At 42.4% G+C, this 288,358-nt stretch overlaps 1 protein-coding gene across 1 annotated transcript; it reads left to right on the top strand.

Annotated features, from left to right (window-relative positions):
* The first annotated feature begins 65,899 nt into the window (after positions 1 to 65,899).
* On the top strand, positions 65,900 to 270,093 carry VEGFC (vascular endothelial growth factor C). The gene is made up of 7 exons (XM_040333737.1): positions 65,900 to 66,444; positions 207,954 to 208,155; positions 213,776 to 213,966; positions 242,043 to 242,197; positions 262,775 to 262,884; positions 265,331 to 265,664; positions 269,332 to 270,093. The coding sequence occupies exons 1-7, from the start codon at positions 66,331 to 66,333 to the stop codon at positions 269,435 to 269,437; spliced, it is 1,212 nt and encodes a 403-aa protein (XP_040189671.1). The 5' UTR covers positions 65,900 to 66,330; the 3' UTR covers positions 269,438 to 270,093.
* Positions 270,094 to 288,358: the final 18,265 nt, after the last annotated feature.

The raw sequence follows: 288,358 nt of genomic DNA, 5'->3' as shown, positions 1-288,358 counted from the left end.
CCCTCTTTCAGCAGGGAGGGCACTATGCCTTCCTTAAATGAGTGGTTTATAAGCTGCGTGATAGGTGGTGCCAGGATGTCAACACATTCCTTCAGCAGTTTAGTGGGGATAATATCATTGGGCGCTGTGCTGTTTCGCAGAGTACCGATGATATTTTTTGTAGCATCGATGGAGATGGGTTTCAGAGTGAACTTTGTTGCCTGTAGAAATTTTCTCTGGGTGTTGTGTGGTGGGCTGAGGGGGGTATTGTTTTGCAGATTGCTTTCCCGGATTCCCTCAATTTTATTGATGAAGAAATCCGATAATTCATTACAAAACTCTTGGGTGTCTGAATTGGGGGCTTCAAGGCATCCTGGATTCATGGTCTGGGTGACCATCTTGAAAAGTTCATGGGGGCGGTTTAGGGCACTGTTGATCGCCATAGAAAAATGTTGTTTCTTGGCTTTGAAGATTTCTTTATGATATTTTCTTGTTATTGCCTTGTAGGTGATGAGGTTTTCCTCTGAAGCGCTTCTTTTCCAGGTGGCTTCCGCCCTTCTGCGCTCTTGCCTCAGTAGTGACAGCTGGTTGTTGAACCAGCCGGACTTTTTTTTCTGGGTGCGGGCTTTGCGATTCGGTGCTACTAAGTCGGCTGACTGTAGTAGGGCTGCATTTAAGGCATCCAGTGTATCTGAGGCTGTTTGAAGTGGATGGATTGTTTTGATTTTAATTCCCAAGGTAGATTTGAAGAGTTCCGAATGGAGCTTCTTCTGCGATCTAGTCCAGTGTGTAGTCACCGGCTTGGGTGCTTTTATCTGTGGGGGAATTTTGGAAATTATGAATTTAATTGCATGGTGATCTGACCATGGCAATGGTTCATTTTCCGAAATGCTTATCTTCAGATTTTGTCTGAAAATTAAGTCGAGCGTGTGTCCTGAAGCATGAGTTGGCCCACATATAAGTTGCTGTAGCCCTAACCCATCCAGGTGGTCAATACAGGCGTCAGCAATGGGGTCTTGTGAGGAGTTGGCCCAGAGATTGAAATCTCCGAACAGCAAGAGGCGTTTGCTGTTAAGGGTATAAGTGGAGAAAAACTCCATTAATGATGGCAGAAGCTGCGATTTTGGCCCGGGTGGCCTATAGCAGAGAAGAATGTGGACAGTCTCCTGGGGGTTTGTTTGTAGTTGAAGAGTAAGGATTTCCATGAATGGAAGAGGATTTTGAAGGACTGGTTTAGTGAATGCAAGGTGAATCTTGTGGATCACCGCCAGGCCTCCTCCTCTTTGCCCTATTCTGTTTTCCGTTATAATTCGATAGTTTTCTGGCACCAGTTCTCCGAGAATGGTGTTGCAGTCGTCTGAGAGCCAGCTTTCTGTAATAAAGAGGCAGTCTAGATCGTGTTGTAGTATGAAATCGTGGATTTCTGATCGGTGTTTTACTGCCGATCTTGTGTTGATCAAAGCACATGATATGTGCTTAACCTGGGGTAAATGGTTGAAATTTTTGATGATCGATCGTCGATCGATTCTTAAAAGATGCTCTATTTTTAAGGCCTTTATGGTGACGGCTGGTAATGCTGTGGCGAATCGTCTCAGACCCCGAATGGTTTCTGCAGTGTAGCGGCGATTAGCCATAGTCGCCAGTCACCGGGGGGGGGGGGGGGCGCAGGTGTGGAGTGGTGATGGAGGGAAGATTCTCTGAATCCTCTCCCTCGGCTTGGTCCAGAGGAAGGCAAAAAAAACCTGGCCGAGCTGAGCCAATATGCTGCGGCGGGGAAAAAAATTCCTTCCTGATCCCTAAAAGGCGATCGGACAAACCCTGGATCAAGTGCTGTTGGTTTTTGAGGGGGGGGTGAGAAGTGTCACTATTGCTGGGGTGTACCAAGATGGCCGCTGATCGGGACACAGGCCTCAGGGTAGGGGGCTAAAGCTGGGTAATTAAGTTGGGTTTGTTGAATCCGGGGGAGGATGGGGTCCTCCAAGGATAGGGGGGGTGTTTCAGGGCAGTTTTGGGTGAATTTTGAGTGTTTGTTGGCCTGTGTCAGGGCGTCTGCGGCGCGCCGCTAGGCCGCGGCTGAAGCCGCGGTCTTTCCTAAGCGTGGCGGCCGCGAATCTGTGCTAGGCTGGCGCGGATGCGAAAGAGCACCGAAAATTGCCCAGTCGAGCCTCGGAGGTGGCGATGGGGTGGCGGGGGGGTGCCCCAATTGTAGGTGGCAGTGTGGGGGACGATGGGGGGTAAAGAAGAGAGGGGATCCGCAGTATTTAACCCTGTGAGATGGCTGTCCTGAAAAGGACGGCCATCCGTGGTTCCAGGGAGGATAGATGGCCCTGAGAGACAGGGTCTTACCTGCGGCGGAGAGGGGTCCAAGGGGGAGGAAGGAGCTGGTCCTGGAGCTGCAAGTTGGCTTTGCAGCAAGGTTTGAAGGAGCCTGCCTGCCTGTCTGGTTAGCTGACTAGCTAGCTGTCTGGTCCCTGGGTGAGAGCAGACTCGAATCCCATGAGTCTTCATGGGCAATTTTTTGGAGGATCTGGAGGAGAGGCTTTCTCAGCTAAGCACACCCTTCTGTCTACAGGAATAAGCTAAGGAAAGATGGATTCCAGGAAGTAAATGCTAAATAAATAATCTGCCCTTACTCAAGATGGCCGTAGCTAAAAAAGTGAGAGGGTGTTTTTTAAAGTGATTTCCTAACAACATAAATCACAAAGACATGGATGGATGGTTTAGTTTGCTGTGATTTAATACAAATAATTAAATAGCATTTTCTGTTTGTGGTGCTCAGATAAAGTTAAGTTCTACTTTAACCACTTAAGCCCCGGACCATTATGCAGCTAAAAGACCAGGCACCTTTTTGCGATTCGGCACTGCATCGTTTAAACTGACAATTGCGCGGTCGTGCAACGTTGCTCCCAAACAAAGTTGACGTCCTTTTTTTCCCACAAATAAAGCTTACTTTTGGTGGTATTTGATCACATCTGCGGTTCTTATTTTTTGCACTATATAAAAAAAATAGAGCGACAATTTTGAAAAAAAATGCTATATTTTTTACTTTTTGCTATAATAAATATCCCCTAAAAATATATAAAAATTATTTATTTTTTTCCTCAGTTTAGGTCGATATGTATTCTTCTACATATTTTTGGTAAAAAAAATCGCAATAAGCGTTTATTGATTGGTTTGCGCAAAAGTTATAGCGTCTACAAAATAGGGGATAGTTTTATGGCATTTTATTGATAATTTTTTTTTTAAATACTAATTTTTCAGGGGAGAAATGCCTGACCGTCTGTTCATACAATGTATGAACAGCGATCAATCATTTCCCCTAGTGAGGCCACCCCCCCTACAGTTAGAACACACCCAGGGAACATACTTAACTGTGATGGACGTGCTAAAATGAAAATGTTATTTTATGTTATGATTAGAATCACTGAAATATTTCTCTTTCTATATTCCTCATGTTTGTTTTTATACGCATTATGCATATGTATGTATGGGAATGATCAATACTGCTTGTTTTCCTTGATAAGATTTGTCAGATATGAAATTAAGTTTTAAAAGTAATGAACTCAGCATTACAAATACGAAGGATTGTTGAAAGCAGCTCCCTTCCCCCCCTCCGTTCTACTACATTCTAAAGTGTTCAACCCTTCACCCCCCCCCCTCTTCCTGTCTTCATCTGACCAGAGGATTTCTTCCAAATAAGGACTTCCATCTCCTCGCTTTGAGCCCAAACCACCGTCTGAAATCAAGATGGCTCCTGGACTTTAGCAATATGTGCCATGTGCTACAGAGTCACAGAGGGGGTGGGTGAGTGGGAGGGTAATAAGGGGCTGGAATGTATAGTGTGAACCTATCAAATGTGCTTGTGTGTGTGATGTCATATTGTTTATAAAAAGACCAATAAATGGGTTTGGCCTCTCTGTTGGGACTGAGCTGAGAAAAGGTGAGGATGTGAAATCTTTTTGTCTGTAGATTGCACATATTTCACCATAATAATTTGAATCAGGCGGCAGAGATGGGTTAGCCCTGAGATTGTCAGGAAATCAATTAATTAGTCCACAACATAACCCCTTCCCTGCCCCCTAGTGTTAACCCCTTCCCTGCCAGTGGCATTTTTATAGTAATTCAATGCATTTTTATGGCACTGATCGCTATAAAAATGCCAATGGTCCCAAAAATGTGTCAAAAGTGTCCGCCATAATGTCGCAGTACCGGAAAAAAAATCGCTGATCGCCGCCATTACTAGTAAAAAAAAAATATTAATAAAAATGCCATAAAACGACCTCCTATTTTGTAAACGCTATAACTTTTGCGCAAACCAATCAATAAACGTTTATTGCGATTTTTTTTTTTTTTTACGAAAAATATGTAGAAGAATACGTATCGGCCTAAACTGGAGGAAAAAAATAGTTTTTTAATATATTTTTGGGGGATATTTATTATAGCAACAAGTAAAAAATATTTTTTTTTTTTCAAAATTGTCGCTCTATTTTTGTTTATAGCGCAAAAACTAAAAACCGCAGAGGTGATCAAATACCACCAAAAGAAAGCTCTATTTGTGGGAAAGAAAGGACACCAATTTTGTTTGGGAGCCACGTCGCACGGCCGTCAGTTAAAGCGACGCAGTGCTGAATCACAAAAAGTGCACTGGTCTTTGACCAGCAATATGGTCCGGGGGTTAAGTGGTTAAAGAACTATTTCTTGTATATATTTATGTTTTAAAGGTAAATTTAATTTCCTAGTTGATAAGTCAGTTGTCTGAGACAGTCTACCATTTTTATTAAACGACTTAATAGATAAATATGTGTAATTTGGATAAACATTAACAAGTGGACCAAAGAGAAAATAAAAGAGAAAAAAAAACCTTTACTACACATATTGCCTACCTGTAGTAAGTGTGGCGGGATGATGGCTTTCGGCCTTGATGAGATTCCCAGTAATGCTGAGGTTTTATGGCTCTATGTAACCACAGCTAGACGTAGCTGCAGCTTAACACGTTTTCATTACAAAGTCTCAGATGCTGCCAACTGCACTATGGCACATCCTCATATTTCCATGAATGAATATGCAATGAGGCTGCAATAATTTAAAGCACATATTTAAAATGTGTGCTAAGTCCATTTGGCACAATGTGTTGGCTTCCCTTTGTTAAAGATGTCTTCATAAAACTGTGCAGAGCATTTTAAAATGAGTAAAATCCCACTTTCTAGGCCAAAGCCTCTTACAGACCAAGATAATAACTACTCAAGAGAGATATCCTGGCAAACAGCATTGAGGAAAATGCTACATAGACTTTGCCTCATTGTTATTTATAAATACAATAATAGGAATATTTCCATTTAGTGTAGGCTAGCTGCACAGGACAGTTTGCCCTTGGGACTTACTAATCCTGAGAGCAATTTTTGTATTTAATTGTTGTTTTTTGTGACACCGCATTCAAAATTTTTATATTTTTTTTTAGGTGTTATGACGTGTCCTGAAATAACAGAATGTTTATAGCACAGAAAAAAAAAATCCTATAGCCAAACTGGATGTATGCACACTCCAAAACATAACAAACATTAACCACTTAAGCCCCGGACCATATTGCTGCCTAAAGACCCAAGGGGTTTTTACAGTTCGGGACTGTGTCGCTTTAACAGACAATTGCGCGGTCGTGCGACGTGGCTCCCAAACAAAATTGGCGTCCTTTTTTCCCCACAAATAGAGCTTTCTTTTAGTGGTATTTGATCACCTCTGCGGTTTTTATTTTTTGCGCTATAAACAAAAATAGAGCGACAATTTTGAAAAAAATGAATATTTTTTACTTTTTGCTATAATAAATATCCCCCAAAAACATATGTAAAAACATTTTTTTTCCTCAGTTTAGGCCGATACGTATTCTTCTACCTATTTTTAGTAAAAAAAATCGCAATAAGCGTTTATCGATTGGTTTGCGCAAAATTTATAGCGTTTACAAAATAGGGGATAGTTTTATTGCATTTTTATTAATTTTTTTTTTTTTTACTACTAATGGCGGCGATCAGCGATTTTTTTCGTGACTGCGACATTATGGCGGACACTTCGGACAATTTTGACACATTTTTGGGACCATTGTCATTTTCACAGCAAAAAATGCATTTAAATTGCATTCTTTATTGTGAAAATGACAGTTGCAGTTTGGGAGTTAACCACAGGGGGCGCTGTAGGAGTTAGGGTGCACCTAGTATGTGTTTACAACTGTTGGGGGGTGTGGCTGTAGGAATGACGTCATCGATCGTGTCTTCCCTATAAAGGGAATGACGCGATCGATGCGCCGACACAGTGAAGCACGGGGAAGCCGTGTTTACACACGGCTCTCCCCGTTCTTCAGCTCCGGGGAGCGATCGCGACGGAGCGGCTATAAACAAATAGCCGCGCCGTGGTCCCGGATCGCTCCCCGAGCGGACCCGACCTCCGCATGTAGCGGGGGGGGTCCCGATCGGACCCCCCACCCGCTAATAGGCGAGGACGTACCTGTACGCCCATGTGCCTGTACGTGCCATATTGTGGACGTATATGTACATGCGGGGGTCGGGAACTGGTTAAAGATAAAGAGGATAGCTTTATAAGTTCTATTTACATTAAGGACCACTTATCATAAAATACAAGTGGAATAGGAAAAGGCATCTTGAAGCAGTTAAAGGATAGTAGTCACCAAGGGCCAAACTGTCTTTGGATTTCAGAGAATCGCTCTGTTGGCCCAATTTTCTTATGATTTACTGGTATTTGTTGTTTTTACCTATAGCCAGCATGGCTGCTTTAAAGCTAGCATCAACAACGGGTGTTTGAATTTTAGGAAACAATCAGAATCACTACTCACATACATTTGTCGCCTCGTATCTTATGTCTTATATTCTATAAAAGATAGATGAAGGATGGATCAGCCATGAATAAGCACTGATTTTGTGCGAAACGTCGGCTGTTCCCCAGTTCCTGTTGTTTTGATCTGGTGATGTATTTTCTGTTCATTTAATAAAAGACAACCTGTATGGTTTTTGGAGTGCGGCCATCCATCCTTCATCTATCTTTTATGCTTGCCTAGTGCACTGCCAGCACCCTTGGAATCCTGTAACAGTGTGTGACCGTATAGTAGACCCACCTGGAGCGGTGACTTTCTTTCTTCTATGTCTTATATTCTACTGAGAGAAATATGGGGCATTCAATTAAAAATAATTAAACATATGCATGGGCGTCCGCTGAAATTTTTTCAGAGGGGGGGGGGTGCTTCGGCAGCGGCGATACACAGTCGCATTTTACCCTTTCTTCGACCGCTGGTGGGGGTTAAAAGCGCCCCCCCCATGTTAAAATGTAAAAACACCCCACTTTGCCCCCTGCATCTTTCATATCTCTTTGTCACTACTGTGTACCCCCTCTCCACAACTGCACTTCTGGACCCCTTTACATTACACAACACCCCACAGCTCTGGACCCCTTTACATTACACAGCACCCCACAGCTCGGGACCCCTTTACATTACACAGCACCCCACAGCTCTGGCCCCCTTTACATTACACAGCACCCCACAGCTCTGGCCCCCTTTACATTACACAGCACCCACAACTCTGGCCCCCTTTACATTACACAGCACCCCACAGCTCTGGACCCCTTTACATTACACAGCACCCCACAGCTCTGGACCCCTTTACATTACACAGCACCCCACAGCTCTGGACCCCTTTATATTACACAGCACCCTGCATCACTGGACCCCTTTACATTAAACAGCACCCTGCATCACTGGACCCCTTTACATTACACAGCACCCCACAGCTCTGGCCCCCTTTACATTACACAGCACCCTGCATCACTGGACCCCTTTAAATTACACAGCACCCTGCATCACTGGACCCCTTTACATTACACAGAACCCTGCATCACTGGACCCCTTTACATTACACAGAACCCTGCATCACTGGACCCCTTTACATTACACAGCACCCCACAGATCTGGACCTCTTTACATTACACAGCACCCTTCATCACTGCCCCCCTTTACATTACACAGCACCCTGCATCACTCCCCTCCTTTACATTACACAGCAACCTGCATCACTGGCCCCCTTTACATTACACAGCACCCTGCATCACTACCCCCCTTTACATTACACAGCACCCTGCATCACTGGACCCCTTTACATTACACAGCACCCCACAGCTCTGGACCCCTTTACATTACACAGCACCCTTTATCACTGGACCCCTTTACATTACACAGCACCCTGCATCAGTGCCCCCTTTACATTACAAAGCACCCTGCATCACTGGACCCCTTTACATTACACAGCACCCCTTTCCCTTGACTGAAACACTACACTATATTGACAGTATATTTATTTCAGGTCTAAAAGAGGAGCCTTTTGGAATGAGGGACAAATGGATTTGATTCCAGAAGAGGGACAGGCACTCTAAATAAGGGACAACTAGAAACTATGCCATAGACTACAACTCTGTGTTGTGTTTGCTCTGCGTTTCCAGACTTGCTAAAAACACATCAGAAAATAGTCTAGTGTTACCTGTGGCAACAGATGTTGGAACAAACAAAGCACATGCCTGGTAAACGATTTAAAGCGGCGCTCCCCTCCCTCTGTCCGCTGGCGCTCGTATCGTATGTCACGGAGCTGGGTCTGTGTGCAAGGTCCCGCCCCCCTAGTTCAGCTTGTGTGATAAAGCGGAACACTAGAAGACTATCAGACGAGCCGAACTAGGGGGACGGGACCTTGCGACACACACCCAGCTCCATGACATACAATACGAGCGCCGGAGGACAGAAGGAGGGGAGCACTGCAGTCGCCGCTTAAAGCGGCCCCAGGGCTAGTTCGGCCCTGCTCCTGGCTCTCCCTGGCGATTCCAGGGGGGGGAACCGACCCCCCTTGCCCTATGGAGCGGATGCCCATGAACATATGTAGCACCCTCTACTTAGGTAGGTGCTAGAGTAAGGATTTTTCTGAGAGTAAGTAAATTTAAGCATTTGTTTCTGTTGATCTGTGTGGGCTGGGAGTGTCTTAGAGTAGACTGGTGACGCGCAGATAGCATCACTTCTCAAATTACCTCCTTCTGGCATCTAGAGGTTTCTATAAGAGAGGAAGGGAAGAGAGGCGGAGCTGCCTTAGTTGTTCTGAGAAGCCCTGACCAATCTCCAACCTGGATTGGTAGGGGGCAGGCCTCCTTTAATACCTAGAGTCAGCGCAACTAGGGGGTTGTTGTTGGGTGGAAGAACTGAGGATGGAGTGCCAGGCTGTCAGGGCCTTTGAGGCCGCTCCCCAGTTTTGGGGGGTGACCTTGGGCCTGCGGCTCAGGTGCAGGAAGAATTCATTCAAGAATGCATGAAGGATCTGTACAGGAGGCACAGACAGGAGTTAAGGGGGACAGTGGAAGCTAGTACTGTCGGGCAAGTTTTCAGGAGGGATCCACCGGTGTGTGAGTGAGGCCAGAAGGGCTGGTGAGTGGCAGGCACAGTCGGAGGAACTGAGGAGCCAGCGGTAAGGACTGTGATGTCACAGGCAGTGGAGTTGGTCAGCTGCAGCCAGGAGGCTGACAGGGACTGAAGCCATAGGACAGCTAGCACTAAAGACTTTCTATTCTTTTTTGACTTTCTATTCTTTTTTTGGTACACCAAATGAATCCGCGGCCCCTGCCTACAAATGGCAACTTTTAGGGCCTGACTGAGTCAGTGTTGGGCCTAACCATGTGCTAGCTGTGCCTGGAGTGTTGTGCAGGAGAGAAGGAGTGATAATCTGCAAGCAAGTGTTGTTCAGGAGGAGTTTGAGGAAATGTTGTGTACAAGGAGTACACAAGAGTTCTGTCCCAAATTGACTGTTCTATAATTCTACTGGGGCTGCTGCTACACATACATAACCCCCACCGTGCTGCAGCATCGGTCTGATGCTGCAGCTGCCCCCCGTCAGGTCTAAACCCAAGAACTGAGCGATCACATGACCACTGAGTGCTCAGCTCTGAACAGAGTTGTGAATATCAGTCACTGTTCTGTGATCTGCTTCTCCAGCATTCACTGAAGCGCTGGGCGGTGGAGGGGGTGAGAGCCACTTGCTGAGAGGCTGGGCCAGCTGCCGGACACAATATCAGGATCCTTCCAGAGCCTGGACCTGCTCTGTGACATCAACCACAAACAGGCTTTAACCCGCTCTCTGCTTTTTCTAGGTCACAAGAGACGACAAGTAAGTGCATTCCTGTGATCCAGAACAGTATGAACAAGTATGGGCAAAAAAGCTTTGCCAATGCTTGTCTGTAAATGATCTCCTTATGGAAATGCTAGTTGCCTGATTATCTCTGGCTTTATTACCTGGTGAGGCTGTGCTGATGGGCACTGGTGAGGCTGCATTGATGGGCACTGGTGAGGCTGTACTGATGGGCACTGTTGAGGCTGCATTGATGGGCACTGGTAAGGCTACGCTGATGGGCACTAATCAGGCTGCGCTGATGGGCACTGGTGAGGCTGCATTGATGGGCACTGGTGAGGCTGCGCTGATGGGCACTGGTGAGGCTGCACTGATGGGCACTAGTGAGGCTGCATTGATGGGCACTGATCAGGCTGCATTGATGGACACTTGTGAGGCTGCATTGATGGGCACTGATGAGGCTGCACTGGTGAGGCTGCATTGATGGGCACTGGTAAGGCTGCACTGATGGGCACTGATGAGGTTGTATTGATGGGCACTGATGAGTATAATACACTCTTCAAATGTGCTTTAATATGCATATTTTCCCTTTTATGAACAAGAAAATAATGACGTTATGCTGCTGGGCTGGTATAATAATGTTATGGGGTTGGTATGAAATTATTTCCAGGGTTGGTTTTTATTCCCATCCGGCCCTGGTTGTCTCCCTCCGTGTTGTAAGTATGATTCATGTGTAAGTCAGATGTTTGTAACTGCCTGTATACTACTAAAACCACTGGAACAGCATGACAGCCAGGACACTAGCATTTTCAAAAGAGATCAGCAATATCAACCTTTTACCTTTATACAAGTTTTATTTCATATTGAAATATTCCTTAGGCCTCGTACACACGACTGAGGAACTCGTCGTAAATGAAACATTGTTTTCCTCGACGAGTTCCTTGTCAGGCTTGTCGAGAATCTTGACAAGCTTTCTTTGCGAACACACTGTCAAGACAAATTCTCGCCGTTCTCAAACGCGGTGACGTAAAACACGTACAACGGCACTATAAAGGGGAAGTTTGATTCCACTGGCGCCACCCTTCTGAGCATGCGCAAGGCAAGATGGGCACTTGCCTTACGGCGCCAGCGCCGACCCTGGGAACAGGGCGGAAAATTGATCACTGCCGAGTCACCGCCCGAACAGAGTGTGTGTATCATCCACGGATGGACCTATGGCATTGGCAGCCTGAGACTGACATGGGAAGTGCCATGTGGTGCTATAAGGGGGGGGGCGCCAAAAAAAAAAGCTCCCTGCTCGTAAAACCTGTCCTCCTACGGCTGCGCTGCGGCCGCCTCCCGCACTATATCCCCGGCGGTACGGCACCTGCAAAAAAATGAGCTCAGCTGTCTGGCAGACAGCACAGCATGGAGGAGCCGAGTGTGACAGGCGCCCCCCATGCTTCTTGAAAAGTGTGACCGGCGTCATTCCACTGACTAACTAGCGTAGGCGGAGCCTTAAGCTCCGCCTCCCCTCCTCTGCACAACTTCAAGTTTTCCCCGAGCGGGTCGGTGAGTGACGTCAGCCATCATGTGAGGTGGTTTCTGTGTAGGACAGAGAGACTTGAAAGTAGGGGAACCCCAAATCCAGGCCCAGGCAGCAGCAGGTGAGGCCAGGTACCATCCATATCATCATTCATGTGTAGTGTAGTATGTCATGTTGGGTTGTTGTATGATGTGTGCCAGCCAGGTTCCAACTGCCAGTGCCAAGCAAGCAGCCAAATAGTACTTGCTCAATATGGATTGAATAAATTAGAATTCTGCATAGCCATAGTGGCGCTTTACTGTCGATGGCGCAACGGCCCAGTGTGAAAGTAGCCAGGCACATGACCAAACAGATTCAAGCAGCCAATCAAATATAGTACTTGCATAATATAAATTAAATAAATTAGAATTATGCATAGCCATAGATATAAATAAAGTGATTTGTGCAACAGCAGGTACTACTTGCACAAATCACTTTATTTATGATATCTATGGCTATGCAGAATTCTAATTTATTCAATCCATATTGAGCAAGTACTATTTGGCTGCTTGCTTGGCACTGGCAGTTGGAACCTGGCTGACGTCACTCACCGACCCGCTCGGGGAAAACTTGAAGTTGTGCAGAGGAGGGGAGGCGGAGCTTTAGGCTCCGCCTACGCTAGTTAGTCAGCGCAATGACGCCGGTCACACTTTTCAAGAAGCATGGGGGGCGCCTGTCACACTCGGCTCCTCCATGCTGTGCTGTCTGCCAGACAGCTGAGCTCATTTTTTTTGCAGGTGCCGTACCGCCGGGGATATAGTGCGGGAGGCGGCCGCAGCGCAGCCTCCCGCACTGTAGGAGAACAGGTTTTACGAGCAGGGAGCTTTTTTTTTTGGTGCCCCCCCCTTATAGCACCACATGGCACTTCCCATGTCAGTCTCAGGCTGCCAACAGGGCCGTTTTTAATATGGTTTGGGCCCTGGGCAAACATTTTTTTTGGGCCCCCCTCCAGCTTATTTTGGGCCTGGCTGGTTCACATGTATGTTTTGGCGGTCCTCATTTGTGCAGGCACAGCAGCCCATTGATTTGAATGGGCTGCCATGCCTTTGTTTCCTGCAGAAAAAAGGTGCATTCAGCATTTTAAAAATACAGTTGCCTTGAAATCCATTCTGCTTTTGCACCATTCTACTTACCTGCAGTTCTTGCACCATGCTACTTACCTGCAGTTCTTGCACCATGCTACTTACCTGCAGTTCTTGCACACACAAACGCACTGTGTTTTTAAAAGCGTAACCTAAACGTCTACAAATGCAGCAAGTTTGACAGTGCGGGAACTGCAGATAAGTCACAGCAGACAGCAGAATGGACAGACAGTGCTGTATTGCAGTGTTTGATGGGCATAGGCGTGCCGTGTGCGCAGCCTAATACATGAGGCATGCGCTTTTCTTTGCAGGAAACGCAGGCATGGCGGCCCATTCAAATGAATGGGCTGCTATGCCTGCGCAAATGTGGGCCGCCAAAACACATACATGTGAACCAGCCAGGCCCAAAATAAGCCCATCAAGCAGTTAAATACAGACAGTAATGCCATGTGCTCTGAGGCCTTACTCAGCCTGGACTGCAGGTCCGGTCTGTGATTTAAAGAGTCCCTCTATTTTACACATGGCATGGCATGGGGTCCCATGGTGCTAAAGCAGAATGGACAGACGGTGCTGTGACCCCATGCCATGCCATGTGTAAAATAGAGGAACTTTTTAAAACACTGACCAGACCTGCAGTGAATCATCAAATATTATAAAGACTTCGGGCACACTCTACAGAAAACTTCTATTTACAATATAGATTAGCAAACAGTGACATACCTTGAGGAGCAGGACATGAAGAAGTCAGCCTCGGGAAGAGCAAACTGGGGATGTTATAAAATCACATTCTAATTCACTTTTATATACAAGCAGCACCCAGTGGCAGGAAGGGAGAAGTGTAAAGGGAAGCCAGGGGTGCTGTACATTTTAAAACACTGGAAAGGTAAGCAGTACTGTCACTGGCTGCGTGCCGCTGATGATTTTCAGCCTGATTTGTGGGCAGCACAGGGGCTTAACGGGCGGCAGGGCCGCCATCAGGAATTATGGGGCCACTTACACAGCTTCAGGCATGGGCCTCCTGGAGCAGAGAACCGGGATGGGGGGGTGCTGCCGCCTGAAATTGAGAAGCAGGGGGGGGGCTGCCGCGAATTTAGAAGCGGGGGGGCCCTTTACAAAAAAAGAAATAAAGAAAAAAGAAATAAACAAAAATATATATAAAAAAGGGGTGTAGCCATCCTCTGGGCCCTTTAATAAAAAGAAAAAAATAAATAAAAAATATATATAAAAAATATATTTTAAAAAGGGGGTTGCAATCTGGGGCCCTCTGGGCCCTTTAATAATTGTTTTTTAATAAAAATAAATTACAAAAAAAAAGGGGGTTGCCATCCGGGACCTCTGGGCCCTTCAATAAAAAAAAATATAAAACATTTATTCAAAAAATAAAGGGTGTTTGCCACATGGGGCCCTGGAGACCTCTGAGCCCTTTAATAAATATATATATATATATATATATATATATATATATATATATATATATAAAGAAAAAAAAGAAATAAAAATTAAAAAAAAATGTTTTTTTTATAAAAAAAAGGGGGGTTGCCATCTGGGGGCCCTGGGGACCTCTGGGTCCTTTAATAATAACATTTATATTATATATAATATTATATATATATATATATATGAAATAAAGAAATATATAAAAAAAGATTTTTTTTATAAACAAAGGGGGGTTGTCATCCGGGGGGCCCTGGGGAACTACGGGCCCCTGGGGACCCCCAGACCTCTAAAAAAAAATGGCCCTTTAATAAAAAATAAAATAAAAATATATAAAAAAAAATGTTTTTTTTATTTAAAAATAAATAAAAAATTGGGGGGTTGCTTTGGGCCCCCAACAGTGACAGGGCCCAGGGCACCTGCCCCATTTGCCCTGCGGTAAAGACGGCCCTGGCTGCCAATGCCATAGGTCCATCCGTGGATGATACACACAAACGTGACTGCGTTTGATGGCATGGCACAGTGGTGCGAATTGATGGCAGAGTGACTGCATTTGATGGCATGGCACAGTGGTGACAATTGATTGCACAGTGGCTGCGTTTGATGGCATGGCACAGTGGTGACAATTGATGGCACAGTGGCTGCGTTTGATGGCATGGCACAGTGGTGACAGTTGATGGCACAGTGGCTGCATTTGATGGGCACAGTGAGGCTGCAATTTTTTTTTTTTTTTTGCGTCCCCCCAAAAATTTTGAGCACCAGCCGCCACTGGCCATTTCTGAGCCACCTTGAAGTGTCCTGTTTCTTTCTAGGAGGAATTCTGTGCCCAATATGAATAATGTGTCAACAATGGGGACAGCAGGCAGCAACAACATACCCATCAGCCCGGTCTAAGGAATACCAATGGCGCTAATATTCTAGTGCAGATGTCCTCCCAGAGCACTTGGAATTGTCTCTGGTTGTAGGTAGCTGGTTGCTAGTATATAAAACACAACTTTTATAAGTCCATTCTGTACAGGTGTATTGCAGGTATAGCTACTGTATAACAGCTTCTAATCATCTTACATTTAAAAAAACATTACCATACATTTACAAATGCAAAAAAGCCTCACATTTTTAATCCTTTCACACACTGAAAATTACATTTTCCGTCTAATATACCACTAGCTTGCTATAGATTCATACATAACATAGACATTCTTATACATAGCTCAAAGAAAAATGAAAACCATATACAAAGTGAACAATGCTGCCACCTCCTGGCCTTAGCAAACATGTGTTTTAATACTGTTATACTTTTTATTTACAGTTCACAAATGTGAAATGTCATTTTCTTTTATTCCATGTGTTTATTTAATCTCTCTGGGGGAAAAGCAGACATTACTTTTTTGTTTGAACAGCTTTTGCAGTGTATGTAGTGTAGCAATCGTTTATAACAGTACACACCAGTGTATTAGTATTAAAAGAAAGAAACGAGGACCCACAAATACAAATGGAAAAAAAAAAAAGAATAAAAAAAATAAAAAAAGGGAACTAACCCTTTCATTGCCAAGGTGGCTCTCCAATCAGCCAATGTTTGTTTAATTGTTTCTACATAGAATTATTATTATTATTATTATTAATAATAAACAGGATTTATATAGCGCCAACAGTTTGCTCAGCACTTTACAAAATGAAGGCAGACATTACAGTTACAATAAAATTTGGTACAAGAGGAATCAGAAGGTCCTGCTTGTTAGAGCTTACAATCTAAGAGTAACAGTACATAAACTATGTGAGCTATAGTAAAGTCACTCTTGATCTGAACACTAGCTGTAGGTTAATAATCAAGGATATTGATAGTAAAATAACCGTGACACCCTTGGGCACACAGTGGAACAACGTTCGTTTTTTCCCTTCCCCTTCTCCTCATCTTCCCTTCCCATTGGCCACTAGCTCACACACCCTTGTTATTGGTCATATCATGAATCTAATTTATACCATCCTATATACAGATATATTTTTGTAGACATATATATTTTTTCTTATTTTTCTCTTCTCCTCCTTTTTGTGTTTTGTATTTATTGTATATCTGAGATTTTGTATAAAATATCACAACAATAATATTCTTTAAATGTATTGTTACAGCACTTTTACATTTGAGATCTCAGGTCCCGATGAAGCAGGGGTTTCCCATGAAATGCGTTGACCTTGACAGGACATTCGGTGGTGGATATGGATAATTATTTTGAAAATGTTTTTAACTCTTCTATATCTTATATGTTGAAATAAAGTGATAGATATGAGCATCATCTATTCTTTGGGCCAGATCCACAGACGAAGTACGCCAGCGTATCTACTGATACGCCGGCGTACTTTCAAATTTCCCGCGTCGTATCGTTGTTTTGAATCTCAAAACACGATACGACGGCTTCTGGGTTAGATCCGACAGGTGTACGTCTTCGTACGCCTTCGGATCTAAGATGCAATACTTCGGCGTCCGCTGGGTGGCGTTTTCCGTGTCGGGTATGCAAATTAGCGATTTACGTCGATCCACGAAAGAACGCGCGGCCGTCGCATTTTCTAACGTCGTCTGTAGTCGTCTTTTTCCGGCGTATAGTTAAAGCTGGTATTTTGCGGCGTATACATAGACTTGCCATGTTAAGTATGGCCGTCGTCCCCGCGTCGAAATTTGAATTTTTTTTTTTTTGCGTAAGTCGTCCGTGAATAGGGATGGACGTAACTCACGTCTAAGTTAAAAAAATGACGTTCTAGCGACGTTATTTAGCGCAATGCACGGCGGGAAATTTCGCTACGACGCATGTGCAGTTCATTCGGCGTGGGGACGCGCTTCATTTAAATGAAACCCGCCCCCAACTTGCCCAATTTCAAATCCGCTGCCAGAAATACACTACGCCGCCGTAACTTACGGTGCGAAATCGCTGAGGATTCGAATATACGCCAGGTAAGGTACGGCGGCGTAGTGTATCTCTGATACGCTGCGCTGATCTACATGTATGTGGATCTGGCCCTTTGTCTTTATCACATCATTGGCAGTATATTCAAAGTCCCATATTCAGTGTACATTTGCTTCTATTTATTGTATCAGGGATGATACCTCCAGTGGCATGAAATAATTCAACACACTGTCCCCATACATAACAGGGTTCTTTTCAATAGTTTATAACAGTACACAGCCGTGAATTAGTATAAAAATAAATGAGGACTAACAAACACAAATAAAAAAAAAAAGAGAATTAGAAAAAATAAAATAGATATCTAACCTTTTCATTGCCAAGGTGGCTCTACAATCAGTCACTTGTTTATTCAACTGCTTCTACATAGAATAAAGCCCTGTACACACGATCGGTTCGTCTGATGAAAATAGACTGAAGGACCGTTTTCATCGGACGAACTGATCGTGTGTGGGCCCCATCGGTTTTTTATCCATCGGTGAAAAAAAATAGAACCTGTTTTAAATTTTTCTTATGGTTAAAAACCGATAGAAATAACTGATCGTCTGTGGGGAAATCCATCGGTCAAAAATCCACGCAGCTCAGAATCAAGTTGACGCATGCTCGAAGCATTAACTTAATTTTCCTCAGTACGTCGTAGTGTTTTACGTCACAGCGTTGGACACGATCGGATTTTTAACCAATGGTGTGTAGGCAAGACTGATGAAAGTCAGCTTCATCGGATATCCGATGAAAAAATCCATCGGATTAGATTCCATCAGATATCTGATCGTGTTTACAGGGCTTAACAGTGCATCAACCGTGTGAGCTATAGTAATGTCACTCTTGATCTGAACACTTGCTGCATTTTAGTAATCCGGGAATTGATAGTAAAAGACTAATGGCACCCTTGGGTACACAGTGGAACAATGTTAGTGGCACATGTTGGATGCTTTGGTGAACAGTACGCTTTTCTAAAAGGGTCTGGTTCAATAAAACTTAAGCCCACTTGATGAATATGCTGCCACAGTCCCAGTACTCACAAATTGTGATGTGTAACTTATGGCAGAGCAATCCTCTGCCATAAGTCTCATAGACACACATAAACCTCAAGACAAAAGACCTTTTTAACCACTTGCTTACTGGGCACATTTACCCCCTTCCTGCCCAGGTGAAATTTCAGCTTCCGGCACTGCGTCGCTTTAACTGACAATTGCGCGGTCGTGCGACGTGGCTCCAAAACAAAATTGACGTCCTTTTTTCCATGTGTGTTTACACACACAGATCCATGTCCTTCTCTCTGTAACCGCGATTGCGGGTGTCTAGCGGACATCGCGGCCGCCAGGCCCCCAGTGGCCAGGAGGAGCGGAAGCCGTATACGAGAAGCGGAGGCCGTATACGGCCACTCAGAGAAGTAGAGCCACCCTGCGGCCGTACAAAGTCGTTCGGCCGTCGGGAAGTGGTTAAAACAATCTTCCATTATAAAGTAGGAGGAAGGCCGCTCTTTACATTCAAGGGTCTGTTGGAGGAAAAATGGCACAGAACGAACATCATTTGAAGAAAGAATGCCACATCATTGATGCCAGCAGTAGAGGCTGCCCCTAACATTCAAGGGTCATTGGGAGGAAGGATAACCCAGTATTGGTGTCAGTGAGAGGAAAAATGTTCCAGTATTAGTGTCAATGGTAATTGACTTGGGAGAGAAGACACTTGCAGTGACATCAGCACTGAAACTATTCAGCCACCATCTGGCAAAAAATCAATCTGCTGGACATTGCCTGCAGCAAAGAGAATACAGAGATGATCGAATTTTGGCTTTATTACTACTGTACACTGTTTGTAAAAGTTGTTAAAGTCTAAAGCCTTGTACACACGATCAGTCCATCTGATAACGGTCTGAAGGACTGTCCTCATCGCTTAACCGATGAAGCTGACTGATGGTCCGTCGTGCGTACACACCATCAGTTAAAAAAACGATCGTGTCAGAACGCGGTGACGTAAAACACAATGACGTGCTGAAAAAAACAAAGTTTAATGCTTCCAAGCATGCGTCAAATTTATTCTGAGCATGCGCAGGTTTTTAACCAATGCTTTTGCATACTAACGATTTTGACCTATCGGTTACCAGTCCATCGGTTAAATTTTAAAGCAAGTTCTCATTTTTTTGACCGAAGGTTAAATAACCTATGGGGCCTACACACAATCGGTTTGGACTGATGAAAACGATCCTTCAGACCGTGTTCATCGGATGGACTGATCGTGTGTACGAAGCCTAAGTTTAATAGTAAAAAAAACCTTAGCACAAGGGATGATCAAATACCACCAAAAGAAAGCTCTATTTGTGGGGAAAAAAAGGACGCCAAATTTGTTTGGGAGCCACATCGGACGACCGCGCAATTGTCAGGTAAAGTGACGCAGTGCCAAATCGCAAAAACTGACCAGGTCTTTTACCTGCGTAATGGTCTGGGTCTTAAGTAAAGCATTACTGTGCAGCCTATCTTTCATATTGCAAGACCCCTTTCATCTAAGGTAACCCCTTTTATTTGTATAATTTGTTGAAGTGTAACAGGACATTGTGCTTCTCTACAAGCTACTGGGGTTCACTACCCCTATAGTACCAGGTGTGTCAAGGGAGGGTTTTGAGCCACTTTAAGCGGTTATTAACAGAGCGTAGATCAACCAAAACAACCAGCAGCTCCTCCAGGGGTAGTGCTACATTAGTAATAATAACACTATACAAAAAACAAACCCAAAGGTCTCAAGACAATAAGCAAAAACGGAAAATTGAATACTTACCTTTCCGTAATTTTCCTTTCCTGGTGCCTACCCATGGCAGCATACCAATGGTCATGGCTCCGCCCCCAACTGACCAACAGGACCTCTTAACTCTCTAATAAAAGGAGAAGCTCCCCCCCCGGTAGGCATTCTTAGTAACTAGACCTCAGACCCATAGAGCAAGTCAACAAGGGAGGGTGTATGCTGCCATGGGTAGGCACCAGGAAAGGAAAATTACGGAAAGGTAAGTATTCAATTTTCCGTTTTCCTGGTGCCTCCATGGCAGCATACCAATGGTCAAATAACTCGCTTACAGGGAGGGTACTGCTCAAAAAAATATCTTTTAATGATTTACAGAATGTTCTAACATTTTTCTCCCGAAATCGCGGGAGGTGAGAACTGCTGGATCTAGGCTATAGTGAGCCATAAAGGTGCTGAAGGAAGACCAGCTGGCTGCCTTGCAGATTGTTTCCGGAGAGACCCGCGCCAAGGCTGCCCAAGATGAGGCGATCCCTTGCGTAGAGTGGGCGTTCACCGCTCTGGGAATAGGGAGACCACTAGCCCGATAGGTGTTTTGAATAAGTTTCACGATCCAATTAGCCACTGTAATCTTGGAGGCCGCTTCTCCTTTCCTTGCCCCTTTGGGGACGATAAAGAGTCGTTGGTCCTTCCGGAATCCGTTAGTAAGTTTCAGGTAGTGTTTCAAAGACCTGGCCACATCCAGCTCGTGTAGGTTTGAGGAATTTTGATCTTCTCCAAATGCTGGAAGGACCCATTCCTGATTGAGATGAAAGGTCGAAGGCACCTTAGGAATGAATTGATGAATGGGCTGCAAAACCACCCTGTCTGGGAAGAATGTGATATAGGGCTCTTGAGCACCAAGAGCTTGGATCTCTGAAATTCTGCACCCTGACGTGACGGCAATTAGGAAGGCCGTCTTCCAGGTGATGTTCTCCAGTGAGCATTCCTCTGTAGGTGCGAAGGGTGGACGCGCCAGAGCTTCTAACACTACAGTTAAATCCCACTTGGGATATAATGTTTTCCAATCTTAGGACCGCCTTTAGAAAACGATCGACCAATGGGTCCTGAGCCCATCGGATGTCTGTCAAGGCTGAGATGGCAGACACCTGGACTTTTAGTGTGCTGTGTCCCAGACCTAAGTCCAAACCTGACTGTAGGAACAAAAGAATATTATGGATCCCGGGATTTAAAGGGTTGAATTGGTTGGACTCTGCCAGAGCTACAAATCTCTTCCATACCCTGTAGTAAGTAGCATTTGTGGATGATTTCCTTGCCTGAAGAAGAGTTTGAATCACTTCCTGGGAATAACCTAAGTTGCCCAGCCTGTTCCGTTCAATCTCCAGGCCCTCAAGTCCAAGATTCCCGGAAGTGGGTGAAGGAAACCCCCCTGCGACAGTAGGCTGCTCTTGTGAGGTAGAGGAAGCGGATTGCCTAGTGCCAGACTGACCAAGAGCGGGAACCAGGGCCTCCTTGGCCAGTATGGAATTATCGCTAGAATGGTGACATCCTCCCTCGTCAGGCGTTGGAGAAACCGTAGAATTAATGGTGTTGGGGGAAAAGCATACCCCAACCAAAATGTCCATGGCTGTATCAGAGCGTCTACCCCTGCTGAGGTCGGACATGGTCCCCTCGAGAAAAATAGTGGGGTCTTCGCGTTGAGAGGTGAGGCGAATAGATCTATCTGGGGAGTCCCCCACTGCCGGCATACTGTATTGAAAACTTCTTGGTCTAGCGACCACTCGTTGTTGTTCACGAATGACCTTGACAGGCGGTCGGCTAGTTGGTTCTCGGGACCTGGAATATAGGACGCCCTCAGGTCGCATAGATTCTTCTCTGCCCAAGAGATTATTGGGGACACCTCGCTGAATAGTGCCTTGCTGTGTGTGCCCCCCTGGTTCTGGACGTAAGCCACTGCTGCTCTGTTGTCCATTTGGATAAGGATCGATTTGCCCCTGAGGAGAGGAGCCAAGTGCAGGCAAGCCATCCAAGCGGCCTTTAGTTCCAGGATGTTGGAAATCACCCCCTCCGCACTGAATGGCCACTTCCCTTGAACTAACTTGTTTTGGGAATGGGCCCCCCAACCGAGCTGACTGGCATCTGAGGTAAGAATGGTCCAGGTAACAGGCCCGAGGGGCCGAGGTGTTAACAGATTGGATGGCCTTGTCCACCACCAGAGGCCGGATTTCATAGAGGAGGTAACAATTATCCTCTGCCTGAGGCGTTTCTTCCCCCATTGTGCCAGGAAACCCAGTTGGAAGTCCCGAAGGTGCCACCTGGCCCATTTTATCATCGGGATGCATGATGAGAGGGAGCCTGTAAGGCTCAGGCAGTCTGAAGCTGACATGCTGTGTGAACTCATCGCCTTCTTTACCTTCAGGATTAATGTCGGAATTTTCTCGGGTGGAAGAGAGACGGCCCTCTCCGGGGTGTTGAATAGGGCGCCCAAGTAAACCATCCTTTGTGTTGGAATTAGTTGGCTTTTTGTAAAGTTGATCAGCCAGCCGAACCTGGACAAGGTGTTTAGTACTGTCTGAGTGTGCTCTTCTAAGGTACTCTTGTGTTGTGACAGAACTAGTATATCGTCCAGATAGTGTAACACTCTTATCCCCCTTTCCTGGAGGGGGGCTTGGACTGCTCCTAAGACTTTCGAAAAGGTTCTGGGCGCTGACGAGATCCCGAATGGGAGACATTGGAACTGTAGATGTAGACTGCCTAATTTGAAACGCAAAAAATGTTGGAATTGGCTGTGGATGGGGATGTGGAGGTACGCATCCTGAAGATCTATGGAAGTCATCCAGTCCCCCGGCTGGACAGATAGAATCACTGGGGCAGATTCAGATAGATCTGCGGATCTTTAGATCCGCTAGATCTACCTGGTTTACGATCCGCCGGTGCAATTTAGCGAGGCAAGTGCATGATTCATAAAGCACTTACCTCGCAAACTGCACCGTCGGATCCTAACTCCCCCCGGCGGAATGCAAATTCCGCGGCTAGGGGGAGTGTACAATTTAAATCAGGCGTGTTCCCGCGCCGATTTAACTGCGCATGCGCCGGGGCGAAAAAGCCCAGTGCGCATGCTCCAAATGACGTCGCTACGATGTCATTGTTTGCGGCGGGTACGTCGTTTGCGGCCATCGGTATTCCCGATCGCGGTACGCAAACGACGTCGAAAATTTAAAAATCGGCGCGGGAACGTCGGCCATACTTAACATTAGCTACCCCTCATAGAAGCAGGGGTAGCTATCCGCCGGAAAAACCCGAACGCAAACGACGTAGAAAACGAGCGACGGGCGGGCGTACGGACGTGAATCGGCGGTTTTCCTCATTTGCATATGCGACGGGTAAAAAATTGCGACGACACCTAGCGGCCGGCGGGAGATTACAGCCTAAGATTCGACTGGTGTAAGTCACTTACACCAGTCGGATCCAAGGAAGATCTATGCGGAACTGATTCTTATGAATCAGTCGCATAGCTCCGACGGTGGGATCTCACAGATCCGACCGTCGGGTCTCACAGATACGACGGCGGATCAGGAGATCCGCCGGCGTATCTCTATCTGAATCTGCCCCACTGTGTTTAACGATTCCATTTTGAAATGCTCTAAACGAATATACTTGTTTAGTCTCTTTAGGTCCAACACCGGTCTCCACCCTCCCGTCTTCTTGGGCACTAAGAAGACCGGAGAGTAAAATCCCGAGTTCACCTCTGATGTCGGAACTGGTAGAACTGCCTTTGTTGCAGAAGTATCTGAATGTATCGAAATAATACCTCCCTTTTCTCCTTGGAGGCCGGAATCTTGGTGCTTTGAAAGGAAAATGGTGGAGGGCGTGTATTGAATCTCCAAAAGTGTCCCCGGAGAATAGTGGACACTGCCCATTGATCGGAGCAGCCTTCCACCCAGACCTGCGCATAGGATCTTAGTCTTGCTCCCACTAGGTCGGCCTGGGCGGTAGGGGAGTCAAAAAGACTTTTGGTTATCCCCAGCTGTAGTGGTGGGTTTCGGCTTCCCCATCCTAAGGAAGGAGGCCTGAGAGCCTTTCCAGCCCCTCCTGTATTCTCTACCTGGGCGGTAAAATCTTGAATCCCTTCCTCTCTGCTGGACCGCTGGTCTAGGGGCAAACCTCTTCCTCCTGCTTCTGTCTTGAGGGATCAGGCCACTCTTACCTCCTGTGACTCTGGTGATTGCAGAGTCCATTTTCTCCCTGAATAATGCCTTCTCATCATACGGAATGCGACACCATGCTTGTTTGGACGATGCGTCTGCTGCCCATGGTTTCAGCCACAAGGCCCTTCTGGCCGTGATAGAATACAGCATGGCCCTAGAGGAGCATCTTAGGACGTCTATGGCCGCCTCTGCCATAAAATCTGAAGCCAATTTCAGCTCATCCAAAGCTTTGATAATCTCTTCGGTGTCTATACCAGCCCTGAGTGCTGTCTCAATGTTGTCCGACCATACTTTGGTGGCTCTAGAAATAGATGATAAAGCTACGGCTGGCCTGCAGGCGCCTCCTGTGGCCTGATAAACCTTTTTGAGATCGGTGTCGATCCTTCGGTCTAAGGCATCCTTGAAAGAGACTGCATCTTCTAAAGGAAGAGTCGTATTTTTTGCTAGTCTCATGACTGAGGCGTCTACAGAAGGGACAGAGTAAAAGAATCTAGCGTCCGATTCTGCCAATGGGTAAAGTTTTTGAAAGCGATTAAAAGCGACCGGCCTCTTGTCTACCTTTTGCATTCTCCTAGGATAACCCCTTTAAATTCTTCCATCAGAGGGAAATTTGAGACCTTTTTAGTCAAATGAGGAAAGTACTTTTTTGTTTTGGATGGAGGTTCAGGATCCTCCTCCCATTGAATAGCGTCCTTGACTGCTACCACAAAGGGCTCCACTAGGCCAAAGTCAAAGGTTGACAGGTCCTCCTCATTTGGGATTGACTCATCCTCTGAAATGCTTCCCTCTGGGTGAGGGGTGGATGTCCCTGCGACCTCCTGCTCAGCGGGAGGGGAGGCGGGAGTATTCTGTACCGAGGTTAGTTCTCTGATAGACTCTTTTATTAGGTCTTTTATGGAACTTGAGGAAGCTTGTCTTTCTGCTGTAGCCTCAAGAGCACATTGGCTACAGGCTAATTTCCCAGGAAGGGCCTTCTGGCCACACACCCAACAATCATCCCTTTTTGGTTTGGAGGAAGTATGGTGGGAATAACTCTGGTGACTACTGGAGTAATGGCCTGAGGTATGCGAGTGTCCCGAGCTTCTGCGGCTCCCTGATCCTTTGTCCCGGGAGGATCTAAGGGATGGGTCTCGTTGCGGGCTGAGAAAACAAGAAATACAAAATGCTAGTTTTCTTGCCATTCATCAAAGTGGTCTTTATTTTGAAAAGCTTACCTGCTGATGCAGCCCTTACCTAGTGGAATGTTGAGGATCTTTTTGTAGCGGCATGACTATGTCCAGGGCAGCTATGTGTAGATTTTTTTAAATTACTGTGATACCCTATGAACTATAACACTAGACGCAAAAAAAAAGAAAGAAATAATACATATATATATGCACATACACATATATACATATATACACATACACATATACATATATATATATATATATATATATATATATATACATACGCACACATGTACAAGACATACCCATGTCTACCAAAGGATAGACTGAGAATCCGGGAAATATATAAATATGTTTTTCCTTGATAATAAATTGGTACCCAGGTGGGTGCGGCAATAAAATCGACGAGAGAGAGAGAGAGAAAAAAAAAGTTTCTTTCCTATTCCCCTTCTAACAAGCATGTATCTGCTAGAGCATTGAACCTACCCTGGCAGGGATCCATGGTTGGAACAGGAGAGGTGGAAAGTAAGGTGCTTCTCTGGAGACAGCCTGTGCTCAAATGAGGGAACAGGCTGTTTAAGTAGACTGGGAGTACCAAGATGGCCGCCCGCGATGTACTGCGCATGCGCCGCCGCGCCGATGGAGCCCCGCCCACCGAGATGACAAGGCTGAGCTCTGTGACGCGCGCGAAGCGCCGACAGCGTGGAGAGAGCTTGCAAACGGGGAGCTAGCTGAAGAGCTCCCCCCTCCGAGCGATGCGGAAGCTAGATGGCAGTGGGAAGTCAGGTAAAACCCACTACACCAAAAGGTGCTATAGACCAGCCGTCACTAAATGGCGGCCCGCGGTCCGAGTCCGGCCCGAGTGACGCTTCTGCCCGGACCGCAATGCCGCCAGTATAATTTTAATGTCAGCGTTGGTTTGCTGGGGCCGCGGGTTTCCCCAGCAACCAGTGACGCTGTGAGCGCACCGCAGGTCTCGGAGTTGACCAGCTTGCACTCACGGACCGCGAGTAGGGGCGTGACGTCACATGCGTGCCCCGCCCCCTGCTGCTCGCGGGTCCACTCCTGGCTCTCCTTACGAGTATGAGCACGTTGTCATGTGCGAGCCCTGCCCCCCTGCTACTCCCGGTCCCGGGCTCCTTATCTCGCAGCATTGCATTCAAGGTATGTGACATGTTTCTTAGTGATCACTGCTGGTCATATGTTTTTAAAGGTCACACTATTGGGCACCTTTTTTATGTTAATGGGCACTCTGATGGACGAATTTTATTTTAAGGGGCACTCTGATGGGTATATTTTTAATCTGCACACTGATGGGCATATTTTGTTAAGGGGCACACTGATGGACACATTTTGTTGTGCCCATCAGAGTGCCCCTTAACATAAAATATGCCCATCTGTGTACACATTAAAAATATACCCATCAGCATGCCCCTTAAAATAAAATGTGTCCATCAGAGTGCCCATTAACATAAAAGGTGCCCATCAGCGTGACACTTATTTTATGTTAAGGGACATTGCTGATGGGGACATTTTTTGTTAAGGGGCACTCTGATGGGCATATTTTATTTTAAGAGCAACACTGATGGGCACATTTTGTATTAAAGGGCACTCTAAATGGCAGATTTTGTTTTGTTGTTGCATGTTTTGTTGTGCCCATCAGAGTGCCCCTTAATATATTTTTTTCCCCTTTCAGGGTGTCCCTTAACATAAAATGTGCCCATCAGAGTGACCCTTAATATAAAATGTGCCCATGGGCACATTTTATGTTAAGGGGCATGCTGTTGGACATATTTTATGTTAAGGGACACTCTCATGGGCAAATTTTATGTTAAGGGGCACTCTGATGGGCACATTTTATGTTAAGGGACACATTCTGTTGTGCCCAGCAGAGTGCCCCTTAATATAAAATGCGCCCATAAGGGTGCCCCTTAATATAAAATGTGCCCATAAGGGTGCCCCTTAACATAAAATGTTCCCATCAGAGTGTCCCTTAACATAAAATGTGCCCATCAGCGTAACCCTTATTTTATGTTAAGGGGCATGCTGATGGGCACATTTTATGTTAAGGGGGACTCTGATGGGGACACCTGATGTAAAGGAGTGCTGTCATGGGGACACCTGATTTAAAGGGGCGCTGTGATGGGGACATCTGATGTAAAGGGGTGCTGTGATGGAGACACCTGATGTAAAGGGGCGCTGTAATGGGGACACCTGATGTAATGGGGACCCCTGATGTAAAGGGGCGCTGTGATGGGGACCCCTGATGTAAAAGGGCACTGTGATAGGGACACCTGTTGTAAAGGGGCGCTGTGATAGCGACACCTGATATAAAGATCCACTGTGATGGGGACAAATGGGGACTTGAGATTCGGACCTCGGCCCAAAAATTTTTTTAGTGACCGGACCTCCTTGAATTTTAATTCAAGACCCCTGCTATAGACCCTGTACAGGGGAGACCCAATATGCCAAGGACAGTCAGCCTGAGTACCAAACGAGGAGAGGAAAGCTCCTGGGGATACCATGTGTATGTATGCCAAAAAAAGATCCACAGAAAAATGGGCTCCTATACTTATCTGGTGCCTTTAGCAACCCAAGCACTAGGACTCCGTCCTGCAGGAGAGCATGAACCTGCAACGGTTGCACCATAAGACGGTGAGGTAGGACTGATGCGTGATCCTGCGGGGATGAGGACAGAAAAAAGAATGCCTACCGGGGGGGGGGGGGCTTCTCCTTTTATTAGAGAGTTAAGAGGTCCTGTGGGTCAGTTGGGGGCGGAGCCATGACCATTGGTATGCTGCCATGGAGGCACCAGGAAAACAAAATGTCAGTTAAAGCGGAGTTCCAACCACAATTAGAATTTTTTAAATGTATGTCCTTTCATCATGAGTTTTTATGATATAAATCCGGTCACTTACTATTTTACGATCCGCCGCCGCGCCGCATAGTTATTCAAAAAAGATTGGGGTAGATTCAGCAAGCAATTACGCCTGCGTATCCATAGATACGCAGCGTAATTGCTAAGTAGCGCCGGCGTATCAACTTTCTGTATTCAGAAAGCTCGATACGCCGACTGTAGCCTAAGATACCACTGGCATAAGTCTCTTATGCCGTCGTATCTTAGGGTGCATTCTGACGCTGGCCGCTAGGTGGCGCACCCGTAGTTGTCAGCGTAGAGTATGCAAATTGCATACTAACGTCGTTTTCGCCGTAAGGCTGCTCCTGCTATTAGGAGGCGCAGCCAATGGTAAGTAAGGACGTCGTTCCCACGCCGCGATTTTCAAAATTTGCGTAACTCGTTCGTGAATGTCGCTGGACGCCATTTACGTTCACGTCCTTGCGACGTCATTTACCGCAATGCACGTCGTGAAATTTTCCCGACGGAGCATGCGCAGTACGTTCGGTGCGGGAAAGCGCCTAATTTAAATGATCCACGCCCCCCTACGGGATCATTTAAATTACGCGCGCTTACGCCGGACCCTTTTACGAAACGCCGCCGCAAATTACGGAGCAAATGCTTTGTGAATGAAGCGTAGCTCCAGTAATTTACAGGGGCGTAGCGTAAAAAACGGTACGCTGCGCCACCGTACCAGTGCGCGCCCCTACCTGAATCTGGGCCATAGTTTATAAAACTATGTCCACACCGTTGTCATTTTGCTTGAAGCCCACAAGCACTTACTTCCTGGAAGTCTTGGATGGGGAGTGATAATTGCGTAGCGCACTGCATCCTGGGAAATGATGACACACATTTCCCAGTAGCATTAGAGGGAGATGATGTCAGAATCCTAGGTGATTCCAAAGGCAGATTTCGTGGGACCGCATAGCAACAGGCATTTCCAGATGAGTAAAACATTTTTTTTTTCTTTTTTTCTTTTTTAGGTCTAATGAGCACAATAATGAAAAAAAAAAAGCTCAAACACATGTAGATACGTTGTTTGGGAAGATACATAGATCTTGGAGAAAAATGTAGAATGGAAAGCATTACAGGAAAGTATTCTCATCACTTAGTAACATAATGATTAGTTCCATGAAATATTTCTTACCTCAGGCTTTCACACATCCTTGTTCACCCTCGGATTGGATCAAGTTGTGAAAACTCCAGGGAACCATTATCATCTGGTCTGGGTATAATCTAAGCAATATGTAAAATGCAGTGGGCCAAATTCCCCTCGGATTCTTCTAGTAATATGTAAATTCTTATGCTATGATGACTAGCCCAACATTAAAAAAGAATCTGTCCCACTAAATGACTTTACTCTACAGCCATGGCCACTAGCCAGGACCAGATTTCCATCTCAAGAGTTTGCACCTAAAGAAACCTGGCACTCTAAGCAAAGCCCTTCCTTTAGGACGGGGACCTTTTTTGTTTTTATTCTTTTTTATTCTTTATTTATTACCAGGCATTTTCTTGTTTTCCTGGCTCTAACTAAGCTTAGAATAGAAAGATGAAAAATGACCAACCTTATATGAATTAACTAATCCGACTGAGAATGATAATAATGTATGGCCTATAAATATAGAGGAAAAAGCTGTCTTTTTGCTTCTGGCACCTATAGGTTCATACATATTGGGCCAGATTCACAAAAGAGATACAACGGCGTATCTCCTGATATGCCGTCGTATCTCTGTGTTAGGGCCGTCCTAACTATGCGACTGATTCATAGAATCAGTTACGCATAACTAGCCCTAAGATCCGACAGGTGTAATTGAATTACACTGTCGGATCTTAAGGATGCAATTCTAGGCCGGCCGCTAGGTGGCGAGGCCATTGCGGTCGGTGTAGAATATGCAAATGACTAGTTACGGCGATCCCCGAACGTCCGCGCTGCCCGTCGATCTAACTTTACGTTGTTTCCGTCGAGTTACGCCGAGTTAAAATTAGGGCTGAGCCCTAGTTGTCCTAAGCCATGTTAAAGCGGGGGTTCACCCTATAAACAAGAAAAAAAAATATTTTTTCTTCTAGCATAAAATCAGGCATTGTAGCGCGAGCTACAGTATGCCTGTCTCAAATTTTTTATCCCCGTACTCACTGTGTAATCGTACATAGACGATTCCGACTGCCCACGGGGAATGGGCGTTCCAATCCAGACGGAAGGTGATTGACGGCCGGCTCTGGCGCGTCACGCTTCTCCGGAAATAGCCGAAATAGGCTTGGCTCTTCACGGCGCCTGCGCATAGCCTGTGCGCAGGCGCCGTGAAGAGCCGAGACCTACTCCGGCTGTCTTCGGGGAGCGTGACGTGCCAGAGCCGGCCGTCAATCATCCTCCCTCTCCATAGGCACGCCCATTCCCCGCGGGAGTCGGAATCTATAATGTACCAGTACACTGTGAGTATGGGGATAAAAAATTCGAGACAGGCATACTGTAGCTCGCGCTACAATGCCTGATTTTATGGTACAATGTTGACACTGAGGGTGAACTACTGCTTTAAGTATGGCCGTCGTTCCCGCGTCGAAATTTAAAAAACAACGTAGTTTGCGTAAGTCGTCCGTGAATGGCGCTGGACGCCATTTACGTTAACGTCAAAACAAATGACGTCCGTGCGACGTCATTTAGCGCAATGCACGTCGGGTAATTTACCCGACGGAGCATGCGCAGTACGTTCGGCGCGGGAACGCGCCTAGATTAAATGGTGCCCGCCCCATTTGAATTGGGCGGGCTTGCACCGATCGCATTTACGATACACCGCCGCAAGTTTACAGGTAAGAGTTCTGAGAATCAGGCACTTACGCTGTAAACCTGCGGCGGTGTAACGTAAATCACATATGTTACGCTGCTCAGGAGCAACGGAATTCTATGTGAATCTGGCCCATTGTGCCTAATAGTACATCTCACTCTGATACTATTCTACTGATTTTTTTTTTTTTTTTTTATGAAAGCGCATATATAATAAAAAAAGGAAAAAAATTGTATGAAGATCCCCCTTAATATTCTACCCAGACCTACACTATATTACCAAAAGTATTGGGACACCTGTCTTTACATGCACATGAACTTTAATGGCATCCCAAGCTTAGTCTGTAGGGTTCAATATTGAGTTGGCCCTCCCTTTGCAGCTACAACAGCTTTAACTCTTCTGGGAAGGCTGCTCACAAGGTTTAGGAGTGTGTCTATGGGAATGTTTGACCATTCTTCCAGAAGCTCATTTGTTGGCTGAGAGGGCCTGGCTTGCAGTCTCCGCTCTAATTCATCTCAAAGCTCTTCTATTGAGTTGAGGTCAGGACTGTGCAGGCCAGTCAAGTTCCTCCACCCAAACTCAATCATCCATGTCTTTATGGATCTTGCTTTGTGCACTGGTGCACAGTCATGTTGGAACAGGAAGGGGCCATCCCCAAAATGTTCCCACAAAGTTGGGAGCATGACATTGTCCAAAATGTTTTAGTTTGCTGACGTCTTAAAGTGTTACTAAACCCAGGACCCTGCATTTACTATAGCTGGTCTCCCACAGTACACAGAACATGGGAATGCAATAATTTTAGTAAATATAAACTGCTATATACATTTTTTCATCAGCTGTATATAGCAGTCATGTGACTTCTATCAGTTCCTAGTAAAGCTTGTTGGAGGAGTTTTCATTTCCCCCTGACTGTCCTATGAGGTTGCAGGACCACTGACCCGGACAGTGCTGATTGCCCCTGTGCTGATCACATGCACCCTCCCAAAAAAACTCTCTAGCAATACACACCAAACTGAGCATGTGCAGCCTGACTCCATAGACTCTGTAAATATCAGGATATTTTTCGGAGTCTGTGGAAGAAGAAGATGATCAGAGAAGACAGGATCGAACAGCCTTTTTACACAATGCGGAGGATTAACCCCTTAGGTTCCACACTAAGGGGTTTGACAAGCATGCTTTACTGCATTTACAGGCTGATTTTACTGTTGTGGGTTTAGTAACATTTAATCATTCACCTGGGTGAATCAATAAGCCCCCGTCCACAAACTAAGTTACCTGCCGCAACACATTTGTGGTGAAGAGACCCTTGTCCTCTCAACATTGGAATAAGTGCTTTGTCAATGCAGATGTTTGAAAGCTGGCAGTGGGGTGCCAGGGGTGATGAGGATGACAGGAGCTAGGGTGTTAGCAAGGTGGCAGTAGGGTGCCAGGTGTGATGAAGATGAAGATAAGGATGACAGGGGGTAGGGTGTTAGCAACACGACAGTGGGGTACTAGGTGTGATGAGGATGACAGGGGGTTAGGTGTTGGGTAGGTGGCAGTGTGGTGCCAGGTGTGATGAAGATGAGGATGACAGGAGGTAGGGTGAACCCTGTATGTATGTGGTTTGTCTCTTTGCTGGATTGGGGGTGATCTCTTTGCTGGATTGTGGATCTCTTGGGGGATCTCTTTGCTGGATTGGAGATGTCTCTTTGCTGGATGAGGAATATCCCTTTGCATGATTGGGGATGTCTCTTTGCTGAATATTTTGGGATGTCTCTTTGCTGGATTGAACTGTTTCTTTTGTTAATATATGGGGATGTCTCTTTGCTGGATTTATCTGTCTCTTTGTTGAATTGGGCTGTCTCTTTGCTGGATTGGGGGATACCTCTTTGCTGAATATATGGGGATGTCTCTTTGCTGGATTGGGGATATCTCTTTGCTGGATTGGACCATCACGTTGCTGAATATATGGGGATATCTCTTTGCTGAATATATGGGGATATCTCTTTGCTGAATATATGGGGATATCTCTTTGCTGGATTGGGGATATCTCTTTGCTGGATTGGGGATATCTCTTTGCTGGATTGGGGATATCTCTTTGCTGGATTGGGGATATCTCTTTGCTGGATTGGACCATCACGTTGCTGAATATATGGGGATATCTTTTTGCTGGATTGAGGATATCTCTTTGCTGGATTGGACCATCACTTTGCTGAATATATGGGGATATCTCTTTGCTGAATTGGGGATATCTCTTTGCTGAATTGGGGATATCTCTTTGCTGGATTGGGCTGTCTCTTTGAATATATGAGAGTGTCTCCTTGCTGGATTGGGTTGTCTCTTTGCTGGATATATGGGGATGTCTCTTTGCTGGATTAGGTAATCTCTTTGCTAAATTTATGTGGCTGTCTCTTTGCTAGGTATATGGGGAGGGCTGTCTCTTTGTTGGATATTTGAGGGCTGTCTATTGGTGCTGGAGGAATCTATTCTTGATGTGGTGGATCTATTATTGCTTTTACTTTAATAAGAAGCTCTAAGGGCTCATGCTAGCCCCCCAAATTATGCTTGGTTCCCTCATCTCTAAAGGGGGTGGTACTAGAGGGGTGGCTCTAGGCATAGAGACAAATGTGACCAAGGTGAAGTTTTCCTGCACCTTTTCCTGAGAAAAAATCTCTGATCATATGTAAAAGTACTGTATGAATTGTTCGTGCTATTTAAATACCGTAAATAAAGTAAACAATACAATTACAAATGTTTTATTGATATTTGTTTGGTTTACAGAGATAAGATGGCAACCCTGCCCTTTATATATTTTAAGCACAGTACAAGTTTTTCTCACACAGATCAGCCCCCTGCTGCCGCTCGTCATCTTGTGTGTCACAGTTAAACTACAGTGTATCATCTGAGAGATTACTAAGATAGGGGCCAGGCCTCTTTTTTAGTGAGAACACAATGGTAGGTACATCCAGCACTGAATGGATATACTGGCTATTGGAGGATCTATTGTTGCTGGGTGGGGAGGGGGGAATTAGAAGGTGTAGTGTTGTAAGGGGGTCTCATGTTGCTGGGGGGGGGGGTCTCATGTTGCTGGGGGGATCAACAGCTGTGAAGGAGTTTGTCTATTGTTGCTAACTGCTGGGGGAATATTGGGGGTAATCCACAAAAGAGATACGACGGCGTATCTACTGATATGCCGTCGTATCCCTGTTTCTATCTTTGGAACTGATCCACAGAATCAGTTTCCAAGAGATAGACAGAAGATCTGACATGTGTAATTGAATTACACTGTCGGATCTTAAGGATGCAATTCTAGGCCGGCCGCTAGGTGGCGAGGCCATTGCGGCCGGCCTAGAATATGCAAATGAACACTTACGGCGATCCACGAACGCTCCGACGGGCCCGTCGCTCTAATGCTACGTCGTTTACGTCGAGTTACGCCGTGTAAAAATAGGGCTGAGTCCTATTTGACTTCGTCGCTCATCTGCTGTTCATTCCTAAAGATTGTTACTTCATGCCGTTTTTTGTCTGGCCAAATGTGAGTAGCCTGACTTTTGCTTCTTTTAAAGAATAAATCCACACATTGCAACAGTGAGCACTTAGTCTGTGATTATCTCTTTACATGCACCTGTCCTTTGCGGTTTGGTTGTCTTATGAGGATCTAATACATCAGCCTGGTTCCTGTTCATGACCTGCCTATTTGATTTGCTTTACTGACCATCTGTTAACTCAGTGGTCCATATATGAAGGTGAGAGTAGCCATCTACAACGGTGGAGGGATCACTTCAAAATTTTGGTGGATTGTCACGTGGTGGAGATTTATTTTCGTTTAATTCACTCATCTTCTGACACTTATGGACTTTTGGACTGTTTGAATTGTATTTAATTTTTAATATATATATATATATATATATATATATATATATATATATATATATATATATATATATATATATATATATATATATATACTGTATATATATATATATATATATATATATATATTTTTTTTTCTTTTTTTTTTTTTTTTCTTTTCTGCATATTCATATTCACACTTATGGTATTGGTGTTTGAGTATACCAGTATCATTTATATATTTGAGTTTTGCGCTGCACTTTTTCTATTTTATTTTTTACTTGCTTAGGATTTTTGCGAATTTCCCTTAGTATTCAGCTGGCATTACCAGTGATCTGAACCCTGGGGGTCTGTATCACATAAATACACTTTTAATATCATAATTTTTTGATCTATATATTTGCGCTGATTGCACCTTGTTTTTTATATATTCCTATTTGACTAAGCCCTATTAAGTATGGCCGTCGTTCCCGCGTCGAAAATTCAAACTCTACATCGTTTGCGTAAGACGTCCGTGAATGGCGCTGGACGCCATTTACGTTACCGTCTAAGCAAATGACGTCGGAGCGACGTCAGTTAGCGCAATGCACGTCGGGTAAGTTACCTGACGGAGCATGCGCAGTACGTCCGGCGCGGGAGCGCGCCTAATTTAAATGGGACTCGCCCCATTAGATTCGGCACGCCTTGCGCCGGACGGATTTGAGTTACACCGCCGCAAATTTCCAGGTAAGTGTGTTGTGGATCGATACCTAACTTAGGAAATTTGCGGCAGTGTAACTTAAATCACTTAAGTTACGTTGCGCTGCGGGGCTGTGGATTTGGCCCATTGTTGCTGGGTGGTGTCTTTTGTTGTGATAGGGGATCTTTTGCTGCTGGGGGCATCTACTGTTGCTGGGGAACTACTGATAGGTGGTTCTATTGTTGATAGCTTCTGTGGGATCTATTGTTTCTGGAGGGATCTATTGCTGCTCTGGTAGATCGACTGTTGCTGATTGGAGATCTAATGTTGCTGAGGGGTCTATTGTTGGCAGGGGATCTATTGTTGCTGTTGAGGATCAGTTGTTACTGAGGAGGATCTTTTTTTTCTGAGGTGTTTATTGTTGCTGGGGGGGTCTATTGTTGCTCTGGTAGATCTACTGTTGCTGATTGGAGATCTAATTTTGCTGAGGGGTCTATTGTTGGCAGAGGGTCTATTGTTGCTGTTGAGGATTAGTTGTTACTGGGAAGGATCTTTTGTTGCTGAGGGGTTTATTGTTGCTGGGGGTTTATTTTTTGCTGACTGTAGGAGATCTATTTTATTGTTATCATAAACAAATTACTTAGCACCACAAAATGATACTTGGTTCTGTATTTTATAAAAGGTGGGGGGCACTAGGAGGTGAGAAAAGATGGTGCTCAGAGGTAAGTAGGGGGTGGAGACAAGGGGTTATTCAGCGAAGAGGGGAATACCTGAACCTATTCTTTAAAAGAGAATTTTGTTTTGTTTTGTTTTTTAGAAATTATACTTACCTAGGTGCAGTGCTTTAAGTGGGCCAAAAGAGGTGCCGGTACTCTATTAGGCGCCGGTGCTCCCCCCACCCCCCAATACTGAACATGAAAATACCCTTAGAAAGTACCCTGAAAAAGAGCTACTGTAGAAAGAGCTACTGAACATAAATAAAATGTGCAAAAGGGTATTGAACAAAATGTTGTACAAAGTAAAAAGATTGTATATTCATATATAGTATATAGGAGGCTTTGTTTTTTCTTTTTGCAAAATCCAAACCAATGTGTGTTCTATAGGTTAAAATATATATCATTGACCCCCAATATCTGTGTATATATATACAGATATTGGGGGTCAATGATATATATTTTAACCTATAGAACACACATTGGTTTGGATTTTGCAAAAAGAAAAAACAAAGCCTCCTATATACTATATATGAATATACAATCTTTTTACTATGTATTCAATAATACGTCATCTTTTTATCATGTTTTCTAATATTAATCATTTTTTTTTCTGTTACCTCCATGAGAGTATATATATATATATATATATATATATATATATATATATATATATATATATATATATATATATATATATAATGAGCTCTCATGGAGGTAACATGGAGGGAGGGAGCTAACAGAAATGAAAATTGTCCATCGCCACCAATAAAATGGTATTTCCAATTGCCATCAAATTACGTTTTTTCCTGACCTACCGAGGCAGGCACTGAAGTCGGCGGGCAAATGGGAGGTCTGGTCTAGCACGCGGCCTGGCTCCGCTGCTCTCACAGTAACTGACTGACTCGTCTCCACCCCCCGGGAGCAGGCTGAGCTTGACTCAAGCACGTAGCCGACGCCGCCCGCACGGCCGCGGAGACTACAACTCCCATGATAATTAGCGGCACTGTGGCGACGTCACATGACAATAACAGTCATGATTCCGTCATTCAGCGCCACAGACGGATCGCGGACAGCCGCGGCGGCTATTGTTTCGCGGTCTGTCTGCAATACAAACAGACAACATTACTTGGGGGGGCACATGGGGGGGCACACAGTAAAATTGGGGGGGACATGGCCCGCTCAGGCCCCACCCTGGAGACGCCCCTGACTACAATGCTGTAGCTAGCTACCGGAAACCCACGTACTGGGCGCACGGAGAGGTGCTGGTACTCTCCAGGGCCATTTTTGGAAGTGGCGGTACTGAGTACCGCCGCGTTCCGGCCCACTTAAAGCACTGCCTAGGTGGATGCAGCGTGGGTCTAATGCTGCATCTGTCTCCCAGCTATAAGACTGAGAACCAAGCGATCAAACACCGCTGACCGCTGAGTTCTTAGTGCTCTGTGAACAGAGAGCTGGTGACTGTCAGTCACCACTGTCTGCCCTCAGTGGCTCGCCGAGAGGCTGATCTAGGTGCCAGTCCAGGCTCCTGGGTGGATCCCGATCACTTGGACTGGCCCTGTGGCAGGAATCAATAGCAGGCTTCAGCCCGCTGACAGCTGAAAACGGGTCACAGCAGAACAAACTGCACTCCTGTGATTCACATGGATGTAACAAACATTGGGCCAGATTCTCAAAGGCGTTACAACGGCGCAACACCATTTGCGCTGTCGTAAGTCCTAATCTGGCCCAGGGTATCTATGCGACTGATTCTTAGAATCAGTTACGCATAGATACCCATTAGATCTGACAGGCGTAAGGCTCTTACGCTGTCAGATCTTAAATGCAATTTTTTTCCTGCCGCTAGGTGTCGCATCGTCGTTTTCCCCGTCGTCTATGCAAATTAGCTAGTTACGCGAGAATCCCGAACGTACGCGCGGACGACGCAGTGATTTTACGACGTTTCCGTAAGCGTAAACTTGCCCCTGCTATAATGAGGGGCAAGTTTACGTAGGTCCGTCGTATGCCATGTTAAGTATGGCGTCAGGTCAGCGTCGGCTTTTTCCGTTGTTTTCGTAAGTCGTTCGCGAATACGACTTTACGTCAATGACGCTCACGTCGGCTTCATTGACGTTTTCCGTCGTGAGCTGGAGCATGCGCACTGGGCTTTTTTCCGCCCCGCCCATGCGCAGTTCGATTGGCGCGGGGGCGTGCTTAATTTAAATACAAGCCGCCCCCTTTGAATTACGCGGCCTTACGCCGGGCCAATTACACTACGCCGACGCTAATTACGGAGCAAGTGCTTGGAGAATACGGCACTTGCTCCAGTAATTTGCGGCGGCGCAGTGTAAATGGCTTACGCTACGCCGCCGCAGATTCTACAAGAATCTGGCCCATTGGGTTTAATGTCACATATATCTTAAGCCTTGTACACATGATCGGATATCAGATGGAATCTAATCCGATGGATTTTTTTGTCGGATATCGGATGAAGCTGACTTTCATCAGTCTTGCCTACACACCATCGGTCAAAAATCCGACCGTGTCCAAACGCGGCGACGTAAAACACTACGACGTGCTGAGAAAAATTAAGTTCAATGCTTCCGACTTGATTCTGGGCATGCGTGGATTTTTGACCAATGGACTTCCACATAGACGATCGGTTTTTTCTATCGGTTTTTTATCCATAGGAAAAATTTAAAAACATATTCTATTTTTTTTCACCGATGGAAAACAAACCGATGGGGCCCACACAGGATCGGTTCGTCCGATGAAAACGGTCCATCGGTCTGTTTTCATCAGACAAACCGATCGTGTGTACAGGGCTTAAGAGAATTAAATATAATTAAAATAAAAGTTTAAATTGCGCATAAAAAAATATTTGACTCACCCATGCCATTTAAAAACATTGAGCTAGTTAAGCATTTGGAGTTTGTAAGACAAAGTGGGAAAAATATAGATTATACTGGAGCCGTTTTCAGACTATTTTGTACAAGATGATTGCAATTATAGAAGGTTATTTTTATTTTTTTTTCAGGAAAACTTTGATCAGCAACATTTTATGTTAATGAATTAATGCCTCGGGGTAAAAAAACACGAACATATTCTTTTTGTTCCAAATCATGATCTTTACACATATAAAATAAATATCAGTGTTATAATAGACGTTACATGCCTCCCTTCATTTCTTTCATTTGCTTATACAGCTTTTCTACTCATCATTTTTTTTTTTACTATTAGCGCAGAATTTACCCCTTTCCATTCCATTTGCTTATACTGAATAACATGCTCTATGCATAAAAATAATCTACATCAATTGTATGTCTTGGATCCACCCTTCAGCTGACCTCATCACACACAGGCATGTTTCAAAGCCCTTTTCATCAGGATAAAGTTTCCCTTGATTCAAGAAATTGCCCATGATATTTACCATTACCCATGGCTAATATGGGTTCTACTTATGGATGATTCAGTGTACAATTGAATCATACAGGAATGTGTGTCTAGACCCCTTTTTCCAATACATTTTTCAGAAGAGAAAAAAACATGAATCATTATTGAATGCCCATATCAACATCAAAAAACATTTTATTTACATTACGTTTAATACTAGCCCTTTGTTTTATATTAAACACATTTCTGAACGTGACTAAAATGGCCAAAGTACAGAAATTCCAAACTACGAAAATCACATGTTGATCAGTTACAAGTTTTTTTAGGAACAGGATCACAGATGTTACAGTAGCAACTGTGCACCACCCAGCAAGTTCCCCACCAGCAAGTAAATGCAACGCCTGCGGGCATATTCAAGAAAGTTTTCATTTTAAAAACAATACAAAAAAAAAATGCAAGAAAGTAGAGTTTTTTTAACCTCTTAATGCCACCTCCTGCTGGCCCGTTAAGTGGTCTTTAACCACTTCCATACAGGGCATTTTCACCCCCTTCCTGCCCAGACCAACATTTTAGTTTTCAGCGCTGTCGCACATTGAATGACAATTGCGCGATCATGTGACGTGGCTCCCAAACAAAATTGACACCCTTTTTTTCACACAAATAGAGCTTTCTTTTGGTGGTATTTGATTACCTCTGCGGTTTTTATTTTTTGCGCTATAAACAAAAGAAGAGCGTCAATTTTGAAAAAAAAAAAAAAAATTTCCTCAGTTTAGACCGATCCGTATTCTACATATTTTTGGTAAAAAAAAAACGCAATAAGCGTATTTGATCGGTTTGCACAAAAGTTCTAGCGTCTACAAAATAGGAAATAGAATTATGGCATTTTTCTTTTTCTTTATTGTTTACTAGTAATGGCGGCGATCTGCATTTTTTTTTTTTTTTTTATTGTGACCGTGACATTGCGGCGGACATATCGGACACTTTTGACACATTTTTGGGGCCATTCACATTTACACAGCGATTAGTGCTATAAAATGCACTGATTACTGTGTAAATGTGGCTGGCAGAGAAGGGGTTAACACTAGGGGGCGCTGAAGGGGTTAAATATGTTCCCTAAAGTGTGTTCTAACTGTTAGGGGAAGGGGGACTCACAAGGGGAGGAGATCGATGCGTGTTCCTCTGTACTGGGAACACACATCAGTCTCCTCACCGCTGACAGGACATTGTTTTGTGTGTTTACACACACAGATCCATGGTCCTGCCGTGATTGCGGGTAATCGCGGGTGCCTGGCGGACATCGCGGCCTCCGTGCGCGCACACCGGGTCCCGAGGAATGCTGCCGGAAAAGCCAGGACATCACATGACGTCCAGTCTGAAGGACGAGAGGTCCCCACGACGTCATTTTACTATGGCTTGGTGGGGAAGAGGTTAAAGTGGATGTAAACCCCCCCAAAAAAAAATTATGTCACAAAGTAGAGTATAAGATTTCCTATCATCTGTGCCCAGTCTTGCCACACATAGTTAATCCAGCTCTGAGCAATCCTCTTTTATTGTTCAGTGAAAATTAACAGAATTCCAGATAAAACCCTGTTTTGAGTGACAGGTTATTTAACATATCTAGCTTAGACATGTTTATCGTATGTTATGTTATGTTTATCATAATATGAGGTGATTTACAGTTCATTGTATATTACCAGGATGTGTTATGTCCAAGCTAGATATGTAAATAACCTGTCACTCAAAGCAAGGAGAGAGGAAAGGACTTTTTATTTAGACATGGTTTTATCTGGAAGTCTGTTAATGTTCACTGAACATTAAAAGAGGATTGCTCAGAGCTGGATTAACTCGGTGTGGCAAGACTGGGCACAGATGATAGGAAATCTTATTCTCTACATTGTGACATCAAAAAAAAATGCTCAAGGGGCAGCATGGCTTCTATGTCATGTGACTGCTGTGATTGGATTTCGCAGTGGTCACATGATCAGTAATCTGTCCCATTAGCTCCTGATCAGAAGTTGTGACTGAAAGCTGTTGGTGACAGTTCAGTCAGTGAACTGGGAACCCACTGGGAGCAAACAAGTTCAGACCACTGTGGATGGCTGTGGATGTGGCTGGGAAATAAAGCCCACTTTTCTTGCTACTGCATATACATGTTCAGGGCCAAGACAAGGCGCGGGGGGGATGCTGGAGGAGTGGTTGCCCCTGACAAACTGAACTAATGTGAAGGAGGAGGGTGTCACATCGTGAATTCCTGCTGCTACAGGAGTTTTAACAGCAAACTCCTGACAAGTAGTGACAGCGACAGAGAGGAGGAAAGAGGTGCAAGCTGAGCTCTCCCTCTTCCAGCAACTCCATTCTGTCAGAACAGCACCCCTTCATAGAGGACATGATACAGAAATGTTCTCAGATCAGGAATAGTACAGGGTATGATCATAGATGTGTGCACCCCATTGTATTAGGGTGTGCACCCTAAAGCTCAAACACACACTACCCATCACTCACGATCTTCATTCATAAAGGGAAGGGGCCAGTAAATTACATATTTACAGGCCCCTTCCCCCACTTATTCTAAAACATCCCCACATCAACAGCTGGCGGGAGAGGAGGGAAGCCAGAAGCGCTGTAGGGAGAAGGGGAGGAGCCAGGGCAGTAGGGGGAATTTTTGCTGCACAGGGTGATTAGGGTGTGCCTGGGCACACCTGGCATACCCTGTGCGCACGCCTACGGGTTTGATTACCCTATTCCTATATCCTCCCTAGACTGTGCTTCTCCCAGCAGCAGAAAATGTGTTAAGGAACGGGTAATTAAATCCTGTACAGTCCCGATCTGAGACTGTTCCTGTGTCATTTTCTGTGTGCAGATTGTAGGGATAGCACAGCCTGCACCTCCTCCCAGCTCTCTCCTCCATTCTGCTGCTGTCACTACTCATGTGTTTCAGGGAGGGAGGGAGGAATTATACTGGGGATGCAATGGGAGGCAGGATAATAAACATTTGTGCTTGGGATGAAAAGTTTTGTGTTATGCCGCGTACAGACGGTCGTTTTTTGTGATGAAAAAAAGCGACGTTTTTGAAAACGTAATTTAAAATGATCGTGTGTGGGGGAAAACGTTGTTTTATGTCTTCTGAAAAACGACAAAAAAAAATTCGAACATGCTCGAATTTTTTGTGTCGTTTTTCAAAACGTTGTTTTTTGTTTCACAGAAATTGACCGTGTGTAGCAAAAAACGACGTTTAAAACAACGTTTTTAAACCCGCGCATGCCCAGAAGCTAGTTATGAAGCGAGCTTCAATGGAAAAAAGTGGTGAAACGTAACCTCGCTTTGCTAGAGCATTGTGAAAAAACGATGGTGTGTAGGCAACGTCGTTTTTGAAAATGTTTCAAAAACGTAGTTTTATTTCATGATTTAAAACATGTTTTTTTTTTCATCACAAAAAAACACCGTCTGTACGCGGCATTAGGATTGTTGCGGGAGGATTTGTGCTAGGAAGGGGTAGGAGGGATTCGTGCTAAGAGCAAGTGTGCTGAGAGGGGTTATCATGTAAAAGCCTGTTTGTAGACTATTTCCCCATGTGGTTTAATGTGAGAATCCAGATGGCAATTTTTGTGGATTCCTGTCCATCCCAGAACATTGAAGCAAAATCAACACAAAGATCACCATCATCATTATCACATAAGGAGCCACAACAGTAAGGCATTTCCACATTCTTGGCAATATCAATAAACCAGGGTTGTCCCATATATAGCCAATGCAGAAGTCAATATTTCACCATCACCAAAGCATGTATGATAGGAATTCGATTAACCCTCTTGGTGCAATCCTCCTGGTTAGTACATGGTAAATCCCAGAAAATATCTGTTGTTCAATAGATGTTCCAAACAGTCCCAAAGGTATAAGATATACTTATCAGGCTCAGTGACATCAAGACACAAGTACATGGGGGAAGCAGGTAGTGGTGGCTACATGACCAGTTTTGCCAGTGTAAATGGCTGCTCAGAAGCCCAATAATGCTTACCCTATTCCCAGGTTTTTTAGTGTGTGCTGGGGAAGGAGGATGTGTTCCCACCAGACAGCGTGTAGCGTTATAACATAATCCTGTCATGTAGCCCCATTACATCGTCACACAACAATGCAAAGCGTTTACGGAATGTAATAAGTAACATTACTCCGCAAATAGGGCGAATGTCACTGTGAGATACATGCCCATACCAGGGCCAAAATACATCCATTTGACCCAAATACACACAAAACTCAAGTTGAGGCATACTGTAAGGGCATTCTAAATCTCTTAGACCCCTTTCACACTGAGTTTTCAGGCGTTTTAGTGCTAGAAATAGCGCCTGTAAAGCGCCTGAAAACTGCCTCCCATTCTCTGCAATGAGTGCTTTCACACCCAGGCGATGCTCTTGTGGGACGTTAGAAAAAGTCCTGCAAGCAGCATCTTTGGGACGGTTTGGGAGCGCTGTATACAGCACTCCCAAAATGCCCCTGCCCATTGGAATGAACGGGCAGCGCTTCTAAAGCACCTAAGAAGCGCTTCTGAAGTGCCGTAACACAGGAGTTTTTAACCCCCTGTTTGCCGAAAAGCACCTCTTAAACAGTGCTAAAGCGAGCAGCTTTATCGCTAACGCGGCTTCGGCCCCAGTGTGAAAGTGGCCTTACAAGGCCACAGCTGGTGGTCAATATATATAATTTACAAATATCATTAATGTCAATATCCAACTGATCATAATGGTTGGCCCATACATTTTCTTATTTGGAAATATTCAAAGTTTGAAATGTATAATTTACAAGTAAGCTATTTACCTACAGAACCTTACTATATTTTTTTATAATAATAATAATAATAGCAAATAAAAAATGTTGCTCTTTGTGATTATTCTTTTATTGACTCTCATTCTGCCTACACACGATCATTTTCCGGGTTGTAAAAAACGACGTTTTTCAGGCTCTAGAAAAAACAACGTTTTTTTCCACTTCATCATTAAAACGGCCTTGCCTACACACGATCGTGAAAAAAAAAATCTCTGGCAAAGTACGACGGTACTCTAAAGGGGAAGTCCCATTCGGATGACGCCACCCTTTGGGCTGCTTTAGCTGATTTTGTGTTAGTAAAAGACAATTTGCGTTTTTTTGTCTGTTACAGCGTGATGAATGTGCTTACTCCATTACGAACGCTAGTTTTACCAGAACGAGCGATCCCGTCTCATAACTTGCTTCTGAGCATGCGCGGATTTTTCACGTCGTTAAAGCCCACACACGACCATTTTTTACAACACGAAAAACAACAACGTTTAAAACATCGTAAATAATTTGGGCATGGTTCGAAAAAAAAATTGCCGTTTTTCAGAACCCAAAAAATGCTCTGAAGCCCACACACGATCGTTTTAAATTTTATTTTTTAAAAACGTTGTTTTTTACAACCCGAAAAATGATCGTGTGTATGTGGCATTATTGTTATGAACATTTTATGTTTCAATATTTTTTATTAAAGTTTTACAATACAGGGTACTGTAAGACGTTCTCGGTTTTACATTGCGCATTATACAACATAGGAAAGGAGTCAAACATTAAGTACCTCTAAAGGCTTGAGGAATCCTTCTTTGTATAACATACATGGGTCATTCTCCAAACCCGACATGGGCTATGAAGAAATCTAAACCGTTCTCAGTAACGCTGTACCTTGAACCAGAGGCCTCCCCCCAGTCCAATGCCCTAGTGTTCATTAAACCCGCCTGGAAGAACCAGCCCCCCCTCCGAATCTCAGGAGAGTCTGGCTCCCCCCAGTTATGAACATTTTAACAATGATTATATATAAACATTCTAGAACTGAGAGCCGGTTCACACAGGGGCGGCACGACTTCGGGGGCGACTCGGCCAGGCGACATGAAGACGACATCTAAGGCGACTTGCAAAATGACTTCTGTATAGAAGTCAATGCAGGTCGCCCCGAGTAGCCCCCGAAGTAGTACAAGAACCTTTTTCTAAGTCGGAGCGACTTGCGTTGCTCCTATTAGAACGGTTCTATTCACTAGAATGGGACGCGACTTGTCAGGCGGCTGTGTCGCCTGACGAGTCGCCCCAGTGTGAACCGGGTCTAAAGCTCAAACTGTCATTTAGCTCTGTAGATGCCTCTAAATCCATACTTATGGCTGTAATGTGCACATTGGAGAGAGAGATGTCCCCTCACTTGCTGTCTCAGTGACAAAGATAACAGAAAGTGCGATATACTCAGAATTTTACAACTTTTACCAGAAAAGGTAGAATATCTCAAAAGGGGACAACAATTCTAGTGAAAACTGACAAAAACTGGACTTTCCCTCACTTGGGAAATGTATTCTCATTATCTCTGACATCTCTGCAGTATTACAGATAACACTAAGAATCCTCCTTCCTGTACTAAAAAAAGTTGTGGCTGTAATGTACCTTGATTATGCGAATCTTCATTATTCCATATATTAACTAGCAATGAGCCGAACTGCCCTGGGTTTAGTACGAGCAAGGTTTAGCAAACTTAAAACCTTAACCCCATTAAAATGATTGGTAGCTGAATATGTTAAAACAAAATGCATATTTTCTGGGCTAATAGGCAAAGGGGTGATGTAAAATAGCATGGGGAGCACTGCCCTGGGGACCATGTACCAATGCAATAATTTTTTTTTTAAATCTATTTGGCCACGAGCATTTATTTTTTCGGTGCTTAACCACTTGACCAATTTTCAGCTTTCGGTGCTCTCACAATTTGAATGACAATTACTTGTCATCACTAGACAATCACTAGTCATACAACATTGTACCCAAATTAAATTTTCGTCCTTTTTTTCACACAAATAGAGCTTTCTTTTGGTGGTATTTAATCACCGTTGGGTTTTTTATTTTTTGCGCTATAAGAGAAAAAAGACTGACAATTCAGGAAAAAAAATAATTTTTCTTTGTTTCTGTTATAAAATTTAGCAAATTTAGTATTTGTTCTTCATTATTTTGCATAATGTGAAAGATGAAGTTACTGAGTTACTGAGTAAATAGATACCCAACATGTCACCCTTCAAAATTGCACACGCTCGTGGAATGGCACCAAACTTCGCTACTTAAAAATTCCCATAGGCGACATTGCAGGGTATTGTGGGGTATTGCAGAGTATTGTGGGGTATTGCAGAGTAGTGTGGGGTATTGCAGAGTATTATGGGGTATTGCAGAGTATTGCACAGTAGAGTAGTCTTAGTATGGGGCAGGGATGGCTGAGCAGGGATGGATGGCTGGATCTGTGACTGCATTTGTCACAGATCCAGCCCACAGCACTCGTGCTGCATCCGCTCTCTCCCCTCTCCTCTCACACTGTACCGTTCGGTACAGAGAGGAGAGGGAGGAACCGGCGTCATCACATGACCCCAGTTTGTTTACAAGTGATCGCTCCGTCATTGGACGGAGCGATCACGTGGTAAACCGCCGCTATCAGTGGAGATTTACCGTGACCCGACGGGGCGCGCGGGAGCACGATTCTGGGAGGACATCCATGGACGTCCTCCCAGAGTTAAGCGACCGCCTTGTAGACATATATAGTCTATAGGGCGGTGAGTAAGCGGTTAAAGAAACATTAAAACTGTCCAAGTCATTTAAACAACATGCCTGTGGGGTGTCCTAATTCCTCCCGTGAAGGGGCACACACACACCCCTGTGATGTACAGAAAGTGCTGACATATACAAAGAAAAAAAAGTTTTAAAATTGCTGGCAAATGACGTTCATTGATAGCACACAGGCCCCTGCAAGGGTCTGCTATGCATTTCGGGGGACCTTTTATTTTTTTTCTATGTAAATGTAATTTTTGCTGTTAGCACATCCTACATCAAGCATGAAAATAAATTGCAAAGAGACCCCCAAAATACAAACCAGACCCTGGTATGTAAACAAGGCATTTCCCTGGCGAGCCTAGCAACATGATAGGGATCTACTGCTCCTGTCATTGGGAGCAGTGATCTCTGTCATGTTGTAGCGAGATCATCTTGAGACTATCTCCCCACAGTTAGAATCACTCCCTAGGACACTCTTAACCCCTTGATCGCCCCCTAGTGTTTAACCCCTTTCCCTGCCCATGTCATTTACACAGTAATCAGTGCATTTTTATTGCACTGATCGCTATATAAATGACAATGGTCCCAAAATAGTGTCAAAAGTGTCCGATGTGCCCGCCATAATGTCACAGTCATGATAAAAATCGCAGATCGCTCGCCAAATAATAATAAAAAATACATAAATCTATCCCCTATTTTGTAGCGTAACTTTTGCGTAAACCAATCAATTTACGCTTATGGTGATTTTTTTTATACCAAAAATATGTAGAAGAATACATAACGGCCTAAACTTAGAAAGAAATACATTTTTTTATATATTTTTTGGGGATATTTATTATAGCAAAAAAAAAAAATATTGCATTTTTTTTCAAAATGTACGCTTTTTTGTTTGTAGCACAAAAAATTAAATCCGCAGAGGGGATCAAATACCACCAAAAGAAAGCTCTATTTTTGGGAAAATAAGGACGTTGATTTTGTTTGGGTGCAACGTAGCAGGACCGCGCAATTGTCAGTTAAAGCGACACAGTGCCATATCGCGTGCTCTGGTCAGGAAGGGGGTGAAGTGGTTAAAAAAAAGAACATATACTATATATAGTTTGCAAAACCACACCTTCCAATTAATTATCTAATTGAAACAGCAATTAAGAGACATCCAAAACAGAAGGTGAGGTGTAGCACTTGGCAATACAAACATGGAAAATACTTTCTAGTAATGGATGTATGTTTATACACATTATCTACACAATAAAAAAATTACAAAAAGTGTACTGTATAAAACAAGACAAACATTAATAATATATGCATATGCATAATATCTTGCGTTCAAACCATATGTGTAGTCATGCTGGGATATGTAGTCCCATGCTGGTATATGTGGTCCGATGCTGAGACATATAGTCCCATGTTGGGATATGTAGTTCAATGCTGGGATATGTAGTCCCATGCTGGGATATGTTATCCCATGCTGGGATATGTAGTCCCATGCTGGGATATGTGGTCCCATGCTGAGATATAGAGTCCCATGCTGGGATATGAAGTCCCATGCTGGGATATGTAGTCCCATGCTGGGATATGTGTTCCGATGCTGAGATATATAATCCCATGTTGGGATATGTAGTCCAATGCTGGGATATGTGGTCCCATGCTGAGATATATAGTCCCATGTTGGGGTATGTAGTCCCATGCTGGGATATGTGGTCCCATGCTGAGATATATAGTCCCATGTTGGGGTATGTAGTCCCATGCTGGGATATGTGTTCCGATGCTGAGATATATAATCCCATGTTGGGATATGTAGTCCAATGCTGGGTTATGTAGTCCCATGCTGGGATATGTAATCCCATGTTGGTATATGTAGTCTAATGCTGGGATATGTGGTCCCATGCTGGGATATGTAGTCCCATGCTGGGATATGTGGTCCGATGCTGAGACATATAGTCCCATGTTGGGATATGTAGTCCAATGCTGGGTTATGTAGTCCCATGCTGGGATATGTAATCCCATGTTGGTATATGTAGTCCAATGCTGGGATATGTAGTCCCATGCTGGGATATGTAATCCCATGCTGGGATATGTATTTCCATGCTGGGATATGTAATCCCATACTGGGATATGTAGTCCCATGCTGGGATATGTGGTCCGATGCTGAGATATATAGTCCCATGTTGGGATATGTAGTCCAATGCTGGGATATGTAGTCCCATGCTGGGATATGTAATCCCATGCTGGGATATGTAGTCCAATGCTGGGATATGTAGTCCCATGCTGGGATATGTAATCCCATGCTGGGATATGTAGTCCAATGCTGGGATATGTAGTCCAATGCTCTGGTATGTAGTCCCATGCTGGGATACATAGTCCCAGACAGGGACTATTTGTGAAACAGGTCTACATCATATCTTGAGTTTAAACCTGATGGTGTTTTTGTTGTGCTGTAATACTTTTTGAGTCATGTCCTTTAGTCACGCAGTGACATCATTTTTTTCTCTATTTTGTGTTTTGTGTTTTCCCCGTGTAAAACAAGGCATGTATGTGTGTTGATAAGTTATCTTCTTGAAAACACATTTTGTGGTGGAAAAAACATAAATACATAAAGAAATGAATCAGCACTTTACACCATGAGGAAAGTGATGTATTATTGCATTTTCTACATGAGAATCACCTACATTTATATTTGTATTTTGGGTTTACATTACGGTACAGTATTCTGCATTAAGTCTACAACGGTCATTTTGAAATTAAAAATCTTGCCCTAAAAAACAGACTATAGTGACACAAAATCTATATACAGTATTTAGAATTTTTTTTTTAAGGCATGCAAAAACTTTACCCTAGATTACATATATGGCCTTTAAATGATAAAGTCCCATTCAGACCAACGTAACTTAAAATGTAGGACCTTGCTGGCAGTGGTATCAGCCCTTTTGGCCTCTGTAATATCAATGATGTGTAGTTAGTGGCACTTGCACTGCTGATTACACACTAATGATAGACTCACTGGTTGCTAGGACTGAGGCAGCTCCTGGAACTCAACAGCCTTGGTTGCTAGGCTGTAGGTGGCTGTTGCCACCTAGTGTCCTTGGTTGCTAGGATATAGGCAGTTCCAGCTGCCTAGCATCCATTGTTGCTAGAACACATGCAGCTCTTGCCACCTATTGTCCTTGGTTGCTAGGACACAGGCGGCTCCTGACACTAAGGTTAGCTTCACATTAAGACCCCTTTTACACTGAGCCGCCCATAGCGTCAGTGGTAAAACGCTGCTATTTTTACCGCCGACGCTATGGGCGGATTTGTGGCGCATTTTGGCCACTGGCGGGGAGCTTTTAACCCCTGCTAGGGCCGAGATAGGGTTAAAACTGCCCGCAATTTCCTGTTGATTTCAATGTGCAGGAGCGGTGGACGAGTGATAAACACACCGCTCCTTCATCGCTCCAAAGATGCGGCTAGCAGGACTTTTTTTACCGTCCTGCTAGTGCAACGCTCCAGTGTAAAAGCCCTCAGGCTTTCACACTGGAGACAATGGAGCAACTGTTTGAAGGCGGATTGCAGGCGGTGTTTAACGCTATAGCACCTCAGTGTGAAAGAGGTCTTAGATGCACTGCACTTCAGCAGATGTATAGAAAGTTAAGCAGGGTTTCCGACACTAGAAGTATTACTCTCACTCTGACAATCATGGAGATAGCTGTGTGGTGCAATTGGTAAATAACGTTTATATGTGCATGCAGGACCTGTGCATGTTTGCATTTTGCGTGGAAATACATTTTTTACACCTTTTTTTTTTTATTAAACTTTATTGCTATCACAGGGGATGAAAAACATCCCTTGTAATAGCCTAGGCAGTGACAAGTCTTCTTTATTGAGAGATCTGGGGGCCTATTAGAGCTCTGATCTCTCCCCCCCCTCCCCTCCAATACAGCCGATCGGCTGGTAGCGGTCAGTAAACAAAGAACCAAAACCAGGAGTGATGAGATCCTTGTTGCTTTCAGATTCATACACTGTTAGGAAGTACAGAGAAAGCATGTTCCCGTTTCTTCTCTATGGTAAGCCAGCCCGACTGCCCACAGTGGCTCTGAGCTCCCCGGTGGGATGGCAGAGCTCAAGGACAGGGGCGAAAGGTGGCAGGAGGGTGGGGGCCCCTTCCTCTCCTTGTAAAAGTGATCTGATCTGATCACTTTTATGAAAAAAAGCCCACCATACTCAATAAACAAGATATCATCTAGTGCTCTCCGTACAACAGATTTATTAAAACAAGTGTAAAAAATAACTTTCCACATAAAATTGAAATAAAAAGCACTTTCCTAGTGACTGCTTTTGATGGCATGAAACAGTGGTGACAATTGATGGCACAGTGGCTGCGTTTGATGGCATGGCATAGTGACTGCGTTTGATGGCATGGCACAGTGGTGACAATTGATGGCACAGTGGCTGCGTTTGATGGCATGGCACAGTGGCTGCGTTTAATGGCATGGCACAGTGGTGACAATTGATGGCACAGTGGCTGCGTTTGATGGCATGGCACAGTGGCTGCGTTTAATGGCATGGCACAGTGGTGTGAATTGATGGCACAGTGGCTTTGTTTGATGGCATGGCATAGTGACTGCATTTGATGGCATGGAACAGTGGTGACAATTGATGGCACAGTGGCTGTATTTGATGGGCACAGTGAGGCTGCAATTTTTTTTTCCGTTTGCGCCCCCCCAAAAATTTTGAGCACCAGCCGCCACTGCACTATGCCATGCCATCAAACGCAGCCACTGTGCCATCAATTCGCACCACTGTTCCATGTCATCAAATGCAGTCACTAGGGAGCTGCGGTGGCTCGACGCGATTGGCACTGCGCTGACAAGCCATTCACCTCTGCAGCTAGAGGTTCGGATCCCGGTCTCAGCTACATGTGAATTGAGTTTGGTGGTCTCAGCCCGGCTCCCGGTGGGTGTGCTGTGCGAGGTACAGTAGGTGAACCCGATTTTGTGTCAATCTCGCTCTCTTTCTCAGCGAGATTGAGCACCTACGAGCCCCATCGCGGGAGCCAGCGCCGAGCTGGCTTGCCGCGATGGAGACAGAGCCGTCATAGAAGCGACGGGAGATCCGACTTGGATTCCCGCCAATTCTACACGTGTGCGGCGTTTGTTATGAATCCTGAGGGGGAAGTCCCCGCCGGATTTTAAATAAAAATCCGGCATGGGTCCCCCCCTCAGGAGCATACCGGGCCCTTAGGTCTGTTATGGGTTGTAAGGAGAGCCCCCCTACGCCGAAAAAAACGGCGTAGGGGGTCCCCCTACAATCCATACCAGACCCGTATCCAAAGCACGCTACCCGGCCAGCCAGGAAGGGAGTGGGGACGAGCGAGCGCCCCCCCCCCTCCTGAGCCGTACCAGGCTGCATGCCCTCAACATGGGGGGGTTGGGTGCTCTGGGGCAGGGGGGCGCACTGCGGCCCCCCCACCTCAGAGCACCCTGTCCCCATGTTGATGAGGACAGGGCCCCTTCCCGACAACCCTGGCCGTTGGTTGTCGGGGTATGCGGGCGGGAGGCTTATCGGAATCTGGGAGCCCCCTTTAATAAGGGGGCCCCCAGATACCGGCCCCCCACCCTAAGTGAATGAGTATGGGGTACATCGTACCCCTACCCATTCACCTGCAAGAAAAGTGGTAAAAACACAAATAAACCACACAGTGTATTAAAATATTTTATTTTTCTGCTCCGGAGGCCGCCCCCTGTCTTCTTTATTAGCTCTTTTACCAGGGGGGGCTTCTTCTTTGACGTCTTCGGGTGGGTGGGGGCCGCCGTCTGGTTCTCTTCCACCGCCGGGGGGGGTGGCTTTTAAAAAAGCCCCCACCCCCCCGGCGGGTTTCCTCCGGCGTCTTCGGCGGGGCTCTTCTTCTTCCGCTATCCCGACGGGTCTTCTCAACTCTCCGGGGTTCTCCTTCTGTCTTCGCCGCTCTCCGTTGTTGACTCGGCGCACCCCGGTTCTTCGTCTCGCTGTCCGGTGTCTTCTTCCGTGCTGTACGTCTTCTCCTTCCGTGCTGTGATGAGTTCTTCTTCAATGCTGTGACGTCATGTTCTTCACTTCTCTCCTTCTCCCGATGTTGACACGCCGGTCCTCCTCGCTGAAATGACGGATGCGCGCCTTGCATCGGACCTATATAGGCCTCACAGTCCCATCATGCTCTGTACCTACCCATGTGATACCTACCACGTGGTAGGTATCACATGGGTAGGTACAGAGCATGATGGGACTGTGAGGCCTATATAGGTCCGATGCAAGGCGCGCATCCGTCATTTCAGCGAGGAGGACCGGCGTGTCAACATCGGGAGAAGGAGAGAAGTGAAGAACATGACGTCACAGCATGGAAGAAGAACTCATCACAGCACGGAAGGAGAAGACGTACAGCACGGAAGAAGACACCGGACAGCGAGACGAAGAACCGGGGTGCGCCGAGTCAACAACGGAGAGCGGCGAAGACAGAAGGAGAACCCCGGAGAGTTGAGAAGACCCGTCGGGATAGCGGAAGAAGAAGAGCCCCGCCGAAGACGCCGGAGGAAACCCGCCGGGGGGGTGGGGGCTTTTTTAAAAGCCACCCCCCCCGGCGGTGGAAGAGAACCAGACGGCGGCCCCCACCCACCCGAAGACGTCAAAGAAGAAGCCCCCCCTGGTAAAAGAGCTAATAAAGAAGACAGGGGGCGGCCTCCGGAGCAGAAAAATAAAATATTTTAATACACTGTGTGGTTTATTTGTGTTTTTACCACTTTTCTTGCAGGTGAATGGGTAGGGGTACGATGTACCCCATACTCATTCACTTAGGGTGGGGGGCCGGTATCTGGGGGCCCCCTTATTAAAGGGGGCTCCCAGATTCCGATAAGCCTCCCGCCCGCATACCCCGACAACCAACGGCCAGGGTTGTCGGGAAGGGGCCCTGTCCTCATCAACATGGGGACAGGGTGCTCTGAGGTGGGGGGGCCGCAGTGCGCCCCCCTGCCCCAGAGCACCCAACCCCCCCATGTTGAGGGCATGCAGCCTGGTACGGCTCAGGAGGGGGGGGGGCGCTCGCTCGTCCCCACTCCCTTCCTGGCTGGCCGGGTAGCGTGCTTTGGATACGGGTCTGGTATGGATTGTAGGGGGACCCCCTACGCCGTTTTTTTCGGCGTAGGGGGGCTCTCCTTACAACCCATAACAGACCTAAGGGCCCGGTATGCTCCTGAGGGGGGGACCCATGCCGGATTTTTATTTAAAATCCGGTGGGGACTTCCCCCTCAGGATTCATAACAAACGCCGCACACGTGTAGAATTGGCGGGAATCCAAGTCGGATCTCCCGTCGCTTCTATGACGCGCTTGCTGGGATGTGCTGTCACTATTCCAGTGAGTGTGAGATGTCGGCGAGATCTCGGCACCCTGTCGCCGAGTATCAGCGCGACGCTGTCGTGCTAAAAGCACAATATCACAAACACCTACTGTAAGCTTGCCCCCCTCCCACAAAGCTTGCCCCCCTCCCACAAAAACCACCACACTTACATGCACTCGAAATTGGGTTAACATGCACGCACTTTGACCACGCGGTCTCTAAAAAGAGAGGCGAAGGACTAACGGGGCTGGTTGAGCGGGCTAGATCCTCTCACTCCTTTATAGGGAGTCCCTCTGCCCCGTTGGGCTTCGAAGCGGAGCAGGTTGGGGCGGGCTTTGTGGGAGGACCCCCTCACACACCCACCATTGCCACCCGGGGCATGGAGAAAGGTAGCAGATTGCCTCTGGGGGAGGCCTGCCTACTCCCAACTCCTGCAGTCCGGCTCCTCTCTCGAGTACACGCACAAAATACACTTAAAAAAAAAATGCAGTCACTATGCCATGCCATCAAACGCAGCCACTGTGCCATCAATTCACACCACTGTGCCATGCCATTAAACGCAGCCACTGTGCCATGCCATCAAACACAGCCACTGTGCCATCAATTGTCGCCACTGTGCCCTTTAATTGTCCCCACTGTGCCTATTGTCGTCACTGTGCCCTTTAATTGTCGCCACTGTGCCCATTCATGCCGCTGTGCCAATTGTCCCCACTGTGCCTATTGTCGCAACTGTGCCCATTGATGTCACTGTGCCATTCGTCGCCGCTGTGCCCTCCCCCCCCCCCGCCCCCTGCCCGGCACTTACCTTTACTGGAGTCAGCCATCCACGTCCTCGACGTCTTCTCCCGCCCTCAATGACGCTTCAGCCAATCAGGTTACCGGTAGCCAGAACCGGCCGCTGGCTCTGATAGGCACTTCCGTACAGCCAACCAGCTGCCGTTATTCAGATGTCCCGCCATCTGAATAGAACAGCGCAGCGGCGACAATAACATAGATTCGTGCAATGCATGAATCTTTGTTATTAGACTCAGTGGCGGTGAGAGCCAGAGGGGGCGGCGCTCCAACGCCCTCTATGGACGAACTGCCACTGCACCACATCAAATGATTGGTAAGCTGAAATATGTTACATTTTTGGTTTTGTGTTTAATACAATAAATTTTATATGTTGTTTATATGAGATTTTGGTTAATATGTACGCTTAAAAAAAAAAGAAGCCTTTAAAGCTGAGATTTATTAAAAAAAATATTTGGGGGGGGATACAACACCCAACACATTAATAACAATGTAATTGTGTGTGTCCCATTATCAGCAGGCAACTGCATATTGTTCATTGCTCCATTCAGTTCCTTCTTCACAACCTCCAGATATTGCCGCTGTCTTCCAGCACTGTGATGCTCCGTACACACACTCAGGATTTCTGAGGGGAAAAAGTCAGTCGGGAATCCCAACGGGGAAAAAAGAGAGCTGGTTCCCGTCGGAAAAACTGCGAGGGAGCATACACATGGCCGAGATTCCCGGCCAAAAGCCCTCCTGTCGTGTGTACAGGGCAAGAGAGCTGGCAGCCACTGTTAGTGTAAAGAGTTGTGCTCCTTCTGCCCTCTCTGCCATTCATATTGTTTGTATTACTATTTTCCCACAATGCTTAGCATTTTGTGAATGGAGGAGGTGCAGATGAATGACAGGATCTCCACCACCCATTCACAGAACATTATGCATTATGTAATGAAAATAATACGGGCAGTCTGATTGGCAGAAAGGGCACAAGGGTGCAGGCAAGCAGCACAATTCTTTACACTAACAGAGGACACTGGCCCAGATTCTGAAAGGGCTTACGACGGCGCAACGCCATGTGCGCCGTTGTAAGTCCTAATCTGGGCCGTCGTATCTATGCGACTGATTCTTAGAATCAGTTACGCATAGATAACCATTAGATCCGACAGGCGTAAGGCTCTTACGCTGTCGGATCTTAAATGCAATTTTTTTTCGCCGCTAGGTGTCGCCTCCGTAGTTTTCCCGATCGAGTATGCAAATTAGCAAAATACGCGAATTCCCGAACGTACGCGCGGTCGACGCAGTGAAGATACAACGTTTACGTTAGATTTGCAACGCGTAAAGTTGCCCCTGCTATATGAGGGGCAACCAATGTTAAGTATGGCCGTCGTTCCCGCATTGAAATTTAAAAATTTACGTCGCTTGCGTTAGTCGTCCGTGAATGGCGCTGGACGCCATTTACGTTCACGTCGAAACCAATGACGTCCTTGCGACGTCATTTAGCGCAATGCACGTCAGGAAATTTTAGGGACGGCGCATGCGCAGTACGATCGGCGCGGAAACGCGCCTAATTTAAATGATCCACGCCCCCTACCCGGATCATTTGAATTTAGCGGGCTTGCGCCGGAGGATTTACGCTACGCCGCTGCAACTTTACAGGCAAGTTCTTTGTGAATAAAGCACTTGCCCGTAAATCTTGCGGCGGCGTAACGTAAACGAGATACGTTACGCGCGCGGAGATTTACGCCGAGATACGAGAATCTGGGCCACTGTTAACTCTCACAGCACCAGAAGGTAGTTGCTAAGGGCAGTATCCAGAAGCTATAAAAGGGGCAATGTAGGGAAGATTTTTATAAAGAGTCTGCAGAAAATGTTACACATGTGTTTGGTGTCGTATCCCCCCCCCCCCCCCAAAAAAAAATCCCCTATATTAGCTTTAATTCCATATAAAACATAGCTATTTACTATATCATGCATATGCAGTAATAAAGATTTGTGTGTGTAGAGGCGACATAATTATAATTGTACCTTATCTAAATTGAATTCTGGCCCTCTTTGCAGGTTTTGTTCACACTATGAACAAATGGATTGTCTATATAGGAACCCCCTGGAGCTATGTGCTTTGGTTTTATGAAAGAGTTTACTTGAAAACAATGGCAGCTCTCAGTTATTGATAGAAAGGGGAACTCGTTGTCAATGGTCACAATGGGCAATACAAGCTAAGATACCACATATAACTAAAATAGTTTCCAAGTATATAAAGCAGTCCTGTTAGGATTAGGGATGTATTATTAAAATGGTCATTTTAATCTTGGCTCAGCAAATCTTCATAGAGAAGCTTAATCTTCTCGTTTGCAGATGTTTGGTGAACACAGATTCACTGGACACTAATAAAAAACTCTCGTAGAATCTGCTAAGCCCAACATACCTGCTTCTACTGTTATACTTCTCTAATAAAAAAAGATCATCATATGTGCAAGTTTAAATCCAACCTATGCTACTAATCTCCCCCCACCCCTACAGTAAATAATTAAAATATGCCCTAATATACGTACCTGTCCTGTAGAAAACACTACCCTGAGCTCATATGGCAACATATCACCATATTCACAGGCACTGGTCCCATGATCTAAATCAGGGGTCTCCAAACTGTATAAACCAGGGATCCTTAAACTACGGCCCTCCAGCTGTTGGGGAACTACAATTCCCATCATGCCTAGTCATGTCTGTAAATGTCAGAGTTTTACAATGCCTCATGGGAGGTGTAGTTCCGCAACAACTGGAGGGCCGTAGTTTGAGAGTCCCTGGAAACAAAGGGCCAGTTTACAGTCCTTCAGACTTTAGGGGGCAGATCCACAGAGCAAGTACGCCGGCGTATCTACTGATACGCCGGCGTACTTTCAAATTTCCTGCGTCGTATCTTTAGTTTGAATCCTCAAACCAAGATACTTCGGCGTCCGCTGGGTGGAGTTTGCGTCGTTTTCCGCTTCGGGTATGCAAATGAGCTTTTTCCGACGATCCACGAACGTACGCGCAGTCGTCGCATTCTCTTACGTCGTCTCTAGTCGGCTTTTTCCGGCGTATAGTTAAAGCTGCTATTTTGCGGCATATAGATAGACTTGCCATGTTAAAGTGGTCGTCGTTCCCGCGTCGAAATTTGAATTTTTTTTTTTCCGTAAGTCGTCCGTGAATAGGGATGGACGTAAGTCACGTCTAAGTTAAAAAAATTACGTTGTTGCGACGTCATTTAGTGCAATGCACGGCGGGAAATTTAGAAACAACGCATGCGCATTTCATTCGGCACGGGGACGCGCTTCATTTAAATAAAACCCGCCCCCAACCCGCCCAATTTGAAATACGGCGCCAGAAATACACTACGCCGCCGCAACTTACGGCGCAAACTCGCTGAGGATTCGAAAATGCGCCAGGTAAGGTACGGCGGCGTAGTGTATCTCTGATATGCTGCGCCAATGTATTTCTTTCTGGATCTGCCCCTAGAGGGGGCTAGACTGCGGCCACCGGGAGTAGAAATTGTCTTGGCGTCAGTGGGCATAAACAATGGATCTTTGGCATTAGTGGGAGGAATAATGACCCATCATTGGTATTAGTGGAAGGAATAGTGCCCCATCATTGTTGTCAGTAGGAAGAATAGCGCCCCATCATTGTTGTCAGTGGGAGTAATAGTGCCCTATCGTTGGCGTCAGTGGGAGGCAAAGTGCCCCATCATTGTTGTCAGTGAGTGTAATAGTGTCCTATTGTTGGCTTCGGTGGAAGGCATAGTGCCCCGTCATTGTTGCCAGTGGGAGTAATAGGGCCCTATTGTTGGCATCAGTGGGATAAATAGTGCCCCATCATTGTAGGCATTGGTGTCAATGGGAGGTAATAGTGCTCAGTTGTTGATGTCGGTAACAGGAATAATGCCCTATTGTTGGTGTCAGTCAGTGGAAGGAATAGTATCTTACATCAGTAAGAAGAAAAGTGCCCCAAGGGCCAGATTAGGCATTGGTGTCAATGGGAGGTAATAGTGCTCAGTTGTTGATGTCGGTAACAGGAATAATGCCCCATTGTTGGTGTCAGTGGGAGGAAGAGCATCTTACATCAGTAAGAAGAAAAGTGCCCCAAGGGCCAGATTAAGGCAAGCAAAGGGCAACAATCGAAACCAGTGATCTAAATCGGTGGTCTCCAAACTGCAGCTCGAGGGCCGGATGTGGCCCTTTGCTTGCCTTTACTCGGCCCTTGGGGCACTATTCCTCCCACTGATACAAGACACTATTCTGCCATTCGACACCAAAAATGGAGCACCATTTCTCCCACCAACACAAATAATGAAGGCTCTATTCTTCCCTAGGATACCAACAATGGGGTACTATTTCTTCCCCCCAATACCAAATGTGGTGATGTTTACTCCCACTGATGCTAGGACAATTTCTACGCCTGCTGGCCACAATCCGGCCCTCTTAAAGTCTGAAGGACAATAAACCGGCCCTTTGTTTAAAATGTTTGGAGACCCCTGATCTAAATAATAGGGCTTTGTGTTTCAATAATTTTTATTAAAGTTTTACAATACAAAATAGAAAGATCTCAGCATTTCCTTGTACAGTAATTATAGGGCTTTGTAACATGCAAGCATAAGCTAAATAGCAGCTTTCTGAACACCAATTAGTTTATCCCTTTATCATTGATCCCCTTAGATTCGATTCATATGGCATATAGCTAGTTACAGTGCCGGCCCAAGACATTGTGCTGCCTGGGACCAAGCATGAAATGCTGCCCCCCCTAGAAAAAAAATCACGCCAACCAAAAGGCCCCCACATTCATTATTTTATATCATGATAACTAAAGGGGACCCGTCATGGCTCTATAATGTATAAAGGAGTATAAAGAGGACCTGTCATTGCTCTATACATGTAAAAGGAGTATAAAGAGGACCTGTCATTGCTCTATACATGTATAGGAGTATAAAGAGGACCTGTCATTGCTCTATACATGTATAGGAGTATAAAGAGGACCTGTCATGGCTCTATACATGTATACAGAGGACCTGTCATTACTCTTTACATGTAAAGGAATATCAAGAGGACCTGCCATGGCTCTATAAATGTATATAGGACTATAAAGAGTACTTGATATGGCTCTATACATGTATAAAGGAGTATAACGAGGGCCTGTCATGGCTCTATAGATGTATAAAGAGAACCTGTCATGGCTCTATACATGTATATAGAGGACCTGTCGAGACTCTTGACATGTAAAGGAATATAAAGAGGACCTGCCATGGCTCTATAAATGTATATAGGAGTATAAAGAGGACCTGTCATGGCTCTATACATGTATATAGAGGACCTGTTGAGACTCTTGACATGTAAAGGAATATAAAGAGGACCTGCCATGGCTCTATAAATGTATATAGGAGTATAAAGAGGACCTGTCATGGCTCTATACATGTATAAAGGAGTATACCGAGGGCCTGTCATGGCTCTATACATGCATATAGGCGTATAAAAGGAACTGCCATGGCTCTATACATGTATCTAGGCGTATAAAGGGACCTGTGAATTGCCGGCGGCCACAATGTCTTTTGCGCAAACTAATCAATGTACGCTAATTGTGTTTTATTTTTTCTTTGGTACCAAAAATATGTAGAAGAATACATATTGGCCTAAACTGAAGAAAATAGTTTATTTTTCTAAATTTTGGGGATATTTATTATAGCAAAAAGTTAAAAAATATATATATATTTATAGCACAAAAAATAAAAACTGCAGAGGTGTGATCAAATATCACCAAAAGAAAGCTCTATTTGTGGGAAAAAAAGGACATCAATTTTATTTGGGTGGCAGAACGGGCTGGCCGGCATCAGTATGCTGCCCCCCTAAAAGTGCTGCCTGGTACCCATGGTACCACCCGGTCCCATCATAGGGCCGGCCCTGGCTAGTTAGTCAAAGGATTGGCCCCATTGGAACCCACAGCAGCTTCTTGTAGGATCAGTTGTCAGGTGTTGTGGGATCAGATAAAATAAAACTTGTCAGCACATAGAACAGGTACAAAAAATAAAATAAAATCATGTTAAGTGCAAGTAACACTTGCTGGTATGTATTACCCGTCAAAGAGATCATGCCTTGATTTTAATTCCTGGACTAAGCTACTGGTCCATAGTAGACAGTCATTTAAACCCTGATGCTTGAGCAGTGGTATTTATTTTATTGGCTCCGTGTAAATCTGCTTCCTCTGGTTTGCAGTCTACTGAAGACGTTATTTTGCTATGGCAGACTTTCTCAACCTTTTAACGTGGAAGAACCTTAAAAAAAAAAAACTTTTAGGTCTAAGGGAACTCCTGCTAATACAGTAATTACATTATCTGCAGATAGCATTAGGACGAACAGTGACTTGAGACAGGATACAGAATAAGCAGTAGGAACATGGGGTACATGGGGTACCTAGCGTGTTTGACACCTAGGGCTGCTCTATATAAAACCATTATTTTCAGTTTTTTTATAATTGATTATATTAGGAATAAAATTTACCATTAAACTAATATGAATAATAACGTCCAGAGAAGAAAATTAGACAGTAAAAATTCAAGTGTTCCTTCACAGTAATGGTCAGTGGAGAAATGCCCAACACATTGGTGGTCAGTGGAGGAGGGCCCTCCTAGATTGAGGGACTGGGAGAACATTTTCTTTACTTTGTTGGTCAGTCGGAGGAATTCCCCCTTACAAATAGCTTAAAAGATCACTGGGGTCCATGATTACTTACATAAGATTTAAAAAGTGCTGATAGCTGAAGAAAGGAACCCCTAATAAACTCTGGAGGAAGCCTAGGGTTCCATGGAACCATTATTGGGAAAGGCTGTGCTAAGGGGTTCCTCAGACTTTGGTGCAGTCACTTGGCGGGAAACATACCGTATTTTCTTGAGTATAAGCCGACCCGAATATAAGCCGAGGCACCTAATTTTACCACAAAAAAACTGGGAAAACGTATTGACTCGAGTATAAGCCTAGGGTGAGAAACGCAGCCTCACCAGCGCCCATAAACGCAGCCTTAGCAGCGCCCATAAATGCTGCCTTACCATTACCCATAAACCCAGCCTCACCAGGGAGAGGGGGACCCCTTGGTACACACACACATCAGTGTGATTGGCAGATCAGTCTTTATACACACATTGGGTTAGATTCAAGTAGCCCGCCGTAAGTTTGTGCAGGCGTAGCGTATGTTATTTACGCTACGCCGCCGCAACTTACACGGGCAAGTGCAGTATTCACAAAGCACTTGCTCCGTAAGTTGCGGCGGCGTAGTGTAAATGGGTCTGGCGTAAGCGCGCCTAATTCAAATGAGTATGAGGGGGCGTGTTTTATGTAAATGGATGGTGACCCGACGTGATTGACGAAGATACGCCGGCGCAGCTTTGAATTTACGCGGCGTATCTATAGATACGCCGGCGTAAATCAATGCTGAATCTAGCCCATTATATCTATATACATTTGCATGCCATAATGCTATCTCAGTGAAAGTGTTTCGTTTTACTCACCAGGGGACGGTCTGGGGCTCTGCCAGAAACAAACAATTTTCAAATTCTGCCTGCCTCGATGTCTCCTCCAGGCACACTCCATCTGTCACCAAGGCTCCCCCGGAGCTCCCCCTCACAAATCCTGACTCGGTTTGTGAGTGTTGTCTCGCAAAACGAGCAGGATTCAAGCCTCTGCGGTGTGCCGATCGTAAATACTCGGAAATACTCAGTTCCTGAGCCTTTCTGAGTTCAGCTGAGCTGTCCCTGAGTATTTCCGAGGATCTCCGGTGCCCCCACCTTTGGTCACATGCGGTATTGCATGCCATAGAAGTCAATGCGGAACAAATTATTTTCGATTTCAATTGACTTCTATGGGGAAACTCGCTTTGATATGCGAGTGTTTTGGATTACGAGCATTCTCCTGGAATGGATTATGCTCGTAATCCAAGGTTCCACTGAACTATCAGAAAAGTGTTGCAATGGCTATCATTGAATTGTCCCAGTGTGTGTGCGCACACAGACAGCGGTACCATCACACAAAGTGACCATTAATGCCTGGAGTAGTTGGGGTCAGTAAAGCTATCAGAAAATCGGAAGAAAAATTCTGTACAATTCTTCGATATTATTATTATTATAATACAGGATTTATATAGCGCCAACAGTTTGCGCAGCGCTTTACAACTTGAGGGCAGACAGTACAGTTACAATACAAATCAATACAAGAGGGATCAGAGGGCCCTGCTCATTAGAGCTATATATAGACTTTCCAAAAGAACATTTCCAAAGCGTCAATCTTGAGATTGGAGATTGTAAACAGAACGAACAATTTTCATTTTTTCTGTACTGTTTTCATACTGTTCTCCTATGAGAAAAATCTGATACAAAAGACTGACCGATACGAAAAGATGAACACCAAAGGGTGGCGCTAAAGAGCAGAAAAACCACGTAGTTTATGTTTGTTAGCCGACAAAGTTTTGCAGTCTGTATGCAGAACAAGTTCACGGCCAGCGCCCTTCGGACAAAATTCTACGGATTTGTCCGATGGAAATCCGATTGTATGTACGAGGCTTTATAGTGTGTACCCAAGAGGCAGCATCTGTCCCTGGCATGCTCCTGGGTACCATTCACAATGAATGGCACAGCAATGCACTGCCTACAACAGATTGCTCTATACGTCGGCAGAAGGGCACAGCTGAGCACAAGTAGGTACCTGTACGTCACCTTTAAGAGCCCAACCGTGGGTCGCGAGTGCGCCGCCAGCTGGTCCTGTGCTCTGTGACCGTGCCCGCGGGACCCCGCAGACCCAATCGCCGCTGGTGTCCCGCGATCGGGTCACAGAGCTGAAGAACGGGGAGAGGTAAGTGTAAACAAACCTTTCCCCATTCTTCCTAGTGTGACTGCCACTGATCGTCTGTTCCTTGTCATAGTGAACGACGATCAGTGACGTCACACGCCAAGCCACGCCCCCACACAGTAGTAATCACTCCCTAGGAAACACTTAACCCCTTCAGCACCCCCTACAGGTTAACCCCTTCACTGCCAGTGTAATTTTCACAGTAATCAGTGCATTTTTATAGCACTTTTCACTGGAAAAATGACAATGGCCTCAAAATAGTGTCAAAAGTGTCCAATGTGTCCACCATAATGTCGCAGTCACGATAAAAATCGATGATCGCCGCCATAACTAGTAAAATAAAAAATATTTATAAAAATGCCATAAAACGATCCCCGATTTTGTAGACGCTATAACTTTTGCGCAAACCAATCAATTAACGCTTATTGCGATTTTTTTCCCCCAAAAAATATGTAGAAGATTACGTATCGGCGTAAACTGAGGAAAAAATGTATATATTTTTGGGGCATATTTATTATAGCAAAAAGTTAAAAATATAGGGCCAGATCCACATACCTTTACACCTGTGCTGCGTATCAGAGATACGCTACACTGCCAGAACTTTTCCGGCTTTGGTTCGAATCCTGAAAGCTTGCACGCCGAAAGTTACGGCGGCGTAGTGTATTTCTGGCGGCGGAATTCAAATCGACGGGTAGGGGGCGTGATTCATTTAAATGAAGCGCGTCCCCGTGCCGAATGAACTGCGCATGCTCCGTTTCGAAATTTCCCGCCGTGCTTTGCGCGAAATGACGTCGCAACAACGTCATTTTTTGAACTTAGACGTGAGTTACGTCCTTTCCTATTCACGGACAACTTACGCAAAAAAAAAAATTCAAATTTCGACGCGGGAACGACGGCCATACTTAACATGGCACGTCTATCTATACGCCGGATAATATCAGCTTTAACTATACGCCGGAAAAAGCCGACTAGTGACGACGTAAGAGAATGCGACGGCCGCGCGTACCTTCGTGGATCGACGGAAAAAGCTAATTAGCATACCCGACGTGAAAAACGACACAAACTCCACCCAGCGGACGCCAAAGTATTGCACCTACGATCCAAAGGTGTACGAAGCCGTACGCCTGTCGGATCGAAGCCAAAAGCCGTCGTATCTTGGTTTGAGGATTTAAACTAAAGATACGACGCAGCAAATTTGAAAGTACGCCGGCGTATCAGTAGATACGCCGGCGTACTCTCTTTCTGGATCTGGCCCATAGATTTTTTTTTTTTTAATTGTCGCTCTTTTTTTTGCGAACGCAGAGGTGATCAAATGCCACCAAAAGAAAGCTCTATTTGTGGGGAAAAAAGGACGCCAATTTTGTTTGGGAGCCACGTCGCACGACCGCGCAATTGTCAGTTAAAGCGACGCAGTGCCGAATCGCCAAAAGGGGCCAGGTCCTGTAGCTGCATAATGGTCCGGGGGTTAAGTGCAAGCATTTTAGCATTCGTTACCACCACATGTGAATGGGCCCTCAAAGATCTGACTTTTATTATTATTGTAAAGGGTTTATGTTTAGTTTTGACTTTTATACTTACTATGTAAGGATTCAGTTGGCAGAGCAGAAGCAAGGGGGTTGATGCTGCCATTCTTCAGATCCAATCCTGAAAGGTTGTGGTGGAATCAGGGACAGAAGGTCTCTAGGAAGGTCCCTGCTTCCTGAATGAGAAGAGCTGTAGAGTGGATGTTTCTTGTGGAGAACTGCCTCCTGCCAGTGACAAGAAGGAGGAGTGATGAGTGAGCAGAGGGAGGAGGAGGAGAGACTGCACACTACAATCAGAGGATGAGAGGAGGGAGGAATTATTGTGTGTGTGCTCTCTCTTCTCTCACACTGCATTAGACCTGCATGCCTTCTATTACTGGATTAGCTCTCTCTATTCCCCACTGACATCTCCCTATGCCTGGCAGCACTACACATCAGCCTGGGCGTCCTGTGCCCTGCTCTGCCCCGACAATTCATTTCTAGCCATTGCCACCCCCTCTCCCCCATGCTGGCATTACTGGCTGGACGCAGGCTAGCTCGCAGCAACCCAGTCGGATGTCCAGTTTCCTGAGACAACTTTCTTGTGTGACTTTGGATCGCTTTGCTTGGAAGTGGCTGATGCTGCGGGTCTTGCTGGACTAAGGGAGGCGAGACTGGGAACGCATCGGAGCCTGACTGCCGCCAGCACTAGAGCCAGAGCCCGGACTGGAAAATGCACTTGCTGGAAGTAGCGCTACTTTTTCTTTACACCGTATTGATCCAGGGAGACACTGCTTATGAGTCAGGACAAGGTTACTACGACGATCCGGATTTTGGGGACTTTAAGGTAAGGGCATGATTAAAGTCATAAGCTTTACACACTATAACTATCAGATCGAGGATCGCACATCCCTAAGCAGTGTCACTTCAAGCAGAACTTTCCTATTTTCTTGGGTTGCAGAACCTTCTTGAGCTGCAGAACTTTCTTAAGATCTTGGGTTGTAGGGACTTACTGTGCTTGAGTTCTTGGGTTGCAGCAGGAACTTTCTTGAGTTCTTGGGTTGCAGAAGTTTCTTGAGTTGCAGAACTTCCTTGCGTTCTTGAGTTGCAGGATCTTTCTTGAGTCCTCAAGTTGCAGAACTTTCTTGATTCTTTAAGTTGCAGAACTTTCTTGAGTTCCAGAAGTTTCTGAAGTTCTTGAGTTGCAAGGACTTTCTTGATTCCTTAAGTTGCAGAACTTTCTTGAGTTCCAGAAGTTTCTGAAGTTGCAAGGACTTTCTTGATTCCTTAAGTTGCAGAACTTTCTTGAGTTCCAGAAGTTTCTGAAGTTCTTGAGTTGCAAGGACTTTCTTGAGTCATTAAGTTGTAGAACTTTCTCGAGATCTTGGCTTGCAGAACTTTCTTGAGTTGCAGAACCTTCTTAAGTTCTTGGATTGCAAGGACTTTTTTTGAGTTCTTGGGTTGCATGAACTTTCTTAAGCTCTTGGGTTGCAGTTATATTCTAGAATGTTATATATGCAGAACTGTTCTTGAGTTTTAGGGCTGTAATAACCTTCATGAGTTGCAGGGACTTTGTAAGGTAAGCTCCAAAGTCAGCTAGTGCAAGCAAGCAGGGTTGCAGAACTTTCTTGAGTTGCAGAACTTTCTTGAGTTGCAGAACTTTCTTAAGTTCTTGGGTTGCAAGGACTTTTTTTGAGTTCTTGGGTTGCATGAACTTTCTTAAGCTCTTGGGTTGCAGTTATATTCTAGAATGTTATATATGCAGAACTGGTCTTGAGTTCTAGGGCTGTAATAACCTTCATGAGTTGCAGGGACTTTGTAAGGTAAGCTCCAAAGTCAGCTAGTGCAAGCAAGCAGGGTTGCAGAACTTTCTTGAGTTGCAGAACTTTCTTGAGTTCCAGAACTTTCTTGAGTTCTTGAGTTGCAGAACTTTCTTGAGTTATTGAGTTGCAGAACCTCCTTAAGTTCTTGTGTTTCAAGGACTTTCTTGAGTTCTTTGATTGCATGACATTTCTTGAGTTCTTGGGTTTCAGGAAATTTCTTAAAGCGGGAGTTCACCCATAATTTTTTTTTTACCCGTAGATGGATGCTCATTTTGTCTAGGGGAATCGGCTAGTACTTACCGTTGTAGAGAGCGATCTTCTCCGCCGCTTCCGGGTATGGGTCTTCGGGAGTGGGCGTTCCTTCTTGATTGACAGTCTTCCGACAGGCTTCCGACGGTCGCATCCATCGCGTCACGAGTAGCCGAAAGTCGGTGGGGCTCTATACGGCGCCTGCGCACCGACGTTCGGCTACTTTCGGAAAATCGTGACGCGATGGATGCGACCGTCGGAAGCCTGCCAATCAAAATAGGAACGCCCAGTCCCGCAGCCCATACCCGGAAGCGGCGGAGAAGATCGCTCTCTACAACGGTAAGTTGTACAGTTTCGATTTTAAAACAATTAGCCGATTCCCCTAGACAAAATGAGCAGGAATCTAAGGGTAAAAAATTGTATTTCCGGGTGAACCTCCACTTTAAGTTCTTGGGTTGCAGTTATATTCTAGCGTTCTTAGGTTTCAGAATCTTTCTTGAGTTCTAGGGCTGTAATAACCTTCATGAGTTACAGGGACTTTGTAAGATATAAAAGCTCCAGGGTCAGCTAGTACAAGCAAGGTTGCAGAACTTTCTTGAGTTGTAGAACTTTTTTGGGTTGTTGAGTTACAGAACCTTTCTAAGTTCTTGGTGTGCTAGGACTTTCTTGAGTTCTTGTTTTGCATGAAATTTCTTGAGTTCTTGGGTTGCAAAAACTTCCTTAAGTTCTTGGGTTGCCGTTATCTTCTAGAGTTCTTGGGTTGCAGAAACTTTCTTGACCTCTAGGGTTGTAGAAACTTCATGATTTGCAGGGACTTTGTAAGGTAAAAAAGCCCCAGAGTTAGCTATTACCAAAAGCAGGTATGTAATTGTAGCATCAGGAAGACTCAGGGCTTATTCAGGCCAGCTTCATCAGGCCCAGTGCAGTCCCAATGAATAGAAATAGCAAATTGCCTTATGTCCTATTGTTTCAGTTTACACTAACGTGGTGCTTGGGCATGTGCTGGATCAAAGTGGGACAGGTTGTATTTTCTGGCAAGGTTCACATCTATTGGTTGGTTCCCTGTGTGCTGCATTTGTGGGGGCACAGCAGCCCATTGGTTTTAAAGGGCTGCTGACCCTATGAAATCAGAGAGATAACGCCCCTGCACCTTTTCAAAACTGCAGCTGCAGGGAACATGAAATGGGCTGTATTTAGGCAGCACAGTGGTGTAGTGAATAGCACTCTCGCCTAGCAGTAAAAAGGGTTGCTGGTTCCAATCCTGACCACGACACTACCTGCCTGGAGTTTGCATGTTCTCCCTGTGCCTGCGTGGGATTCCCCCGGTACTCCGGTTTCCTCTCACACTCCAAAGACATGCTGGTAGGTTAATTGTCTTCTGTCCAAATTGGCCCTAGTATATGAATGTGAGTTATGGACCTTAGATTGTAAGCTCCTGGAGGGTAGGGACTGATGTGAATGTACATTGTATATGTAAAGCGCTGCGTAAATTGACATCGCTATATAAGTACCTAAATAATAATAATATTTCCAAATGCAGAATTAATTGCACCCCCACGCATCTGGCATGTGGGTGTAGGACCCCCCATGCTACTTACACGCATACAAGTGATTACATACGATTGTCACTCATTGCTACTCACTCCTGATTTAGACACTTCAACCTCTGCAAATGGATAAGGGTGCACATCGGGATCATATGGGGTAAATGACCACGCTATATCAAGATGCCACTTAACTCCCCACTCAAGTTCACACTGGCCCCTCTCTAAAATGGTGCATTTTAGTGTGGGGCTGGTGTCCACTGTGTAGCAGCAGTGATGAGCAATGCTTTGCATTTTTCAATTTTATTGGTAGAATAGAGTGTGGTGCGGTGACCTGTGGTGCCATTCAGCATCCTGTAGGACAATGTAGCACATCTGCATTTTCCGCACTACGTCACAATTACCCAGTGTTATGGTGTGAACAGTGTGACCTGTTTGGTGTGCAGCTGTGACCTGTGGTGCCATCCAGTGTCCTGTTGGACAATGTAGCACATTTGCAGTTTCCGCACTACGTCACAATTACCCAGTGTTATGGTGTGAACAGTGTGACCTGTTTGGTGTGCAGCAGTGACCTGTGGTGCCATCCAGCGTCCTGTAGGACAATGTAGCACATCTGCATTTTCCGCACTACGTCACAATTACCCAGTGTTATGGTGTGAACAGTGTGACCTGTTTGGTGTGCAGCGGTGACCTATGGTGCCATCCAGCGTCCTGTAGGACAATGTAGCACATCTGCATTTTCCGCACTACGTCACAATTACCCAGTGTTATGGTGTGAACAGTGTGACCTGTTTGGTGTGCAGCAGTGACCTGTGGTGCCATCCAGCGTCCTGTAGGACAATGTAGCACATCTGCATTTTCCGCACTACGTCACAATTACCCAGTGTTATGGTGTGAACAGTGTGACCTGTTTGGTGTGCAGCGGTGACCTGTGTTTATCCAGTGCGGACAGGGCAGGTCACGTGAATGAGCCCTAAAACATGGAGGAGGTATTCTGTAGTCCACAGAAGTGACCTGTGCTCTTTGGGAATTCAGTGCAACATATTTACTTAACTACAGGAATTTACCAGCTCACAAGGTTTCTCGCAGGATCAACAAATATGTTTCTGCATTTATCGAACAGCTATAACAAAATGCTGTCAATGGTTTATTTAGCCAACCAAAAGTCAGCAAACAAGAGAAGTTCATAGTTAGGCTTTACTAACTGTGAAATTGTATTCAGATTTATGACACAGGGAGCCCCGCTGTCAGTGTAATGCCACAATGACTCTTGACCCTACTGCGTGTGTCACTAGTAATTAGGGGAGCCCCAGTCCGGTGTAGATGTAGAATAAATAGACTACCTTTGCAGATGACCTGACCCGGCACCATAATGAGTTATGAAATATATTCTTACATGCTAGTTACTACGGTGTCTGTGCAGCAGCTAACAGGTTAACGCACATTTTATGACATCCTAGGAATTCCTTCCAGTGGACCAGCACGTGTTTTCACTCACTCCAGGCTTTCAGAGACAATTTGTTTCTATAACCTACAAAACTTTTATGTTTTAGGGAACTGCTTTGTGACTTTGAGTTTGATTAGTCAGCAAAAGAGGCAGCTACTATATTGCAAACCCATAAAAGTATGGTAGATAAGTCCTTGGATAGGTAGTGTGGGATTCCAATGGAGAAAGTATTTGGCAAGGGAGGGGGTCCAAAAACCCGGAGCAGATCCCCCATTTAGAACTGGGTGAAATGATTATTCTTAATTACTCTTAGATAAACAGAGACATTAGGGGATAACAGCTATTTACTCTACCGACCAGTAGCTAGAAATCTGGATTACACATTGTACTCTTAATGTTTACCTCTTTTTATCTTTCTGCCCAATTTGCTATTGACTTTTTAATAAGGTCAGTTTATTTAACCTTGCTTTGATGTTATTGTACAAAACTCTTATGGCGCTTACCAAAATATTTAGCTGTATAAGGATGTTTAGTTTAAGTACGTTATATAGAAATAAAAATATTTGTAAAAAAAAAAAAAAAAAAAAGATCTGCCAGTTTTTGTACGATGTCTATTAAATACATAGGGCCAGATTCTCTAAGAATCTGCGTTGGCGTAGTGTAAGCCATTTACACTACGCCACCGCAACTTACAGGAGCAAGTGCCGTATTCCCCAAACACTTGCTCCGTAATTTGCGGCGGCGTAGTGTAAATGGCCCAGCGTATGGCCACGTAATTTGAAGGGGGCGGCTTGCATTCAAATTAAGCGCGCCCCCGCGCCGATTGAACTGCGCATGCGCCGGGCTGAAAAATAGCCCAGTGCGCATGCTCCAGCTCACGACGGAAAACGTCAATGACGCCGACGTGAGCGTCATTGACGTAAAGTCGTATTCAAGAACGACTTAGGAAAACAACGTAACCGACGGGAAAAGACGACCCGGACCCGACGTCATACTTAACATGGCATACGGCGGACTGGCGTAAGGTTACCCCTCATATAGCAGGGGTAACCTTACGCTTACAGAAACGACGTAAGCGACGAGTACGCGACGCAAATTCGTTCGGGAATCGGCGTATCAGGCTCATTTGCATAGTCAAATGAGACCTGAACGTAAACGCCACCTAGCGGCCGGTGTTGCATTACATATAAGATCAGACGGTGTAAGTGACTTACACCTGTCGGATCTTGGCCGTATCTATGCGAAAATGATTCTAGGAATCACTCGCATAGATACCCGGGCTCAGAAACAGAGATACGACTGTGTTTCCTGAGATACACCGTCGTAACTCTTCTGAGAATCTGGCCCCTTGTGATTCTGAGTAAATTCCAGAAGTTTGTTAGTTTGGTTATATTGCTTTACTGTCGTGTTGTGATGTCACGGCTGGATTGGATAAGATCTGCGGTCGTTTTTATTATTGCATGGGACATTGCATATGATGTGTGGAATTTGTATTCAAGGATAGGGGATTTTGGAAAGTCTCCTAATCAGTCACATTACACATTGTCACCGAAACAGTCGTGTTTATATAGGCACGTCTCCCAGATTTCGTCTTTGTGACACAGTCGGTGTATAGAAAGGGTTGCCACTTTTGTGTGATGCAATGTCTTTTCTGTGTTATGTCTAAAGGAATAAGTGTTCCGAAAAGGTTACTAACTCATAGCATGCTGAAATATGCACATTTGCAGTTTTATGTGACTTCCTCATTTGTGTCAGCGGTTTTATGATGACTGGCAAACTTTAAAGAATGCGTATTGTGTCTCATGTACTCTTCATAGCCAGGGCTTATGTTCTGACCCAGTGGCGGCTGGTGCTCCAAATTTTTTGGGGGGGCGCAAACGAAAAAAAAAAAAATTGCAGCCTCACTGTGCCCATCAAATGCAGTCACTGTGCCATCAATTGTCACCACTGTGTCATGCCATCAAACGCAGCCACTGTGCCATCAATTGTCACCACTGTGCCATGCCATCAAACGCAGCCACTGTGCCATCAATTTGCACCACTGTGCCATGCCATTAAACGCAGCCACTGTGCCATGCCATTAAACGCAGCCACTGTGCCATGCCATTAAACGCAGCCACTGTGCCATGCCATCAAACGCAGCCACTGTGCCATCAATTGTCACCACTGTGCCATGCCATCAAACGCAGCCACTGTGCCATGCCATCAAACACAGCCACTGTGCCATCAATTGTCACCACTATGCCCTTTAATTGTCACCGATGTGCACTTTAATTGTCGCCGCTGTGCCCTTTAATTGTCACCGCTGTGCCCTTTAATTGTCCCCACTGTGCCTATTGTCGCCACTGTGCCCATTGATGTCCCTTCTGTGCCCTGTAAATTGTACCCCCGCACCCCCCCCCCGTCCATCGATGTCTTCTACCGCCCTCGATGACTGACAGGCGTCTCAGCCAATCAGGTTACCGGTAGCCAGAAAAGGCCAACCTGATTGGCTGAGACGCCTGTCAGTCTTATACAAGGAGCGCATCCCTAGTGCGTTCCTTGTATAAGCTTCCGGGACCCGAGGGCTGTACTCGGAAAAGCCTATCAGAGCCGTTGGCTCTGATAGGCACTTCCGTACAGCCAACCAGCTGCCGTTATTCAGATGGCCGGACATGAGCGCCGACCATCTGAATAGAACAGCGGCAGCGGCGATAATAACATAGATTTGTGCAATGCATGAATCTATGTTATTAGACTCAGTGGCGGTGAGAGACAAAGGGGGCGGCGCTCCAGCGCCCTCTATGGACGAACCGCCACTGTTCTGACCTAAATAATAGTAGACTTTAGATCAGGAGTCTCAAACTGGTGGCCCTCTGGATGTTGCGGAACTACAAGTGCCTCTGCCTATGGGAATCATGCTTGTAACTGTCAGCCTTGCAATGCCTCATGGGAATTGTAGTTCTGCAACAGCTGGAGGGCCACCAGTTGGAGACCGATGCTTTAGATCAGGGGTCTCAAACTGGCGGCCCTCCAGCTGTTGCGATACTACATGTCCCATTATGCCTCTGCCTATGGGAGTCATGATTGTAACTGTCAGCCTTGCAATGCCTCATGGGAATTGTAGTTCTGCAACAGCTGGAGGGTCACGGGTTTTAGACCGATGCTTTAAATCAGGGGTCTCAAACTGGCGGCCCTCCAGCTGTTGCGAAAACTACAAGTCCCATTATGCCTCTGCCTATGGGAGTCATGCTTGTAATTGTCAGCCTTGCAATGCGTCGTGGGAATTGTAGTTCTGCAACAGCTGGAGGGCCACCAGTTTGAGACCGATGCTTTAGATTATGTTATTTTTTTACCAGAATTGGGCCCCCACTTGTCTCTATGGGTTTATGATGACTTAGGCCTTGTACACACGATAGGTTAACCAGAGGACAACGGTCTGAAGGACCGTTGTCATAGGTTAACCAATGAAGCTGACTGGTGGTCAGTCACGCCTACACACCATCAGTTAAAAAACGTTTGTGTCAGAACGCGGTGACGTAAAACACAACGACGTGCTGAAAAAAACGAAGTTCAATGCTTCCAAGCATGCGTCGACTTGATTCTGAGCATGCGTGGATTTTTAACTGATGGTTGTGCCCACTAACGATCGTTTTTTTCCCATCGGTTAGGAGTCCATCGGTTAAATTTAAAGCAAGTTGGCTTTTTTTTAAACCTATGGTTAAATAACCTATGGGGCCCACACACGATCGGTTTGGACCGATGAAAACTGTCCATCAGACCGTTATGCTCTGGTTAACCGATCGTGTGTACGCGACCTAAGACATCTCTAGATTGTAAACTGTCACAACCAGGGCCCTCCTTCTCCACTTGGCTTGAATTGCATTGGAACTGTATTGCCTCTCGTAATTTTGTTAAGCGCTGCCCATACTGTTGGCGGTATAAAAATCCTGTCTATTAAAAATAATATTATGCCAATGATTCTAAATCTATTTATATGTATGAGATGGTGGATGGATCAGGAAAGGATCACATGACAATGTCACGGATGTATGTGTCTACTAGTTGCTAATGAGGTCTTTCCATTTGGGGACAGCTTTCATTCACCCACACATGGCCCAACAGTTGCAGTTGATGCATCCAATCCAGGAATTGTTCGGACCGTATAATGCTTCATGTACACAACAGCTGGACATTTAGAAGCATTTGGGTGTTTTTTTCAGCAGCCCCTGAACTCTCCGGCGGACCGTTTCCAGCGGATATCCTCTGGTGTGTACGAGGCCTTAGGGTTTCTTATTATGTGCCTTAAAGCTGGAGTGGCTTTCAAAAGCCCCAATCCAGAAACAATCTTTCTTTACTATGTGCACTTTGTATCTTCTCCCCTTGGTTGTTTAGTTTTCTTCTGGGTCCTCTGATTTTCTTTTAAGCCGGGTATACACTGCAGGCTGTGCGGTTGTCTGACTACAAAAGCCGGCAGGTGGACATTCGATTGACTGTTCAGCACTGTGGGAAATTGAGCTGTGTATTGCCAGCTATAAACAACTAAACTGTGTGGACCTCCAAACAATAGAATGCATTAGCTAAATTGATTGGATGTAACAGAAAACTCTTCCACTTTCTGTTTACAAACAGATTACTACATTCTTCCATTCCAAGAATTACATATGTAATTAGCCTGGAGCAAAATAGTAAAGTGACAGTTCGAAGGCCGGCCTGTGGAGCTGTCAGATTGAACCGGTTGCTTAAATAATGCTTTTTTTTTTTTTTTCTCACTGTGCTAGGCTTCAGGAACGCAGTCGTTTCAGCAATGGAAATTTGAATAAGCTGAGATTACAGTGCTTATGATACAGTACGACCAAACTAGAGGATTAATCCAAGTCTTCTGACCCCTGTTCGCATTTTTGGTAATGCTTACAATCCTCTTCCAAAAAAAGCAATTTGACATTTTGCAACTTTTCTTTATATTCTTGGCAGATCCAAGCATCCCTAATCTCCAACGCTATGGGCTTATGTGTCATTTGGTGTTTTCAAGCTTTCCTATGATTATCATCTCAAATTAATCATTTTACATGCAAAAACAAAACGGCTCTTAAGATTTTAAGCAAATGCGAAATCCCTTTTCATTTTACACTTGTGCTGACATTTCACTTTATAACCCAGAAGTGAAATGTATTTCTTTCCTCTATCAGGTCTCGTCAATTCCAGAATGACATCAGCACAACTGGGAGTGCCAACTGGTGTCCAGTACGAGGTTGTCTCCTTTTATTTTCCAGGGAGAATAAAGGAAATCAAGCCATTAAGGAAATTGTCCAGGAGCTGTAAAATAGTTGGCAGGAAAGAAATGACATGAACAATGTAAGGAATAATTAGGAGACAAAAGTCAGATCTGAGACTGAGTACAATGTGTAGGGAAGCCTGGAGTTGTGGCTAAAAGTCCGTTTTAACAAATGGCAAAAGGCAGATTTATTTAAGTCAGGGAGTGATGTATTAAGGATGAAGACCCAGCGCAGCCATTCTGCAACCACCATTTATTGTTCTAGCTCTGCCCATCTAATGGAAAGTAATATCTCTTTGGCTGGTATTGATTACCACTTTACCACTCCACTACACAAACCTAATAATATGTATAGAAAACAGATTGATAATCTATTGTCAGAATTAAAACTGAATTCCAGGTTTGTCAATTTTTACATAGTCACATTGGTTTAGCATGGACTAATGTTAGCTTGTATGTGCCATACCTGTGGGATCCCTCTAGAACAGCCATTCTCAACCAGGGTTCTGTGGAACCTTAGGTCTTGTACACACGATCAGTCCAAACTGATGAAAACGGACTGAAGTTCAGTTTCATTGGTTAACCGATGAAGCTGACTGATGGTCTGATGTGCCTACACACCATCAGTTTAAAAAACGATCGAGTCCAACGCGGTGACGTAAAACACAACGACGTGCTGAAAAAAACAAAGTTCAATGCTTCCAAGCATGCGTCGACTTGATTCTGTGCATGCCCGGGTTTGGAACTGATGCTTTTGTGTACTAACCATCGATTTTGACCTATCGGTTACCAGTCCATCAGTTCAATTTTAAAGAAAGTTCTAAATTTCTGGACCGAAGGATAACGGACTGATGGGGCCCACACACGGTCGGTTTGGACCGATGAAACTGAACTTCAGTCTGTTTTCACCAGTTTGGACTGATCGTGTGTACAGGGCCTTATGCCGCGTACACACCATCGTTTTCTGCGATGGAAAAAAACGTCATTTTCAAAAACGTCAATTTAATTGACCGTGTGTGGGCAAAAACGTCGTTTTATGTCTTCTAAAAAACGACAGAAAAAAATTGAAGCATGCTTCAATTTTATGTGTCGTTTTTGGCCGACGTCGTTTTCTGTGTTCTAAACATTGACCGTGTGTACGTAAAAACGTCGATTTAAGCCCGCGCATGCTCAGAAGCAAGTTAGGAGACGGCAGCGCTCATTCATGTAAAACGACTGTTCAGAATGGAATCAGCACATTCGTTAAGGTGTTTTTCAGCTTATAGACAAGAAAACGATATTTAAAGCACAGTCACTGAAAATCACGAATCGTATCTCACCAAACTTTTACTAACACGCAGCAACACGATATCAGCAAAAGAGGCCGTCTTCCGCATGGAAACGACCCTTTATAGTGACGTCGTGCGTGATTGACGGAACTGCGCTGTGCTAGAGCGTTGTGAAAAAGCGATGGTGTGTATGCTACGTCGTTGTTCAAATTGAAGTTTGAAAAATGACGTTTTTTTAAAGCACATAAAGCGTCGCATTTTTCCATCGCAGAAAACGATGGTGTGTACGCGGCATCAGGGTTCCTTCAGAGTTTGCTGGGGATTCCTTGAGCTGTGGCTGAATAACCTCTTATTCAATGATGCCTGCCTAGTTCTGGGTCCAGGACCATTTAGCAGAGTCAGCTTCATGACAGCAATGACCTTTTTTGCTATCTGTAACGGTGGCATTTTAATGACCACTGTAGGTGAGGCATTCTTGCCACCGGTCATCAATGCAAAGAGCTTTTCTCGCACTGATGGCCAATAACTTGGTTTTAGCAGTGGTTCCCCAAGACCCTTTGGGGCAAAAAAGCTTGAGAAAGGCTGCCCTAAAAGCTGGGACTCACTATAGTGGGCACTGCTATTATAGTGGTCTCCACTAGCTTTTCTGTCCCGACTCCCAAGCCAAGTCATTGCCCTGCTGTATTGTAAACACAGCAAGTCACTTGGGGGATTCTTTGAATTCTTTGAATTTTCTTAAAGCATTCTCTGATTAGAGGTGAAGATTGTGACATCACCGCCATGACTCTCCACTTCATCCAACCATTATTCAACATTCACCAATCACTATTCATTGAGAAAATAAAACGTTTTCTGAAGGGCGCCCTTGCTGAGCAAAAAAACCTCCTACAGCAGGGCAGCCGCTTGGCATGGGGCCCGGAAGCTAGCAGCGATCACTGGAGTCTACTACATGATTTCCAGCATCCAGGGGAATCCCACAGGCATTGGTCCAATTTGGACCAATGGAACTATGTAAAAATTGCCTTACCTGGAATTGTTCTTTAACATTGTACCCTGCCTTATAATTGCCATGACCTTACTTTCCATTCATGGTTATACTCATTGAACAAATGTAGTGTAGAAATGTCTCTCCAGATCCTGGTTATTATTTACAATGAATTAAATATGCTGATGTGTTAAGGTCAAGGGAAACAATTCACAAGAAACAATCAAACTCATCTTTAAGGGAAGTGAGAACTCTAAACTATGTGAAAGGTTTGATATGGATTACTTCTCTTTCTACATTACTAATTCTCATTAAGGGCCTGCTCACACTACCTGCACCCTAAAATACTTAGTTTTAGTGTGCCACTTAATGTACATTGTAACAGGCAGTGAGTTTCGGTGCAGTGTGCTGTTTACTTTTTTCTATTTTATAAATTTGATTTTATTGTGTGACAAATTCACACCTCATTCATGGTCGCTGCACAGCAGTATGTTACAGAAAAATGCAGATATCTTGTGCTTTACTGCAGCACATCAGATGGCACTGCAGGTCACAGCAGTTGTTTTCTATGTGCTCTTGGGCTGATTGAAGTTGATGTGGTAAAGAAAATTCCATTCACAGAATATGGTATGAACAGGCCCTAAATTGTAGTAAAAAATTTACCTCAGAAAGCATTTAGTAATGATATTCTTAGGCCCCGTACAGACGACCGAACATGTCTGCTGAAACTGGTCCGCGGACCAGTTTCAGCAGACATGTTCGGTCGTGTGTAGGCCCGAGCGGGCAGGATTCCAGCAAACATTTGCCCGCCGGGCCTTTTCCCAGCGGGCAAATATTTCCGGGCTTGTTTTAAAACAGTCTGCTGGAATCCTGTCCCCTCGGACATGTTCGGTCGTCTGTACAGACCTACCGTACATGTCCGAGCGCCCGCCATCCCTCGCATGCGTCGAATGACTTCGACGCATGCGTGGAAGCATTTAACTGGCAGGCCCGCCCACGTCGCCGAGTCATCGTCGCGGCGACGGTGCGGACACGCCCCGCGTATTGTTTACGCGCGGATTTCTGTATGACGGTGAGTACAGCCACCATACAGAAATCCCCGGGCAGACATGTATGGTGAAAACGGTCCGACGGACCGGTTTCATCGTACATGTTTGCTCGTCAGTACCCGGCATTACACACACCACACACCACACACAATCACACACACAAACACAGTGTGTGTGTATTATATATATATATATATATATATATATATATATATATATATATATATATATATATACACAGTTTATCTATATGTAGATATTAGGGGTGCAACGGATCAAAAAACTCACGGATTGGATCGATCCTCGGATCAGGAGTCATGGATCTGATCATTTTCGGATCAACAACAACAAAAAAAAAAGTCAGTTTTCATCGGTCCAAATATAATTATATATATCGCGGGGTGTGCCGATCCGAACAGGGTGACCCGTTCGGATCACGGATCGGTGACGATTACGTTGCACCCCTAATATATATTCGATATAGTGCATTCAGAAAGTATTCTGACCCCTTTCACTTTTTTCAATTTTGTTATGTTGCAGCCAGATACTACAGTTTTATCAATTATTTTTCCCCTCATTAATCTACACTCAGTACCCAATATTGACAAAGTGAAAACTGAATTTTAGTCTGTGAATTTATTAAAAACAAAAACTGAAATATCACATCTACCTAAGTATTCAGACCCTTTACATTGATGAAGCACCTTTGTCAGCAATTACAGCCTTGAGTCTTTTTGGATATGATGTGACAAGTTTTGCACACCTGGAATGCCATTGTTTTTTTGCAAATCCTCTCAAGCTCAGTCAGGTTGGATGTCAGTGGACAGCCATTTTCAGGCCTCTCCAGAGATGTTCAATAGGGTTCAAGTCAGGGCTCTGGCTCAGCCACTCCAGGACATTCACAGAATTGTCCCCCCTGTGTTGATTTGGCTGTGTGCTTTGAATTGTTGTCATGTTCGAAGGTGAACCTTTGGACCAGTCTGAGGTTCTGAGCGCTGTGGAACAGGTTTTCATTGAAGATATCTCTGTACTTTGCTCCATTCAGCTTTCCCTCAACCCTGACCCGTCTCTTAGTCCTTGCTGCTGAAAAACACCCCAAAGCATGATGGTTCCACTACCATGCTTCACTGTTAGGATAGTACTAAGCAGGTGATGAGCGGTGCCTACTTTCCTCCAAACATAACGTTTAGAATTGAGGCCAAACAGTTTATTCTTGGTTTCATCAGACTAGAGAATCTTGTTTCTCACAGTCTGAGGCCTCGTACACACGACCGTTTTCCTCGACAGAATCCATCAAGAAACTTGGTGGCAGAGCTTTTTTGCCAAGGAAAACGGTCGTGTGTATGTTTTTCATCGAGAAAACTGTCGTGGAACTCGACAAGAAAAAAGAGAACAAGTTCTCTTTTTCCTCGTCGGGAGTTTCAATTTCCTCGTCGTGTTTCTTGTCGGGCTGGTTTACGACGAGAAACACGTTTGTGTGTGTGCTTAGAAACCCGCACATGCTCAGAATAAAGTATGAGATGGGAGCGTGCCTTCGGTAAAAGGTTTGTAATGGAGATAGCACATTAGTCACGCTGTAACAGACTGAAAAGCGCGAATCGTCTCTCACCAAACTTTTACTTAACACACAGTAACATGAGATTAGCAAAAGCAGCCCCAAGGGTGGCGCCAGTGGAATCAAACTTTCCCTTTATAGTGCCGTCGTACGTGATGTACGTCACTGCGTTTAAGAACAACGAGATTTTGTCTTGACAGTGTGTACGCAAAGAAAGCTTGTCAAGATTCTCGACAAGCCTAACAAGAAGCTCGTCGAGGAAAACGATGTTTAATTTACGACGAGTTCCTCGGTCGTGTGTACGAGGCCTCAGAGTCCTTTTTCCCAAACTCCAAGCAGGCTTTCATGTGTTTTGCTTCTCTCTGGCCACTCTGCCATAAACCCAGATCCGTGGAGGGCTGCAGTGGTTCCTTCTGGAACTTTGTCTCATCTCCACATAGTAGGGTGACCAGACATCCCCAGTTTCAGGGGTTAGTCCCCTGATTGAGGACACTGTCCCCGGACCAAGTCTGTCCCTGGTTTTGTCCCCAGATTGGATTTAATAGGGGACAGGGGCAGTTTCAAAGACAATCAGTGCAGAATTAAAATAAAAAAAATTGAATTACACTCCCCGCTCCACCATGCGTACTAGCATAGGGGGGTTGTATTTTTCCCATTATCTGTGCCCCTTTCTGATGATAATGTGCTGATCGGAGCGGAGGGAATATTTTTTCAGTTTCGGGCGCATGCCCATTTAGCTTCGCTCGCATGTTCTTCTGCCTTGGCTCAAATCCTGGCCAGCCACCTGCTTATCTCCTTGCCTTCTCTGGCAGAGTGATCTTCCTTCGCTCCCCATCCAGTAGTAGCCGGGGCCCAAAGAGTAAGACTTGAGAGGCTGTGAGGTGGGGGGCGACTGGGCAGAGAGTCGCTGATTGTTGCCATTACTAGTAAAGAAAAAATATGTCCCCGGATTTCATTTTAAAAAATCTGGTCACCTTACCACATAGGATCCCTGGAGCTCAGTCAGTGTGACCATATGGTTCTTAGTCACCTCTCTTAGGGCCCTTACACCCGATTAGAAAATCGTCCAAAAATAACATTTGCACACATTTCTACAATTCTTTTTTTTTTTCATATTGTCATTATGGGGTACAGAGTCTAGATTAATAAGAAAAAATAATTTAAACAACTTTATCTGGCCTCAACAAAATTAAAAACAGTGAAGGGGGTCTTAATACTTTATGAATGCACTGTATATATTTATTTATTTGTTTATGTATATCGATAGATAGATAGTACTTTGTTTTCTCAACTTCCTGTAGATATCCGATTTATCCACTGTACCATTCTATTTCTGATTTCAAATGAAACTTCCACTTAAAGCGGGGGTTCCGCGGGAATTCTTTTTTTATTTATGTGCATGTGCCGCTCCTGATATACGTATTACTGTACTCACGTGTCTCTTATTCCTAGCCCTCTGCATGGACATTCTGCCGTAAACAATAATTTTTAAAAATCTTTGCTGTCCGATTCCATCTTTCTTGTGGGCATTCTGAAGCTCACAAGCAAATACTTCCGGGATACGGTGAATGTTGATGTCCCAGCATTCACCGCTCTATCCTGCGCATGTGCAGTGTTGACGGCAAGCGGCACCGCCAACACTACACGGTTGCCATCACAACGGCCGGCGTACTGAAAAGGTCACGCCCCGTTGTGACGACATGCACAATATCCAAAGAATCTGCCTAATAACGCTGTGCTCCCAGGAGACTTTGCGATCGAGTCCCAGAAAACACTGGGGCTCTTGCTAACTTAATAACACACCCACTCCCGCGGGAGGGATACCCGGAAGTGCCTCGTATCCTGAGGAGAATAAAGGTACTGTTTTGGTTTAAAAAAAAAAATTGCATATTTTTCAAGCATTTGCAGAGCTGTCACAAATAATCTCCATAATTTCCCAAATCCCTGTTTTTCCTATGATCTCCAGCTCTGCATAGTGGCCATAATTCAACATTTTTCTGAAATACCTAAATCAGGAAAAGATGCTTTATGGCCAGTAGATGGAGATGACAATCATATCAAACATATTAGATAAAGTAAAGGATTTTTTGTGATGGCTGTGCAAATGCTAGAAACATTGGCGCAGTGAATTCTCTATAGAATTCCCACAGCAAACCAGACTTCATTGCCCTGATGGATTTAGGGGTGAGAATGGGAAGCAGCTCAGTAAAATCCCAAAATGGGGGGAGCTGGTGGTAGTCTTCAGCCATAATTAATACTAACTGGGGTTGATTTAGTGTAAGTGCAGTTGCTCCAGAGCTTTGTTAATGAGGGGGAGCTCTGCTGACTTCCATTATTCAATCGTGTGCAAGCAAAAATGCTGTTTTTTATTTTTATTTTTCCTTGTATGTGATTGGGTATCCTTTGCAAAGTGAAGCTTTACCTCATTTACTAAGCTCTGGAGCAACTGCACTTGCAAAGTGCACATTCTATTTGCCTTTAGTAAATCAACCCCACTGTGTCTTCTGGAGAGACCAAGAGGTAGAGCAGGGACATTATAGTCCCGAAATATAATTGGGTGTATGCAATAAAGGAAAAGTGAATATTCACTTTGCAAAGTGAAAGATTATACATTAGGTGGAGCTATTTTTTACAATGAATACAATATCATGTGCAAGGTGAATTAAAAATAAAATCATTGGATTGCACATGATTGGATTTTGAAGTGAACACAACCTAATTTCATTCACTAAGCTAAAGATTTTTTTAAATGCTTGGAATACACAAAAAAAATGACATTGCAGCCAGACCTCACCGTGGCCATTGCAGCCAGACCTCACCGTGGCCATTGCAGCCAGACCTCACCGTGGCCATTGCAGCCAGACCTCACCATACCCATTGCAGCCAGACCTCACCATACCCATTGCAGCCAGACCTCACTGTGCCCATTGCAGCCAGACCTCACAGTGGCCATTGCAGCCAGACCTCACCGTGCCCATTGCAGCCAGACCTCACCGTGCCCATTGCAGCCAGACCTCACCGTGCCCATTGCAGCCAGACCTCACCGTGGCCATTGCAGCCAGACCTCACCATACCCATTGCAGCCAGACCTCACCATACCCATTGCAGCCAGACCTCAATGTGCCCATTGCAGCCAGACCTCACAGTGGCCATTGCAGCCAGACCTCACCGTGCCCATTGCAGCCAGACCTCACCGTGCGCATTGCAGCCAGACCTCACCGTGCGCATTGCAGCCAGACCTTACTGTGCCCATTGCAGCCAGACCTTACTGTGCCCATTGCAGCCAGACCTTACTGTGCCCATTGCAGCCAGACCTCACTGTGCCCATTGCAGTCAGACCCCACTGTGTCCATTGTAGCCAGACCTCACTGTGCCCATTGCAGAATCACTTTGCCATGTACCTGAGTCCGTGACATGCAGAATCAGACGGCGGCCGGCAGTGTTAAAAGGTCACACTCCTCCTTGTGTTCAGTGATAGGCGGAACACTCAGTTTCCCAGCAGACACTGTGTTCAGTGTTCCGCTTATCACGGACGCCCCCTCGTCCTCTCATCTATCACTGTGTCCGTGATAGACGGAACACTGTACACAGTGTCTGCTGGGAAACTGAGTGTTCCGCCTATCACGGAACAGGACATGGAGGAGCGCGACTTTTTAACACTGCCCGGCCGCCGTCTGCATGTCACTGTACACTGACTCGAGTATAAGCTGAGTGGGTCACTTTCAGCCCAAAAAAAGGGCTGAAAAACTCAGCTCATACTCGAATATATACGGTATATCTAAATCCAAGAAAAAAAATGTACTGTATTGCAGCTTACCAGTTCTTAGGCAGGCCATAGATGCTGTGATCTTCTCTCCTGCAATCAGTGTTGATGGGGGAATTCCTCCCACAGATCTATTGTGTTCTCCTGGTGGGGGGGGGGGGGGGAATACGTAGGCAGGCTATAGCTGCTGGCAATATTCGCAGCCTTAAAATCTGGCATGCTGCTTGTTTCGAAATTGATCAATGGATCGACTTGGGTATAATCAGCCTGCCCATACTTGGTTCGAATCTGGGTCAGTCCCTACTGAACTGGTCGAGATTTGAAGCATCCATGAACGGCTTTAGATAAGGTGGCCTAGGATAGTGTTTTAGGACCACAAAACACCACCATCTGCACAACATATAGGGAAGGTGTTCTATAGTTCACAGTGAGTATTTGACAGAGCTGATAATACTGCTTGAGATTTAAGTGCATTAGACGCAGAGAGATCATAATGGATTTCTAGCAAGATCAACATTTTTTTTTGCATGTAGCAGATGTAACAAAGATGTTCAATAGTACTCAAATCATTCAGGTCAAAAGGAACCAAATAAGAAAAGTGCACTGTTGGGGTTAACACACACTTTAAAGTATAACTAAAGACAAAACTTTTTTTTAAGTTTTGGATAGCGTGGAGAGGGATTAGAACCCCTGTTGGGATTTTATTTCTGTCTGTGTCCCTGTTAGGGAGAGTCACCCTCTCTATTTGTCCTAGTGACCATTATCACTGAGGGTAAAATAATAAATCATATTTTGGGTGATCACCAGAACAGTAATAGAAAATAAATCTTCTCATGTGGACGCTAGTTCAAGTTGCCCTGGTGACAACCAGGGGTTTACCTAATTTTTGCGGGATTTATCACTTACTGTTGTGGCTATGGGGCAGGCAGGGCCGTTTGAAGGAATTTGGGGGCCCCAAGCAAAATGGGGGGGCCCCAATCACCCCCCCGCACGCAAAGCCTACGTTAGCGCTACACACATTTTTACACCCATGTTCTCCCCCCCCCTCCCTAGTCCCTATGTTTTTCTATTCTCACCTCCCCTTCTTCCCTGTAGGCTGTCGCTGTAGCGTGGCCGAGCTCCTCTTCCTCCTGTCAGTCAGGTGTTCTATCATTATGGGTCCCCAGTTCCCAATCAGATAGTGCCCGGGCTGGGCCGAGTACCGTGCGTTACAGGAGATTCAGTTTCCTGTGTTCCTGGCTGAACTGAAAGGAAGTTAGCACTCAGTGTGCACTTCCTGTCAGTCCGGCCGGGAACAGGACTCCAGGAGGAAGGAAGAGGAGCGGTACCCGGCCGGACTGACAGGACTCCAGGAGGAAGGAAGAGGAGCTTGGCCACGCTACAGCCTGGGAAGGGGAAGTTGGGGGCCCCAGACCAGCTTGGGGCCCCAAGCAATTGTTTGTTTTGCCTGTCCTGTAGCGACGGGCCTGGGGGCAGGAAGTGAAAGGGACACAGATGGAAAAAACCAACAGGTGTCATAACCCTTCCTTACTCTATCCCAAAACAAAGTTATGCCTTCTATTCTGCATTAAAGGGGTTGTAAAGGTATTTTTTTATTTTTTTTTAAATAACAAAGATACCATACTTACCTCCACTGTGCAGTTCGTTTTACACAGAGTGACCCCGATCCTCGTTTTCTGGGGTCCCTCGGCGGCTGTCTCGTCTCTTCCCTGCAACAGCAATAGGATGCATTAAGGTGGAAAAACACAAAGCTTTACAACCCCTTTAAGTACTCTGTAAAGAAAGCAACAGAGAATAACCCTAAGGCCTTGTACACACAACCGGTTTTCTCAGCAAGAACCAGCAAGAAAACTGCTGGCAGAGCTTTCTTGCTGAGTAAACCAAGCGTGTGTACGAGGCTTTCAGGTTTCTCGTCAGGAAATCTGGCCAGAATCTCGACGAGAAAAATAGAGAACCTGCGCTCTATTTTCTCGTCTGGATTCTTGTCTGCCTGTTTCCCGACGAGAAACCCGAGAGTGTGTATACTTAGCTGTCATCGTGGAAACCCGTGCATGCTCGAAATGACTTTGAAGCATGTTTGGTAGCTTCTACGGCATAGGTAGGGTGAATCAAGATGGCGGCGACGGCATCGCATGTGACAAGCACATGCTCGTCGTACGCGATGACGTCACCGCGTTCTTGCCTTTCAAGAGAACTGCGGTTCTTTTGAAAGGTATGTCTGTACACTCGGGTGGCAAGAGATTCTTGCCAAGAATCTCGTCGGGAAAAACTATGTTTTTTTCCTGACGAGATTCTTGCCCCTGTGTACGAGGCCTAACCATAAGGCTTGGGATATTTCCCCTTTAATTAGTACATTAGAGAAAGATACTCCATCCACATAATGTGCCCAGAAGGGATGGGGTGAAGTGTCAACCTCCACAGCCTGCAGCCTGTCAAAGGGTTTGATGGGATGGTACCCGAGTTTAGGGCCTATGCATTCAAGAACAAATGCCCACGACACAAAAGACCACTAATTACAGCGATCAGCCCCAACGAGCTGCAGACTTCCATAGACTTTGACAGGCAGCAGGTAATGGAGCTGGATTCTGCACCTGTTCCTCCCAAAAACCCAGGACAACAGCTAGATGTCCTCATGTGCAAGAGGCCTAAGATGTGCAAGAGGCCTAAGATGTGCAAGAGGCCTAAGATGTGGAAGAGGCCTAAGATGTGGAAGAGGCCTAAGATGTGGAAGAGGCCTTAGATGTGGAAGAGGTCTAAGTTGTACAACAGGCCTAAGATGTGGAAGAGGTCTACGATGTACAACAGGCCTAAGATGTGGAAGAGGTCTAAGATGTACAACAGGGCTAAGATGTGCAAGAGGCCTAATGCCGCTTACACACGATTGGAGTATCCAATGGTCTAAAATCCGATGGATTTTTTCATCGGAATTCCATTCAAGCTGTCTTGCATATACACTGTCAGACTAAATTCCGACCGTCCAAAACGCGATGACGTAAAATACCACGACGAGCTGAGAAAAATGAAATTGACTTAATTCTGAGCATACATGGAGTTTTCTACGACGGAATTCCACACAGACGATCAGAATTTCCCATCGGATTTTTTTCTATCGGAAGAATTTAAAACGTGTTCTATTTTTTTACTCCAATGGAAAAAAGTCCATCCGACTTTTTTCATCTGAAAATCTGATCGTGTGTACGCGGCATAAGATGTGGAAGAGGTCTAAGATGTGGAAGTAGTATCTACAAAAACAGACAATTAGCGAGGGAATAGCAGCTAAGCCCCATAAACTTTAGGTCATTTTTGTAGCCCAGAAAACAAAAGAAGGAATGAATTAGCAGTGACCACAAATTTCAGTATATCCAGCCTCGTTTTTTTCAAGTGATCTCTTAATTTCCCTGAACACAGTCCTGTAGGTGTTTCAGAATCTGTAATGGTGAAGCAGAAATTTCTCAGACGTATTCAGTTCTTGAATTTCAAAACACCTGCTACCATGCAATCAACCACCAAACTCTTGAATAATAATTAGAAACAATTGGAACTGTCTACATTATGTGCCAAGCTTGTGTCAAGTGTTCTAAATTTCTACTGTCAGTTTTCAGCGATTTCTGGGAAGACTTGGCCGTAATTATTCAGCAGATCATCTTCCCAATCATGACGCAAGGTGCTGCTAGGAAGGAGTATGATAATCATATTTTTATATTCCAATATTTCTTAATCAGCTACATTGTCAGAGAAAGTCCTACCAGGTACACACACTTTGTACTCTCTTGTATTATGAGATTGGTAGCATTTGTAAGCAGATTGGGTAATAAAGAGTAATTCTTTTACAACAGAAAATTAAGTATAAAAATACAATGTTAGTCTTATTATTAAATGCAACATCTGATTATACATTATGATATGGACTGAGATTATGAACCGATTTCACGTATTCAATTCATTCTGACAGAGGCGTAATCAGCAGTGAAGAATTAGCGTTTTTTGTATTTATTATATCCGTATACACTGTATAGTTACATACCGTAGTTACATAGTAGGCAAGGTTGAAAAAAGACACAAGTCCAACCTATGTGTGTCATTTTATATCAATATTACATTGTATATCCCTGTATGTTGTGGTCGTTCAGGTGCCTATCTAAGGCCTCGTACACACGACCGAGTTTCTCGGCAAAAACCAGCAAGAAACTTGCTGGGAGATATTTTTTTTTCGCCGAGGAAACCGGTCGTGTGTACATTTTCGTCGAGGAAACTGTCGAGAAACTCGACGAGCCAAAAAGAGAGCAAGTTCTCTATTTCCTCGACGGGAATGGAGAAACTTGCCTTGTCGAGTTCCTCGACAGCCTAGCAAGGAACTCGACGAGGAAAACGATTGATGCTTCCCGCTGAAACCACCACCTGTTAAAGGGAATTCCACATCCTAACCGCTCTTACAGTAAAGAACCCTCTACGCAGTTTAACGTTAACCTCCCTGGCCGTAATCCCGAGTGTGGCTCGGGGGGAAATTTCATTACCAACAGCGGTTATTATTATTATATTATTATTTGTTATAATTATATATATATATATATATATTTATTATATTATATTATTATTAGGGGTGCAACGGATCAAAAAACTCACGGATCGGATCGATCCTCGGATCAGGAGTCACGGATCGGATCATTTTCGGTTCAGCAAAAAAAAAAAAAAAGTCAATTTTCATTGGTCCAAAAAAATAAAAAAATAAAAAATTATATATATACACACACACTTTATAGTCATTGTCAGAACTGGGGGGAAATAACATGGAGTAGTAAATAATCTTGCTGTAAAAACAGCAAGATTGTACTTTTAACAAGTCCTGTCCAAACACCCCCCCCTCCTCTCAACCAGTGCTTCACTAACATTCCCTCTCCAAGTGTGCTTGCCAGAGCCCAGTGCACAGCGTGAAACGCCTCCCCGGGGAGGCGGGGAGGCGTGTCACGCTGGGCTCTGGCAAGCCGACTGGGTGGAGCAAGATGGCCGCCGCTCCAGAGCTAGGCTGAAGCCGGGGACTTTCCTAGGCCTAGGCTCCGGAGCGCTCCGCGGATCGCGGGGTGTGCCGATCCGAACGGGGCGACTCGTTCGGATCACGGATCGGTGACGATCCGTTGCACCCCTAATTATTATATTATAATTTATGCTTTTGTGTTTTAAACTTTATCATAACCGGGATGTCTACTAGACTCTTGTTGGGTCAGAGTTAAGTGTGTTATTTCTAAGAATTACAGGCCTACAATATAAAACGAAACATTGTACCGCTTTCAGCATTAAAAATCTGACATAATCATACCGCCAGGGAGGTTAAACCGCTTCTCTTCTAATTTTAGTGAATGGCCACGTGTCTTATTAAAGAGGGGGTTCACCTGAATTTCTTTTTTTAAAAGCCAGCAGCTACAAATACTGCAGCTGCTGACTTTTAAAAAATGGACACTTACCTGTGCAGGTCGCCCGCGACGTCGACAGCTGAGGGCGAGCAACCGCTTGGCTCTTGGCTTCCCCGCCACCATCCTCGGTGAGGGAATCGGGAAGTGAAGCGCTGAGGCTACTGCACATGCGCAAGTCGTGCTGCGCCGTCCTCACTGGTCCCTGCTGTGTTCTGGGAGCCGTGTGTTTCCCAGAACACAATGGGGGGGGGGGTGACACGAAGGGGCGGGTCTCCCACAGGAGTCTATACAAAGAAGTGGTGCAAATACCTGTATTATACAGGTATCTGCACACCCCCCCCCTGAAAGGTGCCAAATGTGACACCGGAGGGTGGGAGGGTTCCGAAATGCGGAAGTTCACTTTTGGGTGAACCTCCGCTTTAAAATTCTGGAAAAGTTGTATCCCTATTTTGGGGTCACCAGTATGGTTATTGTAAATTGAAATCATATCCCCTCTCAAGTGTCTCTTCTCCAGAGAAAATAAGTTCAGTGCTCGTAACCTTTCCTCATAACTAATATCCTCCAGACCCTTTATTAGCTTTGTTGCCCTTTTCTGAACTCACTCCAATTCCAGCACATCCTTCCTGAGGACTGGTGCCTAGAACTGGACAGCATACTCTAGGTGTGGCTGGACCAGAGTTTTGTAGAGCAGGAGAATTATTATTTTATCTCTGGAGTTGATCCCCTTTTTAATGCATGCCAATATTCTGTTTGCTTTGTTAGCAGCAGCTTTCATGCTATTGCTGAGCCTATCATCTACTAGGACCCCCAGGTCCTTTTCCATTCTAGATTCCCCCAGAGGTTCTCCCCCCAGTGTATAGATTGCATTCATATTTTTGCCACCAAAATGCATCATTTTAAAATTTTCTACATTGAACCTCATTTGCCATGTAGTTGCCCACCCCATTAATTTGTTCAGATCTTCTTGCAAGGTTTCCACATCCTGGGAAGAAGTTACTGCCCTGTTTAGCTTAGTATCGTCTGCAAATACAGAGATTGTACTGTTTATCTCCAGGTCATTTATGAATGAATTAAATAGGATTGGTCCCAGAAGGAATTCAGAAGGATGCAATAACTGTATTTCTCAAATGTATTTTTACCTGGACACTGACATTTATGCCTCATACACACAAGCGGAATTTCTGCCAGCAAAAGTCTGATGTGAGCTTTTCATTGGAAATTCCGATGGTGTGTATGCTCCATCAGACTTTTGCTGTCGCAATTTCCGCCAGGAAAAGTTTGAGAGCAGGTTCTCAATTTTTCTGACCGAAAAAAATTCCTATCGGAAAATCCATTCGTCTGTATGGAATTCCGACGGGAAAAAAAAACATGCATGCTCGGAAACAATTCGACGCATGTTCGGAAGGATTAAACCTCTTTTTCTCGCCTCGTCGTAGTGTTGTATGTCACTGCATTCTTAACATTCGAAAGTTCAGAGAACTTTTGTGCGACCGTGTGTATGCAAGCCAAGCTTGAGTGGAATTCCGTCGGAAAAACCATCCAACTTTTTCCGCTCGTGTGTACAGGTCATAAGGGAGCATTTCTGTTTGTCCATTGAAATGTAAAAAGTAAATACATGACGTGTGAATGGGCAAAGTCAATTGTTTTCAGGCTATATTCTCTGCAATTTGTGTGTGTGTAAATAAGGAAAATACAGCATTGTGGCACATAGATGGCACTGAGGAGCATGCTCCTTCCTATCATAGTCACCGCCATCTAGTGGTCATAATGCTGTGTTTCGCACATTCACATGCGAATTACAGAGGATATAGCCTGGGAATAATTGACTTTGACCAATTTAAATGCAGTTTTGATGGACAAACAGCAATGCATATTTTTTTTTATAAATACACCCCTTAAAGTAGAAGGAAAAGCTCAATAGAATATCCACATTTACATGTTCCTTTCCCTTTTCTCCCCAAACAATTCATAGTTTACATACCTTTTTAATCTTTTTGTTTCTATGCGGTCATGTGACTGGAAAGCTCGTTCATGGAGGGGCAACAACAGGGATAACTAATGTAGAACAGAGACATCACCTGCCGACATCCACTGGTCTTGCCATTGTGGAAGGGGCAACACCAGAAGGGATAAAAAATTGGAGGTTTACGGCCCCATGACCACACATTAAAAAACCCTAAAAAAGGAATTTATACTGTGGTTTGTTATTAAACGTATGCAGGGACATTGGGAAAAACAGAAAGGGTTGTTACTTTATTTTTTTTCCCATGACTGGTTTACTTTTATTACAGCCTATGCATTAAGGTGAAAAAACACCTTGCAGTTTCCAGGGCCCCCCAGTCCCCCTGTTTTACTTACCTAAACTCCAAATTTCTGTAGGTGCGTCCCCGCCACCCCTCTCTCCATGGAGTCCCGGCTTTGATTGGATAGATTGATAGCAGCGCAGCCATTGGCTCCTGTTGCTGTCAATCAAATTCAATGACGCGGGCATCGGGAACGGGGCCGTGTCATACAGTGTATAACTCAGGGGCGCACCCGCAAATAAAACCCCCTCGGGAAAGAGCTTCCCAGAGGGGGTTATCTAACATGGGGAGGAGCTGCGAGAGCCGCCGTGGGACCCCAGAACAGGGGGATCGGGGCCACTCTGTGCGAAACAAACTGCACAGTGGAGGTACCGTATTTATCGGCGTATACCACGCACTTTTTTGCCCTGAAAATCAGGGCAAAATCGTGGGTGCGCGGTATACGCCGATACCCGCTTTCCCGCGCCGAGTTTTGAATACTGCGCCGACATATACTGAGCACAGTACACTCGGGTATAGTCGGGCAGTCTCGGCTCCTTCCGCGTTCACGTCCTGGACGTACAGGACGTCAGCGCGAGAGTTGCCAAGCATTGCCGACAATACACGAGTGTACTGCGCTCTGTATATGTCGGCGCAGTATTCAAACTCGGCGCGGGAAACGAGCAGGGAGGACGCGAGGACGCCGCAAAAGGACGCCGGACTCGACGAAGAGGACACCCGAAGCCGCAGAAGGACGCCGGACCCGACGAAGAGGACACCCGAAACCGCAGAAGGACGCCGGACCCGGCAAGACACCAAAACTGTAAGTACAAAAAATACTTTTTTTCCACAGGATTCGGGGCAACTTTAGGGGTGCGCGGTATACGCGGGAGCGCGTTATACCGCGATAAATACGGTAAGTATGATGTTTGTTATTAAAAAAAAACACGAACCTTTAGCGTCACTTTAAACCCAAAAATCAAAATGTCATATATTGCAGTGTAGCAATTCTTAGGCCCCGTACACACGAGAGGATCCATCCGCTGGAATTGAATAGAATCCAGCGGATCTGTTTCCGCAGATTTTTATCCCCTGGGATGGATTTCCAGCGGATAAAAATTTTAAGACATGCTTTAAAATCTATCCGCTTGAATCCATCCCAACGGATTGATCCGCTGGTCTGTACAGACTCACCGGATCAATCCGCCTGAATCAATCCCCCGCATGCGTCGTAATGATTCGACGCATGCGTGGAATTCCTTATATGACAGCGTCGCGACGTGCGCGACGCTGTCATATAAGGAATTCCACGCATGCGTCGAATCATTACGACGCATGCGGGGGATTGATTCAGGCGGATTGATCCGGTGAGTCTGTACAGACCAGCGGATCAATCCGTTGGGATGGATTCAAGCGGATAGATTTTAAAGCATGTCTTAAAATTTGACTGCGCGACGGCGCGACACGTCATCGCGATGGGATTTCGGCGCGGATTTCGATCCGATGGTGAGTACACTCCATCGGATCAAAATCCTCGCAAATCCTCAAGAGGATTTATCCGCGGAAACGGTCCGGTGGACCGTATCCGCGGATAAATCCTCTCGTGTGTACCAGGCCTAAGGTGTGATGGTTGCATTAGTTTTCTTTTTATATGTTTATTTTCACCTGTGACACGCTTCCTGTCTTAGGGTGTCTCCACTCTGGATTGAGGCCCAACGGAGACACCCTTGGAGGGCAACATTATCAGTCCTGTTTGATGGTAGTGTTAGTCGTATCAGATTTAGATGGACTTTGACAAATTAAAGCTCACCTTGATCAACAAATGAAAGCTAAAACTTTTTAAGAAGTTATAACAAAAATTGTAAAGGTTTTACATAAATAAATAAAAGCTGAACATGGCATGCACCCCTGTCAGTGGTAAATAGTTTATCCCAAATGTCTAACTGCCATTTTAGCTGGACAGCTTGGTCTGTTAAAGGTTGAAGAACAACAGACTTAAAGTTACTAAACCCAGAGCTCTATATCACTATATCTGGTCTCCCACAGTACACAGTAAAATGCAATTATTTTAGTAAAAATAAACTGCTAAATACTCTTTCTCATCAGCAGTTAGAGCGGTCTTGTAACTTCTAACAGTGCCTGGTTAAAGCTTGTAGATGGGGTTCTCCCCTGATTGTCCTATGAGGCTGCAGGACCCCTGATCCTCTGTCTGGACAGTGCCGATTGGCCTTGTGCTGATCACATGCACTCTCCCTGGAAAAAAAATATATCTAGCAGAACACACCAAACTGAACATGTTCTATCAGGAGATGGTTTGGGGACTGTAGAAGAAGGGGAGAATCAAAGAAGACAGGATCAAACAGCCTTTTCACACAATGCAGAGGATTAAGCCCTCTGTTCCACAGTGAGTATAAAAAGCATGCTTTCCTGCATATACATACTGATTTTACTGTTGTGGGTTTAGTAATGCCCCGTACACACCATCACTTTATGTGATGAAAAAAAATGACGTTTTTAAAAACGTCACTTTAATTGACTGTGTGTGGGGGAAAACGTCGTTTTATGTCTTGTAAAAAACGACCAAAAAAAATTGAAGCATGCTTCAATTTTATGTGTCGTTTTTCAAAAGTGCACTTTTTACTTCACAGAAATTGACCGTGTGTAGCAAAAAACGTCGTTTTCTAAGACGTTTTTTCATCCACGCATGCCCAGAAGCTACTTATGAAGCGAGCTTCAATGGTAAAACGTGGTGGAACGTAACCTCACTTTGCAAGAACATTGTGAGAAAAACGATGGTGTGTAGGCAACTTCGTCTTTGAAAATTGAAGTTTCAAAAACGTAATTTTTTACTTCACAGAAAGTGTCGTTTTTTTTCATCACATAAAGTGATGGTGTGTACGCGGCATTACACTTTAAGCAGCCTATGGATTAGTTTTTTGTTTTCATTCAAACAGCGGGTTGAATTAAAAAACTGACTTGATTCCCCACAGTTGATGTGGATGAGGGAATTTTCTCGAGTGAGCTATTGTATTCTGACAGTGGGGAGACTTCCCCACTACCAGAATACTCTGATCAGCGTTGCAGGCTATAGCCTGCAGTGCTATTCGAGTGGGGAAAACCCAACAGGGTGATTGTACACAAGTCAACTTTTGACTAGATCTGCTGAATCAGCCTAATTTAGATCCATGTATGGCTGGCTTAGGGCTAGGTTCACACTATTGAATGGGCTGCTGTATCTTAGAAAAATGCAGGGAAAAGGTCCTTGGGGCGAGACAACTACAGAAAATGTGCCACAGTTTCCAATGTGTGAGGGCACCGTTAATAATTAATGGCACCCCCACATGTCCGCTAGACAGCAGCGCATTTTTGCTGGGGTGGTGCAGGAATTTGTGTGCGTTTTACACTTAAGCCTCGTACACACGACCGAGAAACTCGACGGGCGAAACACATCGTTTTGCTCGTCGAGTTCCTTGTGAAGCCGTCGAGAAACTCAACAAGCCAATTTTCTCCAATCCCGTCAATGAAATAGAGAACTTGCTTTCTTTTTTGGTCGTCGAGTTTCTCGACAGTTTCCTCAATGAAAATGTACACACGACCGGTTTCCCCGGCAAAAAAAGTTTCTTGCTGATTTTTGCAGAGAAACTCGGTCGTGTGTACGAGGCCTTAGTCCTTCACCCGCATAGATGTGAGCCTAGACTAAAGCCCTGTACACACGGCCCAGAATCTCGTCAGGAAAAAAACGTTGTTTTTCCTGACGAGATTCCTGGGAAGATTCTCTTGCCGGCCGAGTGTAAACACACACCATTCAAAAGAACCGCCGTTCTTTTGAATGGCACGAACGCGGTGACGTCATTGACTACGACGAGCATACGCTCGTCACATTCGATGCCGTCGCCGCCATCTTGCTACACCCTACCTATGCCTTGGAAGCTATCTCGCCTGCGTCTAAGTCATTTCGAGCATGCATGGGTTTCCACGGCAACAGGTAAGTTTACAGACGCTCGGGTTTCTCGGCAGGAAAACACTGCCGAGAATCACAACGAGAAAATGGAGAGCAGGTTCTCAATTTTTCTCGTCTAGATTCTGAACAGTTTTCTTGACGAGAAACCTCAAAGCCTCGTACACACGCACGGTTTACGAGAAAACCGGTGCCGGTGTACGAGGCTTTAGGTAGGCCAAACATGGGTCGAATTTCAAAAGAACTTTCTTTCGAAAATTTTATCTAAGAACTATCGTTCAAATTTCGCACCTTTAGTGGGCTGCAGCCGATTTTTGTGCAGTCATCGAATTGGAGTAATTGGACATGTTGGACATTTTTTGAAAAGCAAATGATTTTTTAATCAATGATGGGAGAATCGTGCAAGAAATGTAATCGAAAAAGAAATGCGCATGTGCAAGAAAATTCCCAGAAAGAAAAGAAGATTCCCAGCCACGAAAATTTGTTTCTGTAGCAGGGGGTGAAATTGAAGGCTTGGTTGGTCGAATTTCAAAATCAATGGATCAGGAAACGCACAAAATTTTTGATTTTCAAAAGAAAATTCTTTTGAAATTCGACCATGGTGATCTGGCCCAAAGAAGAAAACAAATACTAATACATATAAGGATTAGATTGCACTATATTACATTTTTGTTTTTGGGTTTAAAAACACTTTAACCTCCTGAGACCCGCGCTATAGCCGAATGACGGCTACAGCGCGGACCTGAATATCCAACTGGACGTCAATTGACGTCCGCCCCTTTGGGCGTTCCCCGCGCGCGCTCCAGAGCGTGCAGCGGGGAAACGCTGTGTTGGCCGTGTTCCTTGTACACAACCAATTACAGATCGCCGCAAACGGCCAATCAGAGTGGCCGTTTGCGATGCGATCTGTGCGGCCAATGAGAGATGATCTCATATGTAAACATATGAGATCATCTCTCATTGCCGGCTCACACAGAGACAGCGTCCTGTCTCTGGAGAGGAGACCGATCTGTGTCCCTTGTACATAGAGACACAGATCGGTCACCCCCCCAGTCACCCCCCCTCCCCCAGAGTTAAAACACTATGCAGGGAATACATTTAACCCCTTCCTCACCCCCTAGTGTTAACCCCTTCAATGCCAGTCACATTTATACAGTAATTAGTGCATGTTTATAGCACTGATCGCGGTATAAATGTGAATGGCGCCAAAAATGTGTCAAAAGTGTCTGATGTGTCCGCCATAACGTCGCAGTCCCAATAAAAATCGCAGATCGCCGCCATTTCTAGTAAAAAAAAAATAATAAAAAATAATAATTCTGTCCCCTATTTTGTAGGCGCTATAACTTTTGCGCTTATTGCGATTTTTTTTTTTTTTTACCAAAAATATGTAGAAGAATACGTATCGGCCTAAACTGAGAAAACAAAATGTGTTTTTTTTTTTAATTGGCATATTTATTATTGCAACAAGTAAAAAATATTGTTTTTTTTTCAAAATTGTCGCACTTTTTTGTTTATAGCGCAAAAAATAAAAACAGCACAGGCGATCAAATACCACCAAAAGAAAGCTCTACTTGTGGGGAAAAAAGGACGTAAATTTTGTTTGGGAGCCACGTCGCATGACCGCGTAATTGTCAGTTAAAGCGACGCAGTGCCAGAAGCTGAAATTTCACCTGGGCAGGAGGGGGGTATATGTGCCCAGTAAGCAAGTGGTTTATCAACTGTTACATGTCCATGTCTCTTTTTTTGGTGACAGACGATGGGGTTTAGTTACTAAAACAGGGGAGTGCAAAGTCTGGTCCAGCTGTGCATGGTAACCAATCAGCTTCTAACTTCAGCTTGTTCAATTAAACTTTGACAATAAGCCTAGGTTCACATTGGAGAGATTTGTCATGCGATTTGAGAGATCAAATCGCATGACAAGTCGCAGCCTATTGGAGGCCATGGCACTGTTCCAATTGGTGCGATACCGATTTTGTGGCGCCGCACCGATTTGCAAAAGTAGCTCCTGTGCTATTTTTGCCGATTTCAGGTGGGTTTCAATAGACATCTGTGCATGAAGCCACACAGATGTCTATCAAGTAGCAGCTGAAATTGCGCTGACCTTGCTACTTTGAAATTGCGCTACTTCAAGTGTTGTAGCGCGATTTCAAAGTAGCAGAAATGTGAACTAGGGCTTACACCTGGAATCTGATTGGTTTCTATGCAGATCTGCACCACATTGTGTACTCTTCAGTTTTAGTAAATCAACCCCAATGTTTTTTTTTGTTTTTGTTTTTTATTCAATTTTCTGATGCTGTTGCTTTTTTACGCTTTTGATGATGTAAGATACGTTTATTTCATAGTTCATCATCTGGATGTGCTGCGAGTACTATTCTTCTAGTTGAAATAGACAAGACAAGATAAATGCGGCTCTCGAAGCAGCAGTGCCACCTGCTGGATATTCCACCTCCTTGGACGCGTTCCATCACTCTGATAGTCGTATGTTGTGCAATGTTCATCTTCGCACAGCTCATCTGTATCCCAGCCTGTTCATACTGTAAATACATCAGTTGTTTTTTCAGTAGCTCAGAGATATCACATCTCATTTGTAGAATGTAGATCTTGGATAAGTGTTATCAAATTAAAACTGAACTGTTACTGTACAGCGTTTAATGTAGTAGAAAATGAATAGACCTCTCATAACTACGGTATTTACACACTAATACAATAAATAGAAATAGTTATCAAAACAGGAAAACAACCTGGACACCTTGGCGCATAATATTAACAGTTTGTTGTAAAAAGACAGTAGTAAGTGCCGGTGCACGTATGGGCAACCCGACTTACAGCGCAAATTTTGCAAGGCGACTTCAGCACGACTTGTAGCAACTTACAACGCGACTTGGAGTTGCCTCCAGGACAGGCGACTTTGGCTGTGGCCAATCACAGAATAATCAGCTCCGTGGGAGGGAGGGGTTTGCCTGAGTAAACTATTTTCTTTTCCTGTAAAGTTGCTTCAGTTAAAGCGGGGGTCCATCCGAATTTTTTTTTTTTAACATTAGATTGAGGCTAATTACGGGAAGCAGAATTGGGTGTTTTTTTTTAAATCAATGCAGTACTTACCGTTTTAGAGATAGATGTTCTCCGCCGCTTCCAGGTATGGACTGGGCGTTCCTATTTGATTGACAGCCTTCCAACGGTCGCATACAGTGTGTCACGAGTTGCCGAACATCGGTGCGGCTGTATACGGCACTTGCGCACCGACGTTCGGCTACTTTCGGAAACTCGTGACGCGCTGTATGCGACGGTCGGAAGGCTGTCAATCAAATAGGAATGCCCAGTCCCGCAGCCCATACCCGGAAGCCACGGAGAACATCTATCTCTATAAGGGTAAGTACTGCATTGATTTAAAAAAAAAAAACACCCGATTCTGCTTCCCGTAATTAGCCTCAATCTAATGTTAAAAATAGATTTTTTGGGTGAACCTCCACTTTAAGAGAGTGATCCGACTTTGGAGGCAACTTCCATTGAAATCTATGGGTACAAGTCAGATAGAAGTCGCCTTGAAGTAGTACAGGAACCTTTTCTGAAGTCGAAAAGACTTCAGTAGTGACAGCTCTTTTTCACTTCAATGGATTTTCTCATGTCGCGCGACTTGGGGCGAGACAAGTCGGATCCCAAGTCGCGGTGGTGTGAACCGACACTTAGGGAAAGGGGCATTTTAGCACCTGAAACAAATAGTCCAAGAGTATCAGTGATATAACAAAAAATCAAGTTTATACAGGTGAGGTATAAATATGAGGTCCTACTGCTCCAAATATAAATCAAGGAGAAAATCATGAGCGCTCCTCAAGGTTCTAAGTCCCAGGCGCTGCATCACCAACCTGCCAGTGGCCATGGAGGGGAGTGGGATTATCGGGTATCTGCCTGGGCTGGTTCATAAGGGCTATGTACTTTCATGTTTGTAAGAGGATGCTTTTTATATTGTAATAGTAATGGGGTATATTTGGCACCAAGGGATACTCTACATCAGTGGTCATCAACCCTGTCCACTAACAGGCCAGGTGTTATGTATTACCTTGGGGAGATGCCGACTAGAATACTGCAATCACTGAGCAGCAAATGATATCACCTGTGATGTATTTCAGTTATCTTGCAAAGCTGGCCTGTTAGTGGGCCCTGACGACAGGGTTGATGACCACTGCTCTACATGATAACATTATTTTCAATTAAATAAATAAAACAAATATTTGGTAATGATGGTCAGTAAAGTGCCAATTTACACTGATGGCAAGTGCAATTCCCCCTTACACTGGTGGCCAGTGCAATGTCCCCTTACAATGTTAGTCAGTTCTCTGTTATTTCAGTGATCAGTGGAGAAGAGTCCCCTTAGATGTATGATCTGTGGGGTAAAGACCAACTTACATTGGGCATCGCTCTATGTACTCGCTCGCTGCGTATTCTGATCTCTCCAGCTGGGTATTGATGAGTGATCCTGGCCCCTTAAAGCAGATTAAACAGCATAGCACTTGTGCTGTGTAATCTGCCCCTGTCCAACTGTAAAAAAAACTACCTGAACCTGTCACTTCCTGTATCCCCTCTCTGTGCTGACCACGAAAAATCAGGGCTGCTGTTTTTAAAACAACCTATATAACGTTCTATGCCAGCCTCTAATAGAGGGGCTGGCATAGACTTATAAAAATAGGTTTACAAACACCTTAAAGCGGAGTTCCACATAAAAATTTAACCTCCGCTGTCCGGATTCCTCCCCCCACCTCCAGTGTCACATTTGGCACCTTTCAGGGCGGAGGGGGGAGCAGATACCTGTCTAAGACAGATATTTGCACCCACTTCCGGGCAATGACCCCCGCATAATCTGTGGGAGTCTACGCCACGTCCGGCGCCCCCCGCTGTCTTCTGGGAGATACACGGGTCCCAGAAGACAGCAGGGACCAGTGGCATTGCGTGGCGCGAGTCGCACATGCGCAGTAAGGAACCAGGAAGTGAAGCCGCAAAACTTCACTTCCTGATTCCCTTACAGAAGATGGTGGCGGCAGCATCCGAGGACCGAGGGACGGGTCGGCCTCGGATGCCGAAATCGCGGGCGCCCTGGACAGGTAAGTGTCCTTATTTTAAAAGCCAACAGCTACAGTATTTGTAGCTGCTAACTTAAAAAAAAAAACATTTGGCAGACCCCCGCTTTGAGAGCATGTGGATTCCAGGAAGTAAGTGCTACATGAATCATCTGCCCTTAGATGGCCAGGGACAGAAATGCTAGGGGGTGTTTTTCAATGTGAAAATTAAGTATGGAGACATGAATGGATAGGAGAGTTACCTTTAAATATTAAAAATAAATTAAACAGCATTTTTGGTTTGTGGTGCTCAGATGCAGTGAAGTTCCACTTTAAAGGGGTTGTAAAGGTTTGTTTTTATTTTCTAAATAGGTTCCTTTAAGCTAGTGCATTGTGCCTTTTCCTTCAATTTCCCTTCTAAATGTTTTTTTTCTTTGTCTGAATTTCTCACGTCCTGTTCCTCCTCAGTAAGCTGTTCTGGCTGACTAACCTCCAGCTAGAACAGCTTGGATGATGGGGGCAAGTTTACTGAGGAGAAACAGGAAGTGAGAAATTTAGACAAAGAAAAAATAATTTTTAGAAGGGAAATCGACCGCGATGTCCACCAGGTACCCGCGATCGGCGGTGACAGCAGGGACGTGGAGCTCTCTGTGTAAACACAGAGCGCCACGTCCTGTCAGGGAGAGAGGAGACCGATGCTGTGTCCCTTGTACATAGGGACACAGCACCGGTCACCTCCCCAGTCAGTCCCCCTCCACACACAGTTAGAACACACCCAGGGAATACATTTAACCCCTTCCTCACCCCCTAGTGTTAACCTCTTCCCTGCCAGTCACTTTTATACAGTAATTAGTGCATTTGTATAGCACTGATCGCTGTATAAATGTGAATGGTCTGAAAATTGTGCCCAAAGTGTCCGATATGTCCGCTGCAATATCGTAGGCCTGACAAAAAAAATCGCCATTACTAGTATAAAAAATAAAATAATAAAAAAATCATAAATCTATCCCCTATATTGTAGGCGCTATAACTTTTGCGCAAACCAATCAATATACGCTTTTTGAGATTTTTTTTAACATAAATATGTAGAAGAATACGTATCGGCCTAAACCGAGGGAAAAAATATTTTTGAAAAAAAAAAAATGGGATATTATTATAACAAAAAGTAAAAATAATTAGCCAGATTCAGAGAGACTTAGGCTGGCGCCAGCCTAAGTCTGAATGTGCGCCCGCGCTAATTTAGGCGTATTCTGGTAACCAGATATGCTTAAATTAGGCTCAGATACGAGCGGCGTAAGTGTCTTACACCCTTGTATCCTAAAGTGTAATTTTTAGGCTGACCGCTAGGTGGCGCTTCCATTGCGGTCCGCCTAGAATATGTAAATCAGTAGATACGCCTATTCACGAACGTACGCGCGGCCGACGCAGTACAGATACGCCGTTTACGTAACGCATTAGCGGCCTAAAGTTTTTCCATCAAATAGATGGAATAGTAATCTTAAGTATAGCCGCCGTTCCCGCGTCGAAATTCGAAAATTTTACGTCGTTTGCGTAAGTCGTCCGTGAATAGGGATTTACGTTGTTTACGTCCACGTCGAAATCAATAGGCCCGTGCGGCGGACTTAGCCGCAATGCACACTGGGAAATGTAGGCGCACGGCGCATGCTCAGTTCCAAAAAAAGTCAATCACGTCGGGTCAAGCCTAATTATCATAAAACACGCCCCCTCAGCCTAATTTGAATTAGGCGCCCTTACGCCCGCCCGCTTTAGGCTACGCCGCCGTAACTTAGCAGGCAAGTACATTGTGAATCATGTACTTGCCTTGCTAACTTACGGCGGCGTAGCCTAAATGCCATAAGCTACGCCGCCGCAAGTATGCTCTCGCCATCCTGAATCTAGCTAATTGTGTTTTTTTTCAAAATGTTCTGTCTCTTAAGGGAGCTGCAGTGGCTCAACGCGATTGGCACTGCGCTGTTAAGCCATTCACCTCTGCAGCTAGGGGTTTGGATCCCGGTCTCGGCTACATGTGAATTGAGTTTGGTGGTCTCAGCCCGGCTCCCCGTGGGTGTGCTATGCAAGGTAAGCCTGCGCTTAGTACGCCCACCCCCCTCCCACAAAAACCACCACACTTACACGCACTTGAAATTGGGTTAACATGCACGCACTTTGACCACGTGTTCTCTAAAAAAGAGAGGCGAAGGACTAACGGGGCTGGTTGAGCGGGCAAATCCTCTCACTCCCTTATAGGGAGTCCCTCTGCCCCGTTGGGCTTCAAAGCGGAGCAGATAGGGCGGGCTGTGTGGGAGGACCCCCTCACACAACCGCCAGTGCCACCCGGGGCATGGAGAAAGGTGGCAGATTGCCTCTGGGGGAGGCCTGCCTACTCCCAACTCCTGCAGTCCGGCTCCTCTCTCGAGTACACGCACAAAATACACTTAAAAAAAAAAAAATGTTCTGTCTTTTTTTGTTTATAGCGCAAAAAATAAAAATCGCAGAGATGATCAAATACCACCAAAAGAAAGCTCTATTTGTGGGAAAAAAAAGATAAAACTGATATTTGGGTACAGTATTGTGTGACCGCGCAATTGTCATTCAAAATGCGTCAGCGCTGAAAGCTGAAAATTGGTCTGGGCTGGAAGGGGGTTTAAGTGCCCAGTAATGAAGTGGTTAAAGGCTGCTGTTAGATCCTTTGGCTGCTTTTTTACTTCCTGGTTTTCATACATTCCAGGAGTCTTCATGTTTGAGCTAAGGGCAGATAGATTCTGGGAAGTAAATGCTACATGAGCCACCTGTTCTTACTCAAGATGGCCACAGTTTTTCAAAGTGATTTACCAGCAAAATAAAGCATGGAAACAGAAATGGATGGTTGCGTTTGCTTTAAATATTAAAAATGGATTAAATGGCGTTTTACAGAAGCGGTTCTGTAGCTTTTTGTAGTTGTGACTATCTATACACATGTGTAGCACCTACTGTGTTAAAGCATCACAAAGATTGGCTCCATAGGAAAAGCATAGGGTATCACAAAACAAACCAGCATGACATATTCACTGCATAATATCGTTTTTTTTTACTACGGACTAGCAAGCTATAAGACCTGGAAAAAAAGGGTTAATAATATCTGGTTACCATCACAATGATCTTCGATAAAATAGAGGTTACAGAAACAGTCTCCAACAGACTTTATCTATTCGGCTGACAAATAGCAGATGTCTTGGACAAAGAGAAAGAGATACCTGCATGCCAATTTATTCAACCTGCGGTTTGCGGTTATAATTTAAACGCGGCACATAAATCCACATCATCTACTTTTATGCCCCATTAGAAAGTAGTGAAGTACTTAAAATGAATTGGGATTTCCAACTTTTTACAAAAGGAGGACTTCCTCTACTTTAATCCTCTTCTTCGCCTGAGCAGCTTGAAATTTTAGCTTGATTGATTTTTTGAGTGAAATATTATCAGAATGCGTGTATTTATGTATAGAAAGTAGAGCTGCACGATTAATCATTAAAAAATCACAATCTTGATTCAACCCCCCTCGTGATCTTAATCCGGCATTGCCACGATTCTATGTAAACAGTGCAGAGCCTTTCTGTTCTCACTCACAGCTGTCAGAAAAAAAAAAGAGCATCCGGCAAATATGTATCAACTTTATCAGCGCTGAGAGACATAACTATAAACAATGTAACCTTTGGTTCTTTTAGATCAAAGGGATGAACTTCTGTCTGCAAACGAGGTCAGTTTAACCACCTAAAGTGGACCTTCAGTCATTTTTTTAAATTTCCATCTATTAAATCTCCTGCCCTTGTTGTTTTATCTTTGGATAGTAAAACATTTTGGGGCAGATTCTCGTAGAATGGCGTAACTTAGGGCGGGCGTAACGTATCTCATTTACGTTACGCCGCCGCAAGTTTTTCAGGCAAGTGCTTTATTCACAAAGAACTTGCCTGTAAAGTTGCGGCGTAGCGTAAATCACCCGGCGCAAGCCCGCCTAATTCAAATTAGGCGGGTAGGGGGCGTGTAGCATGTAAATTAAGCGCGTTCCCGCGCCGAACGTACTGCGCATGCGCCGTCCGTAAAATATCCCAGGGTGCATTGCTCCAAATGACGTCGCAAGGACGTCATTGGTTTCGACGTGAACGTAAATGGCGTCCAGCCCCATTCACGGACGACTTACGCAAATAACGTAAATTTATAAATTTTGACGCGGGAACGACGGCCATACTTAACATTGGCTGCGCCTCATATAGCAGGGGCAACTTTACGCCGGGAAAAGCCTAACATAAACGTTGTAACTTTACTGCGTCGGCCACGCGTACGTTCGGGAATTTGCGTATCTAGCTAATTTGCATACTCGACGGGGAAAACGACGGAGGCGACACCTAGCGGACAAAAAAAAAAATTGCATTTAAGATCAGACGGCGTAAGAGCCTTACACCTGTCGGATCTAATGGATATCTATGCGTAACTGATTCTAAGAATCAGTCGCATAGATACGACGGCCCAGATTAGAACTTACGACGGCGTACGTGGCGTTGCGCCGTCGTAAGCCCTTTGAGAATCTGGGCCTTTGTTTCTGCCAGTAAATACCTTATACAGCCCACTTCCTGTTTCTTATCTAGTAAAAAGCCTAGGCTTATGACATCATGCACAGCTCTCTTTCTCTCACTCTCATAAGAGTTTGACAGAAAGGGAGGGGGTCATAAGAGGGATAATGAAAGCTGCAAGGCTGCAGAGCTGGAGGTGCCTCTGTGTGTCTGTGTAAATCCAGAAAGGGAGCAGGCAGCAGCTTCAGCTGCCCACAGTTACAATGGATGCAGCCAGACTTAGTTGAGGGAGATTTCTGCAGCATATTTGGCAAGTACAGAATCACAGTATATATAAAATAATATGCAAAGTGGTTGGAGGGAAGCTTCAGAATGCCAAAGATGTTTTAATTACAAATTATGTGAGCAGACTGCAGCTCCTCTTTAAAGACTAAGGCCCAGATTCATAAACAACTTACGGCGGCGTATCTCCAGATACGCCACCGTAATTTCAAATCTGCGCCGTCGTATCTTTAGGCCGATTCTCAAAGCCAGATACGTTGGAAAAATAGGCTTCCTCTGCCGACGTAACTTGCATACGCCGGCGTATAATTGTGTGCAATTTTACGCTGGCCGCTAGGGGCGCTTCCGTAGATTTACGCGTAGAATATGCTAATGAGCTAGATACGCCGATTCAGAAACGTACGTCCGCCCGGCGCATTGATTTACGTCGTTTATGTAAGGCTTTTTCCAGCGTAAAGTTAACTTTGCTATATGAGGCGTAGCCAATGTTAAGTATGGACGTCGGGCCAGCGTAGAATTTTGCGTCGTTTGCGTAAGTCGTACGCGAATAGGGCTGTGCAGAAGTTACGTTCACGTCTAAAGCATTGACTATTTGCAGCGTAATTTTGAGCATGCGCACTGGGATACGTCCACGGACGGCACATGCGCCTTTCGTACGAAGCGTCATTTACGTGGGGTCACGAGGAATTACCATAAAACACGCCCACCTCTTCCACATTTAAATTAGGCGGGCTTACGCCAGCCAATTTACGATACGCCGCCGTAACTTAGGACGCAAGTGCTTTGTGAATACTGCACTTGCCTCTCTAAGTTGCGGCGGCGTAGCGTAAATAAGATACGCTACGCCAGCACAAAGATCCGCTCATGTCTCTGAATCTGGCCCTAAGTCTTTTTCTGACACTTGTTGCTTACAAGTTAAAATCAGTATTTTTTGCTAGAAAGTTACTTTGAACCCCCAAACTTTATATACATTTTTTTAGCAGCGATCCAAGAGAATAAAATGGTGGTCGTTGCAATATTTTATGTCACACTGTATTTGGGCAGCGATCTTTTAAAGACATTTTTTTGGGGGGGGAAAATATACTTCGATGAATAAAAAAAACGAAACAGCAAAGTTAGCGCAATTTTTTCGTATAATGTGAAAGATGTAGAGAATCATGATCTGGATGCGGCCTGCAGCGGGGACGACGCAGGCTTAGTTTGCAACTCATGGGTCCCCCGGGCAATAGGAGATTATGGGGCCCCCAGGCAATAGGAGATTATGGGGCCCCCAGGCAATAGATTATGGGGCCAAACAGTATACACACACATACACACACATACAGTATTCATACACAGTATACACACACAGACACACAGTGAACACACACACAGTATACAAACACACACTGAAAAGGTACTGGAGAGGCGGGGCAGCTATAATCTTGGGATTTTTAGAACAAAAGAATGTCGGTAAGTTACATTTCAGGGACAGATGTAAAAAAACACAGATTTTTACATGATCAGTCCGCCCCTGGTGCCACATAATGTACTAGTGTGAGATGCATACTAGCACATTATGCCTTTACTTTGCAGTGAAGAAAAAAAACTCTTTAACTCATTGTATTTCATTGCCAGTTTCTTAGGGATAACTTGTACTTTTGGATTTAGTGGCATACTAAAATTGATCAAAGGGGTTGTAAAGGTTCGTTTTTTAAATAGTTTTTTTTTTTTAAATAGGTTCCTTTAAGCTAGTGCATTGTTGGTTCACTTACCTTTTCCTTCTAAATGTATTTTTTTCTTTGTCTGAATTTCTCACATCCTGTTTTTCCTCAGTAAGCTTGCCCCCTGTTCTGGCTGTGGTTAGTCAGCCAGAACAGCTTACTGAGGAGGAACGGGAAGTGAGAAATTCAGACAAAGAAATCAAAGAAAAAAAACATTTAGAAGGGAAATCGAAGGAAAAGGTAAGTGAACCAACAATGCACTAGCTTAAAGGAACCTATTTAGAAAATAAAAAGACTGTGCACTTTGCAACGTGCAAACTCTGCAAGTGCAGTTGCTCCAGAGTTTAGTAAGTGAGCAGAAACTCTGCTGACTTCCGTCATCCAATCATGTACAAGCAAAAATGCTGTTTTTTTTATTTTCCTTGGACGTGATTGGGTACTCTTTGCACAAAGCCTTGCCTCATTTATTAAGCTCTGGAGCAACTCCACTTTGCAAAGTGCACAGTCTATTTGCCTTTAATAAATCAACCCCAATGCATCCATTCAAAAATGAGAATACAGTAGCTAGTCTCAATTTTGGAAGGGTTGGGCAGCAATCTATATCACAACATTATTTGGTTAAGTTGGATTTTTAGCCAGTTGTTTCTTATACAGGGGGGGGGGGGGAGGATTATCGCCGCGATCGTTAGAGCGAGAGCAATAATTCTAGCCCTAGACCTACTCTGTAGCTCAAAAAATGCAACCTGTAGAATTTTTTAAACGTCGCCTATCGAGATTTTTAAGGGTAAAAGTTTGACGCCATGCCACGAGCGGGCGCAATTTTTAAGCGTGTCATGTTGGGTATCATTTTACTTGGCGTAACATTATCTTTCACAATATATAAAAAAATTGGGCAAAAATTATTGTTGTCTTATTTTTTAATTCAAAAAAGTGATTTTTTCCCCAAAAAAGTGCGCTTGTAAGACCGCTGCGCAAATACGGTGTGACAAAAAGTATTGCAATGACCGCCATTTTATTCCCTAGGATGTCTGCTAAAAAAAATATATAATGTTTGGGAGTTCTGATTAATTTTCTAGCAAAAAAATTGTGATTTTCACATGAAGGAGAGAAGTGCCAGAATAGGCCCGGTGGTCAAGTGGTTAAGGGTGAAGGGAGTATCCTCCATTATACAAACGGTCATCCCACGCAAAAAGGATACGTACATTTTTGATGGAGAGTGGAAACTATTGGTGATGTCGCTGTACTTTGCTTGATTTTTTTTTTTTTTTTTTTAAATAATGAAGAGAGTCCTTCTGGAGCAGTGGAGCATCATGGCTATGGCAGGAGGGATGCAATTCAAACTCTAGCATTAACAAAGCCAGGAACTATAGTGGGAAGATCTTTTCACTGGAGGTGCCAAAAGATAAGCCAGTCAATAAATCTGGCCTGCATTTGGAATATGATATTTGAGTGGACTAATCTTTGAATTTTGGATGCTTAGAGAAAACAGTCATATAATGTGACATTTATATACAAAAAAAGTTACAAAAAGAGTTAAAGGATATGTAAACCCAACATTTAATATTCCTGATATGCTGCTGCTGTACCATGTACTTGTATGAAAAAAGTATCCTGTTCCCTTCTTATGACTTCCTTTGTGTGAAATCCATTGTGTTACTGCCAGTCCCTCTTCTTTCTATCAATGCAATTCAACATTCTTCTTTTATGTCTCAGAATCTGGTGCAGCTCTGCATGGTAGCCAATCAGCTTCTAACTTCAGCTTGTTCAATTAAGCTTTGGCAATAAAATATGAAAGCTGGTTGGTGAGTTGCATCAGATTTTGAATGCTTCAGTTTTAGTAAATAAACCCCCACTGTCATTTAACATCTTTGGTTAGCCAAATGCCTACTCAACACTAAACAAGGCAAAATTGAAAAAAAACTAACAAACATGCCACACTTAACTTGCTCTGTGCAGTGGTTTTGCACAGAGCAGCCCCAAACCTCCTCTTCTTGGGTCTCCCGCCAGCGCTCCTGGCCTCTTCTGTCTGTCAAGTGCCCCCAGAACAAGCAGCTTACAATGGCAGCACCCAAGCAGGCACTCTCCTGAGCCACTGCTCTGTATGTCCAGTTGGACACAGTGCCACGACTCAGCCCCACACCCTCTCTTTCCTCATTGGCTCACTGGAGGAGATTGACAGCAGCGGTAGCCAATGGTTGTCTCAGCCAATGAGGAGGGAGAGTCCCAGGGAGCCGATACACTCATGCACATCGCTGGATCGAGAGGGAGCTCAGGTAAGTATTAGGTGGCCCTGCAGGGCTGCTGCACAAATAAGGTTTACCTTCATGCATAGAATGCATGAAGGTAAAAAAACCTTCAGTCTTTAGAACTTCTTTAAAAAAAGTACTAAACCCAAATAAAATCCCATGCCTTTGTCACAAAAAAAATCCTTATTATTTATCTTCCTTTACAAATGAGCACAACACATTTCACAGTTTCATATTCTGCCAGCATTGTCTTCCTTCGCAGCTCCTTTCATTCAATTACATGACATCTGCAAAAGAGAGTGATGCTGAAAGTGGTTGTCAACCCTTTACAACCACTTTAACCTACAGGTAAGCTTAGATTAAGGCTTACCTGTAGGTACTTGAAATATCTCCCAGGCCTGCACGGTCTCTAGAAGATATTTGCAAATCGACATAGGGCGATTTGTTCTGCACATGCACTGAAGTTAGAAAGGGCACGCGATGCATAGTAGTCCATTATGCTTTACCTTTACAGGGAAACAAAGAGGAAGTACTGTATTTATCGGCGTATACCGTGCACTTTTCCCCCCTTAAAGTAAAGGTAAAATCGTTGGTGCGCGATATACGCTGATACCCGCTTCCCGCGCTCAGTTTGAATGCCTGCGCCGACATATACCGAGCGCAGTACACTTGGCTACATTCGGCCAGGCTCGGCTTCGCTCGTGCTCATGCATAAACGTCACAGAGCGTGAGCACGAGCAAAGCCGAGCCTGGCCGAATGTAGCCAAGTGTACTGCACGACGGTATATGTCGGCGCAGGCATTCAAACTGAGCGCGGGAAGCGGCGATTCGACGGGCAACATCGCGGGAGGGCACCACCAAAGCCGCAGACGGACGCCAGACCCGACGAGGACGACACCACCAAAGCTGCAGACGGACGCCGGACCCGACGAGGAGGACACCACCGAAGCCGCAGACGGACGCCGGACCCGACGAGGAGGACACCACCGAAGCCGCAGACGGACGCCGGACCCGACGAGGAGGACACCACCGAAGTCGCAGACAGACGCTGGACCCGTGGAGGCCGGCGATGGATGCCGCGCAAGACACCAAAACTGTAAGTACTAAAATGTTTTTTTTTTACAGGAATGCGGGTCCACATTAGGGGTGCGCGCTATACGCCAGAGCGCGCAATACCCCAATAAATACGGTAACACCCATCAGGGTTACTTCCTCTTGAAAGACTTTCCACTGCGAGGCACTGTGATTACAGGTCTGTACAAGCAGCCCCAGAGTTACAAACATTCAACTTATTACATATGACTTAATGTATACTTACAAATGGAGGGAGAAAACAGGAAGTTAGAGGAAATCTACCCCTAGGAAGGGAAATTCACTCCTGTTAGGCCCCGTACACACGACCAGTTTCCTCGGCAGAATTCAGCTTCCGACCGAGTTTCTGGCTGAATTCTGCCGAGAAACCCGGCCGTGTGTACACTTTCGGCCGAGGATGCCGACGAGGAGCTCGGCGAGGAAATAGAGAACATGTTCTCTATTTCCTCGTTGTTCTATGGGAGCTCTCGCCCCGCCGAGCTCCTCGGCGGCTTCAGTGCTGAACTGGCCGAGGAACTCGATGTGTTTGGCACGTCGAGTTCCTCGGTCGTGTGTACGGGGCCTAAGAGTTATCATGGGAAAAAGCTTTTGCACAATCCTTGTTGCCACAACAACCCAACATTTTCAAAATCCAATTCTCACAGTATTAGAAAGTGAGGTGACATTTTCTGAACAGGGGCACAGACAGCAAAACAAACGTTACAGGGGTGGAATTATTTTTTGGGCTGGAGTTACACTTAAAAAAACGACCTGTTCCAACTTACATACAAATTTAACTTAAGAAAAAACCTACAGAGCCTATCTTGTTTGTACCCCGGAGACTGCTTGTACATAGGACTATAGGGCCAGATTCACCAAAGAGATACGACGGCGTTTCTCCTGATACACCATCGTATCCCTGTTTCTATCTATGCGACTGATTCATAGAATCAGTTACGCATAGATATCCCTAAGATCCGACAGGTGTAATTGTTTTACACTGTCGGATCTTAGGATGCAGTACCGCAGCCGCCGCTGGCGGGAGTTTGCGTCGTAAACCAGCGTCGGGAGTGCAAATTAGGAGTTACGGCGATTCCCGACGGATTTTCGCGTTGTCTACGTCGCCGCTAGTCTAGTTTCCTGTCGCAAAGTTAGTCGTTTTTTTTGGTGCCCTTACTTTAGTCAGCAATCGTATTGCTGTCTAAAGTATGGCCGTCGTTCCCGCGTCGAAATTTAAAATTTAACGTCGTTTGCGTAACACATCCGAGAATACGGAAGTACGCTACGCGCGTCGCCGTTCTAAAAAATTACGTCACGGCGCGCAAAGCACGGCGGGAGTTAGGAAACAGAGCATGCGCAGTAGGTCCGGCGCGGGAGCGCGCCTAATTTAAATGGCACACGCCCATTTGAATTGGCCCGCCTTGCGCCGGAGGCCGCCGGCGTAGTTTTCATCGCAAGTGCTTTGTGAATCAGGCACTTGCGATGAAAACTTGCGGCGGTGTAACGTATCTACGATACGTTACGCCGCCGCGATTCTACTTGAATCTGGCCCATAGTAACTATATAATGCCCAGGAGCTCTTATGAACTGAGGTCAGACAGGAGGAGTGACAACAGACCAACATATATTATTTGTAGTGGCCCTGAGGTTATTTTTCTGCCCGCAGCCTAATTTTTCTGTGTTACATAAGTTACTAAGCACTACTGCATCCTAATAAATAAGCACTATGTTACCTATATTTGTACAGGTATTTGCCAATGTTAGCATACATTTTTTTGCCAACATTGCATGCCTTTTTGTATATGTTCCTGCATTAGTTTTATCTTCGCTGACCCTCTTGAAGTACATTTAATTTGCAGTGGTGAAAACCAGGCTTTGGTAAACAGAGACAAACAGCTACTGTACCGCTATGTAGCCAGAGAGGAGTTAGAGTGGAAGATCACTATAGCAGACTCTAAGTAAGAGAGCCAAGTTTCAGTGACGGTGCTGAGATTTATGAAGTTGAAGAGGAAGTGGTCATGTATGGTGAGAAATGTGTTACAGTCTGAAAGAGGGACAGCTAAACCCATTGTATGACAGCGCATATGGTAGAAAGCCAAAATTCGGTATTGAGAGATTATTGCTAAACCATCCTAAGAGAGCCTGAGTTACATAATTTCTAAAATGAGAGAAATGTCAGTTGGAATTAAAGGGGCAGGCTACCTATTAATATTTCAGCTTTTGGTAGATGCTGCAGAAAACAAAATCAACTGACACCTTCTAAAATCTCTTTGGAACTTTGTTGGTGAGCTCCATCTGCTTGAGTTTCTAAGTCACTCTGCACCTTGGCTTTGGCCTTTGTGAGGGATTCCCACATATCCTATTGAAACCTTTTCATGTTCACTATTTCATGCTCTGAAAAGTGAAATGGGAGATGCTGGAGCATATAAGGGTGATCTTGTAAAACCCTAAACACCTATGTGGAGTTGGTATTATGGCAAGAAGATCTTGTTGTTGTAGTATCCAACAATCAGTTCACCAGTCTTCACCTACATCTAAAATAATAAAAGAGAGCATAACAAACTTTTATGTGAATAAGGACATTTACATGAGGTCCATATCCCCTTAACCATCATGTATAGGCATTAGTAGGGGTCAAAGAAGAAGACATGCATACACTACTCTGGCTTTCGGGTTTAGATGTTTTTTGTTGCTTGATCATATTTTGGACTTTAGATCATCCAAATTTGCCCTTGCTGTTGACACAAGACATAGCTGTTGGCACCCTTAGGTAACATTAAGGTTTCCTATAGTTGTGATATTTATTAAGCCTCTATTTGTGCTTGGATGCCTCGCAGCATAATTCTAATCTTGCATGTGGGCAGGTTGAAGCGATTAGTTAAGTGCCGTCCCAGCCAGGAGAGTTAATGACTTTCCTGTATATTTGTTTTTTTTTGGCAGGTTTTTGTTTGGGTCCGGGCCACTCCTGTGACATACAAATTGGGTCAGTAGTCTGCCATGAGGAAGTCCCTAGTGGAGAACCCCCAGGAGTAGAGGGGGGTCACAAAGAGGGATCTGGGAGGATCAGTAACCGCATCTGGTCCGAGCCCATAAGGGATTGAGGACAAGACTCACAGGAGCAGAAAGATGTTGTTCATCACTACCTGTATATCAGCTGAACTTGGGGTATTAAAAACAAAAAATTCTGCGCTATCAGTAGTAAGCAGCTCACACTACCAATAGACAATGGTGGAAACAAAAACAAACATAAAAAGTGTAGTGCATAAATTAGAAGATCACCCACATAAATGGATGAATAAACAGTGTATCAAATATATAGTGAAAAAATTGAAATGACAATGGTATCAACCAAGGAATACTAAACACTAAGTACACATGAAATCATCAGTGAAATATAAAAAAGTCCAAAAAAAGTTGAGTGATAAAAGTCCCAATGCCTTGAGGTGAAGTGCAATGAAGAAAACCACCACCGATCAATGAAGGGGAAGGTTACCAGAGATACTGTACCCTAATGGACATATATCCAGAGGGTCAGTAAAGCAGAATATAAACCATTATCGAACCTAGATCGTCAGCTGCAATTCTCACGGAGACAGTTAGCACATCAATCAGAGAGGAAATCCAGAGATCGAATCAGGTAAGTGGTCGCTTCCCGGGGATGCACAGTGTGGGCCAAAAGTTTAAACCAATCACGATGAGCTGCTGTTGTGGTTGTTCCTGAGTGCAAAGTTAGAAGCGCTGCTTTGTGGTTGTTCTACTAGCTGTTGATGACCATTCCTCTTGGCTCTTGTAGAGATGTCGGAATGACCACAAGCAGACGCAGAGTGGGAAGATTCCAACATTCGTGTGGATGGAGGAATTTGTTAGCTGACTGAAGAAAAAACTGTCAATGGCCAGCATTAGTCCGATAACCTTAGCCCTCTTCTCTACAAGAAGCATTTAATTACTATCTGTGATGGCCAAGCTATTCTGCCCTTCACCTCCCTACATAACCTGTTACGTAACAGCAGCGGATGAGAGAAGAGGAATATTATGCGTTGTCACTAAAGTGAAAGCTCTGAGTCTGCTGGGGCTGCTGACATGACATTTAAGATGATGGTACCCAGCAGTAGTCTCAGTCATTCATGTCTTGTATGTCTCAGAGCAGGTGGAGAGCAAAATTGCATGGGGGGGGGGCAAGAAATGTTTTGCCTAGGGTCCAATCAACATTAAAGACGGCCCTGCATATAACCTTCTGGGAAGATGCATGGTCTGGTAAAGGGGGTCTCTTTAAATGTGTCCTTGCATCTTCTTTCCCATCCTGCCAATACAGATGCGTCTTTCCTAGAATACAGGCCATGAAATCAGAGCATTTAATGGTTTCTATATCGGTTACTATTCTTTTTGAGAATAAGCAGTATTTGGTTAGTTTGCAATGCAGAACATGAACAATCATTATCTGCATTAGTTTTATAACTACAACTATTAACATACAATCCCTTCCTTATCTCTTGTAGACTACCCTTTAAAGCCGTATGACTGATATAAATTCACAGATGATATCAAAAGTAATTATATATCACCTTGGCATGACTTTTATTAAAAAAGTACAACATGCAGTTTGTTCCCATAAATGTGCATGTGTTGCAAAACAGATCTCAATGACAAGACTTTGCATTGGCAGTAAATAGAGCAGGTTGCTGTGGCTATTCAAATGGTATGTAATATGTATGTGGGGATCAATGGTAAAGGATGAATGCCTGCTCTTCTTTTGTGACTATTCACTTAAAGTCACACTCTAAGCAGAATTACAAATGAAACCTTAAAGCTGTGGATATGCATAGAGAAAAGTCGCAAACACTGCACACCTAGCAAAGCCATTAGAACACAGGTGAAAGCAGTCTCAGCCGACTTCGTCCAAACCCCAACCCAACGTGTTTCATCCCGCCCACGGGGCTTAATCATGAACTACTTTTATGAAGTATACAAGCAGTACAAATGAAAGAACTCGAGGCAAATATACAATTATTATATAAAAATACATAAACATATACAATTGTTGCAGCTCTGTAGTCATTAAAGAAGAATTCCAGGCATGGTATATTTCTACATAGTTACATTGGCCTAGCTTGGCCCAATGTAACTATGGATATTGCCATACTTGGCTGATGCCCGGAAAGCTGAAAGTAGACTGAATAGACTGAATATAAAAAAAGTACCACATCCCAGTTATAGTATCCTTAATAATATATATATATATATATATATATATATATATATATATATATATATATATACAGTATACGGTTTACAATATATATATTTATATATATATATATTGTATACTGTGTGTGTATATATATATATATATATATATATATATATACTGTATATATTTTATATATATATATATATACTGTGTGTGTGTATGTATATATATATATATATATATGTAAAAAATATAATGGGCCAGATTCAGGTATGAGATACGACGGCGTATCTCCAGATACGCTGTCGTATCTCTGAGTGTGCGGCGTCGTATCTATGCGCCTGACTCTTAGAATCAGTTACGCATAGATTTTACTAAAATCTGACCGGCGTAAGTCTCTTACGCCGTCGTATCTTAAAAAGTATTATTGTTAAGGGAATTGGCGCTGCTATCCTGGTATTCAACTATGGCACAATGTGTTTATAGACAGATAAGTGATTCAATAAATAGTGTTGGGTTCCCTCCTACGGTTGGCTCATGTAAAAGGAGTCACCGATCAATTGTGGGGTTCCCTTTTTAATAAGGTGCAGTATGTATCGCGTTATCATGTATGTTCACTCCGTGTGTTTTCCAAAAGGGAGACTCTATAAGAAAAAAGTGTGCTAAAAAAATATATATATTTTTTTAGCACACTTTTTTTTTTATATATTTTTTTAGCACACTTTTTTCTTATAGAGTCTCCCTTTTGGAAAACACACGGAGTGAACATACATGATAACGCGATACATACTGCACCTTATTAAAAAGGGAACCCCACAATTGATCGGTGACTCCTTTTACATGAGCCAACCGTAGGAGGGAACCCAACACTATTTATTGAATCACTTATCTGTCTATAAACACATTGTGCCATAGTTGAATACCAGGATAGCAGCGCCAATTCCCTTAACAATAATACTTTTTCACACCAACCCTCGATAGAGGGCACACACAGGGAGGCAGCAGCAATCCCTAGTCCTAGCGCGGACACACTATCTCATTGCCGTCGTATCTTAGTTGCAATTTTACGCTGGCCGCTAGGTGGCACTTCCATATATTTAAGCAAGGATAATGCAAATTAGGTAGATACGCCGATTCAGAAACATACATCCGCCCGGCGCATTTTTTTACGTCGTTTACATTAGGCTTTTTCCGGCCTAAAGTTACCCCTGCTATATGAGGCGTATTCTATGTTAAGTATGGACGTCGTTCCCGCGTCGAATTTTGAAAATTTTACGTCGTTTGTGTAAGTCGTCCGTAAATGGGGCTGGACGTCATTTACGTTCACGTCGAAAGCATTGGCTTTTTGCGGGTTAATTTGGAGCATGCGCACTGGGTTACTTTCACGGACGGCGCATGCGCCGTTAGTCAAAAACATCATTTACGTGGGGTCATGTTTTATTTGCATAAAACACGCCTACCTCTTTACAATTTGAATTAGGCGCGCTTACGCCGGCAGATTTATGCTATGCCGCCGTAACTTAGGGCGCAGGTTCTTGGTGAATACAGAACCTGCCTCACTAAGTTACAACGGCGTAGGCCTTGAAAGAGCTTACACTAAAAACTATCCTATGAGTAAGTAGTTATTAATGATATTTTGAGCATGATATGCATTTGGTCTCCAGATTTAGCAACGCGTTATCAATACACACTGTGACGATTTGGTCATATACTTGATCTATGAATTGCTAGTAGGAATTTCCACAAGAGCCCCAATGCTTTAAATTAAAAAGTAATTCTATAGTGGATACCACATACTTACAATGTCAGGAATATTCCACAATGCTTTTATTTTTTTAGGCTAAAGAATTTGCCTTTGTATTGCACACACCAGACAATGAGAGGCATGTCATGTAAACTGTGGCAGTAATTCATAAACTGCCATTGATAGTTTGGTAGTTTAGGTGAAGGTTAGAAATGAGGTGTTTAGTTTCTATCATCACAGAGAAGGCATGCTGAATTCCCTAATCCTAATACTGATGTAAAATGCCAGAGGTAATTGAGAACATTTTCCAGGGTCCTAACCTGCATATAGCTTCTTGAAGATTCGCGCCTGGTGTTTGAGGGATGTGTAAAGTGTAAGTAAGGAGCACTAGTTCTTCATGGAGTTCTTGTGGTTAGAAATCTTGCCTTACAGCCCTAGGTCCTAAGTTTGAGTCCCTTCTGAGCAGTGGCGACTGGTGCTCAAAATTTATGGGGGGGGGGCGCAAACAAACTGAAAAAAAAAAAAAAACACATCAATTGCAGCCACTGTGCCTATCAAACTTAGCTACTGTGCCCGTTAATAGCCACCACTGTGCCATCAAACACAGTCACTGTGCCCATCAAACGCAGCTACTGTGCCCATCAAACGCAGCTACTATGCCCATCAAACGCAGCCACTGTGCCCATCAAATGCAGCCACTGTGCCATCAAACGCAGCTACTGTGCCCATCAAGCGCAGCTACTGTGCCTATTAAACAAAGCCACTGTGCCTATCAAACGCAGCCACTGTGCCCATCAAATGCAGCCACTGTGCCCATCAAATGCAGCCACTGTGCCCATCAAATGCAGCCACTGTGCCATCAACCACACCCACTGTGCCCATCAAGCGCAGCCACTGTGCCATCAAATGCAGCTACGGCATCAATTGCTACCAGTGTGCCTATCTATTGCCGCTACTATGCCCATCAATTGCTGACACTGTGCCCATCAATTGCTGCCAGTGTGCCCATCAATTGCTGCCAGTGTGCCCATCAATTGCCGCTACTGTGCCCCATCAAATGCTGCCAGTGTGCCCATCAATTGCCGCTATTGTGCCCCATCAAATGCTGCCAGTGTGCCCATCAATTGCTGCTACTGTGCCCCATCAAATGCTGCCAGTGTGCCCATCAATTGCCGCTATTGTGCCCCATCAAATGCTGCCAGTGTGCATGGCACTTACCTACGGCATCTGCCACTTACCTATGGCTCTAATGAGGTGCTTCCACAAAACACCACTGCCACTGTAATTCAGGTGCCTGGCGCCCAAAAAGGGGCCGGACACCTGAATAGGGGGTGTCAGTGGCGACCATGAATCTATCATGAATCTATCATACATGAATCTATATATGGTGATAGAGCGGTGCCAGGAGAGAGGTGGTGGCGCCCATGAGCCCCTTATGGACGCACCGCCACTGCATCTGGGGCACAATCTGCATGGCGTTTGAATGTTCCCCCTGATTGTGTGGATTCTTCCAGGCGGTTGGTTCAGTTTGCTCTTATGACAAAACATGCTAGCATGATAATTATCTTCCTTCTAAAACTAGCCCCAGTGTGTGTATGAGTGTGGTAGAGAAATACACTGGGAGCCCCTGCACAGGGACTGCAAATGGCTCTATGTACTATATTACTCTGATTCTATAAACTCCATGAAAGCCCCTCCAATGAGGGGCAATAGGTGGGTGCAGAGTGACATTTGCTCAATACTAAGATGGTGGATTGGATAAAGATCAATTTTATTTACAATCAAGGTAGTTTTTTTTGTTGTAAAACTTTAACAGATAATTATGGACCCAACACCTGTTCACGAAAGCCTAGTACACACAGGCCAGATGTCCGGCAGCATCGCCGTTGAATAGAAACTGGATCATGTGTACGGCATCTGGCTTCTGTCGAAGGGCTATAACTGAAAAAGGTCTGCCCGGCTCCCTATCAGCACTCTCAGCCAATGGCCAATGGCTGAGAGCACTGACCAGAGTGTTCTGGCGGTGGGGGGCTGTCCCCCTGTCAGAATACAATAGCATAGCGGGGAGATTGATGTACTAACACCAGATTTTTAGTACAGCGGCTCTGCCCTGAGCTGTCAGGCTTTGGTTGTTGACTTTTTTCAAGTCCTTAGTCTGCTTGTCTTTAGCAAACTGTTTGCAGGCTTTCTTGGGCATCATCTTTAGAAGAGGCTTCCTTCTGGGACGATAGCCATGCAGACCATTTGGATGCAGTGTGGGGCGTATGGTCTGAGGACTGACAGGCTTACCCCTCACCCCTTTAACCTCTGTAGCAATGCTGGCAGCACTCATATGTCTATTTCCCAAAGACAACCTCTGGATATGACGCTGAGCACGTGCACTTAACTTCTTTGGTAGACCATGGCGAGGCCTGTTATGAGTGGAACCTGTCCTGTTAAACCGCTGTATGGTCTTGACCACTGTGCTGCAGCTCAATTTCAGGGTCTTAGCAATCTTCATTTAGCCTAGGCCATCTTTTTGTAAAGCAACAATTCTTTTTTTTCAGATCCTGAACAGATCCTGTTGAGGTGCCATGTTGAACTTCCAGTGACCAGTAAGACAGAGTGAGAGCGATAACACTAAATTTAACACATCTGCTCCCCATTTACACCTGAGACCTTGTAACACTAACGAGTCACATGACACTGAGGAGGGAAAATGGCAAATTGGGCCCAATTTGGACATTTTCACTTGGGGATGTACTCATTTTTGTTGCTGGTGATTTATACATTAACCTGCTTGGCGGTATTCCCGAGTCTGACTCGGGGTTAGATTTTCCTGCTGCGAGCGGTAACCCCGAGTCAGACTCGGGCTTGCCTCGCTAGATCCACAGGCACTGTTTACTTACCTTGTCCCTGAATCCAGGGATGCCACCGCGCTGTGTGAGCGAGCGGGACCTCGCTCGATTCACACAGCGTCCTCCTGTGCCGCCGATCTCCGTTCCCTGCGATGTTACGACGCACGGGAGCAGAGAACGGCGCCAAATTCAAAAAAGTAAACAAACACTTTACATACAGTATACTGTAATCTTATAGATTACAGTACTGTATGTAAAAAATACACACCCCCTTGTCCCTAGTGGTCTGCCCAGTGTTATGCATGTTCTTTTATATAATAAAAACGTTTCTTTCTCCCTGCAAACTGTAGATTGTCCATAGCAACCAAAAGTGTCCCTTTATGTCAAAAATAGTTTTAGATCAGCTAAAAAACAGCGATAATAAATTATAATCACTTGCAGAATTGTGCGATAGCGATTTGTGGGGAAATTCGTCATAAAAAAAAAAAAAATAATGACAGCGACAATTCTGCAACTGAGCAAATTTCAGTGATTTTGATTTGATTAAATTAATGAATAATTTTTATTATAATTATATTATTAATTGTTATAATTATTTATAATTATTTATTATATTATAATTTATAATTTTGTTTTTAAAAAAATGTCATACCCGGGATGCCTATTAGAATCTTGTTTGGTCAGATTTAAGTAAGTTATTTCTAAAAATTACAGGCCTACAGTATAAAACGCCAAGTTTCCTTGCAAATAATTGTACCGCTTTCAGCATGTTTTTTCTGAAAGAATCATACCGCCAGGGAGGTTAATGGCTGTGAGTTATTTTGAGGGGACTGCACTGTTATACAAACTGTACACTCACTATTTTACATTGTAGCAAAGTGTCATTTCTTCAGTGTTGTCACATGAAAAAATATAATAAAATGTCTACAAAAATGTGAGGGGTGTACTCACTTTTGTGAGATACTGTATATCGTTTATCCAGTTAGGAATGAAACTGATATTTTGGAAATATTACTCAGAGCATTGGTTGCCTAAACAAATTCATGCTTTTCTCTCAGCATCTGGAAATCTATTATAAATATTAAAATAAGTGTTGCCCCGTGTAGCACATGTCATATAAGAATAATGAGGTGAACTGTCAGTGTTACACAAGAAATATTTTGGCATCTTTCGCTTTGCTGTTTTGTTCTTTCATTTTGGATGTACACATATGGCAAAGCATTAGTCAGTCTTGCGTAAGTTAGATTAATGAATGTGAATGTCTGGTTCATTTCGTACCTATTGTAAATTCAAATTTAAGTCAACCTGTCATGTATATAAACTGGTAAGGCCACAGCATACAAAGTTAAAATCAGGTACCGTGGGGCCTGATGAGGAAACCTGGAGCCCTCCTCAACCCCACAATGGTTGAATTCAAATTTGCTCAAATGCCACAACATTATAAACAGGAAAAGCTCTGAGACTTTCAGGAAGTCTTGGAGCTCCCCTACAGTTCAACAAATATCTATTGACCCATCGCAATGATGTTCTGCCTCACATCGGATTCCTCCTCCCCTCCGGTGCCACAATTGGCACCTTTCGGGGGGGGAGGGGGGACAGGATACCTATCAAAGACAGGTATCTTTTCCCACTTCTGTGAGTCCGGGCTGCTACCCCTGATGTCAGCATGGTGGTTCCCTCCTCCTCCCCCGGCCACCGGGCTAGTAGGAAAGAGGGGCAGGCCTCGCGCATGTGCAGTAGGGTTCCCGGCACGAAGCCGAAAGGCTACACTGCCGGGTACCCTTACCCGCAATGGCGGCTGCAGCACCTGACAGCTGAGGGAAACATCAGCTGCGGGTGCCAACTCACTGGACTCCAGGACAGGTAAGTGTCCATTTATTAAAAGCCAGCAGTATGTGTAGCTGCTGGTTTTTTTTTTTTTTTTTTTCCCTGGAACACCGCTTTAAGATAAAAAAAACCTTTGTGTAGGAGCCACCCCAGCACCCCTCCCCTAATTACTTACCTGAGCCCCATCTCTCTCCAGAGATGTCCACGAATGTCTAAGCCGTCTGGGACACTCCTCCTGATTGGCTGAGGCACAACAGCAGCGCAATTGGCTTCCGCAGCTGGCAATCAAAGTAAGTCAGCCAATCAGGGAAGAGAAGGGGTGTTGCAGGAGAGAGAAGGGGTGGGGTAGGGTCGGGACTCCATGTCTGAATGGACACACAAAGTTGTGACTCAGCTCCAGTGCCCCTATAGGAAGCTGCTGACTATGGGGGCACTCAAAAGTAGGGAGGGGCCAGGAGCAGCAAAGAGTGACCTGAGAAGAGGAGGATCTGGGCTTCTCTGTGCAAAACCTACTGCACAGAGCAGGTAAATATAACATGTTTGTTAGTTAAAAAAAAAGGATAAAGTTGCTCAATTTCCATAAATCGAGAGTACATTTATTAATATCATCTGATACAGGGAAAGTCTACCTGTTGCTCTTATGTTTTAGTAAATCTTCCTCTTTGTGACATTTTAATAAAATAGTAAGCGTTGCAACATGTCATTTATGATACATAGGCAGTGATCTCTTTACTGTGTTGTGGTATATCACGACCACTGGTGCAAACAAGCCCTTTTGTGTCCTTTTAGAGATTACAGTACTCTTTCTGATGAGGCCTTCATCTGTTTTGTTTTTCTAAAGAAGAACAGCGCAGCGCTGTCTTTGTTTGGCAGTCATCCAGGTTAAGCTTCTTCTTCCTAAACTGAGGTGATGGCCCAGGGATGACATGGTCATGCAAATCCTGATTCCTGTGCAGTTCTTGGAAGAGTTAATAAATGTATGACTCAGAACCACCCCCCATTGCAACTTCTCATGATGTGACCTGGAACAAAGCAAAGTTGCAATGTTGAGTCTAATCACTGGGAAAGAGGCGACTGATGGAATGCTTTCTCCTGGCTGCAGCAGACTGATGACATCATCATTGGCATTGAACAATCTTATAGAAGAGGGCAGGGGGTGTTATTAGGAGGTGGTCTCCCTCTAATGGAAGTCTCTACAGAAGGGGGGCACTGATTAAAGGGCACTGTGAGCTAATGGGGGATGCTGACAGCTGATCTAATGCTGACCAACCATTAGATCAGCAATCAGCACCCCCCGTTAGAGACCCCCATTATATCAGAGTAACCTTATACAGTATTAGATAAAAAAGAAAGAAAGAGCGCACCAGCCTAGTGCATTATCCTTTGGATGGATTTTTACTAAAAATAGATAAAAAAGAAAACTATTTACAAACATAGGTGAATGGCTCACAATGTAAATAGTTTCCGTAGCAGCAATGAGTCGGACCCAAATACACTCCAAATGGTCACAGAGGTAATGACGAGGGCCACTGCCGCTTGACGCGTTTCAAAGGACAACTTCCTTCCTCAGAGCCCAGCCTGGCTGGGCTCTGTTAACTGTTGTTTCAGTTTGTCACATAGCTTGGCCTTTTAGGTTCCTTTTATTCAAATTTGGCAATTGATCACTAGAGATTCAGCACTCAGTCATGGGCTAATTTTACTTGCACTGCAGTCTCTACCCAAGTAGCATGTTATCCTGTTCACTTAGCTGCACACAGCAGAATAAATGAATACCACAACAAAAAAAACTCAGTAAATAACTAACTCAGTAAATATGAGCATAAAAGTCCCCAGGCAGAAAAATTCCTATCTTAATGATCAGACGCAAAATATACTTCAATAGGAGGAAAAGGAAACTAAAATGACACTATTTAAAAAAAAAATGATACTAATAGTAGCAATAATGATAACATGTATATTTTGCACATGCATTTACTGCAATTATATATGGCAACTTTGCATTGAAACTGAATTATAGTTTACCTCTTGGGCAACACAACCAGCTTGCAGAATGGTGCTGGTTTCATCCTGGCATTCCCTTCTCAATGTACTGCCTGCATGTCCCACTGATGCATTGGCTTCAGAATTGTTTTAGTCACTGACTCAGAACAAGTATGCAGATCATAAGTTCTGACTTGAAGCTGAACTCTACAATTTACAGTAAATGCATTGCATACTGTACTTATGTTAGTCCAGCTGGGCACAATGTAAGTATGCAATACTCATATCTGACAGACCACTGATAGCTGGTACTACTACAGTGATATATGTGGTCTTCTTGGTCCTGCTTGGGCTCTTTATGAGAGTCTTCCTGTCATGGACATGCAATAATGTCTGGCAGCTTACCTTCTCCTCCATATGTCCATTAGAGGCCTGACTCTCTTTCTGGCTGCCTTTTATCATCTCTCCTCCCTGTATGGCTCCACCCCAGGCCATCCCAGGAAGTCCAAATCAACTAGTGCACTGCAGGTCTGCTTTGTTGTTCAACTTTGTTTGTGTTCCTGTCTGCCGTGTGCTACGTTTACCATTCTGTGTACCGATTTTGGCTTGTCTCTGACTACTCCTGTTTGCCTGTGACCCTGACCTTTGACCTGTCCCTTGGTTACCCTCGTCTGCCTGTTGCCCCGACCTAGGCTTACCCATCACTATCCCTTGTGTCCTCAGTGGCTGCTTCCCCTTTCTCCCTATGAAGCGTGACCTGGGGAACTCCAGGGGCCGCGACCTGGGTTCAGTTGCAGCGAAGGCCATCCTCACCACTAGAGGCTCTGGTGAACACCTGCTGGACCTTAGACTCCACACCCTAGGGAATCTTGGGCTCACGTTTCCTGTCCATCTGCAGCAGTCAGCTATTGGGTTCACTACCTTGCGGTGCACCCCTGTCTCCAACGGGGTGAATTTGTCACCTGGCCACAGGTGACCTGACACTTCCCCTCAAGTGAATGGATGAGTTGGAGAAGGACCGCAATGCCATGATCTCCATCTCATCCAACCGAGAACTCCTTGTATACATTTGAAATAATACAAGGCGTTCTATGCAAGGCAGTGGTGCGAGAAAGCGACCATCTGTGGTCAGTGTGCAGAGGGGAAGCCGCTTATAAAGAACCCAAACAGGACATGGAAGATTGCAGCTATCACAGTAGTAGCACCAATTGTTAAAAGGACTTCTTACTTTCCCAGTGGCTCATCTGGTATGAGATACAGTATGCATACTTAGACCAAAGTTATTATGCAATAAAGATAATTACTGGAGTTTAGCTCTAATTGTAATTTTACTATCCACATGCTTGCCTACAGTATTGAAGCGAGGGATGGCCAGAGAACTTAAAGCCATGATATTTCTCTCAGCACAGGTTTACTGCTTGTATGCAGTAATATTTTTAAAAGATCTACTTCAGTTTCCAAGAAAAAAGTGAGGTCCAAGTAATGTTTACTATCCGAGAGCAGCAATGAAACCCTACATCCCTCATAAGTATGTAAAAATGTTGGAAAAATCATTAACTTAGCAGGCCACATCGATCAATGTAGAGGAACCTGTGTTTTCCTTGGTGAAAATACAGCACGCCATTCATCATATTGAGGAAATCCTGTTTCGTTCATTGAATACAGTCAACTTACATATTTCATTTCATTACTATTTTTCTCAGTGGGTATAATTTCTTATCGGGTGCGCATAGTGGCTTGGTTTACATGCAATAATGTATAATTTATCTTTTTGTGTAATCATTTTCAGTATGTCACATCACAGCCCTCATGGACATTCATAACAGTTTGTGCAAATTTTTCCCCCTAAGGCTGCATTCACACCTAGGCGTTTTTATGCCAGACGCCCCACGCTATTGCAGCCTGCAATACGCTGGAGGGGTGATTTAACATTGTCGGCTATGGAGATGGTTCACATCTCCACGCCGAAACACCGTACGCCTGAAGCTCAAAACAAGTCCCAGGCGACTTTCAGCGTTCGGCATAGCCGACAATGTTAAATCACCCCTCCGGCGTATTGTAGGCTAAAAAACGCCGCGTTTTGTCGTGGCAAATCGCGGGACAAAACGCTGCAATTTGTCGCGGCAAATCGCGGTACAATACGACGCATTCAGGTGGGAATGCAGCCTTAAGCACAGAGCATACGAAAAGCTTACTTTAATTACTTTCTTTTTTAGATTATCCAATATATAGTTTCTCTAAATAAATCCAAAACAGGTACTGAGGAACTTATGGGTCTTGCAGTGGAGATGAATGAAAACAACAGCGTTTTATTGTCGATGTTTCGATAGAGCTCAGTCCACCTTTCTCAAGACGTCTGCACCGCAAAACACACCACTCCCCAATGCCGATGCCACAAGTGAGGTCTTCATCCCAGTACAAACTCAATCCCCAGTATCCATTCCACCAGTGAGATCTTCACCCCAGTACACACACCTCATTCCCAAGTATCCATGGTCAAATCAATGCTGCATTCACCTAGGTGAGTAAAGCCAAACTTCTTTTAGGGTAGCCGCTGGTGTAGGTAGCTGTTATAGCAAAATAGCCTGCGGGTTCTATTCATCAAGACATTGTTATAGTGCACCAACTACCCCACTATGGTCCCTCTCTATTTTGGTGATCTGGGAACACTCCTGTTGCTGCCTTTCATGTACATTAAAATACATTTCAGTATATAAACCCCAATAAAACATGTTGCCACTGATTTAGTCATCCGATGATTCAATCCCTGTAGAGTGCAGCTCCCATAGGACTTGTCTTTCCCCATTGGCAGAAACTTACAAGGGAGACATACAAGCGCACACCAAAAGCCACTCAGTTTCAAGTATGACAGGAAGGCTTTTGCGCCATCCGCTCCCGAACCATGCCCTCTAATACATTTCACCTGTCATGAGCTCTATGATTAAGCCCATGATTGGGAAAAAACATTACAGGGCATGATTTGGGAATGGATAGAGCTTAAAGCCTTCCTGTCATACTTGAAACTCAAACTTATAGCCTGCAACTACACTTTGAGTTCTCTTGTTCAGTCCCATGAGCCGAACAGGACACATCAATGTATTACCATATTCCAGGGATGGCCTAGCACCAGGAGCGCCAGATCACCAGAATACAGAGGAACCATAGTGGGATAGTTGGTGCTCTATAGCAATGTCCTGATGAGTAATAGAATATGTCCAAATACAAACTGGGGGCCAGATTCACAGTACAAGTACGCCGGCGTATCTACTGATACACCGGCGTACTTTCAAATTTGCTGCATCGTATCTTTAGTTTGAATCCTGAAACCAAGATACAACGGCTTTTGGCTTCGATCCGACAGGCGTACGGCTTTGTACGCCTTCGTATCGTAGGTGTAATACTTCGGCGTCCGCTGGGTGGAGTTTGCGTCGTTTTCCGTGTCAGGTATGCTAATTAGCTTTTTCCGGCGATCCACGAAGGTATGCGTGGCCGTCGCATTCTCTTACGTCGTCGCTAGTCGGCTTTTCCCAGCGCATAGTTAAAGCTGCTATTTTGTGGCCTATAGTTAGACTTGCCATGTCGTTCCCGCGACAAATTATTTTATTTTTTTGCGTAGCATGCGCAGTACGTTCGGCGTGGGAACGCACCAAATTTAAATGATCCACGCCCCCTACCCGGATCATTTAAATTAGGCGGGCTTGCGCCGAAGGGATTTATGCTACGCCGCCGCAACTTTACAGGCAAGTGCTTTGTGAATCAAGCACTTGCCCGTAAAACTTGAGGCGGGGTAACTTAAATGCGATACGTTACGCCGCCGCAGATGTACCTGAATCTGGCCCTGGATGTTTAGCATTGTCTAATGTGTGTGTGGCCAGAGCCTCCAGCCATTGTGTCCAGGGCCAATCCGAAGCCCTGTTTGCATGTAACTGATGGTAACTGCTGGTAAAAGTGGTTGCTTACAAACAGCATGTGCGCCAGCCTATTGATTTTTACAGATTATAAATCCGTCCATGCCACTGCTGTTTGTACACTTCATGTGTTTGGTGCTAGTTTATCCACCATCAAGTCCAACATAAGGAGTCTCGCTGGTGGCGGCCCATATGAATAAAGCCTAAAATTCTGAAAACATTGAGGAAGATTTACTAAAACTGGAGCACTCAGAATCTGGTTCGGTTATACATGGTAACCAATCAGCTTCTAACTTCATCTTGTTCAATTAAGCTTTGACAATAAAACCTGTAAGCTGATTGGTTTTGTGCAGAGCTGATTTTGCACGCTCCAGTTTTACAAAATCTCTCCCATTGTCTAATTGTTGTTGTCTTTTCCCACATTGTATATTATCCCCTTTGAATGCGAATAATTTAATAACATGTGCGTGCTCTTTCTTATCAGTTTTTTCTTGCACAGCACATTGCCTTGTGAGTACGTTTTCTGGTTTCATATATAATGTGTCATTGGCTATCACATTCTTGACTGGCAAAGTCCAATCTATCTCTCCAGCTCCCATACTTGCACAGTCACGCCAGCAATACTTACATAATTCCATGACGTATATTTCCCATTGCTCGGGGATACGACGCTTCAAGCACCTCGGTGAAGATTTACGATTTACATGCACTCTTACACAAACAAATGCCTTCATAGTATTTCTTCTGGTTTCATATATTATGAATCATTGCCTATTGCATTCCTAACTGGCAAAGTCCTATGCATCTTTCCAGCTCCCATACTCATACAATCACGCTAGCGGAGCTTACAAATCCCTCAGCGTTCCTTTCCCATTGCTCGGTATATGACACTTTTTCAGAAAAGACTAACAAATGCTCTTACACAAACAAAAGACTGAATAGCTATGTGCTTTATGTCAACCTCTTGTTGTTTTAAGCGACCCTTTGTTCTTTTTAGGGAACACCAAGATATTTTTTTTTTATTTTTTTGGGAAACCACAAACTATTTGGCCGAGATTCTGTATCTTTCAGAAAAATCAGCAGTGTGCCTAATAAAATGAATTTTTCTAAAATATGAGACCACATTAATAATATGTGTGACATTTGTGAGATGAAGTGGGACATTTTAATTGCGATATTTTGGATACACACGGGGTAATTTCAGGCCATGCATATTAAAATATGTATTTACTTTAAGTAATGGTTGAAAACCATTTTGTCATTGTTGGAAATACTTGTGTTTTTATGGTCCTGCTTTTAAATGTAATATTTTTTTTATGTGGTGTTTAACAACTTTTATCTTTATTGTTGCCTGGCGGTTTTACATCTTTATTATTGGTTCCATTTTGGAGTAAGCCTCTATTCACACTAGTGGGAATTGTGGTGTGTCTGTTGTCGTTCTGCAATGCCTGACAATGGAAATTACATTATTCTCTATGGTGCTCGTTCACTTTATTTAAACTTGGTGCAGTGTGGGTTTTATAAGGGTACATGTGCTTATTTTTTGTGCTACATGGTGCATTTTTGGCCCACATACTTTATTGGGAGCACGTGAAAAAATACATGTACATTTTTATTTTATTTTTCTCTTTTCCTCCTAGCAAAATGATGTAATTAAAGGGGTTGTAAACCCTCCTGTTTTTTTCATCTTAATGCATCCTATGCATTAAGGTGAAAAAACTTCTGTCACTCAGCAGAGCCCCCCCCCCCCCCCCCGTTTTATTCACTTGAGCCTGTTCTTTCCCCTGCCGGAGACGCGATCTACCTCTTTGGCCGGGTTTCTCGGCTCTTGATTGGATAGATTGATATCAGCACAGCCATTGTCTCCCGCTGCTGTCAATCAAATCCAATGCCGCGGGGGTGGGGCCGAGTCAAGCATTCTGTGTCTATGGACACAAATGCTGGACTCGGGAGAGCACCCGCAAGGTAACCCCCTGGGAAAGGGGTTTCCAGATGCCAGGAGGAGCTGTGAGCGCTGCCCGGGGACCCCAGAAGATGAAGTTCGGGGACCCTCTGTGCAAAACTAACTGCACAGTGGAGGTAAGTATGATATGTTTGTTATTTAAAAATAAAATAAAAAACAAGAGTTTTCAAAAACACATGAAGCTTGAACACATAAAAAACATCCAACACCTCTGATCCAATTCCCACATCCAGGAGAGGTTATGTGTCATTGTTGCGACTTTAATGCAGTTGAGACGCCGGTGTTATCTCCTGGGGTGCTTGGGTCATCCTACAGACATGTTGAGTTGTGTACCCCCTCCTATGTGGTGTAGGTTTGATGGATATGTTGATGTGTTTGATATACTACTATGTACCAAGTTTTGTACCGTTGATTGGAGTGTGTATTCAGATATGTATTCAGATATGTCATTTAATGTGTCGTGCCGTGTGGGCCCTGCCCTTGTTATAAAAAAAAAAAAATAAAAAAAAAAAAACATCCAACACAAATGCACTGAAAGACACATGATTATGCAGTAGCACACGTGTGAACATATTTTATATAATGTTTCTCTCTTTTTTTTAAGCAGAATCTAAATAAAAGCTCTTTTTAAATTATTTTTATTTTTATTATTTAATGGGTCCCCAGGAGCAGTTAGCCATAATCTGCTAGTATGCAGCACATATTAGTACATTATGACAGACTTATCTATCAAATGATGCCCTTCAGCTTTGCTCTGTCAGTGTTCCCACTGGTCCTGGGTGCTTTTATGTTCTCCCGGTCTTCCTTCCAGGTTCGCTTGGTTCCTCCAGATGTGAGGTTGTCTCTCATGGGCACATGGTAGTTACATCATTACGGCACACAGGGGTGCCATAAATGTACATGAGCGGCGCATGTGCAGCTCAGTGTACATAAATGCTGACAGATAGGGAAAAACATTTATGACAGAAGAGACCAATAAGGTGTTGTGTCATAAAAACCCTACCTGTCAGCATTTTTTTTTTTTAGTTTAATTCTCCTTTAAGACAAAAAATAAATAAAAATAGAGCAGAAATATTCTGTGAAGTGTTAATAACCTGAAGAAAGTTTGGGTCACGAGCATGTAATAAGACGCTTATGTTCAATTCATACATTCTTTTACCCTGTAGTATTGCACTCATTCCATTGCAGTAGACCTTAGTAAACAAACATTCTAAAGCAAAAACGATCTGGTTGCCCACAGGAATAGATCCAATTTTTGTTCAATCTTCAGTATTGCAGAATGACACGGAAATCTGTTCGGTGCCGATAGGGTAAGAACAACAGTTTTCCATAACCACTTGACATCCGGAAGATTTACCCCCCTTCATGACCAGGACAATTTTGAGGTCATGCGACACTGAACACAAACAAAAGTTATATCCCTTTTTTCCCACAACTAGAGCTTTCTTTTGGTGGTATTTAATTATCACTACATTTTTTTTTTGTGCTACACTGTATAAACAAAAAAAGGGCCGTCAATTTTGAAATATATATATATATTTAACTTTCTGCTATAAAACATACCCAATAAAAAAAAAAGAAAAAAATCCTATTCCTATTTATTGATAAATTTAGACCAATATGTATTCTGCTACATGTTTTTGGTAAAAAAAATCCCATTGAGCGTATTTGCACATAAGTTATAGCATATACAAACCATGGGATATATACTGGAATTTTTATTTATTTATGTTTTACATGTAATGGCAGTGATCAGCGACTTATAGTGGGACTGCGAAATTGCGGCGGCCATTCAGACACTTACTGACACTTTTGACACATTTTGTCATCCGCTGATCGACATCTGCTTTGTTTAATCAAAGCACGTAGAGGGCAGTGTGCTTGCCCCCTACCCGGAAGTGCCAGATCATGTACATAGCATGTGATCTGTGGCAGAAGAGCCATCTTGCTGCCGTATATCTATGTTATATTTTCGGCAAGCAGTTAAAGTAGCTTTCACCCTTAGATTTAAAGCGGATGTGTGCTGAAAAAAAAATATTAAAAGCCATCAGCTACAAATACTGCAGCTGCTGACTTTTAATATTAGGACACTTACCTGTCCTGGAGTCCAGCGCCGTCCGCAGCAGAGGACGAGCGATCGCTCGTCACTCTGCTGCTCCCCCCGCCATCCACGGTGAGGGAACCAGGAAGTGAAGTGCTCCGGGCTTCACTGACTAGGTTCCCTACGGCGCATGCGCGAGTGATGCTGCGCCTGCCGATTGGCTCCCGCTGTGTACTGGGAGCCGAGTGTTCCCAGCACACAACGGGGGGGACGGGAGGTGACGTCATGCCCGCAGTCTGCCCGAGACTGTTGTGACCGGAAGTGGGTGCAAATACCTGTCTTTAGACAGGTATCTGCACCCCCCTCTTCCCTGAAAGGTGTCAAATGTGACACCGGAGAGGGGGAGGGTTCCGATCAGCGTAAGTTCCACTTTAGGGTGGAGCTCCGCTTTAAGTTCCTTTCTCTCCAACCCTCCTCCCCTCCTTTACACAAAGACTACATGATTTGTTTTGTTTACCTTTTTTCGTTTAATGTAAACGTTTTGCCCTGCCCCCAATGCACATCACTCGCCTAAGCGAATGACATGCATTATGCCTAGGGTTGCCACCTCATCCCTTTAAAACAGAACACATATTAATTACACAGGTTCTGGGGCTAATTGAATGCAGATAAGGCAACAAGTGAGTTTAATTACCACATTAATCAGCCACAGAACATGTGTAATTAATATGTTTTCTGTTTTAAAGGGATGAGGTGGCAACCCTAATTATGCCTATCCCAGGAGAAGGGGGGCAGGCCTAGCAGCACCTCATCCTAAGGTCCGGCAGTTGAACTTGGCTGGGCAAGGAGAGGAGAACAGCTCTAGAGGAGACGTGTCCCAAGTTGGACCAGTGGAACTATGCAAAAAAATTCCTGGAGTTCAGCTTTAACTGTTTTGGAGTAAAGTTAAGTTGGCCATACTGTTGGTAGAGGTGTTTAGTTTTTATGTATATAGTTACACAGTGGTGTATACTGAGTGTGTTTGGAGTTCAGCTTTGATATTTTATTTATTCTTATCTGTATTGCTTGTTCTATGGTTTGAGTGCCCTCTCCATCTCAACCTGATGGCTATGGATGGGTGCAATCTCCACCTTAGGCCTGGAGGTGGCTTGGTATCCTGTGTGAGGACTAGAGGGAGTACAACATTGGGGATACAGTGTTGGCCAGCACTACAGAGAAAAACGATTTGGGGGTACTTATTTTTCAGTATGATTGTAAAATGAGCAAAAACATTGTAACCAGGCAGTGGGAAAAGCAAATGGTATTCTAGAATGCATCTCTAGAGGTATCACCAGCAGGTGGAAGGAGGTTCTGATTCCCCTATATAGATCTTTAGTGAGACTTCATTTAGAATACTGTGTCCAATTCTGGAGACCTCACTTACAGAAAGATATTGATAAGATAGAACGAGTCCAGAGATGGGTAACAAACATGGTTAAAGGTTTGGGGGTGATAAAACATATTAAGAACGACTTCAGGAACTTAATATGTACAGTGTGGATATACCGCGCACCCATAAAGTTGCCCCGAATCCTGTGGAAAAAAGTTTTTTTTTGTACTTACAGTTTTGGTGTCTTGCGCTGCGGCCTCGTCGGGTCCGGCGTCCGTCTGCGGCTTCGGGTGTCCTCTTCGTCGGGTCCGGCGTCCTTCTGCGGCTTCGGGTGTCCTCTTCGTCGGGTCCGGTGTCCGTCTGCGGCTTCGGGTGTCCTCTTCGTCGGGTACGGCGTCCTTCTGCGGCGTCCTCGTGTCCTCCCCGCTCGTTTCCCGCGCCGAGTTTGAATACTGCGCCGACATATACCGAGCGCAGTACACTCGTGTATCGTCGGGCAGTCTCGGCAACTCTCGCGCTGACGTCCTGTACGCTCAGGACTTCAGCGCGAGAGGCGCCGAGACTGCCCGAAGATACACGAGTGTACTGCGCTCGGTATATGCCGGCGCAGTATTCAAACTCGTGGCGGGAAAGCGGGTATCGGCGTATACCGCGCACCCACGATTTTGCCCTGATTTTCAGGGCAAAATAGTGCGCGGTATACGCCGATAAATACGGTACATCAAGGGGGTGAATAAGGATTAAAGGGGGCAGTTTTTTCAATATGAAGCTAAAATCAAGAACACGGGGACTTGACCTCAAACTAACTGGAAGAAAGTTCAAAACTAATCTTAAAAAGTATTATTTTACTGAAAGGGTGGTTGATGATTGGAATAAACTACTAGAAGAGGTAGTGAGACAGCCAACAGTAAATAGCTTCAAACATGCTTGGGACAAACATAGATCTATATTCAGACAAAAATGTTAACAAATAAAAATAATTAAAAAAATTGGCAGACTCGATGGATTACTCAGTTTTTTTCTGCCGTCACATTTCTATGTTTCTAATCCCTATATGAAGTAGTGGACTTGTATTAAAACTTGGGAAGCGGAAGCTGGCTAAATCATGAGATAAAGGTATGCATAAGGATGTGGCTCAGCATTCTTTTAGGGGGTTGCACCAAATTATACTGTTAGGATGTGTCACGAACCCTCGTCCTCCAACAGGACTATGTCCGCCGTCAATGCTTCCTCTGTCCACAACCAGCACTATCCAAGACTCTTTAGCCCCCCCAGTCACCAGCCGTACTTCAGTGTAGGGTAAAAACCAGCAGAGTACTCTATTCAAGCACATGTTATACAGATCCCACTTCAAAACACTTCCCCTCACCCTTGGAAAACAGGGCAGTTAAACTGTCCAATGACCATAGCCACACAGGTCAGGTGTGTTCAAACCTCCCATCAGCAGGGGGCTGCTGGAGGAGTCCCCCTCCCTCTTTCCTCACAGCAAGCCACTTCAAATCCCCTAATAGTTGAGGCAGACAGCCACAATAGAACAATAGAATACAGTCACACCCCAAACTTTCACAGCAAATAGTACACAACAGCATGACACAACACACAATGTATACATATATACAGCATTGACTCTGATTAGCACAGATCATAGTGGGGTTCTCATTCACCATGTGCCCTAATAGAGACACAGGGTGATGTACACATAAGCAGAGTCGGGGAAGCTCTTCAAGGCAAGCTGAGTAGCACAAATCCCCCACCCAACGTGACCCCTGTCACAGGATGTATTTTCCATCTTGGTGGGATCCTTGACCAGGGTTCCCTCTGCTCACCCCTATGTCTGTCCATGGGACTGTTTTTTTAACAGTTTTGACTTGAGACATACATATGCAATACAATTAAGTTTCAGTTTATGCCACCAATCTGTCCTCAATAAGCAGACCAAGTTGTCTGTAAAACAAACTGAAATGGGATGCACTCCAACATTTGTTGGAATCATATTATTTACACAATCTTATATATGTCTTTTACGATCAAAGATATTTATAAGCAGATGTAAGAGCAAGTGTGTAGAGCATTTATTTTTTTTTTTTTTTTCATTAGGAACAATGTTTTGGCAAACAGGAAATATGTTGCATTGTCTTTTAACATGTTTCGTTTTGAACAATATATGAGGGTGATTTACTTGCTTTTAATTATATATGTTTTTTTTTGTGTGGTACCTTTAAAGTCTGAGTATCTATTCCAGTGGTGTTTTGTGAACTTAAAGTGGTTGTAAACGCTGAAGTTTTTTTTAACTTCTATGCATGAAGGTAAAAACAAATCAGTGTGAAGCTCCCTCCTCAGCCCCCCTAATACTTGAGCCTGATCCCGATCCAGCGATGTGCATGAGGCCCAAGGCTCTCCCAGGTCTCCCCCTTCTGATTGGCTACCATCATTGTCTATCACAGCCATTGAGGCAGGAGTGTGGGGGGGGGCAGAGCCACACTTTCTGTGTCTTATGGATGCAGAAGCTGGCTCAGGAGGGAGCAAGCAGGAGTGCCCCCACAGCAAGAGGCTTGCTATTGGGGCACTCAGCAAGGGGGGTCAGCACTGCTCTGTGCAAAACCACTGCACAGAGCAGGTAAGTATAACATGTTTCTTATTATTATTTTTAAGAATTATTTTTCCTTTCATAATGACTTTAAAAGGTCCACCCATAAGTGATATTTTAGTAGTAGTTGGCTAATGTCTAAGATGCCCCAACCACGGGATTTCCTCTTCATAATTTCCAACTCTATTCCGGCTTCTTGGCATTGTTGATTGTCTCAACCTTTCTTCGAGTGTTTAGACTTCTAAAGTATGCTGCAATTTAAAGTAAAATAAAAATCCAACAGTTATCCTGGGACCTTTTTAATGGCCATAGCCGATGTGCTCCTCTAGAAGCTCAAGCTCAGCGATCTCATTTGGATTTCTGAGGCCTCGTACACACGACCGAGTTTCTCGGCAAAAACCAGCAAGAAACTTGCTGGGAGATATTTTTTTGCCGAGGAAACCGGTCGTGTGTACATTTTCGTCGAGGAAACTGTCGAGAAACTCGACGAGCCAAAAAGAGAGCAAGTTCTCTATTTCCTCGACGGGAATGAAGAAACTTGCCTTGTCGAGTTCCTCGACAGCCTGACAAGGAACTCGATGAGGAAAACGATGTGTTTCGCCCTTCGAGTTCCTCGGTCGTGTGTACGAGGCTTCAGACAGGACAGGAGAAAATTCAACAGGAACTGGCTGAATTTTCATCTATTTATGGACTTTCACGCTCGACCGAAGTCAATCTAATGATCAACTTTAGTCGAGCAGGATTGTTGGAAAAATGTTGTCAATGAGTGGTTGCAGCCACTGATTTGTGTATTAGGACAGCAGAGGGGTTCCACTGTCAGAAGGCATTTGCACAATGGGGAGGAATCCTCTATTCACTGTTTATGCAGGAATCTGTTAAAAAAAAACATTTCATTTATGGCCAGCCTAATTTCCAAAAATTTGAGTTTTGGGTGGAATAACGCTTCAATGTTGAGACTAAGAACAAAATCAAATCTGTGCCTACATCATGGGAAGTGCAGCTTGTTACTGTTGTATTTTGACCTTTTGTTGTCAACAGCTGATAGAGATCAAGAACTTTTTACCTCTTTACTAGGCTCTTACTTATTGTACAGCTTACATTAGTTCATGGAAAAACACCAGTCTAATGTATTAACAGTAACACTAATGCCAAGCATATATCAAGTAACAGTGGAATAAAGTGTTTAATGTGAAAAAGCTTTCAGTTACCTTCTTGGCAATAAAGACTTCCTTCCTTCCCTTTTTGTCATTAGCAAGGGTTACATTGGCTTCTGTAGCAAAAATAGAAGTGTATAGAAGACTACTTAGAAACATGTACAACAAAACCGCCAAATGTATAAATATTTTTAGAAATGTAGTATTTATGTGTTAGGATTGATCATAATATTTAGATGTGCTCGTGTTTGTTCACTATGCAACAACAGTTCCCCTAATTTGTTTCATGGAGGTTGCGCTGTCAGTGGATCTGATGTCGTGGATGACGTGGTCACAGACATAAAGGTGGTGAGATGATCTCGGGTTCTGGACTACATAGCAGCTGATGTCCAATTAAAGTGTCACTAAACCCACATCAGAAAAAAACTATAAATAAATGGTGTATTACATGCTGCTTATACTCACTATGAGATTTGTTTTCTGTAGTCTGCAAATATCCAGGTTGATCTAGCTGTTCTTCATATCCCCTTTTTATCATGTCCACAATGCAAATTTGGGATTTTGCAGAGCAGTGGTGGCAGCTCTGCACGTGCTCAGTTTTCAGCAAGTTTCTATGCCGAGCATTTCTTTCCTATCACATGTGCGCAGCCCATGTGACTATAGTAATCGAACATATTCCCCAGCACACCAATTACGTCCAAAAAAGTTTTATTACAAAAAAATCTCATAACAAATGTGCAACATTTCGGGGTCACGTAGGACCCCTTTGTCAGGCATGTGCCCCCGAAACGTTGCACCTTTGTTATGTGATTTTTTTGTAATAAAACTTTTTTGGACGATTATTGGCGTGCTGGCGAATATGTTCAATTGATGGATGTCTCCAGGACCAAGCTGGTAATCGCTGCAGCACCTGCCATTTTGTAAGAGCCATTTTACCAGGAACGTGTGCGATTGGAATATTGATCAGCATGTGTCACACATGTGGAAATATACATAATGGTAAATGACAACCAACTCCCTTTCTCCTCCTTCTCTGCCTACTAACAAGCTAAACACAACAGGGGTGGGATATTACATCTTGATTGATGGAGGGCTGGAGGAATGTGACACAAGCTGTGACTGGCAGAAATCGTCTCACACCATGTTATTGTTGAAAAATAATAATAAATATAAATATATACAGTATTTGTACGATGATTTAAAATAGTTTATTGATATTAATTATTTATTTTACTCTGTATCCCAAAGGCTGTTTTTTTTATTTTGAACATGTGACCAGCAGCAGATGACTAGAAGCTTCTCCTGCTTATATTTCCCTGCAGACAGGCTGGGAATAATCTGGGACATGTGACAGCTGTATATCGATTAGGAAAAATGTACTTCGATTATTTTTAAAAAAACTTTTATTAAAATAATTACAAAATAATCCACATACAGAAAGAGAAGGGATTCTGTACATTTTACAGTGTGTGTTTAGTATCACTTTTAGGGCTCTTTCACACGGGGCCGATCAGTGATGATCCACCCTGTGAACCTCCGTTTGCTCAGCGTGGAATCGCTCCGCTGATCCCCGCTGAGCCGGCGGATGACAGGGCGGACTCCGCACACTGTGCAGTGACCGCCCTGTCTTTTCTCCGCTCTCCACTATGGGGGCATCGGATGAACACGGACCGTCTGTCTGTGTTCACCCGATCCGATCCGCAGACGGATGGAAAAATAGGGTTTTCCTCCGTCTGCAGAATCGGAGAATTGTGGAACCGGGTGAGATCGGGTGATGTTCATCCGCTGACACCCGCAATCTCATAGGGACCAATGTATGTTCCTTTTTCATCCGTACACAGATGGGTGAAAAAGCGGACATACGGTCCGCCCATGTCAAGGAGCCCTTAATCGGAAGAAAATTACAGTGCTTTTTTTTTTTTTGCCCTTTATTGCTACATCACTCAATAAAAGGAACACTGTGTATAACATGGTATGCATAACTAAAATTACACCGAAAAGGAGAAAGAAGATTTTCCCCACCCAAGGCATTTCATTCTTTGGGTAGAGAAATGCGTGAATAAAGGAGTGAATCATTCTCTGAAATGTGTCCGTAAAGGAAATCTTCTGGTGCCTTTATCCTCATGTTTTAGTGTAATTTTAATTATGCATACCTTGTTATACACTGCACAGTGTTCCGTTTATTGAGTGATGTAACAATAAAAACTTGCTTTTAGTAATTTATGCCTGATATACTATGTGACTTCAGTGCCTTAAAAGTCCCACCAATAGGGGTTTTCTATGTTCTATAATGTAAGAGGGATGTGGCAGAGTTTTACCACCGTTAATTTCGATATTTCCCTTTATTGGTTGAACTAGATGGTCTTTTTTCAATCAGACTAACTGCGTGCTAAAGTATTTTTAAAGCCAAAACATTTTTTAGATAGAGTATGAATTATAAATATAACAGCGCAGCGCAATTCATTCACATAACATAGTAAATCTTAACCTGTGAAAAGTAATAACCAACACCTAATTTGTGTAGAAGTCTCTTTTTGTCTCTTAACTATATATGCATGACAGCGTTTTTCTGTTTTACACCACTGTGCATAAAACTTGTGTCAAATAAGACAATCTTCCCAATTGTGTTCAGTGATCCACCATCTCTATACGAAGTGCCCGCACACCTCATTCATCAGACCCCACTACAGAGTCTAATATGCCTTTGGATGTCTCTGTATGTCTCTTCCTTTCTTCTGGATCCAATTAGGAGTGGTCAGAGTATAGTTTTATTCATCCTGATGGATTGTCATTTCTGAGGCACAGCAGGCGGCGACTCCCAATCCTCTCTCCCTGGAGGAGAAGGCGAGAAGAGATGAAGTAATATGGATCCAGGGTAAGAAGAGCGCGATAAACGATAGAGTATAGAATGGTTGACACCCCTGTCAATCAATTTTTTTTGCTATCTATTTTCTATGTCCTATTGGAGAAATATGTGTTCACTTGCTCTCAATACACAATAAGAAGTCAGAGGAGCTCTTTACAAAGTAAGTCGATCGTTTGACCAACTACTGTGGAAGGACATGTTGGAAAATGTTGGCTATTTAGCCGTTGAAGCCACCGATCAGTGTATTCTGAGAACATCTAGTGCCGCTAGGAGAATACAATGTGCCAGCTAGGGAATTCCTCCATCAGCCTTGTTTAAAAAAACAAAAAACTATGGTATAAGCTGAGTTTTTCAGCCCTTTTTTTTAGGCTGAAAATGCCCCCCTCGTCTTATACTCGATTCTATACTCCTGACTGTGTACCTGATTATAGTGCAGAGTCAGATAGCGGACGTCCATTGTTGAAAAGTCGCGCCTCCTCCTCGTTCTGTTCCGTGATCAGTTTTCCAGCAGATACTGTGTTCAGTGTTCCGCCTATCACGAATGTCCTCTTGTCCAAGGATGAAAGGAACACTGAACACAGTGTCTGCTGGGAAACTGAGTGTCATGCCTATCACGGAACAGAACGAGGAGGAGGCGCGACTTTTTAACAATGGACGCGACCCGGTCCGAAGCTCCGGGACTGAGGGACCTGCGGACCCGTTCGCCGCTGGAGTCCCGCGATCGGTCCCCGGAGCTGAAGAATGGGGAGAGCTGTGTGTAAACACAGTTTCCCCGTTCTTCACTGTGGCGGCGTCATCGATCGTGTGTTCCCTTTTATAGGGATACACAATCGATGACGTCACACCTACAGCCACACCCCCCTACAGTTGTAAACACACATGAGGTCACACATAACCCCATCAGCGCCCCCTTGAGGTTAACTCCCAAACTGCAATTGTCATTTTCACAGTAAACAATGCATTTTAAATGCATTTTTTGCTGTGAAAATGACAATGGTCCCAAAAATGTGTCAAAATTGTCCGAAGTGTCCGCCATAATGTCGCAGTCACGAACAAAATCGCTGATCGCCGCCATTAGTAGTAAAACATTTATTTTTTTAGAAAAATGCAATAAAACTATCCCCTATTTTGTAAACGCTATAAATTTTGCGCAAACCAACCGATAAACGCTTATTGTGATTTTTTTTACCAAAAATAGGTAGAAGAATACGTATCGGCCTAAACTGAGGAAAAAACATTTTTTTATATATATTTTTTTGGGGGATATTTATTATAGCAAAAAGTAAAAAATATTGATTTTTTTTCAAAATTGTCACTCTATTTTTGTTTATAGCGCAAAAAAAAAAAACGCAGAGGTGATCAAATCCCACCAAAAGAAAGCTCTATTTGTGGGAAAAAAAGGACGCCAATTTTGTTTGGGAGCCACGTCACACGACAGCGCAATTGTCTGTTAAAGCGACGCAGTGCCGAATCGCAAAACCTGGCCGGGTCCTTTAGCTGCCTAAAGGTCCGGGTCTTAAGTGGTTAAGCACACATTTCTGATAATTTTATGGAGAGGACTAAGAAGATATAATGCCAATGGTGCAGCAGAAAATATATAGCACAGTGAGGTTTGTGGTCCAGGATGATAGGACAGTCAAATTTAGAAGCAGCTTGCGTTACACTAACAGTGTAGCACAAGCCGGACTCTTTCCGTGCTGCCCCCTGCAAAGTGCTGCCCTAGGCCTGGGCCTTGTTGACCTAGGCCAGGATACGGCGTTGCTCTGTACTCTATCCAAAGTGAAAAAAGAATTTGGATTGCCCAGTGAAAATAGGGCAAAAAGAAAAAAAAAACATTATAAGTAGGCTGTATCCTGTGCTATTCAATTTTAAACAGAAACTACTGCATCTGGCCAATAGATGGAGCTAAGTATTATAGGAAATTCCTATTATTCCTAGCTCTACTTAGTGACCAAATGAGGCATTTTTCGTTTTAATATTAATGTTTTTTTTTTTTGAACAACATAGGATATAGTTTACTAACATTTGTTTTTTTGCCCCATTTACACAGAACGCATGTATATGCACTTCACTGGGCGAATAACTATACAAATTTATTCTATATCACTATATTACTGTTTTAGCAGTTGCAGTTTTTGAAAAAATACTTGACTTTTTTCATTATTGCAGGATTTCTCTTCAAAACACCATACAGTTGTGCTTTAGGCTTTATAAAGCTAAATGAGTGTATTGTTTAAAATCAAAAACACAGAATCAGGAAACAAAGAAGACTTTTTGTATTGTATTGTATCTTGTATGTATTATTTGTGTTTTGGTATTAGACACACAGTGAGAAAGCGGCAGCTGTCTCATTTCAAGCAGCTGATACACAAGACACTGCACAGTGTCACCGGCCTCAGACCTCTCCACCAGGCAGAACAGATCAAGCTGATACAGGATATGATTGATACCAAGTGATTGCTTCCTCTTTCCGCCCACTACTTGTCTCTATCTCCAGAAGTTCAACTGCCATTAAAATTCTTAGCAAATATTGGCCAGCTTGTCTGGGTTTTCAATATACAATAGAGCTCTGTATAGACTGCAAATGTTTTCATTCTTACTACTTTGATTTTTGTTATTGATTTTTCAGTTTTTAGGTATCAAGGGGAAAGGAGCATGACCTCTCTTCTGCTAAGACCAGAGTGGTTATTAGTTGGTTAATGTATAAAAAATACCGATTGGTCATTTTAAAACAAACACATTTATTATGCTAACCTAAAATGTTTGTCCTTTATTAAATTATCTCTTTAAAAAAAACTTGTACTCTATTTTAAAGCTTTAAAAGTAAAAGTGCAAAAACCACAATACGCCTTTATTAGCAAGAAAAGACTCTTTTGATTTGCATTGACTTTGGGACTGGGGTCTGACTTTCCTTGACTTCATAGCCAAGCTCCACCCACTTCCATTTACAGTCAATGAGGCAAATTCCCTGTTTAGTTTGTGGAAGATTCACTTATTATAACTGCTCACTTAAAGCGGTAGTTCCCCCTCAAAAACATTTTTAAGATTAGATTGATGCTCATTTTGTCTAGGGTAATCGGCTAGTTTTTTTAAAAACGAAGCTGTACTTACCGTTTTAGAGATACATCTTCTCCGCCGCTTCCGGGTATGGTCTTCGGCACTGGGCGTTCCTTCTTGATTGACAGGCTTCCGACGGTCGCATCTATCGCGTCACGATTTTCCGAAAGTAGCCGAACGTCGGTGCGCAGGCGCCGTATAGAGCCGCGCCGACGTTCGGCATCTCGTGAAGCGCTGTATGCGTCGGTCGGATGCCTGTCAATCAAGTAGGAACGCCCAGTCCCGACCATCATACCCGGAAGCAGCGGAGAAGATGTATCTCTAAAACGGTAAGTACTGCTTCGTTTTTAAAAAAAACTAGCCGATTCCCCTAGACAAAATGAGCATGAATCTAATCTTAATTTTTTTTTTGAGGGGGAACTACCGCTTTAATATACACAGGGGTCTCTAAACTTTCTAAAGAAAGGGCCAGTTTATTGTGCTTCAGACCTAAGAAGGGCCAGACTATGCCTAGTGGGAGTAAAACATTCCCAATTTTTGGTATTAGGCGGAGAAATAGTTGGTGTCCTTGGGAGAAATAGTGCCCCATTTTTGTTGTCGGTGTTAAGAATTATACCCCATCGTTGGTGTCAGTAGAAGGAATAGTGCCCCATTGTTAGCGTCTGTGGCAGGAATTATGCCTCTAGGGTCAAAGGCAAGCAAAGGGCTGCATGCAGCCCCGGGGCCACAGTTCGGAGACCATTTTTATATATATGTTCATACAAAGAACCTTTCTCACAAGAACCACCACACTTACCTTTTAGATAGCAGCCATGGCCACAGTTTGCCAATGGCCTTCTTTTCCGCTTATATATGAAGAACATGACTGGTTCCCTGGGACAAGATAAAACTAGGTAACAAAGCACCCACTCTGGGGACTTGTATTTCAAGGCCAATCCAATATTAGCCAGTATTATTTTTTTAGCCTTTCATCTTGAGATTTTCTATTAAACAATATGACAGGGCCCCGTTCACAGGAAGCACTGCTAGGCCACTAGGGTATGCTGTTCCTGGGTTCGTAGGTAAGCTGAATGCCATTCAGAGATGGTGAGCACAATTTACAAGTATACTGTGCCAGCTGTGCCTTCCTGCAGCTGCCAGGTGCCACGAAAATAGCTCTGGGTTGGGTGCTAGAATGTCACCTGAGCTACAGACAATGCCACAGAGAAGTTAATGAATAATTATTAGACTAGTGACTAATATCAATTGACTATGACAGCCCATTGCTTCAGTGAACTGAAGGAGGTGGGTGATACTTGTCTAAATATAAGCGGTTTATGTATATCTCAGACCAATGCTTTTTTGTTATGCAAAGGGTGGGGAAATGTTACAATCCCATTCAAGTCCTGTTACAGAGACACAAGAAGAAAGAGACCATCTCAATTAGGAAGTTCTCCCTACTGTACCTATTTATTGCTGACCATTATAACATTTTGGATTGACAATCCTTGGTAATAATGGTGATCTGAACACAGAAAGAGGGTAATACTCCTGAGCAGGTAAATTCACTTTCCTCATTCTATATCAAACCAGAAAAAAAAGTTTAGACTAAAGATACATTTTAAGCATATGAATCTGTAGCAAGATCACACTTCAGCAATTTATTTGATATTGCTGCATGCACATACCGTGTTTCCCTGAAAATAAGCCCAGGTCCTCTAATAATTAAAAAAAAAAAAGACACAGTAGGGCTTATTTTCGGGGTAGGTCTTACCATGTAATGTGCCGTCTTCTCTCCCCCTCTCTCTCCCTGCCTGTCAGGAATCCCCAGTGTGAACTGTGTTAAAATGCTTGTAAAATCCTATAATCCACTCTATTACAGTATTATAAAATGTACAATTCGTTATAGCGCTAGGATTTTACAAGTATTTTAAACTAGGGCTTATTTTCAGGGCAGGGCTTATATTGGAGTCCTCCTGGAAATTAACCATAGGTCTTATTTTTGGGGTAGGTCTTACTTTGGGGGAAACACGGTAGCTGTATACAATTTCGGCATTTGCTGGGTGCCAAGGTGAATTTACTCCTGTTCACACGCTATGTAGTAATGTCATCCTGCACATGCAAATTAAGATGTCTGAAGACCAGGAAAATTTGTCCGCTTGTGAAAGTCGCATTGCCCGAGCAGTGGTGAATAATACTGGTGGACTGCCAGTTAATGCATGCCTCCCAAACAGCTGCGTTCAGTTTCTGGTTGCAAAGCTCTATGTAAGGTATGAGTTGTTGGAGTCATACCTTACACAAGGCTATGGACTCCCTATGTGACAGCATTGATTGGCTTAGCACTGTCTAATGGGGTAAGTCACATGCTTCATCATACCCTGGAGGATATTACTTTAGTTACCAGCACTGAATAGAGTGGCAGTGGAGCAAAGGGAATGGAAGTATGTTGCTGCTGGGAACGGGGACAATAATGCAAACTTGCTTTAAAGTTCTAAAAAACTATCCCATGCAGTGAGGCTGTGCCCACACTGCAAGGGTTAATAGCTCAATTTGACCAGGGTAGAGAAGAAACAGTTTTACTTACATGAACATCCGCTCCCCTTAAAGACAACATTCCCCCATGGTGGATTGTCCATGCTCTTGTCTTGATGACGTCAGGATCCTAGACTGCTAGAGCATTGGAGTGCAGAAGCTACAGGGACCGGCCTACCTGCAGGAAAGATTGGAGGTTTGAGTAAATATATCTCCTTTTATTGTTCCCCTAGACATAAGCAAACAATTAAGAGTCGGTTCACACTAGGGCGACACGACTTCCAGCGCGACTTTCAGAGGCGACTCCGACACGACTTGAGCATGAACCACAGGGCGATCTGGGGCGATTTACAACACGACTTGAAGTCGTCTCCAGGACAGGAGACTTTCCAGTGGCCAATCAAACAACAATCAGCTCTAGGGGAGGGATGGGGAGGGAGAGGTTTGCCTGAGAAATATATGTTATCTTCCTGGAAAGTCGCTTCAGTTACTACAGTGATCAGACTTGGAGGGGACTTCCATTGAAATCAATGGGTACAAATCGCCTACAAGTCGGATTGAAGTAGTACAGGAACTTCTTTTGAAGTCGGAGCGACTCGAGTCGTGTGTATTAACACCGCTCCCATTCACTTGCATTGTTTTTCTCGACAGCGCGACTTGGAACGACTTGAGGCGACTTCAAGTCGGATCCCAAGTCGCCCCAGTGTGAACCGGCTCTAACTCTTGCAATGCAAGCACATTTCCACTGCTATGAATATTTTTTTATTTGCCTTTCAAACAAAGTCCTGTTAGATTCGTATTAACTAATAACTAATACAGAAAATCCCTTTAGGCTGCATTCACATCTAGACGGACGAAATCGCGGCGTTTTGTCGCCGCAAATCGCGGTAAAAATAGCGGCGTTTTGTACCGCGATTTGCGGCGACAAAACGCGGGTATTGTCCGCCTAGATGTGTCCCAAGATGACCCCCTCTATGGAGATGATTGCCATCTCCTAGCCGAACGCTCGAAGACGCCTGAAAAAAAGGTCCGGGACCTTTTTTCACGCCGCAGGCGACAGGCGTCCGGCGTTCGGCGTGGAGATGTGAACCATCTCCATAGAGGGACATGTATTTCCAGCCCTCTGGCGGCAGAGGCGTAGCGCTACAGGCGTAAAAACGCCTAGGTGTGAATGGGGTCTTAATCAGGAGAATCATTACCACTAATATCTAAGAACTAGAATGCTGTCTACACAGTTGCAAAGTAAAGCCTTAAAAGGATTAAAATAAGTGAAGCATACCCATTAAATGAAATGAAGTTGAGTCATCCAGCCTGTTTATAAATCATTCCCAATGTCTATACTATTAAAGCTGTAATCAAACACTTAAGTTGGGTTGATGTTAGTCACCACCGTTTTGTGGTTTTGAAAGATTGGACTTGTTAGGAAGGTGCTGAAAGTTCAGATTCCTCAGCACTCATGATAATCATTCCTAAAATCACAGGGCCAGTAAAATTTGGACAGTATCTTTGTTACATACGGTTTGGCTTCTTTAGAAAAACAGTGCAAACAAAAGAAATAATGGATTTAAAACAAGATTTTAAATTTATTGTAGTAGCAAAATCATTCCAGATTCATTTAATCCAGTAATATGGTGACAGGTAAATTCAACTCTAATGCCGCGTACACACGATCGGTTTGTCTGAAAACGGTCTGCTCGGTTAAATTTAAAACAAGATTGCTTTTTTTTAACCTATGGATAAATAACCGATGGGGCCCGCACACGATCGGTTTGGTCCATCAGACCGTTCTCATCGGTTTGACCGATCACGTGTACGCGGCACTAGAAATGTTTTGCCAAACAGCAGCTGCAGCTACTGCTCAGTGTATTCTGACAGCGGAGAGTCCCACTTTCAGAATTAAATGTCCCAGCGGGGGATTCCTCTAGACCAGGGGTGCCCAACCTTTTGAAGCGCGAGGGCCACTTAAGCAACTTGGTAACTGGTCGCGGGCCACAATTAGCAGAGCGGGCGGATGCCACTCCTTAGAGGTGAATGGAGGGTCCAATTGGGTCGGACTGACCGTGTAAAAGGGGCCCATGGCTGCTTTCACACTGATTGATATACAGTGTGGCTGTATGGATATATGAAGGGGTTGATTTACTAAAGGCATATAGACTGTGCACTTTGCAAAGTGCAGTTCCTCCAGATCTCAGTAAATGAGGTAAAGCTTCACTTTGCAAAGAATAGCCAATTACAGGCAGGGAAATCAACTGCGGCGGCTGGTCGGCAAGTAGTTAATGAGCAACACAGATCACAGTTCTTCGGCGGCAGGTCGGCTCGCCTCCCCAGCCCTTAGTATAACGTTGGCTCTCTAAGCGGCCACTAGGTGCGCTCGTCCCTGACTCCTGTGCGCGTGCCGGGCGCGATCGCCGCCGCCGGGCACCCGCGATTGTTTGTTACAGAGGGAGGACCGGGAGCTGTGTGTATAAACACACAGCTCCCGATCCTGTCAGGGGAGAAATGTATGAACAGCGATCAGTCATTTCCCCTAGTGAGGCCACCCCCCTACAGTTAGAACACACCCAGGGAACATACTTAACCCCTTCCCCGCCCCCTGGTGTTAACCCCTTCCCTGCTAGTGGCATTTTTATAGTAATCCAATGCATTTTTATAGCACTGATCGCTATAAAAATCCCAATGGTCCCAAAAATGTGTCAAAAGTGTCCGAAGTGTCCGCCATAATGTCGCAGTACCGAAAAGAAATCGCTGATCGCCGCCATAACTAGTAAAAAGAAAATATTAATAAAAATGCCATAAAACTACCCCTTATTTTGTAAACGCTATAACTTTTGCGCAAACCAATCAATAAACGTTTATTGCGATTTTTTTTATGAAAAATATGTAGAACAATACGTATCGGCCTAAACTGAGGAAAAACATTTTTTTATATATTTTTGGGGGATATTTATTATAACAAAAAGTAAAAAATATATATTTTTTTCTAAATTGTCGCTCTATTTTTGTTTATAGCGCAAAAACTAAAAACCGCAGAGGTGATCAAATACCACCAAAATAAAGCTCTATTTGTGGAAAAAAAAGGACACCAATTTTGTTTGGGAGCCACGTCGCACGACCGCGCAATTGTCATTTAAAACGACGCAGTGCTAAATCGCAAAAAGTGCTCTGGTCTTTGACCAGCAATATGGTCCGGGGGTTAAGTGGTTAAAGTGTAACTAAAGTAGAAACTTTTTTCTCATTTTGGATAGAGTAAGGGAGGGTTATAATCACATTTTTGTTTCTTATTGCCATCTGGGCTCCCTCGTGGAGATTTTCCTTCACTTTCTATCCTGTAGCCAAAACAGGTACTGAGAAGAAATCCTCACAATGTAAGGAAACCCTGAAAATCCTCCAGTGTCCCCATTTGAAGGTTTCCCCTCTATTACTGTTCTGGTGTCAACCCAAAATTTGGGATTGTTTTTTACTTTCAATGATAAGGGTAAACAGGAAGGGTGAGTCTCCCTCCTGGGGACACAGACAGCAGTAAAAACTGACAGGTGTCAATCCCGTTCTACTGTATCCAATAAAGTTTACAAAAAAGTTTTGCTTTTAGTTACACTTTAAATAGTCAACTCAGTGAAACAATTCCACGTGCAGTAACTTAGTTACTAAAGAAAATAATTTATTTTAGATTACAGCAGTTGCTAAGAAAAGAAGGTTCTTGAGGTCAAGGCGCTTGTAAGTTTGAATTAAAATTTGATGGATATTTTACAAGTATGCTAGGATTCATTTTGATCTCAGAGCGTCTATAAATCTGCTCTTTATTTAATCATTTTTCTGTGTGTAAACGCGGCAATGAACGCACACTTATTGATCTATTGCCAGTTTAAGGATTTAGATATACGTTTATTTCACATCAAACTCCTCCTACTTTACTTGTTTGTGTCTGAAAATGCATGCATTATGTTTCATTAATAAAGTTTAGAAATTAACTTAACAAAAAATATTGTTCAAATGATTTAAATGAAAATCTATAAATCTTAAGAGAAAGCAAGTTGCATATTTATAAAGCCTATACTTATTTGACACATAATGTGTAATGTGTGTATTATGTCTTCTTTTGAAGTGTTATCCAAACTAATATTTATAATTTAGATTTCTGCAAGGTTTACCATGTTTTCACATCCATGAGGCCTAAGGCCCCGTACACACGACCGAGTTTCTCGGCAGAATTCAGCCAGAAAGTGTACACTTTTCACAGAGGAAGCCGACGAGTTCCTCGTCGGGCCAAATAGAGAGCATGTTCTCTATTTCCTCGTTGTTCAAAGAGGAAAGTTGGCCCGCCGAGATCCTCGGCGGCTTCAACACAGAACTCGATGAGGAACTCGATGTGTTTGGCACGTCGAGTTCCTCGGACGTGTGTACGGGGCCTAATACACACAGGGTGTTGTTACAGGCGCTTTTAGCAGCGTCAGACTTTTTTTTACAGCTTAAAAACGCCTCTCCATGTTATTCTATGGCCTCATGCACACACAGGCTTTTAGGAGCTGTAAGTAGCATAGGCATGTCAAGCTGTAAAAACAAAAAAAAAACATGGCCATTGTGTTCTGGAATAGCAGTGTTAAAGGAGTTGTAAAGGAAAACATTTTTTTGCCTAAAATTAATGTCTGCAAGGTAGACAGACAGAATAGTGTAATGATTCTGTTAAAAAACGAGTAAATACCTATTAAATGTTTTCATCTACCGTATTTATCGGCGTATACCGCGCACTATTTTGCCCTGAAAATCAGGGCAAAATCGTGGGTGCGCGATATACGCCGATACCCGCTTTCCCGCCACGAGTTTGAATACTGCGCCCGCATATAGCGAGCGCAGTACACTCGTGAATCTTCGGGCAGTCTCGGCGCCTCTCGTACTGACGTCCTGACGTCCTGAGCGTACAGGACGTCAGTGCGAGAGGCGCCCGAGCCTGCCCGAAGATTCACGAGTGTACTGCGCTCGCTATATGCGGGCGCAGTATTCAAAGTCGTGGCGGGAAACGAGCGGGAGGACGCCGCAGAAGGACACCGGACCCGCCGAAGATGGACACCGGACCCGCCGAAGATGGACGCCCGACCCGCCGAAGACGGACGCCGGACCCGCCGAAGAGGACACCCGAAGCCGCAGAAGGACGCCGGACCCGACGAGGCCGCAGATGGACGCCGCGCAAGACACCAAAACTGTAAGTACAAAAAAACAAAAAATCTTTTTTTCCCACAGGATTGGGGGCCACTTTGGGGGTGCGCGGTAATCGCCAGAGCGCGTTATACCGCGATAAATACGGTATATCACCTCTGGCATTCTAGTTTCTGTTCTCTCATTCACTTCCTGGTTTGCATCGTTCGTTCATGTAAGAACTACATTTCCCAGTATGAATTGCGGCACGCCCAGTAATTCACACCTCCTTGAGGTCTCTTAACACGTAGAGAGCGTCCTGCCGCACAGATGTAGTTCCCAGGAGGGGGGGAGCACGGTACTGACCACCGCAGTAAACCCTCCTCACAGTGGTCAGTAAAATCAGACAAGCAGGAAGTGAACAGAACAGAGAAGAAATAGAGCAACTTTTGAGCAAAAACTAACAATGAGGAAGTGAAAATAGGAATGTCTGCAGGTAAAGGATGCTTATTATGAAAAAAAAAAATGTTCCTTTACAACCCCTTTAAGCTTTAAAAATGCCTGACACGCCTAAATGCTTTATATGGCTTTAAGCCGCGTTAAGTGTTTTTAAGCTGTAGTAATTTGATTTAGAGTGGAAAATAGAGGAGGGCAGAGAAAGGCTGCTAAATGCTAACGTGCATTAATGCCAATGTAAAACACTTCTAAAAGCACGTATTTACAGCTGCTTTTTCCTGGTGTCAGTATGGCTTACAATCAAATGTTTTCCATTCTGTGTGGGGATAGTTTTTCCCGCTAACAGTAATTCAGGGGCGGACTGACCATTCGGGAACTTGGGTACTGCCTGGGGGCCCCATGCCAATAGGGGGTCCCATTAGGGTTGCCAGCCTCAGTAAAACCAGGGACAGTATGTACAAATCAGTGTTTTTTAAAAAAAAATCCCAAGATTATAGCTGCCCCACCTCTCCAGTACCTTTTCAGTGTGTGCATGTGTATTCTGTGTGTATGTATACTGTGTATGTACCTGTATACTGTATGTGTATACTGTGTGGCCCCATAATCTATTGCCTGGGGGCCCCATAATGTCCTATTGCCCAGGGGTCCCATAATGTCCTATTGCCCGGGGGCCCCATGAGTTATCAGTCTTCCCCTGCAGTAATGGTATTATTATTTTTTTACGATTTTATTATAGTTATATGTATATAGTTTTTAACATGTATGCTGTAGTTTTCATGGTTTCTGTTTGTCTATTGAAGGAAACTCCCAATTAAGAGTTAATTGGCACTATCAAACACCGACCAGTTTCAGCTGTAGTTATACTATTTAAGGGTTATACTTAGTGATGTTTGCTAGATTATGAATAAGCGAATTTGAATTCTTGAAACGAGTTAATCTCTGCCAACTTGCTGTTGATGTGTTTGGATGTCATAACTATTGTTTGATGGATTTTTTTCTTCAACAAAGTTTCTTCACACCTGTGAGTGCAGTCAACATTTTCCTGTGCTAGTGCCTCCCTCCCCATAGTTTTGGTAAACCCAAAGGAAATTGTACAGAGATTGTACAATCAAATTGGCATTTTGGAGACTTTCCTCTCATCATGCATAAGGCCAGTTGCTATGTCTTGCCAAGATGGGTCAAAAGTATCTGCCTGTGCCCATAAACATGAGATCATTATCCAATCCAACCCAGATCTCCCAGTCATTTAATTTCTGTAGTCAGCTTTACACTCCTTAATTTAGATTCCCTTAAAGAGCAGAGGTTAGTTTTGAATTGGAGTTTTTAGGTGAAAACAATAGTGTGACAATAGTCATTGAATACTGAGCTTTGAATAAAAAACTGCTTGTAAATATATATATACTGTATATATATTGCATCATAAATACAAAAATAATACTTTTTCTTATATTGTATTTCTATATTATTTCTTATATAATACATTGATAGACAAGGCACATGAAATTTATTATCTTCATATTTTGGTCCATGGTTTCTGTGTTATACATTAAAAAGACTATGGTATTATGCCGCGTACAGACGGTTGTTTTTTGTGATGAAAAAAAAAACGACGTTTTAAATCATGAAATAAAACGACGTTTTTGAAACATCATTTTCAAAAACGACATTGCGATGGTGTGTACACCATCGTTTTTTTCACAATGCTCTAGCAAAGCGAGGTTACGTTTCACCACTTTTTTCCATTGAAACTAGCTTCTGGGCATGCGCGGGTTTAAAAACGTCGTTTTAAACGTCGTTTTTTGGTACACACGGTCAATTTCTGTGAAACAAAAAAACGACGTTTTGAAAAACGACACAAAAAATTCGAGCATGTTCGAATTTTTTTTTGTCGTTTTTCAGAAGACATAAAACGACGTTTTCCCCCACACACGATCATTTTTTTATTTAACTACAGAAAGGAAAATATTTTTTTCATAGGCTCAATTTACAGAGAAGTACAAGATAACAATCCTTATTGTCAAAAATTTTTTTTTTTGTTTCCACCCAGTCCAATGAGATTTAATAATGGGTGAAAATAAGATCTTTATCCTTGAGCTAAATCTTTGGGAATTTAAGCTAATAGTGTATGTAATCATATAAACACTAATGCCCTGTACACACGAAAGGTTAGTCTGATGAAAATGGTCTGATGTATTTTTCCATCAGTTAACCGATGAAGCTGACTGATGATCAGTCACGCCTACACACCATCAGTTAAAAAAACGATCGTGTCAGAACGCGGTGAGGTAAAACACAACGACGTGCTGAAAAAAATGAAGTTCAATGCTTCCAAGCATGCGTCGACTTGTTTCTGAGCATGCGTGGATTTTTAACTGATGGACGTGCCTACAGACAATCGTTTTTTTTACTATCGGTTAGGTATCCATCAGATAATTTTAAAACAAATTCCATTTTTTTTAACCTTTGGATAAATAACCTATGGGGCCCACACACGATCGGTTTGTTCTGATGAAAACGGTCCATCAGACCGTTTTCATCAGACTAACCTATCGTGTGTACGCGGCATTAGGGGCTCTTTAAAAAAGCAGCAGCAGCAGCATTTGAGTTATGCAACTACAGTATATGCAACATAAAAAATGCTACCAGTTAACTTTAGGGCCTTTGCGTTCAGAAGATATATACTGTAATTGTTGGCGGGTTTAAGGTACTTTCCATCAGAAAATGCAAATTTTAACGTGTGTGAAAAATAAAAACATTGCCCCGGTAGAAAAGTGATTAATATTTTTCTCTGTGCTCCAATTGCTTCAGGACTATGAAGCTGGCTGAGTGAAATATAAAATAAATGCAAGGTCTGTGCACCCGTTAAGGGGGAGACATTCCCACAAACTACATGTGACCCAAAGTAGGGTGTCGTGAGTTTGGAACCAGCACAGATGATGGACACATTTTTCTATTTGAAGAGTCACATAGAAGGGTGGTGGAAGAAATAAAAGACTTTTGTATGGACACATTGAAAGATTCGTGATGATGAGAATTTAAAGTTTTAGTTATGTGATATATATATGATATATATTAAAATATATTTATTTATGATTATTTGAATTAATACATATGATGGCAGTGCTTATAACCTATAGATATAAAGATATTTTTAGGGGCTATTTTAGCACGTATTGGTTGGTACTTTACAGTATACAGTATGTTTTTTTTTCTTACAGATAGCAAAGAGTTGTATATAGAGTCCTTAGAAAAAAATGTCCTTGAATTAGAAAAAGTTCTAAGAAGGCAAAAAAAAAAAAAAAAAAAAAGATAGTTAAAGGTATAACTGCTTACATTTTTTTTTTAATTAAATATATAGTTAAAGTCTTCATTATGCTGACCATTGTGAAAATTTGAGTTTTTTATAGCATTTTTGTCACACATGATGACATATATAGAGTGTGATGTAGACGTGCTGTTTTTCTCAGGAATTCAGTAAAAACTTGCACGTGTAAGCCAAAAGATGTGTGTTTGCAAGAATCATTGTTCTGTAAAAATAAAGTGTGAGTTATATTAGATGAAAATGTTTCTTATTGTTTTACATTGTACATTTGTACCGGCTGGGCTTTGTCTCCTTTTTTGCTTTGTTATTGCTGCAAAAACGTATCACAAACAATATATATCCATTTACACTTCATTTATATTTCTATTACCACCTGTATTACCCATCTGTGTACCTTGTACACTGCCATGACAAATTCTTGCACTCCATAAATCAGTAATATAGTAGTTATGGTGTATGTAGGTGTGCTTACTGTGTAGTAAATTAAATACAATACTCACCTACAGCAAGGAAATGTTTACTAACTTGGGATGCGTTCCCTCGAAAAAGAATTTGGGATCTGGTTTAAAAAAATCAAAAATAACTTTTTTCCAAGCCATCCAATTGTCACATGGCATGTTGCTTTGGCCATCATATTATGACCTGCTTGTTGCTAGTGTTGGTCATATTACCAGCTAGATCTAAATTGTTCTCTCTTGCGAGTACTTGTGAGTATTCTTGTAAAATACAGAGCCCAAAATTATTTTTGATAAATTCATTTCCACAAATATGCATTAAAGCATGCGGTTATGACACATATTATTAGTTACACGGACATCATTGTATATGACTTATGTTCTTGTAACCTTGTATCCTGCACCAATTGACATATGCAATTTCCTTCATGAGTTTATAAATATATATATATATTTTTTATGTACTTTTCAATTTTGATTAATGGTAAATAATTTGAAGCATATCCTAAATGAAAATGAAAACTCCATATAGGGAAAAAAAGTCTAGGCTAAGTAACCACTAAGGAGAATTGGGTAATACATGAGGCTAAGCCAGGCCATTTCATTTATACATTTTGTTCTTAAAAGAAATAGAAAAGAAAATCTCTTGAAATTAATTTAGCAATTTGTTAGGGAGAATATTGTGGAAGAACTCATCTTTGTTTATAGCTGAGGCACAAAATAAGTAGTAGTTAATGATACGTATTCATCACAATTTAGTATCCCTTGAGGAACTCAACTGGAAGGAGAATTAAGCTCATCGTTCTTGAGTATATACATAAATTGTGTTGAGAAGCAGATTGAGAGCAATGTCTGGCTCGGCAGACAATGCCAAGTAATACAATAGGTGGAATTTAGAGGAAGATATAAAAAAGAGTTACATAATGACAGGATGAGGAATGGGAAAGATATATAGCACTTAAACCATAATCAAGATAAATGGTCTGAAATGCATCAGGGTACCAAAAAGGATCTCTTTTAGATGAGTTTGGATTAATGTAGTTAAGAAATAGAATGTAACGCCAATGCCAAGCTGAGCCAATGTACAACGTACTTCACACTTATGGAAGCATGATTAAAATGTGTCATGTCACCTCCAGTTGAACATATACATCTTATGGAAGAATATAAACACAGTGGACTATGTAATGATAATAATTAACTTTATAGAGTTCTCTAATGCCGCGTACACACGATCGGTTCGTCTGATGAAAACAGTCCCCATCGTTTTTTTCCCATCGGTGGAAAAACTTAGAACCTGTTTTAAAATTATCTGATGGTTAAAAAACCGATAGAAAAAAACGATCGTCTGTGGGCAAGTCCATCGGTTAAAAATCCACGCATGCTCAGAATCAACTCGACGCATGCTCGGAAGCATTGAACTTCATTTTTCTCAGCACGTCGTAGTGTTTTACGTCACCGCGTTCTGACACGAACGGATTTTTAACTGATGGTGTGTAGACAAGCCTGATAAAAGTCAGCTTCATCGGATATCTGATGAAAAAATCCATCAGACCGTTTTCATCGGATGAACCGATCGTGTGTACGTGGCATAAGGCTTCTCTCCAGGAAATTAAAAAATTATATATTTTTTTGCTATATGCTATAGTTTTTGTTTTTTGTTTTTTCATTTTCCAGCCACAACAGTGTTAGTCTGGGATATTGTATTCTATAGAATTTATTGATTTATATAGCGCAGGTGTATTTTGCAGTTACAGAGCAAAGATATCTATTTTCTATCAGATGTTGCCTTTAAAGGCGTTTACAGTCAGTGTTGTTCTAATAGGAGAAGCTAGTTAGTAGATGTTAAAGTGATTGCAAATGATCACCCTGTAAAACATTCAGATTAAAACTGAAACAAAAGGCAAAACATTTGTGTATAGATATAAAAATACATTTTAAATACCTTTTTTTTCCTCTCTTTTTATAAGTGATCACATTCCCTCTGTTCTCAGCTGCATAGGAGCTGGAGGGATGAGAAGCAGCAGTACAATGAGCTTCCCAGTGAAAGACTGTGCAGGGAGGGCATGGCAGGAAAAATCTGATCATTGAAGTAGAGCAGGCTGAGGTCACAGCACAACTAGAGATCTGACCATGGTGTACTCTTCTGCTTAGTGTTGTCATTTTTTAATAGGAAAGCAGCGGGACTGGCAGGATCACCAGGGATTTCACACAAATGAAGCAATACAAGGAAAATAGGATACTTTTCAATACAAGTACATGGCCCAGCAGGCACATATCAGGAATATGAAATCCTGGGGTAAGAAACACTTCAAGATAGAAGGAAACTGGAATACCTGAAGGAAACCAACCCCCAAAACACTAGTAGAGCCCCAGTCAATTAATGAAATTATGAAAGCTTTCCAAAGGATCTTAATATAAACCATGTGTGCATATACTATATATCTAATTCACTCTTCTACACTGATCGACATAAGATGAGTTACTTTTCAATGGACAGTTTTTTTAAGCACACTTGCACTGGCAAGTAACAGGACAGTCTTCCTATGGCCACTAGTATTGTTTGAATGAATCTAAGCAAGTATATATCCAGAAATATATGTCTGTGAAGGCTCTAATTTTTACAGGTCATAGTTTAGCTAGTAGTAGTTGTTTACTTTCAGCTGGACTTGTTCTGTAATGTTAGGCCTCATGCATAGTTGCACACTGGAGCTGTCAAACATCTGTTTTAAGGCATTTGACTTTTTCTGCCTCTATACACCCCTCTACGTTAGCTTATGTGTCCGAGCACACATAGGCATTTATAGGCTTTAGAAGACAGGGGCAGTGTTTAGGGGCAGATATCTGAAGGCACCAAAATCCATTCAGGAAAGGAGCATTTGGCCCAAAAAAATGCCCAATGTGCCTAAACGTGTGTAAACACATGTAAACGCGTCTTAACGCTAGACACGTTTAGTGCTTAAGCTTGAGTGTTCATCGATTTCAATGAACAGACAAAATGAATATTCTGGCCAATGAAATGAATGAGCTTCCATTTTCACATGGTCTTCCTTCTGGATTCGTGGGCAGCGGCTGATTGATTGGCTGAGCCACGATAATGGCACGCCATCCATGGAGAGCGCAGTGCACATGCGCCAGTGACATCTCCGGTGCTGCTAAAGTAAATATCTCCTAAACGGTACCTGTAGGCCATTTTCGCCCCTTGGCCAAAAATAACTATGTAGAGATGCGCCAAAATTTTGGCAGCTGAAACATATCGACCGAAAATGGTGTTTTAGGCATATTGCCAATAAAGAAAAAGGTGCCAATAATGGTGTCGAAAACACATGCAATGTTGCTGTGATTTTACTGCAAATTTGACAAAATTTTGCCACGATTTCACCACAAGTTTACGTGATTTTACTGTGTCTATGGTGTGTTTTTCATAGGTTATGTGAATATGACTCAAAAACTGCATCAAAAAGTAACACAGATGTGTTTTTTAATGCCGTTTTTGCTGTGTTTTGAATGCATTTATTTATTTTAATAGATTTTTATTGAAGCTTAAACATATGAAAAAAATCATATATTGTACAACAGGTTAACCAAGATAATTACATAAAGATTAAAATGTAGCTCAAAATGAATAGTCTAAAGTAAAACATGGAGTTAATACACAAGATGAGTTTAATGGCGCCCATTTTGCATAGTCAAAAACTGCACAGTAGACTCTTTATGTATACTGAACAATAGGAAAAAGTAAAGCAAAAATAACAATAACAAAAACCAAGTATTTACAGAGAGATTCCTTAAAAACCACCTGTAATTAGATTTCTAATCAGTTTCTATTAGTCATCAAAACGTAAACGTAAAACCCAAGGGGCCCAACATGATGTAAAAGTACCAAGGGTGTTGGAGGTAGCAGCAAAATATTTTTCATATAATTGTTGTGTCTTGACCCTATAAATGACCTCAGTAACATAAGGAGCCATAATTGTTTTCCACTTTGATGTAATGGTCAGGCATGCTGCAATCAGTATGTGAGTTATAAGAGCTCCAAATTGTTTAGGTATATTGTGTATATACAGTATTGAGATTAACAAATGTCAGGTAGGGAGTTGGATGGAAGATAAGGCCAGTAACTGATGTGATAAGGGTGAATACTGTGTTCTAGAAACTACGCAAGCTTTTACATTCCCCCACTATGCAATATACCATCTCTCCCACCGCATTGTCTCCAACACATGGTTGGCGCTGATGGAAAGAGTTTGGAAAGTCTTACTGGTGTAAGAAAACTTCTGTATAAGATTTTTAGCATGAGTTCCTAGTGGGAAACACAATGAGAATAGCAGTGGTATGATTGAATAGGATGTTTCCACACAATAGGGGTAAAGTTAAAACAAAGTTCTCTTTCCCAGTTAGCCATACTAGAGTTCATGGTGAATTTTCTTTTGTATTGAATGAGGCAAAAAAACAAAGACAGGCCTTTGGGTTTGTTGAAGTTATTTAGTAAGTAGTCCCACGTCTCCTTATGGACTTTATAATTTATTTCTGGGTAATTAGTATGGAAGTGGTGCATTTGAAAATGTGCATAGGAAAGAGGCTCTGGTTGTTGGACAACAATTCTTTGTACGTCAGAATATTGCATATCTGGGAGTACTAGCACAGGTCACAGTGGACTCTGGGGGTATCATATGATGCAGTTTATCCCCCATGCAGGCAGAGTAGTTTCAATGGATGGAAATGAGGGGTACATTATCTGTAAATGTGTCAGTTTAGCTAACAATATTGAGGGCAGATCTCTATGACCTAACACAGCTTTCTCAATATGGACCCAGTGGTTCTCAGACTTTGGATCAAACCAGGCCTTCATTTGGTCCAGAATAGTCGCATAATAATAATAATAATTTCCTATAACAGGAAAGCTCACACCTCCTTTAATCCTACGTTTGAGTAGCATTGGGAAAAATAGTTTAGCGATTCTGCCTTTTCACAAATAGTGTCTAAACTATTTTTCATTAAGGTAAAGAAGGCCTCCGGTAAACATATCGAGATTATTCTAAAATATAAAATATGTTTAGGCAAAAGAAGCACTTTCAAGGCCGCCACTCTCCCCATCCAATACAGCTCATGAGTGGAAATATGTTTAAGTCTTGGGAAAGTTTGATTTAAAAGTGGTGGAAGTAACCCCTAGATAGGAGAGAGTTTTAATAGCCCATTGAAATGGGAATTGTAGTTTGAGTTGTGCTACTAGTTTCTTTGGGACTCCCATAGGTAAAATACAAGATTTAGTAACATTTAGTTTATAGTAAGATACTGATACAAATAGCTCCAGTGATTCTTGTACTCCAGCCAGTGAAGATGCTGGGTTGGTAAGTGTAATGACCATTTCATCAGTAAATAAGCCTATCTTGTGGTTGTAGCCTGCTATGTCAATCCCTGATATAGAGTCATCACACCTAATAGCCTCCACCAAGGGTTCCATCATCAGTGAAAATATAAGGGGTGAAAGTCAGCAAACCTTGGCGGGTGCAATTTGTGATATAGAATTTAGCAGACAACATATTAGACGTGTAGACATTGGCTGAGGGAATAGTGTATAATGCAAAGACTGCCAAGAATATAAAGCCTTGGGGACCAAATTTTTGAAGAACTGCACAGAGCTACCCCCAATGAACCCTGTCAAACACTTTTTCAGCTGCTGAGCTCTGAAATATCAGACAGGAGCAGCTATAAATGCTAAAAATGTATTAGTTAATTAAAAAAAAATGAATTATTCTTAATAATCTGATAAGAGTATTCCATTTTATATACAGCTTATTTTTAGCTTTGCTAACTCTACCCTGATAAATCTCAAGATCTGGCACTTCCATGTGTCAGGTTTTCAAACAGCTGTGCGCTAAGTAGATTGGATTTCTGCAATCTGACTTCAGATATATATATATATATTTTAATGGTTTATTATTGCTTCTTTATGATCCATACACTTGCCTGAATGCCTAAATGACCTTTGAAAGCCTAGGTGATAAAGTGCATGTCTAGTTGTTTCGGAGTTTGGTCCATATCTCACAAAGTTAAATACACAGTCCACTCAAAATGTAGAGTTTTAGGTCAATGCCAACAAGTCAAATATCTCTTTGATTTGTTGTATCCTTTGAGAGTTCTGGGGTTACATCACAGCTTTTGGTTTTGCCTAATGATTACAAACTGACACTCTCCCAGTTATTTATAAACTATATTAAATGCAGTAAAAAGACTGATGCCGCATACACACGATTTTTCGGCATTAAAAAAAAACGACGTTTTTCGAAACGTCATTTAAAATGATCGTGTGTGGGCTTCACATAGTTTTTCGGCTTCTGAAAAACGTGTTTTTCGGGTTGTAAAAAATTATCGTGTGTGGGCTAAAACTACGTTTTAAACCCGCGCATGCTCAGAAGCAAGTTATGAGACGGGAGCGCTTGTTCAGGTAAAACTACCGTTCATAATGGAGTAAGCACATTCATCATGCTGTAACAGACAGAAAAGCGTGAATCGTCTTTTACTAACACAGAATCAGTTAAAGCAGCCGAAAGGCGAATAGAACTTCCCCTTTTAGAGTGCCGTTGTACGTGTTGTACGTCACCATGCTTTTTTCATCATTTTTTAAAAACGATGGTGTGTGGGCAACATCGTTTTTAATGATGAAGTTGGAAAAACGTTGTTTTTTGGACATGCTGAAAAACAACGTTTTTTTTTCATGCCGAAAAATGATCGTGTGTACGTGGCATGAGACTTTGTTGTCCACTCATATATACCTGACATGTATTTTGTGGATGAAGCAAAGGTTTTACCTGTTTTATGAATCTTTTATTTACCTTGTGCATATAAAGTCCATTAACAAAAAAGTCCACAACTCCTGGCGAGCACCTAAGGTGTACAATGCAAATGACTTGCAGGTGAAATATTGATTCTCCACCAACACCACAACAAACCAGGCCTCTTAGGCCGTGTACACACGATCGGTTAAACCGATGAGAACGGTCTGATGGACTGTTTTCATTGGTCAAAACCGATCGTGTGTGGGTGCCATCGTTTTTTTATCCATCGGTTAAAAAAAAGCCAACTTGTTTTAAATTTAACTGATGGATTCCTGACCGATAGAAAAAAAAAACGATCGTTAGTAGGCACGACCATCGGTTAAAAATCCATGCATGCTCAGAATCAAGTCGACGCATGCTTGGAAGCATTGAACTTCGTTTTTTTCAGCACGTCGTTGTGTTTTACGTCACCGCGTTCTGACACGATTGTTTTTTTAACCGATGGTGTGTAGGCACGACTGACCACCAGTCAGCTTCATCGCTTTACACTCAGGAGTGGACCACTAGATTATAGGTGGTCTGTAGCACTCAAAACACCCATCAGCTTTTGATCTTATTCACCACGGACTGTTTAAGCACAAATCCAATCCCATTGTCCCCTAAGAGAGCATCTTTCTTCAGGTTTAAATGTGCCAAAACGAGAACACAGACCACTTCATAGTGTAATATGTCAAAAGCACTTTGTGTTTATTAAAAGCAAATCCATTATACTTACACATTTACAGTGTATACTAGCATGTCATAGGCCCCGTACACACGGCCGAGGAACTCGACGTGCCAAACACATCGAGTTCCTCGGCCAGTTCAGTCCTGGAGCCGCCGAGGACCTCGGCGGGCCGAGTTCTCCCATAGAACAACGAGGAAACAGAGAACATGTTCTCTATTTCCTCGCCGAGGTCCTCGTCGGCTTCCTCGGCCGAAAGTGTACACACGGCCGGGTTTCTCGGCAGAATTCAGCCAGAAACTCGGTCGGAAGCTGAATTCTGCCGAGGAAACTGGTCGTGTGTACGGGGCCTTATACAATTCTTCAATGGTTTCCAACATGCAAGATGGCCACCGCCCACGTGTGCAGCAACGTCACATATCCGAGCTTTACATGTCGCTGCACACATTGACTGCCGTCATCTTGCTGGTTGGAAACAAAAGATTTTATATGACATACTCTTTGTACAGCAAATGTGTGAGTATAACTGATTCGCTTTTAATAAACACTAAGTGCTTTTGACATATTACACTATGAAGCGGTCTCTGTTCTTGTTCTGGCATATTTAAACCTGAGGAGAGATGCTTTTAGAGGGGACAACAGAATTTGATTCATGCTTATGCTGTCGGTGGTGAATAGGATCAAAAGCTGATGGGTGTTTTGAGTGCTACAGACCACCTATAATCTAGTGGTCTACTGAGGGTAAGAGGCCTGATTTGCTGTGGTGTTGGTAGAGGATCAATATTTCACCTGCAAGTCATTTGCATTGTAACAAATGGAAAAAAAATATATGGACAGCCGCACTCCAAAAAACCTTGATGGTTGTCTTCATTTAAAAAGGGAAAAATGCCCTACAAGTCACAGCACAATTAGTGCTTAATCATCGTATGCTATGATTAGGCACTAATTTGTAGTGCGAAACGAGTCAGCTGTTTTACTCCCGTGTTGTGTGCTGTGACTTGTAGTGCATTTTTCCTTTTTTAAATAAAGACAACCATCAAGGTTTTTTGGAGTGCGGCTGTCCATATTTTCTTTTTCCATTTGTTGCCTTGTGCATTGCCAGCACCCTTGATCTTCTGAGACCATACTGATCATCCTAACACAATCCACCTGGAGCGGTAACTTTCTTTCTTTCATTTGCATTGTACACCTTAGATCAGGGCTCGACAAAATCCGGGCGCCCGGTCGCAATTGCGACAAGAAATTGTGACCTGGCTCCCACGCCCGCCGGTAATTGAGGCCGCGTTTTTGCGGCCTACAAGGCCGCAAAGCCGTGGCCTCAATTACCGGCAGTCGCGGGCCCGCCGCGATCACGCGGCGGGGGAGGTGGGGGCGCACGGAGGCTCAGGATCGCGGGAGGCCCGCTACGCCCTTGTGAAGGCCCAAGCTTCCTTCTGTGACTCTCCCAGGGAATCACTTTATATCCACTTGGCTACATGTGCACTTATGCTTCGTGGTTTTCTAATGCTATTATCGCAATGTCTAAATCCAGGTTTATTATTGTTTTAAATGATAACAATTAGACCTACAGTGCAAAAATTAATGGACAGCAGGTTCAATAATTTAGAAAGGAGCCTTTTTTTGTCTTTTATTTACAAATGTAATATAAAATGTTTGCAATGCATCATCTTTAACCACTTCCCATTTTGGCTATTGTAGAATGACGGGAGGACGTCATATGACATCCTCGGGGCTCCCAGCTGCTGGGGGCGCGCGCGCCTGCCGTGTCACTCAGATGCCGTTGCGATCGGCATTTACAGAGCCAGGGATGTGGATCTCTGTGTGTAAACACAGAGATCCACATCCTGTCAGGGAGAGGAGACTGATGGTGTGTCCCTTGTACATAGGGACACCGATCGGTCTCCTCCCCCAGTCAGTCTCCTCCCCCTACAGTAAGAATCACTCCCAGGGAACACATTTAACCCCTTGATCGCCCCCTAATGTTAGCCCCTTCCCTATCAGTCACATTTATACAGTAATCAGTGCAGTTTTATAGCACTGTTCGCTGTATAAATGTGAATGGTCCTAAAAATGTGTCAAAAGTGTCCGATGTGTCCGCCACAATATCGCAGTCCTGACAAAAATCGCAGATGACCGCCATTACTAGTAAAAAAATATTTTTTTTAAAAAAAAAATCATAATTCTATCCCCTATTTTGTAGGCGCTATAACTTTTGCGCAAATCAATCACTATACGTTTATTGTGATTTTTGTTTCCCGCCGTGCTTTGCGTGAAATGACGTCGCAACAACGTAATTTTTTGAACTTAGACGTGAGTTACGTCCATCCCTATTCAGTGACGACTTAAATTTCGACGCGGGAGCAACGGCCATACTTAACATGGCAATTCTATCTATACGCCGCAAAATACCAGCTTTAACTATACGCCGGAAAAAGCCGACTACAGACGACGTTAGAAAATGCGACGGCTGCGCGTACGTTCGTGGATCGTCGTAAATCGCTAATTTGCATACCCGACACGGAAAACGCCACCCAGCGGACGCCAAAGTATTGCATCTTAGATCCGAAGGCGTACGAAGACGTACACCTGTCGGATCTAACCCAGAAGCCGTCGTATCTTGTTTTGAGGATTCAAAACAAAGATACGACACAGGAATTTTGAAATTACGCGTGTATCAATAGATACGCCGGCGTAATTTCTTTGTGAATCTGGCCCTATAACTAAAACGAAATCAAAGTCATTACTGTAACACTTGACACCAGGATAGTGAACTGTACAATTTAGATCTATTAAGCTCCATGAAATAGCACATCTGATCATGGTTTTAAATCTGCATTAAGTCCTTTTACCAAGGTTTAGAAATAATTGTGGCAGCCTGTTTACACTGCACCACTTTCTGTTTCATGATTATCGGTGCAAATCTGGGGATAGAAACACTAGATCCTACTACAATTTTTGAACTGCCATACAGGACAGTGGTGTTTAGGCTTCAGATGGCACATACTCTACACTGGTACATACCGTACAATGGCTGACTGTATCATTATTTATAAAAACTATTATCTCTTTGCCCAGAAGATAAAGTGACATTTCTTACAGAAACTTGCCTGCTCAAGTTCTGATGATAATTGAAGTACATAGTTACATTGTTTTGCATGTTTGCAAGGCAGATGGACCACGCAGATTGATGGTTACAACATTTTCATGTGAATCACAGATTTCTATAATTGTTAAACAATGTGATGACATATCTGTACTATAGTAAATGAGCACCGTGTCAATGTGGTTTCTAAATAGAAAGCTACATGAAACCTTGACTTGATTAACATGCACTTATATTAAATTCCAGTCTTTCATCGGACAAATATGTATTCTTCCCAAGTGCAAGCTCCACTATACATTGTTTGGCTGGATTCCTTTTAAATGTATTATTAACAAAAATTCTTGTTATGCTTGCTACACTTATGTTGTTCCTGAATGGCTGTTGTGTTTTTTTTTCTTGGATTATTGGGAAAATTAAATGCAATGAATCACAATTATTGTTACACGTGTATCGCTACCCCCGAAGGAGCCGCTGATTGAGTTTGGGATCGGCGTATTAAGTTACCTCTATGTGATGTCTAGGGTGAAGGTAGTGAGTAGAGCAGTAATCGAATGTCCAATCTGTAGATGAAGTTTTCTGAATGCTTTATTTCCTGGTCCAACCCGACCAACACATCAACTCGAGGTAGACAGAATAGGTTGATGAAATCAGAATAACTTTGCAGTATCAGGCTTTGTATAAGGGAAGCAGTCCTGCCTTCTGTAATTGTATCAGTACGTCGCCACTCTAGCCAGAGTGGGTGAAGTGCCCCTGGACAGACCTCTGCCACAGGCCTGGCAGCCAGAGCGTCACTTTAGGTTGCTGGGAGGAACAAGTCTCTGCCACAGACTTGGCTTTGATTGGATGTTGAGACCTCTGCCACAGTCCTAGTACAAGATTCAGTTGAATGATAGAGCAAATCCTCCCAGTAAATCACGTTATGGTCACCGGTTGACAGCGTAAGTGTACCTGTCAATGTCCGGTCACCAGATCCCCGATGGTTCGCTCAAGCCCTTTTGGATCACTTGCCTCCGGGTTCTCCTCAAGCCGATCACCCACCGAACGGCATGCAGCCTGGGATCTCCTCAGTAGAAGTGGGGACCCAGTAAGTCACTGGGGCTCCTTGGTAGCATCAGTTGCTCCAGCCCAGGAGGGCCCAGAATCAGGAACTCCGCGTAGCACGTGACCCCAGGCCAAGTAGGCCATAGTGGTGGGGCCCGTGATGTGCGCACACCCTAAAGGTGGGTGCCGCACCCGGAACCCTCAAAGAACCCAGAACAACGGTCTCCACCACAGAAATACCCCTCCCCAGCATGCACAGCGAGGTCCAACTCCTCTCATTGGCTGCTGGGAAGAAGTGGCTCTGCCTGGATCCCTCTGGCGCCATCTGCCATCCAGAGATGAGACCGTATCTCTGGAACGCAGACTGACCCACAGAACAATACAGATTTGGCGACAGCCAAATTTTGACAAAATCAAGAATGAGGGCAACATAACTCTCTCATTCTCCCACTAAATTTAACATAGCGTCCTTTCTGCAAGTAAAGGGGCGCTACACAAGATAGGCCTTATGCACTCTGCTACGCCTGCGTTTAGCTTTTACGAATGCAGAAGACTATATCTGGGAAGTGTAAACTATTTTATGCTTCCCAGATTTATTTTTCCTATGTTTAGATGTTGCTGCTTTAAAGCAGGTTTAGTCACATTTACACCCCTTTTGTTATGTTCACTTTCCCAAAAACCAACACAAAACGATAAATGCATCTAAATGATGAGCATGGAAACACCTCTAAACGTTGAGTGTACACATGTATATAGAAGACCAGAGGATGAGTTTGGATCTGTTTAAGAATATCACTTTACAGACCTAAATGGTCCAATTTTGATTCTAGTGTGCATACATAGTCATAGAAACAGGCTTGCTTTGTTGCTCATCAGCTCTAGGTTTAAAACACACAGTTAGGACTCATTTAAATGTTCTTCCAGGGTTTGCAAGGTTTGCATGGGTTTCATGCTGTGGTTTCCACATTCCAAAGACATACTAAAATGTCAGTTATCTTCCCCCAAACATCAGCAAGTTGTCTCTTAAATTTCTTGAACTCACAGAATTGTATTGTCTTGCCCTGAGCTGTGATCTGAGGGCACTTTCACATTGGGGTGGGGGGGCGTCGGCGGTAAAGCTTTACCCTCGTTTTAGCGGCACTTTTCATCCGCTAGCGGGGCACTTTTAGTGAGTTAATAGCGCCTGCAGAAGCGCCGCTGTCGAAGTGCTTTTGCTTTGATTTCAATGGGCAGGGGCGCATTAGGAGCGTGTGTATGCTCCGCTCCTAAAGCGCCCCAAAGATGTTGCTTGCAGGACTTTTTTTAACGTCCCGAAAGCACACCGCTCCAGTGTGAAAGCACTTAGGCTTTCAGACTGGAGTGACAGGAGGGGCGCTTTGCAGGCACTATTTTTAGCACTAAAACGCCTGTAAAGAGCCTCAGTGTGAAAGTAGCCTAAAGTGTCAGGCCGCCTAAAAGAAATGTTGGTTTTGATGGAAATTTAAAGGTTGAGTCTCACAGGGCTTAAACCAAGGTTTAGGTAGACAGATGCAGGATAAATTATATGAACACTATGAAGAACATAAATTAATGCAGCTATTGTAAGAGGAACAGGCTAAACTGGCATTGGCAGCAGAAAAAACATTCATGAGACAGGGGCACAAAGGACCATTCCAAGCAGCTTTCTTCTATACTTTTAATCAACAAGGTTGTAAACAAACACAGTTTTTTGTATAGAAAGTTCAAAGCATAAAAAAAATTTGCTTGTCCGGGCCAGTATCTAAACCTATGTCAGTGCCTGATTTAAAGGGTGCCATAATGGGTCTCCCAAAACAAACAGGCAACTCTTGTACCTGTTTAGTTTTCTGTCAGCATTCAGCCTTTCCCCTGAGCATCAGTCAACTCATATATAAAAAGGCCTATGGAAAGCTGAGGCTAATTAATAAGGTCTAACTACCAGGTAATATGTGGACCTAAGAATGGAGGCTTTATCCCACCCAAAGTACTACAAGGCCTCCAGGTTCCAGGACACAGACCTAAAATTAAAATATAACTAAAGGCAAATCTATTTTTTTCTTTTTTTAAATAGAGTATAGAGAGATTTGACCACCTGTCGGTTTTTATTACTGTCTGTGTCACGGTTAGGAAGATTCACCTTCTCTATTTGTCCTGTGACACACCAAACCGAGACAAGAACTTTTGGAGGGGACTGGGGGCTTGCCTTCTACCCAATGATTAAGGCCCATTGATGAGACCAGGGATTTTGTCTGCTTCTCCCAGTCAGAGAGTGAAAAAGAGCTCAGTTCAGCCCCTGACCCCATGGAGTGAGCAGATCATTCTTTAATGATGGACAACAATATGATGAATGCTAAGAGCGAGGCTTGGATTCATTCTCTCAATAAAGACAATAAAGCTTCCCTTCTGGAGTCGATGGAAAGGTGTAATATTAATCTTGCACAGGGTTATGTTCAGAGGAAATATGGCGGCCCTCCTGCATACTGAGGTGGAGAAGCTCCTCTTCTTGGAACAGAAATATTTATCAACAATCTCCCTTAAAAATGTTATGAAGATAAATAAATTCCACTTTTTTTCAGACTGCTGAAACATTGTATAAGCTTTGTCTTATGATGACTTGTGTAGTGGAAAGATTTTACACGTGAAAGTTGGTTAATGAGATTTGGACAGCCCTGGGTCTTCTTACTGGCAAACTGTCTGGGTGGGCACTGACCTGAGTCACCTAGGCTTGTCTAGTTGACTAGTTGTTAATTAGCTTACTGTTTATGTTTATGTTAGCTGTTCATTAGGGTTTGCATTGTTTAGGATAACGTGATCAAGCTATAACCTGATAATGTGTGGTATATATTCTGTGTGATGTTACAATAAAGTCAGTTCCAGTTTTCACCTAAGCTTAGTGTCATCTAGTTGTTGGGTGCAGTACTCAGCTATAATACCTTGTTCCTGGTTCCAGAGTGAAGGAAGCTGTATCTTGGCGTAGGCACCCAGACTGGGTGCCATGCGGTCTGTCACAGTCCTGTTTACCATTATCATTGAAAGTGAAAGTAAAAGAGAATCCCAAAGAATCCCCAGAAAAGTAATAGAGGGGGAATCTTCCAATTGGGACACTAATTCTGGTGACTTAGGGGTTCCCAAGAGATTCCCTTATTTTGCAGGGATTTCCTCTGACTTCCTGTTTCGGCTATGGGACAGGAAGTGAAGGTAAATCTCCCCATTGGAACAAAGAGGGCAGCAATAAACCTTACAGGGATTATAACCCTCCTTTATCCAAAATAAAAATGCAATTTGCCTATAGTTCTACGTTAATATCTGAGAAAGAAAAAAGGTTGTTTTCTCTATAAAAGTAAAAAATTCTGGAGCCCCTTAAAGCCTCGTACACAGGAGAGGAGAGCTCTTGGCTGGGAATCCCGGCCGTGTGTATGCTCCCTAGCAGTTTCCTGCCAAGAAAACCGGCGTTTGTATGCTTACCTGAAGGGAAAATAAACCGTGCATGCTCGATAACAATCCGACGCATGCGCGGTAGCATAGAACGTAATTTTTCCGGCTCGTCGTAGTCTTTGACGTCACTGCGTTCTTGCCATTCAAAAGAACGGCAGGTCTTTTGTGTGGCCGTGTGTATACATGGCTTTTCAAGGCAAGCTTGGCAGGAATCCCATCTGGAAAACTGACGGTTTTCGAACAGATGGGATTACTTGCCATGTGTACAGGGCTTTAGAATAGGTAGGAGAGAAACACATATACATTGTCATCAATCCTGCCAGCCAGTGCCTCACACTATGTGTTCTTTAATTAATTATTAAAAGTATTTCCTAATGCAAGTATCTGAATTTCACATGCAAGTATCTGAATTTCACCTGCTACCAGATTCTTTCAAACCCCTATAAAGCAGCACTTAGATCAGGATAGGAAGGGTCAAGACTGGGAGCCAACCAGGTAGGATGCATGAAAATGTACTAACAAGGGAGATGATTATAGATGAAAGAGCAGTGGTAAAAATATTTTCCTATCCACTTAGCCGGCTAGGGGGTGAAGAGAAAACACCACTGTATCCCTTTTACAGTAACAAAGAAGTTGTGTCATTCACCTGGTTGTGCTTTGTGGCAGGGCAGTAAAATCTCAAGACTGGATAAACAGAACTACCAATAAATATTTTGCCATGTAATACAGCTCCCTTATGTATATATTATTCAAATATTATTTAGCTGTTTTCCTGAAGTTTGGCTTGAACAATTTATCAGAGTTCTTTCCAGGATACTGCTCAATGGAATAGATTTATGGTTAGAAGGTCCATAAACCCCAGCTGGATAATATAATTATTTAAATGATTTCAGGGCAATTGAACAAACATCTACAGTCTTACTGGTTCTTCTTTATCCCTCTCATGTTTCAGTATTATAAAATGGAAGCATTGTTTTTATGATGCTCCAGTTATTGCATAATGACTGTCTCTAATTGAATTCTGATCAAGAACTCAACCTTCGCTTCACTTCGTTTGCAGCTTTCCACGCGTCTTGATGGAGATTGTTTTAATTACTAAGCTCAGCTGGTCATATTTGCGTTGTATCTGCAGCATCAGACATCAATTATCACCGCATTTATTTATCTACGACTTGACTTTAATGTGCATATCCAAGTAGGAAGATTGTAGCATTACTCTATGATAAACAGGAAAATCTATTTATATTGGGATGGTTTATGGAAGTGTACCAGACAGTTTATTGGATAAGTGATGTCCATAGTCTGATCCTGCCTAATATATGTATAGCAATTTAGCACCAATAACTGTAAACAATGGCTGCTTATGACTTCGAAAGTATTTTAAACAGGACCTAGACAGAACATGTAAACTGATAATTTAGTAAATTGAGAAATTATACTTTAGGCATTTAGCCAGAGTTTCTGATTACTGTTTAATGATGTTATTATTGTTTTTTCACATTCTTCGGTTCTTTTGCTGCTGTGGGCCTGCTCATTTTTTGCACTGTGTATGGCCAAAGCAATTATTTTTCAAATGCGCTGAAGAAAAGCATACTGCAGATCTCTAAGTTCAAGATCTCATAAAACTTATATCTACTGAAACTTATCAATTGAAAAGATATTCATTGCAACATTTTCTTTTCTGTACATCTTTAAAAGGCCAAAATAAAATGAATAGTTTGATATACTAATACCAAAGATGGAATAAATCTATACAAAACTACTAAACATTAGAACATAGATAGGAATAACTAAATAAGAAGATTTTGAAATGAAACATTTGCAGGCATCCTGGTACCTAGTAGGCAGGGAAGGACTGGGCTTGGAGCATTTGCCTCCAGAGCTAGTACAAACAGTATATGATAGGCTGATGAGTGTGTGTCCCCAATTGGTGAACCCGCTGTAAACATTGCAAACGTTTGGCCCGAACATTGCCTGTTCGCCCATTCAGCGAAGACCAGAATTTGCAGGGCTAGTGTTTGCTCCACTGAATGCCCTGCAATGCACTGCACCCAGCACTGTACATTCTAAGCCCTGATTGGGCAAAGCTTTGCCCAATCAGGGTGCAGTGAATAGCTGGTTGTTAAGGAGCTGGCCAGGAAGCCGGCCGTGGCATCCTTAACAACCGATGAGTCATCAGCTGTCAATGGGCTTCTGGCAGCAGTTGCCAGAAATAAAAAATGAAAAAAAAAAAATGGCAGAGCCCCCCCCTGCCCCAAAGCACCCCCCCCCCCATGTTGAGGGCATGTAGCCTGGTATGGCTGAGAGGGAAGGGGGGGTTCTTGATTTTCCCCTTTCTTTGGCCTGACAGGCTGCATGCTTGGATAAGGCTCTGACAGTCGTTTTTATTAAAAAATGTAATACAAATTATTGCCGGAAACGATATTGTATTGCCGGAAATTTAAATGTAATTTTATTCTTTTTTTTTTTCTTTAAAAATGTCATTACTCTCCAATCTACTCCTTCAGTAGAGTTCTTGACATGAGAGGAGCTGGGTGCAGCTGGTTTTGGCGCTCAGCCGAGTGCTGAGAGGTGGAGCCAGCTGTCAAACAGGCAGCTGGGTGCATCTCCACAAAATTGTCAGAATCTTTCCAGAGCTTGGAGCAGATCTATCTTATCAACTGACAGTGGACTAGAGCCCTACCGTCAGCTGAATCTGGGTCACAAGAGAGCAAAAGTAAGTGCACTCCTCTGACCCACAAGAGAAGTATGGCAAAAAAAGCTTTAGCATACCTCTCTTTAAGAGCCCATTCACACAGGGGCAACACGACTCTTTGGAGGCGACCTGGAAGCGACCTTAGCTCGCACCAAAGCGCGACATAGGGGCGATTTCAAGTCACCTCCAGGACAGGAGGCTTTTCAGTGGCCAATCAAACTTGAATCAGCTCTGTGGGAGGGAGGGGTTTGCTCTAAAAGCTATTTTCACTTCCTGAAAAGTCGCTGCAGAAAAGACAGTGATCCGACTTCTGAGGCGACTTCTATTGAAATCAATGGATACAAGTCGCCTAGACGTCGGATTGAAGTAGTACAGGAACCTTTTCTGAAGTCTGAGCAACTTCAGTAGCGTACATTGGTTTGAGCAGGCTGTGATTGTCTATTGTTGTGACTTGGATGAACATCGGATCACATTTTATGACCAATTTGTGCAGAAATCCATGTCATTCCAAAAGGGTTCACAAACTTTTCCTTGCAAATGTATACCCTGTTCACTATATTCAAACAGTGCTTATTATGTTCTTACCGGTCCTGAATCATTCTGGTATAGCCTTTAGACACAAAATCATCTATTTCTTTTGTATTTGAGAAGAACTTACTCCATTTAGACGCTTCAATATGTCTATGGTCTTTTATAGAAATTGTGTCCAATGTGGGGCAATTTCTTGTAGCTCAAACCCTATTTTTATGTCCTGGCTAATAAAGTACTTCAACGATTAAGTGAAAAAAAAAGTAGTGTACATTAAGACGGCTCCATTCACTTCAATTGCTTTTCTCAACAGCGCGACTTGGGGCGACTTGGGGTGACTTCAAGTCGGATCCCAAGTTGCATTTGTGTGAATGGGCTCTTAATAGAGAGGATGCACTGTTATTTGTAGCTCTTTGGTTTAGCTCTAGGAATATGTGAAATCTTTTATGTCACTAGACTTCTGCTGTGAATTAAAGAATTCCGGCATTGGTGCTATTTTTAGCATTGCATATACAGTGTGTAAGCATTTTAGTTTATTGTAACTTTGTTTTATTTTGTGTTTAGCTTTTCCCCCTCTTTTTTTTAATACAGATTCCTCTTCAGAATGTCATGTTTATTCGTGATATGTCCAAATCGCCCACATTCACTTTTAATTATGTTGTCACAAAGAAAATTTGCAGATGTTTTCCTTCCAGTGATAGCCTGGCTTTCATTGGGTGGCGAGAGAATTAGCTTTACAAATTGTTTTAATTGAGAACCTTTCTTCACATTACTCACTGAAAATTGTATTTCCAGACTGATAACTAACAAGGTCTGCCTAGTATTGCTGTCGCATTGTATGTGCTTATAATGTACCTCCACTGGCCTGAAACTCAGAAATGGCAATTAATATCAGCATGTCACATGCAGCAGTATCACCGCTATGTCAATGATGATAGAGTGCTTATTGATACGTGAAAGAACATTTGTAGTTTGTCATGTTGTAATTGATATAAATGGAGTACTATCCGCTTATTCCCTCTGCTTTCTAAACATGAGTTTTACATGTGCAGCCTATTAGTTGTACATTATTCAAGAGCCACATTCATCCATCTCAGCATGTCATAGACACATCAAGTAAATAGCGTAGAGCTATGATCGCATATACCAGACAAGGCTTTTTTTTTTCCTATGAATTTAGTAAGAAAGCAAAAAACAAGCACAACAGACCCATATAAAAACATCTGTTTACCATTTAAACTGGTCTTCTCGATAATGTTACATTTATGTTCTTTGTGAGATCACCTAAAATCCTTCACTTTATACATGTCCATAAACCTGCGTACATTGAGTAAAATTGTAATATTGCTGACATTGACATGCTTGCTCCAACTATTGAAGTAATAATCAAAGTGTCTCTAAACCAAAAAACAAAAATGCAATATATTTCTGCTTACCTGCCGTGGTGGCTGCATTTGTTTTACTTGTTCAGATTTATTTACTTTATCTTCATCTCTGCCAGTAACACATTCCCTGTTCTAGAGTGATAACACAAACTTACTGTACTGTTTCCATGGAGAAGCAGTGTTGTTACCCTAGGTCAGTGATGGCGAACCTTGGCACTCCAGATGCTTTGGAACTACATTTCCCATGATGCTCAACTACACTGCAGAGTGCAAGAGCATCATGGGAAATGTAGTTCCAAAACGTCTGGGGTGCCAAGGTTCGCCATCACTGCCCATGTTGTACTCATAAATTCGACTAGAAACCACTTATCCTCTTTTCATAACATGGGGGGGCGGGGGGTCTCTAGTCCACAGAAGATAACTGGTAAGGCTGATAATATTGTTTTGGGCTACAGACAGATCAAAACCAGCTGAATTTTGGTCTGTGCGTGACATATGTTGCTCATTAGTATACCCTGGAAAATGTTTATTAATCAGCAGCTGCACCCAATCAGAGTCCTGCAGAGCTCTGCTGTCAGGGGTGATTCCTCCATTTATCTTGCTTGTGTGGATGGGGTAACCATCTATACCAGGGGTATTGAATTAAAATTCATGGAGGTCCGATTAGTAAAATTTTCTTCCAGCCGAGGTCCGAATCGCAGTTTTGTGTACTGATTCTTTACATCACAGCCCAGGTGTGCACAACACTGCCCCCTTCACATATGCCCTCACAGCACTGCCCCCTTCACATATCCCCTCACAGCACTGCCCCTTCACATATCCCCTCACAGCACTGCCCCCTTCACATATCCCCTCACAACACTGCCCCTTCACATATCCCCTCACAGCACTGCCCCTTCAGATATTTCCTCACAGCACTGCCCCTTCACATATCCCCTCACAGCACTGCCCCTTCAGATATTTCCTCACAGCACTGCCCCTTCACATATCCCCTCACAGCACTGCCCCTTCAGATATTTCCTCACAACACTGCCCCTTCACATATCCCCTCACAGCACTGCCCCTTCAGATATTTCCTCACAGCACTGCCCCTTCACATATCCCCTCACAGCACTGCCCCTTCAGATATTTCCTCACAACACTGCCCCTTCACATATCCCCTCACAGCACTGCCCCTTCAGATATTTCCTCACAGCACTGCCCCTTCACATATCCCCTCACAGCACTGCCCCTTCACATATCCCCTCACATCGCTGCCCCTTCACATATCCCCTCACAGCACTGCCCCATCAGATATTTCCTCACAACACTGCCCCTTCACATATCCCCTCACAGCACTGCCCCTTCAGATATTTCCTCACAGCACTGCCCCTTCACATATCCCCTCACAGCACTGCCCCTTCACATATCCCCTCACATCGCTGCCCCTTCACATATCCCCTCACAGCACTGCCCCCTTCACATATCCCCTCACAGCACTGCCCCCTTCACATATCCCCTCACACACAGTATTGCCCCCATTCACATATTTCCCCCACTGCCCCCCCTTTTACATGACCCCCACAAACAGAACTGCCCCCTACTTATTATCATAATAATAATAATAATATCAAGCCTTTAATTTTAATGCGCAGGGATGTTACAAGGATTTTTGCTGGATGAACAGTTATATTTCTGTACTTGCAGAAAATAAGGAAACTAACACTATCACAAAACATATGGACTGGGTTCTTAGGGTTATAAACACTTAAAGAGCAGGAATAAGTCAAGAAAATTACTGGAGCCCATGTGTTTCACTAACAGTTTCATGTTTCGGGATTTTGGGAGGCATGTGTCAGGAGATTTTTTTTATGATGCAAACATAATTGCGGTGTAATTACTTACAGTTTAAGGTGACACAGTTAACTAGCGAGGCTTCCAGTGATGGAGCTAAAGAATAGCTGCACATTAACAGAAAAAATATTACCAGTAGGCAGTTTTTTTTACGGCTAATTGAAAAGACGTTAATTCTGTTGTACTGAAATTATTACAGCATCTAATCATTGCTGCTTAGCTCGGAAGGACCACACAAACTTGAAGACGTACTTGAAAAGTAGAAGGGCCCACCAAAATATACATGAAATGTTACCATGAAATGATGAGAGAAACCCTTTGTCTTCTGAAAATACTAGTTGATTGGTCATGGGAATGTAGGCTGTACCAAATAAATATAACTAATACCTATAAATAAAAACTCAACATACCAAAGTGTATTTAAATAATTTTATTGATAATAATTATTTTTTTATTCATTTTCTTTTTTGGTAATAGAAATGGCCGCGGCACCTTTATTGGTAAATATATAAATATATATAAATAAATAAATAATCCAATTAATAATTTAACTTCTTAATAAATAAAACTTTCAATATTCAACTTCTTAAAATAACTTTCCAAACTTAAAATTCTCTCTCAAGATCTCGCTCAGTCATAAAACTCGAGCGAATACCATAAATAATAAATAAATACAAGTCCCCCCTTGACTTCAAGGGTGACATGATACATAACAGGTGCTGCGACAGGGTGGGAGGGAAGGGGGAGCACACCACGCTGATCCAGGTTACAGCTGGTTAATGCCTCGGGGTGCTGGGCTTATATAGCCCCAAAAAGACCGGGAAAAACGTGACTTGAAAAAGACCGGGAAAAACGTGACTTGAAAAAGACCGGGAAAAACGTGACTTCAGCCTTCCCGCTCAAAATCACGTTTTTGCCGCCCAAAACCAGGCTTCTGCCCGCCCAAATTATACCTGACAGCCATAGTGAAGCTGACAGGACTCCATTTTTTTTTTTTTTTTTTAAACAGACATATAAAATAACGTTTACTGTAAATTTAATTTATTTATTTATTTTTTATTTATTTTGCCAGCCACTCTCCCCATGTTGTGGGCACTAATTAATGCCCCCTTTTCATGGGAATGTAGGCTGTACCAAATAAATATAACTAATACCTATAAATAAAAACTCAACATACCAAAGTGTATTTAAATAATTTTATTGATAATAATTATTTTTTTATTCATTTTCTTTTTTGGTAATAGAAATGGCCGCGGCACCTTTATTGGTAAATATATAAATATATATAAATAAATAAATAATCCAATTAATAATTTAACTTCTTAATAAATAAAACTTTCAATATTCAACTTCTTAAAATAACTTTCCAAACTTAAAATTCTCTCTCAAGATCTCGCTCAGTCATAAAACTCGAGCGAATACCATAAATAATAAATAAATACAAGTCCCCCACCAGCCGCTTTTGTCCGCTAACAAAAGCGGCCTACCCCACCACCGTGGCCATTTCTATCATGTTTTGAAAATCCATATTAAAAATATCTAAACCTATATCAGATAGGTGAACACCATCTGGCCTGTAAAGGCCAGATAAGCCACCCTCCAATTCAGTATGCCTATAGGAAAAACTGCCCAACACAGGCATGAATTTTTCAATTGAATGATTAACTCGTTTACGTATCTTCTCCAAAGATTTTTTCTCTGACAAAGATAACCAGATCAAACGAGGAATCATCTCTGAAAAAATTATTCTGGTACCTGGGAAAAATAAATGAATACGTTGCAAGTCATTTTTTATCATTAAAATTAGGTCCAACGTTGAACATTTACCTACATCGTTCCCTCCTAGGTGAATTATTAAAATATCCGGGTAAGGCAAAACATTAGAAAGCAAAGAAATATGCTGAAAAAGATTGTTCCACCGGAGGCCACGAATACCTTTCCAGAAGATTTTAAAAGAATCAGAGGGTAAAGAAAGATTAGTAGAGTAGCAACGTTGACCTGCCCTTTTGTGAGCCCAGTGAACAAATGAATGTCCAATTATCCAGACGGAAGATATTGAACCTAGAATCAAACAGATAGATTAGGGCGAATATATATACTAAATCTCTTAGATTCCCATCTACCCAGACTTTTAATAACAGAATCATTAAGACCCATTCTAGCAGCTTCCGTGGCAGCTCCAATACGGAAAGAATGAGGGGAAAATTTTAAATGACCAAGATTTAAAGAAACCAAACAGCGCCGAAATATGGTAGAAAATTGAAACTTTGTCAATGGAGAAAAATCAAGATGAACCAAAAAATTACCTGCACATGAAGGCCTAACTGAAAAATACTTGGATAAAACTATATAAGGGCAAATAATAGGATCACCGCAGGCATGCAGGGTAAGCCAATGCCCTCTGCCAAAAATATCAGTTTTTGACTTGTTGACAAAAACTTGTACTTTCCCTTGCGAGATGCAAACTTCCCCTACTTGCAAACCAGAATTACCTTTTTTATTGTTTGGAACTAGCTCCGATATGCGGAGAGCTGCAAAGAAAATTAACACGAAAGCTGTCTGGAATAGTAAGGATTCAAATTCTGAACAACAAACTTTACTTGTAGCTAAACAAATATTCCTTAAAAGCTCTATGGAAATGGGCCTACGCGTATCTGGTGTAAATGTCTGCCTTCTATAACCCTTCAGGACCTGACGTACTGAAAAGAAGCTGTTACAGGCAGGCAAATTATGCAACTTCAGGAAAAAAGAAATCCCAGCCAAACTCTTGTTGATGTAGTGATAGGATAAACTTTGTTGCATAAGAGAACAAAGAAATGCCAGGACTGTCTGTTCCGTAGGGGAAAAACCAAATAAACCTACTTCCTCATGAAACAACAGCCACTTCCTCCATGCAACCGAATAATCGATCCATGTCTTGGGGGCAATAGAGCTTCTAATGGCTGATATAACAGGAGTTATATCAAATCCCATAAATGACTCGGGCAAGTGTAGCCCACTGGGTCCGCTTCCGGAAAGAGTTGTCTGAAACGAGCCATCTGGAAACGAGACAGTGCATCCGCTATCAGATTACTTTTCCCAGCTACATGCTTCGCTTTAACCCAGATATTAAGTTTTAGACATAATAAAACAAAATATCTCAGTAACTTTATCACCAAAATGGATTTTGAAGAAAGACAATTTAGTGCAAAAATAACACCTTTATTGTCTGAATGGACCAAAATTCTTTTATTTGCAAAAATATTCCCCCACAGCTCAAAGGCTACCACTATAGGGAATAATTCAAGTAGGACTATATTCTTGGTTGCCTTATTGGCCACCCAAAAAGGAGGCCAACTACCACAGCACCAGTGGGTGCTCCAAATTGCAGCAAAGCCATGTGCACCCGCTGCGTCAGTGTAAAGGTCCATATCCGCTGAAAAAATAAAATCTTCTTGAAAAAAGGTACGACCATTGTAATCTTCCAAAAACTGAGACCAAACCAAAAGATCATCTTTCAGCTCGGAAGTGATGCGAATATGAGAAAAAGGAGATTTTAATCCAGACATTGCCAAAGACAACCGTCTGGAAAAAATCCTGCCAACCGGCATGACCCTGGTTGCAAAAGCCAATAATCCCAAAAAGGACTGAAGTTCTTTTAACAGGACCTTCCTTCTTCTTAGAAAAAGAAAAATCAAACTTTGAATTTTATTTATTTTAGCTAAAGGAAGTTGATACTGACATAACATGGTATCAATGGAGATACCCAAAAACTCTATAACTGTAACTGGCAAGACCGTTTTTTCAGTGGCAATAGGAACGCCGAAATATTGCGAGATATTTAAAAATAATTTCAATAATAAAAAACAAACGGGAGAATTTGGCGGTCCAATAAAAAGATAATCATCTAGGTAATGGATGACGCCGTCGCAACCCGACTCGTGGGTGATGACCCATTGCAAAAACGTGGCAAACATTTCAAAATAACTACACGATAGTGAGCAACCCATGGGTAGGCACATATCAAAGAAAAACTTTTCTTCAAAACAAAAACCCAATGAGCTAAAGGATTCAGGGGAAATAGGCAATAATCTGAACGCAGATTTGATATCAGACTTTGCTAACAAGGCCCCCTTACCGAATTTTTTAATGAGTCTTATTGCGTCATCAAAACTTGCATACGAAACGGAGGCCAAGGAGCCATCAATCTCATCGTTTAATGAATCACCTTTGGGATACGAAAGGTGATGTATCAAGCGATATGAGCCAGGCTCCTTTTTGGGCACAACACCCAAAGGAGAAATGCGAAAATTTTCAAAGGGAGGAGAAACAAAAGGACCAGCAACCCTACCGGCAACTATCTCCTTTATCAATTTCTCCCTCACTACCTGGCTATGCATCAAAACGGATTTTAAATTGCTTACCATGGTACAACCGACACCTGAAAACACTGGTAGTTTAAAACCTAAGGAAAAACCTTCAATTAAGGCCTCCGCCTTCTCCCTGTCTGGGAACAGCATTAGCCAAGGGTGCATTCTTTCCAGCTTCACCGGCGTGCAAGCTTTTGGAATTATCCCTGTGTTGTGAATGTGGATAATTTCTTTTGAAACACTTTGTGACTGGATGGGTCCCAAAACAAAAGGAGCACTCATGCTTGTAACGGCACGAGGTCGACCACTTGCACTGGGACTCATTGAAAGCGTAACAAAGACCTTTCTTAATTGAACTATTTTGACTTACCGGCGATTGTCTTGCAAAAGCCGGTTTTTGAGGAAGAATTAAATTTAGCCATAAGCCTACGTCTTTCATACCCCACTTTAAGTTGGGGTAAACCGACATTTTTTGGCGGAAAGATTCATCATAATTGAACCAACCATATCCGCCAAAATTCCGATAGGCTTCCAAAATATTTTCCAAATGTTGAAATAAACCGCTACATTTATCAGGGAATTTTTCTCCCATAATAGCAGAAAAAATACAAAAAGCTTGAAGCCAATTATAAAAATTTTTTGGGACCGTGCGACGCCTATCATCAGTAACCTCATCTAATTTTTTATCAAACTTCCCAGAAAATTCTTTGCCAGGAAGTAAAGTTAATAAATCAATAAAATCACCCTTCCAAATTTTCTCTTTAATATTAGTTGACAGATGAAAACCTAACGGAGAAATATCGCATGGCAAGGGCTCTTTAAAACAAATTTCAGGGACTTGCGCAGGGACTGGCAAAGAACAAACGGGATCCTGCAAAGAATTAATGTTAGAAATGCTAGGGATCAGCGAAGGGTTAACCTGATTAGACCACACATTAGCTGGGGACACTTGTGAATTTAATTGGCTACTAATAACATCTTGCAATTTGTTAATAGAATTTAATAATTGACTTAGCATTGAATGGCCAGCAGACTCACCATCTACAGAGGACGCTGCTGCCACCTGTGGTGAAATTGTAGTACTGCACGCGCTGTTCTGAGAGCTTGAGGCTTGTACAGATGCTTCTGAATGACGCTGAGCCATCACCTCCTCCAGCCTATTCTGCCTGGAGACTAGTGACGCTGAGGAGTCCTCCAATGAAGATGGAACCTGCAAAGGAAATAAAAAAGGCCTCTCTTCTGCTTGTGATTGACGGGCTCTACCCCGCCCTGCAGTGACGCGCACAGGAGAGGGAGAGGCCGACCTCTTCTGCTTCTTCTTCTGGATCCGGAGACTGCTGCGAGGTGTGACACTGGCTGAGCTCATGCTGGCTTCCTCTTCCGTCCGGGACACCGATGCTTTCGCCGGGCGCTCAGGCGGCTGGCTCCTAGGAGACCTGTGGGGGAGAAAAGATGGCTGCAGAGGGAGAGGGTCCTGAGTTACCTCCGAAAGACCCGCTGTGTCGTCTTCTTCCTCGGGAACGAGAGGGAACTCCGCCTCGGGTTCAGACACGCATCTCCTCAGCCATTCCTCGCCGCCTTCAGCTGCCGCACGCTCCAGGATCTTCCGGACCAATGACTCCATGACTCCAAGGTACGAGGGGGGGGGAGCACACCACGCTGATCCAGGTTACAGCTGGTTAATGCCTCGGGGTGCTGGGCTTATATAGCCCCAAAAAGACCGGGAAAAACGTGACTTGAAAAAGACCGGGAAAAACGTGACTTGAAAAAGACCGGGAAAAACGTGACTTCAGCCTTCCCGCTCAAAATCACGTTTTTGCCGCCCAAAACCAGGCTTCTGCCCGCCCAAATTATACCTGACAGCCATAGTGAAGCTGACAGGACTCCATTTTTTTTTTTTTTTTTTAAACAGACATATAAAATAACGTTTACTGTAAATTTAATTTATTTATTTATTTTTTATTTATTTTGCCAGCCACTCTCCCCATGTTGTGGGCACTAATTAATGCCCCCTTTTCATTATGCTGATAAATGTTTTCAATTTTTTAGTTTTGGGACAAGGAGTTTTATCTTTAGTCTGACTTTATTTGCTGCATGTTTATTCTAGGTCAATGGCTAAAAAGATGTCCATTCTAGGACAATTGTTATGAGGGTAAAGAGTATCATGTTGTTCCCAGGCCCATAACCTCATAAGGCATATGTGTGACTGTAGGGATGCACTGATACCTGTTTTTTTTTATAAGAGCAAGTATGAGCACCGATACTTGCGGTCAAGTACTCGCCGATACCAATTACTGATACCATGTGGTTCACTGGGCTCAAATTGCACTGCAACGAATCGCATGTAATTTAAACAGGAATGCGGTTCCTGTCCAAATCACATGCAGTTTCCAGCATCGCTCCTATATGAACCCACATCTTTCTCTTCTATTTTTCTGTTCTAGTATCTGTGTGATTTCCTTGAAAATATATATATATTTCAGTGTCATGTTGGTATAAATTTGCTAGGGTTCTATGGAACCTTTAGAAATGTTGTTATGCTATTTGAGAGGATCTCTGTTACAGAAGAATCAATCTGATCACAAATATCAAAATACTTTAATTTAATGTATCATCACAACATTTGGGACAAGAACCAACCCTGCCTCAGGCATTTGAACAGCCATGGTGAAATGCTGCACTTAGGCCCGGGACAGGGGGTATGCGAGAGGGAAAACTGCCCTAAGTGCAGTGTTTCTGTGGGGATGCCTTCCTTCTGTTACAAGTATTGACTACGGCGGGGATTTTGACAAGTGAGGCCTCGTACACATGGGCGAGTTTCTTGGCAAAAACCAGCAAGGAGCTTGCTGGGTTTTTTTTTTGCCGAGGAAACCGGTCGTGTGTACACTTTTCAACGAGGAAACCGCCGAGGATCTCGTCGGGCCAAAAAGAGAACATGTTCTCTATTTCCTTGACGGCAATGGGAAAATTTGGCTCGCCGAGATCCTCGGCGGCTTCACAAGGAACTCGACGAGCAAAACGATGTGTTTTGCCCGTCGAGTTTCTCGGCCGTGTGTACGAGGCCTCAGTGACTGCTGAAGAACTTGCACATCATGAACAGGTGCTGGATGGCCTTGTCCTGGCACTGCCCCAAGGCAACAGTGCTAACCACTACGCCACTGCGCTGCCTCTGTGTCACGCGAGGTTATGATAGATTAGTACATTAAAACTGAACTCTAGGCTAAGAGCTAAATACACCAATAAAATTCATAGTGCAGTTTTTTGTCCTTCCACAACCTGTGACTCGACAATTAGGAAGAAGAAGCAGCAGACTAAAGAGCTCATCGCTCTGCCACTCTGCTATCGCCTCCTATTGGCATTTTTCTTGTTGCCACATAAACACTGGAGCGCAGCTGACTGGCTACTTCTCCCTCTCCCATTCTGATATTTGCTGTATTGGGGACTGGAAGAGGTGTTGATTCCAAGTTAAATCCAGATACTTGTACTGCTTACAGTACGTTATAAAAATAAATGTATTAATGAACACAGAGCTGTATTAATATGCGTCCTTTTATTTCTGCCTGGAATTATATTTCCATCATAATTATCTGATTTATATTTTTTTTTCCAAAGTGTTTATAGGGTCATCTGCTAAACCTGTACAATTATAGTCACTCTTGTTTTATACAAGTCTAACTCCAGTGATATATTAGACAAATAATTCGCTTTCTGCAACTTTCTCTACCCACCTGTGGTGCTTCCTTTTTTTCCTCGAAAGTGCTATTTATAAGTGCAACTACAAATCGTTGTAAAAAACAGCCCTAAGCATATATCATCTGTTCCTTTGTTCATTTTATGTCTGTCTGACTATAGGTCATAGTATATTATGTAGAGTGGTCTATACCATGACAGTGTAGGTGGCCTTCCTGGGTAGTAATAAAAATCAGATGCTTCAACTATGTGCATTTTTTCACAGTTCAAAAGAAATAACTGGTCTTCATATACGTGGTGTCCTAAGTAAAAAAACATTAATCAACCAACTTTCAAAATGATCTCTATGTATTAACGTAAAATGGGGTCCACACTGCGGCTGAGGTTAGACACCAGTGATATTGTTCTATTTATCACATAAATTACAAAGGTCCTCAACACTATAGTGGAGACAGCTTGTTTCACATGTCATACATGCTACTGAAAGGTTTTGTCAGAACACATGTAACCTCTAGCTTGGACTTGAGATTTTTTAGGTGTCAAGGTCTAACATCAGGAATGTTTCTTATCCTTGTGACCTACCTCTGTGTCTGTTTATTGGATAAGTATGATATTTCAGTTTTAAGTGTAGGGTGGTGGACTAAATCACTTGCAAGGCTCTTATTCCTCTTGAGGTCACTAACAACAAGATATACTTGCAGTATTACCCATATAGATGCCTATAAACATTACAGAACATTTTTTCAATCCTGGCAGATAAAGGGTCAGATTGAGGAATGTCTGTATGTCTTCAATGTTTCTCTGATGACTAATGCCGCATACACACGATCAGGCTTTTGCCCGGCCAAATCAAAACGGAATTTTTATCGAAAAAAAATAGAACATGTTCTATATCTAAACTCCGATGGAATTCATCGTAATTTCCGATGAAAAAACTCCGATGGGGTTACACACGATCAGAAAATCTGATGGAAAAAGTCCATCTGACTTTTTCCATTGGAAATTCCGATTGTGTGTACGGGGCACTAGACTGCTCAATGGAAAAATTGATGAGCAGTCTGTCTCCACAAGCATGGTTAGCACTTCTACCTGGTAGCGCCCGGGTAATTGGTTTGTATCCCAACTGCGACACTAGCTGCATGCAGTTTGCATGTTATCCTTTACTTGTGTGGGGTCTTCCTCCCAAACTCCTAAGACATGCTTGTTGGTTTATCAGCTTTAGTATGTGTTTGTATGTATATACCGTATTTATCGGCATATACCGCTCACTTTTTTTCCCTTAAAATAAGGGGAAAATCTTGGGTGCGCGATATACGCCGATACCCGCTTCCCGCGATGAGTTTGAACTGCGCCGCTGACATATACCGAGCGCAGTACACTCGGGTACATTCGGCTCGGCTTCGCTCGTGGTCACGCTCTGTGACGCCTCCTAGCCTTTATGCGTAAGAAGCCGAGCGTGCCCGAGTGTACTGCGCTCGGTATATGTCGGCGGCGTTCAAACACAACGCGGGAAGTGGGGATTCGACTCAGAGACAGCGCGGGAGGACACCATCGAGGCCGCAGATGGACGCTGGACCGGACAAGGCCGCCGATGGACGCCGGGCAAGACACCGACGAGGGGCATTCAAACTGTAAGTATTTTTTTTTTTCTGAAATTTCCCTTCCAGGTTGGGGGTGCGCGCTATACGCGGGTGCGCGCAATACCCCAATAAATACGGTAAGTAACTTATATTGTAATCTTTTGGAGGGCAGAGGCTGATATATAAAAAGTACTACATAAATTGTTGGCGCTATATACAGTAAATACTTGTATTAAATAAATAACATAAAAGTTTGCTTGATGCATGCTTGCACAAGGAATGTTTGTAAGAACAATCATAAAGCTGCTAGATTGTGCATTCATGGCCGGCTTATGTCCATTATACAGTATTTAAACAGAAAAGATGATGTGGTGCAGCGCTCACTCTACTAAAGAAATGTATAAGGGTTAACGGGAGGCACATTCTTTCTAAATTAAAGGGGTTGTAAAGGTTAGTTTTTTATTTTCTAAATAGGTTCCTTTAAGCTAGTGCATTGTTGGTTCACTTACCTTTTCCTTCGATTTCCCTTTCTAAATGTTTTTTTTCCCTTTGTTTTCTTTGTCTGAATTTCTCACTTTCTGTTCCTCCTCAGTAAGGTGTTCTGGCTCACTATCCACCGCTCGGATGATGGTGGAAAGTTTACTGAGGAGAAACAGGAAGTGAGAAATTCAGACAAAGAAAAAAAACATTTGTAAGGGAAATTGAGGGAAAAGGTAAGTGAACCAACAATGCACTAGCTTAAAGGAACCTATTTAGAAAATAAAAAACGTTTACAACCCCTTTAAAAAGCAGTTCTGAAATAAAAGTCAAGCATTGGGTTTTGCTGCTCCTAGTGGGGTAGGGGTAATTCCCCAAAAGTAGAAAAACACAAAAAAAGGCTCACAGCGCTAATGCATTAAACAATATAAACATAGCGCTGTACTCACAGATTGAGTGGGGAAGTAGAACTTGTAGTCACCTCAAAGTCCAGACAAGCCTATGGGGGTTATTTACTAAAGGCAAATCCATTTTGCACTACAAGTGCAAAGTGCACTTGAAATTGCACTGAAAGTGCACTTGGAAGGGCAGTCGCTGTAGATTTGAGGGGGACATGCAAGGAAAATAAAAATCAGCATTTTAGCTTGCAAATGATTGGATGATATATTCAGCAGAGCTTCCCCTCATTTCAGATCTACCCCTCAGGCCTCGTACACACGACAAGACAAGAAACCTACTGGGAGATATGTTTTTGCCGAGGAAACCGGTCGTGTGTACATTTTCATCGAGGAAACTGTCGAGAAACTCGACGAGCCAAAAATAGAGCATGTTCTCTATTTCCTTGACGGGAATGGAGAAAATTGGCTTGTCGAGTTTCTCGACAGCCTAACAAGGAACTCGACGAGGAAAACAATGTGGTTCGCCCGTCGAGTTTCTCGGTCGTGTGTACGAGGCTTCAGATTTACAGTGACTGCACTTCCAAGTGCACTTTTAGTGCAATTTCAAGTGCACTTGTAGTTTGCACTTGTAGTACAAAGTGGATTTGCCTTTCGTAAATAGCCCCCTATGTCTTATGTCTGTAGGTATGTTATGAGGTTAATTTACTGAAGGAAATTATACTATTTACAATGGAAGTTGCTCTGTGCAAGGGATATTTCCTCAAAGCTGACTACCATCATTCAATTCCATGCAAGCAAAAATGCATTTTTTTGTTATTTTCCTTGCACCTGATTGGGTTTTCTTTTTTCAAAATTAAATTGCATTACATTTACTAAGCTTTGGAGAAAATTCCCTTGCACGGTGCAACTTTCCTTGCAAGCGATCAGCCTATTTGCCTTTATTAAATAAACCCCTGTGTCTCCTGTGTTACAATAGGCTCTTACTCAATTTTACGTGACAAATATGATTCATGTATTAGGGCATAGATATGTTCTGGGGCTTAAAAATACTCTGTCATCGTCTAAATTCAATTTTAAAAAGCTGCATGAAAAATACATTCAGTTGTCACCTGTTCTGCTGCCTGAGTCTCTGATCTTTGCTGTATTGTAGAGATTAGGCTGTGGCCATGTTTGTCCACTCTTGTGGGTTGGTTGTCCATTCATTTGAATGGACTGCCTTAGGGCATCACATGTTAATGCACAACATAATGCACATTAATGCAATGCCCCAAGTACTATGAAGGTTTGACGGGTTTACTTATTTCTAGTCCTGCTTCCCCATTTACGTTAACAGAGGCTTGTTAGGAAGAATTACGTTACATAGAAACACACCATTTTTCTATTCATATAATAAATGTCATTTTATCTTGTGTGACTAAGGCAGTCCAAAACTTGAATGGAAAAATAAAAATCTCTTTTCCTATTTAAAAAAAAAAGCTCTGTGGTTTTGGAATTTCCTTAGAGACAATGTAGTTCCATGTTGAAACTCTGAACAATGTTCTTGGAAGTACAAATGTAGTACTTGAACCTGAAACATTAATGACACATGAGCCAAAGTTGTAAGCCATCAGATTCAAGATGTCCTAAAGAATTAGATTCTCTAACCTGTACAGTAGGACCTGTCGACGCAAGTGAAAATTTCCATTATTCAAATTTTTCTGCCAGGCTTTTAGACAGGTGTGAAAAAACAATTGTTACTAAAAGATGCATCTCAGATTGAAAACAATGCATAAAGTGGAAGTCTGGTCAAAACTAAGCTTACACCTGCTCTAACCCCCATTCCTAGCTCTATACTAACTACCCTTTAATTCAATTAGCCTTCGAGGCAGTAAATTGCTTTTTAATTCTGAATTATCACATACACACCACAACACTAGGATATTATTAGTGGTGGACGAACGGTTCGGGCCAACTATGAGTTCAAATAAAAAATTTAATTAAATAAAAAATTACAAATTTAACTAAAGTGAAATCCCTTGCGCTACCAAGTAAACAACTAAACTCAATTAAGTAATATAAATACATGCTGCTAGACGTTAAAGGGGTTGTAAAGGTTTGTTTTTTATTTTCTAAATAGGTTCCTTTAAGCTAGTGCATTGTTGGTTCACTTACCTTTTCCTTCAATTTCCCTTCTACATTTTTTTTTCTTTGTCTGAATTTCTCAGTTCCTGTTCCTCCTCGGTAAGCTTGCCCCCATCATCTGAGCCATTCTGGCTGGGGGTTAGTCAGCGTGCTCGCTCCCTACCTTGGGACTACATCCCTGCAAGGAGACGCTGTGAACACAGTGTACACAGGGCACAAAAAATGAATATAAGTGAATAGTGATCAGCGCAACTTTCTGAATATGAAAACGAAATAACTACAACTGATAATAGCGAATAAACACAGTGCACAATGTCAAAATAGTGTGAACAACTGATTATTGTGCCGTGTAAACACAATGTGTTAAAACAGTGTGTTAAACGATTCTTCTGTGTTCAATCTTCATAATTTTTGTAAACTTAATGCTCCCAGAGCTCTTACCTCATCGACGATCTCCTAGGGTCAGGACAATTCTCTAACTCCTAATCCCTCAAGGAAGTTCCTGATAGTGCTGAATCCAATTGGGGGTTTCCAATGGTGATGGTGACTTTCAAACTCACAATCACATAGTGATTTCAAGGTTTCCAATATTATGTAAGGATAAAGAAAAATCCTCCCATAGCGTAAAAACCTATAGATAGACAAGATTTATTAAAGGCCAAATGGGCTCTTAAATAAAAAGGGTATTAAAAGCATATAAGTGCAAGCAGTGCATGGTAAACAGTGTTTAGTCGCCTTTTACATCACTTCCGGTTTGTTCGGTCTATCCGGCCACTGCCTACGTGTTACGTTACGACACGTGACTTCATCTGGCCGTATATACGGAATGAGCCGGAAGTGACATAAGAGGCGTCTTAACACTGTGATGTAGATCCATCTTCAACCATGACACTGCCACACCGCCTGACCCGAAAAGGTAAGAAAAAAACGCTCTGCCCGCCGTGAAGACAAACCGCCTAATGCCTGACTTGCAGTTTGACAGTTCTTATATAGGTAAGGGTGGGGCCACCTGGCGACATCACCAGGTTCCCCTATCTTTATCTATATAAGAACTGTAGAACGGCGGAGGAGGCATTCGGCGGCCAGTCGTCAATGAGTGCGGATACATTTTTTTCTTGTTTGGGTTCCGGCATCGTGATTGACAAGGGATTTACATTGGGGGACATTTTTTTTTCCTTTTTGACACTTTTTCGGTGAATGGGTAGGGGTACATAGGGGAGAAATGGGATCTGGGGGCCTGCTTCCTAAAGTCCCCTGCCCACAGACCCCCACAACCACAGCCCAGGGTTGTGGGGAAGAGACCCTTGTCCCCATCAACAGCATGTTGAGGGCATGTGGCCTGGTATGGTTCCGCCCGCTCACCCCCCCCTCCTTTCCTGACCTGCCAGGCTGCATGCTCAGATAAGGGTCTGGTATGGATCTTGAAGGGGAACCCCACGCCGTTTTTATTTTATTTTAGCATGGGGTTCCCCTTAAAATCCATACCAGACCAGAAGGGATTGCATGGGTTGTTACTGACATGTGTTACAAATTCCATGTCAATAGAACCTTTAGAAATATATTTACCTAGAAAAATGGTGGCGCATTCAATACATATTTTTTGCATAGATTTTGTTGTATCATATTGCCCTACATTGAAACTTATACAAGACAAAAAGGAAAGGGTACAAGAGTTATCAGTTTTCCGCAAAGCAAAATATAACTTAAGCCTAGCTTGTGTTAAATGTTAATTAAATATCTCTGTAACCCGAGGGCAACCATGTAATAGGTTAAGCTCCAGAAATAACTTTATAAAAAAGGTTTGTATTTCAGTTGGTCTTAGATAAACATTGTAAACATATTTTTAACATTGAAAACTTTCACACATTTAAGTAAGAAAATAATCAATGTAATGTATCATTTGTGAAGAATTGGTGAGACGAATTGGTAATGTAAATATGTAACCATTCAAATTTCTTATTAAAGTATATACTGTAGACTGAGAACCTGTGTTTTGCCAAGCAACAGCTTTACTTAAAGTGACACTAAGCTCCCGAAAGAAAAAAAAAGTTATTTTTAAGCCCATATGCTTAAAGGGGTTGTAAAGACAAAAATATTTTCCTCTTAAATTAAAGTCTGACAGTAGCTGATAAAGTAAAAAATAATGTTTTGCATTATGACAAGTTTGATACCTGTTGAAATCGAGCTGTTTTATTCACCTCCGTCACTCCTGAATCATTATTCTCACTTACTTCCTGGTTTGCGGTGCACATTCATTCTTGCTACATCACGGCCTAATGGGAACTACAGTTCCCATTAGGCTTAGCCTCCATGCCTGTGAGGGATAAGAGAGCATCTTCACGCAGGGCTGTAGTCATAGGGAGGGGGTGAGCACATTCTGCTTTCCACCATGCAAAACGGCTCAGATGCTGGTGGAAAGCAAGAAGAGGAGAAACAGGAAATGGCATTTTCAATCCTGGATTACTGTATTTTGGAGGTCAAAAGGAAAAACGAGGTAAGTGATATTTAAATGCTCTAGCTTACAGCAATCAATTGATCTAATAAAAAACAAACCTTTAGTGTTCCTTTAACTCAAAATCTCATCAAAATCTCTAAATTGTTTTTTTCTTTTGCTGCTGAGATCTAATTTCCTGTTAGAGAGTGGCTACATTTGTTCTCTATTGTCTCACTGTATGTAGGAACATAGCCACCCACTGCTCCATACACACTACAAATCTCGTAGTCCATAGCCGATCTCGGGAGTGGGTAAGAAAGGTTGGGTATGTTCATTCTTCATGGTCTCACTGTAGGTAGGATAGGAACATACTTTGCTATCTTTCTGAGATTCCCCTTAAGGAAGACACGTGTCCTTGTGCCAAAGTGCATAAGGCCAGGGCCTTGCATGACGTCAGCATGCTTTACTCCCATACAGAATATGCAGTTACTAGCCGGAACCTTCTTGGTTCTGTGCTGTATCCGTGGGTCAGAAATAAAGGTATTATTTTATGGTAAAGCACTATGGAGTGTTTGTTCTTTTTGTGGTGACACTATGGACTAGGAGGAGTGGTAAACAGAAGATGTTGTTGTCAGAGCGCACCAAACAAAGGGACCATATTGGTGGATCTGAGCAAGGGAGAAAGAGAGGCCCTAGAGGAAAAAGGACCCCATTTAAAGGCTTTTATTATATAAGGGTCATGTATTTAAGGTGAGAGCAAAACTGACATCGGAGCAAGCATATATGGTAAATATCTTCTAAACTGTGCAGGTTTAGGAGATTTTTACAGTACCTACAGGTAATCCTTATCATAGGCTTACCTGTAGGTACAAGTTGTGTAACTAGGTTTATAACCACTTTAAACCCTCAGGGCCAGATTCTCGTACATCCGCGTATCTTTGTGTGGGCGTAACGTATCCGATTTACGTTACGCCTCCGCAACTTAGATGGGCAAGTGCTGTATTCTCAAAGCACTTGCTCCGTAAGTTGCGGCGGCGTAGCATAAATCGGCCGGCGTAAGCCCGCCTAATTCAAATGTGGGACAGGGGGGCGTGTTTTATGTTAATGTTATATGACCCGACGTGATTGACGTTTTTCATGAACGGCGCATGCGCCGTCCGTGGAAATCTCCCAGTGTGCATTGCTCCTAATACGCCACAAGGACGTATTGGTTTTGACGTGAACGTAAATTACGTCCAGCCCCATTCACGGACGAGTTACGCAAACGACGTAAAATTTTCAAATTTCGTCGTGGGAACGACGGCCATACTTAACATTGGTACGCCACACTTACGCCACCATATAGCAGGGGTAACTTTACTCCGGGAAAAGCCTAACGTAAACGGCGTAACTGTACTGCGTCGGCCGGGCGTACGTTCGCAAATTTGCGTATCTATCTGATTTACATATTTTGACACGTAAATCAGCGTACACTCCCTTAGCGGCCAGCGTAAATATGCAGTTAAGATCCGACGGCGTAAGAGACTTACGCCTGTCGGATCTAAGGGAAATCTATGCGTAACTGATTCTATGAATCTCTATATCAGGCCGTCGTTTCTCTGAGTCAGGCCGTCGTATCTCCTCTGAGAATCTGGCCCTCAGTGTTTTTAGATGACATTGAGAACAATTAAGTTACCACCCCCCAGTAAATTATTTGGTAAAAGTTTTACTCTAGCACTTGCAGTTTAGATCTTTCAATTTTACTGACGTCTACATTTTCAGTACTGATTCCCTGAACATCAAAGGAAAAAGTTAACAGTGCACAATGCATTTTGGAGTCTGTCTATTAGCATGGCGAAGAGAGCGGGAGAAAGAGGGAGTAGCGGTTCTAGCCTAGTGTCTGTATGTTTCTATTGATGCACACAGTGTAGGAAGACACAACTCTAGTCCCTTAATGCAAGAGTGGCCCCATAGGATGCTAGGGCAGTGGTCATGGAACCAGCTTAAACTTGAAAGTAAGCAAAGAATAAAAGATAAAGAAGCTGCATACTCCTTAAGTGCTTAATGCGAAGCTCCACCCAAAAGGGGAAGCTCTGCTTGTTTGCTTCCTTCCCCCCTCCGCTGCCACATTTGGCACCTTTCGGGGGGAGAGTAGAGACCTGTCAAAACCAGGTGCCCACGTCAACTTCTGTGTAAGATCGCTACAATCGTGCAGCGATCTACGAAATTTCCGGCCCCTTCTCCTTCCCCCTTCTGCCTTCTGGGACACACACACACAGGTCTCAAAAGACAGCAGGGCCATTCAGAAAGCACAGCGGGACTGGCACATGCGCAGTAATAAACAGGCTGTGAGGCCACAAGGCTTCACTTCCTGTTTCCCTTAGTGAAGATGCCGGCGCCTGCACTCGAATCCAATGGAGGGGTCAGCTTGGGGAGCTAACATTGTTGGGTCCCTGGACAGGTAAATGCCCTTATCTTAAAAGTCAGCAGCTACAGTATTTGTAGCTGCTGACTTTAATGTTTTGTTTGTACAGGCTGGAACACCTCTTTAATCATCTGCTGAAAGTGCTTAAAAACTGAGGGTCACTATCACTTTTAAGCACTTCCATACAGGGCACATACGCACCTTCCCGCCCAAGCCAATTTTCAGCTTTCAGCACTGTCGCACTTTGAATGGCAATTGTGCGGTCATGCTACATTGTACCCAAACAAAATTGGCGCCCTTTTTTCCACACAAATAGAGCTTTCTTTTGGTGGTATTTGAACACCTCTGCGATTTTTTTTTGTTTGCGCAACAACTAAAAAAAGACTAAAAATTTTGAAAAAAAATTACGTTTTTATTTTTTCCTGTTAATTTTTTTGTAAATAAGTAAGTTTTCTCTTTCAATTACGGGCACTGATATGGCGGCACTGATGAGATGGCACTGATGGACATCGATGAGGTAGTACTGACGGGCACAGATAAGGTGGCACTGATTGGCGGCGCTGGTATGCGGCACTGATGGGCACACATAGGCGGAACTGATGGGCACACATGGGCGGCACTGATGGGCACTCATGGGCGGCACTGGGCACTCATGGGCGGCACTGGGCACTCATAGGTGGCACTGGGCACTCATAGGCGGCACAAATGGGCACTCATGGGTGGCACTTATGGGTGGCACTGATGGATACTTATGGGTGGCACCGATGGGCACTGATAGGTGGGCACTGGGCATGGATGGGCACTGTGGGGTGGCACTGATGGACACTGTGGGGTGGCACTGATGGACACTGTGGGGTGGCACTGATGGACACTGTGGGGCGGCACCTATGTTGCCAGTCAGTGCCCATTTGTGGGCACTGATTGGCATCTTTTATTTATTTTTATTTTTTTCAGCCTTTTTTTTATTTATTTTTTGGGACTTTTTTTTTTTTGGGGGGGGGGCATTTTTTTCAGTTTGCCCTTCCCTGGTGGTCCAGGGTGGGCTTCCCTGGTGGTCCAGTGTGGCAAACCGAGGGGGGGCTGCGCTGATAAACAATCAGCGCGAACCCCCCCTGTCAGGAGAGCAGCCGTTCGGCTCTCCTCTACTCGCGTCTGTCAGACGCGAGTGAGGAAGAGCCGTCAACGGCTCTTCCTGTTTACATCGTGATCAGCCGTGGTTGGACACGGCTGATCACATGGTAAAGAGTCTCTGTGAGAGACTCTTTACCGAGATCGGTGTTGCGGGGTGTCAGACTGACACCCCGCAACAACGATCGCCGCGATGCGCGCCCCCGGGGGCGCGCAGCGGCTCAGAATCCTGAGGACGTCATATGATGTCCGGTCAGGATTCTACAACCACTTTGCCAACGTCAATATGTCATTGGCGGGCGGCAAGTGGTTAATAGATTCCACCCTAGATGACTGCATGATATCCTGTGGTAAATGCAGTTATTCCCCGGTGGAACTGTCAGTCCAAAAAAGCTATTTTCTGATATTTAACTATCCTTTGTGACTGTCAGGCCTGTATATTGTTGGAGCTAAGAGCTGTGTTGTGCTGTAGCCTATAGTAACGCCTGAGCAACCATAATTCCTTTAGATCAGGTTTTGTTAGTCTTTATACTACTGTAGGTTGAGTTGTAATTGGATACCATAGGCTCAGGCTGACTAAAAAATCTCTTATTTTTAAGAAATCAAGGTAGAGCTACCCGCCATGAGCTTACATATATATCCCAGCTATAGCAGCTGGAAATTCCGTGTTTATTTTTGTAGACTATTTTTAAGAGAACTTTGCTTGTAAGCTGCTGCTCATATCGGTTTGTTTGATTTCATAAACATCTTTGAGATTTTGCACAAGAATAACTGTTACTTTCATTATTTACTCACACTAACCACAAAAGTCAGCAATTCTGCAACACACATGGTTTAGATTCCACACCGCATTAAAAACTCTGAATTCAAATTTTTCACATACACTCTTACTTAGTCAAGTGAATGGATGAAAATCTCCCTTAAAAGTATCTGTCACTTGTACACAGCTGCACATTGAACAGATTTCCGTACAGATAGAAATATTTTATAATGTGAACCACGCTGCTGCTATACAATGTGTAGAAAGTCACAGTGTAAATGTAGATCAGCCTTTCTACATCTTTTAATAAGCTTTGAAATAATTTTCAATGTCTCTGTTAATAATTACTATGGCCCGGATTCATAAAGACTTACGCGACGTATCTTTATATGCGCTGTGTAAGTCCACGGATGCGCCGTCGTATCTATGCGCCGTAATCACAGTACAAGTTACGCCTGAATTTTGGCTTCCTACGACCAACGTAAGTCTCCTACGCCGTCGTATCTTGGGTGCATATTTACGCTGGCCGCTAGGGGCGCTTCCATTGATTTACGCGCCGAATATGTAAATGACCTAGATACGCCGTTTACGTAAGGCGTACGTCCGGCGTAAAGATAAAACACCAAATAGCTGGTCTAAGTCGTGTAGGGTATGGACGTCGGAACTCCCGTCGGATTTTACGTCGTTTGCGTAAGTCGTACGTTAATGGGGCTGGGTGTAGGTTACGCTGGCCCATTTACGCTATGCTGCCGTAACTTACGGAGCAAGTGCTTTGTGAATACTGGCCTTTCTATGTTACGTTAGCGTAGCGCATATGAGCTGCGCTACGCCCGCTCAAATATACGCCACTCTACCTGAATCCGGCTATATATCTACAGCTCATAGCACATTGGTATGATGGTCAGTGGGAAGAATGCTCTTGATATTTTTTGTCAGTAGGAAAAATCCCCGTTTTACAGAGAGCTTAAAATTTCATTGGTGTCAGCGGGAACTGATCTGAAGCCTCGTACACACGACCGAGGAACTCGACGGGCGAAACACATCGTTTTCCTCGTCGAGTTCCTTGTTAGGCTGTCGAGGAACTCGACAAGACAATTTTCTCCATTCCCGTCAAGGAAATAGAGAACATGCTCTCTTTTTGGCTCGTCGAGTTTCTCGACAGTTTCCTCAACGAAAATTTACACACGACCGGTTTCCTCGGCAAAAAAATATCTCCCAGCAAGTTTCTTGCTGGTTTTTGCCGAGAAACTCGGTCGTGTGTAAGAGGCCTTAGAGGATCAGAAAGTGCTTTTTGAATGTAAATTTGATTTTCAGCATTGGTCCATATTTACATAGGTACATAGTAGGTAAGGTTGAATAAAGAAAAAAGTCCACCCAGTTCAACCTGTGTAGGTGTGTGTGTGTCCGCGTTGATAATAATTTCCCATATCCCTGTAGGTTGTGTTCTTTAACCACTTAACCCCCGGACCATATTGCTGGTCAAAGACCAGAGCACTTTTTGCCATTCGGCACTGCGTTGTTTTAACTGACAATTGCGCGGTCGTGCGATGTGGCTCCCAAACAAAATTGGCGTCCTTTTTTCTCCACAAATAGAGCTTTATTTTGGTGGTATTTGATCACCTCTGTGGTTTTTAGTTTTTGCGCTATAAACAAAAATAGAGCGACAATTTAAAAAAAAAATTATATTTTTTACTTTTTGCTATAATAAATATCCCCCAAAAATATATAAAAAAACATTTTTTTCTTCATTTTTTTTCTTCAGTTTAGGCCGATACATATTCTTCTAAATATTTTTCATAAAAAAAAATCGCAATAAGCATTTATTGATTGGTTTGCGCAAAAGTTATAGCGTTTACAAAATAGGGGGTATTTGTATGGCATTTTTTTTTTTTTTTTACTAGTACAGAAGATCAGCTTTTCTCTCCCTGACAGGACTGGGAGCTATGTGTTTACACACACAGCTCCCCGCTCTGTAACGAGCAATCGCGGGTGCCCGGTGGCGATCGCGCGCACGCATCCCTAGTGGCCTATGCGAGAGCCAACGTTATATTACATGCTCTCGCGCAGGGGAGCCGACCTGCCGCCGTAAAACGACGGCGGCTGGTCAGCAAGTGGTTAAGATCCACATCCAAGAGTCTTTTAAAAATATCAATACTTACGGCTAACACCACCACTTGTGGAAGGGAGTTCCACATTCTTATCGCCCTGACAGTGAACAACCCCCTGCACTGCTTAAGATTAAACCACTTCTTCTCCAATCTCATTGTGTGGCCCTGTGTCCTCTTACTCCCCCTGAGATTGAATAGCTTTCTTCCTATGCTGGGGTCACCATTGAGGTTTTTGTATATCACTATCTTTTGCCCTCTCAAGCATCTTTTTTCCATCGAGAATACATTTATTGTTTGTAGTTTCTCCTCGTATTTGAGGTCCTCCAACCCCTTATTAATTTAGTTGCCCTTCTTTGGACTCTCTCCAGCTCTAGCACATCCCTTCTGAGGACCGGTGACCAGAACTGGATCGCATACTCCAGATATGGCCGGACCAGCGCTGGACGGAATACTCCAGATGTGGCCAGATCAGAGTTTTATTTGATCTGTACTGGATAGGTAGAATTAATATGATCAAAATGACCTTGCGCACCTGTTGCAGTTCCATGATCTGATTTGCTCAAATGTCAGTTCAAACTGGTACATTTTGTTTGGGGTAGTAAAGTCTACAGATTATCAAAAAAAATAAACGTTTTGCCTCTAGATCCCACGGTGGGCTTGGTTTGCCAAAACTTTTACTATATTATCAACCTTCCCAATAGGCACAATTATCAGTAGTATATTCTCGGAGGGGGAAACCTGAATGGGTAACAATGGAAAGACAGGCGGCTCCCCATTACACCTTAATTAAAATAGCATTTTCCACAGCAGAGGTCACCCATACCTTCACCAACTTCCTTCCATTTCTTATCTATATAGGGCAAGCTGCAACAAAACAAGAACCTTACGTCTTCATTTTGCCCATTGGTTTAAATTTTTAATAATCTTGCTTTTCTAGATACCAAAGGGTTTCAGTGGTGGCTGGACATAGGGTTTAAAGAATCTGGATTTTTTTTACCCCTAGAGGACATTTCACACTGCAGCATTGTAAAGACAACTTGGGAATCCCCCCATCTGAAACCTTCTGATTTTTTCAAATTTCTCATTACACTCTTTATGGTCTGATCTCTTTGCTGCTCTGAAGCTTACATCATATGAAAAATGGCGTTCATAAGTTTTGAGTCCGAGGGGCTGTTAATTAGTGCCCTGAACAGATTTTCATATATGACAGATTGTAACAAAGATCTTTCTATTGACAAGGATCTATCATACTGACATAGTTGTTATCAACTTTCTTTTAAAGGAAACTTAATTGTCACCTTGATCAAAACCAAACTCTTATGCCTCATACAAACGGTTTTCCCAGAATTCTGCCATGAGAGCTTTTGGCCGGGAAAAACGGACCTGTGTATGCTCCAATGCTGTTTCCCCGACGGGAAAAAAAAGAGAACCAGCTTTCTCTTTTCCTGTCGTGAAAACCGGTGGTGTGTATGCTTTTCCGAGCGGAAAAAAAACCTGCATGCTCAGAATCAAGTAGGAGACAGGAGCGCTCTTTCTGGTAAAACTAGCGTTCGTAATGGAGATATCACATTCGTCATGCTGCAAATTATTGCATCGTTTAATGCAGCGCATGAAAAGTGCAAATCGTCTCTCACCAAACTTTTACTAACACGAGGATCATCGAAAGCAGCCCAAAGGGTGGTGCCGTTTGAATGGAACTTCCCCCTAATAGTCCCATCATACGTGTTGTACGTCACCGCGCTTTGGACGGTGGTATTTGGCCCTAACGTGTGTATGCAAGGCAAGCTTGGGAGGAATCCCTTCGGGAAAAACTAAGTTTTTTTTCCTGCCGAGAAAAACGGTCGTGTTTACAAGGCAAAAGTACTAACAAGATGGTATCTAGTCTCCACCTGTATTTTCAAAATGTGATCTCTTAGGCATTATGGATCATATTTGGTGGGAGTGTCCTAAATTTAGGGGATTCTGGAATGGTATATTTGCTTTGTTGCGAAGAGTCACAGGGCTGCCTATTTCACAGTTACCTCAAATGCCCTTCCTAATGAACCTGTTGACAATGTACCCCATAATTTGGAAAGACTGATCTTTTTATATTATTAGCAGACAAGATGGCCATGGCTAAATCCCAGAAAATGGGGGGATCGGATGAACACGGACCGTCTGTCCGTGTTCACCTTATCCGATCCGCCAGACGGATGGAAAAGTAGGTTTTTCCTCCGTCACACTTTGGCGGATCGGAGCGGGTCGGATGTCAGCAGGCATGTCACCGCTGACATTCGCGGCTCCATAGAGGAGCACGAAGCGCCTGTTCAGGTCCGTCTAAAAAACTGGCAGGCGGACCTGAACGGGCCGCCCGTGTGAAAGAGCCCTTACTTTTCTCTTCTTTGAATTTCTGTCTTGTCTCTTAGACCCTTCTTGGTTGTTTTTCAGTTTATTCTTTGGTAAGAATCACTGTGATGGATACTAGCTTTACAATGGAATTTTGGTTTAAAATCAATTTCTTTGATGCAGACTAAATGTATGTACTTTGCTATCTGATGTTTTTTCTGGATTGTATAATGTTGAAATTTTGTTGCATTTCTGCTTTTTTTTCTTGTACACCAAGGCCATTTGTGATGATGATTTTAATAAATAAGTACACTGTATCTTTACTTTTTTTTTTTAATAAAACAGATTGAATATAAAAAAAGGACACACATAGCATTATACAAAAGTTCAATGTTATTATAGTGGAAAACAGGAGACAATGAGCAATGTCCAGAATATGGTCAGATACTCAGAGTCTGTGGCAAGGAGGATAATTTTGCAGCTCAATGGACAGACCCATTCGATTTTGTCTGGATTGTGGAGCAGGATGCAATGTTATTTCTTACTCTGTAATTAATATACAATGTAATTTCTCAGCCTTACAATCACGTATATATGATGTACAGCAAAAGCACCCTGAAACTTATGATGTACAATAACAGGGGGGGACATGCAAGGAAAATTAAAAACAGCATTTTTGTTTGTACATAATGGGATGATAAAATCAGCAGAGCTTCCCCTCATTTCATATCTTCCCTTCAGATTTAGGGCGACTGCACTTCCAAGTATATTTTCAAGTGCACGTGCAGTGCACTTGTAGTGCAAAGTGGATTTGCCGTTATTAAATAAACCCCATAGTTATTAAATAAACCCCATTTTTTTCTCCCAATGGTTCAGCCTTATTAAAGTCTGAGGACAGTAAACTGGCTCTTTGTTTAGAAAGTTTGGAGACCTCTGAACTAAAGGTTCCATAGGTAGGCCAAATGTATTATGGCACCAGTATTCAAAAGCACAGGCTGGTTAACCCCCCTGGTGGTATTCCCGAGTCTGGCTCGGGGTTAAATTTTTGTGCTGCGATCGGTAACCCCGAGCCAGACTCAGGCTCGCCTCGCAGCATCCACAGGCAGTGTTTACTTACCTGCGATGCCACCGCGCTGTGTGAGCAAGCGGTGTCTTCCTTGCTCGATTAACAGTGCCCGTGTGCCGCCGATCTCCGATCCCTGCAACGTTACGACGCACAGGGGCAGAGAACGGCGCCAAATTAAAAAAAGTAAGCAAACACATTACATACAATATACTGTAATCTTATAGATTGTCCCTAGTGGTCTGCCCAGTGTCCTACATGTTCTTTTGTATAATAAAAACTGTTCTTTCTGCCTGCAAACTGGAGATTGTCCATAGCAACCAAAAGGGTCCCTTTATGTCAAAAATGGTTTTAGAGCAGCTAGAAAACAGCGATAATAAATTATAATCACTTGCAGAATTGAGCGATAGCAATTTGTGGGGAAATTCGTCATAAAAAAATAAAAGTAATGACAGCGACAATTCTGCAACTGAGCAAATTTCAGTGATTTTGAGTTGATTACATTATTGAATAATTGTTATTATAATTATATTATTATTTGTTATAATTATTTGTAATTATTTATTATATTATAATTTATAATTTTGTTTTTAAAAAAATGTCATACCCGGGATGCCTACTAGACTCTTGTTTGGTCAGATTTAAGTGAGTTATTCCTAAGAATTACAGGCCTACAATATAAAACGCCAAATTTCCTTGCAAATAATTGTACCTAAAATCTGAAATAATCATACCGCCAGGGAGGTTAAGCAGTTTGGTAACAGTAAAGAAACCATCAGGAAAACTAAGAATATGCATGGACCCCAAACCACTAGAATCTTCTTAGATGTATAAGATTCTGGCATGTGAAACTAGAGCAATCAACATTTTTGACATGGACAGTATCAATGGCTTAGATTCCCCATGGAAGCAAATCCAGACCGATAGACTGTTTTCATCGGACAAACCGATCGTGTGTGGGCCCCATCTGTCTTTTTTCCATCGGTGTTAAAAAATAGAACATGTTTTACATTGTTGCTATGGATAAAAAAACAATAGAAAAATACGATCGTCTGTCTGAGAAAAATCCACGCATGCTCAGAATCAAGTCGACGCATGCTCGGAAGCATTGAACTTCATTTTTTTCGGCTCGTCGTAGTGTTGTACGTCACCTAGTTTTGGCACGGTCGGAATTTAGTCTGATAATGTGTATGCAAGACTGATGAAAGTCAGCTTCATTGGATATCCGACGAAAAAATCCATCGGATTAGATTCCATCAGATATCCGATCGTGTGTACAGGGCTTAAGAGAACCTGTCACAACAGTAATAAAAAAGTGACTACTATTAATATATCTGTGTTTGAGCCCCAGCTGAAAAGATCTCAAACTCCCTTGTGAATATATTTGTGGTCAGCACTGTTTTACCAACCCTGGAGACATGGCCCATGGCATGTCCTATGGCATTCATCTTCCCCCTGTATTAGATGTTGTAATTTGCATGAATTGCCTGTGGTAATTAAAATACTTTTCATTTATCATGAAAATATTTATCTTTTAAAAGAAGGCAACAGCTTGAAATCCACAGGCCGATGACATAACGGACATGTTTATTATGTCTATCCCCATGACACATTGCATTAGCCTTTGTAAACACTGATAGAAATATTATACATGATTTTGTAATATTTCAAGCAGCGGTCATTGAACGGTTCCATTTTTCCAGCGATGGCATAACAAAACATAACACAAATTATTAGCATCAACCTCGCAATGGAAATTTGCCAAAGAAATAAGAATTTTGACCCTACAGTACTTTTCGAGAGGGAGGCAGATAGTGGAAGATAAGTGAAACAAATACAATTTCAACCAAAGCTATCAACGTGTATGTAGATTGCATGTCTTTTTTTATTTGTTCACGAGCAGATTCATGTCTCAAAACAATAGCTTGAAGCACACAGCTTTATTTGTTGAGAAATAACATCTGGAATCTACAAGCTGCCTTGATTATTTTACGGTGCTTTAAAAATAGCACAAATTGTATAATTCTTGGCAAGTCATATGTGTTGAACATGTTTTGGGGTATAGTTTGAAATCTTGCCATGCACACGAAGATCTAGGATGAGTGTTAATTCTGGGCATATCTGGTGATACTTTGCATCCAACTATGTGGTTGTTTGTAGTGTTAAAGATTTATATGGAGAAAAATTTGACTTTTTGACCAAAAGTTCTATCCCTGCTTGGCTTAGTTTCTTCATTGACTTACGGTTCTTAAGATGAGTTTACCACATGATGACATGAGTCATTAACACAAGTCATTTTTTCTTGTGAGATATCTCGGCTGCTGCTGTCATTATCATTCTACATTCTGTCAGGGATCTTATGGCTAATCTTTTTTGTCTGTCAATCTTCAATGCAAAGCAACTCACAGGGTCTGATTCACTGAAGTCAACGTAAGCCTTCCTATTATTTGCTTGCTTACTGGTTCCCTATACAGACAGATGTGCTTGCTCACATGCCTTCTCTACTCAGCTCAGTGGTCTGTCTTGGGGATTTTACTTAATTTAGAGCATCAATTAGCAAATACATTGTTTGGTTGGAAAATGTTGGGCTTAAGGCCTGGCGCCCAACATGCAACCCAAAAGCCACATCATGCAACCTGCCAACACTTTACTGTGTTGCATTGCTTATATTTATGCAGGAGCTGCCCATCCATGACCACCTCTTCCCTGTGCTGCTTCAATCCTGGCCATCTGCCCATGTCAGACTGCTGCAATCCCAGTCATTTCCCACCCTCAGTCATCTTCCCCATTAGGCAGCTACATTCCCGGCCACTTTCCCTTGTCATACTGCTGTGGTTCCGGCCATCTTCACCTATCAGGCCGCGTATACACGGCCGGACATGTCCGCTGAAACTGGTCCGCGGACCATTTTCCGCGGACATGTCCGACCGTATGTACTGCCTAGCGGACAGGGTTCCAGCGGACAAAAGTTTCTTAGCATGCTAAGAAACTTGTCCGGTGGAAACCTGTCCGTCGGACATGTCCGATGGTTAGTACACCTAACCATCGGACCGAAATGCGTGGAAGCATTGAACTTCCTGGTTCGCGCACGTCACCGTGTTTTCTGTCTGCGGGGAATTTGGTCTGATGGTGTGTACACACATCAGACCAAAAGCTCCCAGCAGACATGTCCGATGAAAACGGTCCGCGGACCGTTTTCATCGGACATGTCTGATCGTGTGTACAGGGCCTCAGACCTCTGCGGTTCTGGGCATCTTCCCCTGTCAGACTGCTGCAGTTCTGACTATCTTACTCTATCAGATGGCTGTGGTTCTGGCCATCTTTTCCTATCGGACTACTGCTGTTTTGGCCATCTTCCCCGCTAGACTTGAATAGGTGAAAGATGATGAGCGCAATCAATGCACTAAACAGTGAACGACAGTTAAACACTGATTAAATGTCTCTGATGAAGTCACGTGTTGTGACGTAACGCGTAAGGAACATTAGCTAGACGTGACCAGAAGTGACGCGGAACCCCGTCCGGCCGGCAGTGTTTGTATTCGGCGTTTTTTGATTTTTATGCTTGTAAGCAGTTTTTAGCTCGTAATAAACCCCCCTCTCTGTTTGATATACATTAACGATGGAAGTCTCCATGTTTTTGTTTTCCTTTTGATAACATCTGCATTCCTTGGCGAGTCTCCATATTTCTGAGGACCAGGATCCATAATACAGCTGACAGGACGTTGCAGTCTCCATTCATTTGGTTTGAGGGTTTCTCAGGCGATTTTCCCACAAGAGGGAGGTAAGCGCTCTGTGAGCCCATCATTTGTGAAGACTCATCTATATTGCCATTTAACCATCTTCATCTGACAGCTGTTTTTTTGGATGGGGCTATATATTGGATATATATTTTTTGGATACATTTTTTAGTTTTACACATTTGTGTGATTTGTCACATATAGTGTTTTTTTTTTTTTTTTTTACACATTATCTTAATTGGTGTCAATCTTATTCAATGTTTTGGAATTCATTCACATTTCCTATTTGATTTTCACATGGTTCTATTTATTTTGTTTGCATACATTTAATCAGTGTTTCACTGTCGTTCACTGTTTAGTGCATTGATTGCGCTCATCACCTTTCACCCATTCAATTCACTTTTTTGTCGTTAGCACATATAGATTTGAGCAGCAGTTTGTTTGATTGCACATATATTTTATTTCATCTCATTTATTTTCACTATTGGCTAGCGCTTAAGATATTTTTTTCTTCTTCCCCGCTAGACTGCTGAAGTTCTAGCCATCTTACCCGATCAGATTCCTGTGATTTCAATCATCGCACCCTATCAGACTGCTGCGGTTCTGGCCATCCTACCCTATGAGACTGCTGCAGTTCTGGCCATTTTACCCTATCAGACTGCTGCAGTTCTGGCCTTCTTACCCTATCAGACTGCTGAGGTTCCGCCCATCTTACCCTATCAGACTGCTGAGGTTCTGCCCATCTTACCATATCAGACTGCTGCAGTTCTGGCCATTTTACCCTATCAGACTGCGGCAGTTCTGGCCATTTTAAACTATCAGACTCCTGGCCTGGTCGGACAATAAAAATCTGCTGTCTAAATCTCAGGTCTGATATTTAATGTTTACTTTGATGAGGAAGGAAGAAGGCCAGGAAGAAAGGGCATAATAAACTTGAAATTACCAAACTGATTGTATCCCTTAAGTATCTACACATGGATTTTGGCACTGTGCCTATAAACTGCAAATAGTTCTTCAACTTGATTACATACACAATTAATTTTCTATTAAAAAAAATGGGCAAATTTCTGCTGCCAGTAAATGCCAGTGATGCCTCATACACGCGACTAGTTTTCTTGTTGGGAAAACTGTCATGACAGCTTTTGGCCGGGAAATATTGGCCGTGTGTATGCTCCATGCCAGTTTTCCCGACAGGAGAACTGCCGGGAATCCTGGCGGGAAAAATTAGAACATGTTCTCTCTTTTTCTGCCGTGATTCCGATGGTCTTTTTCCCATCAGTTTCCCTATGGGAAACACTGCGGTGGAGCATACACACGGTCTACATACAAACCAGCCGTGTGTAGGGGGAAAAATCTGGGAAAAAATCTGGCAAGCAGGTTCTCGGCTTTCCCTTCGTTTGTATGAGGCATGACAGGAAAAGGTTGCCAGTTTATAATAAGGCTGTGATACATGTGCAGTTCTAGTCCGGAGCCAGCCGAAACCAACCAACTGCCTGCTACAGTGTGTTTGGGCAGCACCGACGGGGGGACGGGGACGAGGGGTCTGGCAGAGGTGGTGCTTGAGTGTATCATGTGATGTCATGGTGCAAGGGAGCAGATCAGAGCAGCCGTAGGCTTATGTGTCTGCAGGATGGGAGCAAGGCAAGCTGGGAGTGGGACTGTCAGTGCTGTTTGGACTGGAGTGGACAGAAGGGACCACCTGGTATAGAGAGAGACTGTCACTGTGACAGCGAGACGTGTCGGTACAATGTCATCACCATCGGTGCTGCTGCACACTGCTGTCAGTGTTACTGTGAGAGTCAATTTCATGTGTGTGCTTACCCATTCTAATTTCTTGCCCTCCTGAGTCCTGTCCCTGAGCTACTTACTATATTAAAAATAAAATAAGAAATATGTTTTTGCCATAATATCTACCTTAAATCACATTTATAATTGCATATTGTACTTGTTTGTAGCATAAATACTGAAATTTGCACTTAAAACTGTAATTTTGTAACTTTTGGAAAGTTTTTTGCCAGTAAATTTTCAATGATGTGTCAGTGAATTTCAATCCGGTAGGTTGGCAACACTGATCTGGATAATGACAGGGGAAAGTGTTCTACTTTTTCTAGTTGGCAAACTGATGTATTTTATTTCTAGGCATTCAGTTGTACAAATTATATTTAATGTGACACACAATGTCCATGCTGGCAGTAAAGAGGTAGAAATCATGAAGTGTCAGTAAATAATGTTTCATATTTTGTGTATAATTGCCTTTTCAAGCTCCAATTAAATGTTAACTAGTATTATTTTTGTGAATTTAATTATGCTCACCAAAATTTTGGAAAAGATTGATAACATTGTAATCTAGAATAAAATCTATATTTTTTTTGTTCTTTCCTAAAGGATCATCCTGGCAAAGAATTGGAGGAGCAACTTCGGGCCGTGTCCAGCGTGGATGAACTTATGACACTGCTTTATCCCGAATCGTGGAAGATGTTCAAGTGTCAATTAAGGCAAGGAGGACAGTCCGGCTATGATTCTAGAAGAGATGATAGTGTTAAATTTGCAGCTGCACATTACAATTACAATGCTGATATCTGGAAAAGTAAGTGTGACAGAGGATAGTTAAAGTGGTATCGGTCCTGCCTTATAAATATAGCACAACAGAAATGAGTATACGCTGTATGGAATATTTTCCTTGTTGCACGTGATCATACGTGAACTGCATGCTGTGCTTTGCTGCATGCACAGAGCCCTGTGGAAGGGAACCTATATAAACGAGTGTGCATTTCCTCTACCACGACCAAGCTGTCAATCACACCTACATCTGTACTGACAGGTCTAGGACCCATTAACACTGGATCCCTCCTTCTCAACAATGTCTCATGACAATGACAACTGCTAACTTGCTACCCAATATAAATAAGCCTACCTTGTCATATAAATATAATTCTACAATAAAGCAGATAGAGTATGTTGCACACATGGGCTTCCATAAGGCACAGCAGCCAATCAGAATTGATTTTCAGTGATCTTTCCAGAAACCGGTTTCTCTGAGTTACTGCATGTTTCACGTCAGCTTTGCTCTGTTCATTGCATTACTGAATAAGCCTGATAGTCTGCTGATTACAATGTATGCAGTAAAGAAGGCCTAATAGAACAGCTAGTAATGAAGTTAAAGTGAATTAAAACTTATAGGGGAACTTCTGTTTGATAGAAAAAAAATAAATAATTAGCAGCTACTAATACTGTAGCTAGTGCCTTTTAAAAATCAGTACCTGGGGTCAAGTGCTGTCTTAGGCCTCGTACACACGATAGGATAGCCAGAGGATAACGGTCTGATGGACCGTTTTCATCGGTCCAAACCGATCGTGTGTGGGCCCCATAGGTTATTTAACCTTAGGTTAAAAAAATAGGAACGTGCTTTAAAATTTAACCGATGGATTGCTAAGCATAGGTCAAAACTGATCGTTAGTAGGCACAACCATCAGTTATAAAAAACTCATGCATGCTCAGAATCAAGTCAACGCATGCTTGGAAGCATTGAACTTTGTTTTTTTCAGCACGTCGTTGTGTTTTACGTCACCGCGTTCTGACACGATCGGTTATTTAACCTATGGTGTGTGGGCGAGACGGGCCATGAGTCAGCTTCATCAGTTAACCTATGACAACTGTCCTTCAGACCGTTCTCATCGGATGAACTGATCGTGTGTACGAGGCTTTAGTGTAGCTTGTTCTTCCTACCACTGTGTGTCGCAGACATTGGCATCTTGGATACTGGAACCAGCTGTGGTTTCCTGAGGAACCACAGCCAGCTCTGCACTGCGTATGCATGAGCTCCTGTAGCACTTTGTGAATGGTCCTGCAACCTTCTGGGACATGTGACATCTCCCAGGAGGATGTGAGAGGGGATAGAGCAAGGGACATCATCCTTGCCTAGGCCAATAAAAATCGGTACTCGCCCCCAAGGGAGCGAGGGACGGGTTAGAGTTTCTTGGTCTATAAACACAGACAAGGCAGCTAAGGAGCGAGCATGCATGGAAAGCATCTTTCCATGATGGCACTCACCGAAGTGGAGAGGCCTGGAACTCTAGCAGGGGAACCCAGTAGAAGAGGATCAGGGCTTCTGCAGTAAGAGTCGGTTCACACTGGGGCGACTCGTCAGGCGGCTGAGCGAGTCCCATTCAATGCAATGGAGCCGTTCTAATAGGAGCGACGCTCAGGGCGACCTGCATTGACTTCTATACAGAAGTCATTTTGTGCGTCGCCTCTGAAGTCGTCTTCAGGACGACTTGCAGAGTTGCCCCCAAAGTCGTGCCGCGGAAGTGTGAACCAGCTCTTAGGTATGACATGTTTTTTATTTTTATTTATTTTTTAAACAAAGCTTTAAAGGACAAGTTCACCTTTCTACAAAAAAATAATAAATACATATCTTTCTGCAGTTAAAAAAATGCATTTATTATTTTTTTTACACACAGAGCAGTGTGTTTGATTAATGTGGCCGTGTGGGCATAGCAGTGACAGATAGTACAGGGAACTTCTCCCTGTACTACTGCCACAGGGAAGGAGGGGGGGCAGTGGGAGACAGCTGCAGCACTGGAAACATATAACATGTTCCCAAAGGTGAACTTATATTTTAATGTTGCTTTAACCACTTCAGCCCTGGAAGAATTTACCCCCTTCCTGACCAGAGCACTTTTTGCGATACGGCACTGCGTCTCTTTAACTGACAATTGCGCGGCCGTGCGACTTTGCACCCAAACAAAATTTATGTTATTTTCCCCACAAATAGAGCTTTCTTTTGGTGGTATTTGATCACCTCTGCGGTTTTTTTTTTGCACTATAAAAAAAAAAATTTGAAAGAAAAAGCAATATTTTTTACTTTTTGCTATAATAAATATCCCCCAAAAATATATAAAAAAAATGAATTTCTTCCTCAGTTTAAGCCAATACGTATTCTTCTACAAATGTTTGTTTAAAAAAAAACATGCAATAAGCGTATATTGATTGGTTTGTGCAAAACTTATACCGTCTACAAAATAGGTGATAGATTTATATCATTTTTTTATAAACAAAATGTTATTAGTAATTTTGGCAATTTTTATCGTGACTGACTGTTATTAAAAAAAACTGATTACTGTGTAAATGACACTGGCAGGGATGGGGTTAAATGCTAGGGGCGATCAAAGGGTTACGTTTGTCTTAGGGAGTGATTCTAACTGTGAGAGGGATGCGCTACCACTGACATGACAACGATCACTGCTCCTGATGACAGGGAGCAGTAGATCCCTGTCATGTCACTAGGCAGAACAGGGCAATGCCTTTTTTACATAAACATCTCCCCGTTCTGCAGCTCCGTGTCACGATTGTGGTACACTGGCGGACACGGGTGCCACGGGCACGGTCACGGAGCACACGGCGGGCGTGCACGTGCCCACTAAGCCACGATTTAAAGGGGACATACCTGTACACCCATTTGCGCAGTCATACCATTGTGCGCTGGTCGACAAGCGGTTAAGCCAGCAATAAATTAATCAGATCTCGGCTGGTTCAGCAGGGACCAACCGAGATTTGATCGATCTGTGGGCAAGCTGGTTGTACTCTAGTTCATCTATTGATCGACTTGGGTACAACCAGCCTGTCAGACTTTTTACATGTGATTACTGCCAGTGGATTTAGCTGCTAGCAGTAATCATTGGGTTCTGCCAACCGGAAAGGCTCCCCTTACCCACCAATTCCCCCCCCCCCTACCATTCCCTCCCCAAGTCCAGCAGAACACAATAGTGCTGCAGGAGGGATTCCCACATCAACACTAGCACTGTGTTGATGGGGGAATTGGGTGCTTTTTTTTCCTTCCACCCGTGATGGAAGAAAAAAAATCGAATAATCTATGGCCTGCCTTACTTTTGAACCAGACTCATAAATTATATTATACTTTCCATTGTGTTAGTTTCACAAGAAGTTTATTTTCCATGGCACAACCATGCAGGTCTTGGGAAGAAAAACTGTGTATAATACGTGTGCTAAACTAAACTGGTTATTTTTGACAGCAAAAACCTAGTACTGCTTTTTATACTCAAATCTACCCGAGAAAAATGAATCTGGAATAAAAATTGACTAATGGAGAATAAAACACTCATTCAGGAAGCCCATAGATCTTTATAATGGGCTGTGATCATCTTTACAAAGAAGGGTTGCTCTCAAGAGAAGATAGTACACCAAGGCTTACATAGCAATGAGCTTGGTTCCAAGAATATTTCCGTTCAGATCTCTTTTTCTTTGTTGAATTTAGATGCTGCTAACAACTTTGGCAGCTTTGTATACTTTTTCTGAGAACTAAGTTTCAGGAGATATAAACTTAACATTTTTATCCAATCATTTATTTACAACATACTACACTGCAAATTCCTGTACGCCTGGCAACCGGGGGGATTAACAAGAGATCAAACTAGACACAAGCACTGCATGACGACCTTAATCCACCCAAACCTCCCTTAATCGTTGTGTGTGATTTATGCCTCTGTTCTACTTCAATCACACAGTATTTTCACTTCTTACCTTGCTGTCATTTTACAGAACGTTGTATTTAGTGAATGGGGCTGGTAAAAGTGATACTGAGTATTTGAAGCCATTGTAGGATATACATTTAAAAGACCAGTCTTTTGAAAGTGTTAATATGCAAAGTTTATAAAGAATTTACCAGATAAATGTACTTGGTCTTGCTTTGTTAAAGCGAAGTTCTGCCGAAAAAAAATACAAATACAAATACTGCAGCTGCAGACTTTTAATATATGGACACTTAACTGTCCTGGGTGCCCGCGATGTCGGGTCACAAAGCCGATCTGTCTGTTGGCTCTCGGGTGCTGCCGTCGCCATCTTTGGTAAGGGAATCAGGAAGTGAAGCCTTGCGGCTTCACTTCCTGGTTCCCTACTGCACATGCACACATCATGCTGCGCGATCCCACTGGTCTCTGCTGTCTTCTGGGACCTGTGTGTCTCCCAGAATACAGCGGGGGGGGGGGGACGGAGTAGGCGCCGATGTGGCATAGGTCACTGCGGTGATCTATGCCTGGAAGTGGGAGCAAATACCTGGATTACACAGGTATCTGCTCCCTCCTCCCCCCTGAAAGGTGCCAAACGTGACACCGGAGGGGGGGTGGGTCCAAAAAACGGAAGTTCAATTTTTGGTCGGAACTCCGCTTTAAGTCAAAAAAGAAATAAAAAATCCCAAAATGATCGTACTATAATCATCAATAAATCCAATCTTGTCCAGCACTACTAGTACTATACATAGCAATGTTTTACTTCCATCTGAGACTCTCATACCTGACCATTTTATATACTAACTTTGCCAAGCTGCCATGATAAGAAAAAGCTCAGTAGGTCATAAGCATGACATCTCTGGAATATACTCAATTTGAACCCTAATTGTCAGAACAAAATACAGCGTTTTCCTCACCTACTGTACTGTCCTCATTTACAGCATTTTGTTACTATTACAGTATTTGACTACTGCTACTAGCTAGGATGTAGTTAATGATATTTTTAGTATATCTAAAACCCAACCTTTTTTTGTTAGAGTGGGAAATGTATTTATTTATTTATAAATTAGGAAATGTATTTATTTATTTATTTTGCTGTCTGTGTTTTGTAGAGGTATTTTATATAACTTCCTTTTCCAGAGACTGAACAGGTAGCTCTTGTGAGAGTTTGCCAGGAAGGGAGGGGGGCCAATGAGAGCTGCAGAGCTGGAGGTGTGCCTCTGTGTGTGTATGTGTAAATCCAGGAAGTGAACAGGCAGCAGCTTCAGCTGCCCACAGTTGAAATGACTGCAGACAGACTTAGTGGAGGGAGATTTCTGCAGCATATTTGGCATATACAGAATTATATATATATATATATATATATATATACACACACACACACATATATATATATATATATATATATATATATATATATATTATATATATATATATATTTTTTTTATATATATATATATATATATATTAGATATATATATATACATATATACAGTATATGCTGTATATATTTAGATCATTATAACATTTTATATATATATATATATATATATATATATATATATATATATATATATATATATATATATATATACACACACACATATATATATATATATAGTATATGCTGTATATATTTAGATCATTATAACATTATCTAACAATTATTTTGTACCTATTTAGGTATTGAAAGTGAATGGAGAAAGACCCAATGCATGCCACGTGAAGTGTGTGTAGATGTGGGAAAGGAATTTGGTGCACCGACAAACACGTTCTTTAAACCTCCATGCGTGTCACTGTACAGATGTGGAGGATGCTGCAACAGCGAAGGATTGCACTGTATGAACACTAGCTCCTCATATATCAGCAAAACGGTGAGTTTTAATCACAGCCAGATTTTTGCAGTAGAATAAAGTGAGTAGCTATACAATACTTTTTTGATAGATGTTCATATTCCAAGGACCATGCCATCTGAAGCTTTTTAATGTGCTTCTAATGCATTTCTATTTAATTAAGAAATTAAGATTACATCCATCACATAACCTATACAGCTTTGAAGTTAAATGTTAATGCTGGAGCCTGAAAACCTCAGTGGTTTTGGATTTAAAATCAAATGTGTTTGAGCGAACCTTAACTTTGGCAGTGATTTGTGGACTCGTGGAGATCAAAGCAAAAGAAGATGTATTCTGTATGTTCACTTCACTTACAAGCGCGGCAGAGGCTAAACGCAGTACATTTCAAGCTTACACTGTGTCATGCTGACCACTTTCACCCAATTTGTTATAATAAACACGCTAGAGTTACTTATGGGGAAAAGCAGTTCCAAGATTTGGAAAAGGTTCTGTTTTTGATATTAAGGTTCTCTCAGCAGTTTGTGGGACTCGTATGATTTCTTTTCATGAAAAGCATTATCAGACTGTCATTGGAAAAAAAAAAAAAATAAGAGCGTACTAACTAGGAGTAGCAGTAATCTAACCGGCTGCTGGAGTGAATGTGTTAACCTTCTGGCACTGAAATGACAAGCTGTTCCTTTTTATTTAGGCTATAATGAGAAATTACTAACATAAAATGCTAACTATTAAAAAAGACCCAACAAACCAGGAGTCCACAATTCTTACCTCCGTGCACAAGGATGATATAGCACCTTGGCCACCCACACCACTGTCAGGTAAGGGGTTAAAATAGAGGCAAAGGAAAAACTTTTATTTTTAATCAATTAGGAAAGGGTTAAACTCTCTTTCCAGCTTGGTTACTGTCTTTGTTCCAGCTGGGGGGATTCATCCTTGTACTGACCATCGTCAGCAAAATAGATGAAAGGCAAAATCCTCATTTTTAAGGTTGTCACCAAGGCAAGAGGTGAGGGTGAAACATCCAGTTTCAACAAATGATCTGACAATAACTGTTTTAAGATGGGATTGACCCTCATTTTGTTGCAAGAAGTGAAGGGATGTCCCCTTAGCAGAACAGAGCCAGCCCTGAGTAAGTCCACATAGACCATGAAAAAGCTGCAGGAGATCCACAGCACTGAAATTAAAAAGTGAATATTTAAAAAATGCTTACATTGGGGTAGATTCAGGTAGGGGCGCGCAGAACTGCGGCGGCGTAACGTATGACATTTACGTTACGCGGCCGCAAGTTTTACAGGCAAGTGCTTGATTCACAAAGCACTTGCCTGTAAAGTTGCGGCGGCGTAGCGTAAAAGGGTCCGGCGTAAGCGCGTGTAATTCAAATGATCCCGTAGGGGGGCGTGGATCATTTAAATTAGGCGCGTTCCCGCGCCGAAGTACTGCGCATGCTCCATCGGGAATTTCCCGACGTGCATTGCGGTAAATGACGTCGCAAGGACGTCATTGGCTTCGACGTGAACGTAAATGGCGTCCAGCGCCATTCATGAACGACTTACGCAAACGACGTAAAATTTGAAAATCGCGACGCGGGAACGACGTCCATACTTACCTATTAGCAGGAGTAGCCTTACGGTGAAAACGACGTACGCAAACGACGTAAAAAACGAGCGCCGGCCGCACGTACGTTTGTGAATCGGCGTAAGTATGCAATTTGCATACTCTACGCTGACAACTACGGGTGCGCCACCTAGCGGCCAGCGGCAGATTGCACCCTAAGATACAACGGCATAAGAGACTTATGCCAGTCGTATCTTAGGCTACATTCGGCGTATCTAGCTTTTTGAATACAGAAAGTAGATACGCCGGCGCTACTTAGCAATTACGCTGCGTATCTATGGATACGCAGGCGTAATTACTTTCTGAATCTACCCCACTGACTACTACGGATGGATGTGATCATGTTAAGGCGCGGATACAAGTAAATTGCACGTGTATAAAAAGAATATTAAAAGTAGGAGAGGAACAAAGACGATTATAAAACTAATAGGGGTTATGATGGTTGAACCCAACTTTCTGGTATCAGAGGCGTCAATTGACTACTGCCAGGAGTAACCAATGAGATACACAGTACTTTAGCAGACTAAATGCCACCCAGTTAGGGTTTAGAATTTGTAATCAGTTTTGGAATGCTTTTCATCTTAGCCATGACCTGATTTCCCCTGGCTGATGTGCAGATACCATGATTACTCTTCTCATTTTTAATGACCCTCAGATCTCAGCCGCTAATAAGAATCAGAATCAGCTCCTAATACTAAAGGCCATACACTGAGCTGTAAAATTACACTAATCAGGGGCTGCAACCCATTGCCCACAGCCACTGATCAAGAAAAGATTTCCAACTTGTCTATTTGACAGAAATCAAACAACAATTGACTTCTGTTGAGCAGGGATGGCCACACGCTTATAAAAATGTGCCTCTTCCCCGCTGAACCATTCAAATTTCAATCAGTCCCTGGCCAGCTTAAAGAAGAGCCCCAGTCTCCTCCAATACTGTAGCTGCTGACTTTTAATATACAGAAACGTACCTGTCCAGGGATCTAGCGCTGTCCTCACCCGAGCCTGTTTCATCTTGAATGGTCGAGTCATGGTTTACGGCAGTGGTCATCAACCCTGTCCTCAGGGCCCACTAACAGGCCAGGTTTTATGTATTACCTTGGGGAGATGCAGACTAGAATACCACAATCACTGAGGAGCAAATGATATCACCTGTGATGTATTTCAGTTATCTTGCAAACCTGGCCTGTTAGTGGGCCCTTACGGCACAGAGCTCTGAAGAAATAGCATGGGTATGCCGTTCCATCAGAGTGCATGCGCCAGTGACGTCATCGTCTGCTGCTCACTGGAATATCTCCTAAAGGTGCACCAATTCATCTTATCTACAGGTAAAAATAAGAAAAAGAGTTTACTACCACTTTAACTAAGTCCGCATTCACACCTGAGCGTAGCGTTTTCAGGTCATTTTGTCGCACGTTTTGTCACGTATTCGCGCGTTTGCATACAGCATTGTCCGACGTTTTTGAACTTTGTCGTTTTTTTATTTAGCCAATAGGAAAAATGATCATCTCTTTCATCACTTGTTGCTATGTTTGTAGATTTTTTTTATCTTCTTCCTGGGTGAATGTTCTATTTCACAGAACAGATTAAAGCATCAAAACGCCAGTAGAAACGCTTGTTGTCGTGCTAGACACTTGAATCAAGCGTTTCTATTAGATTATATGGGAATAAAAACTTTCAAAAATGCCCAAATCAGCCCGATTCGCGCGACAAAAAAGGGTCCAGAACTTGTTTGAGCTTCAGGCGTTCGGCTTCAGGCATTTTGGAGTGTAGATGTGAACCATCTCCATTGAGAATAATGTATTTTTTCCCCTCTAGCGTTTTATAGCTTCAGGCTACAAAACGCTCAGGTGTGAATGCAGCCTTAGGGAAACTGGCATTGTATTGCAGCTTTACAACTTGTTTCTTACTGCACATGCACGAGCTGCGCTGCACTTGGTGAATGGTCTTGCTGTGATGTGTCCTAGAAGGCTGTGGCGGAGAGGAGGGTGCGTGGAGAGGGGGGAGTTAACTTCCGCTCAGATCACCGCAAAGTTCTGACCAGAGTGGAAGAGGTTATCTGTCATACAGGTACCCGCTCCCCCCTGACCCAAAAAAGTGGCAGTTATTGAAGAGGAGGGGAGAGAATGCAAATGAGCGGAGCATCCCCTTTTGAGTGAGGTTCCGCTTTAAGTGTCAGACCACTAAAGAAGAACTGTTTGATAAGAATATTAAGGCTAACAAAAAAGCTCTGAACTACAGCTTGTATGGAATCTGATATCAAGCAATAGGGATGATAGGCCAGTGATTATTACTATGTTGCAGTCATTTTTCATCTCTTCTTTCTTGTTTCTTCGATTTAGTTGTGTGTGTATGAATTGTATTTATGCATATGTTAAATGTAACAAAGACAATAAAGGTTCTTTCTGTGCGCATCATATTCCCTGTACAAGGCATAGCTTGTATAGTCTATAAGTACTAAACATGTGCTCCTTTTCTCTGTCATAAGATCTATGCACTAGAAGTATAACTGGCAAGGGGAACAGTACATGGTGACAAAATCAATTTGGTATGTTAATCCAGATCCAAGCTCTTGCAATCTGTGTATACAAACTCCTTTCTCATAGCCAGTGCCTCCTTAACATTCCAGTGTATTGAAAACACTTGAATTGTATACAGTATGTAAGAAGTACAGTAGCACGCTTCTCTTAAAACTGTTACCCTATGTATTGTTTAAATGTGCCAATTTATATACTTTAAAATTTAAGACTAGCCATGCAATTTAATATTTTTTCTGTGGCAATGCCTCAAACGCAATCATTGGCAGAAATCATTGAGTATGGAGTGCGTGAACTATGAGGTCATTCACTTCCAGCATTCTCAGAAATCCTTCACATGCTGAATGGCTTGTCAAAATAAAGACAATATCCGATTCTCAGCATCTGCCTCACATACAAGATATGGCCTTTTCTGGCTGGACCTAGGCTGGAATCACACCACATGCATTGTATTTAGGACATGTTGACACACATTAAACATTACATTGACCAAAATACTGACAAGTGTGTTGCCGGCACACATTAGCGCAAGGTGTTGGTGTAACTGTGCCTAATGGGAACAATGGATTTCAGCTTTTCATTGAGTTGGGTCTGCATTCAGCAACGCATCCCAATGCAGTCAGGGATGGACTGGCCATCGGGACTACAGGGAGTTTTCCGGCGGGCCAATGGCTCAGTGGGACATTTAAAAAAAAAAACATTTGTCTCTCAGACCCCACTCTGTCTCTCAGTCTCGGTGTCTCTTAGTCCCCCCTCTTTTAGCCCCTCCTCTGTCTCTCAGCCCCCCTCTATCTCTCAGACCCCACCCTCTGTCTCTCAGACCCCCTCTGTCTCCTAGCAACCCCCTGTCTCTTAGCCCCCCCTCTGTCTCTCAGACCCCTCCTCTGTCTCTCAGACCCCCACTGTTTCTCAGCCCCCTCCTCTATCTCTCAGCTCTCCTCCTCTATCTCTCAGCTCCCTTCCTCTGTCTCTCAGCCCCCCTCTGTCTCTCAGTTCCAGTGTCTCTCAGCCCCACCCTCTTTTAGCCCCCCCCTCTGTCTCTCAGCTCCCCTCTATCTCTCAGACATCCTCTATCTCTCAGACCCCTCCTCTGTCTCTCAGACCCCTCCTCTGTCTCTCAGCCCCCTCCTCTGTCTCTCAGCCCCCTCCTGTGTCTCTCAGCTCCCCCTCTGTCTCTCAGCTCCCTCCCTCTGTTTCTTAGCTCGTGCAACAAGGGGATTTTAATAGTTACATAGTTAGTCTGTTTGAAAAAAGACACAAGTCTATCTACGTAGTTTAACCAATAAAAAAAAAAAAAAAATTGTTTACAATCCTATATATACATTCCCATACCCACAGTTGATCCAGAGGCAAAAAAAAAACAAACAGCTAAGCATGATGCAATTTGCTCCAGCAGGGGAAAAAAATTCCTTCCTGATCCCCCAAGAGGCAATCGGATGTTCCCTGGATCAACTTTACCTATAAATGTTAGTACCCAGTTATATTATGTACATTTAGGAAAGAGTCCAGGCCTTTTTTAAAGCAATATACTGAGCTGGACAGAATCAGCTCTTGAGGGAGTCTATTCCGCATCTTCACAGCTCTTACTGTGAAGAAACGTTTCCGTATTTGGAGATTACATTTTTTTTCTCCAGACATAAAGTGTGCACCCTTGTCCTTAAAGTGAATAACTCAACACCAAGTTCACTATTGACCATCTATGTATTTTTACATGTTAATCATATCCCCCCTATTCTCCTCTTCTCAAGTTCCTCTAATCTTTCCTCACAGCTGAGTTCCTCCATGCCTCTTATTTGTTTGGTTGCCCTTCTCTGCACTTTCTCCAGTTCCCAGATCAATAGCGGCTGGTGCTCAAAAATTTGGGGGAGCGCAAACAAACTGAAATATTCTGAAAAATACAAAAACAAATATATCAAATGCCGCCACTGTGCCCATCAATTGCAGTCAACTGTGCCCAGAAAATGCAGCCAACTGTCCCCTCATATGAAGCCAATTGTGCCCATCATATGCAGCTAACTGTGCCCATCATATGCAGCTAACTGTGCCCATCATATGCAGCTAACTGTGCCTAACAAATGCAGCTAACTGTGCCCATCATATGCTGCTGCCAACTGTGCCCATCATATGCAGCCAAATGTGCCCAGCAAATGCTTCCAAATGTGCCCAGCAAATGCTGCCAAATGTGCCCAGCAAATGCTGCCTAATGTGCCTATCATATGCAGCCAAATGTGCCCAGCAGATGCAGACAACTATGCCCATCATATGCAGCCAACTGTGCCAAGCAAATGCAGCCAACTGTGCCCATCATATGCAGCCAACTGTGCCCAGAAAATGCAGCCAGTGTGACACCCCCGCCCGCCTGCTGTTTGATTGCCACTTACCCCATTGTGGTGGCGGGTCAGGCAGCGGGTGACGACGGGGAGCTGTGGGATGGGTGGTGCAGGTCAGGCGATGGCTTATGTGTCCTGCATGCGTCTCTTCATGCCTTCTGCTAGGCGGACAATGGGATCACCTGTGCCTTCAGCCAATCAGGTGATGAGTAATAGACCGTGCCTCCTGATTGGCAGAGAGGTGGTTCAGTGTTAGAAAAGCAAATATTAATTGAATACCTCTTTTAATACAAGAAACAATACAAAACAAAACAATACAAGAAACAAGTTTGCTTGCTTTGGAAACCACCACTTTGCATTGTATGCCATTATTAAGCTTATGATCTACCAGAACACCCAGATCCTTCTCCACCATTGATTCCCCAGTTGTACTCCCTCTAGTATGTATGATGCATACATACAATTAGCCCCCAAGTGCATAACTTTACATTTATCAACATTAAACCTCATTTGCCATATAGTTGCCCAATTAAACAGTGCATTAGGGATCGGCTTGTAAATTGGAGATATCCTGTAAGTACGTTATTCCACTGCATAGCTTGGTGTCATCTGCAAACACTGAAATGGTACTTTTAATCCAAGACTCTATATCATTTATAAAGATAATAAAAAGTAAGGGTCCCAACACTGAACCTTGGGGTACACCACTAATAACCTTAGACCATTCAGACTATGAATCATTAAGCCTTGAGCATGGAGCCATCCAGCTTCACCTGGTATAAGCAGAGGGTCTGAATAGAAATATTCACCACTAACATTTGCTTTATTTCATATTTAAATTAATTATTAGTAATTATGATGTGCAAAGAATTGTACATCATTCGAATCTACTGTAGTTAGATATCAGATGGATATTGAATATTGATTGGCTAATATGGGATACAGATTTTGACACATTGTTGTTTACATTCTTAAATTTGTATTATAGTATTATATTGTTTCATTTATTTTATATCTCTTGCAGTTTTTAAATGTTTTTAAAATGTATATGGTGGCAGCAATATTTACTTATTACATATCCAGGTTATGCTACCTGCTTGCAGTGTTTACCACTGCCACTTCTCTCAATGCATACCAGACTTATTGTAAACTTGATAGTCTCTGTTTGGCTGATACCTCATCTCTCAAGACTAATTGCACAGAGTGCTTGAAAGTTAACTCTACTGCCGGTGTACAAATTGCTTTATTTTATATATTATAAAAACATGGGAGAGAACACTTGTGAAAATGTCAAATCAAAAATTTGTGGATTTCCAAGCAAATAGCTAAATAGACAGCTAGCATACTGTATATATGTATATTTTAGTGTTTTACATGCCAAAAGATTTATCATTTTTCTTGTCACATGCTAGACAGGACAATCGCTGATGCTAATTAATTGTCCAGGGGTCAATCTGGGTAAGGAGAAGTGATAGAGGAATACACATAGCTAAACCAGGAAGCTAAATTACTGTATCAGTAAGTAAGTGTGCCACGTGTGTTACTGTGTAGTTTGCAGAGCTGTGTCAATCACAAAATTAGACATCCTTCAATTAGTAAGCAGTAAACCATGAGTATTTGAATTTACCTACTTGGCCAGAGTTTCACTTTAAAGTGGCTTATATGCTAAATTACATGGTTCCATTTAGTCAATACTCTCATTCCCCCACCTCCTGTGTACAAACGCTAGATTAAAGCAGTCAAAAAAGCAAAAAAAAAAAATAGAGAGGAAAATAAAAAAATATTCACCGTATTCCCCAGGTCCTGCTTCCTATCGCTGAAGTCATCAATGGTCCGTAGAGAGTTATCTTGGGAAAGCTATGGATCCCAAATCCCACTAGAAGAGGCCCTACCACTGTGCAAAAACACTTTCTCGTTGAGTTTGCAATCCTTGGCTTGCAGGATCCCACAAGAAGACCCAGTGCGCTGCCACATAATCAGCTCTTGTATTTTAATTCAAATACTGCAATATCACCTCCATATATATACACTGAAATACAGCTTCTGGCTCAGATTGCCTGAGCATTTACAGCCACTTTAAAGTATACGTGAAGGGTTTTCTCTAAGTTCTGAGTTTTAGAGGGTGAAAAGGGATTAGGCACGTGTCAGTTATTTTTGCCGTCTGTGCCCACTTTGGGGAGATTCACCTGAAATCTCTCTAATGGGATACAGATGGCAAAAAAAAAACCTGACAAAATGACAAAAAGGTTTTGCCTTCAGTTCTATTTTGATGGACTGTGAGCAAGGTAAACCGGTTAGTAATTTGCAAGCATCTATTGCTCAATCGTGTACTTTTACTTGCTGTATAATGTATTGATATAACTGTTCAAAGTGAAAGTAGATGGGCACTTTTCCAGACAAATTTGATAATTTTAGATAGTTTTAGAACTAATGCTGCTGATAGTTGGCATATTTATAAGGTGAAGTATCTATGTTACTAAATAAAAATTATATCCTCTTGGATATCAAAAGGCCAGAATGGAAAATCTAATCATATAATGGCCAACATCTACTCATTAATGGGGTCATTGTGCAACTGCTTTTTTTGGCTCCTGCTCAATAAGGAAGTTTGAATTTGTATCTAAGCTTCCAGGACTGTGACAGATTACCATAGTTGTCCAGAGCTTTTTTTCTCAGAAAATAGGTGCAGGAACTCAACCACGACCCCATTCAGATTTCACAAACAGTAGAAGGGTCTTAAAGGGGCATTAAATACCAGGATTGCATTACATACAGTGTGCAGAGTTCAGGTGGCTACACACAGAGTGCAGAGCTGTCACTTGTAAACACAGAAACCGGACTTCTGTGTTTACAAGTGATTGTGGTGAGCAGGCACCAAAGGGTCCGAGCCAGAGGTGGTGGAACTGATGTCATGATCTGTTAGGTGTATGTCCAAGTTAAAAATGTATCTATTTTATTTTATTTTATTTTAGTTTTGGATAGAGTGGTTAGAACCTCTGTCAGGTTTTATGGCTGTCTCTGTGGAGAATTAGTCTCTGTATTCATCCTGTGACCACTGTTCCTATCCTAGTCTTTGAATCAGGAAACTTGTTCTAGTGACTGACGTCTAAGAGGCTATTCCTCCAACTTATGAGATATTTCTTTCTATTGTGTCTACAGGACAGGAAGTGAAAGAAAATCTCCCACAGTGCTGGGACAAGGCCACCCAGTGCAGGGGCAAGATGCCAAACTTTGTCTTGTCAGTTTATTACATATGACTCAATGTCTTTTTGAGACATAAAATATTTAAAACATTAAAATAGTTTTAATTAAGTCAAAACAAAATTCTGCCGGTTGTCATCATTAGCAGTCCTCTTCTCATCTACCCCATAGCGGCAAGCCCTAGAACTTGTGTTGTACATACATGTAGCTTAAGGACACATTCACATATGTGCAAAAGGGTAATGCTTAGTACTATGGTGCAGTTGCATTTTATGCATGTTGACAGCCCATCTAAAATAAATTGACTGCCTTAATGCAACGCACTTTAACACACAGAACAATGCAATTAAGGCATTTGCACATATCCATTGCAACATGGTGATTGGATCTCTAAGTAATAAGAAAAAGATGAGAATGGTGCACTTATTCAATAATGTGCAATAAAGTAATATACTCAAAGAATGAATATGATGAGTATCCAAATATACAAATAAATAAATGTGAATAAAAGTCCAACTAAAACCAAATGGTAAGACTCAGTTCATATAAAGGTAACAATTTCAAAGGGATAACTTCATAGAAGAAAAAACTGACAAAACATCAATCCAAACATAGACTGTTAGGCCTTGTACACACGACCGAACATGTCTGCTGAAACTGGTTCGCGGACCAGTTTCAGCAGACATGTTCGGTCGTGTGTACGGCCGACCGGACAGGTTTCCAGCAGACATTTGTCCAGCTGACCGTTTTGCAGCGGACAAATGTTTCTTAGCATGCTAAGAAACATGTCCGCTGGAAGCCTGTCCGTCAGACATGTTCGGTCGTCTGTACAGACTCACCGTACATGTCCAATCGGCCGCCATCCCTCGCATGCGTCAAAGTGATTCGACGCATGCGTGGAAGCTTTGAACTTCCAGGGCCACGCACGTCGCCGCGTCATCGTCGCGGCGACGGCGCGGCCACGTCCCCGCGTATCGTGTACGCGGGGATTTCTGTCTGATGGTGTGTACAACCATCAGACAGAAATCTCCGAGGGGACATGTCCACTCAAAACGGTCCGGCGGACCGTTTTCAGCGGACTGTCCCCTCGTCTGTACGAGGCCTTAAATTTATGAATTGGCCGCTCACCTAGAACAATGACCCAAGGGTCAAACAAGGCTCATCAGATAGTCAGATAAGGAATCCTGCTGATGGATCTGTATAGGGATCCAGGTCCCAGGCTAAGACGAAGAACTACGTACAAAACTTGGCATCAAAACATATTGGGTAATTCCATATATAGAGGAAACAGCTCGCTCCAAGGAATGGCACGTTTTGTATAAATGGCGCTTAAGGGAAACAAAGAACAGCCATAGTGCAATATTGTCAAATGAAGCGTAAATTTATTTAGTAAAATAAATTGCTTACATCAAGTAAGGGTAAAAACTGCAGTAAAAAGCAATGGGAGTAGTGACACACTCGCCTCCTCACCATACTTCCGTAAAACACCTCCAGACTGACGTCACAAGGCTCCACCCGACGCGCTGCATCACTGGTCACGTGACTACCTCAGGGAACACTATGTTTTCACTATATTCACTGGAGGCTGATGGTTTATATTTGCTTCAAAATTAGAACATAGTAGCTCCCCTTAAAACATCTCTAAGTAATAAGTTAACCCAAAAATATTTGTCACACTGTTTACATACTGATAGCTTATCATAGGACCACCAAAGCTGAAACACCTAGAGTGGTGGTGGGTTCCACATGTGTTTGTGCATGTTAGAAAAAAATCTTTATGTATTGTTAGTTCATAATATTACATTAAAAATAGGTCTTTACAAATAGGTATTTTGCTGCTCCGAACTTCTGGCTGCTAGCTTTCCAGACTTTTTAATCTATGTTAGGGCAGTTCCAAAAAAAGATCTGAGCTGTGTTGAAAATTTGCAGATTAATCGTCTCAGTCTGTAATGCTTATGGCCTGAAAAGTAAGGGTATGCAAACAACTAACTAAAGAGTTGAAATATCCATGTGTGAACTGCCTTACCTGCCAAAATATTTGTAAAACTGCCCAGCCAGTGTTCTAATCTAGACCATTTACTTTCCCACAATGCACTCAAAGCAATATGCCGTGGTCAAGGTAACCAATGTTTTTTTCTATTTGCTCTATAGCTAACACTAAAGCATTTTGCTATTGACACTTATGATTGTATTGGTCAGCCTTATTTTTTTTTTCAAATACAAGTATTTGAAGAAATGCTGTGAGTTTGCTGGCCTAAGGAAAACTACCTTGCATTGTGCCTGCCATGGGTCAGCATTTTTAATAATGAACAGTGTAAAAATTGAGAAATTGTGTTATGCACTGTAAAGACACTGTTCAGGAAGTCAGATTATGGAATGTAATTTCATCCAAACATTCGACACTGAGCCATTAAAACGCATTGTGTGTGGATATTCTTTATTCAAAAGATGGGCCTCTGGCCAAGAGTAACAATGTCACAAAATAGCACAGTCTCTCCCAAAAGATATGTATGTAGGTGCCATATCCAAAAAAGAAACAGGGCAGGACCTGATCCAGCTTGGTGGGAACCATTGCCCAATCCAGCTTCTTTACAAGGTATGAAGCTACGTTGTCTACAGTCATAAAGAGAGATGATCAGCAAATCCTTGCTTGCTCTTAAAAATATTCAAAATGTATTAATTCTCCATAGAAGAAACAATATCCAGACAGCAGATGTTAACATGTTTTAGCCTTGTGGGTTTTGTTCACAACAAATGGCATGTACAAAAATGACACAATATATAGTATATAAACCCCTCTTAGCAGCATGTGCTGTTAATTAGCCAAATAATAAGTAATTAAAATTGCTTAGAGAGGTAGGACACCATACATAGGCAAGCATAAAAACATAATCAAAAACACAATCATAATCAGATACATAATCAAAAACCTTAAAACCTAATAATAAAATAAACAAATTGCCTATGAGAAGAGTATAGATGGTCCTAATATACAGCAAGAGGAAAAGAGAGGCAGGTGGAACAGAGTGACTGCAGTGCCCGCTTTTTCAGGCTTCCTCTAAGTTTACAGACACCACAGGCCTATCTAAAGCTGACCATAGATATAAGGTGAAGGTCAAATGTGCATGGTCAGTCTTATGATGGTTTTCCTTTTATATAGTGTATAAATTGGGAATGGCTGTAAAAAACAGAGTTTTCATCAAATACATGCATGCCCTGATCTAAATGTAGTGATAGACATCCAATCTTTGTCCAATGTGACATTTGATATTGAGAGACAAGGTTCAATTTTCAATTAGGCTCAGTAGGCACATGCCTAAATCTGGCAAAGGCAAATAGGTACATTTTCCAAGTAAAGTTATTGGCTACACCTTTATATCTCCATTATCAGAACAAATAAACATCTCATATAGGGTTATTTACATATTATCACAATATTTAAACCCAAGTAAAAAAGGTTTGGCAAAAAATAATTGTTTCCCATAAAGGAATGTTTCTAAGAGACTATGGCAATGAGTTTTGGGCTTGTGTTAATGACATCAGTGATGACAATAGTTTGAGATGCTTCAGAGATCATTGAGAATTCATTGACAGATGCATTTGACCTTCAATTAATCCACCTTCTGACCTGCATTTGACCTGCTTCAAGCTTCCATTGACTTCTATGGGTTTGCAAAACCAATTTAAAGCAAACAAAAGTCCTATATGTAAGCCATGTATGACATATAAAGTATCAAGTGTGTAAAGATAGGCTGGTTACAGCAGAGAGAGAAAAAGTTTAGCATTGCCATGCGCTGAGCTAGTGATATGAAGCACTTAGAGCCCATTCACACAGGGGAACACGACTTCTAGCACGACTTTAGGAGGCAACTTGGACACGACTTGAGTATGAATCATCAGGCAACTTACAAGGCAACTTCAAGTCGCCTCCTGGACAGGAGGCTTTCCAGTGGCCAATCAAACAACAATCAGCTCTGTGGGAGGGAGGGGTTTGCCTGAGAAATGTATGTTATCTTCCTGTATTGTTGCTTCAGTTAAGACAGTGATCAGACTTCTGAGGCGACTTCCATTGAAATCAATGGGTAGAAGTTGCCTACAAGTTGCCTAGAAGTCGGATTGAAGTAGTACAGGAACCTTTTCTGAAGTCGGATCGACTTCAGTAGTGTACATTAAGAAGGCTCCATTCACTTCCATTCATTTTCTTGACTGCGCGACTTGGGGCAACTTGGGGCGACTTGAAGTCGGATCCCAGGTCGCCCCAGTGTGAACCGGCTCTTTCTTACTCATTGCAAGGTGAATGATTTATGTTTTTTTTTTTTTATTGTAAATAAACATTTTTCACAATGATTTGTCATGTTTGTTTTTAAGTTAATACAGTGATTTTTTTTTTGAGAGGATTGTTTCATTTAATGAGGTTCAGAATTTCCTACCATGATCGATGTAACGAAGTTAAGCCATGATGTGTCTTTTTTGATTTTGAGTTGACATAGTGATGTTTTGTTGAGAGGTCTTTTTTTGCCTTTATGAAATTTGGAATTTCCTACCATGATTGGAGCTCTGCATGAAACTTTTTAGGTGCTATGCTTTCTGTAATAGAAAGGACATAGAAAATGTTAGTGATTTTCAAATTGTGGGAACCCCTGGTGAGCGTTAATGAGTGTGATTGAAGGAATGGACAGCCATTTGAATATTTGTGGATATTTATAGACTTTTACCTGACATTGAAAAGATATTTTTACTGAGTGGACTTTATCAGTTACACATTGAGATTCATGTGCAATACTTTTAAGCCCTCTACACACGATCGGTTCATCTGATGAAAACGGACCGATGAAAAAAATCCATCGGATTAGATTACATCAGATATCCGATCGTGTGTACAGGGCTTTAGAGTGATATTTATGTATTAGATTAATCATTCAAGAAACAGTAGCGATCTAAAGCCTTCTGGTCAACTTTCACCCCCAACATTGGTCTGCCAGGGGTACATATTTGTACCTATAAACAATATTTTGGAGTTACTATGAACTTCATTGGGCAATACTGTGTTTTGGAGTCCATAGCAGCTCTAGAAAATCGTTTTTTTATATATGTAACAAATTAATTACTCAGTAGAGTGATGACATTTTGAATCAGATAACAGATAACAAAGGTGTTGTCTGTCTTTCGAGTCCATTGCAATGCCCTGCTTCCTAAGATAATCATGATGTATGGGATGCACCTGTAATAGTACAATAGTCACCTGTATCTTTTACCATATGTAATTACTGCAACTTTTTGATCATTGTAAACTACAATGTTCAGTGTGTCAGCTAATACTAGCTCCTGGTTAGGGTTAATTTTTGAAACAATTGTTTTCCAGACAATAAAACTATTTTCAGACAAATAAATTCCAAACTGTCTTTTTCAACATACTGAAACAATCACTGACAATGTACTTAAATAATGTATTTTACCAGTGTTCATGTCACCACATATCTAGCATTGCATATTTCTATTATGAAGTGATAATGCAAACAGAATAACACATCTGGGCTCATTCACCTCTATCTAGTGTAATATTGTGGTATAATATATTCATGTTTTAGGAATCTTGGGCTTTCACTTGTCATAGCCAATTATAGTTCAGTCCATGAATCCAATTTAATTTTATTTTTACACATGTGATTTTCACCATGTGTTTGCTTTGGGATGCTGTTAAAGGGAAGATATGCATAGCTACAAAGAATTTGGGGATGTATTGTTTTTTCCTTTGGTTTCAAAATATAAGGCAGCCTTTGTTTGCTTTTTAAATCAATAAAAAAAAGTCAGGCATGGTTGTCTGAAACTAGTTAAAGAACAGTTTAGGAACAGTTTAACAGCATTGCATATAAGTGCCGGTTCACACTACCGCGACTTGGGATCCGACTTTTGTCGCCCCAAGTCGCGCGACATGAGAAATTTTGTGATTGGCCACAGCCAAAGTCGCCTGTCCTGGAGGCAACTTTAAGTTGCGTTGTAAGTTGCTCCAAGTCGCCCTGAAGTTGCCTTGCAAAGTCGCGTTGTAAGTCGGGTTGCCCCTATGTGAACTGGCACTAAATGGCTTATTTAACAAAACAGTAAAAAAAGAAGTAATGATGTGCAAAAAATTAAATAATCTGTAGAAGCCAGTCAGATTTAAATTCTCTGTGCTAAATAGCTTCCTTTACCTTACTGCAGTCCTGGTTTCATGTCCTCATTGTTTGTTTTTTCTCTGATGTTGCTGTAATTCTGCTCTGTTCTGGACACGTCCTGGTTGTCTGTTTCCTTTGGACCACAGTACTGGGAGCTTCTAGTTTTGTTTTCAAAGCCTCACTTCTCTATGGCTCTATACAGCACAGAGGCAGAATAACATGCAAAAACGAAACTGAAACTAAAGGTACATTATATGATTGCTTTTTATCTATTTTTAATCGTTTTTAAAAGGAATCAGTTAACTATTATGTCTCTATACCCTGTAAACAGTCATTTGAGCAAAAAAAATGTTTTCCTTTACAACTCCTTTAAGTATTATGACATCCTTCTAATGCTTAAGAATTCGAGAAATCTACAAAAATGTACTTTATAGGCACCACTTACAGTTAAAATCATATACCGTATTTATCGGGGTATTGCGCGCTCCGGCGTATAGCACGCACCCCTAAAGTGGACCCGACATTCCTGTAAAAAAAAACATTTTAGTACTTACAGTTTTGGTGTCTTGCGCGGCGGCCGGCGTCCGGCGTCCATCTGCAGCTTCGGTGTCCTCTTCGTCGGGTCCGGCGTCCTTCTGCGGCGTCCTCCCCGCTCGATCCCCGCTTTCCCGCGCTGAGTTTGAATACTGCGCAGGCATATACCGAGCGCAGTACACTCGTGTATAGTCGGGCAGGCTCGGCTACTCTCGCGCTCACGTCCTGTACGTCCAGGACGTGAGCGCGAGAGGAGATTTTCAGGGATTTTCAGAGCAAAAAAGTGCGCAGGATACGCCGATAAATACGGTAAGTGTATTGAGAATAATTTTTCATGAAACATGTAGAGTGTGTTTATTCTCAAACCCCAACATATCAAGATACCCTGTCAAGACTACTACCTACACAAATCTGGTGTACAGAAATACTTTACACTACAGGGTCTTGTATGTGGTGATATAGGGTGAAATTTTTATAAATTTCCTATGTCTTTTTAAAATTGTTTAAAATTATTCTCAATAAACTTATGTTTTTAACTGTAAGTGGTGCCTATAAAGTACATTTTTGTAGATTTCTGGAATTCTTATGCATTATTGAATATGACTAAAAGAGTTAATAACTGCATATATTTGCAAAACTATTCAGTTTTCCATGAATATGTTGTGGAGGTGAGCCTTCGCCTGAAATTAGGTGGGGCTAGGATAGTCATAGGTGGGGCTATGCTATTTTGGCAGGGCATATTTTGATTAAGACTGAATTTCAAAATGGCCCCTAATAATCACAAATGATTTTCAGAACTCATAATAAAACTCCAAGGTTTCTTTTTAGGTTTTCATATCCTTGCGACACTTAGACAACTCGAGGCAGACCTTTACTCATCAGATGGTGCTTCCATTAAATAGACCAGCTCAGTATACTACTTTCTGGCATGGCTTTATTTCCACCCTTGAAGTAGCCAACAGATAGGATTGCAATGCCCATGTGCTCGTCATTCTCTGCACTAGTAATCTGCCAAAGAGAAGAATTTACAGTTTTGTTCTGATGTTAGATACACCAAAAGCAGCATCATCGATCTTGTGAAACTTGTGGTTCTGCATTTTACAGAGGAGGTCTTTTAATGGATACACAACTTAAAAAATGGCAAGCACTGTGTTTAGATAAAATCAGCTACGGAGAGCTTTAGTGTCGGTTCACACAGGGGCAACCTGACTTACAGCGCAACTTTGCAAGGCGATTTCAGCGCGACTTGGAGCAACTTACAACGTGAATTAAAGTTGCCTCCAGGACAGGTGACTTTGGCTGTGGCCAATCACAGAATAATCAGCTCCGTGGGAGGGGGGGGGTTTGCCTGAGTAAACTTTTTTCTTTTCCTTTGAAGTTGCTTCAGTTAAGATGGAGATCCGACTTTGGAGGCGACTTCCATTGAATTCTATGGGTACAAGTTGCTTAGAAGTCGCCTTGAAGTAGTACAGGAACCTTTTCTGAAGTCGGAGCGACTTTAGTAGTGTACATTAAGACGGCTCTCATTGACTAACATGGAATTACTGATGTCAAGCGACTTGGGGCGACTTGAGGTCTGACAAGTCGGATCCCAAGTCGCTGTAGTGTGAACCGGCACTTACTTTGCAGTCATTACCATGTTAGCTGGCTGCCACCATTCCATATTACCTGAGTCACTCGAGAGAGCTGAGTGGGTGTGCGTGCACAGGAATTCATGAGGACAGGTCTAAGGATCCTGAAGAAATAAGAAGCAACCATTCAAAGATGGGAATGGTGTCTGGCTTCAGAGAGTTTAAAAGGAAACTCAAAGGAAGTTATTTGGATGATGTAAAAAATTTTTTCCAGTGCTTAAAGTTTTTTGTCCTTAGTCCTGATTATAATTCTGCTTTGATTTTTACCAGCCTTGTTGTCAATACGAACATCTTAAAAAGAAAAGTAATATGGAATAAAATATGGCAGCCTTTTCTGGTGTTATAAATCTTTTAAATTCCTTTGAAAAATGTAAATGCCTTACATGTATATTATGTAAAACTGTAAAAACACAAATGGAGTACAGTGGGCTACTTGTTTGCGTGGTAACTTTCTATGTTCCATAGACATGATATGATCATTGACCAACATGGCAGGAATCCTTGTATCTGTGGATTCCACAAACACCTATGAAGAATAGGCTTTAGGAGAAATTGAAGATAGGATTGGAAGTTTTTGGCCATTGTTTAGGCTGGCACAAAGCACATGACTGATCTCCTTCTCTTCACCTCTATGTACAAATTGATGCATCCTAGGATCAACCGAACATGGATGGTAATGAGACTATGGGGTTGATTTACTAAAGGAAAGTCCACTTTGCACTACAAGTGCACTGCAAGTGCACTTGAAAGTGCAGTCACTGTAGATCTGAGGAGAAGCTCTGAAATGAGGGGAAGCTCTGCTGATTTTATCATCCAAACACGTGCAAGCTAAAATGCTGTTTTTTTATTTTCCTTGCATGTCCCCATCAGATCTACAGTGACTGAACTTTCTAATATCTAAGAAAAAATTCCTTTTAACATTTTCACTGGAAATACACATTTAGAGAAGAGTTGTTCAAATACAGCTTGAATCATTAATACGTCTGGATGAAGGAGCACGCATGCTCCGAACACGTGCATCATCTCCAAACGCCCATCAGCAGTAACCTCCTGACACAGTGACGTCCAGCTGACGCATCTCCCCTTCGCCCTCCACATCAAGCCTGGGACACCGGAACCCACCGGCGCCACCGAGCTCGACAGGTTCGCGCTGCACGGAGATACCCTGCACTCCTGTGACATTGGAATTCTGCTAACTCATGATGTGCCCACTTACCACCACTTTCTAGTGAGTGCAATAATTTGCGATTAACGTTTGTTGCTTTTATTATTACACTTAGATTGGCACTGCTCTGTTTGTCTTTTTTGTTCCCACTGCCAGAGTAACTTCTGCTCTACAGCTAGCTGCCTTTCTAGTGTGGATTTCCAGATTGTCATAATTCCTGAGGTTTTTACCCAGGACACATGGACTCTTTTATCTGGACTAATTTAAATTTTAAATTTGAACCCTTTGCCATGGTTTGAATGATTTTAATATATGCTTGATGTCTAAACCAGGAATACACCATCTCCCTATCATTTTTCTTTGTACATAGAATCCCTAATTTATACGGCCCAAGGATTGACTTACCCTTAGTTATATCACTGCCTATATTTGGGAGTGCCTTGGCGTGACAAATAATATTATTGTTTTACAAAGCTGTCACTTCTTTAGGGGCAATATATTTGGAAAGTACCAAAGAATTTAGGATTTGTATTCATTTTTTTGGCCTTACGTATTCCCTTTTCTATTGGAAATAAAATTAAATGTTATTGTTACACTATAAAAAAAAGACACAGTAACCTTGATGCACATCATGGAAATGAAAGTAAATGTAGTCACTGTGATGCACAGTATGTTCTTTAATAAAATACTTAATTTTTAAGACAGTTTCATTATAACTGAGTCTAACAAGAGATCCCTTTAGGAAAACAGTGCTCACTCTGCATTCCAGGGGAAAGGTCAATTGTCTAATAATAGTAGTGGTCTCAGAATTACACAGTATAATTAACTTTTATACATAGTAGGTGCTTTGAAATAAGGGAGTAGTGAAGGAGTATGGTATAAATGAGGCTTTTCCCTATTGTGTTACGTTAGTATAACTAAAGAGCAGATCATGCTGAATTTAGAAATCTTACAAGATATGTTCCCAAATGAATACCAGACATTGAAACTTGAGACTCACATACTCTGATATAAAAAAAAAAGATCATTCGGCCTAGTTATGAAAATCCTGACTTTGCAGTACACTGTACTTTGCTGGTTTATTTACGGCACACCTCAAGCCCCAAAATGAGAAGTGACCGTGAGAGGCTATGTAAAATCTGGCAGTAAAATGGCATAAAAAATGTGCCAATCTTGGCTAAGGGGGACAAAATCCACGGCCCACACTATATAAGGCTGCTTTCATAGCGGCCATGTATAGTGTGTGGACAGAGATAGATTGAACTAGATTAAGCAGGTGGTTAATTAGTGGCAGTGTATTATATATATATATATATATATATATGTGTGTATGTACACAAAGTAGATGCAGAACTAATGACATAGCAAAGTTACAAAAAAAAATCAAATTTTCAAGTGAAGAAAGAAAAACTAAAGCAATAGTATTCCTGTCCATAAATGAAGGACATCCATCAATGTACTGTAAGGTATAGATCAGGGGTCTCCAAACATTCTAAACAAAGGGCCGGTTTATTGCCCTCCAGACTCTTGGAGGGCCGGACTTTGGCCAGCGGGAGTGGAAATTTTCCTGGCATCAGGAATAGTGCCTCATTGCTGGTATCATAGGGAGGAATAGTGCTCCATTAGTTGTGTCAGTGGGAGAAATGGTGCTCCATTGTCAGTGTCAGATGGCAGAATAGTGTCTTGTATCAGTGGGAGGGATAGTGCCCCAAGGGCTGGATAAAGGCAAGCAAAGGGCCACAGTCGGCCCTAGGGCCGCAGTTTGGAGACTACTGGTATAGATGATAAACTGCTGACAAGGAAACCGTGAAAGATCCCCCCTGTAATGACATCCGACTCTTCCTTCATACACACCTCTCCACCACCGGGAAATAGTGTTACCAGCATAGCTGCAGTTCTAGACAACATTAGTGGTCCTGGGGAGACCGATTTCCCTGAGTTTGGTGACTACTACTTTAGTGGTCACGGAGCACTGGTAAACAGGCTACTTACTCACTTGGGTGTGGAGCTGGATGCACATTGCATGAAGGATCTTTCACAGTTTCCTCCTCTGCAGTTTATCATCTATACTAGGGGTGCCCAACCTTTTGAAGAGCGAGGGCGGGTGGATGATAGGTCCGTGTCCACGGACATAGCCCACTCTACTCTATGGGCCCTCTGATCCAATATGATCAGCCTAGATGGAAAAGGGCAGATCCTTTTATATTTATATATTTTTTTTTTGGTTAGTTGGTTCTAGTGCAGCGTTAGCCTTCGGGCTTTTTTCTTATATTTGATATTCAAATAAAAAGCCAAAATTAAAAAATTAAATGGCGTGGGGGTCCCCCCAAAATCCATACTAGGTCCTTATTCGAGCAGGCAAACTGGCAGTCCTGCATGAAAGGGGGGAACAGAAGAGTGGTCAACCCCTCCTGAACCATACCAGACCACATGCCCTCAACATTGGGAGGGTGCCTTGGGGTCCCCCCAAAGCAACTTGTCCCCATTTTAATGGGGACAAGGGCATCATTCCCACAACCTTTGTCTGTGGGCGGGGGGCTTATCACAATCTGAAAGCCCCTTTTAGCAAGGGGGCCCCCAGATCCCCCCCCCCATGTGAATGGGTAGGGGAACCCAGAAATGCATTTTATTGAGATTTTATGTGATAAACCAATACAAAGTGGCACATCATTGGGAAGTGGAAGGAAAATGATAATTGTTTTTTATTTTTTTTTACAAATAAATATCTGAAAAGTGCGGCGTGCATTTGAAAACAACCCCCTTTTCTATCATACCCCTAACTAAAATCTAGTGGAACCAATTGCATTCAGAAGTCACCTAATTGGTAAATAGTGTCCACATGTGTGTAATTTAATCCCAGTATAAATACAGATGTTCTGTGAAGCCCTCTGTGAGGGTTGTGAGAGCCTTAAACAAACAGAATCATGAAGGCCAAGGAACACACCATACATATCAGGGATACAGTTGTGGAGTAGTTTAAAGCAGTGTTAGGTTCTAAAAAAGTATCCCAAACTTTGAACATCTCACAGAGTACTGTTCAATCCATCATCCGAAAATGAAAAGAGTATGGCACAACTGCAAACCTACTAAGACATGGCCGTCCACTTAAACTGACAGGCCGGCAAGGGGAACATTATTCAGAGAAGCAGCTAAGAGGTAACTCTGGAGGAGGCTTTATGGAAGAATGGCAAGAAGAAAGCAATAGTGGAAAGAAAGACATAAAAAGTCCCATTTGCAGACTGCGAGATGCCATGTGGCGGACACAGCTAACATGGAAGAAGGTGCTCTGATCAGATGAGATCAAAATTTAACTTTTTTGGCCTAAAATCAAAACGCTATGTCTGGCGGAAAACTAACACTGCACATCACCCCAAACACACTATCCCCACCGTGAAACATGGTGGTGGCAGCATCATGTTGTGGGGATGCTTTTCTTCAGCAGGGACAGGGAAGCTGGTCAGAGTTGATGGGAAGATGGATGGAGCCAAATACAGGGCAATCTTAGAAAAAAAAAACGTTATGCCTCATACACACGATCAGATATCTGATGGAATCTAATCCAATGGATTTTTTTATCGGATATCCGATGAAGCTGACTTTCATCAGTCTTGCCTACACACCATCGGTCAAAAATCCGATTGTGTACAACATGGTGACGTAAAACACTACGACATGCTGAGAAAAATGAAGTTCATTGCTTCCGAGCATGCGTCGACTTGACTCTGAGCATGCAAGGATTTTTGACCGATTGACTTCCACACAGACGATCGTTTTTTTCCATCGTTTTTTTATCCATAGGAACATTTTAAAACATGTTCTTTTTTTTCACCGATGGAAAAAAAAAACAATGGGGCCCACACACGATCGGTTTGTCAGATGAAAACAGTCCATTGTCTCCATCCCCCACCCTCTGTTGTGGCACCAACACCCCCTGCCTCCAATCACCCCCTGCCACTAACACCCCCTGCCTCCATCCCCCTCTGCGGTGCCACCGCAGCCACCATCACCCCCTGCCTCCAATCACCCTCTGCCTCCAATCTCCATGTGCAGTTCCAAGCCGAACCGATCTCGGCTATTTTTACTGGCACATTCCCGCAACCACAGACATTTACGAACAGGGGTAAAAAGTGCCCGTTTTTACAAACTGTCTGTAAAAATACGGATGGTTGGCAACACTGATATAGGCATATAGCCACAGCAATAATAAATCAGTTAAAAGATATGTGTGAACATGGATATCACCTCCCTGGTACACCATTGCGTTCCAGGTTGCACAAAGTGAGTATATTCCATCACCAACTTGGAAATGAATCCTCAATGTCTTAAATGTTCATGTGTGTCAACCTGGTCTCAATGACACACATGGACATTTAAGACATTGAGGATTGGGGATTTGCTCATCACTTCACCATATATCTTGGATCGATCCCGGAACTTAAATTGTGTTGCTTGGCAGATATGCTATCTTTGGCTGGGTGATATGAACTATTATTTACATGCATAAGAACTTATTTGTGACCACAATTTAATCCCATCTATCATTAGGATCACTACCCCTACCATATATATATATATTTGAGATTATAGCTATTTTGCATTATACAAGGGAAATGTTTTGTGTTCTGAGAGAGAGGTATGTACGTGTGATTTTAGGTGTGTTTGGTGTGTGGTACCAATATTAATATATGGATTTATATATTCTATTTATTATTAATAATCAAAAAAATAACAATTTAATATAGTCCAGTGAGTTGCCATATATGTATATGTTGTCTTTCCTCTGGCGGTTGAGTTAAATCAATTTTATAAACTCAGTTTTTGCTTTATGTAACACTGATTCCATTGCTAAAAGTGACAAAGACTTAGTATTACAAGATACAGCATTAGTAACTTACTGTATATTTATAGCACTGTGAACCTTCTGGATGACTTGCATTTGGTGTATTGGGAAATGGAGAATTCATAGTGCTGTCTCCCTGAGAAGTATAACGCCAAGACTTCAAGTTCTTCCAAATGGGAACATACATGCATTATGACTGCTGAAGAAACTTGTTTTCCAAAGAATTTCATCTATAACTGACATGTTTTGAAGTAAATACAGGAAAAAGCAATGTAAAAAGATCCTCTCTGTTTCCATAAGGTTGTCAGTATTTTGCCTTCTTTTCCTTTATACAGTGTGAAAAAAATCTTGCTGTATGTGGTTTTTATCTCTCTTTCTTATGAGCCGTGTCTAATATAAAAGCTTGTATCAAGCTTCCCACATCGGACACAGATGCTTTGCAGAAAGGTTTGCATGCCAGCAACCAGAGGAACCCTAAGCTGTTTGAATTACATAGATATTTCCTCAGCATCATATGAAGCATAATGTGCTTAAAATAATTCAATGCAAATTTATTTCTGATGAGAGTATTAGCAGACACTATAATGACTTTCCCTTGTTCTGCAAGCCATGCTTCTGTTCTGTCAGCAGCTAACGGGTTATTTCACCAACAACTGGTAGTCACATTTTGTGTCAAAACTAGCTCTTGAGTTATCTTGGAACTTTAGTACTGCAATGGAGTCTTCAGCGTCACCCACCTACCATGCTCATTTCAAGGTGACCAAATTCTCCCTGCAAAACCTTTATTATCCACTTAAGACCCGGACCAAAATGCAGCTAACGGACACGGCCAGGTTTTGCGATTTGGCACTGCGTCGTTTTAACAGACAATTGCGCGGTCGTGCGACGTGGCTCCCAAACAAAATTGGCGTCCTTTTTTTCCCCACAAATAGAGCTTTCTTTTGGTGGTATTTGACCACCTCTGCGGTTTTTATTTTTTGCGCTATAAACAAAAATAGAGCGACAATTTTGAAAAAAAATCAATATTTTTTACTTTTTGCTATAATAAATATCCCCCAAAAATATATAAAAAAACATTTTTTTTCCTCAGTTTAGGCCGATACGTATTCTTCTACCTATTTTTGGTAAAAAAAATCGGTTGGTTTACGCAAAGTTTATAGCATTTACAAAATAGGGAATAGTTTTATTGCATTTTTATTATTTTTTTTTTTTACTACTAATGGCGTCGATCAGCGACGGACACTTCAGACAATTTTTACACATTTTTGGGACCAGTTGCAGTTTGGGAGTTAAACACAGGGGGCGCTGATGGGGTTATGTTTGACCTCATGTGTGTTTACAACTGTAGGGGGGTGTGGCTGTAGGTGTGACGTCATCGATTGTGTATCCCTATAAAAGGGATCACACGATCAATGCCGCCGCCACAGTGAAGAACGGGGAAGCTGTGTTTACACACAGCTCTCCCCTTTCTTCAGCTCCGGGGACCGATCGCGGGACTCCAGCGACGATTGGGTCCGCGGGTCCCGCGGTCCCAGTCACGGAGCTTCGGACTGGGTCGCGGGCGCACGACCCACGGCTGGATACTAGCACAGGACGTACCTGTACGTGCATGTGCCCAGCCGTGCCATTCTGCCGACGTAAATGTGCAGGAGTCGGTCCTTAAGTGGTTATATTTTAGAGCCGTAGAAGCATTGAGGATTTTTTTAATGTGAAAGGGGAGAGTAATGCGGCGTACACACGACTGTTTTTCATGACGAGAAGAATGCCATTTTTGAAATTGGTCGTGAAAAACGGTTGTGTGTAGGCTCCAGAGCATTTTTCTCGACAAGAAAAATGGCCATTAAAAATTTAGAACCTGCTCTCGTTTTCTCATTTTTCTCATCGTGAAAAAATGGTCGTGTGTAGGCTTTAACGACAGGGAAAAAAACATGCATGCCCAGAAGCAAGTTATGAGAAGGGAAATTAGCATAATCAGCCCAAAGGGTGGCGCCATTCGAATGGAACTTTGTTTTTTTCCATGACATGAATAACGGTCGTGTGTACGCAGCATAAGACTTTGTGGGGTCACTAACATTTTAGGGAATGCGGTAACATGGTCATGTGACTCATTTCCATAGATTAACGCATACGGTAAATTAACTCCAATTCATAAAAGAAAAAAATTAAATAAAATGTGCTGGTAAATATAATTTAAAAAGCTCTTAAGTCCAATTCAAAAACAGACCAGAGAGTAAAAAAACATGCAATATTTACCACCAGGGTTTTGCTGGCGTTATCACATGCAGTATTTGCGGTATTTGCCAAAATACAGCGTGTGGGGTCAACCCTGTTTTTTGGCAAATAGCTGGTCGCCCCGTTTATGCAATGCTGACAATTAAAAATGATGAAAAACAACAGTATGGGGTCCTCCCCCCAATGCATGCCAGACCAGAAGGGCCTGGTATGGATTTTAAGGGGAACCCCATGGCAAATTTAAAACAAAAACCGGCGTGCCCCCCTCCCCTAAAAAAAATCCATACCAGACGCTTATCCAAACATGCAGCCCAGCAGGTTAGTAAAGGGGGGGTGAAGAGCACCCCTCCCTCCTCCTGAACCATACCAGGCCACAAGGAAGGGTGGGTGCATTGGGGCAGGGGGAGCTCTGCCCACCCATCCCCAAGCACCTTGTCTCCATGTTGATGGGAACAAGGGCCTCTTCCCCACAACCACGGCCGGTGGTTGTGGGGGTCTGTGTGCAGGGGGCTTTTCAGAATCTGGAAGCCCCCTTTAACAAGGGGTCCCCCAGATCCCGCCCCCCCCATGTGAATGAGTATAGGGTACATAGTACCCCTACCCATTAACCAAAAAAGTGTCAAAAAGTAATAAAAGACAGACAGTTTTTGACAATTCCTTTTACTAGTGATACTAGTCCTAGTGATTAGGACACCTCCCTAGGGAACACTTAACCCATTGATCACCCCCTAGTGTTAACCCTTTCCCTGACAGTTTCATTTATACAGCAATCAGTGCATTTTTGATCGCTGTATAAATGTCACTGGTCCCAAAAAAGTGTCAAAAGTGTCCGTTCTGTCCGTGGCAATGTCACAGTCCTGCTAAAAATCGCTGATCACCGCCATAACCTGTAAAAAAAGAATAATAATAATTTGTAGACGCTAAACCAATCAATATACGCTTATTGCTATTTTTTACCAAAAATATGTAGAAGAATATATTTTGACCTAAACTGATGAAGAAATTAGTTTTTATTTAAAAAAAAAATTGGGGGGGGGGGGTGATATTTATTATAGCAAAAAGATGAAAATATTGTTTATTTTTCAAAATTGTCAGTCTTTTTTTGTTTATAGCGCAAAAAATAAAAATTGCAGAGGTGATCAAATACCACCAAAAGATGTGGGAAAAACGGATATACATTTTGTTAACGACTCAGTGCTGTTTCACAAAAAAATGGCCTGGTCATTAAGGAGGTAAATCCTTCCGGGGGGCTTAAGTGGTTAAATAGTCCCCAAATTGGCTGCAATAACCACCCCCCAAATGCCACACAGTGTCCAAGATAACAAACATGGTGGTTCCTGGCTGACTCAGCTATCAGATACTTATAAGTACTTATAAGTAGTACTTACAGTATAACTACTTTATAAGTAGTTACAGAAAAAAAGTTTTACATAAATAAATTACAAATAATCATTGTAAGCACCCCTGCCAGTGGCCTGTCTCATCCTTGTAACTGCAAGATAACTTTTCTTATGAATAACAGACTTACTAGCTGGATCACCAGATGAAAATAGAAGAACGAATGCTTAACAAAGGAAACTTATGCAGCCATCACAAAAAAACAAAATTGCTAAGCAATATAATTAAAAGGTTTTGCTCTTGGATACATACACCTGTAATAGTATACTTAATTTACTGCATATACCTGGCAGTTTGTCTTGAGTCTTCAGATTGTAGTTCCTAAATGTTTTACAATATTATCTGTTACTCTAGGTGGGGTGTTTTTCCACCTTTAGCTTGTCAACTACTGATAACTTGTTTTTGATTGATAAATGTTTGATAGTAATAAATTATAACTGAAAATGTTCCTAATTTTTTTTTATTTTAGTTATTTGAAATCACAGTCCCGCTGTCTCAAGGACCAGTAAAACCAGTAACAATTAGTTTTGCAAACCATACATCCTGTCGGTGCATGTCTAAGTTGGATGTTTACAGACAAGTCCATTCAATTATCAGACGATCATTGCCAGCAACACAAATACAGTAAGTATCAAGAGGTTTTTCATTTAATTGTGTGCGTGCTGTTAAGATATAGATGCTATTCTTAAAAATTGCATTAAGAAAATATTATGATGGTTGAACTAGATGGACTTGTGTCTTTTTTCAACCAGACTAACTACAGTATGTAACGATGATGTGTAGAATAGGTTTAACATCATTATCCAATTTGCACCAAGATTGTCCAAGGCTTAATCCATTGACAATTTGTGGTCCCAACGTACAAGTTGGCATTAACCTCCCAGATAGAATATATGCATAAATGCCATGTAACTACGCATATATAGGCTTGTACCTATGTCTTTTATTTCCCTGTGTATTTAGAGCTGTTAGTACAAGCCCAGACCAGTGCAAACATTGCATTATTTACATTAAAGGTTTGGGTTTTATTATTTAAAAATAACAAACATGTCACACTTACATGCTCTGTGTAGCAGCAAGGGTGCACTGTACAGGCAGCATCACCCAAGGAGAAGGTCACAATGCAGCTTGTAGTAGCAGGAGGCACCTGAGATGAGAGATAAGCGCAGTGATACAGGGAGTACAGAGATGATTTGTGGAAAAGAGGTGCAGGGGGTGCTGAGTTGAGCTGTGGACAAGGGGTACAAAAGCTGTAAAGGAGTGTGGCAGAGGTGAGCAGAGTTGAGCTGTGAATCATGGGTATGGAGATGTGCCACAGAGGAGTGCACCAAGTGCAGAGGTGACCTGTAAACCAAGGGTATAGTGGTAAGCTGTGAAAAAGAAGTGCAGAGGTGAGCTGTAAACCAAGGATATAGAGGTAAGCTGTAAACCACCAATATAGAGGTGAGCTGTAAACCAATGATATAGAGGTGAGCTGTAAACCAAGGATATAGAGGTGAGCTGTAAACCAAGGGTATAGAGGTGAGCTGTAAACCAAGGGTATAGAGGTGAGCTGTAAACCAAGGATATAGAGGTGAGCTGTAAACCAAGGATATAGAGGTGAGCTGTAAACCAAGGATACAGAGGTGAGCTGTTAACCAAGGATATAGAGGTGAGCTGTAAACTAAGGGTATAGAGGTGAGATGTAAACCAAGGATATAGAGTTGAGCTGTAAACCAAGGATATAGAGGTGAGTTGTAAACCAAAGATATAGAGGTGAGTTGTAAACCAAAGATATAGAGGTGAGCTGTCTGTAAACCAAGGATATAAAGGTGAGCTGTAAACCAAGGGTATAGAGGTGAGCTGTAAACCAAGGATATAGAGGTAAGCTGTGAAGTAGAAGTGCAGAGGGGGCTGTGAACCAAGGATATAGAGGTGAGATGTAAACCAAGGGTATAGAGGTGAGCTTTAAATCAAGGATATAGAGGTGAGCTGTGAACCAAGAATATAGAGGTGAGCTGTAAACCAAGGATATAGAGGTGAGCTGTAAACCAAGGATATAGAGGTGAGCTGTAAACCAAGGGTATAGAGGTGAGCTGTAAACCAAGGGTATAGAGGTGAGCTGTAAACCAAGGATATAGAGGTGAGCTGTAAACCAAGGATATAGAGGTGAGCTGAAAACCAAGGATACAGAGGTGAGCTGTTAACCAAGGATATAGAGGTGAGCTGTAAACTAAGGGTATAGAGGTGAGATGTAAACCAAGGATATAAAGGTGAGCTGTAAACCAAGGATATAGAGGTGAGTTGTAAATCAAGGATATAGAGGTGAGCTGTCTGTAAACCAATGATATAAAGGTGAGCTGTAAACCTAGGGTATAGAGGTGAGCTGTAAACCAAGGATATAAAGGTGAGCTGTAAACCAAGGGTATAGAGGTGAGCTGTAAACCAAGGATATAGAGGTAAGCTGTGAAGTAGAAGTGCAGAGGGGGCTGTGAACCAAGGATATAGAGGTGAGCTGTAAAACCAAGAATATAGCGGTGAGCAGTAAACCAAGGATATAGAGGAGAGATGCAAACCAAGTATATAGAGGTGAGCTGTAAACCAAAGATATAGAGGTGAGCTGTAAACCAAAGATATAGAGGTGAGCTGTAAACCAAGCATGTAGAGGTGAGCTGTAAACCAAGGATATAGAGGTGAGCTGTAAACCAAGGATATAGAGGTGAGCTGTAAACCAAGGATATAGAGGTGAGCTGTAAACCAAGAATATAGAGGTGAGCTGTAAACCAAGGATATAAAGGTGAGCTGTAAACCAAGTGTATAGAGATGAGCTGTAATCCAAGTAAATAGGGGTGAGCTGTAAACCAAGGGTATAGAGGTGAGCTGTAAACCAAGGATATAGAGGTGAGCTGTAAACCAAGGATATAGAGGTGAGCTGTAAACCAAGGATATAGAGGTAAGCTGTGAAGTAGAAGTGCAGAGGGGACTGTGAACCAAGGATATAGAGGTGAGATGTAAACCAAGGGTATAGAGGTGAGCTTTAAATCAAGGATATAGAGGTGAGCTGTAAATCAAGGATATAGAGGTGAGCTGTAAATCAAGGATATAGAGGTGAGCTGTAAACCAAGGATATAGAGGTGAGTTGTAAACCAATGATATAGAGGTGAGCTGTAAACCAAGGATATAAAGGTGAGCTGTAAACCAAGGGTATAGAGGTGAGCTGTAAACCAAGGATATAGAGGTAAGCTGTGAAGTAGAAGTGCAGAGGGGGCTGTGAACCAAGGATATAGAGGTGAGTTGTAAAACCAAGAATATAGCGGTGAACAGTAAACCAAGGATATAGAGGAGAGATGCAAACCAAGTATATAGAGGTGAGCTGTAAACCAAAGATATAGAGGTGAGCTGTAAACCAAGCATGTAGAGGTGAGCTGTAAACCAAGGATATAGAGGTGAGCTGTAAACCAAGGATATAGAGGTGAGCTGTAAACCAAGGATATAGAGGTGAGCTGTAAACCAAGAATATAGAGGTGAGCTGTAAACCAAGGATATAGAGGTGAGCTGTAAACCAAGAATATAGAGGTGAGCTGTAAACCAAGGATATAGAGGTGAGATGTAAACTAAGGATATAGAGGTGAGCTGTAAACCAAGGGTATAGAGGTGAGCTGTAAATCAAGGATATAGAGGTGAGCTGTAAATCAAGGATATAGAGGTGAGCTGTAAACCTAAGATATAGAGGTGAGCTGTAAACCAAGGATATAAAGGTGAGCTGTAAACCAAGGGTGTAGAGATGAGCTGTAAACCAAGTAAATAGGGGTGAGCTGTAAACCAAGGGTATAGAGGTGAGCTGTAAACCAAGGATATAGAGGTGAGCTGTAAACCAAGGATATAGAGGTGAGCTGTAAACCAAGGATATAGATGTGAGCTGTAAACCAAGGATATAGAGGTAAGCTGTGAAGTAGAAGTGCAGAGGGGACTGTGAACCAAGGATATAGAGGTGAGATGTAAACCAAGGGTATAGAGGTGAGCTTTAAATCAAGGATATAGAGGTAAGCTATAAATCAAGGATATAGAGGTGAGCTGTAAATCAAGGATATAGAGGTGAGCTGTAAACCAAGGATATAAAGGTGAGCTGTAAACCAAGGGTATAGAGGTGAGCGGTAAACCAAGGATATAGAGGTGAGCGGTAAACCAAGGATCTAAAGGTGAGCTGTAAACCAAGGATCTAAAGGTGAGCTGTAAACCAAGGGTATAGAGGTGAGCTGTAAACCAAGGATCTAAAGGTGAGCTGTAAACCAAGGATCTAAAGGTGAGCTGTAAACCAAGGTGGGGGAGGTGAGCTGTAAACCAAGGATATAGAGGTAAGCTGTGAAGTAGAAGTGCAGAGGGGGCTGTGAACCAAGGATATAAAGGTTAGCTGTAAACCAAGAATATAGAGGTGAGTTGTAAACAAAAGATATAGCGGTAAGCTGTAAACCAAGGATATAAAGGTGAGCTGTGAAAGAGAAGTGCAGGGGGAGCTGTGAGCTGTGGAGGAGGGGTGCAAGGGTGAGCTGTGGACCAGGGGTGTTCTTAAAGGGGGCTTGGTCAAAAAGTTTAACTGTATGTAAAAGCATGATAGTGTTTTATGGCTAAGTATTGCTAAAATTCAAATTTCCACATCAGGACAAACCCTTTTCTCAAGAAGCTTCATAACATTAAATGTTTGTTGCTATTGTTACCTAATTTTTCACTATTAGCTGATGTATTTGCCTTGATTTTCTGATTCTGAGTTAAAATAAAGGTAAATATTGGCCTTGTACCAATTCACATCTGGAAAATATCAAGGACAATTTACACAAAAATATATAAGAAATATATTGTCTATTCTTATAGTATATACTGTATGTGCCATAATATATTTTGAGCGAGAATCATGTTACATTTGTTTGGAAAATCTAGTACATATTTACAGCTGTTCTGTACAGTCCATACTACTAAACAAAGTGTTGAAGGACATCTGTACAAGACATGTCTAGTTCACTAAATTCACTATTGTGTTGAACACCATATCTGTCAACACAGTGTCCCATGTAGTTGTTATTCTGCCTCAGATCAGGTATCCAAAAAGTGAAGAAGGTATCAAAAGGGAATCTCCCTTTAATCTATGGAACCACAAAATGTGATGGTCCATTCCTCATTAGGCAGTATTACATCATGACTTGCAACGCATGATCAGCAGCCACATCATCAGGATAGTATCTGGTGGCTGATCCTGCATTGTACCAATGGACTGCTTGTCGCAACGAGAACTGGTGGGGAGATTAGGGTAAGAATTTTTGTGTTGATCTCCCCTTAAAAAAACAGAAATGTATTCTTCATCGGTTGGGGGGGGGGGGGGGTTGTACATTTTATATCATTGCCCTGAGTTTTGTCTACATTTATATGTAGTGGTGTCTTAAGTAGTGAACAAATATAGTCCTGAAATATGTATAAATCTATGATATGATTGAAAGAAATCTTCCATGTATTCAAAGTAATTCATAGTTACATAGTGGGTGAGGTTGAAAAAATCCATCAAGTCCAATCTATGTGTGTGATTATATGTGTGTGATTATAAGTCAGTACCTTGTATATCCCTGTATGTTTTGGTCGTTCAAGTGCTTATCTAATAGTTTTTTGAAAATATTGATGCCCCACTGAGGCCACCGCCTGTGGAAGGGAATTCCACATTCTGGCCGTTCTTTCAGTAAAGAACCCTAGTTTATGGCTAAACCTATTTTCTTCTAATTTAAATGAGTGGCCATGTGTCTTGTTAAACTCCCTTCTGCAAAAAAGTGTTATCCCTAGTGTGGGGTCACCAGTACCATATTTGTAAATTTAAATCATATCCCCTTTCAGGCGCCTCTTCTCCAGAGAGAATAAGGTCAGTGCTTGCAAACTTTCTTCATAACTGATATCCTTCAGACCCTTTATTAGCTTTGTTGCCCTTCTTTGTACTCGCTCTATTTCCAGTAGATGCTTCCTGAGGACTGGTGCTCAGAACTGTACAGCATACTCTAGGTGTGGCCGGACCAGGGTCTTGTAGAGTGGGAGAATTATCGCTTTGCCCCTGGAGATAATCCCTTTTTTAATGCATGCCAATATTCATTTTTCTTTGTTAGCAGCAGCTTGCATGCCATTGCTGAGCCTATCATCTACTAGGACCCCCAGGTCCTTTAACATGCTAGATTCCCCCAGAGGTTCTCCCCCTAGTGTATAGAATGCATTCATATTTTTGCCACCCAAGTGCATTATTTTACATTTTTCTACATTAAACCTCATTTGCCATATAGTTCCCCACTCCATTAATTTGTTCAGATCTTCTTGCAAGGTTTCCACATCCGCAAATACAGGGATTGAACTGTTTACCCCATCCTCTAGGTCGTTTATGAATAAACTAAATAGGATTGGTCCCAGCACAGAACCCTGTGGGACCCCACTACCCACCCCTGACCATTCCCAGTATTCCACATTTATCACCACCCTCTGAACTTGCCCTTGTAGCCAGGCTTCAATCCATGTACTCACCCTATGGTCCATGCCAACGGACCCTTTTTTGTACAGTAAACGTGTATGGGGAACTGTGTCCAAATACACCACGTCTACTGGCCTTCCTTTATCTAGATGGCAACTCACTTCCTCATAGAAGATTAATAGATTGGTTTGGCAAGAATGATTCTTCATGAATCCATGCTGATTACTGCTAATGATACTGTTTTCATTACTAAAATCTTGTATATAGTCCTGTATCATCCCTTCAAAGAGCTTGCATACTATTGATGTTAGACCAACTGGTCTGTAATTACCAGGGATGTATTTTGGGCCCTTTTCAAATATTGGTGCTACATTGGCTTTTCTCCAATCCGCTGGTACCATTCCAGTCAGACAGTTGACTGTCAGTAAAATTTAGGAACAATGATCTGGCAATTACTTGACTGAGTTCCCTAAGTACCCTCTGTTGCAAGCCATCCGGTCCTGGTGATTTATTAATGTTACGTTTCCCAAGTCTAATTTTAATTTTGTCTTCTGTTAACCATGAGGGTGCTTCCTGTGACGTGTCACGAGGATAAGCACTACAGTTTTGGTTACTAAAGCCCCCCGATTTCCTTGTGAAGACTGAGGAGAGGAATAAATTCAATCCCTTCACCATCTCCCCATCCTTTGTAACCAGATGTCCTTCCTCAATCTTTATGGGGCCAATATGGTCTGTCCTCCCTTTTTTGCTTTTTACATACCGTATTTATCGGCGTATACCGCGCACTATTTTGCCCTGAAAATCAGGGCAAAATCGTGGGTGCGCGATATACGCCGATACCCGCTTTCCCGCCACGAGTTTTGAATACTGCGCCGGCATATACCGAGCGCAGTACACTCGTGTAACTTCGGGTTCAGGACGTCAGCACGACAGTTGCCGAGCCTGCTTGACGTTACACGAGTGTACTGCGCTCGGTATATGGCGGCGCAGTATTCAAAACTCGTGGCGGGAAACGAGCAGGGAGGACGCGAGGACGCCGGACCCGCCGGAGAGGACGCCGGACCCGCCGAAGAGGACGCCGGACCCGCCGAAGAGGACACCCGACCCGCCGAAGAGGACACCCGACCACGGACGCCCGACCCGCCGAAGAGGACACCCGAAGCCGCAGATGGACGCCGGACCCGACGAGGCCGCCGATGAACGCCGCGCAAGACACCAAAACTGTAAGTACAAAAAAACTTTTTTTCCACAGGAATTCGGGCCACTTTGGGGGTGCGCGGTATACGCGGGAGCGCGTTATACCGCGATAAATACGGTACTTAAAGAATTTCTTGGGACTTATTTTGCTCTCCTCTGCTATGTGTCCTTCGTGTTCTATCTTAGCCGCCCTAATTGCACCCTTATATTTCATGTTGCATTCTTTATAAAGTCTAAATGCTGATAATGATCCCTCAACCTTGTATTTTTTGAAGGCCTTCTCCTTTGCTTTTATATGTATTTTTACATTGGAGTTAAGCAATCCAGGACTTTTGTTTGCTCTTTTAAATGTATTACCCAATGGAATGCACTGGCTAATGCTCTTATTTAATATGCGAACGCATCTCTCCTCCGTGTTCTTTTTTCCTAAGATTTTATCCCAATTGATGCCTTCTAGCAAGGTTCCTAGTTTAGGGAAGTTGACCCTTTTGAAATTCAGTGTCTTTGTATTTCCCGTATGTTTCCTATTTGTGTGATTTATACTGAAGCCAATTGACCTGTGATTGCTGTTCCCTAAATTGCCCCATATTTCCACATTCATGATCAGGTCTGTATTGTTGTTAATCTGTAGATCTAGTAACGCTCTGTTTCTAGTTGGTGCATCTACCATTTGACCCATGAAATTGTCCTGCAAGATATTTAGGAACTGGCGAGCCTTAGACGAATGTGTGGTTCCCTCCGCCCAGTCTATGTCTGGATAATTAAAGTCTACCTCCGCCTCCTCTCTCAGGTTAGGGGGCCTATAGCATACTTCCAGTATTATTTTCCCCTTAGCTTCATCCTTTCAGAGCTCTACCCATAAGGATTCCACCTCCTCCCTAGCTCCATTAGTGATGTCATCTCCCGCATTCACTTGTACATTATTCTTAATATATAGACATACCCGTCCCCCATTTTTATCCTCTCTGACCGTGCAATAAAGGGAATACCCTTGAATGGTTGCCAGCCAATCATGAGAGCTGTTGAACCAGGTCTCTGAAATTCCCACAAAATCCAAATCCTCCTCGTACAACAGTATCTCTAGTTCACCCATCTTGTCTGCCAGGCTCCTGGCATTGGTGAAAATGCCACATAGTTTAGACTGGTCGCATACTATCCTCTTATTGGGTGTTCCGAGATTGCAACTAGGACTTGTTACTATACTTACCTTGGGTTTATGTGCTTTAGTCAACCTACCATTAATGCCCCCAATACTACCCTCTGGTAGTTCTGTGCTGACTACCTCTAAGGTTCCGTACACACGATAGAATCCATCCGCAGATAAATCCCAGCAAATGGGTTTCTGCGGATAGATCCTATGGTGTGTACACGCCAGCGGATCTGTTTCCGCGGAGAAATCTCCTCTGGGATGGATTCCAGCAGATCGGATATTTGCTGTGATGCACAACAAATCCATCTGCTGGAATCCATTCCAACGGATGGATCCGCTCGTCTGTACAGACTTACCGGATCCATTCGTCCAAAGGGATTCCCCGCACGCGTCGTAATGATTTGACGCATGCGTGGAATTCCTTATATGACAGCGTCGCGCCCGTCGCCGCGTCATAATCGTGGCGACAACGCGACACGTCATCGCCAGAGGATTTCCACGCGGATTTCAATGCGATGGTGTGTACACTCCATCGCATCGAAATCTGCGGAAATCTTTGAGAGGATTTATCCATGGAAACGGTCCGCTGGACCGTATCCGCGGATAAATTCTCTCGTGTGTATGGGGCCTAACTCTGGACCCTCTCCCCATTGCCTAGTTTAAAAACCCCTCTAACTTTTTGGCCATCTTTACTCCCAGCAGATCTGCACCCTCCTCGATTAGGTGCAGTCTGTCCCTTCTATAGTACTGATGACCGACTGAGAAGTCGGCCCAGTCCTCCAGGAATCCAAACCCCCAACTTACAACGGTGGTTATGGCAAAACTGGCTACCTTTGTATGTTTTCTCGCCAGTTTTGTTATTTTTAGTCTACAGCTATTGTGTTTGTTTTTAATACTATTAAAATACTACACTATATAAGCATGATTTGGGCTCCTGTTGGAGAGCTTTTTTTGCACAATGCATGATCCCTTTGGGGTTTACAGTCTGATTGCTGCACCTGATCAAGAGGCCACTTTGCATCATAGCAACAGTACATGGCTTATTGTTATCTGCTATTTGGTGAGTGTCAAGATTGGTGGAGGTGCACGGCTGTGGCAGTCTCTATGCACGTTGGGTGAAGTGCGTTTATTTGATGCTTGTTATTACTTGATTTCTGGTGAGTGGTTTAAACACAGCACACTCAGCACTGGAATTACTTTGAATGCACAGAAGATTTCTTTCAATTATATCACAGATTTATATATATTTCAGGACTATATTGTTTACTACTTGATAAGACTTTACATTTATTACAGCAAAAGGCTGCACGCCACGTTTTCTTTTATTGTCTATTGAAGGTTGTATATTCACCTCTGTGTTCTAGCTGCTAACTAATTATACATATAATAAAAGGGGTGTAATGGCGCTTACTAATCAAACAACTGCTAAATAAAAAACAAAAATAATTCTATTACCACATGAGGTGGGAACAGATGCACCAATTGCAATTCAGGGACTGAGATTAACAAGCCCTGGAGGAAAGCAGGTGCTTCAACCAGAATGTGTAAACCCACCAGAGATTGAAAGACGATAAAGGGGCCCAGGGGCACCTAATTATTAATAAATATAAAGTGCAAAAATATGGTGCATATAATAAATGTTAGTACAGGAGGTACCAACACCAGTGATCATAAAATAAAATTCACAAATGAAATGATAAAATCCAAACTATAACTAAAAATAAAAATAAAAATGTGCTAAACGTCATGTGAGAAAATAGCATAATTAACATAGAATATGTAATAATTAGAATAAATATTAATATCAGTGATCAATAAACACTGACCACAATGAATAAATAAACATATGTGCAATAATGATAATGCAAACAAAACCATGCATGCATAAAAAATATAATGATGAAAAGTGAGTCTCTGTGCACACTCCACACACAATAAGTAAATGTGCAAAACAATCAATCTGGTGTCCAATATGTTCAGAACTTAAGTGCTTGAATCCACAATGGCTCCCAAGTGCAAAGTGCTCCATATGCTTTATTTCCCCAAGCCTCTCACCTCAAAAGGCTTTAAATAAAGCCTGTAAGAATCTCCAGTATCAATGGCTGACTGGCACTGCAGCTTCTGCTAGGGATGAACGGTTCCTGGCCAGCTATTAACACCCATCTCTTCAATCCCACAACAACCAGTGGCTCCCAGGTATCAGCAGTGGTTCAAAGGATGAATGGCTCTCAAACAATCAAACACAAATAGAAACTCCATAGCGTAAAACCGTCGGAATAATTTATTAATTAAAAACAGATGCACTTACATATGATAGGTGAAAATGACAGCGTGTAAACAATGAACCTCTCCGCTCTCGGCCACGAGCGGAGAGGATGTCACCAACGGCTCTCCTCCCTTACGCGTTACTTGGCTGGACATGCCACTTAATCAAAGGATACAGGTTCTCATCCAAGATTTTTCAATACGTGGCCCTATTCTTTGGCCTCTCAATGCGGCAAAGTCGGCCTGTACCTTTAGCTGAGAAACAGACCCAAATATTTTATGTATCATGTTTCCGCCTCCGTGCTTGACTGTGGGATGGTATTCTTAGGGTTATAGTCAGATTATTTCTTCCTCCAAGGACGATGTATTCCAATGGATGGTTTTGCATAGGGTCACCAATCCATTTTCTTTAAGTTTGCTTTGGATTCTGGTAAAAGAGAGTTACAAATCTGATAATGACAGGTTTACAGGTATAGGTGAGGTGGGGACCTACAGAAAAGGAGGCAAACAGGTCTCTAAGGGACTGTCCACATGCAAGCAGCTTGATTCCGCATAGGAAGAACTGCAGATCAGACGTCACGCACCTTTGAAGGAGCTCAGATGGAACCTTTTTTGTTTTAGCTGCCCTTTTATATTGGTTCTAGAGTCCAACATACTTATATTCTTTTGCTCTAAATGATGTCACTGACCACTTTGCAGTGATTTTATGGTTATTTTCATCAGTACTGAAAATCAGGTCTGTTTTCCCCTCAAAAAAAAAAGCAAAAACACATGGAAAATCAGGGACAGTTTTTATCTACAGAAACTGCGTCATTTTCTTACTGCATAGAATTCTGGAAAGTCACTTTCAGTTACTGCTGCTTTTATTAGTGAACACATATATGATTTTTTTTTTAAAGCTTAGCCAGAATTTAAAGTAATACTTGAGGAGGACCTTTTACTACAAGCACATTATATGGAACTCAAATATGTAAAACATTTACAGCTAGTTTTAAAATTTGGTTTCTTCAAATTTTTTATGTGCAAACACAGCTTACCTTAGACAATAAACAATTCTTGGGCATTTGAAAACTATCTAAGCAGTAGTCCTGTTTATTTTATTTATAACAGATGTGCACATAAGCGTGCTGACCTGATACGTAAAGCCGTGTACACACGATCGGATTTCTGATGAAATCAAATCCGATGGATTTTTTTGTCGGATGTCTGATGAAGCTGACTTTCATCAGTCTTGCATACACACTATCAGACTAAATTCCGACCGTGTCAAAACGCAATGACGTAAAACACTACGACGAGCCGAAAAAAATTAAGTTCAATGCTTCTGAGCATGCGTCGACTTGATTCTGAGCATACATGGATTTTTCTCCGGTGGAGTTCCACACAGACGATCGGAAATTCCTATCGTTTTTTTACTCATAGGAAAAATGTAAAACATGTTCTATTTTTTTATACCATTGTTAAAAAGACACCGGTTTGTCCGATGAAAACAGTCCATTAGTCTTTTTTCACTCGGGTTAAGAGTTTATGGACATGGCAGACACCTATAGTGCCATATACAGTGGTCATGACAGCTTGAGAAAGCCAACATTTTAACATACAGCTGATCCACATTTTCCCTTATATCTGTCTTCTGCTAGCATCTGTTGAATTTGAATGTGCCTATAGGTGTGGCAGTCATTACTGGACTGGCTGAAATCAGGCAGATGTCAAATATGTATAGGTACCTTATAGAAAAAATGGAAATAATAGGCAAAGTGAATAGCCAATAACCATTGTTTCTGTGTGCATTATATGGGGGAAATTGTTAGCATGGTAATAAAGAATAAAGACTGGTTCAGGCAACACTATGTGCAAAAACCTGCAATTACATACAATGTAATTCCATTCATCAGTAACCCCCCCCCCCCCAATTAACAATTAAAAAAATCCACTATTGTATAATCGTTAAAAAAACAAGGAGCTTAGGATATTAACAATTAAAAAAAAAATCTCTGCCATTCAAGGATAGGATTAAATGGCACCCTATGGGTTCATCATCACTAGCCTAGGCACAATACTACTGCTCAGAATGGTGCACTGTCCAGGAATAAGGATCACACATTGCTCACGAATGGATCTATGATATCACATGGCTGCCCAGTTTACAGGATGTAAGGTATATATAAAGGGATTTAGGAAAATAGAGTTGATGGGAAGTGGGGTCACATCTCTTAAAACCTGGAATTGGGCTGTAGAGACTCCCATATATGGAGTTTATTTGTGAATTGTATGATCACTTTTTGAGCTCTTCTACAGTTAAAGCTAAAATATCTGCTGCAGCTCTGCATCTACATCTACTTCCTATGTAACATACAGGTATTTGCATTTTTTATCATGTCCTTTCCTGGTATATCCAGGCACTGGTGACATAGCCAGTGTCTTACATTGGCCATTGAAAAGGCTATGTCACCAGTGTTTGAGACCTTGTTTCACTGTGACATATTGGGGATGGGGGTGCTGGAGGGCTTTTTCTCTATCAACAAATTGTGTAATGTTGTATGACGTATGTGTGAGATCAGTTGCAGATGTCACAGGTGGGCTGGCAGAGAATAAAGAAAGAAGGAGCTGGCTGTTGATGACATTTTTCTTTTAAGTTGCAGGTTTCTGACCCATGGGGGGAACAGAGCTCTGGGACTAATAACTTAGATTTAGATTTATAAAGGAGAGTGTTTTATTGTAGTCAGATCTATTAAGGAAGGGGGATGTCCTCTTTTAAATATATCATGCAGGTACAACCTGACCTCTTAAACGGTATTCGGCTATTACATAAACACATGTCTTGGATCACCCCAACTGTACCTATTAATATAAATGTAGCAGCAGAGGGAGTGGAGCAAAGTCGAATCCTACAATGATTTTGCAGGCATATCTAACCTGTCCAGTCTTTTTCCCTGAATATTGCTTAGTACAGGATGTCTGCTGATACCCTGATATTAGATTGTGGGTCTGATGAAATTAGCCATATCCAGATACAGCCAGACTATAGTGGGGTACACACTATAGGAAAATCGGCTAAACAATTTGGCCAATTTTCCTTGTTGTTTCACAGCAAGTCTTTACCGAGGAAGAAAATAATGTATGAAAGTTTGACAAATGCGACAAAGGCTTTTTTTTGTTGTTTAATGTTTCTGATCATGTGCAGTCTTTCAGTTCTGATTTTTCACGTACAAAAATCATCCAAAAATGGTACACATTAAACAAAATGGTTTGTTTGGTTTGGTTTCTCCCAAACCATAAGTTCGTCCTTTACAAATATTTTTATTTGGAAGGTTGAAATCATCTGTTGAAAGTTGTGTACACACTATCAGAAAATCATACGATCGTTCCTGGGATGAAAATGTTCACCTGATTTTCTTATAGTGTGTATGAGCTTATGTCTATGAGCAGCCTAAAGTTGTCCATACACTGGTAGAGTTGTACGGAAATTCTTAGAACATTCAAAGACTTGACAAATATTGTTTGTACTTCAAAAAACATTTATTTTTTTACATTTTGGATTGAATAGACTTTCATGAACAAAAAACACATTTACTGTTAGAAATTTGTGAAACATTTTTCAACTTCTAATTTTCCCATCACTGCAGTTGCAAATGAACGAGGGTTTGACCCCAATTACAATTAAAAAATCAAACCAACGTTCTTAAAATTTAAATTTTTATAACAAAATGTTACTAGCCTAAAGCCAGCATAAAGCCTCGTACACACGGCCGAGGAACTCGACGGGCGAAACACATCGTTTTGCTCGTCGAGTTCCTTGTTAGGCTGTCGAGGAACTCAGCGAGCCAATTTTCTCCATTCCCGTCGAGGAAAACGAGAACATGCTCTATTTTTGGCTCGACGAGTTCCTCAACAGTTTCCTCGTCGAAAAATGTACACATGACCGGTTTCATTGGCAAAAAAAAAAAAAACAGCAAGTTTCTTGCTGGTTTTTGCCGAGAAACTCGGTCGTGTGTACGAGGCTTTAGAGTTGCTTGGGGAAGAGGTATTTGTGAATATTTTGCTGTTGAAAATACAGACAATACATGTTGCATCTATTTAGCAGAAAGGTTCTAGTATTTTTCAAACTCCAATGGAAACATACGTTGCATTATCATTTCCCAAATACTTTTTTTACTATATATATTTCTTAACAGGCATCACTTTTGAAGGCTAATGGATTGTCTGTTTCACATTGCTAAAACACTGGCAATCGGTCTGTCATGTACTCGCAGCATTCCACATTCCATTGTCCTGACTTGGTTTTATTTATGTTTGGTGTAACGCAGATGGTTCTGTAGAAACATTTTCATTGGCTGCTGGGAACTCCTGACAATGTGCTTCAGTTTATGTTCCAGGGCAGCCCCAGTTTCATGTGTTGAAATCTCAGTAGGGTAGTTCAAATGTTCAGTGGCAAGCTCTTGCTTGTTTGCTAGGTAAAAGTCCTGAATAAAAAACCTGCAACATTAAATCTGCGCTCTAGTGTTAATGGTTTGTTATAGATTATATAGCGATAACTTGTAAAATAATTATTCAGTAAAAGCCATACATTATGGGAAGGCTTTGTACAATAACATATCAGGCTTCACGTTAAGCTCCTCTGTGTCACAAGGTACATATTAAAAGCAGAATTACTGTCTTGGGATCTGCTGCAGCCAATCAAAATCTTTTGTCAGAAACATCTGTGCTGAGTTTAAGATAAATGATACTCATTCAGAGCAATGAGATGTGGGATATTGATTGGGCGGTTAAAGTCTCACACAGCTTCAGGAACACGTAATAAATAGGGCCCTTGGGATTTTCTCAAATATCTATATATTTACGAGTAAAAAATGTTTTAGAGTGTTAACTGATTTGTAATGATTTCCTTTAAAAAGTTAGGTAAATATGCAGTCATTCAAGGTACTGTACATCTTGTTGAATGCTAAATCAAGAAAAGGTTGCTAAATGGGTATCTGAACAAAATAACAAAAATTTAAACCTTATGCCGCGTACACACGATCATTTTTCAGCATGAAAAAAAAACATCATTTTTCAGCATGTCCAAAAAACGACATTTTCCCAACTTCATCATTAAAACGACGTTGCCTACACACCATCGTTTTAAAATAATGATCTAGCAAAGCGCGGTGACGTACAACACGTACAACGGCACTATAAAGGGGAAGTTCCCTTCGTCTTTGGGCTGCTTTAGCTGATTCCGTGTTAGTAAAAGACGATTCACGCTTTTTTGTCTGTTACAGCGTGATGAATGTGCTTACTCCATTATGAACGGTAGTTTTACCCAAACGAGCGATCCCGTCTCATAACTTGCTTCTGAGCATGCGTGGGTATTTTACATCGTTTTATCCCACACACGATCATTTTTTACAACCCGAAAAACAACATAGTTTAAAACGACGTTTAAAAATGCAGCATGTTCAAAAAAAAAATGTGTTGTTTTTCAGAACCTGAAAAATTATGTGTAGCCCACACACAATCATTTTAAATGACGTTTTTGACAAACAACGTTTTCTTCATGCCGAAAAATGATCGTGTGTACGCAGCATAAGATGTGGTGGCTGCATTTGTTTTCTTTGTTCAGGTTAAAGTAGTATTAAACGCTTATTTAAAAATAAATAAATTGATGACAAACAAAAATGAAAAAAATCGGTCTCCCCTGTCGTAAATGCTTCCCAATGCCTGTCAGCTCTAATGTACACTTATCTGCGCATGTGCAGCTCAGTGTGCATTTACGGCACTGCTCTGATGATGTGGCTTCCATGCGCATGCGCCAGAGTGATGTCATCATGGCCTGGCCATTCAAGCGGCCAGAGAGAGCGAACCTGTGATCAGTGGGAGTGGTGACAGCTCAGCACTGGAGGATTCCTTTTGAATGCACTAGAATGTGGTCCATTAATGCACATTAAGGCATAGATCACCTAGGGACCCATTTAACAAAATAAATAAAAAAAGTAGCACTTAATTCCACTTTAAGTGCATTTTCCGCACATTCAGAAAACGATGCATTGAATATGCCAGAAATCCAGCACCCTTGTAATTTCTTGTGCACTGAACTTAAATCTCAAACATCAGCCTTCCAAGTTCTTCCATTATAGGGTGCTCCTGCATAAATACAGTATAGTGAGTGATAGTTGTCAGCATAAGACAGGAAGTGTGATGTTGGCAGGATCAGCAAGTTGAATGTAAAAAAAAGACTGAAAAAAACAAAAAAAAAAACAAATGCAGCGACCACATCTAAGGACTGGTAATCAATGTTGTTCTTGGGTTTGGATCCACTTTAAAGGAAGCCTATTCAAAGAATATATGGGGGCTGCCATTGCAGACCTCTTCTCTGTAAATGCCAGTTGCTTGAATTGCATGTTGATTTAATAGATTCAGTACTTTTTGGAGACAATTACCTGGAACATATACAAAGATCAGGGCTTCACTGTGTCTCTGATTTGCATGATTGTGGCAGGGCAGTGACTCAGTAAATACTAAATTCAAAGGCAGCCAGGCCACCAGTAGTCTTATGCCGCGACCGTTTTTTCAGTCGGAATAAACTCCGATGGAATTCCGCTCAAGATGTCTTGCATACACAAGAACACACCAAATTCCGACCGTCAAAAACGGTGACAGTGGTTAGTAATCTGTGCACTGCAAGTTTCTCTACATCTGAGGGAAACATGCAAGGGAAAAAAAAATGCATTTTTGATTGGATGATAGAAATCAGCAGAGCTTCCCTTCAGATCTAGAGCAACTCCACGTGCAGTGCACTTCTATATTGGCTTTCATCATTTTAAAAAATACAAGCCATGGGCCCCACAAACTGTACAGAATGGACTGTTTAACCCCGTTGCCGACCAGCCGCCGTCATTATACTGTGGCAGTCCAGCACTATTCCACGAGCCATCGTAGCTGTACGCAGTTTATGTTGTATTAAAATTATTTATAATATTCTATGTCTTTGTAATAACATATGATACAGAAACTAAATCTTCATGACACAATACTGATTGTTTCTGTAATGTGTTTTGGGAGTAGTATTTTTCTCTATGCTATATCCTGAAAATACAAAACAGCATGTAGCTTTCTGTTAATCCCTCCAGAAACTGTATTTTTTTTTTATCCCAGAAAGGGCAATTATGGGAGTTGTGATTTTAAAGAGGTTTTGTACTGAAAAAACAAAAGAGAATAAAGTCTCATTACAGGTTGCTAGCAGGTACCATAAGGTCAAGTTATGGTCAGGGGGAGATAGGTTCTGCTTTCCATTTGCAGTGACTACTCATCTGACGAGATCTTCATTGGGGGAGCTTTGTAAGCGTTAATTACCACCAGTTATCGAAAAGCATACTGGAAGTCATTGTACCACACCTAAGGGCAGAGGTGGGGTTGCATACATGTACCTGGGATCCAGAGCATTTTCTTATGTCTAGTGAACCCTATAATGGAAAACAAAGACAGTTCTTCTATCAAACACTCCAGATTATATCTTTTAAACCAATGGTAAATGTACCTCCAGGGGAACTTCTAAATATTTCAGGGTGCACTTTAGTAGAAAGCTTTTAGTGTTGAATCATATAAAAACAGATTCCAATTTATCCGATTTAGTAGTAAATTACATGCTGTAAATCCTCTAGAATAAATATAAGGCTACATGTACATTTGCCTACCCTGACTACAGCCACTGAAAAATGCAGCAAAAATGCTAACCGCGTCTGAAAGGTGGTTCGAGTTCCCCCATTGATATCAATGATTGATAGGCTATAGTTCCCTTATATTAATAATGCATTATAAGGCTTGTTAGAGTTCCCCCTTAGTGATTAATGCTTGTATGAAAATGTATCCTTGAGCTTCTAGGAGAAGCCAGGAACCTTGGCAATGTTATTATGTCAAAGAATATAAACATTAGATAAGCTGCAGTAGGAACCAAGATCAGTCAAAAGAAAAAGGGAAAGGTTTGTTTACACTTACCTCTCCCTGTTCTTCAGCTCTGTTGCCTGATCGCCGGACACCAGCGGCGATCGGGTCCACGGGTGCGGTCACGGAGCTCACAACCGGGTCGTGAGTGTGCCTGGCGGCGGCACACACGCACGACCCACGGCTGGGCTCTTAAAGGGGAAGTACCTGTACGTCCTTTTGCCCAGCCGTGCCGCTCTGCCGACGCATATTGTCGTTAGGCGGTCCTTAAGCGGTTAAAGACATCCAATAATGTAAAGGAATTTTATTATGTCAATGTTATTATGTCAAAGAACATAAACATTAGATAAGCTGCAGTAGGAACCAAGATCAGTCAGGCGCCCGGAATACAGACTGTTATATTTTACACACGATGTATAATTGTGACGAATATTACTTCTATAACATAATAACTTAGATATGATTGGCTGGGACAAGGGCGTTCCCTTCTTGTATGATTTGATTATGAACAAGTGCGCATTAGAAAATAAAGCTAGTGTGGACATACCATGTGTGCGTGTGGATGTTTTCACTACCAATGCATTGGGGAGCCTCCATACACCCAGATTGTCCTTAATACCCGGGTCTAATTGAACCAGCAACCTTACAGCGTCTTTGCCGCGATTTGTGTTTTTCTGCGGTCCAAAAAATTAGAACTTGCTTTAAAATTGAACCGATGGACACCTAACCGATAGGTCAAAACTGATCGTTAGTATGCAAAAGCATCAGTTAAAAACCTGCGCATGCTCAGAATCAAGTCGACGCATGCTTGGAAGCATTGAACTTTGTTTTTTTCAGTACGTCGTTCTGACACGATCGGTTATTTAACCTATGGTGTGTAGGCACATCAGACCATCAGTCAGCTTCATCGGTTAACCGATGACAATGGTCCTTCGGACCGTTCTTATCGGATGGACTGATCGTGTGTACGAGGCCTTAGGGCTCGATTTACTAAAGGCAAAAAAAGTGTGCTCTTTGCAAAGTGCAAATACATCTGCAAGTGCAGTTGCTCCAGAGTTTAGTAAATGAGCAGAAGTTCTGCTGACTTCCATCATCAAATCATGTACAAGCAAAAATGCTGTTTTTTTTTTTATTTTCCTTGCACGTGATTGGGTATTCTTTGTAAAGTGAAGCCTCACTTCTGCATAGAAACCAATGAGCTCCCTGATTTTATTACCAGGCTTAATTGAGCAAGCTGGAGGTAAAAGCTAATTGTTTTCTACGAAGAAGTGAACCTGACTTTGCACTTTCCAGCGATAGTAAATAAACCCCATTGTGTACTTAAAAGTGGGGTATACCTGTACATATTTTTGGTATAAAAAAAAACGCAATAAGCGTTTATTGATCAGTTTGCGAAAAAGTTATAGCGTCTACAAAATAGGGGATAGTTTTATGAAATTTGTATTAATAGTTTTTTTTTTACTAGTAAAAAGCAGCGATCAGCGATTTTTATCATGACTGTGATATTATGGCGGACACATCGGACACTTTTGACACCATTTTGGGACCATTGTCATTTTTACAACGACCAGTGCTATAAAAATGCACTGATTGCTGTGAAAATGACACTGGCAGTGAAGGGGTTAACCTGTAGGGGGCGCTTAAACTGGTTAAGTGTGCCCTAGTGAGTAATTCTTACTGTGTGGGGGCGTGGCTTGGCGTGTGACATCACCGATCGTTGTTCCCTATGACAGAACGGGAAAGGTTTGTTTACACTTACCTCTCCCTGTTCTTCAGCTCTGTTGCCCGATCGCCGGACACCAGCGGCGATCGGGTCCGTGGGTGCGGTCACGGAGCTCACAACCAGGTTGTGAGCGTGCCGGTGGCGGCGCTCGCGCACGACCCACGGCTGGGCTCTTAAAGGGGAAGTACCTGTATGTCCTTTTGCCCAGCCGTGCCGCTCTGCCGACGCATATCGTCGTTAGGCGGTCCTTAAGCGGTTAAAGACATCCAATAATGTAAAGGAATTTAGTTTAAAAAAATGAGATTGAGAACCATTTTTTGAATCACAGCTTTCTTAGCAGAGAGCAGTAAAGTTTGTTGGCGGGAAAGGGAACAGAAGTACAGAGTACAAAATACTGAAAACCTGTAATATTCAAATTACTTCTGTAAGTATTTGCTTTTTCAGATTACTATATGTAACGTCATAATTATTTTTCAGCTGTCAAGTGGCAAATAAAACATGTCCTAGAAATTACGCATGGAATAATCATTTGTGCAGATGTATAGAACAACATGACTCTGGGTTTTCATTACATCATGAGGAATCAGGTAAGAGATTTGCACCATGTTGAATACATTAGGAGAGAATGTAATTAATTATTTGCTGTACTGATGATCTTCATTTATTTACCTTCTTTCCAATTGTCATGTTTATAAAAAATAATGTACATACATCATGTAGAGTATAGGATAATTAGGCAAATTAGAAGATGGTGATGTAATATCGGATTACGGCTCTGTTGTCATTATTATGAATAATGTGTGCAATATGACAATTTTTTTGTATCATCAAGATAAGAAAATAAGAAAATTACAGCAAAGAAATATGATCCACATTCTATTCTATACATACTGTGTATGTTTCCCATGCATGATCATCTGTCATCCATTTATTTTAAAGAAAAAGGCTTGTAATATTTCTGCAGACGTTTTATTAGCTCAGATAACAAGCACTATTGCAGTTAGGTTGCACTAAAGATTCCTTTAATGAGCAGCACCATGATGACATGTTATGTCACTGGACAATTGTTAAAAATTATAGTAAAACCCAGTTTGCTGGCCCCTGCCCCAAATCAGCTAGGGAGGTAAAGCTGGCTGCATTATGCTCATCATTCATACATTTTGCATTGTCTTACACAATAAAAATGTTACTAGTTTAAATACAACAGAGATGTCTAAAGAAGAGTACATCAGCATGATACACTATGTAGCCAAATATATTTGGTCCTCCAATATGAGTTCAGGTGTTTCCAGTAAGGGGTACTCTTAAAACTACAGCATACAAAGAGATTTTAAACAAACATATGGTTCCAATTTGAATGTATGGCTACAATTTGAGGAAGGCCCTTTTTGTTTTCGGCATGATTGTGTCCCAGGACCATAAAAGCATGGTTTGTTGAGTTTGGTTCAGAGGAATTTGCAGGTCAAGGCTTGTTGTCCAGAATCAGTACCTGACTTCACAAATGAATGAACATACATTTCCACAGACACACTTTGCAATCCTTTCCAGAAGATCAAACAACGATAAAGGAGTTGATTTCCTAAAACTGGAGCGTGCAAAATATGGTGAAGCTCTGCATAGAAACCAATCAGCTACTCACTTCAGCTTGTTCAATTAAGCTTTGACCAAACAACCTGGAAGCTGATGGTTTCTATGCAGAGCTGCACCAGATTTTGCACTCTACAATTTCAGTTAATCAACCTCATAGTCGCAAAGGTAGTGGGTGAGTGGGTGGGTGAGTGAGTGGGCACTATATATAAATGCTAATTGCTTGGAATATACAGTTGTTACACAGTTACAAAATTAGTCAGGTTGAAAAATAAACATAAGCCCATCTACAATGGATATAAAAAGTCTACACACCCCTTCTAAAATGTCAGGTTTCTGTGATGTAAAAAAAAGAGACAAAGATAAATAATTTCAGAACTTTTTCCACCTTTAATGGGACGTATAAACTGTATAATTTAATTGAAAAACAAAATGAAGTAAAAATAAAAAATAAAATAATGTGCTTGCATAAGTGTGCACAACCTCTTATAACTCGGGAATGTAGCTGTGTTCAGAATTAAGCAATCACATTCAAACTCATGTTAAATAGGAGTCAGTACACACCTGCCATAATTTAAAGTGTCTGATTAAACCCAAATTAAGTTCAGCTGTTCTAGTAGGTCTTTCCTGACATTTTCTTAGTCGCATTCCACAGCAAAAGCCATGTTCCACAGAGAGCTTCCAAAACATCAGAGGGATCTCATTGTTAAAAGGTATCGGTCAGGATAAGGGTACATAAGAATTTCCAAGGCATTAGATATACCATAGAACACAGTGAAGATAGAGTGGAGTAAATATGGCACAACAGTGACATAACCAAGAACGGGACATCCCTCCAAAAATTATGAAAAGATGAGAAGAAAAGTGGTCAGGGAGGCTGTCAAGAGGCCTACAGACAACAATCTCCCATATTCTTCATATGTCTGGGCTTTGGGGTAGAGTGGCAAGACGGAAGCCTTTTCTCACAAAGAACAACATCCAAGCCCGGCTAAATTTTTCAAAAACACATCTGAAGTCTCCTAAAAGCATGTGGGAAAATGTGTTATGGTCTGAGGAAACCAAGGTTGAACTTTTTGGCCATAAATCCAAAAGATATGTTTGGCAAAAAAACAACAATGCACATCACCAAAAGAACACCGTTCACACAGTGAAGCATGGTGGTGGCAGCATCATGCTTTGGGGCTGTTTTTCTTCAGCTGAAACGAGGGCCTTATTCAAGGTAGAGGAAATGATGAATTATGAACAGTTACAAATACCAGTTAATATAGGCATTCAATGTAGAAGTAGTGATAGTTAGAGGTGAGGAGCTCTGTTTCTTCGGGACTTAAGCTTATTGACTACTGCCGCTTACTGTCTTTATACCCCTCTGACTTGTTTGACTAATACAGTAGGCAAAGTTTATTTCATGTTTTAGTTTTCATTTATCTTGTTTTTGCTTGATCTTAGATTCTGATGAAGAATTTAATGATATTTGTGGACCAAACAAAGAATTAGATGAAGAAACCTGCCAATGCGTTTGTAAAGGGGGATTGCTACCCTCCAGCTGCGGCCCTCATAAAGAACTGGACCGAACATCTTGCCAGTGTGTTTGCAAAAATAAGCTTCTGTCTACTTCCTGTGGGATAAACAAGCAATATGATGAAGAGAGATGTCAGTGTGTCTGTAAAAAGACTTGTCCAAAACACCAGCCACTGAACCCTATAAAATGTGCCTGTGAATGTGTAGAAACACCAAACACATGTTTCCTTAAAGGAAAAAGATTCAGTCATCAAACATGCAGGTAAGCAGACATGAAGAGTGGTGCAGTATTTGCAATAAAATTGCAGTAAAGAATAAAGTGTTTTTAAAAATCAATATAACAAAGGATTTGGGACATTTGGATAAAAAAGTATTAAACTTTTAACAATAATGTATAACTCTCTAACATGCTTTTTTTTTTTTTTTTTGTAGAGTAGGGGAAGGCTAGAACCCGTCTGTGTCTCTGTTGCAGATATTTCCTTAATTCCCATTTGGTTAAAAAAGTGTCAGTAGGACAGTAGCTAAGGGTAAATTTCTCTGAGTCTCATCAAGTAAAAACCAGACAGGCTTTCCAAACTATTCCCCACTCTTCCCCAAACAAGAAAAACGTTTTTGCCTTGATGTACAGTGTATGTTAAGGTTGTAAGCGTAAATGTGTTTGGGTCAATACAGTTTCAGTTGTTTATGCAAATAAAAAGTTTTATTAAAGTTTTTGCAAATAAAAAAAGACAGATGGTTCCCACATCACTTTGGCCTAGCTTAGGGGTGCCAAACCCGTGGCACGCAGAGCTCTCTGGTGTGGCCCATGACCTCATTCTCTGGGATAGCGGGTCAGCAAACCCACATCGTGGGTTGCCGATCCACCGTCCTAGAGCATTAGAGTGCATGCAGGAGTTTGACTGGTAGCTCCATGTGAGCAGGGTGTGTGCGCCTGATTCTGACCTGTATCCTGCTCGGCTATCCTTCGGGACCTGCAACGTGATCTGCTGGCATCCTCCTGGTGTTCTCCTGGTCTTTCTACCTTTACTGCTGCTGCTCCGGCTCCCACTTCTCACTCACTTCTCACTTGCAGACAGCGGTATTCTGCCTCTTGCCTCCCCACCTCTCCCCTCCTATACTCGAAATAGCCAGCTTAGCCTGTTTGGCTTCTCAGTGTGGATCACTGCAGTTTTCTTTCTCTGTCTGCCTGCCTTTGTTGTCTTTGCTGCCCTCCTGTTCCTTCTGCCTCTTGTTTATACCAGGTTGCTTACAAACAATTTAGTTGCCTGCAGTTGCTCTTAATCAGCCCAGTGCATTTTTAACACAGTCTAATCCACATCCACATGTACTAGAGGGACAATGACTCGGTGCAAGGAGGGTGAAGGTAATGAGCGGGACCCACATGACCTGACTAGGGCCCCGTACACACGGTCGTTCCAAACCAATGAGAATGGTCCGACAGACCGTTTTGATCGGTTCACCACCGAAGTGGCCTGATGGTCTGATGTGCGTACACACCATCATTCCAAAAACCGATCGGGTCAGAACGCGGTGACGTCAAACACACGACGTGCTGAATAAAACGAAGTTCAATGCTTCCAAGCATGCGTCGACTTGATTCTGAGCATGCGCGGGTTTTGAACCGATGCTTTTCTGTACAAACCATCGGTTTGGACCGATCGGGCAGCGGTCCATCGGTTCGGTTTTGAAGCATGTCTTAAAATTTTGGACCAAAGGAAAACAGACCGACGGGCTATACACACGGTCGGTTTGGACCGATGAAACTGAACCTCGGTCCATTCTCATCGGTTTTGTCCGACCGTGTGTACGGGGCCTAAGAATGCCCTCCCTGTGTTGAGGTCCACCAAAACGCATAGAGTTAAAGAGAAGGCAGGGGAAAAGATGGAGGAATTGGCTGCAGCATGGCTACAAACATTTAGCAGACATTCAACAGAGTTCCATTCTGAGCACCTGGTTGCTCACCTGGCTGTGTGCTTTCAGAAAATGCACCACACCCGCAAGATAAAATAGAAGTCTGTGGCAAAGCACAGCCAACCTGCAAGAATACCACAGGTGCACTGCAGTGCATCAGCGTGAAAGCAGCCTTATAGGGGGTTTAGGACTAATGGCTCGGTTACATTTGTGGTTTAGGAGAAGGTAAACCCCATAGTTGAGGCGTATTTTTACTTGTGTAACATCAGTGATCACAGTGGTGACCACTGCCTATGCTCCGGCGGGCCCATGCGGCCTCCCTGTCACATTCTGTTTTACACTTGGACAGTGGACAGGCGGCGGGGGTGGCATATAAAGTACCGAAATCTGACTTCTCCTCCTCTCCCTCCTACCGCCCATTCAGTGGCTGCAACATTTTTCACTATACTATTCAAAATAAATGTTTTTTAAATTCTTAACAATTTTATTTTATTGTGGCCCACGACCAGTGCCCCTTGCTCTTCAAAAGGTTGAGCAACCCTGGCCTAGCTAAAGTGACAGTACTACAGAAGCAACCTGTCTCGAGGCAGAAATTTGCTGACTAATTACTGCAAACAGGCTTTTTACAACAGAGGGGCAAAGAAAAATACAAAACTTGTATTGAACCTAAAGCTCTGCCTGATGACTCTATATGATAATTTCAAATTGTGCATGTATTTATATTTATATATATATATATATATATATATATATATATATATATATATATATATATATATATTGTATTTATTTTCATTTGTATTAATTTTGACTCTATAGGGTAATTTCAAATTGTGCATGTGTGTGTATATATATTTATATATATATATATATATATATATATATATATATATATATATATATATATATATATATATAATTTATTTATTTTCATTTGTATTAATTTTTTTTCCCCCGAGTACATTTGTATTCATGAACACAGTAGAGGAAACACATGCAAAACCCAAAAACTTAAACATTAAAGAACATATTAAAATAAAAATCCTTAATCATGTAGCTTTGTAACAATGTTAAATTGAAATTGGCATATTTATTTAAAATGTATCTAGGCGTTTGCACTGCTTTCCAATTGACAGCAAAACAGATGAAATACATGCAATGGCTACTAAAAATGTCAGTCCATCCCAGATGCCTATATATACCAAAATGCTCTCAAATTATATAAATATACACTGTATAAAGAGCTGTGTTTTCTCAAATTATAGATGCATTTGGAGGTACTCTTCCCTTCTGAGTCAGCCCTTGTCTCTGCCCCCTACCCAACTCTGAGCACCAGAAACAAGTATAACCTTGTGGCAATTTGTATGGAGTTTGTTGATAACAAGAAAAGCATTACAACAGATCCCCACAAGTAACAGTATAGTAGATCTCCCAGTAGCCAGCAATAGAACCCTCCCTCAACAGTAGATCACTACCAGCAACAATCGATCCCCTAATCACATAAACCCCCCCCCCCCCCCCAGCAACAAAAGACTTCTGGTGCCAAGACAATTGGTGCCCCAGCAACTAACATCAGTAGATCATTCATCACACCCCAGCAACCCATTCAGTGCTGCATGTGCCAGAACTGTTTTTTCCCATGTGTTCCAGCTAAAAAAAAAGCCTTGACTTTGGGGTTGATTTACTAAAACTGGAGCGTGCAAAATCTGGTGCAGCTGTGCATGGTAGCCAATCAGCTCCTAACTTCAACTTGTTCAATTAAGCTTTGACCAAAAAAAATGGAAGCTGATTGCTTTCTATGCAGGGCTGCACCAAATGTTGCATTTTCCTGTTTTAGTAAACAAACCCATGTGTGCTTTTATATATATATATATATATATATATATATATATATATATATATATATATATATATATATATATATATATATATATATATATTGTATCAATTATGTGTATGCCAATATAGAATGTGATAGATTTAGTTTGGAATTCATTACTTCCTTTTCCTCTTTTCAGTTGTTACAGACCACCATGTAAATCTCGACCGAAACGCTGTGACTCTGGTCTATTCTATAGTGAAGAAGTGTGTCGCTGTGTTCCTGTATATTGGAAAAGACCATAAACAAACAGATTCTACAGTCAGAGGATATATTTCATCTGCTTCTGAGCGTAAAGAAGACTTTGTCCTGTTCTGAGTATTGGATCAACATTTCCATTAAGAACCTTGTTCAGAGTAAAGACGGTGCAATTTGCATCACATAAGTGCAGGATCCACATTAAAAGATCGACCAAGATTTTTTATTTTACAATTTTAAGGGCTTGAAAAGACATTTTTCTGCAATGACACACAAGTCCATATTTTCCCTGTGATTTTTTTTTTCATCAAGATAATGACTATATAATTTATTTCCACTAAAAATATTGTGCAGCCTCTTTGTTTATAGCAATATCAATGTAAAAGCGCACTGTGATTAATATTTTTATATCATGTAAAATATGTTTAATAAAAAAAGAACAGAAACTTGTACTATAAACCACCAAATATGCCCAGTTGGACTCCTTTCTGCACCTCGAGAGTACATGTATGTAAAGCATTTTATTTTTTTACTCTAAGCTATGTGTTTTGGATATTATAATTAAGAGACTGTAACCCTATGGAAGATTACCATCAGAATTGCACCAGCGTCATTTTTGCAGGCCTTACAATGCAACTCTCCCATTCTAGCTTGTTTAAGAGTGTAAGACAGAGACATGGAATAATCAATTATGTAAATAGTATTTTTGTATTTCGTACTTGTTATTTGTCTGTCTCTCTTACTGTGTATAGACTCATTTCACTAAGGTATAATGTTCATTGTTTGCCCTAAAGACTTATTTTCATTACAGTCAATGAGAAAAGAACATATCAGCCCAATGGCTAAAATTAATGATTGCCATATCAAAAAATACATTGTAAAATTCAGTAATTGCGCCTTATGTGTCTACAGGTTGCAAGGGTGTCTATGACATGTTTCCAAATGAATCCTATTTAGGTTATTGGTACCTACAAGAGCCTACTAAAATATATGGGACAAAATAAGTACCATATATACTCGAGTATAAGCCGACCCGAATATAAACCTAATTTTACCACAAAAAACTGGGAAAATGTATTGACTCGAGTATAAGCCTAGGGTGTCCATCTGCATGCCTCACTGTGTCCATGTGCATGCCTCACTGTGTCCATGTGCATGCCTCACTGTGTCCATGTGCATGCCTCACTGTGTCCATGCCTCACTGTGTCCATGCCTCACTGTGTCCATGCATCACTGTGCCCTTGCCTCACTGTGCCCATGCCTCACTGTGTCCATGCCTCACTGTGCCCATGCCTCACTGTGTCCATGGCTAGACTTACGTTTAACATGGGGGTATATTGAAGGGGTGCCCGGCTTTGAAAAATCTGTGCTTCCCGGCTGTAGGTCCCCTAGACAGCAAACTTTGCACACTTGTAGAGGAGAACTGGGGCTACATGTGTGCCAAGTTTAGGATCCAGGGGACCCACGGCCGGCTGGTTCCCGGGTCCCCAAATTCCGTGAAATCAGGCGCAAAAAGGTGACTTGAGTATAAGCCGAGGAGGGCATTTTCAGTACAAAGAAATTTGCTGAAAAACTCGGCTCATACTCGAGTATATACGGTAATACATACTATATGCACTAGTTTGATTATGATGATATCTGGACCTGCTGTGCAAAATCGAATTTGTCAGCAATGTAGACTTTAAAATTAAATTTAGGCCTAAAAACAGATCCCACACACTATTACCTTTAGTCAGAAAAGCCTCTTCTGGTCCCATCTAATACAATAATTACATTTTGTATTAGATTTGTATTTGATACGTAGGCCTGACTTTCCTTGACTGAGCCCTGTCCATTGAGATTGCCATTAGTTATCATCAGTGGGATGAAATCTGGTAAAGCATAGCCACAAAGTCAGGAGAAGTTAAATTCTGTTAGTAAAACTAAATCAAAGATGGATAGAGAAAATAGAAAATACATTTTTGTAGAAATAGAACACTCCTAAAATTGTGGAAAAACAGTCAATATAAATATATATAAATGCATATAAGTGTTTATAAACGCATAAATACAACTATAATAAAATAAGAAAATATAAGATTGCCCATTGGAGTGACCCCTTCATGAGATAAGGATCTATAAATCTAGATATAAAGGTTTCTCCACTATAACACAAATAACAGATACTAAAATTACAAATTTGTATTTTATAATCCTTAAAGAAAGTAAACTCAGATTTATTTATTTTTTGCTTTTTTCTTACCTGCAAGGTAAAGGCACAGGGGCAGATCCACGTACATCGGCGCATATTTGCGTCGGGCGTAGCGTATCTAAGATACACTATGCCGCCGTAACTTACTTTTTTTCTTTGGTATCCTCAAAGAATGCGCGCCGTAAGTTACGGCGGCGTAGTGTATCTTTGGCGGCGTAAGGGCGCGCAATTCAAATGGATGTGATGGGGGCGTGTTTTATGTAAATACATCGTGACCCGACGTAAATGACGTTTTTTTCACCTGCGCATGTGCCATCCGTGGGGGTATCCCAGTGCGCATGCTCAAAATTAAACCGGAACAAGCCGATGTTTACGACGGTGACGTCATTCTACGCAAATCCCTATTCACGAACGACTTACGCAAACGACGTAAAAAATTCAAAATTCGACGCGGGAACGACGGCCATACTTAACATAGGATACGCCTCATATAGTAGGGGTAACTATACGCCGGAAAAAGCCGAACGCAAACGACGTAAAAAAAATGCGCCGGACGTACGTTCGTGGATCGCTGTATCTAGCTAATTTGCATACTCGACGCGGAATTCAACGGAAACGCCACCTAGCGGCCGGCGGAAAAATGCACCTACGATCCGACGGCGTACTAAGACGTACGCCTGTCGGATCGATCCCTCATTCCGTCGTATCTTGTTTTGTGGATACAAAACAAAGATACGACGCAGGAACTTTGAAATTATGCGGCGTATCAATAGATACGCCGGCGTAATTCGTTTGTGGATCTGGCCCATAATGTGCTAGTACATTTTGTGACACTTACCTGCAAAGGAAGCCCCCGTCGTCCTCGCTGAAGGCCGCATTCATCTTCACCCGTCTTTCTTCCGGATCTGGCTCTGTGACTGGTTACGGCACAGGGCTCTGAAGAAACAGCACTGGCAGCCATTCCTTCAGAGCGCATGTGCCGATGACGTCAACTGCACAGTATAGAATAAATATCTCCTAAACGGTGCAAGTTTAGGAGATATTTACAGTACCTATAGGTAAGCCTTATTATAGGCTTACCTGAAGGTACAAACATTAGAGGGAAGTTTACTTCATCTTTAAATATGCACACAAATGTGTATATATATATATATATATATATATATATATATATATATATATATATATATATATATATCAATGTTTATAACACTATCCCTGGAATTCATAAAGACAGGCACAAATAGATTTTGCAAAAGTGTCTAGCGTGCACTCTAAAATTGGCAAAGTGTGAACCAAATTCCTGTTCCTGTCTAGAACTTGAAGGTAAATTTGGTGTATTCTGCATCGCTTTTAGAATGCACGAGAGATACTTTTGCAAAATCTGTCTGTGTCAGAGTCTCTCTCTGTATAGTAGAGATTTGGTCTTAATTAGATCCACTTTCATAGGAAACAACTATCAGTATTTCATGTTGAATTTGGTGCTTGCGTTGCACCACAGTGTAAAAGTGGCATTTTTTAGAACTACCTGAATTTGGTGCTTGAGTTGCTGTCAGAACCAAAAGTGACGCATATATTTTTTATGAATTTGGTGCAATACATTACCAAGGAAGATTAACGGCAGAAAATTGGTGCAGCAGCTTTATTGATTCCCCCCTATATTTCTTTAATAAAGCATGGCTAGCCAACCAGAAATATCATTGTATTATGCTATCTTACCAAGAGAAATTCTAGTAAAGCAGATAGTTGAATTCTTTCACATGAGTTAATATATGTAGTTATTATATGATGCTGATATGAATGATCCATGAGCCCATATAGTTCTTTTATCCAGAGAAACTGCTCCAGTAAATACATTCTAATCTACCAGGAATGAAACGGTCATTTGCAGTGACACTGTTGTGATATTTATATTCAGAAGAAAACCAGAAAAGGCTCCTAACCAATAGCAGGTAGCTGTAGTATCAATAGCACTGTAGAGTCTAGCTAAAAATAATAATAAATGCAACCCCTGGTAGAATTGCAGGTTGTGTAATTGATTGTACAGCAGAATCATAAAAAGCCTTGAAGAAACAAACAACCAAGCAGTGTAATGTGAAATGAGAAGAGACTCCTGTCCAGAAAGCAGGCACTGCCGTAGGAGCTTAATTTGTAGAGCTACTACTAGGTAGGTTTTAAACCGAAAGCACAAGCAGCTGCAAATAACCAAACAGTAGTAGAAAATTGGCTACGGTCCAGAAATCAGATAATTTAACAATCGTATGGTCGATAATACATAATTATGCTTTGCTTTGTATGTTTTTTTTATATCCTGAGATGTACAGTAATAATTCAGCTACTGTATATATACATAGATGGAGCAATCAAAGAATGGTATCTCTCAGCAAAGAAGTCCGCAATACCACCATCCTTGTAAAAAGTGTGGATTCATAGTAATTAGACGAAATAGAAAACTTAGCAGTATATTTAACTGGAAGAGCAGAGTGGCGAGAGCTTCAGAACCAAACGAAATATAGTAAAAGTGTCTAAAAAGCACATAGCTCACTGGAGCAGCCATGCAGGAAGGACTAAGCATATCCCTATCATGTTTCTCTCTAAATTTCATCATGTAAAATACCAGTTGATCAAATGTAACCACACAGTCCGAGGAAATCAGATCCCATTATCAAATAAAAAAAAATATCAGAGATGGGCAGAGAAAAGGCTTATCTGACTAATTAAAAAAATAAATTAACAGGGCTCTTGATTTAAAAAAAAAAGGACTCTTGTGGTATTTGCTCTTAGACACAACTTATAGAGTACAGCTGTTTGGATTTTTTTTCTGTAGATTGTTGGAATTCATGCATGTATCTTAAAGCCCAACTCAGAGAAAAATGAAAGTCCTCCTTTGCAGTGTGGGTGCACCCACACTGCAGAGGTTAAAGGCTTGTTAAGTCTAGGGGGTGGTAAAAGAATTTTACTTATCCAATCTTCCACTCCCCCAGCAAATGGTGCTTCTTTACACTCTGGCAGTGGACTGCCTCTCTGCATCCTCGTGTTCAAGCAGGGCCTGTATTGGTCTAAATGACGACAGGGGCATCTCACTGCCAGAGTGCAGGGAAGAAGAGGCTGAAGAGACTGTTCTTGCAGTGCAAAGGTGCCTGTGGTAGCAGAAGACCAGGTAAGTAAAACTGCTTTGCTGAGTCATCTAGACATAAACAAGCAATCATTCCTTGCATTGCGGAGGCAGCTCCACTTTTACTTTTTCTGGAGCTTAGCTTTAACAATTTAGAAGTAATCTAAATAGCTATATAAGTTAAGGAGAATGCAAGAATAACTATCAATCTTACAGCTAAATGCTTAGCTGCAAATATTTATCAGTTTCCAATACTAACTCAAAACATGAAATTCAGTATTAGCTTATTTTACCATGAGTTTGAAGTAGTTCATATGTAGTTGACCTAAACTGGTCAAATGTCTTAAACTCAGGCCTCGTACACACGACCGAGTTTGTCGGCAAAAACCAGCAAGAAACTTGCTGGGAGATATTTTTTTGCTGAGGAAACTGTCGAGAAACTCGACGAGCCAAAAAGAGAGCAAGTTCTCTATTTCCTCGACGGGAATGGAGAAACTTGCCTTGTCGAATCTTCACTTTAGGTATAATATTTACCATTTTTCAGATGAAAAAGGGTTGACAAATACTAATTTTCATTAAGGTGGCCCTTTAAGTAGTTATAAACACAGTTATTCATTCATATATAAAGTCTTCATGCAGACAAGCGCCTAAAGTACCAAAAGTACCAACTATATCATTCATTCAGCCATATGTATTTACAGACAAATCCAGATTTATAAATAACAGCCACAGGACCTGGTTCATAATCTAAAGTTGGCCATAATTTATCATGAACGAATAAATACCTTTGACTGTCACGTTTAGACATTTAAGCTTTAAATTTAAAATAATGTAATAAAAATTTGCCTTTTTAAGTCTTTATTGGATTAACTAACAGAAACAGGGATGTGAAGAAGAGTTCAGTGCTGATGTGTTACTTAAAGATTATCTTGTAAGTATGTGGCTGGTAAATAATGGGGAGGACTCCATTACGTCTATACATTTTGCTGGAATCTGGTACTTTGCCTGGAGACCGTTTGTAACCATTAAACCAGAAAATACACCTCAGGAATATTATACCCCCTACCTTTTAGACCTATTGTTTTAAAGTCAATGGTTTGATTTACTAAAGGTAAATAGTCTGTTTAGTGAATAAGGTGAAATGTGGGTATACATACACGTTAAATGTTGTTGTTTTTTTGACTGAGCAGGGGATAGGTTTGAACTCCTGAAGGTTTCTTTATCACTGTTTTCAGTGGAAGAGAAAGTGATAGGAAATCTAAAAACAATCAGTGAAGATAATGTTTTCAATGATTGCAACGGCTCAAGTGACAGCTGTCTAAGAGGGGACTTCTCAAGAAATTGGTAGATAAAAAAGATCAGTAGTAAGACAAGATGAAAATTGGCCTTAGATAAGGTCATGGAAGGAAAGGGGTTACTATAGGCCACACTACTATAGAGAGATTTCCTCTGACTTTCCCATGTCTCCCCAGAGAATAAAGTGAAATCTCTTCAATGGAATACACACAATGTAAAAAAATATGGGGGGGGGGGGATTATTGAAATATGGCCGAAAAATGTTATTCATTTTTTTCTAAGTTAATGATTATTTTTACAGTTTCATAATCCCCAAATTATTTTAGCTTATGTCAAATGATAGCAGAAATTAGTTAATAAATTCACAGGCAAAGCTGTGAAAAATCAATCAAATCTTTTTATATACTGGAGGTCCCTTACCTGCCTCTTGAGATAACTGCCATAAGTATTCAAATATATTGAAATAATTTAGTAATAATAAGAGCCAGTGCTGTGTTTTTTTTTAGTTTTTTTGTTTTGTTTTTTAAGATAAACATGTATGTATTATAGGTTTGTGGCTTAGTATTTATTTGTAATTTCTTTGCTTTAGTAATGATGTAATGCATTGTTCCTAGCCTTGTCATTTTTATTATGGAAAAGTCAACCAAAACAGCTTTGTGAGTTAATACTTTTGTGCACCAATTTATGAATGTTTGGACTTATATATAAATACATGACAAAAGAAAATTCTTTCTGTAGCAACGATCTCTATACTTTGATTTTCATTCACTACAAAAAAATGACAGATGGGATTGTAGACAATCTAAAAATACATTTAAATAGAAATCAATCAAATTTGAACTTTTAACAGTTCTGGAACACAAATATTATTTTGCCAACCACATAAGAAATGTAATGTAGATCTATGATCAAGTATGTATTTACATATAATCGTATAATCCTGGTTGGTCACTGTAGCGTCAGACACTGTGGAGCTGTAAAGTAAGCAGCAGAAGGACTAAAATTGTCAGGTTTTTCTCTCAGCAGCACAGCTCACCTACCACCTCCTTCCCCAGAGCACCTGTATTTACATTAAAACTTCTGCTGTAAACATTCAGGATGAATTTCTCCACAGTGCCTGCTGCTACATAGATCAGTGAAGCCTTGTTTTAAGGATTTAGTCTTGTTAAAAATATGTAAACACTTAAATATCTATAGCTTGGCCAGAGATTCACTTTATGGATCCATCTAGCATCAGAAATGCATATGTGGATTCTAAGACATTCAACCTTGCTGTCTCAAAAGCCCCGCTCTCTATTGTTACACCTTGGTCTACGTTATAACTTACAAAAGTAAGATTATATTCTCAGACAAATTTAAATCTTTAATTTTGGAAAATAAACAACAATGCAAGATAGTTGCAGCTTTATTTTTTTTTCGGGAAATTTTAGGAACATTTAATTAAAGAAATGCCTTAACATACAGTATGTGGATAACGACAATGAAATGCACAAAACATAATTGCACTTTTGATGTAAAAGGCTAAAAAGCATTAAAATAACTATAGCTATAGTTACGATAGCTAGAATCTAAAAGCATGTATTGCTGGCTAGCCGCATCTCCCCTGGTAGTCCATCTGGAACCTACCTTACATTTTAGAAGTAATTAAGGAAATTAATGTATTTTTATTAATGACTTTATTTCCACAGAGATTTTTTAAAATGTCTCTTGTAAGATTTTCTATGATGATTATTCTTCGAAGTGCAAATATTACTGATATGCTTCAGGTATTACAATAAATATTTTAAGAAAAATCTCAGAAACATAACTTTGATACTCTTTACTGTATGTTAAACCATAGTCTTTTTATTTTTGTTTATATCTGTGTATAGATGTGGAGACATACCTGTTATTTATTACAAGTATTTATAAAGCACATACAATTTTAGCGCCCAGAAGCGATTCAGTTCGCATGCGCCGCGCTTTATACGTTTTTCATTCATTCATTCATTCAATTTATGCAGCACTTTACAGTACATATATTATTCATTCACATCAAGGAGCTTACAGCCAAATTTATGTCCCTGGCTATGTTGCTTCACAGCCTGCTCCCCACTGTGTATGCACAAGCCATGCTTATCCATGTGAATGGTCCCGCAGCCTCTTGGGACCTGTCATGTGTCCCAGAAGGTTGGGGGCAAGGAGGGAGGGAGCGAACTTCAGGTGTAATCACCTAGGCTAGCCCAGCAAAAGTATGAGTTAAAACCAGGTAGAAATGTAGAAGAGGAGCGGAAGAGTGAAGTTTCTGTTTTTCAGTTAATGATTTATTTCTGTCACACATCTTACCTTTTCCCTGTGCTGTCTATCCATTTTCTCTTTTTACTTTTTTTATTTGATCTTGTTAAAAGAAATATCAAACATGGCACAAGTATTTTGTATGAGAATTGTAGGGAGCACAAATGTAGAAGCATTGATTTATAAAGAGGCAGTAATAGTTGTGATCTCTAGCAGTCTCGTGTAATGTGTCTGTCACGCTTATCCCTAGCATTGGTGGTCAGGCATCTAAGTTGGCCTCTTTCCCATTAGGTAAGCAGACTTAGCTATACTCAGTTGCCCCCAAGTCTTATACACAATACTATAATGCCTGGTTACCTTGTCGGGGCAGGTGCACTCTAAGCACAGAAAATAGGTACTTGGGGTTGGCAGACAGACAGAGTAGTCCAATGGCAGTTCGGGTTCAAAGCAGGCAACATTCAGAGTGTAGTAAGAGTCAAATCTGTGGTCAAAAGGCAGGCAGAGTTCAGGTAGAAAAGTCCAATCTGAGGTCGATAATAAGGAAATACAAACTAGCAGGCAGGCTGGGCACCAGACGAAGGCAAATGTCAAAACATGGAAACAAGGTAGGCAAACAGGGAGCTTAAAGCTAAGCCACAACACTAAGGGCTTGGCAGGCTTAAAACAGGTTTGGTCTCCACCCAGTGTCTACATCAATCACCCTGCAGGTGAATAGTCATACAGGGAGAGTGCAGCTCAGCCAAAATCAGGATGCTGGGATGAGACCAGCAGCTGCCATGGAACAGGAGGATTACACAAATCCATTTTTGACAGTCTCCAGGCTGTGACTATAAATGCAAAGTCCAGCACACTCCATTCAGCAATGAGACCCAGTCATAAGAGGGTGCTGTTGTGAAATCATGGATGGCGCCACCAAAGCATAAATCTGATCACTGACTATCACTGCTCCCTGAGGAAGAGAACCCTAGTATCCTCCAAACATTCTGTCTGTTAGTGACATTAAAGTGTTCTGTTTGGTGATATTTTGGATTGATCCTCCTAAAGCATGTCCTTTGTCTCTTCTAGCATCTTCACAGTCTTTGACCATCTTCCGTAGCATTTTATTAGTCTCTTACAGTTTTCTTTAGTATTACATTTACTGAAAATTATGTGTGGCCCTATGGTGATGTTAGGGGCCGCACTTGAAGCACCTGTTTCAAGTAACTTGACCTCCACTAAATTAAGCAGAACAAGAAAGTCAAAGCCCTGCCAACTTTCTTGTTATACTTACGCAATTAAACCAGCCAGAGTTGATTTGAATCAGGAAAGATTCCCCAATCAACACTAACTGTGTTGATGGGGGAATCTGAGATTTCCCTATGAGTTGCAGGAATGGAAATCACATCATCTATGGCAGTGTTTCTCAACTTTTTTTCAATCGAGGCAATCTTTAAAATTATGAAAAATCTCAAGACACCCTTTAAAATTATGGAAATTCTCAGGGAACCCCATTCTAAAGTTTGAAAACCTATTCTAATAGTTTTACATAATGCAGCAACATCCACACATAGGACACCCAATGCTAGAGGTGATTTTTTTCTTGCAAAGCAAATACACTTTTGAACACTGGTACTGACTAGTATTAGTATGTTTCTCTTCTCCCTTAATTTCTCTCCATCAGTCAACTAATATCACACAAGTGAGAGAGGGGCACAGATGGTTCAAACAAGGATGCTGTGGAGGCAACAGACATCCTTCTTATTAACTGATGATGTCATTGGTTGGTAGGATACCAGTGTCTAGAAAGTTGTAATCGTGCATTATGAAAACCCATGGCTTTGTGTAGTTAAAAGGCAGGCTTGATCCACAATTTTTGATAAATGTGTATGGATTTATTTTACCAAGACACCCCTAAAGAATCCTCAAGGCACCCTGGTTGAAAAAGGCTGATCTATGGCCTGCCTTAGTCTAGTTGAAAAAAAGACATAGTGAGCAACCAAGTACTAACACTTATTCACTATTGATGGATAGATAGATAGATAGATAGATAGATAGATAGATAGATAGATAGATAGATCAGAGGAAGAGTAGTCTTTGCAAAACCATGAACTTTCCTTTGATGTCCAGTCAATCTGCTTTAACCACTTAAGCCCCGGACCAATATGCAGCCTAAAGACCCAAGGTGTTTTTACAGTTCGGGACTGCGTCGCTTTAACAGACAATTGCGCGGTCGTGCGACGTGGCTCCCAAACAAAATTGGCGTCCTTTTTTCCCCACAAATAGAGCTTTCTTTTGGTGGTATTTGATCACATCTGCGGTTTTTAGTTTTTGCGCTATAAACAAAAATAGAGCGACAATTTTGAAAAAAAAGCAATATTTTTTACTTTTTGCTGTAATAAATATCCCCCAAAAACATATATAAAAACATTTTTTTTCCTCAGTTTAGGCCGATACGTATTCTTCTACCTATTTTTAGTAAAAAAAATCGCAATAAGCGTTTATCGATTGGTTTGCGCAAAATTTATAGTGTTTACAAAATAGGGGATAGTTTTATTGCATTTTTATTTTTTATTTTTTTTTTACTACTAATGGCGGCGATCAGCAATTTTTTTCGTGACTGCGACATTATTGCGGACACTTCGGACAATTTTGACACATTTTTGGGACCATTGTCATTTTCATAGCAAAAAATGCATTTAAATTGCATTCTTTATTGTGAAAATGACAGTTGCAGTTTGGGAGTTAACCACAGGTGGCGCTGTAGGAGTTAGGGTGCACCTAGTATGTGTTTACAACTGTTTGGGGGTGTGGCTGTAAGAATGACGTCATCGATCGTGTCTTCCCTATAAAGGGAATGACGCGATTGATGCGCCGCCATAGTGAAGGACGGGGAAGCCGTGTTTACACACGGCTCTCCTCGTTCTTCAGCTCCTGGGAGCGATCGCGACGGAGCGGCTATAAACAAATAGCCGCGCCGTGGTCCCGGATCGCTCCCCGAGCGGACCCGACCTCCGCATGTAGCGGGGGGGGGTCCCGATCGGACCCCCCACCCGCTAATAGGCGAGGACGTACGTGTACGCCCATGTGCCTGTACGTGCCATATTGTGGACGTATATGTACATTCGGGGGTCGGGAAGTGGTTAAAGAAGAAGTTGGAAAAGTATGCTGAATGCCTCTGTCAGTTGATTATTACAACCCCAGAACACAGTTTGGGTATCACACCCAAACACTGCAAGCAAAAACACTGTGTAGAAAAATAATTTCCCATATCCCTGGATATTGTTTTCGCTAAGATGCCCATCCAAGAGTCTTTTAAAACTATTCATTCTTCCTGCCGACACCACCGATTGTGGAAGACAGTTTCACATCCTTACTGTCATGACAGTGAAAAAACCCCTACACAGCTTAAGTTTAAACAGCTTCTCTTCCAGTCTCATTGTGTGGCCCCGTGTCGTCTTACTCCCTGGGACTGAACAGTTTTTATACTTACGCTAGGATCACCGTTGAGATATTTGAATGACGCTATAATATCCCCTCTAAAGCGTCTCTTCTCCAGGGAGAATAAATCTAGCACTTGTAGTCGTTCCTCATAATTGAGGTCCTTCAGTCCCCACATTAATTTAGTTGCCCTTCTTTGGACTCTCTCCAGCTCCAGCACATCCCTTCTGAGTATTGGTGACCAGAACTGGACGGAATACACCAGATGCAGGTGAACCAGAGTTTTATAAAGTAGCAGAATAATTGTTTTATCTCTGGACTGGAGTAAAAAATTTTAATGCATGCTAATATTCTGATGGCTTTGGTAGCCACAGATTGACACTGCATGCTATTGCTCAGTTTGTCCTCAACTAGGACCCCTAGATCCTTCTTCATCCTGGAAGGCCCTAGGGGTTCTCCCCCTAATAAGTAGCTTGCATTTATATTTTTACCCCCCAAGTGCATTACCTTACATTATTCAATGTTAAACTTAATATGCCATGCAGTAGCCCACTCCATTAATGTATTCAGGTCTTCTTGTAAAACACTGAGATTGAGCTATTTATCCCATCCTCTACATTAATTATAAATACATTAAACAGAATTGGTTCCAGGACAAAGCCCTGAGGTACCCCACTAACCACTTTAGACCATTCTGAGTATACGTTATTTATCACAACCCTTCTGACACATAATCATTTATAGTGTGTAATAACTGTTGGGAACAGCAGATATTTAATCACAAAACAATACGTTTTCTATTTCTAGGGTAGATCTTCACACCTGTGACATACATACAACATACAAGGAACAAGGAAAATTGTGGATTTTTTCATTTATTGTAAAAACCCGAACCAATAAAAACCTGATTATGACTCTTAAACTCCCACTCTACGTCCAAAAATATTCTATTACAATGAATATGAAGGAACATGTCCAATGCCTTTGATGCTGGAAAAAAACAGAACTAGTGGGTTTTAAGGGGAGTTTTTCAGTTGTAAAAACGCTCTAACGCTGATAAAAGATTAAAAACAATGAAAACACAGCTATTTTGCGTCTTTTCAGCGTTTTTGAGCCATAAGCTTCTGTGGTAGTATAGTTTTGGTTAAAAAAAAGCTAAAAAACGCTAAAAGAACGCTACTGCAAAAACTCTAAAAAACTAATTCTTCAGCTACAGCTAGCACTACTAGCGTTTTTATAATGTCCAGTGTGCACGAGGCCTTATAGGCATTGAGCATGTTCATTTATATCCATTGAAGGAGAATATTTTTGGATGTAGAGTGGAAGTTTAAGAGTCATAATCAGGTGTATATTGCTTTAGTGGTAGCTTGGGTGGAGTTACCATTAAATATTATGATAGCAATCTAAATATTACCTTATAAACACAATTCCATCTAAAACCTAGATTGCTTAAGATAAGCAGTGCATGAACTAATAACTTCTGATGTCTCATAAGTGTATGCAGTTTCTGCCACATAATGTTTAATTTTGATACATTTTTTACCAAGCCCAAACTAGAACATCAGTTTACTGAAGAAGTGATGTATGTTAAAGTATTTCTAATATCTCCTGCCAGGTGCCACAGCCCTTTGTGCGTATTTTACTGCTAGGGCGGCGTTTTCCAGTAAAGATGTCACAAATACGTTTTGTACAATTGTAGGAATTTGAATCTTTGTTCTATTGTATGCAACATATTCTGCTCTGCGGGTTACATTTAAAGCTTCTGGGGAAATACTAAATATTAAAATTAATAGGCAATATACTGTACACAATTACATTTATTTTTAATGCAAGCAGTGTATGTACCCAATATCAACTTTGTATTGGCCTCCTACAGTCTCTGTATAACAGAAAGGGGGTGTGAAAGGAAGTAGTAACATAAAGAGCCAGTCATTTCATGTACTGACAAAAATAATGGTGATAGGAGGACAAAGCAGAGTGACAGAGAAATTAGCTCATCACTGTGCTGCTTCTCCTTTCCCTGTCCAGACACAGGCTAGATTTAACTGTTTGTATATGCCAAGGGTCGGCAAACTTTCTAAATAAAAGGCCAGTTTACTGTCCTTCAGACTTAAGGGGGGTTGCACTGAGGCCATTGGAAGTTGAAAAGGTCCTGCTGTCAGTGGGAATAAACAATAGACATGTGCATTCGTTTTCGTTCGAATGCATTTTCGTTTGAATTTCAGGTATTTTCGTTATCGTTTTATCAAACGATAACGAAAGCACTGAAAATGAAAACCGAAAGATCCGACATAAACAAATGCTTTATTTTCGTTTTCGTTGCGGTCGAATGTGCCTAACCTTAACTCTATTAGTCCAATATCATTCTACATAAAGAGAAAAGATTTGACATTGAGAGAAAAGATTCGACATTATAGAGACATGAAGAAGAGTCGACATAGAGAGAAAAGATTCGACATAGAGAGACATGAAGAGTCAAATTTTTTTTTTTTTTTTTTTAAAGATTCTGTAGAATCTTTTTTTTTTTTTCTTCTTAGAACATTCGACAGACACCATAAGCCTTCAATGACAGATTCGACCTTAATTATGCCTAACCTTAAAGTGGAGGTTCACCCTATAAAAAATTTCTAACATTATATCCAGCCCAGTTCTGCAAATAACATGACACTGACCTTTTTTTTTTTTCCCCTGTAGATATCGTTTAGCCATAGAATTCACCGCGGCTTCCGGGTAGGGAATCCCGCGGGAGTGGGCGTTCCTATTGACATGCCAATCAATTGGCATGCTAAACGACGGCGCACACAGCGCGTCACAACGCACCGGCGCCGAATAGAGCCGAGCCGACTCGAGCTTCCTTCGGGAAGTCGTGACGTGTTGTGTGCGCCGTCGTTTAGCATGCCAATTGATTGGCATGTCAATAGGAACACCCACTCCCGCGGGATTCCCTACCCGGAAGCCGCAGTGAATTCTATGGCTAAACGATATCTACAGGGGAAAAAAAAAAGGTCAGTGTCATGTTATTTGCAGAACTGGGCTGGATATAATGTTAGAAATGTTTTTATAGGGTGAACCTCCACTTTAACTCTATTAGTCCAATATTATTCTACATAAAGAGAAAAGATTCGACATAGAGAGAAAAGATTCGACATAGAGAGAAAAGATTCGACATAGAGAGACATGAAGATTCGACATAGAGACATGAAGAGTCAAATTTTATTTAATTTTTTTAAAGATTCTGTCAAATTTTTATTTATTTTTTCTTCTTCTTCTTAGAACATTCGACAGACACCGTAAGCCTTCAATGACAGATTCGACCTTAATTTGGATTTTCGGACGAATGCAAATACGCGAGTAACTAAATAAATTTATTTTTCGGACGAAAACGAAATTACGAAACTAAATATTTCAGTGTGCACATATCTAATAAACAATGCCCGGAATTGGTTTCAGTGGGAGGAATAGCATCCCATTGTTTTTGTCAATGGGAGGAATCTGTTGGTGTTTTTCGGTCCCTTGGTTGGTGTTATTGGGGAGAATTGTGCCTCATCTTTGGTGTCATTGGAAGGAATTGTGCCCCATCGTTGGTGTCTTTAGAAGGTATTCTGTCCTTTCATTGGTGTCAGTGGGGAGAAATATGCCCCTTCATTGGTGTCAGTGGATGGAAATTGTGCCCCACGGGCTAGATAAAAGCAAGCAAAGGGCCACAGTTTAGAGACCACTGGTATATGCAAAAGACATACCCCCTGAGACCCAGTCTGTGTGGACAGTATTGCATGACATGCTGACTTGACTAGATTCATAGGAAGTTTAAGGCGGTACACAAAGCTGTAGTGTCTAGGGGTGTCTATCTAAGCACTGTACTAATCAGTAGCCAAAACAGTATACACAGAATATCAGAACATGAAATGATCATCAGGCTGCTGTGGCGGCACAGTGTTTTTCTCCTAGGTGCTTTGCTGTTTGGCTGGAGCTAATTCAAATTTATTCAGTTTTCATTAGGGTGTTAAAACATTTACTTTTTATCTTCTGCCTTAAAGCTTGTGGAGAAGTCGTTTAATCTAATTTATTGATTGCAATTGACAGAGCCAGTAGATATGCTGACCCTTTGTATGAGTCATGTTGTCTTTATCTAGATATGTTACAGTACAACAGATTTGTTTACATTGTCCCATTTGTTTTTTGGGTTAGCAGGGCTTGTTGAAACTAATTAGGTTTTATACAAACACGTTTGGCCAACCTGTGCCAAAATGACTCACTCCTTTTAAACAGTATGATTTAAAATTTTGACAGGTTGTTTGTTATTCACTTTAGTCAACTACGTATATTTGCAGTTTAATAGTCTGTAAGGTTATACTAATAATGCTAGTTTTATCCGCCAATGGATTTGTAATTCTGTTCAGCCAATAACATCCTCACCACTCTTGATCGATAATAGGTAAATCATCACACACATATGACCTTGCATTTGTTTGTACAGAGAATGGACAAAAAAATTGTTCAGCCTGGAAACTTGAGATTGTCCATGGCAAACAAAAAGTGTCCCTTTACGTCAAAAGAGGCAGAGGCAGCGCTAGGCTTTGTAAGACCATGAGGCCTTACTCAAGTGCAATGTCTAAATGGATGCCTGAAACTTGTAATGTCAGACCCCTCCCCACCAGTACATTACACCAGCTGCACCCAGGTGGGGAGGGATCAATGTGGCCGCACGGAGTTGTGCTATCACTTCTGCAGAAGCTGGGTTTCTGTATTCAGAAGTGACAGCGATGACCCGAAAACACAGGGCAGCGCCGGAGGTGGCGAAACACCACCCTGGTGATTGATCACAGGCAAATTAGGTGGCCGCGAGCCCCCTGTGAGGGCGAGGCCTTAGGCGATTGCCTAATTTGCATAAATAAAAAGCCGCCTCTGAAAAGAGGTTTTAGACCAGCTAGAAAACCGCAATAGTAAATTAGAATAATTTGCAGAATTGAGCGATAGTGATTTGTGGGGAAATTTGTCATCAGATACTGAAAGTAATATCAGCGACGATTCTGCAACTGAGCAAATTTCAGTGTTTTTTGATTTGATTAAATTATTGAATACATTTTATTATTATTATTATATTATTATTTTTTATAATTATTTATAGTTATTTATTATATTATTTATTATATTATCATTTATGATTTCGTGTTTCAAACTTTTTTATACCCGGGATGTCTACTAGACTCTTGTTTGGACATATTTAAGTGAGTTTTTTCTAAGAATTACAGGCCTACAGTATAAAACGCCAAATTTCCATGCAAAACAATGTACCGCTTTGAGATTTAGAAATCTGACATAATCATAAAGCAATGGAGGTTAAAAGGGCTGTAAGTGTATTCGATAAACTACATGTACAGTAAACCTTCTCACTAATATATCATGTAATCTTTAACCACTTGCCGACCAGCCGCTGTTGTTATACAGTGGCAGGTCGGCACGTTCCCCGAACCATCGTAGCTGTACGTCGGTCCCTTTAAGCGCAATAGCAGGCGCATGCACGCCGCTGCATCGCGGGGGTGCCGATGCTTGTGACCGGTGGTCGCGATGACCGCCGGCCACGAGCAATCGCGGGCACGAGAGGCAGAACACACACATCCCTGTTCTGTGAAGAGATGCAGATCGTGAGTTCCTAATAGCTAGGAACAATGATCTGTCATTTCCTCTAGGTCAGTCCCATCCTCCTACAGTTAGAAACACACTAGGGAACACAATTAACCCCTTGATCGCCCCCTAGTGTTAACCCCTTCCCTACCAGTGACATTTTTACAATAATCAGTGCATTATTATAGCACTGATTGCTGTATAAGTGCCAATGGTCCCAAAAATGTGTCAAAAGTGTCCAATGTGTCTGCCATGATGTCACAGTCCTGATAAAAATTGCAGATTACTAGTAAAAAAAAATAATAATAATAAAAATTCTATAAATCTATCCCCTATTTTGTAGACGCTATAACTTTTGCGCAAACCAATCAATATACGCTTATTGTGTTTTTTATTACCAAAAATATGTAGAAGAATACATATCAGCCTAAACAAAAAAATTGGGGATAGTTATTATAGCAAAAAGTACAAAATATTGTGTTTTTTTTTTCAAAATGTACACTCTTTTTTTGTTTATAGCACAAAAAATAAAAATCACAGAGATGAGCAAATTGCACCGGGGCTGAAGTGGTTAAGCCTGGTCCACACAGCCCGAATGTCGAGTGGTATCAGCTGTTTTAATAGAAAAGGCTGACATTCGGCCCGTGTGTACTGGAGTCGGTCCGACTGCATCTGTCAGCGGGGCAAAGGAGAGAACCGGCGGGCACACAGACAGGAACACTTGTTATTAGGACACAGAGAGGCTTATATAAAGTTATATAAGTGTGTTAACAACCACTTTAAGAGCTTTCAGTACACATTAATGTATTGTATAGTGTCAATTTCATTAAAAGTAGCTCGGCGTGATTATATAGTGAGAAAAATTCACTAATTACTATGATAATCCCTGCTGTCACATGCTCCGCTAAACAAAGCACACAAGTCATCAATGTGGTCCTGTGACATGATTATGCAAACCAGATGTTTATTTTTTGATATTACCCACTTTGCTAAGTAAGGTTAAGTACTTGTAATTGAACATTTTAATTTAAAAAACTGCTGAATAGACTC

Source organism: Rana temporaria, chromosome 1, assembly GCF_905171775.1.
Source record: "Rana temporaria chromosome 1, aRanTem1.1, whole genome shotgun sequence".
Lineage (NCBI taxonomy): Eukaryota > Metazoa > Chordata > Amphibia > Anura > Ranidae > Rana > Rana temporaria.
The sequence above is the reverse complement of the archived record's forward strand: the minus strand, read 5'-3'. Positions and strand labels throughout refer to the sequence as shown.

Excerpts from the sequence above, each read along its gene's own strand:
- VEGFC (XM_040333737.1), top strand. The coding sequence starts at position 66,331 with ATGCACTTGCTGGAAGTAGCGCTACTTTTTCTTTACACCGTATTGATC. Across the intron at positions 66,445-207,953 it reads CGGATTTTGGGGACTTTAAG|GATCATCCTGGCAAAGAATT; the intron begins GTAAGGGCATGA and ends TCTTTCCTAAAG. Across the intron at positions 213,967-242,042 it reads CCTCATATATCAGCAAAACG|TTATTTGAAATCACAGTCCC; the intron begins GTGAGTTTTAAT and ends TTTTTATTTTAG.